Source organism: Dromiciops gliroides, chromosome 1, assembly GCF_019393635.1.
Source record: "Dromiciops gliroides isolate mDroGli1 chromosome 1, mDroGli1.pri, whole genome shotgun sequence".
Lineage (NCBI taxonomy): Eukaryota > Metazoa > Chordata > Mammalia > Microbiotheria > Microbiotheriidae > Dromiciops > Dromiciops gliroides.
The window spans coordinates 145,795,871-146,063,237 of NC_057861.1; the positions used below are offsets into that span (position 1 = coordinate 145,795,871).

Below are 267,367 nucleotides of genomic sequence, written 5' to 3' on the forward strand. Positions count from 1 at the left end.
TATCAAGGATTTAAAATTAAAACAAAGGAAGGAAACAAGAATTTATTAAGTATTTTCCAGGCACTGTGTTGTACACTCTGCCAATTTTATCTCATTTGGTCCTCATAACAACCCCCATTTTACAAAGGAGAAAACTGAGGCAAGGAAAGATTAAGTGACTTGCCCAGGGTCACACAGCTACTAAGTGTCAAAGGCTAAATTTGACACCCCATCTTCCTGACTCCAAAGCCAAGACTCTATCCACTACACCACACAGGTGCCTATATGAGATCAGTTCAAGAAAGCAAGACCATTGGGCTTCTTGTAAAAGTCCTGGCAAAGGATTTGGCAAAGAACAATGAAAGGGGCCTATGCTGACTGTGCAGTAAACATCCATATTATCCCTTTACCCTGGATTCACCCGTGTCCCCCCTCCCTCTCACCATATAAGCAGACAGTACTAATGCAAAACCATAAAGGGAGAAGGCACTTGGGCAAAGGGACTTCAATCTATCATCTATGCCTCTTGTCATAATGAGTTTTTGTTTGTATCCTCCATGCTTAGCCCAGTTCCTGGCCCACAGTAACTGCTTAATAAATGCTCAGGATGCCTAAAGCACAGCTTTGATCTTGTCACTTCTCAGCTCAGAAATGATCAATGGCTTCCCATTGCCTACAGAATAAAGTTTAAACTCTACAGTATGGCTCTAATTGAGCTTCCTAGCCTGATTTCACCACCACCCCTTTCCCTTTACTCACCTTTTGTTTATCTGGATCATTTGCATTCCTTGGACAGACTAATGTTTTTATGTTCCCATGCCTTCATTCACATTCTTCCTTTTGCCAGGAATGTTGTAGAAATATTATCCACTTTTTAGAGCCCAAGTCAAACATTATCTCCTCCATGAAGCTTTCCTTGAACTTAGTAGGGAAAAAATTTTTTCCCTGTTTTGTATATTATGGTACTTTTTTTTTTGTTAATTATTTAGAGAGAACTGACGAACTCTGAGTGTAAATTGAAGCATACTTTTTTTGGGGGGGGGGCAGGGCAATGAGGGTTAAGTGACTTGCCCAGGGTCACATAGCTAGTAAGCATCAAGTGTGTGAGGCCAAATCTGAACTCAGGTCCTTCTGAATCCAGGGCCGGTGCCTTATCCACTTCACCACCTAGCTGCCATAATTGAAGTATACTTTTACAAATAATATTTTATTTTTCCCTAATTATACATTAAAACAATTTAAAAACATTTTTTAAGTGTTGAGTTCCAAATTCAATCCTTTTCCTTCCTTTCCTTCCCCCCTCCCTGGGATGGTAAGCAATCTAATATAGGTTATGCATGTGCAATCATATAAATCATTTCCATATTAGTCATTTTGTGCAAGAAGACTTGAATAAAAAGAAAGTGAAAATAGCACGAGACATTATCAATTCTTTCTTTGAAGGCAGATAGCATTGTGACTCCTTTGGGATTGTCTTACATCATTGTATTGCTGAGAATAGCTAAGTCATTCACCATTCTCCATCTGCAGTTGTATTGTATACACTGTTCTCCTAGTTCTGCTCACTTCACTTTGTATCAATTCATGTAAGTCTTTCCAGATTTTTCTGAAAGCATCCCATTCATTTTTTATAGCACAATAGTATTCCACCACAATCATAAACCACAAAATTGTTTGGCCATTCCCTAATTGATGGGTATTCCCTCAATTTCCAATTCTTAGCCACCACAAAGAAAGCTGTTGAAGCATACTTTTAAAACTTTCTTTATTTTTTTTTGTTTTGTGTATGTATGCGTGTGTGTATGTGCTTTCTGTAGCAATGTGGCTAATATGGAAATATGTTTTTCATGATTTCATATGTATAATGGATATCATATTCCTTGTATCATGCTGTATTTATTTGTATGGGTTTTGTATCTATTGATGTATAAATGTTTCCTCCTCTGATAAAATGTAAACTCTGTGAGAGCAGGAACTTTCAAAATTGCCTCTGTATGACCAACACCTGGCCCAGTGTACTGGCAAATTAGTAGGTGTTCAGTACATGATTGTTGCTCATCTGATTGGTTTTTCTATTGTTCTTACTCTCTCTTTCTGTCTCTGTCTCTCTGTCTCTCCATCTCTCTCTGTCTCTGTCTCTCTGTCGCTGTCCATCTCTCTCCGTCTCTCTCTGTCCCTGTCTCTGTCTCTATCTCTGTCTCTGTCTGTCTGTCTCTCCCCCTCTCTCATGCTTCACCTTCTAATTTCTGCATATTCTTACCTCTCACCAGTAACTATAAGCATGTTGAGGGCTGTCCTGTCTCAGACACTTCCTATCTGTGTGACCTCAACCTGCTTCCTCATTTGTAAAATTGGCACAATAGTAGGAACTATCTCTCTGGGGTTTTGTGAGTATGAAATGAGATAATAAATGGAAAGCACTTGGTGAATATTAAAGTGATATATATGTTATTTTTATTATTACTAAGAACATCATGATCATCTTAGTATCTTCTGTTCCTCCTATTACATGGCCTTGTACATAGCATTTTAGAAGCATTTGTTGAGGGAAATTGGTGGTGGTTCTGGCATTGGAAGTAACCAAGTGGTATAAAGATTTCAACAGATTGTCCAATTACTGATTAAGTGGGCAATGCTCTGGCCTGGACACTACACGAAAATGGAAAGCCCATTTGAATAGGAATCAGACCTTCAGAGAATCTCCCCTGCTACCTTCATGTGACTTTAAACTGGGGGTTTGACCAATTGTGAATTCCCTTATCATTTGCTTCCCCCAAAGCAGAATTCAGAAAGGTCTATTCTTACTGCTTAATTAGTCAGTAGGAAATTATTCATAGTGTCAGAGGTTTAGAGCTGGAAGGGACTTTACAGGTAATCCAATCCAGAGTTCTGCTGTTGTTGTTGTTGTTGTTTTGGGGGGAGAGGGGGCACAGGGCAATGTAAGGGGCTAAAATTCTAGCTATACTATCTAAAATCTAATGAATGGTTGTCAATAAATTATAAGCTTTAGCAAGAGTATTTAAGTGTTTAAGTATTTATTAAAGAGCATTAGGATCAGAGAGAAAGGTAAAAATCTAACTATTTCTAAGAGACCCTATCATCTGACCCACCATGGCAAGGTTAGGAACCAAAAAAAGACAGCATCCCTTCACCCACATCCGCTTCCTACTTCATGTCCTCCTCCCAGAAAATGGGAGGCTCCTCAAGTTGATTGGCTGGTAGCCTTGATAGACAGTATCCACAAGCAAACGTCACTTCCTGACGATAAGGACCTTGACCACATGGCTTGCCCTCAGAGGCCTTCTCCTCATGGCGGAGTTTTGCTACAGTAAGTCTCCAGCAGGTGGCGTCATTCCAATTGTTACAGCAATGAGTGTTAAGTGACTTGCCCAGGGTCACACAGCTAGTAAGTATCAAGTGTCTGAGGCCAGATTTGAACTCAGGTCCTTCTGAATCCAGGGCCAGTGCTTTATCCACTGTGCCACCTAGTTGCCCCTAATCCAGAGGTTTTTAACCAAGGGCTCTAGATTTCAAGGGGTCCATGAACTTAGAGAAAAAAATCGCATTTTTATTTTGACTAAACTATGATTGAAGTCTAATATTTTTTCAGTTATGAAATACTCAGTAGTCCATAGGCTTTGCCAGACTGACAAAGGGTCCATGACACAAAAACAGCTTAAGAATAAACCAAAATGAATCCAGTCTTCTAGTTTTACAAATGAAGAAACTGAGGTTAAATAACTTGCCTAAGGGGGCAGCTAGGTGGCGCAGTGGATAAAGCACCGGCCCTGGATTCAGGAGTACCTGAGTTCAAATCCGACCTCAGACACTTGACACTTACTAGCTATGTGACCCTGGGCAAGTCACTTAACCCCCATTGCCCTGCAAAAAAAAAAAAAAAAAAAAAAAACCAAACCCAAAAAACAAAAAATAACTTGCCTAAGGTCACCCAGACAGCAAGGGCCACAGTCGGGACTTGAACCAAGGTCCTTTGACTGAACCCAGCTTTCTTTACATGGTGCTGGGCCACTTCTTTCTTTAACTTTTGACTTGAAGGAGGAGACTTGTTCCTCAGAGTTACTGTGGTTGGTTCTTGCCCTGCAGAACTACATAGAAGTAGCTGCAGGTGGGGGCAGCTAGGTGGTGCAGTGGATAGAGCACTGGATTCAGGAGGACCTGAGTTAAAATCTGGCCTCAGACACTTGACACGTACTAGCTGTGTGACCCTGGACAAGTCACTTAACCCTCATTGCCCCACCAAAAAAAAAAAAAGTATCTGCAGTCAACAGGTAAAATATAAGAAAATTTTGAAATTGCCTGAGATACAGATGCTGCAAGTCAAGGTCCTTGTATCATGGACCCCTTTGGCAGTGTGGTGACACCTATGGACCCCTTTTCAGAATGATGCTTATTAGAATGGTTAAACAAGTTGTGATGTATGATTGTTATGGAATACTACTGTGCTGTAACAAATGATGAGCTGGCTGATTTTAGAAAAATATGGAAAACTTACTCAAAATAATTAAAAGTGAAATGAGCAGAACCAAGAGAACATTGGATAAAGTAACAGCAATAATGTTTGAAGAATAATTGTGAACAAACATGTTATTCTGAGCATTATAAATATTCAAATCAACTACAAAGGACCTAAAAAGGAAGATAATATGCACCTCCAGAGAAAGAACTGATAAATAGAAGTATGCATAGTATGGTTTTACATATATTTATAAACCTGTCTCAAATGGTGGCCTTCTCTAGTGAGGGGTAGGAGGGAGACACAGAGAGAGAGAGAGAGAGAGAGAGAGAGAGAGAGAGAGAGAGAGAGAGAGAGAGAGAGAGAGAGAGAGAGAGAGAGAGTTGGGAACTTAAAATATAACCCCCCAAAATTTTAAATTTAATTTAAAAAATATATTGCTTGCTTTCTCAAAGGGCATGGGAGGGGTGGGAGGGAGAGAATTTGGAAGTCAAATTTTAAAAAGATAAATGTAAAAAAATTCTATTTCATTGGGAAATATTTAATGAAATAAATATATTTTTAAAATAAAAACAAGCTCATGGCCCCCAGGTTGAGCCCCTGCTAAGTAAACAAATGTGAAAATTTGCCACCATTGCATCTGAAACTCAAATTTTGAAACAAAATTTGAGGAACTTTAGAAATACTTTTTTCTTACTGAGGGAAATTGTTCCTTCTCTGCCCTCTTCATAGCCCCACTCCCAGCAAACAAAACAAGGTACAGAAAAGGAAAACAGAAAAAGACCACACAAAAAAATTCCAATAAAACTGTGTTGTTATTCTGTTTTTGTTCAGTTATGCCAGGCTATTCAACTATTCGTGACCTCATTTGGGCATTTCTTGGCAAAGATACTGGAATGGTTTGCCATAGCAGTTTTCATTTCTTTTTGCATATGAAGAACTGAGGCAAAGAAGGTTAAGTGACTTGCCCAGGGTCACACAGCTTATTTGAGGCCAGATTTGAAATCAGGAAGATAAGTCTTCCTGATTCCAGCTGTGGGGACCAATTTTTAATTGGGGAGTGCTAGCTAAGTGGCTGGCTGCAATATTGGGGCAAGGAAGGAGACCGGCACCCTCCCTCAAAACAGAACAAGATTTATTTTAACAAGAATGAACTTAAAAAAAAACCAAAACACAAACAGGATCAGTAAGATCAAGGGAAAGGAAATTAAATGGGGAAAGGGAAATTATAATACCTGAAAAAATACCACCTCCCAGGAATCAGCTGAAAATATGCAGCAGAATGCCTGTCACTTTCCAGCTTCCACCTACAATGCCCAATTCTCCTCCTCCAAACCTAGAAACACCCCACACAGTCCCAGCCAATGGGATGGCCGCTCTGACAGTCACATGACTGCCCTCACTAGGCTTCCAATCATTATAATTTTGCCAGGCCCATGTAGGCGTCAGTGAGTGGCGATGACATGAGGTGCCAGAGCCCTGGCAACGGCTAGAACCAGTGGGTGGAGCACCGTGCGGTTTGCGGAGCTCCAGGCCAGTGCTCACCGAGGCATAAAAACCTCAAATAACAATTAATTCTTTACACAGCCCAAACTCTATCCACTACACCACCTAGATGCCCAATAAAATTAAATATCTTTACCCAAACAATAATGCTTATTTCTCTTACATCGTATTTAGCAGAATTTCCAATGCATTGAAGAGGCGGAGGGAAAGAGGAAGCTGAGATCAATAGAAAATCCAACATACCTTTCAAAACTATCTTTTCAAAAGCATTCTTAAATATTTTAATTCTAGGGGCAGCTAGGTGGTGCAGTGCATAGAGCCCTGGATTCAGGAGGGCCTAAGTTCAAATCCGGTCTCAGACACTTAATACTTACTAGCTGTGTGACCCTGGGCAAGTCACTTAACCCCAATTGCCTCACCCCCCCATATATATATATATACACATACATGCATATTAATTCTAGCCCTATGAGGAGTTCTATATGAAAACATGCCATTACAATGTAGTAGTTAGATGTGCTTGTACTGTAGTAGTATAAGGCAATACCTTTGGCTTTAAATAAATAAAAACTGGTTAAAATGTACACCCTATGGTAGAATCTGTGTGTAGGCAGCAGCAGGGTGAGCAGAGGGAGAAATGGATTGGAGCCAGAGGACCCAAACTGCAAATCATAGTTTTGTTGGGTAGAGAAAAAGTGAGGGTGGCTGGCAAGACAATAGAGTTTCAAGCAACAGTGACCAGGCCACTGATATATATGCATGAAAAGGGCAGGAATCTGGGCTTGGTAGTTGGAGAACAAAGACCTTGCCTCCTTAGTTAGTTTACTATTTGTTTTGTTTCCAATTCATTTTCGTGGTAATTTATGCAGGACCTTAGAAATGTCCAACATTAATTTAGACCAAGTCTGGAAAAGAGGGCTTTATCTCTGCCCAAACCTGTTCACTACTCACCTCTCTATGCCCCAACCCTACCCATCTAGACTTCTCTTTCTACCATACTCTCTGTTGTTCAGGGTGATATCATGACTTGCAGTGAAAAGTGAGGGAGGGCTGTGCAAGGTCACCAACCTCACTCTCCTCTAAAGCCATCTGGGTCAAGTGGCAAGCTATACATCAAGAGGACTGGAGTTGGCCCTGGATGTTTTAAGGCAATTGGGGTTAAATGACTTGCCCAGGGTCACTCCCTGTAGTTTCACTTGGAAAGCGTCCTTTGTCACCTTTTCCAGAAGCCTTCTCACACTGGAAGATCCCTCTGTCCCAGTGTCCCCATCCTCTGGTTGTTTCCCCTGAGCTCCTCCATTTTAAGGACACCCCCCCCCCCCCGCCCCAGGTCAATCACTTTCATTCTTTTCTCCTCTCTGCCCTCTACCCCCACTGCTCAGCTTCCAATTAGGACTTAGGTTCTGTGAAGGTAAGTATTCTCTTCTTTGCTTATATTGTATCTCCAGACTGTGCCTGACACATAATAAACATTTAATAAATGTTTATTGACTTGATTTGACCCAAACATTGTGATCCCCCCCCCCCCAAAAAAGTTTGCCTTAGCCTGGGAACTCTCTTTATCTCTTTTGTTAGCTTGGTGTGATACTCAGGTTTAGAGAGCTCTAAACTGATCCTTATCAAGGAGAGAGGGTATAGGCACCATAATCCCATTGATGAAAACCAAGCTGCCCCTGAAGAGTATTTTTCTTAGAGCTACATCTCAATGGTCCAATTATTTTATTTCACAGAGACCTACAGTAATTTGCCAAAGGTCACTTAGGTGAATTTGATCTTTCTTTCTTTTCTTTTCTTTCTTTTTTTTTGCAAAGCAATGAGGGTTAAGTGACTTTCCCAGGGTCACCCAGCTAGTAAGTGTCAAGTGTCTAAGGTCACATTTGAACTCAGGTCCTCCTGAATGCAGGGCTGGTGCTTTGTTCACTGAGCCACCTAGCTGCCCCTATCTAGGTAAATTTGAAAACAGGTCCTCTCATTTCAGAGCCAGTGCCTTACTTGCCCAAGGTCACATAACTACTAGCAGTAGCAGCTCAAACTCAAACTCAAACTCAGGTCTTCTGAGTCCAAATCCAGCACTTTTTTCATGTCCCTTTTCAGGGCTGAAATTTGGCAAGATCTCAAATGATACCATTTAACTCTTCCTTTCCTTTTTGGTGACTAAGGTAGCTCTTTGTTTTAAGGTGAAAAGAAGACTGGCTTTTTGTTCTTGCTTTGTTTTGTTTTTTTAACTTTGAAGCTCTGGTCTCAGTCCATTAGGTGTTTGACATAAACCAATGTATAGTGAATCACCCACTACAGTTAAGGAATGTCTTCCTAACAATTAGAATGAGATGTATGTTCCTTATGTATACCCACTCTTTTCTGATGGTATGTGTGCTTTTGAGAGAGTATATCCCAGACTTACAGGGAAAATGTTTTATTGCACCTTTTCTTACTATGTTCTATTGAATATTAAATATAGTTTTCATACTCATCTTCCTACAAGATAATAAACAGGTCAGAAACATCAATAATATCTCCTATAATTTGTTCACCCAGATAAGAAAAGTTTATTTCTGACTCTCCTACCGGAAATAGGTACCTCACTGAAACTAGATCAGGGAATGGATAGGAAAAAACACAATAACAACTTAATATTTTGTCCCAAGAAGAAATATATAACACATGATCATGTGGCGACTCCCCTCCTAAGAGGGAAGTTCAGAGACTCCCCATTTCTGAGGGTATATATGGTTTTTTGGTCCACTGATTATGGAGCATTGTCAGTTTCAATAGTATGATACAGATGCAAAGGCAGTTTAATAGTTTCAGTTATAACAAGTATGGAGGAAATACAGAAGTATCATGATAAGATTACAGGATTCCAAAAAAGGGTTTGGCAAGGATGAGAATGCCCAGATGTCACCTTAAGATAGGGACTTACTATCCTTGAGGGAAAAGAAGTCACTAGGTAGGGTCTTTTACCTACTAGCTATCTGGGTTCAGTTTTAGAGTTCAGTTGAAGGACATTTTGCTCCTATTAACCCAGGGTTTCATAAAAAATACCTTTGATAATAAGGTACCTCCATCAAATCCAAGTGATGCATATATTCATATTAACAGTTCTTTCATTAAATACCTTAAAAAAAAAACCAACAACTAATTGTTTCTCCTGGCTGACTAGAGAAAAAAACAACACACATTGCCAGGCATTCATGAGTTAAAAGTTTTTGAGAGGATTCAGACCCATAGAATATCCTGTACCTAGAGAACAAATATCCAGATTTGTGAGAAGGGATGCCCAAGGTGCTGTAGTTAGTATGTGGAAAATCCTCACTTTTCAGGGCCTCAGTTTCCTCATTTGTTTTGTTGGGGCAATGAGGGTTAAGTGCCTTGCCCAGGGTCACACAGCTAGTGTCAAGTGTCTGAGGCTGGATTTGAACTCAGGTACTCCTGAATCCAGGACCAGTGCTTTATCCACTGTGCCAACTAGCTGCCCCATTCCTCATTTTTAAAATAAGAACACTGCCAAGGAAGTCAGAGACAAAAAGGGGGGGGCTCTCTCTATATATATAAAATTATTCATAGCCGCACTTCCTGTGATAGAAATCCCAACCCCCCACTCCCACCCTTCAATGGCAAGTGTCCATTAACTGGGGAATGACTGGACAAACTGTATATAATAGAACTCTTGGACCAAGTGAAAAAATTAACATTAAGAATTCAGAAAATCATGGAAAGATATATGAAGTGAGAAAATGAATCAAAGAGTAGTAGAACTATATATGGGCCAGTGGACAGAGTGACAGACCTGTAGTCAGGAACTCATCTTCCTGAGTTAAAATCCAGCCTCAAACATTTACTAGTTGTGTGACACTGGACAAGTGACTTAACCCAGTTTGCCTCAGTTTCCTCATCTGTAAAAATGACCTGGAGAAGGAAATGACAAACCGCTCCAATGTCTTTGTCAAAGAAAACCCCAAATGGAGTCACAAAAAGTCTGACAACTGAAACAACTGAATAACAACAACAGACCTATATAGGCCCAAGGAAAACAGTAATGCAAGTAAAAACAATACCAAAAGAGAGCAGAAATCTTTTTAACTGCCATGATCAACCCTTCTTAGGTGATGAAATACACCTGCCTCCTTTTGATAGAGAGGTGGGAAGAATGGGTGTGTATGCACTGTCAGACAGTTTTTGTGTCAGTAGGTTTTCTCTGTTTTTCTTTGTTACAAAGGAGAATTCAGCAGCGTTAGGATAGGGTTGGGTGTTTCCTGGGAAATGACTATGGTGTAAAAACAAAAGGTACCAATAAAATAACAACAACAACCACACACACACACAAACTGAGATGGTTGAACTAACTGCCTTCTATCTCTAAATGCCTATGATCCCTGACCTTTGCCTTTTTCTTTCTACAAAGTTGTTTTCAACACAGAACACTGAAGACAGTTCCTAGCTCCAGAGAAATCACACATTAGCAGTCAAGAGCCCCAGCTTGATTTTTCTATGTGCACTACAGGCTGGGTGGCTTTGTTGGACTGCAGGCTGCTTAAATATTTTGTACTTTGTCTGCAAGACTCAATTAAAACATTTTCCACTGAAGCTTTATTCTGCATTGAATCTAAATTCCCTGTGAGTAAGTTTCCTGCCAGTTCTTTCCTGCCTAGGCCAAGGAAACAAGTCTGGCAAGGGCTCAGTTTACCGTTCCTGCTGCTCTTTGGCATTTGAACAATTTTAATAATATTCATCTTTTCTCTATTTTCATATTCAAGCAGAAGGTCAGGAAAAAGATCTTGCAAAAGCAAACAGAAAACCCCACATCACACCACACAAAAATATTATATTCTGTTTATTCCATTCTATCTCTTACTTAAGCACAAAGTAGGGGGAAGGGAAAGAAATCAAACTGAAATAGAAAACAAAAGATCTCATTTCTGAGCCAGAAAATCTGAACAAGATTCTTGGTCCAAGGGGCTCAGCTTGAGCATGTACCCATGTTAAATGGAAGGACATGATCTCATACTATACCCCTTGGAGCACTCTGTTACAGCCAGCTGGATGACTCAGAGACTCATAGGATCCCAGCACATCCTGGCTCTTTCCTGTACACTGCATTGGTTTCCAGCCTTTTACTCGGGCCATCTTCCCATGCCTACAGTGGGCCACTCCATCTACATCTTTGGAAGTCCTTCCTTTCCTTCAAGCTCCAACCCAGATGTCATCTTCTTGGAGAAGTCTGCCCAGACCTTCCCTCCCCTTTGTCATAAAAGTGACCTCCTTAAATTTATGATAATCCTTTTTCTAGAATTTTCCACATTCATCAGGGGCAGCTAGGTGGCACAGTGGATAGAGCACTGGGCTTGGAATCAGGAAGACTCATCTCCCTGAAATCAAATCCAGCCTCAAACACTTACTAACTATGTGACTCTGGGCAAGTCACGTAATCCTGTTTGCCTCAGTTTCTCATCTGTGAAATGAGCTGGAGATGGAAATGGCAAACGATTACAGTATCTTTGCCAAGAAAAAGGGGTCACAAAGAGTCAGACACAATGGAACAACAAAACTCCACATTTATTTATGTCTATGCCTTCTGTGAAAACCCTCACCATCTATAACTGTGCAAGCTCCTAGAGAGAAGACAACTCACCATATCTAGATGTGCGTCCCATTCGATTTGACTGGCATTTATTAAGTGACGACTAGGTGTTCATCACTAGGCTAGGCACTGTGGAGCTGAAGATGAAAATGAAACAATTCCCTGCTCCCAAGGAGCTTACATTCTGCTGAGGGAAAACAATAGATACCCTCTCATTTCTTCAGTTGTTAGTTCTCTCTCTCCCCAACACATGAAATTTCTTGGCATTTCTTTTCAGTGTTTGTATTCATTTATCCACAGTGTTTCACTCAGCAGAAAGGAAGCTGCTTGAGGACATGGAATGTTTTGTTTTTGCCCATTTATCTCTAGCACATAGTGACACACAGGATCATCCATTTAGATAGACACAGTAGGTACTTAATGAATGGTTATTGAATTTAATTGAATAATATCCAATGAGCAGGTCATGATAAACCTTTCTACCATCCCACCCAAAAGAGCTCCCCTCTGCAAAAAGCCACAAATACACTCCAGGAAAAAAGCTTGGTTTAGATGTGAATTGGGGGGGGGCAGCTAGGTGGCGTAGTGGATAAAGCATAAGCCCTGGATTCAGGAGGACCTGAGTTCAAATTTGGCCTCAGACACCTGACACTAGCTGTGTGATCCTGGGAAAGTCACTTAACCCTCATTGCCCCACCAAAAAAAAAAAAAAAAGCTATTAAAAAAAAAATGTGAATTGGGCTGTGTTCCTTGGAACACCTCAAGATTGTACACAATCAGATCTACCAGGAATGGAATGTCTTCATCATGGGCCAAATTTCTTTTAAAAACACCAGTAAATACATAAGTCAGTTGGGGAAGTGGGAGTCAGAAGACCTGGATTTAAATCCCAGCTCCAGTACTTAACAGACTCTGTGACCTTGGATAAATCATTTAACTTCTCTGAGCCTTGATTTCCACAATATCAATGGCATCCATCACCTCACAAGGCTACTGAAAGGAAAGCACTTTAGAAATGTGGTGTTGTGGTGGTGGTGGTGCCATCAGTTTAATCTGTGGTTTTATCTTTGCAGTAGACTGGCTTCTCCGCTAGATCTTCAGTGAAATGATCCCTCCCAAAGCACAGGGAAGGGAAGCCAGGAAAAGAAGTTGTACAGCAGGCTGGTAAAACTACATGGAGGAGTGCTTTCAAAATACCTTTTACATTCTTCTAAGAAAGCTCTGCCCTGGGGAAGAAAGAATGCTCCAGCTTCTGTCCTAACAATGGCACTTATCTTTAGGATTGGGGTTTCCAAATCATCTCTCTATCAAATAACAATTAAGAGGGTCCACAAGGGGAATCTGAGTATAATTAATCATCTCATTAAGCTGCCCTATCAAAACCAAGAAGCCAACATTTCACTCCCAATGCTCTATTCTCAGGCATTCCTTTCTCTTTAAAGAAGACCTTATTAAGCCCTTTTATCTTTTAAACCACATGAGCCCTCATCTCCCTCCAATGTTCAGTCTCAAGATATTTGATTTCAATTTAGCTCAATTAACAAATATGTATTATGTCATAGCCACCGGAGAAGGAAATGGCAAACCACTCCAGTATATTATGTCAAGAAAACCCCATGGACAATATGGTCCACAGGGTCACAAAGAGTCAAAAATGACTGAACAACAACAATGCACACAGTATTGTGCTGAGGCTGGGGAGAACCAGAAAGATTAATAAACTCTAGACTTGGAATGAGGAGACCTGGAGTTTAAGTCCCAGATCTACCACTAATTAGATATATAGCCTTGGGTAGATCACTAAATAGAAACATGATGGTACAGAGGGAGAAACACAGCATTAAGAGTCAGAAGACCTGGTTTCAATACCTGACTGCTACTTACCTGGTGTGTGATCTTGGGCAAATCATTTCATCTTCACTTTCCTCATCTGTAAAAAGAGAGGGTTGGACTAGATGACTTCTAAGCATGATTCCAGATCTAAATCCCATAAACATATTAGTCTAGTAAGTAGATAAGACATATTCATAGATAATGATAGCACACAGTCATGTATATTAAATTCATAAAAGAGGTGCAAATAAAATGTTTTATGAGGTCCAAGTGGGGGAGTCAAGTCATTCATTGGGGAAATCATGGAAGTCTTCATTAAAAAAAACCTAAGATGAGCAGCCTGCTATCAGAAAAACCTGTAAAGACTTACACGAGTTGCTGCAAAGTGAAATGTATTGTATATGAAATAACAGTAATATTGGAAGATGATCTGCTGCGAATGACTTAGGTATTTTTAGCAATGCAATGGTTCAGCAGTGTGTATTGTACAGTGAGGAAAAGCTTTCTAATTGGCTTTGAAGGTTGAGAACCGATGACACACACATCTCTTCCTCAGAGGGGTGTGTGTGTGTGTGTGTGTGTGTGTGTGTGTGTGTGTGTGTGTGTGTGTGTGTGTGTGTGTTTTGCCTTCCTGATCCCAAGAGAGGCAAAAACTTCTGTGAACTACTAGGTGGGGTAAGGTGTGTAAGGTGTGGTTGCTTCCTTATCTCCCCAACTGGCCACCACGTGTCCATAAAAACATGATACATCTGTTACTTTTATCTCTTTTGTGCTTATTCTTTCCTGATCTTAGGAAAATGAGTATTGAGAGAGCAGAATGAGTGCTCAGACAGCCAATAAGTTTGGAATATCCATTATAATTATGAAAGAGGTTTCACTTGGCAATTGAAGGTAGTAGTAGCAGCAGCTGAGTCTGGTAAATTAATTTGCTTGACCCAGCCCATCAGTGAATTGACCAATCAGCTGAGTCAGCTGAGACACCATGTCCCACAGTGAGACAGTAAGCCAGTCTAGTTGAACTAAGAAGAGATTCATCCATCACTGACACCTCACTCCAAACTGAAATTGGTGGAAAACCCATGAAAGGAGAAAAGACATTCCCAGGGTCAAGAGTCAAGTTATCCCTTCCTCCCTTGCATTCCCAACACAAATATCTTACTAATTTGATACTTTATTTTTGAGCCCAGTTCCCTCCCAAGACCTTGCCTATGTATAAAGGAAGAGTGTAGCACTCCGTTTCGGATTGGGAAGTGTTTTTGTACCTTCTGTCATTTCTATACCTTCTCAGTAAATATCCTTGTATAAAAATGAATTGATGTCAACCAGTTGATTAATGCTGGGGAGCACACCATATGGAGGCTCATAAATGACAGTATTAAAAGCCACAACATTTCAGGGTTATCCCTAGAATCTCAAAAGGAAGAATATTAAGCTGCCCTCTGGGAACACAGCCTGTCAGTGGGAGTCATGGTTGAGTAAACCCACGATGGGTATATGATAGGACCAGAATTTTCCTGAGGAGGCTTCTTTCCCACATACAATAAGGAGTGGCCTCACCAAAGACAAAAACAACAACAACAAAAAAAACCCCAAAGCTACCTCTGGGATTTGATAGGCTCTAGTTTCCCTGATACAGTTTTCTGGTCATCTAAGGGCATACAAAATCCCAACCATATGGAATATGAGCCACTCAGTCAGTGAATTTCTGAAGACCACATGAATCCCAATGCCCCTCACTATATCCCATCCTGTAAGTTCCACTGTATCCTTGTTGCATATCCTTGTTGTGTTAGGGCAAAGTAAACCTCCTTTTGTTAACTGTTCAATAACTCACTATCCTCATTTTGTCTCAACTTCAAACCTCAGCTAAGAGGTGAGAGCATCGACATGACCTCCAACAGGGTGGTACAGAGCTTATTTCTCCCCTACATATTTCATTTCAGTTCCCTTCAGACTCATGATCTCTTTTTATGGAAATGTAAAGGATGATAAAGAAAATGGAAAAACTCAAATACAGCACACACACCCCATTCCCCCAGGTTAGTTCTTCTTCCTTTTAGAAACATTATTCTTTGAATTTAACACAGATGCTCAAAAATGACAGGGAAAGTCTAACTACAATATTTACTAGCTGTCTGACCAGCCTCTTTGTGCCAGCTGAACCCTAGGCCCCCAGGGAGTGGGTCAATTGAATCATTAAAAGAAGGAACAAATACTCTTTTAGTAGCTCCTTAGGATAATGGACTACAGAATTTTATCTCATCCCAATTCCTAAATCCAGATCAAAAGAGAGAATTTGTCAAAAGGGCAAAAAAACAAATCTTAGAAGAAATGTGCTTGGAAGACAGATTGTCTCTTAAGAACAGATCAACAGAAATGATATAGCATGGCATTTTCCCAATGTATATATAGTCCTTAGTCATCTGATCTCCAGGGAAAACTAAGTGGCACATTGGATAGAATGCCAGGCCTGAAAACAGGAAGGTTCATCTTTCTGAGTTAAAATCTTGCCTGGCACTTATTGGCTGTGTGACCCTACGCAAGTCACTTAGCCCCCATTGCCCCGCAAAAAGAGAGAGAGAGAAATATCTCTTCTATGAAATGTTTTCCTCTTTCCTTCTCATCCTTCCTCCCCTTTTCAGTTTTGGAATGATGTACTATGATCAAATAAACTCTGCTATTGTTCCTGGATAGGATATGCCAATCTACTCCCCTATGTTCCCACTTATCATCCCTGTAGGGCTTCAAGGCATCCTTTCCTCAGCAGCTAGGCAGCTCAGTGGATAGAAAAGTGGGTCTAGATTCAGAAAGAGTTGGGTTCAAGACTGGCCTCAGATACTTGTCAGATAATATGACTCTGGGCAAGTTATTTTGCCTTTACCTGACAGTTTCCTCATCTGTAATATGGAGACAACAATAGCACCTACCTCACAGGGTTTTTGTGAGGATCAAGTAAGGTAATATTTTTTAAGTGTTTTTGCAAACCTTAAAGTACTATAAATGCTAGCTATCATCATCATTATCCTTACCTCACTTGTGAAAGAAGATACTATCCATCTTCAGAGAAACAGATGATTACTGGAAATAAGCATAGTACAATCTTACATATATGTATATGAATGTCTATGTGTATATATGTGTATGGGTATAGAAACCTATGTATATGTATATGTGTATATTTGTCTGTATGCATGTATATCCACAAATAAATAAATTTTTTTAAAAGATCCAAATTGCAAATACCGTCCCCCCCCCAAAAAAAATCCAGGAGGTTGGTATCTGAAAGGTTATGATGAAAGCCAGCACCAACTTGCTGAAGGCCCGAGAGAAGGGGACTTAGAAAAAGGAATCTGGTGGCAAGAATTAACCCTGATGGGGAACATGAGAGGAAAGGGGAGCCCCTTTGTTCCAGACCTTGCTTGACTGCTTGGCCCTGTGGCCCTGAAATCTCTGATGCCCTTGTACGTTTGTAGCTACATATGTGGTGAGAGCTTTATTAAGGGAGAAGAAATAGGCTTCTCTTCAGTCAGAGATAGCCCTGTTATCTCTCCTCTTTTTCACTTCTTAAGCCTCAGTTTGACCAAAACAGAGCATCTTCTGAAGCCTGTAGCTTCTTGGATCCCCTGAAGAATACAATAGGAAAAAGTAGGGGCCTTCTCAGGAGGCGAGAAGATGCCCCTGGCTGTCAGGAGGCTACTGGTGTCTGCAGCAGCTCCTGAGAGGCTTTTGGCCCATTTTTTGTCTTCTCATTTCTTCTTCTTTGTACCCTCCCTAAGCCCCACATTTTCTAACTTAAAGCAATAAAATGGAAAAAACTGCTCTTAAAAATAATTTATTATTTTTAATTATTGTAATAGCTTCTAATTGGTCTTCCTGACTAATATTTCTGCTCTCTGGTCCATCTTGCACACCAGTGCCATCTTAAATATTAATTTTATACTGTCACCTCCCTGCCCAGAAATAAACATTTCTGGTTGTCTATAAGATAAGGGTTATTTAACAAATATGCATTAAATGTCTTTTAATTTCAGTGCTAGAGTCCACTTGGCCTGGTATTTAAAGCCCTTTACAATATGACTCCAATACAACTATGCTTCCTTACCTCACACAATTCCTTGATAAATTGTGATCCAGGTTGTTCTATCCACTGACCCTTGGACCCTTGCTTATTTTTTCCTCTATGCTTTCGTTCTTGCTGCTCACATAGAGAATGCCCTTGGGTCTCTTCTTCATCTATGTAAAGCTTTCCTGAACTACAAAAAATGATGCCAAATTTCTTCATTCAGTCTATCAATCAATAACTTAACCAAGGACTTATTAAGTACCTATTCGATGCCAGGGCCAGTACTGGCACTGAGGTAACAAAGATACAGTCCTTGCCTTCAAGGAGCTTATGTCTTATTGGGGGAACAGAGCATATGAATCAAAATTTATACAAAATCAATGCTCTAATACAGATAAGAACATTGCAGGGAGGGGGTAAGCAGTAGTAGCAGTCAGAGAAGGCCTCTCATACAAAATAATCCTTGAGTTTAGCTTTGAAAGAAACCAGGGAAATTACTGGGTATAAAATAAACTCGCTCAAGATAAAAATAAACTCAAGATATAAAATAAAATCATCAGCATTTCTGTGCATTACCAACAAAACTCAGCAGGAAAAGATAGAAAGAGAAATTCCATTAAAAAAAATTACAGAATGTATAAAATACTCAGGACTACCTACCAAGATACACAAAGAAACTATATGAGTCCAACTACAAAAACACTCTTTACACAAATAAAGACAGACCTGAATAATTGGAGAAATGTTGGTTGTGGGTATGCTTAGCTATCATTATAAAAATGACAATACTACCTAAATTAACTTACTTATTTAGTGCCATGCCAGTCAAACTACCAAGGCTTTATAACAAAAAACAAAACAAAACAAAACAAAAAAACCCAAAAAACAAAATTCGCATGGAGGAACAAAAAGTCAAGAATCTCAAGGGAATGGGGGAAATGAGAAGGAGTCTATACTATAAAGCAGAAATCATCAAAATAATTTAATAATGAGGGGGTAGAACATTGAGAGACTGAGAGATCAGGAGAATAGATTCAGTCCAAAACATACAGAAGTGAATGAACTCAATAGCTTCATTTTCTTTCTTTTTTTCCTTAGTATTTTATTTTATTCCCCCCACCAATTCCATGTAAAAATAGTTTTCAACATTCATTTTTGTAAGATTTTGAGTTCCAAATTTTTCTCCCAACCTCCCTTCCCTCCCCCTCCCAAAGCCAACAATCTGATATAAGTTGTACATTACATTCATGTTAGACATATTTCCACATTAGTCATGTTGTGAGAAAAGAATAAGAACAAAAGGGAAAAAAACCCATAAGACACAACACCAAATAAAAAAACACCATAAATGAAAATAGTATGCTTCAATCTGCATTTAGATTCCATGGTTCTTTTTCTGGATGTGAAGAGCATTTTCCATCACGAATCTTTTGGCATTATCTTGGATCACTGTATTGCTGAGAAGAACTAAGTCCATTATAGTTGATCATCAGACAATGATGTTGATACTGTGTAAAATGTTCTCTTGCTTCTTCATTAGCTTCATTTTCAATAAGCCCAAAGATATAGGGTAACTCCAACAGCTATTGGGGTAAGGACTCACTATTTGACAAAACCTGAAGGGAAAACTGTGCAGCAGTCTAATAGAAATTAGGTTTAGATCACCACTTTACACCATTTACCAAGATAAGCTCCAAATAAATACATGAACAAGCTATAAGAGCTCACATCTTTTTTAATTTATTAATGGAGATGCTTTCTCAAGTGATGCAGATAGTAACCATTCATGTCTGCCCATCCTAGGTGACTTTTGCACATGTTTTACTATAAATCCTCCAGAGGACACCCCCTCAATATGTTGGGAGCCTTCTGCTTCACATGGTATGGTGGTGGCCTGGGCCCTGTAGTACTATGCCAGCAAACACTGGTCCAGCTATGTTGGAAAGACTTCCAAAACTGTCTACAAGTGCTTTCTGAGCACTAACCTCAATAAATGTAGAAGCTTATCATGAGTGATGAATTCTTTGGCCATAGCAATTCTGTGGTAACCTGAGGCAATAGATAAAGGCTTGAATTTGGAGTCAGGATAATCAGGGATCAAAAGGTTCTTCAGATACTTTCGAGCTGTATGACCGTGGGAGGTCACTTAACTCTCTCAGAACCTCTCTTGGTAGGGAGGAGAGAGCCTTTGACCTTTGTTTATGTTTTCTCACCTTCTCAATTTGGAGAAGGACTCTGAGACCTTCAAATGGCCAGGAGGGTTTGGGACTTTCCATATTCCCATCAGCATCCTACAGTCTCTGGGTCAGTAGTAACTGGCAGCAGCATCTTCATTAGGAGTTGAGAATAGATTGGATGAAATGAAAGAAGGAAGAATTAAAGCTCTATCATGATCCTAGAAGAAAAGCTACACCATACCTAAGGGGAATCATTTTGAGGACCACAGCAAGAGGCCTTGGAGGAATTGTGTTAGCTCTTTACCCCATAACCTGTCTAAGCTTGAGCTCACATTTCCCTAGACTCTGTATGTACCGGAAGGAGAATGTGTCACAGATTTTGGAGTGGGGTTTGTAGTAACTGTTCCTACTATACCTTAGAAAAATATCATTTCTAAAAGCTTATTAACTAATAGATATTAACGGATAATCATAAGGAATGCATGTAGGTTTAGGTTTGTGAATTGTAGTATTAGTAAGATATTCCCTACCCTTCAGGGCTTCCCCTAGAGATCTGAAAGGATATAATAGCTGTACTCTAGGGAATCGACTTGGGATAGAGGCTTCAGAACATGTACTACATTTGTAAAGTAGGGATAATAACAGCACTTACTTCATAGGGTTGTTTTGAGAATCAAATGAGATAACATATGTAAAGTGTAAATGATAGCAATTGTTATTGTTGTTGTTGTTAACAGTCTTAGAGAGGATAAATGTCTACCCCAGGCTCACATACTATTAGAATTGAGTTTGGAACAGAGGTTGTTGCCTTAAAGTGAACCGCTTATTTCTCTTTCTTCCTTTTTTTTTTTTTAAAGACATGTTCCCACGTCACTCTGGCTGGGAGTGCAGGGGCTATTCTTTACTTATTGGCACAGGAGGTTGACACATGGATGGCTAGAGCTTGCTCAGCTTTTAGGAGGCTTGGAAAGAGAGTATGGGAGAGAAGAGGCATTAGGTTGTATACCAAACTGAAGGTCTACAGAGTCATTGTGCCTACCCCATTGTTATGTGCCTATGAAACCTGGACAGTCTACTAGTGCCATGCTAGGAAATTGAACAGTTCCCATTTGAATTGTCTAAAGATCATCTGGCAAGATAAGATGCAGGACACTGAAGTTTTTTCTTGAACTGAACTGCCAGACATTCAAAATCTACCACAGAGAGCACCACTCTGATGGGCTAGCCACATTGTTCAAATGCCAAATGTATGTTTGCCTAAAAGATTATTTTTCTGGATAGCTCTCACAAGCTCACAAGAGGTCAGAAGAAGCAGTACAAGGACACTCTCGAGGTCTCTGAAGAATTTTAGTATTGATTGTGAGACATGGATGATGCTGGCAGAGGACCTTCCAACAGGACATGACATCAAAGAAATTGCTGTGCTCTATGAGTGAAGCAGAATCAAAATAGCAAAAAAGGCGACATGAGATGCACAAATCTAGAGACATCTCCATCCCTGATGTTTAAAAGGACTATTTGTGCCCAAACTGTGGTGGAGCCTTCTGAGCTCATATTTTACTGATCAGCCAGAGTTGAACACATTGTACCCTGATGCCAACATCATGATGTTCTTGGTCCTCTTTGAGTATGAAAGACAAACAACTCCTCTCTGGTCTGGTTTACCCCTTACAGTCTGGTGGCTTGCCTGTTCCGGGAGATTCACCATTTTTTTGATGTCAAACTTTATTCAGACACGGAATCCATTTAAAACACCCATCCACTACATCTCAGAGCTGCCAAGCTCAAAGGATCTGCCAGCCTCAGCCTCCCTGGTAGCAGGGATTCTAGGTATGGAGTTCCATGCCTGGAGTAGCTAGCGCTCTCTCTCTCTCTCTCTCTCTCTCTCTCTCTCTCTCTCTCTCTCTCTCTCTCTCTCTCTCTCTCTCTCTCCCTCTGCAGGGCAATGAGGGTTAAGTGACTTGCCCAGGGTCACACAGCTAGTAAGTGTCTGAGGTCACATTTGAACTCAGGTCCTCCTGAATCCAGGATGGGTGCTTTATCCACTGCGCCACCTAGCTGCCCCCTGGCATAGCTCTCTTTCCCCTACTCTACTACCTGAGACTTAGACCCTCATTTACCATACTTAGCAGCCTCTCCTGACAGCTGAAGAAGGAAATCATTTGACCACAGAAGCTCAAGTATTAGAAATGATATGAAGATTTCATAAACACAAGCAGCACACATTCCAAATATAGAGCCCACTCAAAATAATGTCTAACCTTTCTGGGGTTCAAGTTCATTTCTTCCTTACAAACAGCAGCTAAGGCAATTCCTTTGTTTCTAAGAACAAAGGCTTGTTCAAAGAAAAGGGTCTCTGAAGGCTCCTTCCTGGGATATCACATGGCTCTGCCAAGGCACCACTTTGATGACTTAAGTGTAAATGAGTAAGAAACATACGGATTCCATTTCCCATATAATTCCCGTATAATGCATATGAATTGTGGGTGGTGGGGGGAGTGAGAAGGCACTTTGGAAAAAAAATGTGGTTTAAATTTGGATTCTGCCTGTTCTCCAAAGCCTGCAATAGTGAAATGCCACAGACATGCCTTTGCCTTTTTTCTGTGTGTCTGCACGATGCCTCACCTTTGGCCTCAAGCAATAACATGGCCATTATTTCTGAAAGAAAAATAACACATATGAAAACAAAGCAAAAAAAGAAACAAACAAAAAGGAAACAATTCCAAATTGGGAGCTAAAAGAGTGCCCACACTTAAGCTAATTGTCTCTTTCTTCTAGTATGGTTTAGTTTCAAAACATCTCTGAGAAGCTTGTTCCTGGTGACTTGTTCATGCCTGTGAGTACTAAGAGACCTGGAGCCCCAAGCTTTTGTTTTGTGGAGCTGAAGTTAGTAGGAAGAGCTATCCTTTTTGGAAGAGGATTAGGCCAGTATAATATTCCCACCTCTGATAGAAATTAGTTAACCATTTAATAATAATGTTAGTTGGTATTTATGTATCATTTTAGGGTTTTAAAGGCACTTTCAGTTCATTATCACATCAGATGCTCATGCTAACCCTGTAAAGGGAGGTGCATTTTACATTTTACAGATGAAGAAAATTGAGGCTCATGAATAATAAGTGACTGCTCAAGATCACACAGCTAGTTTAGATTCAGGGCTTTCCTGATTCCCTTCACCAGCCACAAGTAGAGATCATTTGGAAAATTGTGTTCTTGCTCCCACCAAAGATTTAGATGAAGAATTTCCCTCCTGCTTCACTTTGGAGACTCCAATCATCACAATGAATCAGCAAGTTGGTAATATAACATAAAGGAAATAAATCCACTCTCAGAACTTCTCCACCTTTACCTCCCCCAACTTGAATTGTCCTCATTGGTCAGTGTTGGAAAGCAAATTCATCTATTTCATTTTATCTAGAAGGTCCTAGACCAGATCATGCTTCAAATTCAATAAAATGTAAGTTCTTCAAGGGCAGATACTGTTTGTTTTTTTATCCCAGAGCCTATAACATAGTTAGGACCATAATAAATCCTTGTTGATTGATTGATCCCACCCATTTCCACTCCAGCCCTTATGCCATCTACTTTGCCTCATGTACCCTCCCCATCTTTTTATTTCTTGATTTCAGCAGTCATTAAAGCAATACTACCATGTTGTTTGGAAAAGGCATATTGATTGACTCCTCTAAGCATCAACTCTCGATCCCTGTGACTCCTAAGACTCCTTTTCCTAACCCTTATATCATGTGTTCTCCCTATTGAAACGTAAGGTCCTTGAGGGTAGAAACTAGCTCACTGACTGCTTAGCATAGTACCAGGCACATAATAAGTACTTGCTCAATAAATACTTTTTCATCCATTCATTCACTGGTTCATATTATAGATGGCTATCTTCCATAGTAATGAGAGTAACAGACTAAAGAGCAGCTGGATAATTATATTGATTCAATGAAGTGAATCCAATGAAACAGTCTTTTGTATATCAATGATTTGTCTCCTTTTCTCTTCTTTTTGCTTCCTGTGGACTGCTCATTAGCTCCCTCTCTGTCTCTCAAAAATTCTTAGCTAGGGGCAGCTAGGTGGCACAGTGGATAAAGCGTCGGCCCTGGATTCAGGAGAACCTGAGTTCAAATCTGATCTCAAACACTTGACACTTACTAGCTGTGTGACGCTGGGCAAGTCACTTAACCCCCATTGCCCTGCAAAAAATATATATATATATATTCTTAGCTATTGGTGATAGACTGTGAGCTTCTTGAGAGCAGACTGTCTTTTGCCTTTCTTTGTATTTCTTAGTGTGTGGGTTTTTTGTTTTTGTTTTTGTTTTTTGGGGGTTGGGTTTTTTTTTGTATTTTGTATTTTTATTTCCTAGTGCTTGGTACAGTGCCTGGCACATTTGGAGATGCTTAATAAATGTTTGCTGATTAATAACTAGGATCATAGACTTAGAGATGGAATGGACTTTAGAGTTCAACCAGCCCGATCTCCTCCTTTTATAAACAAAATAAAATCCATAGAGGTCAACTAATTTACCCAAGACCACACAGGCTGTAAATTGATAGACCTGGAAAGACTGCTACTGAGCAAGTCAACATTTATTGGGTTCTCATTGTGTGCCAAACATTCAACTAGGCACTAACATAGTCAAGGAATTAGACCACATTGGCCCTGCCTTGGAGGAATTTAGACAAGGGAGATTGAGTCCCCTCCCTCATCCCACCCTTACTCCCACCCCCTCCCTACAAAATATATCATGATGGAACCAGGCAAGAATTTTGCAGAGTGATATGAGCAGAGTTCAACTTAAGTATGAAAGCAATAGGTGCCTTCCAAGAAGAGAAATAAAGAATAAGAATTATAGATATAATCTTTTTTGCCTTTTAAAGGAGTCTTTTGGAAGGGATCTCTTAGAAGTCAAGTAGTCCAATCCTTCAACCAATTCAAGAATCCCCTCTAAGATACCCATGTCAGATGGCCAGCTAATCACTATTTGAATAGGCAAAATGAGAGGGTTGGACTAGAGTAGAGTCTCTAAAGTCATATAATCAGGTGGCACAATGGATGAAACACTGAATGTGGAGTCAGGCAGACCTGAGTTCAAATCCAATCTGGCACACTTACTAGTTTTGTGATCCTGGACAAGTCCCTTAACCTCTCCTACCTTCAGTTGTGGATACAGATGAGGATATTGTTATCCCCATCTATAAAATGAGGATAATAATAGCATCTATCTGATGTGGGATGGAATTAAGGTGATCAAATTGATAGTGAGGCGGCCCAAAGGAATTACAAGACTCAGTGACTCAGTTTCCCAAGGTTTATTGCAATGCTGTGAGTGACCATAGGGAGGGCACCAGTGACTCAGTTTCCCAAGTTTTCTTGCAATATTGAGCTCTCCATGTGATCTCCTTTGCAAACCTTTTCTGTTTGTTTATTTGTTTGTTTTGCTCCAAACTTGTGATCTCATTAGTGTGGGAATTTCCAGAGAGGAGATTCTCTCTACCAAATCAGACCTACAACTCTATAACTTAGAGCATTAGAGAGTTACATGGGGGCACTGGGAAGGTTACATGACATATACATGACGTTAATATGTGTCGAGGCAGGACTTGAACCCAGGTTTCTTGATGCCAAAGCTAGTCCTTTATGTTATACTTTCGCTCATTGTACTATATAAATGTGTCATTATTAGTATCATTCTCTAAGCTAAACACCCTCAATGTGAACATAGTCCAGTTTCTAAAAGTATTTTTTTGAAATGTGGCATCTATACTGGACACAATACATCAGATGTGGTCTGATTAGTGTAACTATTGATTTCCTGAAACATGGGCATTATACTTCTAGAAATATAGCAAAAGATCATATAGGACCCCCCTGCCCCCCAACAGCCTTGTCATAGTTTGGTGTAAACACACTGGGTCTAGTAATTATTTCATTCTTTATGCTTGTATTCTCAGTGCTTAGCATAGTTCCTGGCTCTTAGTGCTCAGAGTAGGCACTTAATAAATATATGTTGGGGCAAATATAAAGATAATGAAAACTAAGGGAAAGGCCCTTTCAGGTAGAAAAGAAGGGATTCTGAACTTTAAATAATTCAATTGCATAAGAAGAGGCCAGCAGAAATAATGGAATTGCCCCAGGTCAAATACTGCCACAGTACTTTTGTCTCAAGCCACTCATTTTGCACAAAACTCATCAGGAATCTGGGAAACATAACTGGGATTATAAATTAGGGTGAGGCCCCTCACTGAAGGAGCCCAGCTTTGACAATTTGGAAGAATTGTCAAACAGGAGAGATTATACCTTTCCTACCCTGCTGCTTGGGAGGTGCCAAACCTTTGTTAAGGCCTAGAAGGAGCAAAACTGGATGGGGCCTCTGCCAATCCTAGGCTGAGGGTTTCTGCCCTTTCTGAAAGAGAACAATAATATTCCAGCTGAGAGCATAGTAGCACACAGTTGGGCTTGAAGAGAGAGGTGATGGAGACTACAGTTGCCTAAGAGATGCCCAAAGAATCCTGTCAATCTATACACAAAGACACCAAACTCTGTGAGGAGTCTGCCCAGGAACCAAGAATTCAGTTGGTCAATAACTATTTATTAAATACCTATTATGTGCCAGGCACTCTGTAAGCACTGGGGATATAAAAAGAAGTGAAAGATAGTCCCTGCTCTCAAGGAGCTCACAATCCTGTGGGGGAGACAACAAGCAAATAAGTATGTACAAACAAGCTATATGCAGGATAAATAGGAAATAATTAACTGAGGGGAGGCACTAGAATTAAGAGAGGTGGGGGAAAGCTTCCTGTAGGAAATAGGATTTTAAGCTGGTACTTAAAGGAAGCCAGGGGAGGCAGTAGGTGGAGATGAGGTGAGAAGAGCATTCCAGGCAGGGGGGAAGGACAGAGAAAATGTTCAGAGCTGAGAGATAGAGCAATAGAACAGCAAGGAGGACAGTGTCCTTGGATGAAAGAGTACATGGGGTGGGGAAGTTGTAAGATGTAAGAAGACTGGAAAGGTAGGAGGGGGCTCGATTATGAAGGCTTTGATTGGCAGAGGGTTTTGTGTTTGATTCTGTGGGCAATCAGGAACCACTTAAAGGAGTTAAAGGATGGGGAGGGAAGTGATATGATCAGACCTGTACTTTAAGAGAATCACTCTCAGTGGCTGAAGGGAGGATAAATTGGAGTGTCGAGAGACTTGAGGCAGGCAGATCTACCTGCAGGCTATTGCAATAGTCCAGGTTTGAGGTGATGAGGGTCTGCACCAGAGTGGTGGCAGTATTAGAGGAGAGAAGGGGGGCATATATGAGAAATATGGCTAAGGTGAGACCAACAGACCTTGGCAACATCTTGGACATGGAGGGGTGAGAGATAGTGAGGAATCCCGGATGACCCCTAGGTTTGTGAACCTGAGGGACTGACTGGGAGGATGCTGCTGCCCTCATTTAACCTCTCTGGGCTTTGCCATCCTCATTCTGGGACCATCATTTTATGGCTCGGTGATGTTGTTTTCCCCACTTCCGCTAATACAATTCTGCGTGTCCCCTGCTTCTCTGACCAATGCAGTGGCTAAGAAGGCCCTGTTAAGGGAGGTCTTTACTTGATACATTTAAACAGGTTAGAGGAGAGTCAGAAGCCACTTTTTAGCATCTGGCAACAACTTTTGTCTTTGAACTAGGAAAGGGGAGAAATGGGCTATTATGTTTCATTTCCTCAGCCTCCTCTTAATATAGCCCAGCCTTGTTGCTTCAATCAACATGAAGAATTCGGAGATTGTGATTACTGGATCTTAATCCTGCAGAACTTCTGGCCAAGGGAATGTTCTCCTGTGTCCAAGTCAATGATTTCTTTTTTGGCGAAGTCAACTCCAGAGAACAATGAAATCAACACATAAAGCATGGCCCCTGGAAAGGAGATACTGCACCTGAAGTAGCTTTGACAAGGAAGCACATTCCCCCTTCCCACTCCCTTTGCAGCAAACCAGAAGTGTTTTTATTCAGGGCAATAATATGGCAGAGATGTGTCAGAAACTTATGGTGAGCAGATGCTAGAAGAAAGACTATTATTCCCTTCCAGGACCAAATGTAGCTTCCCAATCAAGAATTGAGGCAGCAAGCAGGAGGATGAATGGGAAGAAAGAGAATTAGTTTAGTTTTTAAAAGAACCTTCAACCCAATGCAGTGGTCTTCTTCCCTCCGGGTTCTTCTATCACTCAAGCAGAAAGCAGGCCTCATGGGATATGCAGAAGGGATGCTCAACACAAACCTTGTTGCTCTGTAAAGCACTGCCCACATCACCAGGGAGAACCGGGAACCACAGAGAGCACAGCTTGTCACCATCTGAAAACCAGATGTGAATACTGATGCTGACAGGAAGGAAGAGGCTTATATGGGAGCAAACACCATTCTGTAAGATATCAGAGAGGTTTTCGACATCTGGTTCTACTGAGCCAACCCCAGACAGCCCCTTCTTGGACAGATATTATTAAACCTGCAAGCTGTGCTTAAGGACCAAGAGAACAGGTCATAGACTTAGTTATTCAGGGCTTGTCATTTCAAAACAGTTTTGGGTGGTTTTTTATTTTTTGGGGGGGGGGGTTGTGTTTTTGGTTGTGTGTGTGTGTGTGTGTGTGTGTGTGTGTGTGTGTGTTCTTTTTGAGGGGAAGAAGGGATAGTGGGGATGGCCACTAGATATTTATGGCGTTGTTCCAGGCACTAATCATTGCCTTCCCACAATTTAGTGGAGATGAGAATATGTGTGAGTATAGTCAAATCATTTAGCCAGAGAAAAGGGATGTACGGAGATTCTTGTAAAGTAAGGCATTTTTAAATACTTGAAACCCCAAAAAAGAAGCCTGTCAAGTTCCAGTGTTAGAAGGAATCTAATAGGAAGAGGGAAACATGACAGCTCCCAGAAAAGGAACAGCTAGAGTAGTGGAACCTCTGTTTCATGGTTAACAGAGCCAGATGAAGGCAGAAGCATGAAGAATGAAACTCATCTGGTGAAGGCAGAAACTTATTGGCAGAAGCAGGCCAAGGTAAACTGAACTATGACCTTTCAAATTAGAGACCTGTGACATGGGAATTCTAGTACAGTATCTCTGGGAAATTGATAACAATAGCTAGCATTTATATAATGCTTGAAAGTCTGAAAAACACTTTACAAATGTTATCTCCTTTGATCCTTACAATAATCCTGTGAGGTGGGTGCTATTGTTATTCTTCCTATTTTTTAGATAAGGAAACTGAGGCTGAGAGAAGTAGTGAATTGCCCAGTCTCATAGCTCTTAAAGTGTTCTAAAGGCAGGATTTGAACTTAGAATGGAAAGTCTGTATTTGTAGCTTCTAGTCCTTTGGAAAGAAAGGTCTTTCTGAAGCAACAATTTGTGGGCCCCTGGCCTTTAGGCTGGCAGAGAAAGCTCTGGACAGCACTGCTTCAATTTACCTTTTTTTTTTTGTTTTTGGACAGAGGTGATTTCCAGCACAGAGGAGGTCTGACCAACCATGAAGGGTTTGTGGTCCTCCCCACTTCCCTCATTCTGCATGTTCTGTGCATCATTTTCATGGGGTAGGAGAGTGAGGTTAGGAAATTATATCTTCTCAAAGATTATTTTTAAAGCTGAAATATGACCCTCCTTTCAGCCCAAGTTAACTGGCACCAGGACTTGGCATTCAAATATTTCCTTAAATGAAATTAGCCATGGGGGCAGCTAGGTGGCTCAGTGGATAGAGCATTGGCCCTGGAGTCAGGAGGACCTGAGTTCAAATCCAACCTCAGGCACTTGACACTTACTAGCTGTGTGACCCTGGGCAAGTCACTTAACCCTCATTGTCCCGCCAAAAAAAAGAAAAACAAAACAAAACAAAAAACTCCCCAAACTAGCCCTATGTAAGAAAGACAATGAAATTATCTTTCCTTTCCTTTCCTTTCCTTTCCTTTCTTTCTTCCTTCCTTCCTTCCTTCCTTCCTTCCTTCCTTCCTTCCTTCCTTCCTTCCTTCCTTCCTTCCTTCCTTCCTTCCTTCCTTCCTTCCTTCCTTCCTTCCTTCCTTTCTTTCTTTCTTTCTTTCTTTCTTTCTTTCTTTCTTTCTTTCTTTCTTTCTTTCTTTTTTGGGTAGCCAGTGGAAGAAGGGGCAATGACTAGGTAAGTTGAAACAAACACAGTACAATGGCATGAGTGTAGCCAGTGGTTTAAAAAATGTTTTTTGGAGGTTGCTCTTATGCCAACCTTTTCTACTTATTCAATGTGCTTTGGATAACATTGGGCAACTCTGGGCAACATTGAAGCAGTGTAAAAAAACTACATTTATGTTATTGTTCTAAATTATTTTAAGTAATCCTATTGTTCCTGACAATGTTGTCTGGAAAAGCAGAGAGCCTAGGAATTAAATCACAGGTCTACAGTCCTGTTTTGGAACGTTGACTATGTAAGGACTAGAGTTCTTTCTTTTTGAGAAAGGAATGAAATACAACTGTTGCTTTTTCTCTCCTCCTCCTCACTCCCCCCACCCCCTTTGTTTAGGCCGGGGAGTGGGTAGTTGGGGTTGAGGCCAGACCATTCACTTTCACAGATAACAGAGCTAAACTCACTAGCCCTCAGATGGTGGAGGTCAGGGTTTGTGGTCTGTGAATCTTACTATCAAGCTAATCTTTTGGGTTTCTTTGGAAATTAGCTGGAGGTACATAAACAGAAACTTACTGTAAATAGTATAAAGGGCATGTGGAGATGAGAGAAAGGGCAGTTGAGATTATCTGGGCCTCTAGGCATATTCACCAATCTGAATGCTTTTTGGAACCTTGAGGAATAGCCTTTTCTGCCTTCTGTATAAATTAACTGGCTACTGAGCAGACCAGAATAGCACTGTGAACAAATGACTGGACCTGGAATCGGGAAACTTGGTTTGGAGTCCCCTACTACTTAGTGTGTGAGTATAGTCAAGCCATTTAATGTCTCAGGGCCTCGGTGTCTTAATCTGGAAAATGAGGATAATGATACTCATGCTACCAACTCACAGGGATATCATGAGGAAAGAGCATTTGGAATTTGCAAACATCATGTTAATATGAATTATTATGCTGATTTCCAGTCTAGCCTACTCTAATAAGTAGTGGCTATGCTTTTCTGGTACTTTGATGATATTCTCCTCCCATGATCCCAGTGACGGACTCCACAACCCCTTTCTTAACAATTATAGGTTAGAAGCATGGCTGCTCTTACCTCCTATGTTTGGAGGGATTAAGGTGATGATGATAGCTAGCATAATAGCAATATCTAGTATTTCTATATCACTTGAAAGTTTGCAAAGAGCTTTACTTATTTTGTTTTGGTTTTTTGTGGGGGCAGAGAGGGTTAAGTGACTTGCCCAGGGTCACACAGCTAGTAAGTGTCAAGTGTCTGGGGCTGGATTTGAACTCAGGTTCTCCTGAATCCAGGGCCTGTGCTTTATCCACTGCGCCACCTAGCTGCCCCAGAGCTTTACTTATATTATCTTCACAATAACACTGTGAGGTAAGTGACATTATTACCCCCATTTTATCAATGAGGAAACTTTCTCAACTATGGTTGGGAGAGGTTAACTGATCTGCTCACTGTCATGTAGCTAGTAAACGTCTAAGGCAGTATTTGAACTAGGGACTTCTCTCTAATGTGCTACCCAGCTATAGTCCTTTTGGTATGTTGGAGCACCAAGAGGCCTTACCATCAACCCTGCCCTAGTCATTGCCATCTTTACTTGCAAATAATCTAAGGACTTGTGGGCTTTGCCATCCATCTACCCACTGAATTCCAAGAACCACTGGACCTTTCTATCTGGCTTGAAGAAGGAACCCTTTTATATGCATTCTCTTCCTTAATTAATAAGTGAAGTTCTAGAGAGCACAGATTATCTTCCTTTTTTATTTGTATCCCCAACTCTTAGTAAAGTTCTTAGCACATGATAAGTTTTTTTTTGGGGGGGGGGTGAGGCAAATGGGGTTAAGTGACTTGCCCAAGGTCACACAGCTAGTAAGTGTTAAGTGTCTGAGGCTAGATTTGAACTCAGGTCCTCCTGAATCCAGGGCCGTGCTCTATCTACTGCGCCACCTAGCTGCCCCTCATGATAAGTTCTTAATGTTTTTTTATTAATCGGTTGATTCATTCATTCATCAGTGCAAATCATCTCCTTGAGGTGCTGTCCATGTCACCTTACACATTCTCAGAGGGGTCGATCTGACTCATAGGGGGTTTCCTCTAGATCTTTTGACATTGTGCAAATGTAATTGAACATGAGAGGTGACCTTACCGCTAGTATGTAACTGGCTACTCTTTGTTTTTTTTTTTTTCTAGTCATAAAGCTAACTGAGGAAAATCTTTACACTTCTTCTATGTAATGCCTCATTTTTGATTTGTTTCAGTCTGTTCCTATCCATTGTACAACTCTCTATTGCCCTTTGGCTAAGCTTTAATTTAGTTGGGGACTATGGTATTCCATGACTTAAAGCCATACAATATCACTGGAAAAAATATTGATTTTGAAAACATGGACCTTTATTTCAGAGACAAGCTTGGGGTCATTTAAAAAAAGAATCAAATCCCACAATTTCCCAAAGGCAAACCAGTCCCTCCTCCTCCTCCTCCTCCTGCCATATTCTGAGCCTAGTTCATCATCCACTGGCAATGTCTATCCAAAATACATGTTATTGATGAAAAGTTCTATTGTTAGTCCATCCAACTGGAAACTAGTTTTTTCTTACATTAGGCCAAACTCTTTTGAGTGATTATGGATTTTATTTAGAAGGCTCTGTGTTGTTCTGGGGCATGATGCCATCAACACAATATCATCTATAAACAGGACATTTGGAGGACCTTATATCATGTATAGGGAATCCCTCTTCAATTTCAATTTTGAACTGGGTATTCTCCATATCTTGGGTCTGATAGTGACAAACACCTTTGACAAGAATATGCTTCCCTTATTTTATGCTTTGCTTGATATCAGTAACTAGGGGGTCGTTGAAGAAAGCTATTTTTGTGGTTGCAACTTTGAAGGAATCTTGTATGATTTTGACAAAGGAAGAGGGGTTACTTTTTTGGAAAGCCTCTCAAGTGGCATTTTGTACTTTTTTTTCTTTCTTTTTTTTTATGGGGCAATGAGGTTTAAGTGACTTGCCCAGGGTCACACAGCCAGTAAGTGCCAAATGTCTGAGGCCAGATTTGAACCCAGGTCCTCCTAAATCCAGGGCTGGTGCTTTATCCCTTGCACCACCCAGCTGCCCCTCATTTTGTACTTCTTATGGCATGGAAGAACCTTTTTCTAGATACAAACAAAAGTACAATGAGACTTTGTATTCTCTACAGCTTTTTAAAAAAATTTTAGAATTTTATTTTAATTTTTCCCCAAATTACATGTGAAAACAAATTTTAACATCGATTTTTAAAACTTTGTGTTCCAAATTCTCTTCCTCCCTCCCTCCCCACCTGCCCTCCCTTAAGAACTTAAACAATTCAATATAAGTTATACATGTTCTCTACAGCTTTTTGGCAGTTGGGTAACTGTAAAGATGTGGTCCACTTTCATAAAAGATATCCAGAAGACTATTTATTTAGTCACGCAATTGACTAAAAGGTGTAGAGAATACAAGATCCCAATGTACTTACTGTTTTTTCCTTCTTGTGACTTCAAACGATATCCTAAACATGTGTCTAGATTATCCTCATTAAAATTTTGTAGAGAGGGGGCAGCTAGATGGCGCAGTGGTTAAAGCACCGGCCCTGTATTCAGGAGTACCTGAGTTTAAGTCTGGCCTCAGACACTTGACACTTACTAGCTGTGTGACCGTGGGCAAGTCACCTAACCCCCATTGCCTAAAAAAATAAATAAATAAATAAATAAATTTGTAGAGATATAAAGGTAAGCAGTAGTTCCTGATATTTTAATCCTCATTGGGGGGGGGTAATAGTAAGGTCTGTGGGTTTTTTTTTCCCCTCTTAAGTGTTTGGTGTCCCTCCCTCTCTTTTCAGATATCTTGGGAATCATTTCCTCAAACTCCTCAAAATGCATCATCTCCCACCTGGACCTCTTCTATATAAACATGGTCTAGGCCAGGGCTTCTTAAACTTTTTCCACTAGTGACCCCTTTCCACCTAAGAAATTTTTATGCGACCCTGGGTACCTAGGCAAATAGAATAGTTATACAAATCAAACATTTACTACCAAATTTTTTGTGACCCCCAAATTCATTTACTTGACTCTATATGGGGTCATGACCCACAATTTAAAAAGCACTGGTCTAGGCCAACTTCTTTTTCCATTGTTCCTATTCAGTGCTAATTCTCCATTCTCATGTAGTTCATTGGAGACTTCGATGTCAGAGTAAAAATGTGGTTCTGCTGTCATTGATGGAGAGAAGAGTTCACTATAGAATCCTGACAGTACTTTCCCATATTTCATCTGTTTGTCATTCTTCCCAAAATACCCTTAAATGTCCTTGTTCAGTCATTTTTCAGTCATGTCCGACTTCATGACTCCATTTGTTTGTTTTTTGCAAAGATACTAGAGTGGCTCGCCATTTCCTTTTCCAGTTCATTTTACAGAAGAGGAAATGGAGACAAATGGGGTTAAGTGGCTTGCCCAGGGTCAACCTAATAAGTGTCTGAGGCCAGATTTGAACTCAGGAAGAGGAGACTTACTGTCCCCAGGCCAAGCACTCTCTCCATTGAGTCACCTAGCTGCCCCCTGAGATGCCCTTGGCTTGTATTATTTCATTTGATCATCACACAAAGCCTCTGAGGCAGATGCTGTCCTTATACCTATTTTATAGATGGTGAAATGGAGGCCCAGAGAAAATAAGTAAGTGACTTGTCCAGGAGGGTTACATAGCTAGTAAATGTAGAAGCTGTATTTGAACTCAGGTCTATCCTGATTCTAAGTGTTATACCCTACTCACTATGTCATCTGGTGACCTTCAATTACAAATTGGCCAGGCTTAAGATAGCCAGCATGGAGAGACTTATCATCAGTTGTCTAGCATTTTTGTGATAGAAACCCATGGAACGAATTACCCACTATGTTATGTGATATTCTTCTGCTTGTACAGTGATGGCAGCAGAAGAGTTGAAAAGGGGTTTCCAAGATGATGGAGGTTTATGTGCCAACATCCTTTGCAACCAAGGAGGAGGTAGAGAATTTCTGTGAAAAACATAATACTCACCACATTAAGTCAACATATGCTCTAACACTCAATGACCTCAATGCAAAAATAGGCATAGGTAGGGAAATACAATTCAGTAGTAATAAGCTCTGCTTTGATATTTTCTGGGATCTTAAGACTTTGAGATTTCACCAGCACATCACAAGTTTAGATATAGCCAACCAAACCAGAAAGTATGGGTCTACCCTGGGATATGCCACTAAAAGTTTAGTAACTGGATTGTACCACCACCCCCCCCAGTCTATTTTAAATTTTAATCTGAATCATGGATATTTTCTCCATAATTTTTAGAAGTTTAGACAATCAACAAAACAAAAAAATCAAGCACTGATTTGTCAAGATTTCTGAGGCATAAATGTTCACCCTGAAATTTTAATTATTGGTCTTGAGCTGTTTGGAGCTGGCTCCAGTACACTCCTGGGACTACCTATGGTCTGACTATATGCCTGCTGCTCATGGACCCACTTAGCCAGATTTAAAGAGGCTCATCATCAGGTTGGCTGTAGGTGATCTTTTTTTTTTTTTTGGCTGTGCAACTCTTTTTTTTTTTTTTTTTAGTAAGGCAATTGGGGTTAAGTGACTTGCCCAGGGTCACACAGCTAGTAAGTGTCAAGTGTCTGAGGCCGGATTTGAACTCAGGTACTCCTGACTCCAGGGCCGGTGCTCTATCCACTGTGCCACCTAGCTGCCCCGGCTGTGCAACTCTTAAAAACTTAGAAGATAATTATTAATCAGTCATTTAAGCATTTATTAAGTCTTTACTATGAGCCAAGTACTGTGTCAGCACTGGTGTTAGAAAGAAGCAAAACCAGTCTCTGCCTTCAAGGAGTTTACATTCTAATGAAAAAGATAACATATAGAAATCAGAACATAAAATACAAAATCAGAATAGGAAAAGATAACTTCAGAAGGGATGGCAACAGCAGCTGGGGAAAATGGAACAGTTAGTACTTGATTTGAGGATCTGAGAGTCAGAAGTTGGGGTAGAAAGCATTCCAAACATGAGGAATAACATGCAAAGTCTCAGAGGTGAGAGATGGAGTGTCATGTGTGACAAACAGCAAATAGGCTGATCTGGTTAAAGTATCAAGTAGGTGGATGGGAGCAGAATGTAAAAAAAGATTAAAAAGGTTGAAGGGAAGAAGGGACCTGGTTGTGAGGACCTTCAAATACCAAAGGAATGAATATGTAATCCTAGAGATAACAGGGAGCTATTGGATTCTATTTCACAGGGAGATGACATGGTTAGACCTACATTTTGGGAAAATCACTTTAGCAGTAAAGGATGGTTGGAGTGCTGAGAGGCAAGGCAGGTTGGTTGTTTTTTTGTCCTTCATTCTTTATGAGGACCAAAATGACATCACTATGTTAGAGTCAAGTTACAGTGTGTCCAACTGTGGTTGATCAGACCAGTAGGAACTTGGAATGTTCTACCACAGGTCAGGCACAAATATTCCATGTGAATATTTCTTGACACAGGTAAACTAATTTGAAAGCTATTGCAATAGTGCAGATTAGAGGTGATGAGCGTCTGAACTTGGGTAGTGGCTATGTGAGTGGTGAGAAGGGGATATATGTGAGAATTGTTGTGGAGGTAGAAATGACAAGATTTAAAAGAAATGACCAGATTTGCCAGTTGATTGGTTCCATGGAATAAGCAAGAGAGAGGAGTCAAGGATTACTCTGATGCTGCAAATTAGAAGGATGGTGGTACCCTCCATTGTAATAGTCAGAATAGGGGAGAGTTTTGGGGGAAAGTCACTGATCAGGCAATCAGTAAACATTCATTAAGTGCCTGCTATGTGCCAGGCAATGTGCTAAGCACTTGGAATATAAAGAAAGGCAAAAGACAACCTCTGCCCTTAAGGAGTTCACAACTCTATCAGAGAAAACAATATATACCTAGAAGCTAGAAAAGTAGGAGTGTGTGTGTGTGTGTGTGTGTGTGGTGGGGGGTAGAGGTATGGTTACCATGTAGGGATGGAGCATGATGAAGTCCAGAGGCATGAAGCCAGTAGAAAATGATGATGTCTGCCATCCACCTCCTTAAATGGAGGATCTGTAGGATCTGTCCACCCTCCATTCTCTTTAATCAGAGGGAAGGAGGGGTACCAGGGGCAGGGGGTACTAAGGAGGTATAAGTTTCAGGGTTTATGTGATTTTTCAGGATGATGAGTTTCGGGAGACCATGATGAAAAACAAAGGAGTGCAGCTGAATGGGAAATGTTGAGTTTTGTTTCAGCTCATAGAGTTTGAGATGCCATTAAGACATCCAGTTCAAAATGTTCATCATGTATCTGGTCTTTCAGGACTGGTACCCAGGAGAAATTAGGGCTTGATAAAATAGATCTGGGAATCATTTGCATAGATATCATAATTAAAACCATGGGAACTGATGAAATCACCAAGTGGGAAAGTATATAGAGAAAGAAAAGTTGCCTTGGGTCTAAGATTTGGGAGACACACAAAATAACTAGGTGTGACATGGATGAAGCCCTAGAAAAAAACACACACCAAAAAACCAAGAAGTAATGATCATACACATAGGAGGAACACCAAGATAGAGCAATCACAAAACCTCTTAGATAAGAGAGTATCTCGAAGGAGTTGGAAACAGTGTCAAAGGTCAACAAGAATGAGTTCTGAGATAACAAAAAGTCATTGGATGTGGTAATCAAGATAACACATGCTGTGTTACCCTAGGCAAGTCACTTAACCCCCATTGCCCCGAAAAAAAAAAAAAAAAGATAACACATGTAAATCTGTAGAGCAATTGTGGTTCAGTGATGAGGGTAGAAACCAGATTGTAGAGGGTTTTAAAATGAGAGAAGTAGAAGCACCGGGAGTGGCTTTTTCAAGGAATTTAACAGAGAAGGGAAGGAAAAATATAGGATGATCCCCTGGTAGTCATGGTACATTCTAATGTGGGGTTAAGGATGGGAGAGTCTTGAGTGTTTGTAGATAGTGGAGGAGCCAGTATACACTGAGAATTGAGCATGATAATGGGGGCACTCTACTGGAGAAGAAAGAAGACTGAATCAAGAGTATGTGGAGAAAGATTAGATTTGGCAAGATGAAGAGTTGTCTTAGCATCAGATGTTAGCGAAGGAGGAAATAGTGTGAGAGGAAGTCAGAGAAATGTGGGAAGAGGATGTGAAGTATGAAGTGAGGGACTCAATGGAGTCAGGGCGGAGAGTGTTTAGAGAAATTTGAGGAAAGAAAGCTTGTAACAGTTGCTGAGGTAAGTTGATAAGGGAATTGATTAGGGAGAAGTAGGATTGCCTTACTGTGGCAAGAACACAATTGAGATCAACTTGCATGTATTTATAGTGGACCCAGTAAACACAATTTCTTAATTTCGTCTAGTCCTTTTCAGCAGTGTATGAGTAGGATCTAAGATGTGGATGATGGTAATAATCTAAGAGACAGGGTTTTGAAAGATGTGATCACCTATAGGAAAAGGGAGCACAATATTCAAAGAGTAGAGAATAGTGTAGACTTGAACTGGTTCACCAAGAAGTCAAGATTGGGAAGAGAGGAGATTGCAGCCAGAGTGATACCCTGAGATAGTACTAAAGGATGGAGAGATTGGATGTCATAAGTATGAATGAATAGTATATTTAGGAGTAAGCCATGGGGAAGATGTAAAGATAACAAGATTTTAACTAGATAAAAGGCAATTCAGGGTTATTGAACATGGAAGTAAAACATTTGGGAGTAATAGCAAGATCAACATCTCTGGGAGTAACTCAGGTGAAGTACAGGAATAAATCATGGGAGTTGAGTAGGTTGAGGAAGTGAAAAGTTGAGAGAGAACACCGATGTACATTCTGAAGTCTTTTAAAATGAGGAAAGGAGCTATGGTAGAAAGGAAGACTGAACTAAGCACTGAACCAATTGAGAAAGAAGGTAGAAAGCCCTAGGAGTCAGTGGGTAACAGCCACCAGAATCTAGACTGGGTAATAAATTTGGATTAAATGTATCTCAAACAAAAGAGTTTGCTGAGTGATGGTGGCAAAGGGAGTCTGGTAATGGCACTGGGGAGCACAGAGTATTCCTACTCAACCACAATCACCAGTGAACCAGGGGATGAAAGTTCAGCGGTAAGTGGAAGGGGTAAAAAGGGAAGCTGTGTCATCAGGTCTCAGTTAATTCCAAAAGAGAAGAGATAATAGTGAAAAGTGGTTTAAGATGAAAGCAAGTTTGTTAATTATGGAGGAAGCATTCTCAAGAGTACAGTGGAAGATTGGAGAGGGTCAGATTTGGAGTGGGACATTGAGGAGGGAAGGTAGGGAATGAGAGAGTGAACAGCTGAGGTTGGGGAGTGGGACTTATTTTTCAGCAGCCAAAGGTTCTTAATCAAGGATAGAAATTGAAGGTGGGGGTATGCTACCATTGGGGAATAAGTCCATGCAGAGCAACACCAAAGTCTACTGATAAAGGCTGATGATAGTTTGTCCTAATCCTGAAGCCCCTCTCAGAAAAGGACTTGTCTGGTCTGGAAGCCTAGTAGGCAGGAAGTGGTTTGTTCTAATCTGAAAGACACCTTCCTTCTGAGTTCTATCAAGGAAGGAGTTAGTGGTCTATCTGTGCTGGAAAATGACACAAGAAAATAAATTTTTGAAGTAGGTAATTTTAAGTATCATAGCTTCCATTACACCAGTATTAGTCTTCTACAGAAATAGTCACAACTGAAATCTACCTTAAAAAAAAAAAAGACAAACTCAAACTCAAAACTCTGTCAGCATAAATTACACACTAGAAACTTGGAAGCCAATTGGTGTATTTTTAATCCATGGCTGATCACTCTGAACTAGGATAAATTGGGACATAAATATAATCTGAATGCCTAAAAAAGATTTGTAGAAGCATTTGATAATCTCTCAGAATAGTAGCAAGAAACTATTATGAGTTCAATCATTTTGCTCATTCTTTAGCACAGCAATAAGCTACCCTTGTTTGTGAAATGCAGACCTAGAAATGGCCTACCATTGAACTGGAAATTAAAATGAGATTCTCTTTGGCCTCAGTATGTATTTGTGTAGCCAGCCTTCTGAGGCAGTGTTACAGCAAACCTGTTTTCAGTTAATGAGCTGGGGGCAAAATTTCAAAATTTCAGGGGGGGGAAAAGTGTTGCTGAAAATCTCCTTACTGTCTAATTTGATCAGGAAGCTAAAATTAGGGATTTTGTTGAATGAAAAAGACCCGGGGCTGCATTTGGATAAAGCTGCTTGGATGCAAAGCTAAACACCACCGTGTTGTGGCAGGCTAGTTAACACGGGTCACCAATATTAACTATTCTCCTGCATCCTTCTTTGTGTAGGGTAGTGTTTCAGCCAATGAATCACCCCAAAAATGCTGTTTTTATTTGGAAAACTCTGGTAACTCAATAAGGCATTTCACTTTTATCTATCCTTAGAAATATTATTGGGGGCCCTGGCAGAGAAAACCCTAAGAAATTAGATCCATATGTACGCTACAATAAAAATCGGCCCTTACATTATTGCTGATCATAGGAATTCAGTGTTTATAATTTACATTCTTTCCCATACTTTTCTGTTTTTCAGAAGTGAAGAGCAGAGGTTTATGGCCTTCCCAGATCATAAATCAGATTCCTGAGGGCAGAGGGAGCTACAGGCTGCCCCCTGGTGTGAGGAATTGCCGACCAAAGCTCAGGAGCAGTTTCAGAGCAGAATCTTTACAAAATGACTAGAAAAAAAAAAGATCTCAAAACAAGATACAAAAGGGAGTTTTGAATGACTTTTAAAAGGCCACCGGGGGCAAAAAAAAAAAAAAGGCCACCGAAAAGTGATGTCAAATCCAGAGGCAGATTCTGCTCACCACAAGACATAAGAAAAGCTCTGGGCTTACTTAATGATGGGGTTCCACCTATTTCTCTTTCCACTGAATACATGTCCAGTTAATCGCAAATGAAGCCAACATCTGGAGAGCTGCTTGGTGGTGTAACCATCTATAAAAATTAGAGTCTGAGATCATCAGGCCCCAACTAGTCTGGGGGTGGGGAAGAAGGAAAAGAGGGAGTAGTTTAAGTACTGAGCTGTCCAGAGCTACAAGTGAGTGATCTGAGGGAAAAAGGAAGACGCTAAAATATAGTCAGTGACGGCCTATGCACTCCTAGTTCTCAGATGGGCTTTGTCCAAGTTGTCAGGTCTATGTCCTTCCGGCAATTATTCCAAAGGGCTTTCGCCTACTGCAACAAAAGTTGAGGTCTCTAAAGGGCTTTTTTTTTGGGGGGGGGAATATTTTCTTTCTCCAGGCTGAACCCTTAAAATCCATAATAATTCCCTGATGTGTATAGTCAGTGAAGAAAATGAACCAAGGTTTGTTTTTGCCAGGTTAGTGGGAATAAGGTTTACAACCCAGATTTTCCAGTGGGCACTGAGCTATATAAATCCTGCTTGCAATCTGATAGTGTAATTAAAGCCATTGTATGCACACTTTATTCATGAAAATGCTTTTGGTTGTTATCCCCTGATTTCACTTTTTAAAATTGCAAACCTCTCTTCCTGAGAAGAGCACAGTCAGACAACTCGAATGGCGACACACATCAGTTGTACTCAGTAGAAAGCAAGAAAGCGTCGTGCTGAGCATCGCAATGACAGAGGCACAAATGCAGGACAGGCAGTCACTAGTAGCAGGGCTACACACCTCCACTACTCAGAGTTCTCTCACTGCTGAGGGAGGCATTTATTGGTGCTTCAGTGTTTACAGCCACCCTGGAGCATGATTTCCAGGATCAGTAACAAAGAATAAAAGATAATTAATACTCAGGGCACAATGAGCACAGGGCCCAATACTGTTCTGTGGCTGAGATGGTTGCATCAGCTGCGAAAGCAAAGACCTCAGGCAATTTCTATTATCTGAATGATGCCACTGTATTCAGCCACATCTATGGGAAAAGGAATTGACTTGCCAACATCCTCCTCTTTGCTCCAAAAAGAAAATAATACTATGTGGGCCCAGAGTGAATTTTTTAATGTCTACATTTAGAAAACAATCATATCCCCTTTCGAACCAGGCAGTTATTCTATATACAAAGAGTTTGAATTCAATTCGACAAACGTTTATTAAGCACCTACTATGTGCATTGCACTGTTCTGGGTGCTGAGAATATAAGGATTAAACAAGACAAAGTCCCTGCCCTCAAGGAGCTTACAATCTGGTAGGGGGCATGACAAATTCACAAATAACTATAATACAAGTTGTATGATAAATGCATAGGATAAATCCAAAGTCACTGGCAATGAGACCTTCGGGAAGAGATCATTTATAACTGGGTGGTGTTTGTGGTGTCAAGGAAGACTTGATGGAGATGATACTTGAACTGGGCCTTTAAAGAAGCAGGAGAATTCAGAAGGGGGGAAATATAGACAAAGACCATTCCAAGCACAGGGCACAGCATGTACAAAAGCATGCAGTCAAGTAGTCTGGTTTGGCTGGAATGTAGAGTATATGAAGAGGAGTAAGGTAGAAAGGAAGGTTGGCACCCAGTCATGTAAGGTCTTGAAGGCCAACCTAAGGTGTTCTATATTTTATCCTATGGGAATGGGGAGCAACTGAAGGCTTTTGAGCAGAGGAGTTACACAATGAAGCCGTACAGTAGAAAGATTTCATTGGCAGTTATAGGGCAGATTGGTTTGAAAAGAAAAAAAAAAAACTAGCGGCAGAGAGAACAGGAAGGAAACAATTACAATAGTGTCGGTAGGAGCTAGTTGCCATTAATAATTACATCTATGCAATACACACTAGGATTACCTAGATAGATGTAGCATGTGAGCCTTTGGACATGTAGAAAACCACAAAGCTATGTAAGGGGCATGACAACAGACAGCCTAATACTGGGCTCCTGTACAGCAAACAGCATCAGAATCCATGTCGCAGACTGCAATGGTGGAATGAAGGAATGACAAAAAAGTCACTGATTCATTTGAGAGGTAGAGATCAAAGGCAGCATTAAATGAAGAGCTTTTAGGATCATGGTCGTTCTTACAATTTAGGCAACAATCAAAAAATAATTCCTGTCCAGCAATTTGTTTTTGCCCTAGGGCTGACATCAATACTGCCTCTTAAAATTCACAAAACTTGAACAAGAAAACAAAATAAAGTATTTATCATTCATACATCTTATTTAACCAAAAAGACAAATACCAGCCCACCTGAAAAAAGCCGTAACTTTTCCTGATGGTAATCCCCAATACTTTTGGTACAATGGAATAATGAGGAATGTGATTTTTAAAAATTGGCCAAAATCGCAGCCAACTGGGAATTACTAACTCATAAAAAAAGACAAAATAAAAAATACTAGACATACACACGAGCAACAATACACTAATTTATTCAACATTTAATGAGCACCTACTATGTGCAAGGCACAGGGAGGGGGGAGTGATGTGCATTGCTTAATGAATCACTGCCAAATACGATTCTGACCTATTGTTAAGAAGTGATTTCAGTGTCAGAATTGATGATAAAGGGGAATTTTCATAGTACATCCCTAACACATCTGTTGCTCCTTTTGATAACATCACCTTTTAGATAAAAAGAGAGTATTATTATACATGAGTGGCGCTAATAAACAAAAAGAGGATAGAAGACCAGAACTTCTTTCCTAGTAGTTGATGAATACAATTCATTTAGGCAATTAGGCACATGGATTTATTTTGCAACTCCATCTTTAAAGCTTCCTCCCTCACCCCCATTAATGGTTTTCATTGGTGAGTTTTCCCTGCTTACTTTGAGTTTGTAGCCTTCTTCTCAGTGGCTGGGCTCTCCTCAATAACCAACCCCATTCTGGATTGAATGAGTGAATGAAAGAAATCGACAAGAGCAGTTTCCAGCAGTCAAAATCAAATGCCAGATGAAAAGGGCACTTGAAATGCTAGCCAGTGGCCCAGAGAAAACATCAGTAATACTGAACCTGCTCAGTATTTGGGAAAGAATTTGATTTCACTTTTCATTAATTTCACTCACTTATCCTAACAAACTGGAGAATCAGGCTTAATGAAAATGACAGACAAGCATTTATTTTTCATGATCAAAATGCTTAACGAAGCAATAAAAACTTCCTGGCATCCCAGTGAGATAAGTACACTACATTTCATTTTACAGATGAGAAGAACAGACATGGGAAAAGTGGTGAGAGGCCATGGAAATATTGGGGACAGGCAAAAAACAAAACAAAACAAACTAGCCTTTAACACTTTTTTTTTTTAAGTACCACTAATGGGAAAATGCATCAAAAATTCTCATTCAGTCTGGAACAAGTGTTTCCCCTCAAAAGTAGTCAATGTATGGCCCAGTGGAAATGGGATAAATGCCTTAAAATCAAATCACTTCAGCTATCAAGTGACAACTTTAAAGCATTTTATTCTATTTTTGGTAATGTGAAGTCCATATCCATGGAAACGGGGGTGGAAAAGGCTGATTTCAGCCAGCAGCGTTACTGTCGGAGCAGAAGGAAATCTTAGCTGTGGCTTTGGCGAGCTAGGGAAAGCACTTTTTCTTTTTTTTGCAACCACCATATAAGTCATGAAAAACTCTTTCTTGTAGGGGAAAAAAGCTTTAATTCAAAGAGGAAAAGCAGCACAGGAAGCAAATGAGAACATTTCCTTTAACATTCTGCTACTTTCCTGGCTGCTCCTGGCCGAGCTGGGGAAGAATGATCTCGGGGCCTCGCCCTGTACAGTACAGTGAGATTGACCACCTGTTCAACAGGTGCCTCCTTCTCCAATTTCCTCTGTTCAAGTTTCTAAGTGAAAAGAAATCAGGCAAAAGGTTCTGGCACACAGAAACATGTTGCATTGGCACCACACTTCACTCATCAGGAAAATTAACTTCCACACGCAGCCAGTGGTGTGCCACATGCTCAGAGAAGGGGTGATGGGTAGGGTATGGACACAGTGCACAGTGGGAATGAAAGCAAAATGCAGAAATATGTTTCATGTTTTTAGTTCTCTTCTGCCATCCTCTTGTGTTATAACATTTAACATGGTTGTGGGGGGAGGGGGAAGCAATGGAGCTTTTAAGTTGAAATAATTTAAATTGTACAACTTTTTTTTTTAAAGAATAGAAGTTTGTTGGCCTATAGAAAGTGCTCTAATAAAACTTGCACTTTTTTTTTCCTAGTTCCAAACCTTGCTTGGGAATGGTAGGGATTTGTTAAAGCACTTAATAACACACAGCTTGTGGCCAATCACTGTAACTTCCCTTTGTTAAACTTCTTACAATTAAGTTATCCCATGGACAACGTGTCTCCTGATACTTGTGTACTTAACAAGTCTGGCTGTTAGGCTGGTCTCTTTTGGCTCCACAACCAAGTTGTCTCTAAGAGGCACAGAGCACAGGAAGTGACCCCGGACTCACTTGATTCATTTAACCCTTTCACCTCAGAATTCTTTTGCGGAATAAGAAAAACATGACCCATCTATTATTAAGGGTTTCCTTGTGGGGGGAGGTGAGTGAGAAGACATTTGAACATCTGTATTCTACAAGATGTGGGAACAAATGGATTTCTTTCAGCAAGTCTGAAACTAAAGGTCAATGGTCAATCACATATGCATTGACCACTTATTAGGAAAAAATTCAACTTGATTGATGAAATCATCATCATAGTCATAAACAAGGAAAATGTTGTTTACTTGTCACTGATCACCTAGAAAAATTTGGAAACAGATATCTAACATAGTCATGTTACGTACAGGTCCATGGCAATGTCAGTAATTTCTTAGAAGTAGATTGAGGATTCATTTGAGTTTCTAAAGAAATGAGAAGTGATTTCATAGAGAATGTTAAAACAAGGCCTTTGATGGCCTTTAACAGAAACTGTTTTATTTAAAACTGGGCTTCAGTGGAGGTGAAGGTGAATTGTAAAGATAAATGTTCTAAAAAGCATGGTGAGGATGACAGGATAATATACTTACCAAGCACCTCCCATGTGACTAAAAGACACTTAATGTCAGCTAATACACCATGGAAAGAAAACACGAGATAAAATGTGAAAGGCACCTGGTTGTGGACAGAAACTGTCGGGTCACTGCCTTTGTCACAGGCTTGCTCGAGTGGTGTAGAGAAGACTAAACAAAGGCCATTCTGCATGGAACAACTTAAAAAGGCTGAGATCTGAAGCCCAGCATCCTCTACAGACAGTTAGCCCTCTCCGAAGGTTCATGGATTTCTGATATTTGAGTCATTTTTTTTAAGGGACCCTTATCAGCAATAACAAAAATGCCCCCATTTTCCCCTTAAGGTAAACGATTCCTACAATGGCTACAGAAGGCTTTCCCTGTTGCCACTGAAGAATAGTTGACAGGAGAGTGGCTTAAAGAAATCAACCCAAGTATAAAAACAATGTGACTGACTGAAAAACAAAACTGGTGACAGGTCCACTTTCCTTGGGGCTCATGCTCTTGCCTGAAGGAACAGATTAAAAATGGATCTTGGACCCTTCGACACTGGCAAGGGTGAAAAAACAGCTCCCTCTCCCTTTGGACACACTGTGACTCTCCTGGGGAAAGAAAGGGGTGGAGTAGAAGGTAGAAGAGACTGGGAAATGGCAAGGGCTGGCAGGCAATGATCTGAAATATAGGATCCGTGTGAAACAGGAGATTAGCCTTCCCTCAAGGATTCCCCCATCCCATACTTTCCTTCCCCTCATCTGGTTTTCTCTACACATATTAACCTTTTAATAGGGAAGTCAGAACTAGACCAGTGTCACTCTCAATTCTAGGCACTCTCTGGAACATCTTTGATAAACCAGGGTTTTGGTTCCGTTTTATTATTTCTTCCCAACTCCATTGGTTACTTTTGCTTTAGAATGGCGATTCCTTCTTCTGGAAGAATGGCTTTCGTTATTTCCCGAATGTTTGGGTGGGCTCTCTTCAGTACCTAGCCAAAGAAATCACAACACATTGTTATTTCCCAAGACCTGGTTCAAAATGCTTTGTTCAGTGATTACTGGATTGCCTTTCCTTGGACAGCCAATGCAGAGGAGGTGTGAGTTACTTAGTTGATACTAGCACTCCATCTAGTGGCCTAATGAATAACTTTGGAGATGGTGACTGCAGAATTAGAAGCTCACAGAATTTTAGAACTAGAAGCTACCTTAGAAATCACTTAGCCCCATTTCTTTCTGCTTCATAGGAAAAAATTATGGCCCAGAGTGGTTAAATGCCTTGCCTACACTCAATAATATATTTGTACAGTCACCTCTTGGCCTATTTACTTGACTGTCACACGAAACAACTCTGATGTTTAAGAAAAATTATAAGGAGTTTCCATAGCCAGAGTGCTCTGAAGGTCAGAGGTGTGCAAGACTAGGGGTGATAAATGTATTTTATGGAGCAAGTAAGGGGCAATTAAAAACAAAACTCCCAGTCATTCCCAGGCCACATATGGTAACCATCCCTAACTCCATCCCCCCAAAGACTAATGATCTAGATTATTAAGGATGATCAAAATCTCAGGACTTTATTTTATTTGCAGAAATGGATTTACTCCTTCATCATGTAATTATAAAGTACCTACTATTGGTGAAGCATTGATGCTTTGGGGGATAAAGAAAAGGTGAAAAACAATCTCTGTCCTCATAGAGCTTACTCTATCATTTAGTAAAAATGGAAATGGCCACGAAACTTTCCCCTATGCTTTAGTGTTTTTATCTAGTATCCATTGTTATAAAAAAAATAACATCACTACCAATAGTTGCTCCAGTAATTCACACTGTGAGCCTATTATTAGGGGTATTCATCTGAAGTGATGCTCCAGAAAAGTATTCAGCACCTCTCTGAACATCTGAAATCTTAGCAACATTGGGGATGGCTTAATCTGTAATTAATGGGAAAAAGATATTTTGAATAAATCTTCTTGTTTGTTTTAAAGAAAATACAGGACCCAGTTAAAAAAAATCTTAAGTATTCAGACATTAAAAGCATACCTTTTGTAAACTTAGAATGAAGCCAGGAAACATCTGAATTGTAAGGGCTGTCTTCACACTCAGAATAGGTCTGGGGAAAAAAGAGAAACTTTGTAAAGTGTTCTCCCAGAATTCCAGGGAAGAGACATGGTAAAAAGCAGAAGTCAAGCATGCTTTCTCTCCAAGTCATAACCCTGCTACTCAGTGTCTAAGTACTGTACAAGAAAGGGAAAACAGAAAACCTCATTGCACTTCTTCCCTTCAACTGTAAAAATATTAACCATATAGATGTGAGAACATAAATTATTAAAGATGTTGGTGGGGGGCATATTGCGAGTCATCTTGATCTCTATCTTGCCACTGGACCCAGACTGCTCTGGAGGAGAGAGTGAGGTTGGTGATTTTGCATAGCCCTCCCTCATTTAAATCCAATTCACTGCAGGTCATGACATCTCCTTACTAATGTCATGGTCCTCTTTGAGAACAAAGGACAAACCACAAAAAAGCTGGGATGAGTCTTCTATTAGCATCAGGCTACTCAATTCAGAGATGAGGAAAGTCAAGTTCAGAGAAATTAATTGACTAAGGTAACAACTATACAGCTTAGGCAACTAGGTGTACTTGTGGGAATACAGATACCAAAGATGTCTTTTACTAATGACTTCATCATCAATCAATCAATCAATCATCATCATCATCATCATCGATCCAAAGGTGTTCTTAATTGACCTTTTTTAAAAAAAAAACCTCAGTTTTGGGTGGTGCTTTATTAGCATGTGGGGTTTTTTTTTTGGGGGGGGAGGGCAATGAGGGTTAAGTGACTTGCCCTGGGTCACACAGCTAGTAAGTGTCAAGTGTCTGAGGCTGGATTTGAACTCAGGTCTTCCTGAATCCAGGGCTGGTGCTTTATCCACTGCTCCACCTAGCTGCCCCAGCATGTGGTTCTTAATGGTTTTTAATTCACTTTCCCACACTATCTCGTTTGATCCATATATCACTTGTGATATCGGCAGTGCAGGTATTATTACCCTGATTTTATAGATAAGGAGATGGAGGCAGAGGGAGCTGAAATAATTTGCCCAAGTGACAAAGCTGGTGGGTGGCACAGAGAGAGCAAGAAACCAGGGATCAGGTTCCTATTGCAGTATTGTTCCCATTACTTGTATATCTATTGTGTGAATTCTGAGCTGTAGCCAAAGAAGAGATTAAAAATGGCAGACCCCTGGAAAGGATAGCTCTGCTCCATGGATGGACACAGCTTTTTGAGAATGCTGCGGTGGGCAGTTCTTTCACAATGTCAGGATTCAACTAGATCCTAGAGAAAGAGTGCTCTTTAGACAGATGTTGGTAATGATAACAACCACCACCAAAATAATGCACACCATATTGTGCTCTGAGGTTTGCTGAGAGCCCTCCTCACAACAACTCTCCAAGGAGGTATGATTTTCCTCCTTTACAGCTAAGGAAACTGAGTCTCTGAGAGGTACAGTGACTTTTCTAAGGCCATTTGTACTAAGGGCCTGAGGTGGGATGTGCACCCAGATCTTGGACTCTGCCACTCAGTGCTGGTGACAAGATGACACCCTGTTTTCTTTATTATGCCATTAAGTTCTTGAATTAAAAGTCTGATACAAAAGGGGATCACTCAAAGAAAATGTCAACATTCTCTTCTCTCTCATACCTTTTCTCGGTGACCACAGTGCTCTGCATACCAAACCATACCATATAAACAGAGGAAAGTAGTAAAAGCCTGCAAATGAAAAACAAATAAAAAAGCTTTACAAGTGACTAGACATAAGCACTTGGAACACAAACACACACACACACACACACACACACACACACACACACAGTCAGTACAATGAAATCATAGCCTCCTTCCTTGTTTTTTCACTATTTTTTTTTGGGGGGGGGCGGAAGAGTTAAATTATCATACCATAGAATCTCCCCTTCCTTAAAGTCTTTTTAAAAAAAATAGATGTTTAAAAAGTACAACTGCCAAGACACTTAGAAGATCTGGGTTCAAATCTAAAGTCTTCAGGAAAACCATGAAGTCAAATCAGAGTCTAAGAGTAAACATATGGGCTAAGTAGCTTCCTTCCCTCCAACCCCTCTCCACTTAAAAAAGATCATCCATTCTAATCCCCTCCATTTGACAGATAAGAAAACTGAGGTTAAGACAGGTGAAAAGAAGGTCCCAAAGACCAACAAGAAATAAATAACACAAGTCAGAATTTGAACTCAGGTCCTTCACTCAAAAATCTAGTGCCCTACTACAAAATCTAGTACCCTCTCTCACAAAAGTCCAGACATATTAAATAGCCTAGAAATATGGTGGAGTTTTTTTAAGCTTTACTTAAAACAACAGGCTAAAGTTTATGGAGGAGAGGTCCACCATCCCTGTTACCACCAAAGCCAACTGTTGCCAAGGGAGCAAGCATGCCAGCCTGGCATGGAATCCAGAGGGAGAGATGAGGGGAGGATGTGCCAGGTGTGACAAACTACTGCCACTGCCTATATCACCGCATCTCTATAGACTAGTGCCTGGCACATAAACAGTGCATAATATGTTTACTGATTGACTGGAGGCAGCCCAGGACCCTTCACTCAAGAGCCCCCAGGAATAGCATTACTCATACTGAAGCCCTGACTACTAGCCTGACTTTAATCCTGGTCCCGGGGTCCTTATCCAGGGAAACAACCCTTATAGAGATGAGGCCTAGCCACTACCTCTGCAGTTGGTCACAGCTACTGAAGACCCAAAAAGTAAAGTTCTTGTCATCAAAGTCCTTGGCACTGTCAAGTGCCAGGCACAGGTGCAGATTTATCAATGAAAATGTCACTAAAAATAGATGAACTGTCATCTGCTTTGCAGTCTCAAGACCCCTGGGTATTTCCATAAACTTGCACTGAAATCTCCTATATGTGTTGACTCCTCCTATCAGAATGTGTGCTTCTTGAGAAAAAAAGTCCAAGATGATTCTAAAACTTCGAGTCTGATACTATTTCCTGACCCATAAATGTTTACCTCAAACTCAACTTGTTTCTGGATGATAGACACCTTTCTCCTAAGATCAGTGTCTCCTAATTATCTTCTATCCCCAGTGATGTCTGATTATTCTCTGAGGCACTCAGGCTTGAAACTTTGTGTCACCTTTGACTTTTTTTTTCTCCTTGTCCATGTATCAGTCAGATACTAATCCAGCCCCTAATTTCAAGGAGCTCAAATTCTAATAGCAAAAGACAATATGGGGGGGGGGGACGTTTTCTGCTGCAAATTAGATGAAAAGACTGATTGTACCTTCATAATGTCTGTTTTCCATTCCTTGGGTGGTCTGCAAATACCCAACTAACTGATCTTCCCAAATCTCAATCTCTCCTCTCCCAGTCATGCTACATACAGTCTCAAGGTATCCTCCTACTCAAAAAGCTTCAGTGACTTCCCACCATCTATAAACTCTAAATTTCATAGTCTAAAAATTTAGGATCAATTAAACTGTGGTAACCAGTCTACTTTCTCAGACTTATATCACAATGATGTCCCACAAGCATTCTGTGCTTTAACCAAATTGGGTTTTCTTTTGCAATTTGCAATTTCTCAACATATCCAGCACTTCCTGTCTTTAGCTATTTCTTCGTCCCTGAACACCATCTTCCTACAGCTTTCCCTATTGAAATCTGACATCTTTCAAGGTGTAACTCTGGCTGCTTCCTCCAGAGTCTTCCCTGATAGCCAGATATGAGCTATTCCTTCACACTAATATTACGGCACTTAGAATCTACTTCGTACTGTATTCATTTGTATTACACACTTTGCCTCCCCATAAATTCCTGGAGGGTAGAGACTGTTACTCACTTCCCACTCCTAGTGCTTAGCACAATGTTTTGTGAATAGCAGGAACATCAAATTAAAGCTCAAAAGTGCACTTAGTTCACTTCTTTGCCTACACATAGAACAGTAACTAAACCATCCCCAGATATTTTGCCTATTGTATTATTATTAAACATCCTTAGGGAAGGCTACTTCCTTCTTAGGAACCTTATCCACTATTCTAACAATTTCTTCCTGTAGCGCAAATCTAAATCTTTTCTCTTTCATTTCTTCTTGGCATTTAGTGGAAAATAAAAACCACCTTATCTTTAATACCAATCTAGCAGACAACTCCCAATTCATTCCACAGCTTTCTCTCTTAGAGTGAATAATTCAAATGTGTTTAACTTTTTATGGAATTGGAATTTCAAAGTTGGAAAGAATCTTGGATCATCTCTAGTTGCTTATTTTTAAAAAGTGAAAAAAACTAAGGCCTAGAACAGTTGAGTAAATAAATCTAGCCCTAATGTTTCTAGGTCAAAGTTGAATCTGTATCAAAGTTTTGGTTTTGTTAGGCAATTATTTCTTTTGGAAAAAGCACTATCGGGGGCAGCTAGGTGGCACAGTGGATAAAGCACCAGCCCTGGATCCAGGAGGACCTGAGTTCAAATCCAAAACACTTGACATTAGCTGTGTGACCCTGGGCAAGTCACTTAACACTCACTGCCCTGCAAAAGCTAGGGAAAAGGCATTATCTTTCTATCATATCCAATGCTCACAATGCCTGACAGATGTCAGAAATACTGGACCAACCATCAAGAGCAGCAGGGACTGTTTTATGGCTTTTGTCCACAGCACGGCACTAATTGCTACTGAGTGGCATGAGAGAGAGAGATAAGACAAGGTGTTTTGTTTGATCATCACTTGTCCTATCTTTAAATGGTCTATGATATTCCAAATAAGTTTTGGAATGACATATATCCATGGGAAGCCTATCTGCCATGTAAGAGAAGAGATACTATGACCTTACTCATTGCATTCGGCCCAGTCACATCTGCAAATTGGAACTGGCTACCTAAAAACTTGTATTAAGGCTAAAAATAAGTTAGGCAATGAGTTTGAAAAATTCTATTAAGACGTACCATTTTGAAGCTATTGATAAATAATTACATTAGAGATGCTCATGTTTATGCAAGCCTTCATTAGAGTGATTTCTTTGTGTCAGGTACTGTGCTAGATGCTAGGAATCCCAACAATCCTTGCCCTTAAGGAGATTCCATTCTCTCAGGGAGACAACATGTAATATAGGTACATATAAGATAAATACGAGGTAGTTTTTCAGAGGAAGACAGCAGTAGTGGGAGGATGAGGAAAGGCTTCGTGTAGAAGATGGTCTTTGAGAAAGCAAGGGATTCCATGAGCTGAGGTGAGGAGGAAGTGCACAGGGGTCAGCCAGTACAAAGACTCCAGAGACAGGATGGAATATGGTGTGTGAGAGGGAGCAGGGCCATCTTACCTAGACTGTAGAATGGGGGAAGGCAGTGATAGATTACATGGCTGAGAAGATAAGACATGAAGAGTTTTAAAAGCTAAGGAAATACATTTATATTTCATCTTAGAGGCGATAGGAAAGCACTACTGTCTGAGTAGGCAAATGACAGGGAGATATTCGACTAAAGAAAATCACTCTGATAACTTTTTGGAGCAAGGATTAAAGTAGAAAGAGACTTTAGACAGGAAGATCAATTAGGAAGCCATCTCAATGGTCCAGTTGCAGTGGCTCAGTGAGTACTTCAGAGTGGGACAGATGAGAGATATGCTATGGAGATGTGAAAGCATCTGACAATTAAATGGGTATGTGGGGTGGTGAAGAATGTGAAGACTCAAGGATAATGCCACAGTTACAAACCTGGAAGACTGGAAAGACAGTGATACCCTCAACAGGGAATACTTCAAACAGGGAGGTCTGGAAGATGGGTTGGTTTGGGGGATAAAGAGAATTCATTTGTTTTAGACATGTTGAGTTTGTAGGACACACAACTTGAAATGTCCTACAGACAGTTGGTGATGCAGGATGGAAACTCGGGGTAGAGACAAGGACCAGATGGACAGATCTGAGGGTTATGTGCACGAAGATGGCAATTTAGCCCAAGGAAGTTGATGAAGGCACCAAGTGAGAGTGTAGAGAGGAAAGTACCCATGACAGGACCTCGGGGGACACCCACAGTTAGGTGGATGTTAAGCCAACTAAGGAGATTAAGAGATCTAGAGAGGAACACCAAGAGAGAACAGTCTTACAAAAGCCTAGAAAAGAGAGTTTCCAAGAGGAGATGAACAATTTCAAATGTTACAAAAAGATCAAGATTGAGAAAAGACTATCAGATCTGGCAATTAAGATATCAATGGCAACTTTGAAGAGACTAGTTTCAGGTGAGTGATGTGATCAGAAGCTAGAGCTGAGAAGTGAGGAAGTGGAGGCAATGAGTGTAAATAGCTTTCTTAGTTTGGCTGGGTAAAGGAGGAGGAGTGTAAGATGACAGTTTGAGGGGATGGTTGTGGCAAGTAAAACTTTTTAAAGACAGAGAAGATTTGAATATGATTGTAGGCAGCAGAAAGGAGAAGGGACAGATAGGGGAAGATGCTAAAGATTAAGAGAAGACAATTGAGGGGGTAATTTACTGAAGAAGACAGGAAGGTATGAGATCAAAGAATCACACAGAAGAGCTGGCCTTGGTGAGAAGGGCTCTCATTATTAAGGAACTTTCAATTTTACAAAGTATTTTCCTCACAACAACCCTGTGAGGTAGAGAGTATAAATATCAATTTAATGAACCAAGAAACTCACACATTCAGGAGATTAAATTTCAAAGCCTGGTTTTATAGAAGGGTCTAGTGGGCACTGGCAGATGTTTATTGCCTGGCACAAAGTAGGTGTTTAAATAAGTGTTTGCTGAACAAATGGTTTGCCTTACAAGATAAGGCCACAAAAGATATATTGTCACTGACAAACTTACCATCTCTAGGAGGAAGAAAAGGAGAGAGATTTTTTTTACTTTTCTCACAAAAGACAAAAGCCTGTAATTCATGGGTTTGCCCTCACACCTGTGGAAGTCTACACAAGCACCCACTAATCTGTCAAAGCCAGAATGCAAAACAGCAATTGCATAGGCCTCTTTTTTGTTTAGGGAAGAGAGAACAATTCAAAAGATCCAGATTGTATATGATTCTACACACACCACCAGCTATAGCTGTGCTGGAATTTTCACTTTTCCTTTATGGTAATGAGCATCTACATTTACAATAATCACTAATCATTACACAATTGCAGCTGACCAACTTATCGGCTGTTAAGGGTTAAAATTCTAGCTAAACTGTCTAAAATATCTAATGAGTGGTCGCCAATCAATTACAAGCTTTAGCAAGAGTTAGACTTTTAAGCATTTATTAAGGAGAATAAGAATTTGGTAAAGAGAGAGAGAAAGGCCTAGATTCCTATCTATTAAAGGGAGAGCACATTTCTAGCTCCCTTCTCCGCCAGCGTCCTCAGGAAAGAGCCCCAGAGTTAGCACCAGTCTCTTCCTTCCTCCTCCCACTAGTCCGCGTCACTTCCTCCCGCCAAAGAAAAGACTCCTGGTCTTGCCCTCAAAGACCTTCGCTTCATGGGCAGAACTCTTCTACAGTAAGTATCCAGCAGGTGGCGTCATTCCAATCGTTACACGGCTCTCATGGGACTTCCTGGGAAATAACTGAGTGTCTGTTCCTAGAGAATGCTTCTTTTAAAACTCTAAGGGGACAAAAGGCCCTCTACTTGTTGAATAATGTGTGTCTCAGACTTCTGAGAGGAAAGCCCTGACCTTTATTAAAATTCATAGATTTGAAAACCCAACAAGATTTTGTTTTTATTTTCTCTCATTAGTCAATCAATCAGCATACCAATGTCCTCTCAAAGAGCTTATAATCTAGTTGGAAAGATACACAAACGCAAAAAAATTAACTGTCAACATAAGGCAGTGTCTCCTAAATGTCAAATGAGTGCTAATGTTAAGTATTATAGAAATTCACAAGGAGTATGGGTGTTTGGAGAAGGAATTTGGAGAAAGACATTTTTCTAGCCACTGATATCAGAGAAAGAATGCCAGGGAAGTTCCATATAAAGCCTCTGCCTGTTGCTCTCATGTATATAGAGACTTAAATAAGCAGTTTATGGCATGAAGTTGTCATATTACTTTCTCTCCACTGGCATTTACTTTCAACTGCCTCAGGATCTCTTTTAAGCAAGGAATGGATATTTTTCTGACATGTTTTATTATGGTCTACCATGAATTCAGTCTAGGCCAATGTGTTTTATTCATGAAGTCTTAAATACCTCAATTGCTTAAGGCCAATTTTAAGACTTTCAAGTAGATTGCCTTTTTTCTATACATTTCTTGGGACAGGTTCTGGAAGGAATTTTTTAGAGAGGAGTCTTTGAGTTCAACAATTGTGGTCTGGTGTTCAGTGTTATGCTGAGTGAGAAGAATAACTCACCACACAAAGCAGCCAAAGTATAACGTAAAGTATTTGAGTTTTGGAGAAGAGATCTTGCCCAAATTTTATGCAAACAATTGCTTCCAGGAAACCAATGACTCTAAAGGACAAAGAAAAAAAGGTTAAAGGTTTTTCCATCTTTTAATGGAGAACAAGGACTATATAAAGGTAATTTATAAGAAGTTCTTATTTGTCTGTGTACAGAAATATAAAGCTATAGTCTATTGCTATTTTCTATAGAAAAGAAAAATAAAATTCTACTTAATGCCCCAGATCAAAGTCTAGAATCAGAGACTATTAAAGGTACTCTAGATGCCATGCAGTCTAACTGCTCCTCAATGTTAAAATATATTCTTGGGGGCAGCTAGGTGGCACAGTGGATAAAGCACCAGCCCTGGATTCAGGAGGACTTGAGTTCAAATCCAATCTCAGACACTTGACACTGTGTAGCTGTGTGACCCTGGGCAAGTCACTTAACCCTCATTGCCCCACGCCCCCCACCCCCAAATACAAACACACACACACACACACACACACACGCACATATCCATCCATATATATATATATATATATATATATATATATATATATCCTTGAAAAATAACCAAAAGGCCGTTTAACCCATACTATAATACTATAAGTGACCCAGGAACTTACTACTTCAGGGTGTAGATCATGCCATTATTTTACAGTTCTAATTCATATATATCCATAACTTCTATAGCCTTTCCCACAAAGACTTTTCTTACTGTTACTGAATCTTTAACGAGGAATAGAAATCCTTATACAAAATGACTCATATGGAAACATTTTACATAATTGCACATACAGAATCCATATCTGATTGCCTACCACCTCAGGGAGGTGGGAGGGGAGGGGAGAAAGGGATAGAATTTGTAATTCAAAACTTCAAATAAAAATGTTCCAAAAAATTTAAAAATATACAACAACAACAAAAAGAAGATTAGAATCTTGAGGAGAATGATATTTTTAATCGTCTTGGTTGAATTGTGAGAGAACACTGTGAAATTGCCTGTTGAGAACTTCTTCACTCAGGGAATGAGGGAGTTCATCATCATCAGAAAGAAAGACTCAAGAAAATGAAAGAACTGAGTTTACCTCTTATGCTGTAGAGGAGACACTGTATCTAAAGAGAATTCTTGAGACAATTTGATGGCCATGCCTAAAGAGGTGAATGATGTGTTTCCAGAATTGAGAAGTCAGCAGTTGCAGTTGATGGTTAGAGGTGACAATGGATATGATCTTTTTCACAGTTACACACTACTGAAATATTTAATTATGTTTTTGTATTTTTATTATTGTTGAATTATTTGTTACTGTTCTAATAATGTCTAATCGACATTTTCTGTTGTTATTGTCTATTAATATCTAACTAAGCCTATACATTCATTGAACTTTATAAGAATTGGCAGTTCTAGAAAGAGAGGGGTGAGAAAGCTTATAAGAAAATACATTTCTCCAGTTTATTTAACAAATAAGTGGGGCAGAAGCTCAAAGGCAACTGGGTATAGGACTTATCTCTTAACTGGCTTAGAACCTTGCTTGAAAATTAATAAGAAGATGGGCCAAAGGCAGTTAAAGGGCAGCTAGGTGTTACAGTAGATATAATGCTAGGCCTAGAGTCAGGAAGACTCATCTTCCTGAGTTCAAATTTGGTCTCAGACACTGAGTGGTTGTGTGACCCTGGGGAAGTCACTTAACCTTGTTTGCCTCAGTTTCCTCTTTTGTAAAATAAACTGGAGAAGGAAATGGCAAACTGCTCCAGTATCTTTGCCAAGAAAACCCCATATGGAGTAATGAATGGCTGCACATAACTGAACAGCAACAAAAACTATTTAAGAGAGAAGTGACCATCTAACCTAGGGAATGTGTATGGCAGGAGAAGGCAGGAACATTGTCTTTAAACTCTGTTTACTACAAAGCTCTTCCTTGTGTCAATCTGCAATCTCTGTGAAATATTTATGCTGGATTTAGGAGTCAGGAAGATCTGAGTCCAAATCTTAGACATTTACTGTGTGTTCATGGACAGGTTCCTTAACCTCCCTCACTCTTAATTTCCTCATTTGTAAAATGGGGATTATAATAGAACCTACCTTCCAGAATTGTGGTGAGGATAAAATGACATGATAGTTGTAAATCATTCTGCAAACCTTAAAGCACTTTATAAATGCTAAATATTAATTATTTTTTCTGCTTTTGGAAGCTATCAAGAATAACTTAAACTTTTCTTCACCCTGACATCTCTTCAAATTTTTTAAGATAGCTATTATATTCCCTACTAATTATTATCCCTAATCTTTCATGCCTTCTGTGGCTAAACTCCTTGAGAAGGTCATCTACAATAGATGTCTACACTTCCTCTCCTGTCACTCTCTTTTTTACTCTCAACAGTCTGGCTTTTAATCTCACTGAACTGAAACTGCTCTCTTCGAAGTTAAAAACAGATCTCTTAAATTGCCAAACCAATGACCTTTTCTCAATCCTCATCCTTCTTGACATCTACAGCCTCTAACATTGTCAATCACTCCCTTCTCTTAGATATTCTCTTTTCTCTAGGTTTACATCCCTTGGTTTACCTCTTACCTATGTGATCGATCCTTCTTAATCTCCTTTGTTGGACCCTCATCCAGCTCATGCCCACTAACCACGAGGCTCTGTCCTGGAACCTCTTCTCCTCTCCCTCGACACTATTTCACTTGGTGATCTCATCAGTTCTCATGGATTCAATAATTATCTCTATGCAGTTGATTCTCAACTCTACTTATCTAGCACTGATTTCTCTGCTCATCTCCAGTCTCACATCTCAAATCGCCAACTAGACATCCAGAATTGGATGTCCCATAGATATCTTAATCTTGACATATCTAAAACTGAAATGATTATCTTTCCCCCATTCCAAGCTTCACTATCACTGTTGCGGGTTATCACTATCCAGCCAGTTCTCCAGGCTCAAAACCCAAGTGTCACCTCATTCATTCTCATTCTTTATATCCAACTTATTGCCAAAGCCTGTCAATTTTGCCTTTGTTATAACATCTCTTCCCTTCTCTCTGACACTCTGGTATAGGCCCTCATCGTCCAACTATTGCAATGGCCTACTGGTGGGTTTCTCCCTGCCTCAAGTCTCTCCCTACTCCATTCCATCCACCACTGAGCAGCCCAAGTGATCTTCCTAAAGTCTAACCGTGTCATTCCCTAATCAATCAACTCTAGAGGCTCCCTATCACCTCCAAGATCAAATATAAAACCCACTGTGTGGCATTCAAAGTCTTTCGTGACTCCACCCCTCCCTGCCCTACATTTCCAATCATCTTACACCATAGTTCTCACCAAGTAATCTTCAGTCCAATGACACTGGCTTCGCTGTTCCTCAAACAAGTGAGTCGAGATTGGTAGTTTCCATCCTGAAGTCAAAACTTTCTCTTGTACACTAAAGGAGTTTACTCCATCTCTGCTATTTCTTTCTTGGGAAGCCTTGGGCAAATCACTGAACTTCTCTGGATCCCAATTTTTTCACTCGTAAAATGAGGAGCTCAGACTATACAAAGACTCACAATTAGACCTCTAAGGTGCCTTCTAGGTTGAAGTCAAAGATTCTGTGATACTAGTCAACAATTCTTTCTTGAATGCTTACTATGTGCAAGGTGCTCATCAACAGAAAGATGCATAATGAAGTACTATGCTTCCAAGAAGCCTGTAATCTAGTAATGAGATTAAAGGGTGGGGTAGACACAGTAATGGAACAGATAAATAACAGAGGTTAGAGGAGGAAAAGATCATTCTGGATGACCATAGAAGGCTTCATGGAGGAAGAGACTGAGGTTTCAAGCCTGGTTGTCTGGAAGAAAGATGTTACCATCAATAAAAATGATAACTCAGAAGGAGGAGTTCGTTTTGGGGGAAGAATTTCAATTCAGTCTTTAAAGACACTGAGTTTGAGTTGACAATGGGACATCTTAGGCCATTAAGGAGAGTTAGAAATATAGGGTTTTATCTTGATGAAAAGTTTGGGGCTGGATTTACATATCTGGAAGTCAATGAACAGAAGTGATGGTTGAGGCAGACAGAATGCATGCCATCTGCAACAGAAAGTAAGGAGAGAAAGAGAAAAGGATTGGTGGCTTTTTTTTTTTTTTGGTGGAGCAGTGAGGGCTAAGTGACTTGCCCAGGGTTACAAAGCTAGTAAATGTCAAGTGTCTGAGGCTGGATTTGAACTCAGGTCCGGTGCTTTATCCACTGTGCCACCCAGATGCCCCCTAGGATTGGTGGACTCTTAGGGAACACCCACATTCAGAGGATGGAAGAACTAGCAGTCAGTGAAACAGTCTTGTAAGTAGGGGGAGTAAAGGGAATAAACATTTAGACAGCACCTACTATGTGCCAGGTACTGTGCTAAGTGCTTTACAGATTTTATCTTTTTTGATTTTCACAACAACTCTGTGAGATAGATGCTATTATTTCCCTCATTTTATAGTTGAGGAAGCTGAGGCAAGTTTAAGGTCACACAGCTAATAAGTATCTGAAGTTGAATCTGAACTCAATTCTTTCTAACTCCAGGCCCAGTGCTCTATATACAATGAACCATTTTGCTGCCTAGGAAAAATAGGTAAAGAACACAAACAATGCCACATCCCAGAACCTGAGAGTGAAAGAGAAGAGCTTCAGGAAGAAAAGAGAAGGCAGAAGTGTCAAATGCTAGAGGTGGAAGAAAAACAGAATAGAGAAAAGGCTTCTTATATTTAGTGATTAGAAAGGAAACTCTGATATGCTGATTGACGTGTGAAATCCATACTACTGGAATCAACATGAGCTAACTTCAAATCTTTTGATCTATAAAATGGGGATAACATCTGATAGACAGCATCCCATAGAAACACAGCATGTTGGAGAAAGTTGGCCTTGGTGACAGGAAGACCTGGGTTCAAGTTTTGCCTCTGACACATGCTGGCTTTGTGACTGCGGGCAACTCATTTAACTTTTAAGTAATCTAAGCAACTCTGTAAGATTACACATTTCAGAGAAGATACTGACCTGCAGTTTGTAAAAAGAGCTTCCTCACCTTCGATGCTGCCCTGGATCACTGCCTTATCATTGCAAAGGGGTTTGCCTAGTTCAGTGAAACCATGAGCTATGCTGTGCAATGTTACGCAAGACAGATAAGTAACAGTGGAGAGTTCAGACAAAATGTGACCCACTGAAGAAGGAAATGACAAGCTACTCCAATATCTTTGCCAAGAAAACCCCATGGACAGTACTAACACAGGAAAATGAGTCCTTCTGGTTGGAAGGTGTCCAAAACACCACTGGGGAAGAGTAGAGGACAATTACAAGTAGCTCCAGAAAGAAGGAAGCAGCTGGGCCAAAACTGAAACGAAGCATAGCTGTGGATATATCTGGTGACAAAATTGTAAAAATCAATACTGCAGGGGCAGCTAGGTGGCACAGTGGATAGAGCACCGGCCCTGGAGTCAGGAGTACCTGAGTTCAAATCCGGCCTCAGACACTTAACATTTACTAGCTGTGTGACCCTGGGCAAGTCACTTAACCCCAATTGCCTCACTAAAATAAAAAATAATTAATTAATTAAAAAAAATCAATACTGCATAGGAACCTAGAAAGCAAGATCTATGAACCTTCAAGGGAAGCTGTATGCGGTCAATCAGGAAATGAAAGACTAAACATTGACATCTTGGATTTCAGTGAACTTAAATGGACAGGAATGGGTGAGTTTAATTCCAATGATCACTACATATACTACTGTGGGCAAGAATTCCTTAGAAGAAACGGAGTAACCTTCATAGTAAATAAAAGGGTGAGAAAAGCAGTACTGGGATATGATTTAAAAAATGACAGAATAATATCTTTTTTAATCTAAGGCAAACTGTTCAACATTACAGTAATACAAGTCTATGCTTCAACTACTGATGCTGAAGGGGTCAAAGTTGATTAGTTTTACGAACACTTACAACATCTTCTAGAAATAACACCAAGAAAGGATGTCATATTTATCATAGGGGATTAGAATGCTAAAATATGAAACCAAAAGATAACTGGAACGACAGGCAAATTAGGCCTTGGAGTCAAAATAAAGGAGAGCAGAGACTAATAGAGTTTTGTCAAGATAACTCACTGGCCATAGCAAACAATCTTTCTCAACAACCCAAAAGGTGACTCTACACTTGGATGTCACCAGATGGTCAATACCAAAATTATATATTTTGCAGCCAAATATGGAGAAGCTCTATAGTTAAAAAAAAAAAAAAAAGACCTGGAGCTGACTGTGCATGAGCTTCTTATTGCAAAATTCATATTTAAATTGAAGAGAGTAGGGAAAACTATCAGACCATATAGGTATGACCTAAATAACTTCTCTTATATGATGTGGAAGTGATGAATAGATTCAAGGGATTAGATCTTATGAGAAAATAATTATTAATAATGAATTTCTTGGGGATCCAGATACCTAGTTTCATTCCCCCCATGCCCCCTTCAGAGGGTTCAATTCTTAGGAGGAAGTTTTCTTCTTGCTCAGGGCCAGCCACACGTGTAGTAAAAATGGAGATAGACTCTTTTGTCTAGATAATGGACTTTGCCTTGAGCAATTTAGGGGGCAGTCTTTTGGATACTTCCCCCTGATGTCATCTGTAGAGATCACTTTAATACAGACAGCCCACAAGTCATGTCAACCAATGGAATTGAATGATGCTACTCAATTAGCTTTGATCACTGTAAAAAGTGGATAAAAACAGAGCCTAGCACAAATAGTTTTTTTTAAAAAACAACAACAATCTGGTAGACAAACTACCTGAAGAATTATGGACAGGGGTTTATATTACTGTACAGAAGACAGCCACAAAAACATTCCAAAGAAAAAGAAGAGATAAGAAAGCAAAATGGCTGTCTAATGAGGTTTTATAGAGAGGAAAGAAGGCAACTGAAAGGTAAAGGAGAAATGGGAAGATATACTCAACTGAATGCAGAATTCTAGAGAATAGCAGGCTTTCTTAAATGAGAAATGCAAAGAAATAGAACACAATAGAATGGGAACGATGGATCTCTTCAAGAAAATTAGAGCGATCAAAGGAAAGTTTCATGCAAAGACTGGGTATGATAAAAGATAAAAATGGTAGAGATTTAACAGGATGTAGAAGAGATTAAGAAGAGGTGGCAAGAATACACAAAAGAACTATACAAGAAAGATCTTAATATCATAAATAACCTTCATGGTGTGCCTACTGATCTAGAGCCAAATATCTTGGAGAATGAAGTCAAGTGGACCTTAGGAACCATTGTTAACAATAAGGTTAGAGGAACTGATGGAATTCCAGCTGAGCTATTTAAAATCTTGCAAGATGATGCTGTTAAAGTGCTGTGTTCAATATGCCTGCAAATTTGGAAAGTACAACAGTGGCCACTAAATTGGAAAAGATCAGTTTAAAAAAGGGCAATGCCAAGGAATGTTCAAATTACTAAACAATTGTACTTGTTTCACATGACAGCAAGGTTATGCTTAAGATTCTGAAAGCTAGGCTTCAGTAACACATGAACTGAGAATCACCAGAAGAGCAGGCTGGTTTTCAAAGAGGCAGAGGAACTAGAAACCAAACCAACATTGCTAACATTTGCTTGATTATGGAGAAATCAAGGGAGTTCCAGAAAAACATCTCCTTTTGCTTCATTGACCACACTAAGGCCTTTGACTCTGTTGATCAAAACAAAATGTGGCAAGTCTTCAAAGACATGGGAGCATCAGATCATTTTACTTGTCTCCTGAGGTACCTATATTTAGGGCAAGAAGCAAATTAGAACCAAACTTGGAACAACTAATTGGTTTAGGACTGGAAAAGGAGTATATAAGGCTTTATACTGTCACCTTATTTATTTAACTTATATGTAGAATACATCATGTGAAATGTCAGGCTGGATGAATCAAAAGCTGGGATTAAGGTTGCCTGGAGAAATATCAACAATCTCAGACAGGCAGACAATATTACTCTGATGGCAGAATAGCAAAGAGGAATTAAAAAGCCTCTTGATGAGGGTGAGAGTATAAAAGTTAGCTTGAAGCTTAACATCAGAAAACTAAGAACTTGGCCACTGGTGCCATCACTTCCTAGCAAATAGAGGGAGGAGAAATGGAAGCAGTGTTTTTTCAAAGGTCACTGCAGATAGTGACTGCAGCCATGAAATTAAGACACTTGCTTCTTGAAAGGCAAACTATGACACATCTGGATAGCATACTAAAAAGCAGAGACATCACCTCGACAACAAATATAGGAATAATCAAAGCTATGGCTTTTTCAGTAGCAATGTATGGCTGTAAGAGTTGGACTATAAGGGAAACTCAGTGATGCCGAATGAATGCTTTTGAACTGTGGTGCTGGAGAAGACTTCTGAGAGTCCCATGGATGGAGAGGAGATCAAATCAGTTAATACTTAAGGAATTGATGGAAAAAACCCCTATATTAGAAAAGATAGAAGGCGAAAGGAAAAGGGGATGGCAGAGGATAAGATGGATAGATAGTATCATAGCACAAAGAACCTAACCTTGGACGGACTTTGGTAGGTAGTGGAGGACAGAAGGGCCTGGCCTGCTGATCCATGGCACGGGGTCAAGAAGAGTGGGACACTACTGATGAGTTGGAAGGCCTGAATGACTGAACACCACCATTTGGGATGGGAATTCCCAATACTAATGAAACCACAGGTCTAATCCCTATCTCTATTCTACTCTCCTTGTAGGAATCAGGATAATATATTAAAGCACTATATAAATGTTAGCTTTTTGTGGGCCAGGCCACTTGTACAAGGAGGAAGGGGGAATGCAGAACTCCCATACTCTAACTACACCAACCCAAAGTGGTGTGGAACAGATCTGGGGTAACCTGAGACTTTGCTACTAGGTAGAATGATATGGGAGCCAGCAAAGAAGATATAAAAGCAGGGTTAGGATTTTGGCAGAGAACCCTGGAGACCCAGTGGCCCCCTTCCCGACCCCACTTTCCTGAGCATTGCCTTTAGCAATACCAGAGGTATTGTTTTTCCTTACCTTGCAGGATTATTTTGATGCTGACAAAAGATAATGTGTATAAGGTACTAGATGATTGTCAAGTACTGTTATTTTTATTAAAGAAGTGAATTTTCTCCTCTTGAAGGCAGGAAAGATCAAGTACATGATATGGGGTAGGGTGGGTGGCTGAAGACTATAGGGAAGGCAAGTAAAGGATGGAAAGACAACGTTATCCCTATGAATTCCACAGAGCTGAAGTAACACTTCAAAACAGAAGCAAATGGAACAACCTTCTGCACCATATCTTTATATTCCCTGGCAGAGTTCCCAAAGGTGGAATAGGGTCCTGTCTCCACCATTTAGGGAAAATTTGTAAGCATAAAAACTTGAAAAGCATAGCAATCTGGCATGAATTTAAAGGACCACCACGCAATCTTAAAAATTTAACTAAACAAAAATGTAGCCTAAACACTGTTAACAAAATGTCCAGAGAAGGGCAAAAATCATAATCTAAATGAAGAACTATCACTACAGGCAGTGAATGCCTTTTTTTTTTTTTTGGTCAGAAACTCCTTAGAAAAAAGTCATATGCTGAGGCAAAATAACATTGTAGGCACAGGACAGCTTTTCAGTTTAGTATGTCACAAAAGGGAAGAAAATATAAAAGGAAAAGGAGGTTAAGGAAAGAAAATATCAAAATGTCATTTAATACTGTGGAAATTAATTTTGATTTGGGGACCCTACCTTTAGGCTGAGATTAGAAAGCCTTGGGCCCTGAGGGTCTCTTCTGTGTGGGAGGTGCTGGTGCCCTTCCCCCTCCGCTTCAGCTGAGCCAAAAAGCCCTGTGGGCTGTACAAGACAGCTGGGGGAAAAGAGCCCCCAGCTCCCTCTGCCCTGAGCGGAGGTATTTGAGAGATGCTGGGCTTGTCCAGGCTGGGCTCTGGTGTAGCCTGTGCTGAGGCACGTGATGCTCGAGCGTCCCTCCAGCCCACCAGCCGCAGCCCTGGCTGGCAGATTAACTTGGTCTGTGGGGGTGTAGGAAGCCCTGAGATTTGAGTGGAGAGAAGAAAAGGTATATATAGACCTGGGAGTTAGACTCAGGGGGCAGCTGACAAGATTAGAAAGGTTGGAGGGGGCAGACGAGAGACGGGGGCTACAAGGACGCAGGAGAAGGCTAAAGGACTAGGAGCAAGGAGGAAAGGCCGGCGGACAAGATTAGAGGGGTGGCAAAAGAGAGGCCAAAGGGCAGACTGACGGAGCAGACAGACAGAAGGTCGGTGAGAGACAAACAGAGGGGTTCAGCAGTGGCAGTAAGGAGAGGAAAGTTAGAAGCAGGGGGATTTACAAAGTGAAAGGGGCTCAGAGTTAGAATAAAGGACCTGAGTGCCCTAAGGCAAGAGGCGGCTAAGGCCCTTATTTTATTAAAAAAGTTCCAGGCGCAGCCGGTGGGAAAGAGACGCAGTGCAAAGAGACGCACCACAATGCAGTCAGGTTGTACATTTTATTTCCCTGTATTCTTAATTTTAAAAAGTATCTCATAAATAAACTCTGCTTTGATTATTTAGTTAAGAGGCTTCTTAATCTTTTGCTTATCAATTTGGGAGTGGAGCAGTGTGGTAAGACTCTATAAACGTCCCACATTAAATTGATAGACAGTCAGATAGCCAAATAGTCAAAAGTCCCCAGATTAGTCCTCCAGTCAGCTTTAGCCCCCAGATTAGCCCTAGTCATCAAAAATATTCCACATTTGAATGGCGACCGTGGGAGGACTTAAGGCCCAATTGTAATTTCTCTAAACTTATAATTTTTCATATAATCATAATTTTTCATAAGTACAATGATATAATTTTTCCAGGTTAGTTATAGTGAATAATAATTTTTTTTGCAATACTAATAAAATAATGTGGAATACAGAGAGATTGGGTCAACATTTAGATCAAGTAATGAATCAGAATGAGGAAAGGATCTTTTGAGGGATTTGGACCACCCCCCCCCCCCAAAAAAAAAGAAGAAGAAGCTAGCATTATCAGGACACATGCTTCTTTATCAGCCTAAGGAACAGGTTTTGAACAGAAGATAGGCTGGCACATAACCTGTCCTCCAGAGGAAGGAGGGGAGGTGAGAAGAGATGCACATTAACTACTGGGTGTTATTTTAAAGTAATTTTCCAGTAAGAAGGCACAAGCTTCCCTAAGAACTTTCTACAAAATTATTGACTGATAACCCTCTTACTACTTCTCTATAAAGTAGTCTTGACATTTTTTGGCTGTCTAAATGACGTAAGTAAAGTTTTGTCAAAGCACCTTCCTATATTTCCTCTGTCATAAATGTTGAAAAAACTCGGTCTAGTGGAAAATACTAAAGAATGATCACTCTTTAGCTGGAGTGGGTTTTTAATTGAGAATGGGAAATATACGTATGAAGATATTTAAAACTGTGGTGAAGCTGAGGACATAGGAAGGGAGGCCATTGTCATGTGTCACTTGGGTCTAAAACAATTTAGCAAGTACGCTTTTGGAATTATTCCTTTCTATTGAACAGTAATTCCTAATATGGGGATATTTCCCTTTGTTCTGTTGGATCAGTAATTTAAGTTAAAAAGTGGAATTTCCCTTTCTAGCTCAGACACTCAACAAAGGGACCTAATCCATCACCCTCTTAAGCTGCTTTTTCTTCATGGAAGGAAATCAGCTTACATTGAGAATTTGTAAAGCAAAAACAAAAACACAAAGGTATAAAAGTGACCCTTTGTCTCTGAGGGACTTGGCTACTGGAATTTTTACAAAGACTTGTTGAAAGAATGAAAAACCCAATCTAGGCATATACAATCTAACTTGGACATCAGAGCACTGACCTTTTAGAACTGGCTAGCATCTTAGAAGTTGGAGTAGTATGAGGCATTTTTATCATTCTAATGTTTTTTTTTTTCCTTTCTTTTGACAGAAAGGTAACTGTTCATACTGTCTGAAGGTGAGAGGAGCTCTGGCTTCTTTGGGGCACAGCACCTTTTACTGAACACTTAAGCATTCCTGACAGGTCAGCACACTACAGCTTTCTTTTTTCTTTTCTTTTTTTGTGGGGCAATGAGGCTTAAAGTGACTTGCCCAGGGTTACACAGCTAGTGTCAAGTGTCTGAATCCGGATTTGAATTCAAGTCCTCCTGAATCCAAGGCCAGTGCTTCATCCACTGCACCACATAGCTGCCCCCTCATGCTACAGCTTTCTATGCCTGGAATTGTTTGTTTGGTTTTTTACCACCAGCACCAGCACCAAAAATTAAGATGCTAGGAGACACTAGCACCTCCTGGGAAGAAAATTCCAAGGACTGAGGATGACTCTCCTTCCAACTTGGATTAAACAAACTTGTTTACAACACTCAGTATTTTACAGGAAATGGTGAATCTGGAAAGCTAGATTTGATGTTGCAGATCAATATTAATTGTTTTTAAAGGGAGAATCTTAAATAAGAATAACACAAAAGATGTACTTCTCAGAGTCTCCAATCTAAATAGCTTGGCACCCAGTAATCTGAGGCTAATTGGGGCTCCTAAGGACAGCATTATCATCAGGCTTAGGGCAAAATCTGATTTAGAGGCATTCAGTCATAATCTCATAGATTATAGTTTCACCCCACTGGGTCCTCAGCCAAGCACAAACACTGAATTTCTCAATCCGAGGAGTACAATGTGACAACTCATAAAACTTTGTCAAGATGGCCTAAAATGAGTTCATGTGCTTATAAGTGAGTAAATAATTTAAGCTTGGTGAATTCTGTTTCACAGTGATAGGAAGAGACAATCATGAAAGACCAAATACTGCTGCATGAATGCTGAGCTGCTCCAAGTTGGCAGTACAGTGTCCTGGTATTAACTTTTGGTACAGCTATTAAAAACTCAAGGCTAAAGGGGCAGCTAGGTGGCCAAGTGGATAAAGCGCTGGCCCTGGATTCAAGAGGACCTGAGTTCAAATCCAGCCTCAGACACTTGACACTTATTAGCTGTGTGACCCTGAGCAAGTCACTTAACCCTCATTGCTGCACAGAACCAAACCAAACCAAAACAACAATCACCAAAAAAATCCTCAAGGCTAGAAGGATTGTGAGGCTCTGCTTTCATGGTGTGCATTCATACTGAAAAATCAAGATTTTGCCCTTCTACTCTAAGGAAAGTTAGTGACCTCCCTAAGCTTTCCTTAAGACTGCTGCCTGTGTTAAGGTTTAACAAGTCATGGTCCCAAATCCTAAGATAAAGCTATTATTGAAATGGGTCCTGCATGGCATGCCAAGTATGACAACAGAAACAGAGGCCCTAGTGGCTTGGGTCCCACCATATTAGGTAAGAGAAAAAGGTGGGGCCCTCCCAGAATGAGCAGTGAAGAGGAGGCATCTGGTTACCTCGAAAGAGTTTGTTACTGCTGCCCACTGGATTTCTTCACTTTGATATGCAGAGTATTAGGCAAGACTTGCACTGAGTCAACATCTGCCATAGGCCTTACTAATGCTTTGTTTTAATTAAATAATCAGGTTCCCCTGGATTGTACCAATTCTAAGTCAGCCTCTGGCACAGCTTTGGCTCTTGGAGCCCCTGGAACGCTCAATCTAGAGAAGATGACCCTGGGGCCTGGGTTGGGCACACTTGCCCTGGCTATCCAGGACCACAATTGGGGTAATCCAAAAGAAAGGGATTAGCCAGTGAGATCTGCTGAGGGCCCCTAGTTCCTGCCTCCCTGGCCAGGTCCTGCTCAGGCTTCCAGGCACACTTCTGTCCTCCTCCTACTTTCTACATAGCCCTGAGTGTGTGGCTCCCTCCCATTTTCCGGGCTGTCACATATTCCTTAGTGGCTGTCTGTATCAACCAAAACCTCTTCTGCAGTTTGATGTGTGTGGATAACCCACATCTAAATTTGGCATTCGGCTTATCCTACAATGCCAACTCTCCTTACCAAAGTGATCCAGTAGGCAATGGCCTTGCATGCCTAGGCTTTTTACCCAAAAGTTTTAGAATAGTTTGAGATTGTTTCAGTCCCAAGGCCTTTAATTATTCACTTTACTGGATAGAATTGCATGAAGATTTGGGCTGGGAGAAAGGAAGGACTCACAGAAAAGATCCAGGTAGATCTCTGGCTATGCCAGGGGGTGCCCTGACTCATGACTCAGAATGTGACCTCCCACAGAAGCACAAGACTGACAACCAAAGAAAGACTCATGACAGATGATTGTATGCACCTCAAACCTGGATTTTGGAAACTCTCAACATTCTGGTGTTAAGTATGTTTAGTCACTGGAAAGAGACACTTGGGTTTCCTAAAAGTTCTCAGAAAAACGCATAAAATGATTTGAAGAAACTGCTTCTATTGTCTGCTCTCAGCTTATCTTGGCTACTAAGAGATTACTGTCCTTTTGAGTGTTGCTAAAAAAAATCTATAGACATGGGGACTCATTTGACCAGTGAGACTGATATTTGTTCCTATGGAGATGGAATTAAAATTCATTGCAATAACTTTCTGTTGAATGTTTCAGAAGGTGTTAATACTGTTGTCTTCTTTTTGTAATGATCAATTACGTATTAGCATCTAAATGCTCACCCACTATTGATATGAAAAACATGTTATGCCCTGTCAAGAAGGTGTGAATATGTGGGTACAGAAGTAGAGCCGAGAGTGATCTCAGGGACCCACTGAGTCCAATCCTGCTATATTAAAGATGAGGGAACTGAAAAGCCCAGGGAGGTTAACTACCTTGCCTAGAGGGTCACATTTAGCAGTAAGGAAATCGTTTCTGTTTGCCAGGAAATGGGATAAAATAGCTTAGAAAATGAAGAAAGTGTGTAAGCCTGTGATGGACCCTAGAACATTCAAGTTATACTAAAAGGCGATTTCAGTTTTACTTATTTTTTCAAAAAGAAATAACCTACCAGTTTTTACCTGGAATGTACCTACCAGTTCCATAGTCATTTAAAGAGCATTGAGGGGCAGCTAGGTGGCGCAGTGGATAGAGCACCAGCCCTGGAGTCAGGAGGACCTGAGTTCAAATCTGGCCCCAGACACTTGATACTTACACTAGCTGTGTGACCCTGGGCAAGTCACTTAACCCCAATTGCCTCACCAAAAAAAAAGTCAGTTAACTATTTGGGAGGAAACATGGTTTTTCAAGCATCCTCTTTTTGTGGTTTCTTAAAATAGTTCTGCTTGGTTGATTATAGGAGGAGGGGAAACCTTTCAATGCTTTTTTTTTTTGGTGAGGCAATTGGGGTTAAGTGACTTGCCCAGGGTCCCACAGCTGGTAAGTGTCAAGTGTCTGAGGCCATATTTGAACTCAGGTCCTCCTGACTCCAGGGCTGGTGCTCTAGCTACTGAGCCAACTAGCCACTCCAAGTTGACTGACTTTCAAAGGGAAATACAATTTCCCTCTGAGTAAAGATATCTCCTACAATGTCAGGCAATAACCGAAGGACTTTACAGAAGCATGAAAAACATCTCCATTCTTATAGACTCTGGAGAAAGTAGAGTACTCACCCAAATACCCAGCACTGTGTTCCCACTCGTTTGCACTGTGTGTCAGTGAGGTAAGCATAGTACTGTCTGAAAGAAACAAAGGAGGTCTGAAATTACTGAGAGCTTCTTGAGGGAAAGAGGGTAGGGGGTATTGCGTAATGACATGTTTTCAAAGGTCTCCCCTCTTAATCTCTCCTCCCAGTCACCCAGGCTCACTTGCATGTCCCTCAGATTCACCCTGTTGCCAAGGTCTGTCCATTTCACTTTCCCAACAAGTCTCAAGGTGCCTCCTTCTCTCCTCTGACAGTTACCAGCCTGGTGCAGGCCCTTATCACCTCATGCCTGGACTCTCTCAACACCATGCTAATTGGCCTCTTCCCATTCCAATCCATCCTCCACCTAACTGCCAAAGTGCCCTTCCTAAAGTTCAGGTCTGACCATGTCATCATTCAATAGACTCCAGCTGCTCCTTCTCACATCCAGAATCAAACACATCTCTAAGTGTCATTCAAAGCCCCCTGTAACGTGACCCCATCGTACCTCTACACTCTCCTCACACTTTACTTTCTACAGTGAACTGTGATTTGGTGACACGGGCCCTATCTCTAAACTCCAGATATTTTCACTGGTCGTCCCCATTCTTGGAGTTCATCTCTGTCTTTTGGCTTCCCAGCTAAAAGTTCACCATTTACAAGAAGCTTTTACTCATTCTTTTTTTTTTTTTTTTGGTGAGGCAATGAGTTAAGTGACTTGCTCAGGGTCACACAGCTAGTAAGTGTCAAGTATCTGAGGCCAGATCTGAACTCAGGTCCTCCTGAATCCAGGGCTGGTGCTTTATCTACTGTGCCACCTAGCTGCTCCTACTCATTCTTCTTAATGAGAGTTCCCTTTCTCTGTAAAATATCTCCAATTTCCCCTGCCTCTAACTTGTGTGTGAAGAGTTATTTACATGACATTTCCCCCATCAGACTTTGAGCTCCTTAAGGGCAGGGATTGTCTCCTACCTTTCTTTTTATCCCCAGCACTTAGCACAGAGTCTGACACACACACACAGCAGGTACTTAAAAATGCTTTTGGACTTGACACATCTGGCCTGTTTTCTAAATCCATTCTCTCTGTGGAGCAAAGATCTAGGTGTGATGGATAAGAGTATAATGCCAGGGCAGCTAGGTGGCGCAGTGGATAGAGCACCGGCCTTGGATTCAGGAGGACCTGAGTTCAAATCCGACCTCAGACACTTAGCACTTACTAGCTGTGTGACTCTGGGCAAATCACTTAATCCCAACTGCCTCACAAAAAAAAAAAAGAGTATAATGCCAACACAGAAATCTCTATTTGGCTGCAAAATAAACACAGCCATGGGCTCCAGCAACAAAAGCTCCCCTGGATGGCAACTTCAGCCTCTCTTCAAGATGATCTGAGATTAGAGCTGAACTGCAGGTCAATTCTCAAGACTTCCTAGTCTTGGCTTTGTGGATTGAAAATGGAAGTTCCTGAAGCAACAGGAAGGAGACTACAGGAGCATCTCATGGTCTGTGGATGCCGAAGTCTCTGAATCACTACTCACCAAGATTCGATCTTTAGTCATGACTTGGAGTAAAAGGCCTAGAGAGCCTAACTTCCCCTGGACTTAATTTATTGTCTCTAAAGTGTTACTTAATGAACAAAGTTTCCATTACCTGATTGGATTTGCCAATTAGTCTTCATTAGCCTTCTAATTGTACCTCATACTATACTAAGAATGCTCAAAGATCTCAAAACTATTTCTCATGAAAACATAATAAAATTAGAAGAAGAGAGCCAAAGCTTACTAGATTGGTTTCAGGGCCTACAACTTTATTTTCTTTTAAGTACTGGCCTACATGTGCTAATTTGCATGACTAAACTAATTAAAGTACAGTTATAATAACCTAACTAAATTCCCAAAGTTGGAACCAATCACCAGATTGCTTTAAGGCAGCACAAGAAGATGCTGATTTTGAAATAACAGATAAAATAGCATAAAATCCCTTGGTCTGACTAAGCATATTTCAATGAGCCCTGCTGAAGAACTGAATTCATAAGGTTTTAGTTTCCAGTTTTATTCTGGAATTTTTTTTTTTAACCAGTATGAAAACTCCTGACAATTTGACAGGAACATTAAGCTTGCGATTTTAATGGATTTATTGACACACACCAATAAAAAAAAAGTGTTAAATAAAAAACAATGCTATAAGAACCTTAGGGAGATGTGGCAAACTAATCAAATAAAAATCTAAAAGCTAAAATTTCTGAGAAATTCACAAATAATTCACAATGCCAATGGGAAAATGACCAAAGGATATGAAAAGACAAATTTACAAAAGAAGATATGCAAAGTGAAAAACATTTAATCTCTCCAACCATCAACAATATGCAAACAAACAATCTTGAGTCACTCACTGAATTGGCAAAAATAATCAAAAATGAAAAAAATTCAATGTTCACTTATTTAATTCAGATGGTATTGAAAATTGGTGGACTCCTTTTGGAGAGCAACATGGAAGTACAGAACAAGAGTTATGAAAATGGTTGGACCATTTGCTCCAATAAGCCTATTGTTGGGAATACACCTAAAGAATGTTATAGAATTATCTGTATGAAAATATTTGGTGAGGCTGCACTCCAGATTTTCACTACTTCGTCCCAGAAACTTTCTCATCCTGGAAGTTCACTCCAGAACAGGAATTCACATATTGTAAGTATGCTCTGCCCCTGTGGCCTCTCCTTTTCATTGGATGGCTTATCCTAGAATCTCCATTTAAGGAGGGCTCCCAGGCCCGTCATGTCTTATTTCTTTCCAAGCTGGACATTGGACTTTTTCTATCACTTGCCTACTGGGGACCTTAATACATGTTTCCACTTCCAACTCATATTTCGGCTTCCTTTTATGTGCCTTCTTTCCCCCATCAGAACCAAGCTCATGAGAGGAGGGACTGTCTTTTTCTTTGTATCTGTATTCTCAGAGTTTAGCATAGTACTTGGAACATAGCCATTAATATTTTGACAGAACAAAGTGAAATACGAAATATCATAATGTAATTAAGAACACAAGTATAAGGACCATAAAATGGAGTTAAGGTACAGCATGTGGTCACGGTGTTGATTTGTTTTGCTTGACTATATATATTTTTTGCAAGAGCAAGCTTCTCTTTTAAGTGTGGAGGAGAAGTTATAGGTTAGTAGGGAGTGGTAGCTATGCCAAAAAAGTGTATCAATAGGTTGAAAAATGCAAAGAAAAAAGGGCAGAAGGAGGGACAAATAGTGTATCTGTTATTCTTTCTTAAAAAAATACTGAACAGAAGTCCACCAATTTTTACACAATTCTCTTTTTTTAAAAGTTTTTTTGGGGCAGCTAGGTGGTGTAGTAGATAGAGCACCAGTCCTGGAGTCAGGAGGACCTGAGTTCAAATCTGACCTCAGACACTTGACACTTACTAGCTGTGTGACTCTGGGCAAATCACTTAACCCCAACTGCCTCACCCCCCCCCAAAAGTTTTTTTTAATGTTGAAATGTGTTTTGTTTTGTGATGATTGTTAAAGTCACAAAAAAAAATACAAAAAATTTCTGAATTAAGAGAAAGTGGGGCAGCTAGGTGGCGCAGTGGATAGAGCACCGGCCCTGGAGTCAGGAGTACCTGAGTTCAAATCCGGCCTCAGACACTTAACACTTACTAGCTGTGTGACCCTAGGCAAGTCACTTAACCCCAATTGCCTCACTAAAAAAAAAAAAAAGAGAAAGTGATGAAAGCAGAATTACAAAAGTGACATTGGCACTGACTTTAATTATATTAAAAAAAAACACATAACCTGAATCCATGAGTGAATGGAGAAAGATTAGAAAGGCACATAGAGGGAGGATCTGTTAAATGGCCATGGTTATCTGTATGTTAAAATTCAATTTAAGATGTAAATAGTTTTAAATGTGCTCAATAAATTATGTAATATTTGAAATTAATTTCATAATGAACTATTTTAAACAATTTTTAGTTTTCTGTTTTAATAAGGACTGTCAATTCAACAATGACTATTGAATTTTCCTAATTTGATAAAAAATTTTTGTCTTATGATGTTAACTTATAGTTAATATAAAACAGGAAAAAAATGTTTCAAAGGTCCATTGGCCTGTTGTCTTGCACTTGCTGTTATCCTGGAAGCACAAGAGACAAGTATGAAGTCAAGCCTATTTTGCCATATTATAGGAAGATTGTTTTTTAAAAAGTATGCTGCAAACCATAAAGGACTATAAATAGTGATCACAAAGGAGGTAATGAGGGAATTTTACAAAACCAGAACCAGAAGTTTGAAAATTTTTGAATAGCGTGGTAATGATATTAATAATTTCACATTTCTTTCTAGTCTTCTCTCAGTCCTCACCCATCTTGAACTCTCCGCAGCCTTTGACATTAATCACTTTTCCCCTCTTGGGACTCTCTTCTTTCTAGGTTCTCCTGACACTGCTCTATCCTTGTTCTTCTAGCTGTTGAACCATTTTTTCTGTGCCTCCTTTGTTGGCTCATAATCTACACTCACTGGGGGGGCATGCTAACTGAGGGGGTCCCCAAGGCTCTGTCCTGGGCCCTTTTCTCTACTCTCTATACAATCAGTTGGTGATCTCATCAGCTCTCATTACTTGAATTATCATTTCCATGCTGATGATTCTCAAATCTACATATCTAATTCTAATCTCTCTGGTGAACTACAGAATTACATTTCCAATTACCTATTAGACATCTAGAACTGGACATCTCAAACATTTTAAACTCGACATGTTCAAAACTGAACTCAGTATCTTTCCTCCTAAACTATCCCCTTTTCCTAACTTCCTTATGATTTTTAAGGGTATCACCATCTTCCCAGTCTCCCAGACTAGACACCTAGATGTCATCCTTTACATCTCACTCTCTCCCCATCTCCAACCAGTTGCCAAGTCCTGCCATTGCTACTTTCATAAATTCTCTCCTCTGGCACTGCCACCACCTTGGTATAGGTCCTCAGCTTCTCATACTTACACTACAGCAAAATTTGTTGGTAGGCCTCCCTACCTCATGTCTTTCCTCACTCTGTCCTCCACTTAACCCTCAAAATGATCTTCCTAAAGTGCAGGTCTGATTATGTCACCTTCAAATCCATCCCACCCCCCCACCCCCCACCTCCACTAACAAACTCTAGTGGCTCACTATTCCTTCCAGGATCAAACACAAAATCTTTTGTTTAGTTTTTAAAGGCCTTCATAACCTAGCCCCTTTCTAACTTTCGAGTCTTCTTATACCTCATTCTCTTCCATCCACTCTGTGATCCGAAGACAAGGGCCTTCTTGCTGTTCCTTGAACACAATAATCCATTTTCCAACTCCAAGTATCTTCCCTGTCTGTCCCCCATGCCTTAAATACTCTCCCCTCCTCTTTTGTGCCTCCTCACCTCTCTGGCTTCAAGACTCAGCTAAAGTCCCACCTTCTGCAAGAAGCCTTTGTCAGTCCTCCTTAATCTCAGTGTCTTCACTTGGGGATATTCTCCAATTTATCCTGCCCATATTTGTTTATATAAGTTTTTAGCATGTTGTCTGCTCCATTAGACTTATGAGCTCCTTGAAAGCAGTAACTATTTTTTCCCTTTTTTGTATCCATAGCATCCTACATATAGGAGGCTCTTAGTAATGTTAGGTGATTGCTGCACTCCTAATTTCAGACTTGTAATTTCATCAATGTAGATGAACTGTAATGAACATAGAAATTCTAATCCTGCTTCTGACACACACACACTCTAGCTGTGTGATCATGGGCAAGATCCTTAACTTCTCAGTGCCCCAGGGAACTAAGACTACAGTGCACACCAGATGCAGATTTATACTACATGGGGTCTTTACATCAAAGCTTCTCAAATTATGGGTCAAGACCCCCAAATAAACTCATGTAACTGAATGAGGGGGGGGTTTCCAAAAATTTGGCAGTAAATGTTTGATTTGTACACCTATTTATCTGGGGTGGTGTAAAAATTTCTCAGGTCAAAAGGGGTTATGAGTGGAAAAAGTTTAAGTCCTCCTCTACACGAGGAAGTCTTCATTCTGAAGATGATTCTTGCAAAAAGAATTTAAAAAGTAGAGGCCGTATAAGTATGATTTCTAAGGGTGTTATGGGAAATGCTTAAGAGACTAAGAAGAAACCGGAAATGAAAGGTGTTTCAGTGTTCTAAGCTGAGATATCACAGTACTCATTGTTGGCTCCCACCACTGGTTCCACCCTCTTAAACACAGGGCTAAGGTCTGAAGAGCAAAAACATTCCTTGAAATTCTGCATGAAGCTTCTGAATGGTATTTATTGTGAAAACTCATTATTCTCTCCTTCTAAATAAAAAGATATAAAAGGAATGTAGTTACCTAACAGTAGGTGCAGTGATCCCACCAATGAAGAGAATTCTACACCAACTTAATGGATGGCTAGCATGAAACACAAAGATATGTTTCAAGAAGAAGGTGTTCAGTTCAGTCAGCTGAAAAGGAAGAAGGAATCAGTCAATAGTCTGACAGGTTACATTCACATTGATCTCTTCTGATAATGTTCCTGGACACATTTAATAATGAATTTGAGGGAATTCTCCAACTAGAGATTCTGTACCTAAAAGAATCTGGGATCTTTATGGTGTTTTCAGAAAATATATTGCATTCACACAAAAGAGGAATACCCACACACACATACACACATATACATATAAACATGTATGTGTGTATGTAAACATATATATGTATGCATGTATATGAAAAAACACACAAAAGAGGACAAATACATACAGCAAGAAGGTTCAATATAGTGCCCAAATACTCAAAAAGTACTTTTAAAGTAATGCTGCTGGGGATCAAATCTGGGTTTTCTGTGTTAGTCTCCAACTTTGGGAACTATTCTCAGGGCACGGTGAAACTGGGAACCTCGATAAGGCCTATCTCTGGAAAACAGGGAGTTTGATAAGGATAGCCACACCAATTAGACTACATTTAGAATTAAACATTTGGAGCACATAAATCCTACTTTGTGTTCAAAAGAACAAAAAGCCTTTGGGGATTCTGTAGGAAGACAACATGTGGCTTCAAGTCACATTATCACAGTGACACTCAAAAAAAATTATAGTATATTATTAATTACAGTTATCTGAGCAAGTTCAATAATATAATGCTTTCCTGTTAGAACTTCTTCTTACTAAGAACAACACACAAAGAAATTCCAGATATCTTCAGGCTCAGGAGTTTTAGCTTTCCCATGGGGTAAATAGAGAATTATTAAATTACTCAGATGTCTGCAAAATACTTATAGTATCTACTGCTGAGATATTAGTTTCAAAATCAAATACCTGATCATTTTGGAACTTTGGAAGATTCTGTCCATATGGTTCTTTGGTTTCTATAATTACTCTAAATAAAAAGTAATCTGGGGCAGCTAGGTGGCTCAGTGGATAGAGCACCAGCCCTGGAGTCAGGAGTACCTGAGTTCAAATCTGGCCTCAGACACTTAACACTTACTAGCTGTGTGACCCTGGGCAAGTCACTTAACCCCAATTGCCTCACTAAAAAAAAAAAAAGATTAAAAAAAAAAAGTAATCTAATGCCTAACCCACCCAGTTATGAACACTAGAACACTAGTTTTTTTCACAGGTAATTGTAATTTATTTCTAGTTTGTAAATCTAAAGACTTGCATATGAGTCTTCATGTGAAGTAAGCTCTTAGCTTGTGGTTTCATTTAATTGCACTATTTTCTGGATGACAGAGATAACATTTTATCTTCCAGCCAAATCTAGTTGATAGTCATTTTAACTTAGATGAACTTAAATTTCACAAAGTTTTTTCATGACTATTTCCCACTCTTTGCCTCTTCCCCCATCTTACCCTCCCCCCTTTTTTTACCTGCCAGATGATCATGAAAAGGTATATTCCAGCCACTCTCTGGAATGAAGACTTGGGATCGAACCACCGAACGTATGTCCAGCTAGCGGGAGTGAACTGCAACACAGCCCTTTTGATTTTCCCTGTAGTGGTGTGAATGTCCCTGTAAGAAGAGAATGGCTGCAATACTCTAGTAAAGATCAGGAAGAGGCAGGAGAGGGGAAAGAAGGATTCACATTGACTGTTTAGCAACAAAGGATCAAAATACGTGAAATCTTTCCATAAGTTTTTTTCTGATAGCAAGAGTGTTAACTTACAGTGAAAATACATGTTAAAAAAAATTGTTGAGGATTTCAGTGAAAATGAGATAAAAGCAAAGGTGTCCCTATAGTAGAGTTGGGATTATTGCAGAGGCAGAAAAAAAATGACTTCGTTCATTAGTAGCTTTCAAAAGAAAACGAGTTATGAAGGACAAAGTTCTGGAGCGATCCCAATCACAAATGAAGTTGCCAAGACATTTATTAATCTCAGGCACTGCTTTGCTCCCCCAGCAGATCTGTATAGGGAGAAAAGGAGAAAATGCTCTAGGTCTTTGAGAAGACAAACTCCTCATTCTCGGACCTTGCGTCTTCCCCTTTGCACCTGAACTGCTTCGTGGACTGACTGTGCAAGCTGGTGAGACGCTCGCCACCAGCTCAAAGGTGGGGAGCCACAAACCTTTTCCCTTTCCCAACCCAATCCTCATTGTCCAGTTCCCACCAAGGGCAGGATGCCCACTGTCAGCTGGATGCTAATTCTGATCCTTTGGCACAGAGCCACGTCCTGCCCTAGGCTTTGGAACCACCATCATCTTGGTGGCAGGCTACTTGCCTGGCCACCACTTCTCAGTTGCTTGGGGTCTTGCCACTTGCATTGCTACTTTCCTTAATGAAACCCCAGTTCAGTTTGGCCTTTGCCTGACTTGCCATGAATAGAACAAGAACATAGGCCCTTATTTATGCAATGTCTCCCCCAAACTAGAGTGTGAGTTCACTGAGAACAGGGAATGTTATGATTTTTTATATTCTCTCTAGTGCTTACTATAGTGCTTGGCACATAGTAAGTATTTAATAAATGTCCTAATGAGACCCAGTTAAAAGTTCTACTGCATGGTCCATAGACTTTATGTCTAATTCAGTTCTTTTGCAAATGTATAACCCTAGAGAGGCAGGGCCCAGGGAAAAGGTGGACAGATTCATAAATGAAACAAAAAAACACCATCTCAATTCATGGGGAGCTATTGGCTTGGATCCCAGTGAATCATGGGATTTAGAGGAGGAAAGGATCTTAGAAATGATGGAACTGAATCCTCACATGAGGAAAGGGAAGCATAAGCATAAAGGTGTGATGAAATAATGGGATTTAGCAGACACTCAAAGACCCACCTGGAGATTAATCAAGACTGATTGACTCAAATGAGAGTGATTGACTGCTGATTAGCCTACTTCAAGTTAACTGGACTGTAATCACACCTGGCTAGCCCTTAAGAGGGTATTGTTCTCAGAAGCTAGATTGTGAACTCAACTTGAGAACACCTTCAAAACCAATGGATTTGGATGATGCCAACCAATCAGCTTGAAGCAGTGTGTAAGGACCGCCTCTGTTCCAGACCTATAAAAAGCTTCCACAATCAGCTTGCTGGAGAGTTCCTGATTAAAGCAGGCTCCTGGAGGAGAACTTGAGGAAGAACCCAACCAGGCTGGAACTCTATGCTAGATAGGCTTTTTCTTAACTTTCTGAACTCCATGTTAATACCTGTATGCTTTAATAAATGTTTAATGCCCAAAGACTGGTGCTGAAGCTTCTAATTTAAGGCGACCACAATTTAGATTTTAAACATCACAAAGGTATAATGTGATATATCTGAGGATACACGGTGGGTAGGGATTCAAGCCTATGCTTTTGGAGCCCCATTGCAGCTCGATTTTTACAGCCCCAGATTGCCAGCGCTCTGCCTCTGGAGGCCTCAATAGGGCTTTCTTTGCATCAGAAAGTCAGTAAAGTTGCCCGAGCACAAAACAAGGAAGAAAGAATTCTCAGTCCGAGATTATGTAAGGGACAACAGATTATGAGGCAAGGCAAGTTTGTTATATCATAAGAGATATACTATTTTATTTTATAAGTATCAATATTGTAAGAATTCCTATGTGATTTCTTTTTGAAACTGGCTTTCTTTGAAGTGCAAAATAATTACCTTGAGGCTTGCCCTTTCCTTCTATGACCTTACATTTGGCATAGATTAGAAAATCTTTTATAAATAATCCAGATCAAAATATGTGTTTATTTGTAAGAAAAATACAGCCAACTCTATTTTAGGGTTTGGGGAGGTGTTGATAATTTAGGCTTCTAACTTCTTCCTTACTATCTTTCATTTTTTGGCCATTCAATCATAAGATAATGAGTATCTGTATATTTTAATAAAATAAACAGAGGAGGCGGGGTGGTAAATAAAACTCAAAACAAGAATTGGTTACTAGCTCTAGTAACTTCCTCTAGTAACTGAGAAAAGGGATTCTCTAAGTTTTCATTTAAACTTTCCGTTTTCCCTTATTATAGAAAACTGAGAAATATATTCATGGGGCCAGTTCCTTTCTACTTACTGACAAGAGACTGGGTTATACCAATATACTCCCAATACACCATTAAAAGTTATGACTGAGTTGTAAAGAGACTTACTTGAAGCTGGCCCAGTGATAAGTCCTCATCTCTAAAAACCGGCACACTACCATTCCCAACCAGATGCCACCTCCATTGCACAACAAGATGTCCAAAATGACTTGATCCCACCAGCACTCAGCAAAATTAGGCAGAAGATGCATGAAGAAAAGCTACAGAATATAGGAAAAAGATGATGGGTGGGAGGAAAAAGAGGGTAAAATACAGAAAGACCTTTTTCTTCTACACAGAGCTTTAAGGAAAAAGCCAATGAAATGTAAACATTTTTATTTTCTTTTTTCTTCTGCATACAAAAAAGGTCTACTTTTCTTGTTCCAAGGTGTCTTGATACATAGTAAGTTTTCAAAAAAATATTTGTTGAACTGAACTCAAGAAATGTCTGACAGGTTATTAAAATGTTAGCAAAAAATGTCTTTTCTATTTTAATAATGGCTTTTGGGTTCAATAATGGCTCCTCTTGAGAATATACTGCCAGCTCTGTTGCAGAGTGACTGTAGGACATGAGTATACAATGATAAGAAAACTTTTAGAACTGACACAAGGATTATGATTTTAACCTATAATTTAGCAACTCAATGATTAGAGTTAATGTTTATAGGTACAGGCCAGAGGAATGTTGTGGTTTTAAGCAAAACCATGAAGAACTAAAGAGTAAAGTCAGTGTGGATAAAAGGATTATTTGTTTTGGGAAATGAACTAAAAAGAAACTGGTTTGTCTTATCTCCCTTTCCCCCTCAAAAAAAGAGTTGGTAACAAGTTTTAAACACAGGTAAGCCTTGTTATGTATGACTATTTCAAAAAAGAGATCTGAAATCATGAGCCTGATTGAGTATGGCTCTGAATCATCTAATATTTATTTATCAGACTAAGGTGAGGGGTTCAGATGTTGGAATCTCTATACCTGTTGCACCTAAACTCAATACATAGTTTAAGTATCCTGCTGCTCAAAAGACTGCTCTCGGGGGCAGCTAGGTGGCGAAGTGGATAAAGCACTGGCCCTGGATTCAGGAGTTCAAATCCGGCCTGAAACACTTGACACTTACTAGCTGTGTGACCCTGGGCAAGTCACTTAACCCCCATTGCCTCACCAAAAAAAAAAACCAAAACCCCCCAAAAAACCAAAAGACTGCTCTCTTATATTCAACTGCATAACTCTAGTGAGAGAGACCCCAAATCCACATTCTATACAATGGGGTCCATGTGAAGTAGGCTCTGATATCATTATTGCAGTTCAGAAATGCCATTCCATAAAGCATGACCTTCGCCCACCTTTAGAGAAAGGTTCTGGCTGTCAGGGAAGAGTATAAGCAGAAACAAGAATGGGGGCAAAGGAAGGGAGAAGGGAGGAACCTCTACTACACTGGTTGACTGTACACAATGGAGTGGAATGTGTAGGGTACCCCAAAGGGATGTACTATTACAGAAAGGTCTGGAATGGCAGAAGGAATTTTCCCTGTGATAAGAAATTCAGATTAGGGTCACCCTCCTCTAATTGGAGGGTTTTCCCAAGAGTCATGGCAGTTATTTGTCAACAAGAAATACATTCCAAGAATTTTGGCTACGAGAAAGTGAATCTCTACAATTAGGCTTTCAGTTAGTAGGAAATCACTGTTCGCCTTAAATAATCACTTAACAAAGAGTTCTTAATAATACCAGCACATATTTCTTGTGGATTTTTATATAATTTTAAATACAATAATCTTGTGAACTGATAGTGCAATTTTAACACTCCTCGTTCACAGGTAAGGAAACTGAAGCCCAGACAGATTAAATAATTTAGCTTTTCTAGAAATATGAATGTGGTGCTAAAAAGTCATTGTTCAATTCCCACTGTGACATCTGTTTAATTGTATAACCATTATAATTACATATAATAAATGTGGCCATACAACCTCTCTGCGTCAAAGTTTCCTTATATATAAAATGCAGATAATAATGTCTTACAACCTTATAATAGATAATAATAATAATGTCTAACAAACTTACAGGGTTGTTAAAAGGATTAAATGACATAATGGATATAAACCATAGAATGCTATATGAATGTCAATGATTATTTTTTGAATAAATGAAATTTAAAGGCTATTTTTTTTGCAGGGCAATGAGGGTTAAGTGATTTGTCCAGGGACACACAGCTAGTAAGTGTCAAGTGTCTGATGCTGGATTTGAATTCAGGTCCTCCTGAATCCAGGGCCTGTGCTTTATCTACTGCGCCACCTAGCTGCTCCCTAAAGGCTATTTATTCAGGATTTATATATAACCTGCAAAATACATTAAATGTCAAGCTTATTTCTAAATAATAATACAAATGGCTCTGGTTGAAGATAAGAATTTCCAAATTGGTCTTCCCATATTAACATATTTTTGCTTATCACTTTTAGGTATTTTTTAAAACCTTGTTTCATTTTTTACTTCAAACTGACTTGTTGGGGCAGCAGTGTCAGAACTCTGGGCCTAAACTGCAACATGAAGTATGGAGCAGAGAGCAGAATGAACTTCCTGACCATAAGAGTTGTGAGATATTGACAAAAACCATCAAGATAGGAGGTAAAATCCACTTTTCTGGAGATTTTAAAATAGAAGATGCAAAATATTGTCTGGGATGATATAGGAAGATTTGTGTTGGACCAAAGGAATGCTCTACATATAGTCTTCATTGGGTCCATTTAACTGTATCCAGTTAATAGATTATCTATTATCCAGAAACACATTTTATGGTACTGAAAGTAGTAAGTAACCCTACTTACCTCAGTTAGCTCCCAGGTAATACTGATTGTCCAGCACAGTCCATAACTACGAATTAATAAGGCCTTCATAGCCCAACCCCAGAAATGTCCAAATGCAAATATGTCAAAATGGCTGCGAATCCTCTCCCAGGTGATGACATGACAGTTGACAGCATATTCCTATTCATAGTTGGAAAAATGAACAATTAAAAACACTAGGACGCACAAATTTTAAAGAACCTGACCACAAGAACCCTGTTAGTATAAAAACTGACTCTTCATGAGTTGGCAGAGCCCCCCAAAAAACCCAATCCTCACTTGGCCAACTTTTTGGCAGTGAGTCTCTCCAAATATAGGTAGGGGGGACTTTGGAAGGCAGTCACACATTCTATTTTTGTGAACCTGTAGAATAGCATTTGAGAACAAAGGAACACTTCCACAACATATTAGAGAAGGAATTCAATGGAGACTAAAATTCCTAGGAAAAGACTAGCATGTTTGGAAGTTTATAATTTGTTGCTATTCTTATTCTCTGCTGAAATAACTGGATTATAACAGAAAGAAAAATATTACTAAAGTATCAATGAAATCTGCCTTCAATCACAGTATCACTTTTGCTCATTACAGAATTTTTGATAAATGTATTTTTAAAGGATCCTCAAGTTGTGGTACCTGTATCATGTGGTTATCATGCACAGAGCAGTAACACATAAACCTGATGGCTTATGTGTTCTTCATGATAACCCTGTCAGGTAGGTGATGTCACTGTTATTTTCCTAATTTTACAGATCAGCAAACAGACTCAGAGATTACATAACTTGCTCATGATCATCCAGCTAACAAAAGGACCTCAGTTTCCTAAATTTTACAGATGTGGTAGGAAGATTATTGGAGTTAAAGTTTATTCTATTTCCCTGCATTGCATTGCATTAAACTCTCTCACCCTTTCTCCTCAGGGTCATACTGATATGGAGAATGTTTTGGCAAAGTTGTTTTTTTTTCGCGGGGCAAGTGGGGGTTAAGTGACTTGCCCAGGGTCACACAGCTAGTAAGTGTCAAGTGTCTGAGGTTGGATTTGAACTCAGGTCCTCCTGAATCCAGGCACCTAGCTGCCCCCTAAAGTTGTAATTATAATGTATGTACAAATTGTCTTGGCCTCCTCAATTCCCTTTCCCTGTTTCAGCCAGCTATAAACTGGAGTGCCAACATTTTTTTTTTTGTGGGGCAACGGGGTTAAGTGACTTGCCCAGGGTCACACAGCCAGTAAGTGTCAAGTGTCTGAGGCCGGATTTGAACTCAGGAACTCCTGAATCCAGGGCTGGTGCTTTACCCACTGTGCCACCTAGCCGCCTCTAGTGCCAACATTCTTAAGAGAGACGAGTGTAAACTTAATACTTCTCTATTTCTCTTTAGTTATTCCAACAAAGAGGAGGTTTTTAATGTCAATCAGATAAAAAGCTAACCTCTGGGCTTATAAACAAAGGTGAACTTATCATTTTCAAATGGCCATTATGAAAAGGCTCAAAGTTTAGAATGGTAGGGAACTTTAAAAAGTATAGAGAACTTGATCCTAAATGAGATATAGGAGAGACAAGTTTCAATGGGGTATTGAGCAGGTAAGAGCAGAGTAGGGCAGCTCTAAGGTCTTGGAATCAGGTGGTCCTAAAGTAGATGTGCCCAGGCTGGCATCTGGGAAGGCCATGAAAAGGTACAGGATATAGGAAGCTGAAGAGGTCAACACGAAGCAGAAGGAAGCATGAAGGGAACTCTGCCTGGCTCCAAGTGTATAGGCTGGGCCCTTGAAGAGTGTAAACAGTGCTGTCACAGGCAGTCAACAGGTGGATACAGTAAGAGAGGTTTGGACACTATGCCCCTTTCCAACTCTGAATCCTTGATCTTGTATGTTGGAGTGATTTAAAATCCAGAAAAGGAAGCGGTTATGTTATAAAGAAATGAAGCAGAACACTTGAGTTCTACTCCTCTTTCCACCACTTCTGCATGTGTTGTAGAGAAGGCACTAGTGAAGAGTACTAACCTTAGAGTCAGCAGAGACTCAAGTATGAATCTAAGTTCTAACAATTACAAGCTCTATGTGCGACCAGAGGGGGGCAGCCATTTACTCTTTTAAAGCCTGTTTCTTCTCTATCAAGTGGGGATATTACCTACAGCACTTACCGTCCCCAAACTGTTATTAATACCAGGTAAGTCATGCAAAGCATTTTATCATCATGCCAGCTTGAAGATGGGGTAGGGGAAAGAACAAAGGAAGGAAATAAGCATTTATTAAACACTTATTTATGTGCCAGAAACTGTGCTAAGTGCTTTACAAACATCATCTGATTTGTTCCTAACAACTTAGGAGATAAGCACCAGGAGACAGGTGAGGGTGGGGTGGGATAATTAGATAATTTCTGAGTTTACAGCTCAGGATCTTAATCTTAATCAATTTTGAAATGCTATTAATTACTTTATGACTTTATGACCAGATAAGCATTGAGACGGATTGAACATAATTGTCCTCCAGACCAATCCATGATAGACAAAAATGTATCAGAGACTTATATTGGCCAGGAGCTGATAGGAGTCAAAGAATCTGGATCTATAGGTAGCATATTATCCAGTAACTGATGAGACATTTGGAAATCACATCTAGAAGATCAGTTTCTCCTCCTCTCTGGCACCCTTAAGTTACTGACCTTTTTTTTTTTTTTTTTTGCAGGGCAATGAGGGTTAAGTGACTTGCCCAGGGTCACATGGTTAGTAACTGTCAAGTGTCTGAGACCGCATTTGAACTCAGGTCCTCCTGAATCCAGGGCCAGTGCTCTATCCACTGCACCACCTAGCTGCCCTGAAGTTACTGACTTTTAAGAAAACAATACCTAGGAAAACAATGCTATGCTTCAAAACAAGCTCTGCCAGAAACATATTCAGCTTCTAAAGTAGTTTCATCAAAGTTTTCCTGAATTTCACTGAACACTGTAAAGATACTGGACATTGCTAGTTTGTAAACTCTGAAGCATGGGCTTAATAATACAGACTGAGTACTTTTGGCCAATAATGAAAGAATTATCCATTTAACATATTTCTTGCTGCTTCTATTTCATAGGTTTGCTGAGATACTAGAGAGATAAGGATGATAATGAAAATATTAGATAAAAGCATTCTAAAGATCCTAAGTTACTATTAGATGAGGAAAGGATTTGTTTTTGTTGTTAAGTAAAAAAAAAAAGCAAATGTGATCTTGGGATGTTTTAAAAGGAATATGCCAGACAGGAACAAGGATGTAATCGGGATGGTGAAGGGTCTTAGGTGGTTACATATTATGGTAGTTAAGATTTGAGGGTGGGGCAGCTAGGTGGCACAGTAGATAACACACTAGCCCTGGATTCAGGAGGATCTGAGTTCAAATCTGGCATCAAACACTTGACACTTACTAGCTGTGTGATCCTGGGCAAGTCACTTAACACTCATTGCCCCATGGGAAAAAAATTATTGGGCCAGCTAGGTGGCACAGTGGATAAAGCACACTAGTCCTACATTAAGGAGGACCTGAGTTTAAATCTGGCCTCAGACACTTGACACTTACTAGCTGCGTGACTCTGAGCAAGTCACTTAACCCTGATTATCCTGCAGCAAAAAAAAAAAAAAAAAGATTTGGGGGTAAAAGCTGATAGCTTTTTTCAGATATTAGGAGGCAGCCTGCTACAGTAAGAAGGGTGCTAGATTTGAAGGACCTGGGTTCAAATTCTGGCTCTGCCATTTACTGTCTAACCCTGTGGCTCAGTTTCTCATCTTTAAAATAGGTGTCTGAGGGCAGCTAGGTGGTGGAATAGATAAAGCACCGGCCCTGGATTCAGGAGAACCTGAGTTCAAATCTGGCCTCATATACTTGACACTAACTAGCTGTGTGACCCTGGGCAAGTCACTTAACCCTCATTGCCCTGCAAACCTCCCCCCCCCCCAAAAAAAAACCAAGAACAAAAATGGCCTCTGCAGTCCTTTCCATCTTTAAATCCTATCTGAAAGGCACTCTCATAAAATAAGGACTTGTTCTGATTAGGTTCCAGGGCAAAACTAGGAACAAGGATGCAAATTTAGGCTGCATGTAAGGAAAAACATTCTAACAATTCACTTAGAGATATCCACAAGTTGAATGGCCTGTCTCTGGAGACAACTGAATTCTTTTTGGAGGTTCTCAAGCAAAGGTTGGATGACCATTTGCAGGAACGTTGTAGAAGAGATTCCTGGACAGTCCCTTTTTAACTCTGGAATTCTGTTATTTTTGCTATTCAATATGTTAGCTATAAAATAATAATGTATTTTGTTTTATAAAGTGCATCTTATTACTAAAATTTTGCTTGCTTGAAGACAGTAAATCAACCTTCATCCTTCACTTCATTAGGTTAAAAATTCTAAATCATTTTCTCCTAAGACCTCTATTTTCCATTTCATTTGTCTTGTCCATAACCTTATTTAAGATGAATCTGAAATGAGTCAAGCACCACTGCATGCTAATTCCCTTTTGTGTATGTCAAGTTAATATTCACAATGACCTTAGGATTGTGGGTCTAGAAATGTTGGAGGGCCCTCTCCTTCCATCTGGATAGGTCAGATTTTGCTCTTTGGTGTTGGTCCCAATACTAGAAAATAACAGCACTGCACTGCTTGGTATTCAGACCACCTATGGTCCAGTGCCATCTTCTACCATTTTCAGTGCAGAGCCAGTGCACTGACCTTTTCTATTTGACATAAAATGGAAAGGAAAAAAAATGCACATTTTAAATACCATTTTCATTGAAAGTCAAAAAGCAAACCACTTAAAAAGGCAAGAATAATAATTTCATGGTGGACAGAAAAATTGACAAGCAATTCTGCAAACAAAAAACAGCTGAATGTGATACATTGAATTGTACTAAATGACCAGACCTGTATTTCTGATGTTAAGCATATGGGTGGAATCATAGCTATCAGGGGCATGTTATACTGAAAAGGTTTCACTTCTCAATTTCATGTGCTATCTGAATGGAAGGTTATGCAAATATAGTTGAGTTTTAAGGTACTTGGATTGGAAAGATGAAGAAATGACTAAAATTTGAAGGTTCAGCCACTTAAGCACAAGCATTTGCAAATTTCAAAATTTCCATAGACTACTGAAAATGTAAAACACATTACCACTGCATGCAAGCATCCTATTCTACAGTTACTTTTTCTTCCCTTGGCTCCTAAAGTTTCACATCATCACCATCTACTACTTGTTCAACCCTCTAAAATATAAGCCGACTCAACTATTCTACTGAAATTGTTCTTTCCAAGGTCACTAATGACCTCTTTTCATCATCAAATCCAATCTTTTTTTCTTTTGGGTGAGGCAATTGGGGCTAAGTGACTTGCCCAGGGTCACACAGCTAGTAATTGTTAAGTGTCTAAGGCTGGATTTGAACTCGGGTCCTCCTGATTCCAGGGCCAGTGCTCTATCCACTGCACCACCTAGCTGCCCCTCTTTCTATCTTTATCTTTTGATTATGTCATCTGACCTTGTGGCCCATCCCTTCCATGATAGATTCTCCTCTCTGGTTTCTTATAGTTATCCTTTTATGTCCCTTACAATTTTTTTTTGTTTTTTTCTGATAGTCCCTCACTGTCCTCCCACTCCTTTTAACTGGGTTTTCCCAACTTCTTGTCTTCAGTTCCTTTGGTAAACATATCCACAATTGTACCTTCAATTGTCATCTGTATGCAAATAACTCTCTACTCACAACTGCTCCCCCACAGTCCAAGTTCCATATTCCCAACTTCCTATTAGCATCTCAAACTCAACAGGTTCTCAACTAAATTTCTTAACCCTTTCATTCTTCCTAAACACTTACATTCTATATGTCTACTGATGGTACTATTAAGTTCCCAGGAAAGCAAACTCAAAACCTCAGAGAGAACTTTATTTCAAACTTACAATCAGTTGCTAAAACCTATTGATTTTACTTGGGCAATGTCCCTGAGCTTCCAGAGGCTTCTCTTCAATCCCACTGCAATCACTCTAGCTGAGGTTCTTATCCTGAGGCCTTGTTTTGCTGCCTCCATTCTATGCCCTCACAATCCATCAGGCAGCTGCCCAAATACTCCTCTTAATGTACCACTTGTCTGTCACTACTTAAAAACCTTCAGCAGCTTCCATAGCAAGTATCTACATATTTAAAGCACTCCATAATCTATTTCCAACCCACCTTTCCAGTCTTGCCTAATAATTCTCCTCTTCATTTATTCTCTATTCCACCTAAAATGGACTACTGTCCCTTCCCCATTGTGAGAAAATAATGGGTTTTGGAATGCCCAGAACCGCTCCCCGCCCTGCCCTGTTCTAGGGGATTATATTAAGATTGATTGGGTTGACTTTGCTGATTGACTCATCAAAAGTTTACTTGATTGAAACCATACCATACCTACCTGAGAGCCTGGCCCTCAGGGGGTGGGTTCTCTGACTTCAGCATGTTCTGCTCATGGACCACCTTCAAGTCCAGTGAACCAATGGATTTGGGTGATGCTAGCCAATTAGCTTGGAGTGATGTGTAGGGGCAGCCTTTCATCTGGACCCAGAGGTAGCTTCTGCTCTCACAGGCACAGGGACTTCCTCTTTTTGTCCTGAGACTCTGAAGTTGTGAGGGCACCTTGTTCTGACTCTTCTATTCTAGGTATGTAGGGCTTCTGAACTTTCTGAACTCCATGAACTCCACTACTATCTAATATACTTTAAAAAGCGTTTAATGACCCAAAACTGGTGCTAAAGCTTCTAATGTATAAGTAACACATATATATTAGAAACCTCAGTTAATTTTCCTCAAACTTGGGACAGAAATAAAACGACCACATATAGTTTTACTCACCACACTATTCTTGTCAGGCCCTCTCCCAAATCTCATCTCCCAGACTTTGTTTAGGTTGTCTACCTTATCTGGACATTCCATCATTTTCTGCTGAAGTCTTTCCTTCCTTCAAGGCCCAACTCAGGAATTACCCCCTCTATAAATATTCTGTCTTCTCATATTCTATTCCCCACACTCCTCAGGTGAAAATGATCTTTCCTTCCATAAATTCCTCATCGCATTTTGCCTAGGACTGTCCATTATACTTTATTTTATCCCTGCCAGTTACATTAGTGTGCCCTTTGTATTATATTCTAAGCTTCTTTAAATCAGGGTTGGTGTCATATTGACCTTTGCCAGCCTTTTTTCCCCTCTACTGTCTCTTTATCATCTCTCTCTCTTTCTCTCTTTTTTTTTTGTGGGGCAATGACGGTTAAGTGACTTGCCTAGGGTCACACAGCTAGTAAGTGTCAAGTATCTGAGGCTGGATTTGAACTCAGTCAGGTCCTCCTGAATCCAGGGTCAGTGCTTTATCCATTGTGCCATCTAGCTGCCCCCCATATTGACCTTTGTATCTCTTAACATTCAGCATGGTGTTTTCCATGTAGAGGCACTTAATAAATCTTTGCGGAATTGAAATAAACCACTTACCATGATATCAGCTTCTCTTGTGGCATAACGAAGGTTTGGGTCTAGCCAGTACATTACAGCTTTTACTTGTTCAAAGTTCAAGAAGAGAAGAAATACCAGAAACAGGAAATAAAGTACACTGAGGCCTGAGGAAGACAAAGACATGAGATACTATGTGTATGTATATATTCGTTCCACAAATAAAAAACAGGCCAGAGCTAACAAACATATACACACACTGTAATGCATTGCTTAAATTTTAAAGATTTAAAAAATAATAATGTCTATGATAGTTGCATAAGATTTTTAACTGGAAACTGTTTTCTAATCAAAATGCTGCTATTCATGATATATGTCACTGTCCCAACATTATGTATCTATTCTTTTTAACAAAAAGGATATTGTTGATATATATTGTTTTAACATTGCCTATATTTCTCCTTGTATTCCTCCCTCTCTCCGCTTTAAATGATTGTTCTTTAAGGATATATATTAAACTGCTTAACTGCAATATCCCAAAAGCTAATAAATTCTGCAAGGTTCTTCAATATGTTGAAATCTATACTAAACAAAAGTAACAATTCAAGGATTAACAGAGGAGTAGTATTTGCTTTAGACAGAAAGGTGACTTTAGCTCACAAAAATCAAAATAAATACAGTTGGCAACAATTGAAAAATTCCAAGGTATCTTTCTGAGCTGAACTTTTTACAGTCAAAAGTTACATGAAATAATGCAAAACAACTCATGAATAAGGTGGAAGAGGGGCAGAAAGTCTAAATCTTCAGAGGACAACCTGAAAAAGCTTTGGCCCATAGCTCAGGACTTCAAAGATTAGCTTCTAGTTCTCTTTCTACTAATATTAATAAAAATTAGTGTCATATTAATATAGAAACAGGAGGTTAACAGCCCAAATGACTGAATTACTAACATTTTACAACACATAGATTGAGCTATGCCTGTCGTAATAAAGTATGATCACTCAATTTGGAAGACTGATTTAGAACGAAGAATGTATACCTTAAGGACTCCCTCTTCTTTTTTCTCTCCTTATATGACTAACTAGCGAAGCAGTAACCACATTAATGAAAGATAAAATGCATTATATATATCTACTACTTAATATTTTGAAAGTTTTTTATTTTTTTTGCAGAGCAATGGGGGTTAAGTGACTTGCCCAGAGTCACACAGCTAGTGTCAAGTGTCTGAGGCTGGATTTGAACTCAGGTCCTCCTGAATCCAGGGCCAGTGCTCTTATCTACTGCGCCACCTAGCTATCCCAAAACAGATTTTTAAAAACCTTCAAGTATCTATTGTTTCACTTCAAGCAAAAAATATTTTGCTAAAAATAAAAACTCCAAGGAAAAAAAAAAGACTCCTACCTGAAGATTAGTCATTTTTTCTTAAAAGGATGGCAGCCAGTTGACAAACAAGAAGTCAAAACACAACACAATCCCCCAACCATGACCAGTGCCAAGGTTTCTGTCATTGTCCTTTCTCTGCTATCAGCTATAATAAAAACAGTGCTTACAATGGCACTTGGGCACAGCAATGCTAGTGACCCTGGATCACACAACCCAATCCAAATTTGGCTCCCTGCTCTTTTCCCACAGAGCAACTCTACAGGAGGGAATATCTGTGATGGGAATAAAATCTCTTGTAAGCCATTATCACGTTGTGTACTCCAGTTTTCAGGCTGTCCCAGGGGAGTCTGGGCAAACAGTGGCGGAAGCACAGTTTCAGATGTGGAAGGAGCTCAGGGGGTCTAATGACTCCCCAGGTCTTGGGTTGAATCATTGATTTTTTCTAACTTTAGAATAATACTGACATCCATGCTAGCAGTATTCAGTAAGATCTAAGTCTTAACAAGAAAAGAAACCCCCAAACGGCTTTTTGTAACAATCCTTATAAATTAATGGCTGAATGTAAAAATGGAGATTCTCTAGAGAGATAGGCAGGAAACAAAGATTAATTTGCTCATTATGCTAAATGGACCAGCTGTGGTGAGAACAATTAATAAGCATCCAATTCAAGCTCATAGTAATTTATAACCTCAAGTGACTATATTAGGTACATGACATGGAGTAGAGGAAAATCACCAAAAAAAGAAATTTAGTTGATTTATTTAAAACTTTTGAGTTCATGGGAGTTTAAGCTTTCTAATGTTCTTTTACAATTAGACACATCTGACCTCCTTTCCCTACCCTCTTCTACCTCTTTCCATTCCCACCTCACCATTCAGAAGAAATGATTCTTTACCTGGTGATTCATGCAGACAGCCAATGGGCTGATACACAGAGTTTGTAAGGTCTACTTTTCTATCAGTTGTAGCTGTGATTTTGTGATATTAACTTAAATATATGTATGGACCAGAAAACTCAAATTCAGAGACCCTGAAATAGCTCATATATTTATATGAGATGACAACCATTATAATAGGGGAAATTGAAACCTTCGTGATACTCTATACATAAAGTCTATACTGCTAATATAAACCTCAGTCTCAGGAAAAGTCAGTTAAGCAATGAGCATGGATCAGGTACAGAAATCATTAGGACAGGTTTCCATTGTCTCATAACCTGCCCATTTTGACTCTGTGCTATGGAGAAACACTTTGTTATCACAGAGGATTCTGATATGCTACCATAAATTTAGGTTCCTGTATGTTTTCTGCCTCAGCCTTCTACATTCCCTGTTGTTCTCCCAATCATGACTTTTAGGAAAAGCAACCACTGGTTACCTTTATTCTTACCTTAATTCACTGCTTACCTTAATTCTTGAACACTCTGAGAATAGAGCATATGCAAAAATGTACACATGCAGTGATCAAGATAGGTATAATAACAGGCAATGCTTCTATAATCAGAATGTCATATGCATTAACAGTAGCACCAGAAGTAATCATGGGAGATTAAAGGTTTCTTGTAAGGCTATGGAATAAGTAGTTTGTTAACAATGAAGTTTAATAGTTATAATGGTAAGATAAAAAGATAAAAATAAGAATGATACACTGATATAATGAATAACAGGTGTGTATATAAATGCATTGTATATGTTAATCCACTTAAACTTACCAAAAACCATTCGCCATAAAGCAGGATGTGGTCGAGTAAAAGGACCTGTGGATAAAACCACAAAAAATGATCATAAATAAAATTTAGATGTGAGAAAATAATTATTAATAATGAGTTTCTTGGGGGGACCCAGAGATCAGTTTCAATCCTCCCCCACTCCCGAAAGTCCGATTCTTGAGGAAGTTCAAATCTGATCTGGGACAAGCCCACGGGAACAAAAGAAATGGCGATAGACCAGCCTCTACTCCCTGGACCCACTCCCTTGGCTTGGAATGCTGTCTCTTGGTGCCCTCTCTTCCTCTTAGGACAGTGTAGGTTTTGTAGGCCTTCTGAACTCTCCTTGAGACCATGTGCTGTCTCTCTGAGACGGCATGGGTCTGGGGCTTTTCTACTGCTTGTGCTAACTACCACAAGGTCAATTCTTTACTGGTATATATGCTATTAATAATAAACACTATCAAAATGGGTGCAATAGCTATTAATATATAGCTATATCTATATCAATAATTTTAGAAAACAGTTTAGAACAATAATTAAAAAACACATAAGAAAGTGATATTGTGTTAGGACTGGTTCATATATGGATTTTGATAACATTAAACTCTCTAATGTTTAAAGGAAAAATACAGAATATCTTTACACTGATTTTTGAAAGAAAGACTATATTTAAAAATTTCACCTATAATATCACATTAATCCTCACAACTGTTATTGGCACACTCCAACTTAAAAGGATGGGTTCTATAAATTGGTTGTTCAGAACACAGAATGAGTTTCTTAGTTTCTTTCAAAGCAATAATGTTACGAATAGTTGTAAGATGCAAGAAGATGGTAAGAGAAGAAAATGCAAGATAAAATTATTCAATTACTATTTTGCTTATCAGTTTTTAAGAACTAGGAAAACAATATTCAGAATTGGAAAGAGCAACAAAATTCAGTGCTGTGAAATTGCAATGACCAAGAAGGTCATTCTTTGCAGAGATGAGGATGTATAAGAGCAAAACACTGCAAATGTTAGACTTTTTTTTTGATGTGTTCAACTGTTTATTTTCTTTTTTATTCTTGATTATAACAGCTCTCTAGGGGATGAGGGGGCTCAGATGCATTGTATGTAAAAACAAAAAACATCAATAAAAATTAATTTCTGAAAAAGTTAATGATATTTGAGATAAGCAAGACAAGGGTAAGAAAATGCATCTCTTTCAATGCCTACATTATCTGGCCTAGAAAAACTAAGATACTGAATGAAATTTTAGGTGTGACCTGAACCACCAGGGAAGATCTTTGAGGAATTGTGGCAACCAGGAAGGGTACCAAGGATATGGAGACTGGCATATGCTGTTTTAATTTTCAAAAAGGGGAAGAAAGAATTTATTTTAAAACTATTGATTTGTGAACTTGACAATGTTTCCTTAAAAAAATCATAGAATGGATTATTAAAGATAATATTTTTTAAAACCATTTAGAAATAATCAATTGGGGGCAGCTAGGTAGCGCAGTGGATAAAGCACTGGCTTTGGATTTGGGAGGACCTGAGTTCAAATCTGGCCTCAGACACTTGACACTTACTAGCTATGTGACCCTGGGCAAGTCACTTAACCCTCATTGCCCCACCAAAAGAAAAAAGAAAGAAAGGAAAAAACAAAACAAAACAAGAAATAAGCCATTATTACAAGGCAGCATGACTCCTAAAGAAGGAGCTATGCCAATTTAATCTTATTCTTTTCTGATGGGGTTATTAGATGAGTAGGATCATGGTGAAACATGCTGGGCTTTTTAAGCAAGGCAGGTAATAAAGTAACACTTGGTATCCTTGTAGATAAGTTGGAGAGGGATGATTTGCACTGAGGATAGCATAGTTTGTAGGTTCCAAACTAATTGATTAGATAGATCCAAAGAGTGATTAATGGAACTGATAAAATGAAAAGTTTGATTAGAGTACCTTGGAGCTCTCTATCCTTAACCCTACTGTATTCAGAATTTTATCAAGTGACTTGGATAAATATCAAATTTGCAACTGATATGATGCTAGAAGTGATAGCTAACTGGATGACAGAATCAGGGGACAAAAAGATTATGACAGGTGGAAGCTGTCAAGATAAACTAGGATGGCATAAAGGTTTAAAAAAACCAGTAACTCAAGTATAGTATAGAAGTATGGCTAGAAATGTTGAGGGTTTTTTTTTTCTGGTGTTCACTAAATTAAGAATAAAAAAGATAACACCTCACGCCCACCCCCGCCTCGATTCTTCAACCAATTAATTACATATGGTATAAGAGACCTTCCCCAAGCACTCTCACAGTGGTCTTCACTCTCTCCTCTAGAGATGATAATTCTATTTTAATTGAAGGGATGGAGGTGAGAAGGAAGATGAAGAATGAAGCACAGTTTATAAAAATGAGGAAGTCTGAGTTGAATTCATACTTATCCCTTAGAGAATTAGTTTAGGAGTGAATGAGTGAGTAACTCTTTGAAATGGGGCCCTGAACACCAGAAGTTCTTTAAAAAGATCTTATCTCTATATGCTGCAGATGCTGTAGATTCATTCGAGTTAACTGCTCTTCAGGATTGAAAATATTCCCAGGAAGGGTTATTCATACCTAAATATCATTAGCTATAATCCAAACAATATCTGTTAGAAATTAAATTCAGTGACATTTTGATTTAACAGAAGGAGGAAAACAGGGAGATATATAAATAAGTGTTCTCCACCAGCATGCCAGATGCCTACTACCATATATTTTGACTCATCCAAATCCTCCCTTTCTCTTATATTATGTGGGCATTGTTGTAGATGCCTATTTTCAGAAATCTATTCCTTTTCATTCCAAATTTAAAAAGAGTATTTCCATAGACACTGTAGAAGACAATTAGACTGGACATGAAACTATGAAATCTCTATTATGTAGAGTTTTCTTTTAAATATTCAACATGTAACTTTTCAAAGTTGTCCTACTTGCTTGTAATTCCTTTTTTCTTAACTATTTTTTGTTGTTGTTGTGGGAGGGAAGAGGGACTGCTTTCCTGCCTTTCCTCCCACCTACCTTCACTGTAAGAAAAAACAACAACAAACAAACCCTTATAACAAGCAAAACAAATTCCAAAGGGGTCATGTCCAAAAATATGCCTCATTTTGTATCTTGAGTCTATTCTCTCACTGTCAAGTTGTGGGTAGTAGCATACTTCAAGACTGGTTGCCTGGAGTCACTGTTGGTCTTTGCCTGGATTAGATCTTTCAAATCTTTACAGGGTAATTCACTTTCCTCTGCATCTATTCATATAAGGCTTCTCAGGTTTCCCCAAACTGTCCATTTGGTCATTTCTTAGAGTTAATATTTCATTAGAGAAAAAAAAGGGGAAGTGAATAAGCATTTCTATAATGCCTACTATGTCCCAGGCACTGTGCTAAGCACTTTTTGCAAATATTATCTCATTTGATCCTCACCACAATCCTGGGGCAAACAGAGGTGACTTGCCCAGGGTCAAAAAGCTAGTGTCTTGAGGCCATGTGAATTCAAATCTTTATGATTCCTGGTCCAGCACTCTAATGTGCCACTAGCTACAGATTACACTCATATACTATAATTTGTTTAGTCATTCACAAACTGACAGGTACCCCATAGTTTTCAGTTCTTTGCTAACAAGAAGTTCCAAATCGCTTTCTAGAATGGCTGGACCAATTCAAAGCTCCAAAAATAATTTATTAATGTATCTGTTCTCCCAAAGCCCCTCAACATTTGTCATTTTCCTTTTTTAGGTGATCTTTGCTAATTTGGTCAGTGGAATCTTAAAGTCCCTTTGGTTCCTTTGATTTGCATTTCTCTAACTGTTAGTAAATAGGAGGGTTTTTTTACATATGGTTGTTGATAGCTTAAGATTCTTTCCTCTGATAATTACTTGTTCTTTTAATCATTTATATATTGTGGAAGGGTGCTCACTCACTCATATACTTGCATCAATTTCACACACACACACACACACACACACACACACACACACACACCTCTTTGTCAGAGACACTTGCTGTAAAAGTTTAACCTAGCTATTTGTATTCCTTCTAAATTTAATTACATTAGATTTGTTTGTGCAAAAAGTTTCAATTTCCCATAAACAGAAATGTCTATTTTATCCTGTGTGATACTCAATCTATTTTTAGTCACGAATTCTAACTCTAGATCCAAAAGGTGATTTCTCCCTTGTTCCTTTAATCTGTATATAAAATAACCTTTTAAAATCTAGGTCAGGCATCTCTGATTACAAAAACACTGTTCTTTTTCATCGAATCATGATTAAGTCTCCTCACTATTCTTATTATCCTCCTCTGGATACTCTCCAACTTTTCAATACACATTTTAAAATATGTGATCCAGAACTGAACATGGTATTCCAGATACAGTTAGATCAAGTGAGAGTATAGTATGACTATCACCTTCCTCATTTCACTAACTTATCAAGATCCCATATAACATTAAAGTTGAATAGAACCTCTAGTTCACCCTTCTTAAAGATGAGTAAACTGAGACCCAGAGATGTAAAATGTTTTGTCCAAGATAATAACTAAATAGCGGTAGAGCTAGGATTTGAATCCGGGTCTCTTGACTCCATTCTAAGGCCCTTTCCATTATACCACACTTCTAGTCCTAGGATCAGACTCTTTAAGCTAGGGAGACTTGTGTTCAAATTCTGCCTTTTGAACTTACTAGCTATAAGACTATAGACAAGTCTTTCCTCTATATAACAGAGATAATATCTGTAACAGTTTTTAGGAGACCAAATAAATAACAGTGATTTGCAAACTTGAAGGCACTAGAAATATCAGCTCATCATGCTAATAAATCACCATTTTTATAATCATTATAACCAGAGGGTTACTTCACATCTCTGAGCCTCAATATACTCATCTGTATTATGGGGGCAGGGTAGTAGAGAAAGAGGAGAATATGACAGACTAAATAACCTCTCACAGCCTGGGGTCTCTCACTTCTTTATTCCCTTTGGGCCTTGGTTTCTGTAAAATGAATGTTGGGTTTGATGACCTATGAGTTTTTCATTTCCTTTATTAAATTATATATTATTACTGTGATCCTGAATATACCTTTTTTGGGGGGGTGGGGCAATGAGAGTTAAGTAACTTGCCCAGGGTCACACAGCTAGTAAGTGTCAAGTGTCTGAGGCCGGATTTGAACTCAGGTCCTCCTGAATCCAGGGCCAGTGCTTTATCCAGTGCACCACCTAGCTGACCCTCTGAATATACTTTTAAAACTATGTCTCAGAAACTTTATCTCAGTTGGAATAAGCGCATTGAACATTATGTTTTATCTCTCTTGAAACAAAACAGAAATGGAGGATTCTGCAGCTTAAAAAGAAATTAAAAATTCATTTTAAGATTAGAGGAGCTGATAAGAGAGCTTCTTTGGGGGAACACAAGAAATACCCATCAGAAATCAAACAAAATTACCACAAGCAGCTTAAAGTGATCTCCTCTACTATTTTGTGGAAACCATCTGTTACTGAAAACTTAAATTCTTGCTATAAAGTTCTCTTAAGGGAATCAATACATAGACTACTGAAAAATATATAGTACAACCTTGGCTTTTCAGAATAGAACCACCCTTCCAGAACATTCAGATCAAAAAAATCCCTCTAAGCCACAAATCTTTTGTGGCCAAGAGATTATATGCAACCTTCTGTGTATAGCTGAATTGATGAATGGAAATAATAGAGTACTTTGACTAGTTTGTCATAAAAGGTCTCCTTTGCTTAAGAAGGTGACAGACGACAGAAGGGACATTCAAGAATTTAAACAGAAGAAAGATGGAGGAGAATGGCAAAGGTCAGTGGTGGTAGTCGGCAATTAGAAATAGTAATTTCTACTACTATTGAGTAATAGGTGAGCAGTGGACCAAGTAATCTGATTCTCATAAGACCTAGTTCTGGTGCACCTGGGATTGCATATATTACAACTTCTGGAACCTTTTAAGCAGAAGATATGTTAGAAAGAGGCAACTAATTAAAACCCAAGGCTGATGTTTTCAATAAAGCACTTCCAGGGCCATACCTGAAGCTAGGACTCATTCAGCCCATACCTTCACACTATCTATATCTCATTGTCCAGTGATATGAGTATCACATCATGAAAATGAACCCTAATCATCAGTCTAGAGAAGGTTAAATAATGGTCAGTGTGCTCTGTTTAAGAAGGTACATTTTTTTTTTTAAGTGAGGCAATTGGGGTTAAGTGACTTGCCCAGGGTCACACAGCTAGTAAGTGTTAAGTGTCTGAGGCTGGATTTGAACTCAGGTACTCCTGACTCCAGGCCGGTGCTCTATCCACTGCGCCATCTAGCTGCCCCAAGAAGGTACATTTTTACAAAGATTTACATCAAAAAATACAAAGAAAAAAGTGTCTGAACTTAATGGGTTAGTTTCAGCTTTACAGAAAACTCATGTTTCAAATAAAGGCAGAATTGATGCAGGTGCGTATTCAATCTGCAGCTGCTAAGAATTTGGGAGGGCTCACTAAAATATCAGACAACATCAGGATCTAAAAGGATCTTGGTAGGCTAAAACAATGAGCTGGAACTAATGAGACAAACTTTAATAGGGATAAATGTAAGGTTCTCCATTTGGACTCAGTAAACAACTGGATAAGTATCAGATGGTGGAAGTATGGCTGGGTGAGAAACTATGGGGAGATTTTAGTGGACTTCCAGCCAATTCTAATCTAAGGGCATATCAGTAGGAGCATATTATCCAGAAGGAGGGAGATGATCAATCAACAGAAAAGAGAAGACTCAGGAGAGGCGATGCCTGCCTTTGAGAAGTTAAAGGACTGTTGTGGGGAAGAAGAATTCACTTTGTCCTACATGCGTAGAACTTGGAGCAGTGGGTAGACCTTGCAGAGAGGCAAATTTCAGCTTGATATAAGGAAAATTTCCTATGTATCTAAAAAGGGAGTGGTCTGCCTCCAGGCAGTAATGTTTTTTCATTGTAGGCCTTCAAGTACAGCAGGAGTTCTTGGGTTTTTTTTTTTTTTTTTTTTTGCGGGGCAATGGGGATTAAGTGACTTGCCCAGGGTCACACAGCTAGTAAGTGTCAAGTGTCTGAGGCCGGACCCGAACTCAGGTACTCCTGAATCCAGGGCCAGTGCTTTATCCACTGCGCCACCTAGCCGCCCACACAGCAGTTCTTAACCTTTTTTTTTTTTTTTAAAGAAAAAACCCCAAGGCTTTCTCAGACCCTTCTGGCAGTCTGGGCAAGTCACTTAAAAAACCCAAATTCTCTGTTTGCTTCAGTTTCTCCAACTGTAAAAAGGAGATAATCGTAGCACTAATCTCAGAGGGTTTCTGTGAGGTTATAAGGAGATAATATCTGTAAAGCATTTAGCAAAGAGGCTTGCACATAGTAATATAGTGCTATGTAAATGCTAGCCAGCTGTTATTATTATTCCTGGAATCTACCCATGGAGCCCAGAGGTTAAGAACCCCTGAAAGAAAGCCCATAAGACTATTTGTTAAGAATGTAAAGGAAAAGATTACTATTCAAGGCATGGATTACAATATATGGCCTCTGAGATTCTCTCAAACCCTAATGGGTTTATTATATGCTAAGGACTGTATTATGTCCTGTAGATACATAGAAGGGTAGAAACAGTGCTTGCCTTCAGGGAACTTACATTCTAAGAGGAGATAACATGGAAATAATGATATAAAACCTATATGCAGAGCAGATGGAAAGTAATACAGAAGGGGAACGCACCAGCATCTAGGAGGACTCAGAAAGTCCAAATGCAGAAGGTGAGATTTGAGTTGAGCTTTGAAGGAAGCCATTGAAACTAAGAGGCAGAGATGACATGTCACAGGAACCCAGGTGGGGGGAGATGGTCAATGCAAAGGCATGGAGATGGAGCTACAAGTAGGCCAGTGTGCCTGGATGGAAGAGTTTGTGGAGTAGGAAATGCTTTAGAGTTTATACGAGTCTGGAAGTCGTAAGGAGTCACTGGAGCACATTAAGCAGGGAGCTGACACTGTCAGATGTAAACTTTTGAAAAATCACCTTGGCAGTTGCAAACAGCACCTGTTCTTTCTCCTTCTCCCTCTATTCCTCCTGGTCTTCATGTCTTTTTGTGACATCTCCCCATCTTTTTTCTTTAAGCCCTCCGAAGATGCTGACTTAGACCAGGATAAGGTTTTCTGTAGCAATCCCCTTACTGAACTGCTGAGGAAATGGAGGCACAAGAAGCGACTTCCAAAGGGTCGTACTGCTAGTTAGTAGCAGAGCTGGGAGTAGAGTCCAGAAAAGCCCTGACTTTTCAGCACTGAACCACACTTTGGACCTGTGGGCCAAATAAACTCCAATACATCTCAACAATAAGTCTTTGGTAGCCAAGAAATGACATATGAGTGATCTCCTTCCTATGAATGGATCTGAACTCAGGTCTTTCTGACTTGAAGGCCAGAACTCTATCCACCATGATACCATGCTGTCATATCAGGGAACTAACACTATTTCAGCCCTTAAAATCTTCTCGGTCCTTTCTTCACTTCTAATTTGGAATAAACTGAGGCATGAAAAAGGTGTTGTGAGTTGTTCTGATCAGGCAGAACCAAGTCTGCAGACTCTATTTCACCTCCATCAAATAGACCACACCGCTTTCACTGACTGAAAATGGAATTGTATGTAGGTGAAATGAAATAAAGTAATCTAATACTTACCATTGGGGAAAGCTAACACACTGATGATGAGAAAGAAGAAAATAACAGAGAGGATGCCTTTCCAAATATTGTCTTCTTGAACAGAATCATCCCTGAAAATAGAAAAACAAAATCAAATTATTGTTATATTTTGGTTACAGCAGTATCCTTAGAGCGTTACTGTATATAAAAATATAGTCTTCTCCTTAGACTTCCAGTCCAGGATATTTTTTTTTAATAAGGAAATTGAACTAAGAGAGGAAAGTGGGTTGGTGCAAACAGACACATTCAGGAATTAGAGTAGGGATAAGTGGTTGTGAGAAGCTCAAATATGGAAATAAATGTCTGAAACACCCAAACAATAAAGGGGGCAACACCGACATCCCATCCTAAATCCTGTCCTACCTGTGGTTTTCCTTTATTCTCTTCCCTAATAGACTCCATCATCCTAGAGATGTTAGGGGTCTTGGGCCCTGCTGTCTCTCCCATAGCTAAGACCACACCTAAAGAAATGACCTCTAGAGGCAGGTGAGAGAGACAGCACTCACCGTAGGAGCTATGCTGGAGCCTTTCTGTCCTAAAGCCTTCCTTGATAAAGTTAAATGGTGGTCAAATGACTAAATTAATGATGAGAATAGGAAAGAAAGAAAAAAAAAACTGTGTAAAGAGAAGTTTAAAAAAAACAGTGGGAAGAAAAAGATCATATTCATTATTGAAACAAAGGAACTGTGAGCAAAGGAAAGGAATAGAATTATCATAACCCAAGGAAATTTTTCAAGATTGACAAGAACCTCTACATGGAAAGAAAGAGGAGGATTCAAAATTTACATGAAGAGAGTCTAATAACACATTTGGTGACTGAAAGAAGGGGAAAAATGAACACTGAGAATATTAGATTAGGTAACAGGAAGATTATCTGAATTATTGATAATGATTGAAGGTAGGGAGATATGGGAGGGAATTAAGTTCAGCCTTTCTATTATTGTGTTTGAGTAGATAGTAGAAAAATAAAAGCAAGATGAGAGAGCAGGAAACATGAGACTGATCTGAAGGGGAAGAAGATAATGTACCCGACTGAAGGAACAGAGCATTACAGTAAAAATGCTAGTAATAATTACTTGTTTCCAAGGAAGGATGATAAGAAAAGAACATTTCTAGTGGGAAGGCAAAAAAATCAAGAGAAAAACTAAGCAACAGGACTGAACAGAGTGAAAAATTTTAAAGGAGAGAATAACTGGAAAAAAACATCTAAATTATCCAAATTATCCATATACTTGAAGAAGTATGAGGGGAAACTATTTTGGAGGGCAAAGATGTCTCAAAGGGTTTACATGTCTGTATGACTGTTGTTTTGATTAGCCACTGAACTATGGTTTTACAAATGACAGAAATTAATTTGCTCCAAGGCCAGTGCTATCATATTACACTTCTGTGTGCTCACATGACATCAAGGCTGCTAAATATGCAACATGGAGAAGTGCCATCATGTAGGCCACACATTCAATTCACCTGTCATTCCAGAATTACTGACAGATGAAAAAACAAACAAACCTGTAGGTCATTTAAAGAATGGGGATCACAAAAGTAATATAATTTAGTTTATCATTTTGATTAACCTTATTCTGATATGGGACAAAGACCTGAGTGCTCACTTCATGAATTCTTAAATATATGATTAGAAACAAAAGCACAGCATGGAAGTATTATAAATTAGGCATCATGACAATGCTGCAACTCAGTCATGGTCATCAGTGTTACTGTGCTGAACACAGCCTGTGCCCTGTAGAACTCTTATGACCTGTTCCAAGGGCAGACCGACTGGAAAAACGGAGGGAATTAATGTATCTCCATTTAGAAAATGATCCCTGGGTCACATAAACGTCCATAGCTAGAATAAGAGGTGTGACAAAATCATATCTTGAAATGTGACTGACAGAAGGGACTTTAGTGATCATCTAGGCCACCCCAGTCTCAGACACTTACCAGCTGTGTGACTCTGGGCAATAAGTACCATAATTTATAGAGCATCTACCATGTGCCACAGGCTATGCCAAGTGCTTTACAAATATCTCACTTAGATAGGCGGAGCCAAGATGACAGAGGTAAGGCAGTAACCTCTCAGACCTCCCCACAGGATCAAGCCAAAAACCTCCAAATAATGACATAGGACAATTCCTGGAGCAGTAGAACCCACGAAAGGACAGGGTGAGATTATTTTCCAGCCAAAGATGGCTTAGAAGGTCAGCAGAAGGGGTCTGCTGTGCCGGGGCAGGAGTGTAGCCCAACCTCGGGGTTGTGCTGATATAGATCCAGACCCAGGTTGCACTGTGAAAATCCAACCCCAGGCTGGTCATCCAGACCCAGGATGGGCCTCACAGATTCAGCCCTAGGCTGGCCACCCAGACCTGGCCACAGTGATACAGATCTAGACCCAGGTTGTACCATGCAAATCCAGCCCCAGGTTGGCCACCCAGACCCAGGCCATGCTGCGCAGATCCAGGCAGGGTGTGCCAGAGAAAAAGACCTTCAGAGCCTCTGAATTGGCTGCAATGCCAACGTCTTCTGGAACTAAGCTCACAGTCTGGGAACCAGGAAGTAGTCTTGAGTGGTGGTGGCCCAGGGTGGGACCACAGGTTCACCAGAGTTATCAATCTCAAGTGAAACCAAATTTTGTTTCCTGGCTGAAGAACAAGAAGGCCTGGGCTTATTTACAGACTAGAACACAAGCCAGGTGAGTGAAAAACCTGCCTCTCCTTAAATTGTACTACCTTGGACCCCCTGAAGCTGAGGACAGTGCAGTGTGGAAGCAGTGCCCCACTTTAAGAAGGAGTTAAAAGTTAAGAAATAGATTGGCAAGATGAGTAGACAGAAAAAGATGCAGACCATAGACAGTTTCTTTGGTGACAAGGAAGATTGAGGTACATCCTCAGAAGAGGATAGCAATGTTAGAGCTCCTACATCCAAAGCTTCCAGGAAAAATATGAATTGATCTCAGGCCACAGAGGTGCTCAGAAAGGACTTTGAAGATAAAGTAAGAGGGGTAGAGGAAAAAATGAGAGTGATGCAGGAAAGTCATGGAAAAAAGGTCAACAACAAATAAACCCCCTAATCCTCACAACAACCCTGTGATGTTGGTGGTATTGTTATCTCCATTTTACAGATGAGGAAACTAAGGCAAACAGGTTTAAGTGACTCAGCCAGGATCACACAGCTAGTAAGTGTCTGAGGCCAACATTTGAACTTGGGTCTTCTTGACTCCAGGCCCAGTAATTTAACCTCTGTGCCACCAAGTTGTCTCTACCATTAATGGCAAGGCATTTAACCTGTCTGTCTCAGTTTCTTCATCTGTAAAATGGAGATAATAATGGCACCTCGGACCATGTTTGTTGAGAGGATCACATGAGATAATTATAGTGCTCTGCAGTGTGACATCATCAGCATCATGCACTACAAGCATTGTGCTATGCTCTGTCAGTAAGGTTATACTCAGTAGTGTACTTGGTATTGTGCTGGTTAGTAGACAAGTCCTAAGACACCTCTCATGCTAACTACACCTATCTCCTTTATCTAAAATCAACTAAATAAAATTCTTTGAAGTATGGAGCAAAACTAAAACCCACAAAAATAGAACAGTGCATTAAAGAATGACAATCTACTCTCTGGCTTTTTCTTTCCTTTTCTTTTATTAGTATGTGTGGAGGTGGGAGGGGAGGCTATTGACCTGGGATTTCATCAATGTGGGGAAGGCCTAGTGTGGAAACTGTAAGCTTGAATTATAAGAGAGACAGAGATGGGGGAGAATTGCCAAATTAAGTGACCAGCCAGTGGTCACACAGCAGTTCCGACCCAGGTTTTCTAGAAACTCCGGCAGGTTCTCTAACCACTTTATTTCTCACTTTCCATTCATTCCCTTAATGCTTACTGAATGCCTAGGGGCAGGTAGGTGGTGCAGTGAATAGAGCACTGGCCCTGGAGTCAGGAGGCCCTGAGTTCAAATCTCACCTCAGACACTTACTGGCTGTATGACCCTGGGCAAGTCACTTAACCCCAATTGCCTTAAACATCTGGGGCCAATGCCAGTCATCCTGCCACTGGATCCCGATGGCTCTGGAGGATAAAGTGAGTCTGGTGACTTTGTATAGCCCTCCCTTAATTACATTTATGAGTTTGGGGGTAAGTCACTTAATTTCATTTGGGCCTCCGTTTCCTCACCTATAACATGAAGGAGTTGAACCAGTTGGCTTCTGAGATCCCTTCCTTCTCTAGTAGGACCTAGGAAGGTGGGTGGCACAGTGGGTGTGTAGGACCTGGTTTTGAATCCTGTCTCCAATCTTTACTAGCTGTGTGACCCAGGGTTATTGTGAGTATGTGAGTTATCTGTAAAGGGCTCAGCAAGCTTATTAAAGCACTATACAGATGCTAGCTATATTATTGTCTGTCATTCTCCTCCTCCTCATCCTCCTACTTAGTCAAAACCATAAAGCCAGTGATAGGGCAAAAACTAAAACGTAGGAATCCTGACCTCATTATGGGATCCAGGACGACTATTTAGCTTTTCATTATAAATGTAAGTTTTTGTATAAAGTCTCTAAACCGTGAAAATTAGGGAGAGGAGGGAGTCCTCTTTTGAGGACCTCTGAGTAACCATATGGTAAGAACCCCAAGCTGAAGCCATACTCTACCATTTATCTGATAACTAAATAATTTTAACTTAGTTTACAGACTCAAGTTCTTTTTATCTAGTAAGTTTGTAGAGATGAAATAGGAGAGCCACAGAGGCCTAATCATATGTATGACAAATATCTGCAACCAAAGAAATTCAGAAAAGCAAGTGTTCTCCCATACCCTCCAGCAACACAGTGCTGCACCGAGTGATAAAAGTTCTTGGGTTGTAGAAGCTAAGTGAATTTATGAGAAAATATTATGAAAAATGTAATTATTATCACTTTGGTCCTCCAAGCTGAGGAATTTTTGTTTGCAAAGGTTGATTCTAGAAAATTATGCTAGCGAAACTGAGAGCAATTCCTCAAAATCAGAAACTCCAGTACCATAAAGCCCAACACTGGGAAAATTTATATTCAAACTTCAGTTTCTGCCAACCTAGAGAACTGTTGGGAGCCAGATAAATATTCAGACTGCTGATTACCTTGGGAGTGAATACCTAAGTCATCAAACTAAAATCACCTTCATGTCGTTTTTGTAGGAACATTTTTTCCTAGAATTCTGTGAAGAATGCCTGTGAGATGGCTCTTCTCTAACTAAAAGAATGATTCCCCCCCCCCTCTATCTCACCCCCCCCCCATCATTTACTATTGATAGCAGCACTTGAAACAGACTAAGGTAGTTGGAAACTACTCACTATTAAGGATCTTTTCTCCCTATGGAAAATGTAATCCCAGGATACAAAGTAGAAAGATGTAACTCACTTTGTCTCTGGGTCTGAAGGTTACTTTAATTTTTACTCTATAGAAAATAAAGTACGGCGCAGGGTACTCATTTGATTTTGGAATACTTTCATTGTAAAATCAACTAAGGAGAAGAAAAATAGGGTTATTAAAAATTTTTACTAGATAAAAGATTTCACATAGACGAGAAAATGGCATTTAGGATCACAACTGTAGGACTGATTGGTGGCTTTATCTATGTGGGGTTTGGCATAAACAGTGAAATGAAAGAAAGAAAAATAAGATATAACAACTTTTAAAAAAATGAAAGTGCTTACCAAAAAGGTATTTGAGAAGCAAGGACTGAAGTCAGGTGCCATTTAATTATATACATATTTGCTAAATACCTACTATGGATCCAGGCACATGTATGGGGGCTAGGAAAATGCATCAAGGTGATATAAGTGAAGAAAGATAAAATTGAAAGAGCTCCTGCCCTCAAGCAACCTACATTCTACAGACCAGAGAATCCGTGAAGCTTGCTGCAATATAAGGACAAAGTAGAAGGCAGTCTGATTTTAGCTTTGGAAGGGAGGGTCTTAAAATGTTGGCTGAAGAGCTCTGAATTTCTTCAGTAGGCTACTGGGAATCACTAAAAGATTTTTGAGCATGGAAGCAACACCAGACCATGTGCATTAGAAAGATTACTCAGGTAAAATGAGCAGAACCAAGAGAACATTGTACATAGAATCAACAACACTGTGTGATGATCAACTGTGATAGACTTAGTTCTTCTCAGCAATACAATGATCCAAGGCAATTTCAAAAGACTCATGATGGTAAATGTTCTCCAGAAAAAGAACTATGGAGATTGAATATAGATGGAAGCATGCTTTTTGCACTTTTGTTCTTGGTTTTTTTTTTCCTTTTGTTCTGATTCTTCTCTCACAACATGACTAATGTGGAAATATGTTTAGCATGATTATAATGTATAAACTATATCAGATTGCTTGCTGGCTTTGGAAAGGGGGAGAGAAAGAGGGGAAGAAGGGAAGGAGGAAAATTCAGAACTCAAATTTTTACAAAAATGAATGTTAACAACTATCTTTACATGTAATTGGAAAAAAATAAAATACAACTAAAGGGGAGGGGAAAGGAAGAACAAAAAAAAAGATTACTCAGGCAACAATCTGGGATGAGATTATGAAGAGTAGTGAGGAAGTGATATTATTTACAGAGAAGTAACAACTGAAGTCCCTAGACTGGAAAAGAGCTTGTCAGGAGACAGTGGTAGGTAGATAAAGCCAGAGTCTTAGTACTATTTAGGGAGTGAGAAGATTAGTCAATAAGAGAGAAGTAGTTAGAGAGGTAAGAGAACCATGAAAATACAGTGTTAAGGATGCAAAGAGAGAAAAACAAGACAGTTTGTGTGACCCACTCCTCCTATGGCATAAGGTAGGTTAGGAAACTAAGGCTACAGAGGTTTAATAACTTGCTCAGTGCCATGATAATTAAATGAAACCCAGAATTTGAATCCAGGTTTCCTGACTTCAAAGTCAACATTCTTGACACTTGATCAGCAAAAGGCAGTTAATTAACTTCAGTTTCTTCATCTCCTCCTTTCAATAAACAACATTTTAATAAACAAAATTTCTTATTTGTAAAGCACTGCGCAAACACGATAAAGTTATGGTTTTTAAAATATTACTTTGCATTTACTTCCTTATTTAGAACAGGAAGAAGCCTCAGAGCCCATTAATTCATTTAAAAAATGAAGAAATAGGCTGAGGTTTCAGTAACTTGCCCACAGACACAAACGATTAAATACCTGATGTAATATTTGAACTCAAGTCTTCCTGCCTGCAAGCTGAATGCTCTATCCACTTTGCCATATAGCTGCTTTTGAGGCAGGAGCTTTTTCCTTTTTTCCTAGCAAAACCTCTGCTGCCTAGTAGAGTACCTTGCACCAAATAAGCACTTAGTAAATCTCTAATGAACTGTACAGTAGAATTATGGAATGATAAAAGGTATTAAGTTTGGTGTTAAGGAGGTCCTGAGTAACTTGTGTGGGTTTGTGAGTATTATCCATTATATAAAGTACTCAAACATACAAAATAATCAATATAAAATGTGTAAAATGTATATTTGTATATAAGATACTCTATATATTGACATATTAAAATACTCAAATGGATTTAGTATCTCCTGGATAATCCCCCCATGCCTACCCATCCTTTGGCAAAATCTTCCCAAAAGTGTACCCGCTGTGCTGGCGGACTTCCTCACTCTCTCCTGATGTTGCAAGGGTACCACTCAGAGGAGGAGCACTTCAGCCATTCGTTCACCTCTCATTCCTTTCTCTTGTCTATCTTGACCAAGAAAAGTTTAGGGTCAGCCAAGGAGTTCTGCAATTCCCCCAAAGCAGTCCAGCTCTCTCTCATGTTTTTTGAATGGCTAAGAGCGGAATTTCAGTAGTGGTGAGGTGTAGAGTGGCAACATCACAAGGGGCTAAGGAATGCATAATCAGAAGAAAAGTCAAGCCAACAAATGCCAACTACTTTTGCTAGAAATTTGTAAAGTTTGAAGAAAACAGGCTCTGTTCAATTGGCATCTCAAACTCAAAATGTCACAAACTGCCTTTGGCATCTTCTCCTTGATCCTGATTCTCTTCTGAACTGTTATTTCTATTAATGGCACTTCAAATTAATGGTGTTTTTTCAGATACTCAGCCTGGAAAAACCTTCTTATCATACTTGATTCCTCCCTATCACCTCCCACATCCAATCAGTTGCCAAGTCTTGTCAATCTTACCACCCCCCCCCAAGTACTTTTTCGTATCAGCTTCCTCCTCTCCTTTCCCATTCTAATAGAGGCCCTCAGTAGCTCTCAATTGTAATAACCTCATTTCCTCCCAACTTCCAGTTTCTCTATCACATCACTATTGGACTCATCTTTCTTTGTTCATTCAGTCCCCTACTAAACAAATCTCACATGGCTTCCTATTGCCTTCTGAATAAAGGCCAAGCTCCAGAGCCCAGTATTCAAGCGCCATTCTATCAGTATGTGCCCCCAAACCCAGCCTTTCATATCTTAGTACTCATCACATACTCTACGTTCCAGTCAAGATAGAATGTTATTTCCTTATCAATCCTTCCCTTCCCTTTGTCTACAATACATGGAATGCACTATCCCACCCCATCTTTACCTATGGAATCCCTTATCCATCAAGTCATCACCTTCATGAAATCTCCCTTAATTCTTCCAGTCAAAAATGGTAATTTCCTTAAATCTCTCATGGTATTGTATAAATCGCCAACATATTTTAAACATGCCCTATGGTTCCCATGTTATCATATGTTCATTGCAGGCAATAGACCTCAGATATTATTTCATCTTTGTACCACAATAAGTGGCCCAGAACCTTCTGTGCACCAGGCATCTCTCCTGAACTTCTGCATTATTGCTATTTCTGTGTAGTCTTTCCTTGCTAGATTGTAAATTACTGAATAGGCAGAGACCCATCTTATTTAAACTTTTTATCTTCCCCATTGACTGGAACAGTGCCCTGTACACTGTAGGTTCTTAATAAATGTTTGCTGAATGGATGAAAGTAGATGCTTAACAAATGTCTAATTGAATTCTTAAACCAAAGTTCCTTGGGAAATCACCTTCTTCCCTAAGGAGAAGAATGTTTTAGGCTCAATTAGTCAAAAAGACTGATTCTCATAAATTCTGCCAATAGAATTTGGTATTTATAAGTCAAAACCATGAGCTGAAGAAACTGGCAATTCAACGAATCACATATTACCCATTTCCGAGGAACCGTGAGCTATGAATCACGACAAAGAATAAATATGAGGGCACTGCTGTACAATATTATACTCTGAGCTTAAGGCAGAGACTATTCTGGGCCTGCTTTAGATATACAAATACAGAAAGTATTAAGGTGCCTATTCTGAAAGATAAAGAAAATATTCATTAGTATTAATAGTTTTTCATAATATTCATGGTGGCAAATTTAAAATTTAAATATTGGGGAAAACATTCCAGTAACATCTAACTGAATTTGTGTTATGGTGCTTCCAGTCTGCCTAGTTGCTATTTATAAAGCAATTACTGGCAAATACAAACTTGTTAGTGGCTTGTGTTCAAGCATTTTAAACCTTTCTATTGCTAAATGTGAGGTATGTCTGTGTAGTATCTAAGATTACTATGCGAGACTACCTGAGCACTATTCCTAAAGTATTTCTTAGAAGTGTTTCTCATTCTTCTTTGGCATAAGTAATCTTTGAAAAACAGAAAACAAAAGTTTTTAAAAGAACGTACCAAAACAATCATGCTAAATAGCAGTCCACCAAAGCTCTTGTTCAAGATTAAGTATATGATGCTGATATTATAAAGTTAGATATTATAAAATAACATGGATAGAAGAGAATGATTGTTTTCATGATGTTACTGGAGAATTTATGGGGCAAAAAGATCTCTATGGCAGGATCTCTGCTGAAAGGGATACAAATAATTACAATTAAGTAAATAAGATAAAGCTGGTATAAAAATCATATGCCCTTAAGACCATCCCATCCAATCCCCCCATTCAACATGCCAGCCCCTCCCTTCTTTACAGATCAGGAAACAGGCCTAGAGACAATCATCACCGAAGCTTATATTTATATAGCATCTTAAAATTATGAAGCATTTTAATGTACATTATTTTTTAATATATTTTATTTTATGTGGGGCAATGAGGGTTAAGTGACTGGCCCAAGGTCACACAGCTAGAAAGTGTCAAGTGTCTGAGGCTGGATTTGAACTCAGGTCCTCCTGAATCCAGGGCCTGTGCTTTATCCACTGTGCTACCTAGCTGCCCTTAATGTACATTATATTGTAAAAATTTAGTTGGAAAAGAACGTTGAAATCATCTAATCCTAGCCCTAGAGATGTATTATATCCTTCCCTTCATCTTTTCTGAAAAATGGCTACCCAGCCTCTGCTAGAATACCATGTATAAGCTTGAATCATGCATGACTTGAGGGAGAAAGAGGCTACCAAGAAGGTTAAATGCACTGGAAAACTGGAGAGGTAATCAAGTTGATTAATGGAGCATATGCTTTTACAAAAAAATCAAATTACTATTTTATGGGGCAGCTAGCTAGCACAGTGGATAAAGCACTGGCCCTGGATTCAGGAGGACCCGAGTTCAAATCGCTGCAGCCTCAGACACTTGACACTTACTGGCTGTGTGACCCTGGGCCAGTCACTTAACCCTCAATGCCCCACCAAAAAAAAAATTACTATTTTATGCCCCAAGAATATGATTTTTATCTCTTCCTGATAACCAGGGTTCTTAAAAAAAAGAAAGAAAGAAAGAAAAGAAAAGATGTTATGCAGTTTGACTTAACAGAACTCATTGGATCCTAGATCTAGAATTAGAAGAGACCTCAGAGGTCATCTAGTTCAACCCCTAACTCTAATATGAGGAAACAGAGGCCCTCAAAGGTCAATTAACTTGCCTAATGGCAAACAGGTACCAGAACTTGGAACTTAACTCAGATGGCTCAACTCCAAGTTCACAGCTTTTTACACTACACAAACATGCCTTCTCCCTTTTAACTGGGGGAAGGAGGAGTGTCAGACCTGTGATTTCACTGGCATTGGGAACTTTGGAGGAAAATCTCTTCACAAAGATAGATATAAGGTCGAAATGATTAAAATACAGTTATGTCCTTCTGTATGTAGTGCCACTGACCATTAAACAAGGATGACAAAATCACTGTGGCATCTGCTACTCTACTACTGTGGCAATTTAGCATAAAATTTAGCAGTATACATTAAAAGAAGGAAACTCTTTCCTGAACACAAGTTTCAGTAATAACAAACAGGAAGAGAGAGTTCAACTCTCATGGGGCCTTGGGTGAACTAAGAGAGAAACTGATACAGTTAGTGTCATTTCTCCTCCTTATCCTCCTCTTAAAAAACAAAAACAACCCACTTCCATCATTTCCTAAGGCTCATTGATTTCTCACTTTTTTTTAAAAGTTAAACTGAAGTGAATATAAAATGTGAACATCTATCAATCTGATCAATATACATTCCAAATAATTTTCTTCTCAGCAGCATGTCTTCCTTATAGCCATCATTCAATATTACATATGATTTAGGAGAGGTGAGATGAAGTCATTGTGGAGTGATACAGTGAGATTTCCCAATGCACCCTGTACTTGGTGACAGCCTGATTTACCTCCAAAGCATAAAATTTGTTCCCTTAGCCAAACCAGCGTGGGAAGAAGGGAGAACAAATTATAGACTTGTCTTTCCCCCACCACACTCACATACAAACGATCTCCATGAAAGGGCAGCAGGTACCTTCAAATGCCAAAGGCAACCACTCCATAGGCAAAACGTCTAAATCTGCCCAAGGAAGAGAGACGACACCACACTGAGACAAAATGGATCTTGTCTAAAAAGGGTTTCACTCTGTAGGCTGTGGACAGGGCAGTTTGAGGGAACTCTTTAAAGACTGGAGTGAGAAGTGCGGGGTGTGTCTGTGAAACAGAGAACTAAAGGAGAAGGAAGGAAGAAGAAAGGAAGGAAAGGGAGTTCTAGAAATTCCCTCAAAAGCCCACAGCTCAAAGGAAGTCGGTTTGACAGTCGAAAAGCGCAAGAAGCCACCCCCCCCACCTCCCTTTCCCCTCCTTTTCACCCTCCAGAGACCTAGCTCATAAACATGAATCTCAGGAGACTGGAGCCTTCTTCTCCTTTTCGACCTGGGTGTAGGTTAGGTGGGCACGAGTGGGGCGTGGAGAAGAGTGTCTACAGGGACGTTGGTTCAGGGTGGGCGGGTGGGGAGGTTTGTATGGGGCTGCCATCCTGGTAAAGCCCCGCCTCTTCTTCTTCATCCCTCCATCCCTCTCCACCCTGGTGCCTTCATCCTTCATTTCCCCCCCCCCCCCCGTGCCTCCCTTCCTTCCCTGTGCCTCCACCCCCTCCCCCCGTGTCTCCCTCTCCTCACCCTCCCACCGCAGTACCGCCACCCCACCCCCCATCCCCCATCCCGGTGCCTTCATCCCCCTAGCTTTCCGGGAGGTGCGCCGCGGCCCACGGCCGGCCAGCCCGCCTGGCCGGTGTCCCGGGGCCCACGCCGGCGGCCGGCTCCTCACCTGGTGAAGGCGAAGTACATGAGGCTGACGATGGTGAAGCTGAGCAGGGTGATGGTGTGCGGCCGATAAAAGAAGTCGATGGTGATGTCCTCCACTTGCTGCTCGTTGATCATCCGGAAATGCAGCTTGTAGTTCACATCGTCTTTGCTCAGGGTCCGGCTCCCCACGCAGTTCGCCATGACCCCCCCAGACAGCCACCCCCCCACCTCTCCCCGTCCTGCAGGAGCGCCAGCAGCGGCGGAGGAGGAGGTGGGGGTGGCCGCAGCTGCCGCGGACCCCGCCAGGGAACAGCGAGGGAGGGACCGAAGGAGGGTTGGGCAGGCTGGGCGGACTGGAGGGCCAGCGGGCAGGCGAGAGAGCGGCCGGCGGGGGCCGGGGATGAAACCGAGCAGAGGCTGGAGCGCGCGCACGCGCGCGGGCAAGCAAGGGAGCGAGAGAGGCAGGGAGGCGATGACAGTGGTTCTGCCTTCTCTGCTTCGGAAGAGAGGGGGGTATATAAAGCCCTGAAAAAGTCATTCAGGTAAGAAAAGGATTTCTTCTCTCCCCAGATTTGTCCCAAGTCTCTTACTGAATAACACTTAAGGAAAGTAGGACGAAAGAAGAAAAAATATATCGTTGTGTCTCAACTTTTCTCCCCCTCCATTCTCTCTTTACTCCCCTTGCCAGGGCTGCAGATAGATTCGCCCACTCCCGGCAGCCCACGTGGGGAGAAGAAGCGAGGCTGAACTTGGCGCGGGCACGGGCGCGGGCTCGGGCGCGAGCGGGAGGGCGGCGGACCTGGATTCCGCTGGTGCGGTACGACGGTTCGTGGAGGAACTGGAGCAGCCGCCAGAGCCCCGGGGGGTCGCGGTGAGGGGGCGGGAGACTGGGCTGTCCTTTTCCTGAGGCCCAGGCCTGGTGATCTCGGCTGTAGGAGAGCGGAAGAGGACGGGGCGGGCCCTGTCGCAGGTAACGTCGAGGTGGAGGTGTTTCCGCGACTTGGGGCTTGGCAGCTGTAGGGCGGGATGGGTCCATCCATACCCCCTAGGTAATGAACCCGGTTCTTCCACTACCATACCCCACCCCTTTTCCCCTTACAGTCTGCTGAGCAAAAAACTTGTTTACTTCCGGACAGTTTTTTTTGTTTTTTGTTTTTAAACTATAAGGCTCTCTAGTTTTTGCTAGGAACCCTTGGTGTAGACTTGGGGGAACTTGCTGGGTTAGTGGAAACCTTTTTTTTTTTTTTTTCCTTCGGGACCTTCACCTTAATAGCCTACGGACCCTTTCCCAGAATAATATTTTTAAATGCACAAAATAAAGCCTGATTACAAAGGCAGCCAATTATATTGAAACAGTTATCCGAACATTAAAAGTTCCAAGTTCACGGACCCCTTGAAATCTATCCATGGAAGTTAAGAAACTGGTATCAAGTCCAATTTGTAAAGTGGTTTCCAGGCTACTAGCAGAAGCCAGATTATGGTAGACTTAAAATAGGTATTAGAGTTTGGTGTAAGACCTCCGAATGACGAAGATACTGTAATTTATTACACTTTTATGTGTTTGTATTCATTACAAAGTGTCCCGAACGTTAAATATACTAATTGCTTTTTTTTTTAACTGCAAGGTCCGTTGTCTGAAAAAGGTATCTTTATGAGGGGGAAAAAAATCTAATGTAAAGGCACCTCTCAGTAGCCAGTTTGGCACCATGCACACACTATGTAACTATTACTGAATATTTTAATGAACTACAAAGTTAATTAAGGTGTTTTTTTTTCCCCACTCCTGTTGAAATTGGTTCCCATAAGACAAATTATCAAGTGGAATTTATAAGCATTCTCAAATGTATTGTTCTTTGCCAAACACTGTAGAAGCAAATTAGTTGTTCTCAAGTAAGCGTTAATTTAAAATGTACAAAGAGCATTAGATGAGGAGCTAGAAGACCTGGGTTGGAATCCTGGCTTTGCTGTTAATTCTACTTAATTGAGTAGCTAGTTGTTCAAGTACTACCTTTAATAATAACTACTGCTGTGAACTTGGGCAGATTGTTAGACTTTATTGAGTTTCTTCATCTATATAGTGAAGGGGTTGGTCTAGATCAGGGCTTCTTAAACTTTTTCCACTCGTGACCCCTTTTTGTCCCCCAAATTTTTATGTGACTCTGGTTATGCAGGCATATAAAATATATATAACCTTTTACTGTTGCCAAATTTTGTGCAACCCCCACATTCAGTTACCACAGTTTAAGAAGCTAGGGGATAGATGGCCTGTGCAGATAAACTTCCTGCTCTAGACCAGTGAGCCTCTGGCCCTATGTAAATTCAGAATATTTCTCAAATACCCTAAAATATTTTGGTGATCATATCGGAATGGATGAGCAGTCCCATGGTGCAGATTATAATCCAGTCCCTGCCTTCCTTTCTCTTTTAATCTTGTCACAGTGCTAAATGGTACAGTGGATGGATGGCTGGAGTTGGAGTCAGGAAGTTTGCATCCAGCATTTACTAGCTGTGGGTGTGAATCTGGGCAAGTCATTTAAATTTCTACTTGTCTCAGTTTCCTCATCTGTAAAATGGGAATAATAATACCACCTCCCTCCTAGAGTTGTTGAGAAGGATAAAATAAGGTGGTACTGTGTTAAGCACCTTGTAAATCGTAAGGCACTATGTTAATGCTAGTTGTTATTATTGTTATTGTCCACAATCTCCTATAAATTCAATGCAGAAGTGGTGGCTTTCCTTTACTTTCACCTGACATCATGAAAGTAGCAATGGAGCACAGTGAATGTTAAGGGGTTTTCTCTCTTTCACCTGACATACAAAAGCAGCCCACTTTCCTTTTCAATCATATGTTTCTTTGGCAATGTCAGTCAGCAAGTGTGCTAAGCACTGAGGATCTGGAAGTCAGAGTAAACTTGGTCACTCAAAGAGGTCACGTTGCAATGGAGGAGACAACATGCAATCCATGTACATATTTGAGATATTTACATATAATGTACTTGAAAGGTAATCTCAGAAGGGGTAGGGCCTGGAATGAGAAAGGCCTGCAGAAAGTGGGAAGATAGGGAAGCCAAGAGGTGGAGGTGAACTGGGAGAGTCACTGTAAAGGCACTGAGACTGAGCCTTGTGTGGGGGGCTGCAGATAGGCTCATATAACTGGATCATAGAATATAAGCAAAGGGGTAAATATGAAGATAATGGAAAGGTAGACAGGAAGGGACCATATTGTGAGGGACTCATTTTTTTTTAAGTTTTCATTGATAGCTTTTATTTGGATTTTTTTGCATAAGCAGAGTTTCCCACAGTGTCCCTTCCTCTCCCAAAGATCCATCCTCTATAACAAATAGTATTTTTAAGACAAAAAAGAAAAAGGACAAAATTAGCAGGTATATTGAAAAAGTCTGAAAATATATATAAAAGTGTGACAGCTGAGGATCTCCCCCTTCTGCAAAGGGTTGGGGTGGGAATATCTTATCACTTCTTTTGAGCCATGCTTGTTCTTTATAATTTTGGAACATTCATTGTCTTTATTATTATTATTATTATTATTTTATTTTTTTAGGCAAATTGGGGAATTGCCTGGGTTCACACAGGTAGTAGTTGTCTGAGGCTGGACTTGAACCCAGGTCCCTTTGACCCCAGTCAAAACAGCTGGTGCTGTAACCACTTTGCAGTCTAGTTGCCCCTGAACATTCACTTTCTATTTTTGTATGAGTGATTGTTTTTTCCATTTACATTCCCATTTTTACCATGTATACTTTTTTCTTGGTTCTGTTTACTTCACTCTGAATCAGTTCATGTAGATCTTTCCATATTTCCCTGTATTAATCACATTTATCATTTCTTATAGCACAGTAATATTTCATTACATTCATGAACCACACTTTGTTTAGCTAATTTCCACTCAGTGGACACCTACCTTGTTTCCAATTCTTTGTTATTACAAAAAGTGCTTCTGTAATTATTTTGGCATATATGGGAACTTCTATCAGTGGCCTCTTTGGAGTATAAGCTTAGTAATGGAATCTCTGGGTCAAAAGGTATCACCATTTTAGTGACTTTATTTCAGTAATTCCAAATTCCCCTCCAAAATGGTTATACTGATTCACAGTTCCACCAACAATACACCAGTGTGCCTATCTTCCCCAAACCCCTCCAACGTTGACTATTGCTATCTTTTATTTTTGTCAATTGTGAGTGAGGTGAGTGGGATGAGACTGAAATTTTAGGGTTGTTTTGATTTGCATTTCTCTCATTCTTAGTGATTTTGAATATTCTTTCAAGTAGTTAATAGTTCCCAATTCTTTTCAAAACTTTTTAGTCATTTTTGGGGGGAATGGCTTTTGCTCTTATATGTGTGCTAATTGTTTGTGATTCTTGGAAATCAGATCCTTATCAGATAAATTTGATATTAATATTTTATCTCTCCTTCACTCCCTCCCCACCCACCTTCCTGAGGGAATAAGCAATCAGATGTAAATTATACATGTGCAGTTATGTAAAACATTACCATATTAGTCATTTTGTATAATAAAACTTGAATAAAAGAAAAAAATGAAAGTGAAAAAATAGCATGCTTCAGTCTGTGTTCAGTTAATATAATTTCTTTCTTTGGCGGTGGATAGTATGCTTCATCATTAATCCTTTGGGATTGTTTTGGATTATTTTATTTCTAAGAATAGTTAAGTCATTCACAATTCATCAAAAAATATTGCTGTCACTGTGCATAGTATTATCGAAAGCTGTGAAAGGTATATGACCTCTAATTTTTAATACTATAAAATTTAATATTAAGATAATATATTCATTTAGAATATATTGTGGAATATGGTATAAGATGTTTGTCTGAGACTAAATTTTTACCAGACATCCTTTCAAAGTTTTCCTGGAACTTTTTATCATATTGGAAATTCTTTCCTATATGATATATTTTCCAGTTTATCAAACACTAGGTTTTTGAGTTCTTTTTAATCTACTCTATTTTGTAACCAGTACTAGATAGCTTTGATAACTACTTTATAATATAGTTTGAGGCCTGGGAGTACTTTGTTCCTTCCTCCTTTTGTCATTTCCCTTGATATTCTAGATATTTTGTATTGCTATCCCCAGGGCTTGGCACTGTAGTTTACACTTAAGTGCTTAACAAATGCTTTTAAAATTCATTTACTCAAAACTGTTCTACTTGAAAAGACAAAGGAACCAAGATGGCAGAGAAATGGCAAGGACTTACCTGAGCTCTGTCAAATTCCCCTCCAAACAACTTTAAATCATGCCTCAAAGCAAATTCTGAAGTGGCAGAACCCACAAAAGGATGAAGTGAAACAGTTTTTTAGCCCAAGACAATTTAGAAGGTTGACAGGAAAGGTCTGTTGCACAGAGTCGAGAGTGATATGTGCTCCACTGTGGGCTGCAGCAGTACATAGCGTGCCACAGGAAACCAGCAGCAGGCTTTAGCAACAGCAGACAGCAGATACTTACAGAGCTCTTAGTCCACAGACAGTAAGGGTGTTAGACAACTGGTCAGAAGATTATAGGGGTCCCTTTACTGGTGTTACATGCAGAACTCTTTTGCATCATCTGTACTCAGATCTGGGTCATAGTCCTAAGGCAAAGAGAAACACTATCACACCATAGCTTGTGACTACAGAGAAGCAGGACTCTGTTCACAGTGCTGGGGTGGGAAAGGGTGCTTGTGATTGCTCATAGAATGGAGCACAGGCCAGGAGAGTAGTAAACACACCTCTCCTTTGATCTTACCTCTTAGGGAGAAGTAAAAGTTTAGAGACCCTCAGAACTAGCTCTGAAACAGCTGCACAAAAAACCCAAAGCTTGGGACAATGCCTCCTCCACCATGGGAGCAGAGCCCAACTTTAATATAAAGCTAAAAGTTAGAAGGGGGAGGGAAAAGGAACTGAAAAAATGAGCAAATAACAAAAAAAGGTCTTGACCATAGAAAGTTACTGTCATGACAGGGAAGATCAAAGCACTAACTCAGTAGAAGACAACAAAATCAAAATTGCTACATCCAAAGCCTCAAAAATATGAATTAATTTCAGATCCTGGAAGAGCTGTAGAAGGATTTAAAAAAACAAATAAGAGAGGTAGAAGAAAAATTGGGAAATGACATTGATGCAAGAAAATCATGAAAAAAGAGTCAACAGCTTGGTAAAAGGAGGCTGCTTCAGGGAAGGGGAAGGGAAGGAGGGATAAAATTTGGAACTCAAAACTTTAAATAAAAATGTCTTTTAAAAATTAAAATTGGGCAAATGGAAGCCAATGACTCCATGAGACTTCAAAAAGCAGTAAAACAAAATCAAAAGGATGAAAAAAATATAAGGAAATGTGAGCTATCTCATCAACAAAACAACTGACCTAGAAAATAGATCAAGGAGAGATAATTTAAGAATTATTGGACTTCCTGAACGTCATGATTAAAAAAAGATCCTAGACATATTTCGAGAAATTATCAAGGAAAACGGCCCTGATATTCTAGAACCAGAGGGTAAAATAGAAATTTTTTAAAATCTACTCATCACCTCCTGAAAGAGAGCCTAAAATGAAAACTCATAGGAATATTATAGCCAAAACCTAGAGATCCCAGGTCAAGGAGAAACTGTTGCAGGCAGCCAGAAAGAAACACTTCAAATATTGTGGAGCCACAGAATAATGCGGTAAGATTTAGCAACTTCTACATTAAAGCATCAGAGGCCTAGGAATGTGATCAACTAGGATTACAACCAAGAATCACTTACCCAGTAAAACTGAGTGTAATTATTCTGGGGGAAACCCAGAATATTTAATGAAATAGAGGACTTTTAAGCATTCCTGATGAAAGACCAGAGCTGAATAGAACATTTGACTTTTTTTTTGGGGGGGGGGGATGAGACAGGGCAATGAGGGTTAAGTGATTTGCCCAGGATCACACAGCTAGTAAGTGTCAAGTGTCTGAGGCCGGATTTGAACTCAGGTCCTCCTGAATCCAGGACTGGTTCTTTATCTACTGTACCACCTAGCTGCCCTGAAAATTTGACTTTCAAATACAAGACTCAAGAGAAGCATAAAAAGGCACACAGGAATGAGAAATAATAAGAAATTCAGTAAGGTTAAACTGTTAGTATTCTTCCATTGGAATATGAGACTTGTAATTCCTAAGAGCTTTCTTATTATTCAGGTAGTTAAGAGGAATCTACATGGATAGAGGGCATGGGTGTGAGTTGAATATGATGGAATGATATCTAAAAAAAAAAAATTAGGGATGAAAAAGGAATGCACTGGGAGAAATGGGAAGGCAAAGGTAGAATGGAGTAAATTATCTCATATAAAAGAGGCACAAAAGAACCTTTACAGAGGAGGGGAAGATGGGAGAAATATGTGGGAGCACTTCAACCTTACTCTCGTCAGAATTGGCTCAGAGGGAATAATGTACATTTGCAGTTGTCTTATTTTCTTTTACAAGATGGCTGCACATGTATCACCTACATCAAATTGTTTGCCTTCTCATGGAGGGGAAAAGGGAGAGAATAAGAGAGAGAATTTGGAATACAGAGTTTTAAGAAATGAATATTAAAAATTATTTTTCCATGTAATTGGGGAATGTAAAAGATGAAATAATTCAAGATTTTTTTAAAAAGAAAAAACCAAAGCACCTAGGGAAAAGAATGCATAACGGTCTGATACAAGACAACCATGAGAAGGATACAACTAGAGAGATAGAACTATTAAAAATCGTGGACTGTATGGCCATACATATTCTGGGGGGCTTTGAGACGAGAATGATGAATTACTTTGGTGAAAGATGATGCCCTCAGAACAAGTATTGGCCAAAAAAGGAGGATTCAGTGGTAGAGGCCACCTTGGACCTTGGTATTGTTTTTGTGTGTGTGTCATTTTAGTTGTATCTAAATTCTTTGTGACCCCATTTGGAGTTTTCTTGGCTAAGATATTGACCATGTGGTTTTGCCATTTCCTCAGTTTCCTCATCTGTAAAATGAGCTGGAGAAGAAAATGCACCATCACTTCTGTGGGGGATTGTATAAATCTATATGGGAAAGACCAAATACAGTTTTCCAGGGCCCAAGGTGGGCACTAAATACTGCAGTGGATAGATCACCAGGCTTAGAATCAGAAAGGCTCATCTTCATGAGTTCAAATCCTACCTTAGGCATTCACTAGCTGTGTGACTTGTCCAGCGTGATCTACAATCCCCCACAGAAGTGATGGTATTTGAGGATATGGAATGTCTAGATGAACTAGATAATAAATCTCAAGTGACCATAATATACCAATCATGCTATCACAGATATTTGAGGAAAATACTTTTATATCTTATGAAAGTACCAGTACTTTATAAAACTGAGTAATAGAGAGTTTTCATATTTGGGCTATATCAGATTAAGTTCTACATTTCCCAGGGTAGTGGCTTGGTATCAAGCAATTGGTTTCAGTTAGTATTAACAGGAAGTTATGTTTTGATTTGATATATCCACATCCATTAACTATCACTAGAGTATTCATAAAGATTAGAACCAGTTTCAGCCTGCTGTAAATATTAGGATTTTGCAAGCAACATGCTTGGTCTTGAAACTTGCACACCTTGACTATCCATTCAATCTTTGAAGAAGCCTATTGTTTTTCATTCATGTTTGACTCGTGGTAACCCCCTTTAGGGTTTTCCCCAATTTTTATACTTTATTCCCCTTCCTTCCTGTTACTCCTTAAACTTGTTGAGATGAATTGGGAGAAAGGAAAAATTCAACCCTGCCTACAATAATATGACCTGCACCTGGAAGTACTGTTCCTTTAAATGTGTATTTCTGTTTTATGTGTTATGGTTGTGTTCACAAATTATATGACCATGAACATTAAATTATTAAATCGTTCAAATGTAGTGATTCATCCAAAATCACAATTATATATGGATAGGGGAAATCAGACATAAGGTTGAAGAGATCATATACAAAGGGTCTATATTTTCAGCAGTGTGGAGAATTCCATCTAGAACTAATAAAGGGGTCCTAGTTAGGTTGAGTCACATACGGGTTACATGACTTGACCAAGATCACAAAGCTGGAAAGTGTTAGAGAAGGGATTTGAACATAGGGCTGAATACAAGCAGAATACTTTAGTCCCTGTACCAAACAGCCAGTAGACTAGATCTTAAGGTTTAAGAGCTTAGAGACCTTATAGGGCAACCAGTCCAAACTCCTCCTTTTACAAAAGAGGACATGAATCCCAACTAGGTTGTGCCTTGCCCAAGGTCACTTAGGTGGTAAGTATAAGAGCAAGGATTCAGAGCCTGGTTTTCTGACTCCAAAGCCAATATTCTTTCCCTTGTATCATGCTGCTTTTGATGATAAAAAGACAAAAGAGAAAATCTAGATTTTAAAAAAATGCAAAAACTTGCAAAAACAAAACCAGTGTAACTGGAATCAGAAAACAATATAAAGTGTGTGTGTGGCGGGGGTGAGGGGAATCATTTAAATAATTGATAAAAGTCTGATATTTAAAGTCTACAGGGAAGGGACACATATATACGATTAAGAAGCATGTCCCAAAGGATAGGGAACTAGGTGGCTCAGGGGATAGAGTGCTGAGTCAGAAAGACCTGAGTTCAAATTTGGCCTCAAAGACTTACTAGCTGTGTGACCCTGGGCAAATTATTTAACCTCTGTTTGCCTTAATCCCATAGAGAAGGAAATAGCAAACTACTCTAGTATCTTTGCCAAGAAAACCCCATGGACAGTATTAATATTCTGTGAGCCATGGGGTCATGAAGAGTAGGACATCACTGAGCATCAACAACCCAAAGGACAAGTAGTCAAAAACTATGTATGATGGAAGTTATGGATGAAGATTATTATATAAATTCTCAGTAACAACCTGGAAAATGTTCAAAATCACTAAATAGAGAATTTTAAGTTAAAGCAACACTGAAATAGCTCACTCTTATCAAGCTAGCAAAGAAAGGTGTTAGAAAATGGTAAAACTGTCGAAAAGGCTATGGGAAGAAGGCTCACTAATTCATTGTTTTGTAATAGGGAATTATTTCACCTGTTTAGAAAAACAATTCAGAATTATGAGAGAAAAGATTCTAAATTGTTTGTATACTTTACCCAAAGAGTTCACTGCTGTGACTGTATTCCAAGAAGTATATTGAGAGCAAGAAGATACTTCAATAGAAAAGTATTCATCGCATGATTTCAGATGAGAATACAAGAAACAAAATGTGTCCACTGGTTAGGCAACTTGTATCACAATGGAATTATTACTGTACCATATGGAATGAACTATATGGATTCAGATTCCTTTAGTACTAGTTTGTAATGAACAGGCAGTTTTCTGATGAAGAAATCAAAGCTATCGCCATATGAAAAAATGCTCTAAATTACTATTGATCAGAGAAATGCAAATTAAAACAACTCTTGAGGTACCATCTGACACCTATCAGATTGGCTAATATGACAAAAAAAGGAAAATAATAAATGTTGGAGAAGCTGTGGAAAAATTGGAACACTAATGCATTGTTGGGTGGAGCTGTGAACTGATCCAACCATTCTGGAGAGCAATTTGGAACTATGCCCAAAGGGCTATAAAGCTGTGCATACCCTTTGACCCAGCAATACCACTATTGGGTCTTTTTCCCAAAAAGATCATAAAAAAGGGAAAAGGACCCACATGTACAAAAATATTTGTAGCTGCTCTTTTTGTAGTGGCAAGGAATTGGAAATTGAGGGGTTGCCCATCAATTGAGGAATGGCTGAACAAGTTGTGGTATATGCATGTAATGGAATTCTCTTGTGCTGTAGGAAATGATGAGCAGGAAGAGTTCAGAGAAACCTGGAGGGTCTTATGTGAGCAGAACCAGAAGGACATTGTACACAGTATCATCAACATTATGTGTTGATCAACTGTGATAGACTTGATTCTTCTCACCAATACAACAATACAAGAAAGTTCCAAAGGACTCATGATGGAAAAGGTTCTCCAAATCCAGAAAAAAAAAGAACTGGAATATGGATGCAGACAGAACCTTACTATTTCTTTTGTTTTTGATGCTGTTTTTCTTTTTTGAGGTTTTTCCTTTTTGCTCTGATTCTTCTCTTATGACTAATGCAGAAATATGTTTAATGTTATTGTACATATATAACCTATATAGGATTACCTACTGTCTTGGGGAGGGGGGGAGGGAGGGAGAAAAATTTGAAATAAGAAATTTTATAAAAACAAATGTTGAAAACTCTCTCTACATGTAACTGGAAAAATAATAAAATATTTTTATAATTAAAAAAAATACTAGCTATGTAACTATGGGCAAGTAACTTAATCACAGCCTCCTCTTAAGTGTCCCATTCAGTCCTGTTCTGCGGGGGGCCTCCCCCCCCCTCAGCCCAACCCTCCAGTGCTTTTGTCTCATGGCTTTGTAATCAAGTTCAAATTTCAATTCCAGGGCAGCTAGGTGGTGAAGTGGTTAGAGTACCGGCCCTGGAGTCAGGAGTACCTGAGTTCAAATCCAGCCTCAGACACTTAACACTTACTAGCTGTGTGACCCTGGGCAAGTCACTTAACTCCAATTGCCTCATTAAAAAAAAATTAAAAATTAAATTTCAGTTCCATTAAAGTCTTTTTATTGTTTTAAAAAAATGCATGTAGCCTTAGAGCTTAAAGCTGCCATTAAATTTGCAATCCTATGAAGAATTTGGAGAAATGTGAGAATTTATATGAAATGATAGAATGAAAGAAGAAAAGCCATGTCAAATAAACTCTGGCAATTAAACATTTATTAAGAGCTTATTGTTGGGGGTAGCTAGGTGGTGCAGTGGATAAAGCACTGAGTACCTGAGTTCAAATCTAACCTCAGACACTTGATACTTACTAGTTGTGTGACCCTGGGCAAGTCACTTTTTTTTTTCAATCAATCAACATCTATTTTTTTTTTTACTGAATAAAAGTTTTTTATTATTTTCCAGTTACATGTAGAGATAGTTTTCAACATTTGTTTCCATAAGATTTCCAATTTCAAATCTCCCCCCCCCCCCCCCGTCCTAGACAGCAGGTAATGATATAGGTTATATATATATAAAATATCATCAAATATATTTCTGCATTATTCATGTTATAAGAGAAGAATCAGAGCAAAAAGGAAAAACCTCAAAAAAGAAAAACAGCACCAAAAAGAAAAATAGTATGGTTCAATCAGCATCTATACTCCACAGTTCTTTTTTTTTTTTTCTGGATTTGGAGATCCTTTTCCTTTATGAGTCCTTTGGAACTTTCTTGTACCATTGTATTGGTGAGAAGAATCTAGTCTATCACAGTTGATCAACACATAATGTTGATGATACATACTATGTACAATGTTCTTCTGGTTCTGCTCATCTCACTCATCATCAGTTCATGCAGGTCCTTCCTGGGCAAGTGACTTAACCTTCATTGCCCTGCCAAACAAAACAAAACAAAACAAAACAAAAAACACCAAAAAAAAGGTATTACATTTAAAAAAAAGCTTATTGTGTGATAGACACAATGATATCAACAGGGAGGGGCAGCAGTACTTTGGTCACTTACAGTGATCATTTTTATGTTGTCAAAATTAAAGGATCCTCCTTTTTATTAACAAATGATAAATGAAGAATGTCCTTTTGATGGTATTTGGATATTGAGAAGTATTTATGTGAAAACAATATCAATAAATCTTAAAGGCAAAACAATAAAATAAAGGTAGTTTGGACCTTATTCAAAGTTCTTTATTGGCCAATAGATCCAACAAGAAAAGTCCAGAATCAAAATTGTTGGTAGATAAATTCAAGCAGTTTTAATTAAGATCCTAGCTTCAGTTTTGATTAAAACAGCCTGAAATGTCAATTTGTGATATACTCACTTTAAGAACAAGGCTGTTGTCTAGCTAAGTTGGCCTTTTAGATTACAAATGTCTTTAAAAAGCATTTATTGCTGTCATGCACATCTTCTTTAGAAAAAGGAAGATTTTGGGGGGCTGACTAACATCTTTTTCCAATGGTAATATTTCTTTTAATTCTTTTTATTTTAGTTGGAGAGAAATTTGTGTTTGCTGCCAGATTTTTGCTTATTGCTGTCATTTCATTATCCTTGTTAGTTGTAACCTTTTTCATTAAAAGCTATATTGTTTTTCTCCTTCCAATTTCATACACCTCCACACATAAGTGTTGACAATTCAACAGAACTGCTTTTGTTGTGAGCAGTCCTGTTTTAGAAAACAGTTTTATCCTTGAAATAATCAGATATTAGTTCAGCTCTGTGGATGAAGTAAAAGAAATACCATTCACTGTTCTATAAGTAGTATAATAAATGTTTTGATAGTTCATGTAATGGCAGAGATGATTTTTTAACAGCTTTTATAGTCCATAAAACACATTTCAGTAATATAGTGATATTCAGATTCACAATCTGCTGTGCAAAGATTGAATTTCAGGACACTAATTTGTTCTCATGTTCCCATCTTCCTGAAATGTGATTTGTGAATTAATAGTCTCATATTGATGGATATATTTGACACAATTATAGATATCTGTCTTAAATGTTTTTCTCTTCTACTCAAATTTTTGCCTTATATTTTGAATATGTGTATCCATCTGCACATCTGCATCCTGCAGATTCCTTCCTGTCTTTCTCTTGAAGCTCCTCGTTCTTATCTTTTCTTCCTGGCCAAGAAAAAAAAAAACAACAAACCAATATATACCAGGTTGGTACAGTGGGAAGAATTTAGAGTCAGAGGATATCAGTTCAAATCTGCATATATTTATATGTGTGACTTTGGCAAAGTGACTTAACCATTCTAGGACTCAGTTTCCTCATCTGTAAAATGGAGGGCTTGGATTTGGATTCCTATTTAGTTCTATATCTATGGTCAATTAAGGACTTATTTTTTCTATTTTCTATTTTCAATATGTTGTTTTACTTTCTAAAATATTGTTTTAGCTTTTTAAAAAATTTTCCATTGTATACTTCTTTTATAGTTGTCAACATTATATGGAAAATGGCTTCACCAGTTCAGCAGATACCCAAATGGTTCTACTCATTAAAAATAAAAAGTTTCATCACCATCAGAAATCAATTCATGAGACCAAGAAAAACAACTTTACATGGACTCTTGGCACGGCCTCAGGAATCTTCTGGCAATTTTTTCCATTGGGGATTCATGAACTATAGGACTTCTTCCTTATGGAATAGTTCCCAAGCTCTCAGCTCAAGTAGACAAGATAATATTTCTGTACAAGACACTCACCCTCCTTCCATTAATGAACTACAACTCAAAACTGAAGTAACCAACTTTGATTCATTAGAAGGTAACTTTGAAATTTGGGACAAGTTCCTGTTTCTGAATTCATTTAGGGTGGGGGGTGAATTGTTTGTAGAAAACGACTATTATGCTACTAGAAAGTAGTATACTTTATACTTAGGAAGGAAAAACCCCAAACTATAATGCTACTGACAACTATAACTTTTAAATAGCTATACTGTCATGGAATGGTTTTTAAAAATCTGACAATAAATTTTTATTTGTTTGCCAGACTGCTTTTTGACGTACTTTCTAGTAACATTTAGAAATTTTATTTCACTGTTTAGATTCTTAAAACTATATTCAAACTGTTTGGGTTTGTGGAAGACAACTTGCAATCCTTATAATTTAACATTTGTATTCATTTCCTAAAAGTGTATGAATTTTGGATTTATTATGTGTTTCATGCATGATATAGTGGAAAGAGTACTGAATTTGGAGTCAGAAGGCCTGATTTTGAATCCCAGTTCTACTGTATGTATGTGTGTGTGTGCATACATATGCACATGTATATATGCACACACAATGCAATACACGTACATCAGAAACACAATATACATGCATGCATACGTACATACATACATACATTTATCTTAGACTGCCCTTTAATCATATGTAATATATGGGGTTTGAATTAGAATGAACTGTGAGGTCCTTTTAACCTTTATGTTCATGCATGAGCCTGAGAATAGAGTGTATGGGCTACACTGCTAGCGTCTTATCCCTCCCAAATTGGCATCAATTCATTAATGACTTCTTTGTGCCTAGTAGTTTCTAGCTTAAATCTCTATATCTTGTCCACATGGATAGCATTAGAAACATCAAACACTTTGCTGAAATCTAGGTAAACTATAGCTATGTCATTCCCCTGATCTATTAGACTAATAATCTTTTCAATAAAGAAGAATAAAGTAGTCTGGCATAAACTATTTTTGATGTAGCCATATTGGTTCTTTTTTTTTTCTTTTGGACAGGGAAATGAGGTGAGATTTGAACTCAGATCCTCCCAACTTCAGGGCCAGTACTCTGTCCACTGTGCCACCTAGCTCCCTTTTCCCATCTGTTCCCCCCCCCCCCACAAAAGAAACAATGCTGGGGTGATTGTTGAGAAACAAATATACTTAGAGAATCTTTTTGGAGAACAATTTGATATTATGAAGTAAAAGTTTTAAAGTCACAAAAATAATAATGCTTTTTGATCCAATAATTTCATCATTTAGAATGTACCCTAAAAGTGACATCAAGAGCAACTGCAAGTGATTTTTCAATTTTTTCATAGAAGCATGCAATGAATGCTAAGCATTCTATATTCTATCCATTGAAAAACTGGAAGTAGTCTGTATCTCACAGTAGGGAAATGGTTACATAAATTATGATATGTTAATGTAATGTAATTAAGACCAGCAAGCATGAGGAATATAAAGAAATCTGAAAAATCCTTTATGAAATAATACAAATTGAAAAATGTAGAATCAAAGAACACAGTCTACACTAACTAAAAAAAAGGAAAAATGAGCGGACAAAAATTCCTGTTTGGGATGACTGAAAAGAGTGTTACTTTATACATCAAATTTTTTTTTTTTACCAAATTAGTGATTTCATCAATTTAGTGAGAGTTAGGTAAGGAGCTTCTCTATCAGGTTAGATCAGAACCTTATCTATAGTTTAGAGAGACTTGCCTGGTCACCAAGAGTTGTCTTTCACACAGGCAACACATGGCAGAGTCCCAAGGAACTTGAACCCAAGGCTTCTTGACTTTAAGGCCAACTCTCCATTCACTATACTGTGCTGTTTATCTTGTAGTAAAGTGAATTAAAATGTAAGTAGTTGCTTAGCAAATTTAGTTGGTAATATTAATGTTCAGTATTAACATTTTGAATCTGAGATGCCAAAAGGCCATGCAAGTATAGCTGCCCAACAGACATTTGGAAATGAGGCCAGTGCTCTAGGCAACATTTGGGGTTGAAGACAGAAATTTGGGAGTTATCTTTTTAAAGATAATTAAAGTAGTGGTAGTAGAAGAGAGCACCAAAGGAGAAAGTGAATGTAGGGAGAGAATAAGGCTAAGAACTACAACTTGGGAAAACATTCAATTTTAAAGAGGTGGTGGAAGATGAGGAACTAGCAAAGGAATGATTAAAAGTAGAAGGGAAACTGAGAATGCTACATCACAGAAGCCCAGAGAGCAGTACTGAAGGAGGGATTGGTCCATAGTATTACATGCCTTAAATCAACATTATTATGGTCAGAAAAGGGGGGTGGGGACATTGGATTTGTTAATTAGGTGGTCATTAGTGCTCATGGAAAGATCAATTCCAATATAGTATTGGGTACAGAAGCCATATTTCAGGTAGTCGATGGAATAGATTTATAGTGATTTGCTCCAACCACATTAAACAGTTTGGAAGTGGTTGGTGAAGAGGCAAATGGTAGAAACAACCTGGGTTGAGGGATATTGGAGACGTAATAACAGAAGATTAAAGGGTAAAGAAGACGGCACTATTAATATTGTTGTTCCCATAGTTAAGAGCAGGGAGGAAAATGAGGCCGGGAAATAGTTAATGCCTTGGGACAATAGGGGAAAAATGAGGCACTGAGGTTTCCAATGAATACCAAGAACAGGTATGGATTAAGTAAGAGAATTTGAGAGTTAGGACAAGAGATAGTGCTCAGAGGGAAATTGCAGAGCTTAGCATCTTGTTAGTGTTGAATTTATATGTGATAACATTTAAAGTTTGACCACAGTATTGGAGACAAAGGTTTTGGGAAACTGTGAGGACAGAGTGTTAGAAGGATTATATATTTGTAGATAATAAAGTCTCTTATGATTGTGATAGAAGTATAGTGGCATGGCAGATAGAATGCCAGACCTGGAGTCAAGAAGACTCATCTTCCTGAGTTCAAATCTGGCTTCAGAAATTTACTATCTATGTGACACTGGGCAAGCTGCTTAACCCTGTTTACAGATTTCCTCATCTATGAAACTAGGTGGAGAATGAAATGGCAAACTACTCCAGTATCTTTGCCAAGAAAATCCCCAAAATGGGTCACAAGGACTCGGACGTGACTGAAAATGACTAAAACGACAATAGCTACAAGTTAATCACTTAACCTTTCAGTTCCTATGTACCTTTCTATGACTAGAAGTTATAGAGTTGGAGATTTGCATTGATGAAGGGAGTTTCCACACTGGGAATTCCATGCACACAAATACACGCACGCACATACCACCATGTGATTGAAATCATAGGTCTGCATCCACCCACCCACTCTTTTACCCTGTCTTCCCTCCCTCCGCTCCCTCCCCCCAAGCAGGTATCAGTCCAGTTTGTGAGAGAGATAAACTCAGAAATAGGTTGTCTTGAGAGAAAGCATGTGCTCAGTAGGAAGAACTTAGCTTTATCCTTTCTTCACACATGTCTACAATGATGACTTCAAGAACTGGAGGATTTGCCCCCAATCTCTCCACTGCAACAGATTTCTGAGGAGGATGCTGTGCAGATTGTTGCAGAACCTCCTCTGCCCCCAGCTTCATTCACACTTCAAGACTATGTGGATCGTTCTGAGACACTGCAGAAGTTAGTGCTCCTGGGTAAGTGGTCAATCATGTATTGTTTGGAGCACCCATTAAATTGCTAGCTCTGCTCTAGAAATGAAGGTTTACATTGTGTTCCTTGTCATCAGAAAGTTTATAATACTTAGAGTAATTTTTAGTTTTGTCAAGTGTGTGTGCTTGATACACTTGATACACTTAAGGTTTGGCTTCCTAATAACTTACACTTAAGGGTACCAATGGTACCGTCAATGTAGATGTTGCTTTTGTGTGTTGCAGTTTGCCAACCATTATCATGTTTCTATATCTTCCCATAACTCTCAAGGGGACTCTACCTAGTGTGCTGGCATCCTTCCTCTAGTTATCTAAATATCACATGGATGCCAAAGTTCTACTAGGTCTATCCCTCTGACATCCCTCCCTCTAGCTTCAAGGCCAGCCCACCTCCTTTTCCAGTCATACATCTTTAGGGTGACATCTTTTATGTTATTTTTCTGTTGGTAACCTAGCAATGTAAAAATAGTGGGACTATGACTGAATCATTGGATAATATTTTGGAATGCCCTTATGTGCACATATCTCCAGGAGTGATTGTATCAAGTGCTAACTACAGCTATTGCAGAGATGATGAGGTAAAAGAAATCATTAATGAACACTGATGGCACTACCTTAGTAAAACTCTGCCCTCTCAACTAAGATTAAAGAAAGCTTTCCAGAGTATCTCTTTGTTTTAGCACAGCTAGAGTTTGACAGCTCAGACTGAATGAAACACTTTAACAATGTATAAAACTACAGTACTTTGTTAAAAATTAAAGGCCGACTCGGTGGTGACATTTTAAGCTGTTAGAAAGTGTCCCCCACCCTCATTAGTCATAGCTTTCTGGAACTAGCTTCCATCTTACTGAATAAATGTTTAAGATGGGGCAGCTAGGTGTCGCAGTGGATAGAGTACCGGCCCTGGAGTCAGGAGTACCTGAGTTCAAATCTGGCCTCAGACACTTAACACTTACTAGCTGTGTGACCCTGGGCAAGTCACTTAACCCCAATTGCCTCACTAAAAAAAAAATGTTTAAGATCTAGGGAGGGCTTTTCTGTAGGAAGAATTGGTATTTGGCATTTATTTCTGTTGATCCTTTTACTTGTGGAAACCAGTGAAGAAATACAGTTGAGAGGAAAAGGCATAACTCCTAATCCTTTTGCTATATAGTGCTGCCCAGTTGACTTCCTTTTCAATATCAGGCTTTGAATAAGTACCATCATTTTATTTTTAACCTGCTTGCTTTATTTTGAACTCTGTCACCAACTTAGTTTATAAAACATAGAATCCAAGATTTGGAAGAGACTTTGTAGACCGCTTAAAACAACCCCTACCTGAGCCGGTATCCTCTTTAAATATTCCTTACATGTGACCCAACCTTTTTTTTAGTATTTTCTGTACCTGTCATGACAATTCCACTTTTGGCTGGCTGTAATCATTAAGAAGTTTGTCTTTGTTGAACCACAGTGTGCTCTCCTATAGCTTCCCCCTATTGATTTTAGTTTTTCCACATAAAATAAATTTAATCCCTCTTCCACAGTAGAGCCCTTCAAATATTTGAAGACAATGATGATATTCCCCTCTTAGTCATCTTTTTTCCATGCTAAACATTTCACCTTCTCCCCCTCTTAGGACACTGTCCTAAGTGGTCTTCCTGGAACTCTTCAGAATGAGAATGTTTTCATTTGCCCATCTAAATTACTTTCTGGATATAATGACGATTGAGTGAGAGTATGATGTATTAGGAAGAACACTGGATTTGGAATTGGAAGCCCTGAATTCAGATACTGACATTATTACTTACTGTTTTTTTGTCATAGGGCAAAAGTCACTCAAATTCTCTGGTTTCTCATTTCTAAAATGAAATCACTTAGAACACCTTTACCTGAAAGAGTTGTTAAGAGGCTCAAATGAGATGATATATTTAAGAACTTTGTAACTGTAAAATGTTATGTAAATGTGAATTACAGTTTGTTATTGTTGATGATATATAAAAGTAATTGTCTAGATATGGTGCTTATGAGCATAGCAAGATGAGTAACTCAGCTAATGTGTATCACTTGCTATAGGGGTCAATTTGTCCAAGCTGGAAAAACGCCCAGGTGCTGGTACACTCCTTCTGAGGCTGGATTTCGAAAACGACATACAAAAAATACTTCTGTTTCTTAAGGATATTGGTGTAGGAGATAACCAATTAGGAGCATTCCTTACTAAAAACTATATTATTTTAACTGAAGACTTGGAGAATCTAAGGAACAGGTGAGATTTTTGTAAACTGATTGCTTTCACTAAATACCAAAGATGTAATTATGGGAGAAATACCATAGTTGTGAGGTATTTCTTGTTGTCTTTATTTCACCAGGTTGTTTTGAGGAGCAAGTGAGGTAATGAATATGGAAATACTTGTAACACAATAGCAGATTGCAAATGTGAGACACTGAGGTGGTTGTTATGTCCCACTGAGATCTAAAATAAGCATCTGAGACAGAACTCATTTTGTTAACTACCAAACCCATTTCTTTCCTCACACTATCTTATTGTTCTCAGCAATAACAATCTTAGCTTCCCTGACTCACAGCCTTGGAATAATCTCTACCTTCTTTTTCTCTTCAATATTCTCTGAATGATCCATTCCTTCTCTTTTTTTTTCTTTCTTTTCTTTTTTTTTTTTTTTAGTGAGGCAAATTGGGGTTAAGTGACTTGCCCAGGATCACACAGCTAGTAAGTGTCTGAGGCCAGATTTGAACCCAGGTACTCCTGACTCCAGGGCCAGTGCTCTATCCACTGCGCCATCTAGCTGCCCCCATTCCTTCTCTTTTAACAATGGCTCTAGCTAATTCCTTAAAAGCTTATCTGTCTAGGTGGTGTAGTGGATAAAACACCAGCCCTGGATTCAAGAGGACCTGAGTTCAAATTCGACCTCAGACACTTGACACTTACTAGCTGTGTGACCCTGGGCAAGTCACTTAACCTTCATTGCCCTGAGAGGGTGGGAGGGAGCTCATTTGTTTCCATCTTCTCCCCACAGTCCAAAATTATTTTAGTTGTCTTTACCTGTAAGAGCCATCAATCTTATATAAAGTCTTATAACTGGAAGGGCTCTATTAGTCGTCTGTCCCCCATTTTATATCTAGCTCTGTGATTTAACTAGTTCTTAGAGAATGAAGAGTGATTTCTATTTAGTGTACTCTGAAATTCTTAGATCAAGAAGTTGTAGGGGAAAAGAGTCCTAAATTAGGCTTTTTATTTTCTCCTGGAGTTAGAACAACATTCATTTGTTGTTTAGATATGAAGCTATCACCAAATTTTAATGAATCTCAAAGACCCTTGCTAAGGTAGGGATTTTATTTTCCTTAATGGATTTAGAAAAAAAAAAAGATTTTTCTAAAATTTTTCTCTTGGATGTTCTCTGGTGCTAACCTTTATTAGTATCTATACACTATATTCTTTTGGGGCTGTGACATGAGGATTAATTTTTGCTCCAACAGAGGGGATATAAATACCTAGAAATGGATTCAGTGTAAATACATGCCTAAGATTTGCTCATTTCAGATATTAAGTCACCTCTCTATATTAATTTGAATTGGGAGTTAGGTGCAAACAATCCAATTTGTCACTACATAACCTAGAGACAGCTGGGTGGCTTCTTGGATAGAGCACTGGGCCTAGAGTCAGGAAGACCTGAGGTCATATCCACCTTCAGATATATCGTTGTGTAACCCAGGACAAGTCACTTAACCTCTTTCTGCCTCAGTTTCCTCTCTGTAAAGTAGGGCATGATAATGGCACCCTACTCCCTATGGATGAAGTAAGATAATTTTGTAAAGTACTTTGCAGACCTAAAAGTGCTATGTAAATGCTATCTGTTATTATTACTATTAGAGTTAGGTGTTCTTCCAGGGAAAAGGGAAGTCCCCATATGTTTTACTTAAAGGAGTTTAAAAGAGATGCATTTTGTTTGCTTTTCCTTTACTCAGTAAGCATTTATGAAGCATCTGTTGTGTTATTAGCACTGTGTTTAGTCCTTGGGATACAAAGATAGATCAAACAGATTTTGCTTAGAGGAAGTTTTATTTTTTTGGGAGGAAAACATCTTGTATGTTGGTAAATAACCTACAACTAGAAGATGGGTATAGGCCTCATGAATGAAGCAGTGTTTGAGCGGAGCCTAAGAGGAAGTTGGGGATTCTAAGATACAGAGTGAAGAGGACTGTGATGCAGATATGGAAGTCCACCCAAGCAAAGGATGGAAAGGGAGCACAGAATGTTATGTGGAGAACAGCAGGGAGGCTAGTTTGACTGCTATAGTGAACATATGACTGGAAGGCTGCTAGCAGGTTAGAGGGCCAAACAGAGGGATTCTGTAGTTTATCTTAGAAGCAAGTTAGAGCCACTGAAGCCACCTGAGCAGGGGAGTACTGTGGTTAGTGTATATTCTCAGAAAATTACTTAGTTGTGTGGAGAACAGATTAGAGAAGGGAGAGTGAATTCGGGGATACTAATTAGGAACTTGTTTTGGGGTGAGGGGTGTTGAGAACCTGAAATCGGGTAGTAGTCATGTAAGAGAAGAGTATATGTGAAAAATATGTTGTGAAGATAGAATCACCAAGATTTGGCACCTGATCAGATATGAAGGTATGGGAAAAGGGAGAGTTGAGGATGATTCCTGGATTATAAATTTGGGCAGCTGAAAGGATAATGATGCCTTCAATAGAAGTAGGGGAGTTGGGAGGAGACAGGGTTTGCCAGATAATATAATTTGGACATGTTGCATTTGAGATGCCTATGGGTATCCATTTGGAAATGTCTAATAGGTAGTTAGTAATGTAGGATTTTTTTTAAGGGGAAGAGACTAAGGGAAAGATAGATGCTTAGTACTATCACATTCATGTCACAACATTTAGAGTCAAAAAGGACTTTCTAGAGATCATCTTGTCCAAGCCACTTATTTTATAGATGAGACAACTATAGTTATAACTGAGTGAGGGAAGAAGGAAGGATTTATTAAACACCTGCTATGTGCTAGATACTGTACTAATAACCACTGTACAATAATTATCTCATTTGATCCTCATAACGACCCTGGGAGGTAGTTGCTAATATGATTCCCATTTTACAGCTGAAGAAACTGAGGCAAATAGGTGAAGTGACTTGCTCAGGAAGTATCTGAGGTCTTCCTGACTGCAGGCCTAGGGCTGTTGACTGTCTTTAGGATGTTCAAGTGACTTGCCCCTTAAAGCCCCATAGTAAGAAATAATGGAATCAGGACTTTGAACCTGTTCCATCTCTACTCCACCTCCATTGCTCTTTTCCATACACCATGTTTACTTCTAACCCAAATGTTAACCCAGTTAACCCATCTCAGAGGTTATGTCATAGGATTTTGAATTGGGTAGAACCTTGAAGATCATTTAGTCATACCCCCTCAATATTCCCACAGATGTGAAGTGAATTGCCTTAGGTGGCAAGGCCAGTAGTAGAGCCATAATTAGAACTAAATTCTGCTAATTCCTAATCCATTATTCTACTTTATGCTAGTTCTCCTTCCATGTTTGGAGTGCCATTGGGAGAGACTTGTCCTGTCTAAACATTATACTAGAGGTCTTTTTTTCCTTAAAACAGAAGCTGGTAAATTCTTGACTTGCTGATAATTTCAACTTTCTGAAAATAGAAGAATAGGACTTTATAACTGGAAAGGACCTTAGAGATCACGTTTTCCAGCATCCTCATTTTATAGGAAATGGGGGTTTACAATCAGTGCTGGGGATACCAAGACAAAAATGAAGCAGTAAGCTTGCATTCCATTGGGTGATACAACATGTTTATAAATTAGTACAATATATACAAAAAGTAATTGAAAGGGGAGTACTACCCAAGAAGGCAGCTGGGAAGTTCTCATGTAGATGATGGTGCTTGAGCTGAGCTTTGGGAAAAAACCCCAAACCTAGGGATTTCTTTTTTTTCCCCTTCAATTTTTTAACATTTTAAAATTTTGAGTTCCAAATTCTATCTTTCCTTCCTATGCCTACCTCCACCCCAAGACGGTAAGCATTTAGATATAGGTTATACATGTGCAGTTATGTAAAACATTTCCCTATTAGTAATTTCATACAAGAATACTAGAATAAAAGGGAAAAAATGAAAGAATGAAAACTAGCATGCTTCAGTCTATATTGTCAATATCAGTTCTTTCTCTGGAGGCAGATAGGATGCTTTGTCATCAGTCCTTTGGGATTGTCTTGGACCATTGGTTTGCTGAAAATAGGTAAGTCATTCACAGTTCTTTGTACACCGTAAAAGCAATATTGTTTGACAATGTCCTCCTGGTTTTGTTCACTATGCATCAATTCTTGTCTTTTCTGGGTTTTTCTGAAATCATCCTGCCTGTCATTTCTTATAGCATGATAATATCCATTACAATCATATACCACAATTTGTTTAGCCATTCCCTAATTGATAGGCATCTCTTTGATTTACAATTCTTAGATACTACAAAAAAGACCTGCTATAAATATTTTTGTACAAATAGGTCCTTATCCTTTTTTTGGATGTCTTTGGGATATAGGCTTAGCAGTGGATCAAAGGGTATGCACAATTTTATAGGCCTTTGGGCATAAAAAACTAGGGATTTCAAGAGGTGGAACTGAGGAGGAAGTACATTCTAGGAACTGACAAATTATGCAAAGACAAGGAAATGGAATATGGGAGTTCTGTAGGTACCTATGAAATCCAGAATTTGAGCTCAGGTTCTCTTATTCCAAATCCAGTGCTCATTTCTTTATACCAGATGAATGGCACAGCTATGCCTCCAGTAGAATTAAGAATAAGTATTTCAATGATATTGATTGATAAAATAATAATATACAAATATTCTCTGGTTAAGTGACAATATTTTTATCATTTTAGCTACATGATGCCACATATTTTTTTAAGTTTAAGAATTCTGCCATAGCATAAGTAGGTTTTGATTTTACAAGAAGGTTGTGGTTTTGATTTTACAAGAGGGTTTATATTATATATCGTTATAAAAACGTAGTTTCTGTCAAAAACTTAGTTCCTGCTTTAGGGGGGAATCTCTATCTCTTTGGACCTATAAAACTTATTAACTGAAAAGGTTCTGTAGAGTTGTTTAAGTTGTATTTTTTAAAATTACTTATTTTAGCAAAACCCTTTTGTCAATTAATCAATAAGCATGTATTAAACTCATACTCTGGGCCAAGCACTGTGCTAATTGCTGGACATACATAGACAAAAATAAAAGATTTTCCACTTTCAAATACCTTACATTGTAATGGGGAGAAAGTGCAGATGTAAATATACATAAAATATATCTAAGATGAATACATGATAATCATCTGGGGAGAAAGGATGTCATATAGAAGGAGGAACTTGAGCTGAGTTTTGAGGGAAACCAGCAATTCCAAGAGACTTTTTATCTTGTATGGTAGGTGGAAAAAAGAAGTGATAGAAAAGAAATTCAAGCAAAGAATAAGCTGGAAGATTTGTCCTAAATCTGTTTAGTAGATTATAAATTTTAGGTTCTCAGAATTGTTTTTGTAAACTTAAGGAGAGTAAGGCCTGTGTCAGATTAAGTACATACTTAAGTAATTTATAGATGTCAAGGCACATTAGTGGAGGTTGTTGATATACAACTTTGATAGCTACTGCAGCTGGAAAATTCAGCCTGGTGATGAGTGCTCCAAATTTAACTGGGTTTATTTTCAGGCAGTAGACATGCATTCTATCACTGGGTCCACACTGGGAATCATTCCAAATTGTTAGAAACTGCCAGTGCTTGCATAGCCTTTATGATCCCAGGGTCACCTCTGTCCTGTGAGGAGACACCACAATGGTACTTTAGCAGAAGCTAATCAATCAGAAAGTGCTTAGAATTATATGCCAGGCACTTTAAGTCCTAAGGATTCAAAGAAAAAGGAAAAACAATCCCTACTCTTAAGGACCTTATACTCTAATGGGGGAGACATGTATATAATTAGGCTCATACAGGATACAAATGGAGTAGGTAGAAGGTGAGCTTAAAGGTTGAGAAAACACTAGCAACTGGGTGGATTGGGAAAGTCTTCAAGAAGAGGTGGCAATTGAGTCTTGAAAGAAATCAGGGATTCTAACATCAGAGGGAAGACATTCCAAGCATGGGAATAGTCAATACAAGGCATGGATACATGGATTGGGGCAAGTCTATGATTATATCTGAACTATAGAGCTTAGGTAATGAAGAGCTGTAGATTACAAGCAGAAGAGTTTATATATGTTCAAAAGGTAATGGGAAGTCATTGGAGTTTATTGAGTATAGGTGGGTGACATGGTCAAGTGTTTGCCTTAAAAAAATCAGTTTGATAGCTGTGTAGAGCCATGTGGGGTCACATAACTGAATGTGGGGGGTCCCGAAAAATTTAGTAAAAGGTTATGTATATCTATTTTATATACCTATATACCCAGGATCATGTAAAAATTTCTCCAGTGAAAAGAGGTCGAGGTTAGAAAAAGTTTAAGAAGCCCTGGTGTGGAGGATGAATTAGAAGAGATAGACATTTGAATCAGGAAGTCCATGTAGAAGCCTATTGCAGTAGTTCAGACTAAAGGTGATAAGAGCCTGAACCAAAGTGATGACTTTGTGGGTAGAGAGAAGAGGGGACACATCTGAAAGATGTTGTGGAGAAAGATAAGATTTGGCAACTTATTTTTCCTGAAGATTAGTTAGACATGCATTGTTTTCAAAAGATAGAGATATTATTCACTGTGACCTCAACTTAACAATTTATAAAAAGTAGTAAGGAGAGAGATGAGATGGTCTACTTAGGGTCAGAAGCCAAAGAGCTAAGTTGGGATGGGATGGGAAATGATTGATCTCAGGAGTCATATGAACAGTATGTGTCAGTAATGTGCTGTTGTGAGATCAGCCTAAATGACACTTGGTTTTACTGAGTATGACATTTTGTTTGTTTGTTTGGTTTTTGGTGAGGCAATTGGGGTTAAGTGCCTAGGGTCACACTTCTAGTAAGTTGTCAAGTGTCTGAGGCCAGATTTGAACTCGGGTCCTCCTGATTCCAGGGCTAGTGCTCTATCCACTTCGTGCTTAGCTGCCCCCTGAGTATGACATGTTAAACACTTCCCAATTGCTAGAATAGTATTAGATTATTGTGTCCATTTCTGTTCATACATCTTTTCTGAAGTATAATAAAGTCCAGAGAAGAACATACAAAATGAGCAAATGGGTACAAAATAGTTTAAGAAAAGATTTGGGAACCAACCTAGAGATGGGGAAGGCTTAAGAAAGATTTCTGGTATAAAGGATGACACTGGAGAGTTTGTTTTCTGTGTCATGGAGGAACAAATTTTTAAAATGTATCTAAATTTTCTTTTCTCTTTTTTTAACCTTTATTTTTTCTTTTTAAAAAAAATTATTCATTTTGAATTTAAATACAAAAAGACAAAAAAGAACATTTACATGTTCACAGCACAACATAAAAGGATTTAATATAAAACCATGAATTTCTATTTCACTGTTTAATAAATATTATATGTTGTTTTCAAAGCTATCCTGCTTTTTTGTGCTTCCTTCTAAATTTTCTTTTGTTCTCCGCTATGCACTTTTTTCCTCCTTCCCCACCCTGCCCCAGAGAAGGCTACCATTAGATACAAATATGTGTGTATGTATAAGTATAGGTATAGGTATATATAAACATATTATTGCATGCTATATAATATATAGATATAAAACTATACTGTACATCTATTTATCGTTTTTTCTCTGAATGTAGATAGCATCTTAGCATCTTCTTTCATAGGTCCTTTGTAATTGATTTGAGTATTTATAATACTCAAAATGATTTGGTTCTGCTCATTTCAATCATTATTATTTCATGCAAGTTTTCCCATGTTTTTCTAAAATCCATCAGCTCATAATTTCTTGTAGCATTCCATCACAATCATATACCACGACTTGTTTACCATTCCCCAGTTGATAGACATCCTCTCAATTTCCAGTTCTTTGCCACCACAAAGAGAGCTGCGATAAATATTTTAGAATATTTAAGTTCTTTCCCTTTTTCCCTAATCACCTTGGGAAACATACCTAATACTAATATTGCTAGGTCAAGGCATACACAATTTTATAACTCTTAGGGCATAATTCTAGGTTGCTCTCCAAAATAGTTGGATCAATTCACAGTTTCGCCAACAGTGAAATAGTGTCCCAATTTTTCCATATCCCCTCAAACATTTGTTGCTTACCCCTTCTATCATTTTAAGCAATCTGATAGTTGTAAGATATCTCAAAATTTTCTTAATTTGCATTTCTCTAATTAATAGTGATTTAGAACATTTTTACTTATGACTACATATAGTTTTGATTTCTTCCCCCAAAACTGCCTGTTCATATCCTTTTACCATTTATCAATTGGAGAATGAGATGTGTTCTCATAAATTTGACAAAGATCTTTATATATCTGAGATTTGAAACCTTTTTCTGAGAAACTGTCTATAAAATTTTTCTCCTCATTTTCTCTTTTCCTTCAAATCTTGGCTACATTAATTTTATTTTTAAAAACCCTTTTTAATTTAATATAATCAAAATTATCCACTCTGCACCTCACAATTTCTTGTTTATTCATAAATTGTTCTTCTATCTATAAGTCTGATAGTGTTTCATGTTCTTCTAATTTTTTATGTCTTTCTTTATATCTAGGTCATATATCCATTTTGACCTTATCTTCATAAATGGTGTAAGATGTTGGTATATGCCCAATTTCTGCCAGACTACTTTCCAGGTTTCCCAACAAATTTCACCAAAAAATGAATTCTTATCCCCAAAACTTAAGTTTTTGTGTTTGTCAAAAACAGGGTTACTATGTTTGCTACTGTGTATTGTATGTCTCTTCTGTTCCACTGATCTGCCTTTCTATTTCTTAGCCAGTACCAGATAGTTTTGATGCTTAGTGTCCCTTATAGTACAGTTTAAGATATGATACTGCTAACCTTCCTTCTTTTATATTTATTTTTCATTAGTTCTTTTGATATTCTTGACCTTTTGTTCTTCCAAATGAATTTTGTAATTATTTTTTCTAGCTCAACAAAATAATTTGTTGGTAATCTAATTGCAGTGGTATTGAATAAATAGATTAATTTAGGTAAAATTTTGATTTTTATTATATTGGCTGTGATGTTTAAAATCTTAATTGTGGTCGCCAAAAATTAAAAGGCTTCAGTACCAGTCTTTGGGCATTAAACATTTATTAGAGCATACAGATATTTACAAAGAGTTCAGAAGGTTATGAAAAAGAAGTCCTACCTAGCCTAGAGTTCCAGCTTGGTTGGGTTCTTCCTGAAGTCCTCCTCCACAAGCCTGTTTTAATCAAGAACTCCTTCTCAAGCTGCCTGTGGAAGCTTTTTTATAGATCTGGAACAGAGGCGGTCCTTACACGCTGCTTCAAGGTGATTGGTTGGCGTCATCCAAATCCATTGGCTTTGAAGGTGTTCTCAAGTTGAGTTCACAGCCTAGTTTCTTGAGAACAATACCTTCTTAAGGGCTAGCCAGGTGTGATTACAATCCAATTAACTTGAAGTAGGCTTAAGCAGCAGTCAATCACTCTCACTTGATTAAATCAGTCTCAATTAATCTCCAGGTGGGTCTTTGAGTATCTGCTAAATCCCATTATTTCATCACGTGGCTTTGCCTACCTACGAAAAGTGAATATTTCTCCAATTACTTAAATCTGATTTTGAAAAGTGTTTTATAATTATGCTTATGTAGTAGTCCTGGGTTTGTTTTGATAGGTGTATTACCAGGTATTTTATACCGTTTACAGTTATTTTAAATGGGGATATTTCTTATTATCTCTTCCTGTAGGGTTTTATTGGTGAATATATAGAAATGTTGATGTTTTTGTGGGTTTATTTTATATCCTGCTACTTTGCTAAAAATTACTGTTTCCACTAACGTTTTAGTTGAATCTTTGGGATTTCTCAAGTATAGAGATAGTTTTATTACCTCATTACACATTCTGATTCCTTCAATTTCTTCTTCTCATTGCTATTGCTAGCATTTCTATAATATTTTTTTTAATATACACATAATAACATTAATCCTATTTCTGCATTAATCCTGTTACAAGAGAAAGAATCAGAGCAGTGATGCAAAACCTCAAAATAGAAAAAAAAAAAAAACCAACAGCGCCCAAAACAAAAGAAATAATATGGTTCAATCAGCTTCTATACTCCACAGTTCTTTCTTTCTTTTTTTTTTTTCTTGGATTTGGAGATCCTCTTCTATCATGAGTTCCCTGGAACTCTTCTGTGCCATTGCATTGGTGAGAAGAATATAGTCCATCACAGTAGGTCAACACTCAATGTTGATGATACTGTGTACAATGTTCTTCTGGTTCTGCTCATCTCACTCATCATCAGCTCACGTAAGACCCTCCAGGTTTCTCTGAACTCTTCCTGCTCATCATTTCTTACAGCACAATAGTATTCCATTGTATTCATATACCACAACTTGTCCAGCCATTCCCCAATTGATGGGCACCCCCTTAACTTCCAATTCCTTGCTACCACGTAAAGAGCAGCTATAAATATTTTTGTACATGTGGGTCCCTTTCCCCCTTCCATGATTTCTTTGGGCAAAAGACCTAAAAGTGGGATTGCTGGGTCAAAGGGTATGCACAGCTTTATCGCCCTTTGGGCATAATTCCAAATTGCTCTCCAGAATGGTTGGATCAGCTCACAGCTCCACCAACAATGCATTAGTGTTCCAATTTTCCCACACCCTCTCCAACATTTATTATCTTCCTTTTTTGTCATTTTAGACAATCTGATAGGTGTCAGATGGTACCTCAGAGTTGTTTTAATTTGCATCTCTCTAATCATTAGAGATTTAGAGCATTTTTTCATATGGGAATAGATAGCTTTGGTTTCTTCATCAGAAAACTGCCGCATTTCTATAATATTGAATAATATTGGTGACAATGGATCTTATTGGGAAGGCTTCTAGCTTATCCCAATTACATATAATGCTTGCTGATGGTTTTAATCTTTTGTATCATTTTGAGGAAAAATCCCTTTTATACTTGTGCTTTCAAGTGTTTTTAATAAGAATAAGTGTTGTATTTTGTCAGAATCTTTTTTTTTGCATCTATTGATATAATCATGATTTTTGTTACTTTTATAATTGATATTATCAATTATGTTAATAGTTTTCCTTGTTAAACCATCTCTGCATTCCTGATAAAAATTTCACTTGGTCAAAATATATAATCTTTGTAACATATTATTCTAGTCTCCTAGCTAGTATTATTTCATTGTCTATGGTACTCTTGTCATAATGCAGTTTCCCTATTTATCTCTTTTGATCAAATCTATTTTAGCTTTAACTTTGTCTGAGATGATTCCTACCCCTGCTTTTTTTAGCTTTAACTTTGTCTGAGATGATTCCTACCCCTGCTTTTTTTTTAACTGCAGCTGAAGCATAATAAATTCTACTCCAGCCGTTTTATTTTAACTTCGTGTGTATCTCTCATTTTTAAATGTGTTTCTTATAAACAGCATATTGTAGGAATCTGTATTTAATCCATTCATTCTGTTATCTGTTTTGGTTTTATGGTGAGTTCATCCCATTCACATTCAAAGTTATAATTGCTAGTTGTTTCCCTCCCTCCTATTTTTCCTCTTTATAGTCCTTCTCACCCTCTCTTTTTACCTTATCCCTTCTCACCTGTTTACCTCTCTAATCCACACTCCTTTTAAGAATCCCTCCCTTATCCTCTTCTCTCACCCTCCTACTTCTAGATCTATATAGCCTTCTAAAAGTCCCTCCCTTATCTTGTCCCCTCCCCTCCTATTTCTTTATAAATCTAGAAGACTTTTATACCCTTCTACATCTATGCTATTCCTTCTTCTTCTTTTTTTTTTTTTTAGTGAGGCAATTGGGGTTAAGTGACTTGCCCAGGGTCACACAGCTAGTAAGTGTTAAGTGTCTGAGGCTGGATTTGAACCCAGGTACTCCTGACTCCAGGGCCGGTGCTCTATCCACTGCGCCACCTAGCTGCCCCTATGCTATTCCTTCTTTAACCTAGTTCTGATGAGAATGAGGTTCCTGCACTGCCAGCTTTCCACCCCGACCTGCTTCCACTGTAACAGTTTTTCCATTCATGCCTCATTTGTATAATTGTTCCATTTTACCTCTCCTTGCCCAGTTTCATTTTTAGAATCATTCCATCATATTTAACTCCAAATCTTCTATGAATGTTCTTTCAAACTACCCAAGTAATCTTAGCACTCTTAAGAAGTAAACTCTTTGACTTTATTGAATCCCTTATAATTGGTCTTTAATGTTTATCCTATGTTTCTCCTGAACTTTACATGTTGTATTTTCCATTGAATTCTGGTCTTTTTGTTACAAATACCTGAAAGTCTTTCAGTTCATTAAATGCCCCCCTTATTTTCCCCATTCAGGATTATACTTTGATGGGTAAGTTATTCTTGGTTCTTCCTTAAGTTTTTTTAATCTCTTTTTCTAATTGGTTGACTTCTTCATAATTTTCTTGATTTTCTTGGGTTGCTCTTATTTTTTTCCCTAATTTTTCCTCAACCTCTCTTATTTGATTTTTAAAAAGCTCTTGCAAGAATTCTTTTTGGACTTGTGACCAGTTGACATTTTTCTTTGAAGTGGCTTTTTTAACTTTACTATCTTCTGAGTATGATCCTGGATCTTCTCTATCCCCATATTAACTATCTATGGTTGAGTTCTTTACTTGCTCATTATTTTTTTTTTAACAGCTTATTATTATAGTCAGGTTCTAGTCCCGTTAGTCTAGTTATGGGGGATGATACCTCAGGCTTCAAGGTTTTTGTACTGTTGTTTTGAGTTCTGACTGGGGACGCACCTTGGGCTTTCCTCTCTACCTCTGAGCCATGGGTAGGGCCCATAGCCACACTGTCACTTCAGAGGTTCTTGCTCCCAGCAGTCCCTCCCACAGCTGCAAACTTCAGCTCACCCCTCTGCCCTGGAATGAAACCAGGGACTCAGTTATCCTGCAAATGGCCATAGCTAGCAGGGTCCTTGCCTCTGCTACTGCACCCATCAGGTCTGTGCTTGCTCCTCTTCACCCACAGCCACAGCAGCCCAGGACTGGGTCTGGTCAGTACAACTGGAGCTCGTGTCCTGCCATAGAGGAAGATCTTTCTGTCTTCCCCTACTAAGCTGTTTGACCCCCACCTTATCCTGAGGTGAAAGTTCCTGAGAGGAGATTGCTGCTTGACACGGGTATCCCCAGGGTTTGTTGTTTGGTTTTGACTCAGCAGAGTCTGGCTGGAGGTGTTTACACTTTGCTTAGGCCAAAAACCTTCATTCCTGGAGGTTGGGTCTTTCCTGAGGTCCTCTTAAGTTATCTTATATAACAGCGTTACCCTAATTTTTAATTATTTCTGTTCTTAAAAGTTCACTTTGAGATAAGATTTTATCTTATTTATGGGAAAAATTTGGAGATTTAGTATTTTTCTCATTCTACTATCTTCCTAAATTTTTAAGAAGATTTTAGTTGTGCATTTCTTGAATATCAGAGTGCTAAAACATTAGAACTAGCTTCTAAAGAAAACCTGTCTCTGAAGAATTTCAAGAAGAGAATTGGCAGCTCTGTTCTGGTTCATTTATTCACCTGCAGATGACCTTTTGAACCCCCTTTTAGATCTGTGAGATGTAAAACTTGAAATGCTTGTAGATAACATCAGAAACTTACCATGTTACTGAATTTATTAATACAAACTGATTTGATGTTCACAAACAGTTGAAAGGGGTGCCTTTCAAAATGGACATTTGCTTCTCTGTTCTGATGCTAAAGTGGTATAAATCAGTGATGTCAAGCTCAAATAGAAACAGGACCACCAGACCATACATAAGGATCTTGCCAGACACATTTAGTAAACCGCATATTAAAATCATCTATAGTCTATTTTTGTTAAATATTTTCCAATTGCATTTTAAATCTGGTTCTGGCTACCTAGTATTGGATGCCTCTGGAATAAACAAAGGGAGATTTTTTTTTTCCTGAGAGAGTAGAATGAGAAAGTATTCTTAGGATTCTGAAAAAGAACAGATCAACGTACTTGTAATTCTGTATCTGGCATGTCTTGTTATAGATTGTGTTTCTGGTAAATAAAATGGGCATTTTAATGGATTTATGGCTTAAGGTCATCATTATAGGAGATACAACATTTCAAAATCCATAACAGGTGTTTTGATATTGGGTTTGATTCTAACAATTTTGTTAGGCAAATTGCTTATTTATTATATAATTTATGCCAATTTGTTATCTATTAATATATGTCTAGAAAAATAATGGATGTTATATGAAGCAGAAAAATGTGAATAATAGAATATACCTTTTTCCCCCCACCTTTGGTAGAAAACAAAAATAACTGGTTCTTATTTGTTCTTTGTTTCTAGAAAATAATGTACTTGATGGTAAAAATTTCCTTTAAGATACTCTGTTTCAAATGTATTAATAATAAATTATGTAGATTTAGTATAGAAAAAATTGTCAAGGAATGGAGGAGACAGAAATCTGTCTTAGAAGTTCATGAACAAGCATGTGTCAAAATGCATGGCTTCTTACAAATGAAAAATGAAAACAAAAACCCTTGCTTTTAATAATTGAGGTATACATGATGTGTTGACTGAAATATTGGGGGGAAGCCTGTTTCTGTTCTAAGTTATTGGGGAACTTAGCTGGGTTTCTATTATATTGCTACTTAAAAATTAGAGGCTATTGCACCAGTTTTGGGCAGCAAGCATTTATTATTAAATCATATTAAATGTTAGTAAAGAGTTGACCTCATTTAAGGCAAATCAAAACTCCCCAGCATCATATGGATAGAGCACATGGCTCCAGAGTTCAGAGGTCCTACATTATTACCTAGAACTAGAGAGAAGGAGGGTAGGGGGAGAGACACTTGGCTGCCTCCAGGGCCAAGAGCAAGAGCAAGGGCGGGGTGGGGGGGGGGAATGGTGTTCACCTCATGACCTCCCTCTCTTTTCCTCTTGCGATTGAGGTGGCTCTTACACAGTGCTCAAAGCTAATTGGCTAGCATCATTCAATTATATTGGTTGATAGGACCTGAGGGTGGTCCATATTAAAATGAGCAGTGCTGTGCTGCTCAGGGTCAAGTGAAAGACAGACCCTCTGAGGGCAAAGCTTTTAGATAGGTGTGGTTTCAATTGACTACTCAGAATCTGATTCTGGGCTGGCATTGAAAGATATTAGGTAAGGTTCCTGAGCTAAGCCCTCTATTGGAGGAGGGGGGTCCCTGTGTCCCCCCAAAACCATTATTAATAATTGTTTTCTCACAATGAGATGTGACTCTACAATTGTGTTATATGTTATCATTAATAATGATTAAAAGAACACTTTCTAAGAACAACTGTATGAGGTAGGTGGGCTATGTGTTATTTCCACTATACAAGTTAAACTGAGCTGTTCAATAATTGTTATTCTTATAAACTTAATTGTACAGAAAACATAATAAATATTAAACTCTACCACTTGAAATTATCTTTGTGTATAAATTGCTTATGTACTATTTTGCCTGCATTTTTTGCAAAATAATTTTATAAACCCATTTCCATGTATTGACTTAGTCTACACATTTTACTTTTCATAATGGTGTGGTATTCCATTTTGTTAGTATGTTTAGTCTTCCCAATGTTGTTGGGCAGTTGGGTTTTTTACAATATGTCACTTAGAAACATTGCTGATAGAAACATCTTTGTACAAATAACTTTTTTTTCTACCTTTTAGATTACTTTCTTGAAAGTAACGTCCTCTTTAAAAAGTATGAACAATTTTGTTGTTATATTTATTACTAGGTTACTTTTTCTAAAGATCAAAAAGTGTATACTTTTCCCACACAATATTAATATACTTGTTTCCTCATAGCTTTGCCACCTGTTTTTTTGTGGTTGTTAATTTATACATGTGTATATACATGTGCATTGTTAAAGACTGTTAAGGGTGCCCCCGAACTTGTCTTTTTGAGTTTCCATATTTTCCATAAACACTGGACCTAGAGTATGCCGGAGGCCTTGAATGTGTCAAGGACAAAACACTCTACCCCCACTTCCCTATCCTGCAGCAAGCTGAAATAATGTGTTGTTTGCATCTCAAGCTATGTGTCCTTGGGAGTAAAGACAGGCACCGGACAGTCTGAACTAGCAACCCTTGGAGATAAACAGACCATCCTATCTTCAAAATCTAGCAGTTCTGAAGGGAGAAGAATGTAGTTTTTGCCATCACTTTGCTCCTCCCCTCAGGAGGGGCTTTGTCCTTTTCTCACCTTTATTGAACCTTTCCCCCTCACATGAGGTGGACATTCCTGATATCTCCTCCTTCCTTTGACCTGCTGTTAATAAAAATGCAAACTTCTGCATGGATTGTGAAGTCTTTGGGTTCCACATGCACATTCATTTCTCTTGTAATAAACCTAGTTTTCACATAAGTTTCATGAAGTTGTGATTGCCTGTTGACAATATATACACATATACATATATGTGTGTGTGTGTAGATATATATGTGTGTGTGTCACACTTTAAAGTTATATCATTTTGTATTACTTTTCTTAGCAATGAATCTTGTCATTTCCCCCCCCCCCCCCATGTAGTGATTTACTATTTATTTTCTTCATGTGTATGTTGATCTCCTTTGGTCACTTATCCAATGAAAACTGGGTATCCATTTAAAATAAATTATATTTGCTCAAATTGTATTCTTCATATATTTGGATAGTATGCTTTATCTGCTAGTATTTTTAGCATATATCTCTATACTGTTACTTTGCTTTTAATAATTTATTACATTTCATTATATGAGCAAAAATGTCACTTATGGCTTCAAACATGTTTGTCTTCTCTTAGAAATATTCAGAAGTCAGTTTTCTCTTTTTAGTAGTGAAATTTATTTCTTTTCTATTCCTGGGATCAGTATATTATACTGATTTGGTTTCATTTTGGATTGTAGCCGATCTTCTGTATTGATATCACAGTGTCATAATAACATTTTAGTGAAAGTCATTCCTTTTCCCTTTTTTGGTTAACTTTTGGCTTCTTATATGGTAAGTTCTTGTAATAAGCAGAATAGCCATGGTGGCAAGATCTTTGGCCAAAGAGAGAGAATAATTAGAACTGAGAACTGGCACTGCCCTTTATTAGCCATGTGGCTTTTGACAGATCATTTTAACTGCTCTCAACTTTTGTTTTGTCAGGTATAAAATTAGGTTAATGATATTTGTAGAACTTACCTTAAAGGTTTATTATGAAGCTCTAAGGAGATAATAAAGTATGTTACAAATAATATTTTGGAATTTTTAATCTATTTCTGGAATTTTTATTCCACTGATCATATTTTTCTCTTTTTCACCAAATATTACATTTCATGGGTCTTTAAAAAAAACACAAATGTAATATTTTTTGCCCACCAAATTAGTTGCTTTGGGAGGGTGCAAGCTTATTTCCAATCATGTTGCCATTGTTCAAAACACTTTGGGAACTGCCTTCAGAACCTCTCTTAGACTTTCAATCGAAGACATCTTCATTCTGGTGCTGTAGATTTGACTTTGAAACAGCCTCATGGCCAATGTAAGGTATTTGTAAGGAAGAACTTCTCAACAACTAGAGCTGTGCAGAAGTGGAATGGTCTCCCCGGTAAGGAGCAGGTTCTCCTCTCTGGAAATAATTACTGAAGCAAAGGCTGCACAGCTTCTTATTTTGTTGTAGAAAGGATTCTTGGCCAGTAAAGGTGGGACTGGACCAGTCGACCCTTGAAGGTCCTTCCAATTCTGAGTCTCTGTAATTCATTTGGGAATAAGTCTGGAGGTTTTGACTCATCTCTGATCAAGAATGAAATATGGGGGGCAGCTAGGTGGCTCAGTGGATAAAGCACCAGCCCTGGATACAGGAGTAACTGAGTTCAAATCTGGCTTCAGACACTTGACACTTACTAGCTGTGTGACCCTGGGCAAGTCACTTAACCCCCATTGCCCTGCAAAAAACCAAAACCAAAACAAAACAAAAAGAATGAAATATGGGGGCGGCTAGGTGGTGCAGTGGATAGAGCACCGGCCCTGGAGTCAGGAGTACCTGAGTTCAAATCCTGCCTCAGACACTTAACACTTACTAGCTGTGTGACCCTGGGCAAGTCACTTAACCCCAATTGCCTCACTTAAAAAAAAAAAAAGAATGAAATATGAATGATTTTCTTTTGTTATTTGTAAACTGGCTCTAAAGACAGCACTAAAAAAAGAGTTTAAAACAGCAACAACACATTCTGAGTAACAGCATTATCTTAGTATTAAGTGTCCAGGCAACTCCTTTGAAGGTGACAGTATTCATTTGTGGATATTCCTCTGTGTTTAATAAAGAGCCAGGCATGCTGCTTTATAGTCCCATCTTGTAGATAAATATGACCATTATCTTGACCAGAAATTTTGCAAATAATTATTTACCTAGTTTGATTGGTACAATTGGTTGTTGTTGTTGTTTTTTAAATTGTGGCCAAAATGTTAAATAACTTAATTTTAAAATGCCCATTTAATCGGGACTAAAATACTGACCACATTTTTTCCTTCCAGTAACAACTAAGCACAAGGTGTGTCTTTGCAGGAGAAATTTCTAAATGACTTTTGGAGGAAGAAATGCCAGTGCAGATAACAAAGATAAAGCATGGATAACAAACCTTTTATCTTAGTGACATAGTGTTCCTTTGTGTAGATGACGTAATTTCTCGTAGTTACACTGATAATCCATTTAAGTTTTTTTAAAAAATAAATATGAGGGGGAAAAAACAAAATGATTGAATAAAACCAAAAAAACTCAGAACTTTTTGTCTTTATGTGGTGTTATTGTGATATTTATAGAATTAGGTCAGGATTTTTTTTGTTTTATCCTGGCTAACAATTAAAACAGCTGTCACTTTGTTATACTTATTCGTGCTATTCATTCAGTTAATGTTTATTACTACATGTTACAGAATTAAATGAAACCAGTATACTAACAATAAATTTTCTCTCACAGATGTAAACATACTTATGTATGTATGTATCTATGTATGTTTCTCACCTAGGGTGGCTTATCTTGAATCAAAAAAATTCAGTAAGACAGACATCTCTCGGATGATTGTAAATGCACCACATTTGCTGAGTTTTTCCGTGGATAGACTGGATAACAGATTGGGATTTTTCCAGAAAGAACTTGGACTGAATGTGCAAAAGGTAAATGGGAAAAAATATTTAAATGCTCATATCCATTATATAAAAGAACCTGTCATAGCTTTACATTTCCAGGAGGCATTCTACTAGTAAAGGAGCTAATATTTTCCAGGCAAGAATCAAGTAATTCTCTGAATCTACAAATGTTACTGGAGCTATTTAGACTTCTGCCAAAGTGATTTTTAAATTTTGTCTGCATGGATTTTTCCTTCAAAATAAACTAATTCTGGGTGTGTGTGTGTGTGTGTGTGTGTGTGTTCAGAGATAGATATATCTTGGTCTTTATATCTGAATCTCTCCGAATTTCTCATAGATAGGCTAATTAAATCACATTTCAAATTGTTCCTGAGGTCCGAGAAGGGAAAAAATATTTATAATATCAACATATACAGAGTGCATGTTTAATAGCAAAACATTTGAAACCACTCCAGTGCCCAACAGTAGAAAAATGGCTAACTATGATCTATTTATACCATTGAATGCTATGAAGCTATCAGAAATGACAAGTATCTAAAGTATGCTGATGCTTAGAAATGAGTACAAAATGTTAGGTAAAAAAAGAAAAGCCCAAAACAATTGCTGATTATAATCATATCATAATGGATATATGTACATCAAATTTAAACACCAAGACTCGTTTCCAATCCATTCACACTCAGAGTTGGAAGGGACCTAAGGGGACAAGTGTTCCACCTTTATCCAAACAAGAATCTTTTCTACAATATAACCCACAAATGATTTCCTAGCCTTTGCTTGAAGACTTCCAGTGACAGGGAACACAATACCATCTACCATGCTACTTTCTCTGCCATGAACTGAACATAAAAACAACTCCTCCTTTATGTGTACTCTCCAAGTTAGAATGTGAGCTCCTTGAGAACAGGGTGTGTTTTCTGTTTGTAAATTGGCTGAATTTGTATGTATTGTCATAATGGATTATTTTGTTTTTCACTCTAGACCAGAGATCTGGTTATTCGTCTTCCACGACTATTAACTGGAAGTCTTGAGCCTGTGAAAGAAAATATGAAGGTACGGATTTTTTCTCATACTTTTTCAAGTCAGTCAGTCTTTGCCTTAAATAATTTTCTTTTAAAGCAGTAACCATTTGCCTATAGTGTCTTTTAAGACAAGTACAGTTTTTAATCTTTATATTTTTTAAGTAATTATAGCTTCTGGAAAATTATTTCTGAAAGGATAGTTTTGTTTCAACTAGAACTCAAATCCCAGGCTGCCATCAGCATCTGGCAGTCCTCCTTAAATGGAAGTTCTAGAAAGAGCCATTCAATCAGAGGTAGAGGCCATTAGGGGTTGAGGATGCTTCCATTGTGGGTTCTAGGGCTGGAGAGTAGCTTTAGGATAAAGAGCTATGGCATGGTAAATGAAGTCCAGAATGTAGCATGGACAGGAATGAGCATGAGATCTGATTATAAGTCACAGTTCTGCTTCTTACTACTGACTCTCTTTTGACATTCTGAGAAACCTGGATTTCTCACTTCATCCCTAGCACTCTCTACAAGACTCACTATTACCTCTCTCACGTCTTGAGACACAATGGACTTGAAGGAAAAGTCAGTGTACTCTTTGATCTTGACTGCTACTAAGACACCCTTTATCTGCCACCAGCTCAGCAATCTCTTCTCCTTTACAGTTCATTTCATCAATTTATATCATCCCATTCATATCTTTGCTGTGTGGCAATCTACTGACATCCAGGTGGCTCCATCCTTTCTCAAGGAGATGAGTACTTGGCTCACAGCCTTCCTCACCACTCCAACCATTCATTCCCTTGTTCTTGGTGACTTCCAACATTCCATCAACCAACCAATCAATCAAGAAGCACTTATTAAGCATCTTCTAGATGCCAGGCATTGTGCTTTGTGCTGGGCATATAAAAAAAATCACTGTGAAACAATCCTTGTCTTCTAGGAATTTTAGCTAAAGCAAGCATATGTACATATATAGGTATATACAAAATAGATAAAGAGTGATTTAGGGAGAAGGGCAATTGGGGGGGCTCAGGAAAAGCTTTATGCAAGATAGTAATAATAATGAAGAGTGAAATTACCAGAGCCAAGAGAATATTATATACGGTAACAGCAATATTGTCTTAAGAACAACTTTGAGGGGGCAGCCAGGTGGCACAGTGGATAAAGCACTGGCCCTGAATTCAGGAGGACCTGAGTTCAAATCCAGCCTCAGACCCTTGACACTTATTAGCTGTGTGACCCTGGGCAAGTCACTTAACCCTCATTGCCCTGGAAAAAAAAAACAACTTTGAATGAATAAGTTATTTTGACTATTATAAATACCCATATTAATTACAAAGGACATAGAAAGGAAGACACTATTTACATCCAGAGAAGGAACTGATAAATAGAAGTATGTTTATAATAATTTTACATGTATGTAAATATTTGTGTCTAATGGTAGCCATCTCTAAAGTAGGGGTGGAGGGAGGGAAGGAAAAAAAAGAAATTTACATGATAACCTTATTATATATTTAAAAGTAATAGTAAGTTGTACATAATAGATTTGCAGTTTCATGTGCAATCATTTTTCATTATACTACATTATGAAAATGCTGGTTTTATTCCATTTGTTGTTTCCCCCTACAAAATATAAGCTCTTTGAGGGAGGAAACTTTTTTATTTCTGTCTCTCTCACATCTAGAAAAGAATAGATGCATAGTAAATGTTGGTTGAAAAAAATGAATGAATGGACATTGACATCTCAAAACCCAAGATGTCTAAAGTGGAGCTTATTCATTTGTTTTTTTGTTTTGTTTTGTTTTGTTTTTGTGGGGCAATGAGGGTTAAGTGACTTGCCCAGGGTCACACAGCTAGTAAGTGTCAAGTGTTTGAGGCCGAATTTGAACTCACGTCCTCCTGAATCCAGGGTCGATGCTTTATCCACTGTGCCACCTAGCTGCCCCCTAAAATGGAGCTTATTCTTAAGCCCTCTCTCTCCTGTTAGGGCATCACTGTCTCCCCAGTCACCCATATTCTCAATACCAACATAATTTTTGATTCTCCCTACTTCCCTTTCTATCAGTTGCCAAGTCCTAGCATTTTTTCACCCCTCTATCCCTTCTCTCCCTTTCTCTGCTACTTTTATCACCCTAGCTTAGGCCTTGTCACTTCTTGCCTAGTCTACTCCTTGCTTCTAGTCTCTTATATTTTCCAATCATTCTCAACACAGCTGCCACAATTATCTTTCTAAAGCATAGATCTAACACTGCCCTGCTTTAAATCCATCAGGAGTTTCATGGTATTTCTAAGAAAAAATAGAAAATCTCAGCTTGACATAGGAGATCTCTCCAACTCTGACCCTTTTTCACCATCACCATCACCATCATCATGGTCGTTGTCATCAGCACCAATAGCTTTAGTGCTTTATAGCCCTTTAAGGTTTGCAGAGTGTTTTACATGTTAACTCATTCAGTCCTCACAAACAACCCTAGGAGGTAAGTGTTATTTTTTATCTCTATTTTAAAGCTGAGAAATCTGATTAAATGACTTGCCCAGGGTCACTTAGCTAGTAAGTGTCTGAGGCCAGATTTGAACTGGAGTCAGTCCTGATACCAGGCCCAGTGACTTATTGTTAATGAGAGAGGTTCAAAGTTCCAACTTCTTTCTGAAGTTGGAAAACTTTTATCTCACTAGGGTTCAGGATAACTTGCCACAACATTCTAAATGTTTTGTTTGTGATCCAGTGTGGATTGAGATGTCATTTCTTACTCAATCCAAAAATGTGTGTAGTTTATTTTTTGTTATGTTTTGGTTTTCTTAGGTTTACCGACTTCAACTTGGCTTTAAACATAATGAAATTCAGCACATGGTGACTAGAATCCCAAAGATTTTAACTGCAAGCAAAAAGAAGCTAACAGAGACATTTGACTATGTGCACAATGTGATGAGCATTCCCCATCATATTATTGTCAAATTTCCACAGGTAATGCATTTAGTAACTTCTCTAGAAAGATTTTGTAATTTGTCATCTTTAAATACTTTCAGAGCTGACAATTCTGTACCAACTTGGGGAAGTATACAACTTCTCGTGAATATCTCTTCTTTGGAATTGTAATTGGCATTGCATTCAGTTTCAATTGTTTTGTTCTCGTCGTGTATCTTATTTTTCTAGTTCTTCTTAGTTCACTTTACATCAGTTCATAGAAGTCTTCCCAAGCTTCTCTATATTCATCATATTCATGTTTTCTGGGAGCAGAGTAATATTCCATTAAATTCATCTACTACAACTTGCTGAGCTATTTCTCAGTTGATGACAATTACTTTGTAGTTATTTGCTGCTACAAAAAAATGCTGTGATAAATATTTTAGTGTATGTTTGTGGAGCCTTTCTTTTTTGTCATTGACCTCCTTGGGTTTTGTGCCTAACAGTGGAACCTCTGGGTCAAAGGCCAAGCAGTTGTTTAAGACAATAAATATGTGAGTTATCATTCTGCATCAGTGGAGGTTTTCACACTAGAAGTTTCCTATGGCATTGAAATTAAAGGTCAGAGAACTGACGGTGTCTGAATACAGATTGAAGCATTGAAGCATAATTTTTTTTAAATTTCCTTTTTCTGAAGTTTTTTTTTGGTCTGTTTTCTTTTACAACCTGACTAATGTGGAAATGTTTTGCATGACTACATATGTATAACTTCTGTTGGATTGCTTGAGTTCTTAAGGGGGAGTGGGGTGGAGAGGAAGGGAGGAAGAGAATTTGGAACACAAAGTTTTAAAAATTGATGTTAAAATTTGTTTTTACATGTAATTTGGGAAAAACTAAAATTTTAAATAAATGGAAAAAAAGAAAAAAGAAAGAAGTTAATGGTCAGAACCAAAATTCCATAAATACAGTAGAATCCCTTTATGAAGGATGTCATTTATGGTTTGACCTAATCTTCCTAAATCCGTGTAAAATGAGCCATATTCTAACAGGGGCCTTTTGAGTTTGATGTTTCAAACTGTTGCTCTGTTTCAACATAGTGGTCATACTTCAGAAAGAGATAATGCTTTCTTAATATTTACTAGTGAGGGAAGGAGTGTAATTTTAGGAGCTTCTTATTATTTATCCCTCTTTACTTCAGTTTGTACCATGAAGACAAAATTAGCATGAGCCTACTAAAAAAATTACTTATGGAAAACAAGTTTGCATTAGGACAAGTCCTTCACAAATTTTTTAATATTTATTTGTTGATACCTAAATTCTTTTACCTGATATGGAAGGCATAATCCCTTCTGCCACTAATATTGTCCCTGTTGGTTTATCTACTTGTGTTCAAGGTATTATAACTGAGTTTTTTTATTCTGAGATCTTTGGTAATTTGAGTCTTTTCCCCCTTATTGTTCACATTCTGACTCCCTTGGGGTTGGATTTCAGTGTCTTAGTTGCCTCCCACACTGGGCACTTCACAATTGACCAGCCTTGGTCTCTGCCCCAGGTGCCTTCTGGAGGGTCAGAACTAGCCCTATTTGGATGCTAGACTCTTCCCCTAAGGCATAGGGTAGTGCCACACAGCCACATTTGTGTCCTTCCCCCTTCTGTTTCTCCGTCCTCTGGCTAAGTTGTCTTGTAGCACAGAACATTGCTATTATCTTATCACAGCCTAAGCAAAGTTCTACTGTTTGGATCTTTGAGGCACTGGAAATGGAGGAGGTGTTTTGGCTTGCATTGGGGCAGTGGTAGAGAGAATGTTGGGTAATGGAGTTAGGGATTTGAGATTCTTCTCTGTTCATTGAGCTTTTACTTTTGTGTTCTTGGTGTCCTAGACCATGGAAAGAATTGAAATTGCTTTAGATCTTACATATAATTCCTTTTTCTTTTTTTTGAGAGACTTGAGAGGTCATATGGATCAATGAAAGTTTAGTCTTTCATCTTGTTGGTCACCTGATACCTCCTTCACAGATTGTTGTGTCTGTTTACAAATCAGAACTTCATATACAGTCAATGTTGGATGAAAACTCCCACCCTTCCACCGCCCCCACACACACACACACACAAGTGGTCATCCATGCTTTGCTTGAATACATCCAGTTAGGGAGAAGCTATGACTTCTTAGCCCATTCCACTGCTGAATACCTCTAATTGTTAGGAAGTTTTTCTTTGCATTAGCTCAGGGGCCAAGCAGAAGAAGTTTATCCCTGTTTCTGTGTGTTAACACTTCAGATCTTTGAAGGCAGCTTCCATTTTCCCTTAAGTCTTGTCTTTTCTAGGATAAACAACCTCTTTTCTTTCATTTGATTCTAATATGTCATGATCTTTAGGCCTTTCACCAATTCTAGTTGCCTTTCTTTGAATTCTCTCATCTTATCAATGTCTTTTCTAGAATGTAACACCCAGAATTGACCAGTTTTTCAAGTCATCTGACCAGGCAGATTATACTGGAACTAACAGTTCTCTGGTCCTGTCTACTATACCTCTCTTATTATATCCTCAGATTACATTAGCTTTTATAGCTGCCATGTGTCACATGACATGGCATGGCATGACAGAACTGGGGTTGTCCACCATTGATTCTTTGAGCTTACAGTTCCTTACACTTATATGCAAATAGTCCATAACATATGTAACTTGTTTTCTGTTGAATTAAATAGAAAGATATTCTATGTGGAAATGTAAATAGTCTATAACTATATGCCTATTCTGTCTCTCCCACTCATGATTAGTCTACCTCAGAAGCAGCTGTGTAAGAGTTTTCAAGCCAAAAACAAATTCAGTATATTAATTTTTCTTTTGGGAAGAAGGTAATAGCATAGATAATGTAGAACTGATTACATGATGAAGACCTTTGACCTCAAGCCTCTTGTCAGCACATGGTTGCATCTCCAACTCTAGCATATTTATACACATCCCTCCTTCCTCCTCCCCTTCCCTTTCCCCTGACTTTCAAACAAGTCATCAAGTTCAGGAATAGGACTGCAGAAATCACTAGTGTTTTCTCCAGAGGTTTAGTGAAGGCTGAATTGATATTCCCTGTAGCACTTCCAAGGTGGTGAAAGAATTTTGCTTTGCCTCTAGAACACGGGTTCTTGGCTTTTTCTTTGCATCTTGGACCCCTTTGGTAGTCTGGTGAAACATATGAACATCTTCTCAAAATATTGTTTATAAATAAGTGTATAAAACAAAATAAGAAAGATTACAAAGGAAACCAATTATATTGAAATAAAGATTAATTTCCCCCCCAGAAATTCACAGACCCTCCTCCCACTAAATCTATCCATAGACTCCCTAAAGGGGCTGTGGACCTCAGTTTAAGAATCCCTGCCCTAGAGGACACTTCAGTGTCACAATTCAGCTTGTCTTAAAGTGGCTTGGGACTGAAGAGGTGCTGAGGATAAGGGAGTTTCCACTTGTAGTATAGAGAATGGAGTCAGTATCATTCTATAACCTCTGCCCTGTCCAAATGGAGTAAAGTTGAAGTTTCCCTGTGGTGAGTTGTTACCAGTAATTTCTATATTCACGAGCTTTTTTGTCAGTTGGCCAACCATTATATTGAAGGTCCTTCATTCCATTTTATATGAGAATCGATTGAAGGAACTGGGAATGTTTCGTGTGGAGAAGAGAAGGCTTGTGAGAGACATAATAGCTGTATTCAAGTACTTTTTCAAGAAGTTATCATGTGGATGAAAGATTAGGCTTGTTCTGTTGGATGCCTGAATGCAGAACTAGGAGAAATGGGTAAAAATGGTGAGATCTATTTAGACTTGGTGTCAGGAAAAACTTCCCAAGAATTAGAATTGCCCTGATGTGGAATAGGCTGTCTACCTCTGCCTCCAAGTATTCCTTTTAGGTCTATATGGCTACCCGGGCCCTTCCCATCTCTGAAATTCTGTGATTCTTTAACTTAGAATATCAAAGATGGACTTGTATTTGATAATGGCGGAGTGACCCCTGGTGGTCAGTGAACTGGGGGGAAAATTTCTTTAAATGAAGCCTTTGCTCTTGCTGTCAAAATAGATGTTAAATTAGTAATGTCTGTAATGATTTAATAACTGAGCTGATAGAGATAATAAAATTTGTTTATAGATTATGTTATAGCTTTTAAAATGCTCTTCTAGTTTGAAATCTGGTTATCAAGATGACTTTGGTAGTTCAATAATCATCCGAGGTTCTGCCTGTTGTGGAATGTGCTCAGTACACAAGGCAACAAATCAGTCAACCCTGGAAACTCAACCATAATTCTGAAAAATCTAGCCGTGTCCTTTTCTGCTTCTTATATATTCATGAGTAATAAGTGTGGTAACTGAATTTTTGCTTCTAGATGTATTTATCAGATATGAAATACGACAACATACATCCTGTTTTTCCATAGGCATGCTGGTACAAGTCAGAGTAGAAAACTTGTTCACAAGGGAAGCTAGTATACACCCACATTGAAATGGAATCATAATATACTTAGGGGGAGTATAGTTTAAAAAAAATTTTAATGTATGGCAATTTTTATTCATAATGTTCCTTTCAAATAGGTCACTGTTTTCATTTATGGATGGGGAAGTTAAAATCAAATTATCCAGTCTGAATAGTGCCAGAGGGACTTTTTCTTGGTTATAATCTTTTGGACTATATGTCTTGAAATTGTAAGTTTTAAAAAAATATTTTGGGGCAGCTAGATGGCACAGTGGATAGAGCACCGGCCCTGGAATCAGGAGTACCTGAGTTCAAATCCGGTCTCAGACACTTAACACTTAGTAGCTGTGTGACCCTGGGCAAGTCACTTAACCCCAACTGCCTCACTAAAAAACAAAAAACAAACAAACAAAAAAATGTTTTAAAGAAGATATTTCAGATGGTCTAGAAATTATGCTTCTTAGCACCATCTGCTTGTTTTCCCATCATTCTGCCATCATCACTGCCATAGGGAGCTGCATAGGAAAGGGGCCATTTTTAAATTTTCAGTGTTTCTTGGGTAGCCCTGACCAAGATTTGAAGGCTAGCAAACTCTCTGCTGGTGACGAGCTTCTTGGTACTTAGGCTGTTCTTTGGAAAGCAGACTTAAGCTGTTGCTGAGTCCATTCTTGAAGCCTTTCATATATGATAAAACCTGGTGGAGCTGGCATTTCTCTCTAGGAACCTAGGAACCCACCCTTCATACCATAATGAGTTGCACAGAGTAAGTAAGCCTATGTGAATTTCCATTTGCATCATTAAAAACTTGTTATTTAATTTATAATATGAATTTATTTTAACACTCTTGAAGTTTCTTTCAAACTGGTTTTTCCATATCTTTCTCCATATAGTAAATGTCCTTCTAAGGGTTGGGGAAGTACATATTTGTGGTTGTGCAACTACCTCTTTTATTTTGTCACAAGCTTACAGAATTTGATTGTCATTGGATATATTCAGTTCTAAGAAGCTATTTGCAATAATGCAAGGTGGTGTTTGTACTACTCTTTTTCCTTCCTGGTAGAGTTCGTGGGATCCTACACTGTTTTGGGTTATCCTTACAGTCTTAATTATAAATTTTCACCTAGCCTCATTGCAGCTGACTGTACCACAAAAGCTGAAAGTGGCAAGCTGTCTTCAACAATTGTGTAGTAGCCAAAGAAAAGATGTCATTACTCCCACAAACCACCATGCAAATTTAGTTCTTTTTAAAACTCATTGGTTGTGTAACAAGCTTTTATCCACAGCCTTGCAGTTTCTAATTCTATGTTTTTTGGTTGGTTGTTTGTTTTTGTGAGGCAATTGGGGTTAAGTGATTTGCCCAGGGTCACACAGCTAGTAAATATCAAGTGTCTGAGGCCGGATTTGAACTCAGGTCCTCCTGACTCCTGACAGGGTCCAGTGCTCTATCCACTGTGCCACCTAGCTGCCCCAGTTTCTAAATCTATGCATTAAATTTCTAATATCTACTTCCATTTCTACTTCATTTAATTCTTGGCAGTCAGTAAATATTAATGAATAATCTGTGCTGCTTACAAAATATTTTTGGCATAAGACTATTATGTTCTTAAGACTCCAATGCCAAAATGATTGTAAGATCATAGATTTTAAACTGGAAGGGACTTTAGTGGTCACATAATCCAGTTCCCTCATTTTACAACTGAGAAAATATGTCCACTGAAGTGACTTACTAAGGTCACACAGGTCCAAAGTAGCAGAGCTAAGAACCCAGATCTCCAAATCTAGCACTTTCCCCATTGTCATGGGATTTAAAAATATGCTCCTTTTGCTTTCTTTAAACCTTTAGAAAAAAATTAAGTTCTTTTATTTCACCAAACTAATTTGACTAGACAGTTGTAGCTTTATTCTTCCAGTGAATAAAATTATTTTGAAAGTCAAGCAATATTAGCCCATTTTTATATCATGCTCTGAGGTTTTCTGTGGTCTTTCATTACAACTGCCCTGGGACATAAGTGATACCAGTACTATCTGCATTTTACATGAAACTGAAGCTCATAGAGATTAAACTAACTTAACCATTGACACATGTTTTATAAGTGCCAGAAGTGGAAATGGAACCTAGGTCTTTTGATAACTGACTTTGATTAAAACCAAACTAGAAAACTGATAAGGACAACTTAGCAAACATTTTGTTTTTTGTTTTTTGTTTTTGCCAAATATGTCAAATAACTTATGTGTTCAGGATTCTCTTCACTGGGAATGATATTTCTAGGTACTACATGTTAAATACGGTAAGAATTTAGAACAATTCATAAATTGTTGTGGAACATATGTGTGCACAGACTTTATATGTAGTTACATATGCATGTATATTAATATATGTATGTTTGTATCAATATAAATATATCTGGATGAATTGTGACTGTTTTTGGTTGACAGTTGTCCCTTTTAAGTTAGTTACTTTAGGAGTCAACATGCTTATTCCAGTAGGACCGATAGGCAAAGAAAAATAAAAACAAAAAAATCTTCTTTTGGAATTATCCCCAGGGTTACAGCACATTCTGTTGACCATCCATGCTTGTGGCAAATCTTCATCCTTTCAGCACAGATTTTATTTTTTAAATAGCCAAAAGTTAGAGCCAAGTTTGAAAAAGATGGATGGATAATCAAGCTTAGCACTGTGAGAATCTAAAATGGTGTGACATAATTCAGCATTTTTTTTTCTTTTCTTTTCTAGGTGTTCAATTCAAAACTGCTAAAAATCAAAGAAAGACACTCATTTCTTGCCTACTTAGGAAGGGCACAATATGATCCTCAAGAGCCTAATTACATCTCTTTAGACAAGCTCGTGTCTATTCCTGATGAAGTATTTTGTAAAGAGGTTGCTAAAGCTTCATTACAGGACTTTGAAACATTCTTAAAAACTCTTTAGCTGCTAAGGGATGAAATTTAATAATCCATTAATATTTATGTGAATCAATATATGTTTTGTATAAATAACTTTGTCTAAATAGATTTAAATAAACCTTTGTTTAATATTGTAAAAGGGCTTGCTCCTTTCAAATCTTCTTTACTTGTTCTTAATTTATTTTCTTGAGAGCCATTTTCTTGAGAAACTTGAAGGCCAGAAGCAATCACAGGCAAGTAAGAACTTTGAAAATAACATGTTGAATTTATTATATACTTTAAAAGAAGAACAAGCTGTATAAAATAAACAGTTGAAGTTTCATGTACAAGTCTCTCTGCTCAATTGTGTATATGTAAGAACCCAATTAATGTTTTTAAGTTCAGAATTTTTAAAAATGGGAATCTCATTAGTTTCAGAGTTCTCTCCAATGATGCAGACTGTAAGTCATTCATGCCTGCCCATCTTGAGTTCAACATGTTCAAACATATTCAACCAAAAGTTCACCATAGAGCATCCACTCAACATTCTCAAGGCCTTCCTTAATTTAGTACTACTGAAGCCCTCTGCTGTCTACCTATTTTACATGCATTTGAATCCTGCCTCAGACATTTACTAGTAGTATGACCCTGAGCAAGTCACTTAACTACTCTCAGCCTCAGTTTCCTTATCTATAAAATGTAGGTAATAATAGCATTTAACTCACGCTGTTGTTGTAGGGATCAAATGAGATCACATGTAAAGCAGTTTGGACAACTTAAAGTGCTATATAAATGCTATCTCTTCCTGTCCTTTGCTCCAGCCACATGAGTAGCCCATCTTTTCTTCCTCTTAGATGATTTCTCAGTGATGCTTTTACTCCAGTTCTTCTTGCTTGGTCCTTGATTAGTGATGCAGCCCACTCACATTTCCCCATGTACCTCTCCATTGCCATAGTTCATTCTTTGAAGCTATTGAGGTTCCACATCTCATCAGACCACTAAATGGTAACATTGACAAGCTTGACCTCAGCCTTCATAGGAAGCTTGGATCCTGTGAAATAAAGAGGAAAAGAGGAAGGGAGGGAGGGAGAGAATAAGCATTTATATGGTACCTACTATGTGCCAGGTATTTGATCTTCACAAAAAACTATACTCATTTTACAATGGAAGAAACTGAGGCAAACAGAGGTTAAGTGACTTGTCCAGGGTCACAGAGCTAGGAATTGATTGAGGCTGAATTTGAACTCAGGTCTTGCCAACTCCAGACCTGGCACTCTATCCATTCTACCACCTAGCTGCCTAAGAAAGAAAGGATATCAATAAAACGTTTGAAAAATAAACTCAGAAGATAATGTAAGGAAGATAAGCTTATTACTACCATGTCAAATTTTATATGTAATACATCTTTAAATTTTACATAGCAAATTGACAGTTTTTTATACAATCCTTTTTGCTCTTTCTATAGGGAATTATTTATATTGATGTTTCTTGTTCAGTCATTTTTTAGTTGTATCTGACTCTTCATGACCCCATTTGGAGTTTTATTGGCAAAGATACTGGAGTGGTTTGCCATTTCCTTCTCTATCCTATTTTTACATATGAGGAAACTGAGCAAACAGTGCTAAGTGACTAGCTCAGAGAGTTTCACAGCTATTAAGTGTCTGAGACCAGAGTTGAACTCAGGAAGATAATTCTTCCTGATCCCAGATCTGGCACTCTATCCTCTGGGCCACATAATTGCCCTTGATACTTCTTTTATAATAAAAAGTTTTGATGTTTCTTACTTTTAAAATAAAAAGAATAAGTTTAATCTACCATAAAAAGTATAATTCATTCTCTCTTTTAAAAAATTCCTCCCCCTCTTGGCAGAAGGAGAGGGCTTTTACATATACTTAATTGTCACTTCCTAGGAAAAATGTGAACAAGTTTAGAGAGAGAGCAATAAATCATTTTAGATTGATGAAGCTATGTATTTCTTTCAGCAGTGCTAACATTGTCCAAAACACTTTTGGAATTGCCTTCAGAGCATGTTGTTTTTTTTCTAAACAGCTAAAAATATATTTAGACTTGAAGTAAGGAAAAGCTTCCTATCAATTTGAGGTGTTCAAAAATACAATGTGCTGCCCAGAGGAATATAGTAGGTTCTTCCTCACTAGAGACCTTTGGCCAAAGGCTAGATGACAATTTGTCAGGTATTTCATAGAGGAGATTTTTGTTTTAAGTACAGGTTGGAGCAGATGGCTTTTGAGGTCCTTTTTGATTAATTTTTATCATTATGAGAGGAGATGATCTTCATCCCAAGGATAAGTAAGGAGCATATAAAATGAAGCATGCCCATTAGAATAGTCTAGAGACCAATGAGGGTTGACTAAGTATTGATGCTGACTCACGGAATTCTACCAATTTCCATCCTTGGGCATTTCAGACCTCTGCCCAGTTGAAGTGTTGGAGTACAGCAGTTGCTTTCCTTATTTGGAGCAACAGCCGGATCTAAGCCAGTTATTCGAGATTCAGCTGCTCTGACCAGGGAATCAGAATGACAGGTAGAGGGTGCAAATGTACATTTTTTTTGTTGATGTCAACTAAGTTGATTTCTTCTGCAGTTAGATAACCTTACAGTAAGGCTTTGGTCTTTGCTCTCTGAATTTGTGAACCTGACTGACAGATATCTGAGGAAGAAGTTGAATAATGTTATAGATCCTAGTGGGTTAGATTTTTTTGGCTTGGCTTTACTATTTTGTTATCAAGTGTCATAAATTTCCAGAATATCAGACATACTCATCGATATTCCATGACAACTATTAAAAGTTCTCTTTGGTCTGATATGCAGGAATGCATGCTTCCATTTGCACAAATCATCAAAGATTGATTCTAGTTGTGATAGATTCAGCATTGAAGAAGAGGGAAAGGATATGAACACAAGATAGGGAAAGAAAGGCCATAGAAAAGGAGAGAAGGTCAAAATGTGAATTGTAGTGAACCCAGATTCAAATGCTAGTTGTATGACTTTGGGGGAGTCACTTAAGCTAAGCTTTAATTTCCTTATCTTTAAAATGGGGATAACACTTGGCAATATTGACATTGAAGGATTATTGTGAGGAAAGAGCTTTTCAAAACATAAGGCCATATAAAATGAGTTCTTATATTTACAAAACTCCAAGACAACTCTAGTCTCCCCACAATGATTTACTAATTTCTGTCTCTCTTCCTTATCCTTGGAAACTTTCTCCACTTAGGGACAGCTAGGTGGTATAATGGTTAGAGTGCTGGGTCAGAGCCTGAAGACAGGAAGTTGTTGAATTGTTTTAGTTGTATCTGACCCTCCTTTACCACATTTGGGGTTTTCTTGACAAACATACTGGGATGGTCTTCCATTTCTTTCTCCAGCTCATTTTACAGATGAGAAACTGAGGTAAAAGGGGTTAAGTGACTTGCCCAGGGTCAGATAGCCAATAAGTGTCAGGCCAGATTTAAATTCAGGGCTGGCTCTCTGTCCACCTAGCTGCCCCGAAGTCAGAAAAATCTGTATTCAAATCTGGCCTCAGATGCTTCCTAGTTGTATGAGCCAGGACAAATCACTATCTCTGCCTGTTTTCTCAACTGAAAACTGGTTATGATAATAATAGCACCTACCTCCCAGAGGATCAAATGAGATATTTGTAAACCATTTAGCATAGTTCCTCATCATAGTAGGTGTTTGATAAATGCTTGTTTCCTTCTTTACTCATATCACCTACATCTAAAAGCTATTCTTTCTGGAGTACTTTCTCTGATTAATCCTAATTCCATCCTAATTTCTTTTATATCACTTCCCCCCACCCCCAATCATTGTGTTTCTATACTCCTTTCCTCTCTCTGGGCTTTTATATACAATGTCCTTCCATTCCAGAAAACTCCACCCCTCCCCCAGACCCATATTCCTCACCTGTTTAAATCTTTTCTTTCCTTCAAAGCCAAATCAGATATCACCATCTCCATCTTTTCATAGTCCCCTTAGCTACCAGTGATGTCTTCTCAAAATTTTCACATGACTGTGGACCACTCCTGTGTATCTGTCATAACTCATATGATAGTGAGTGGGAAAACTGGGATGCCAATCCATGGTTGGTGGAGTTGTGAATGAATCCAAACATTCTAGAGAGCAATTTGGAACTATTCTGTACATATCCTTAGATCCAGCAATGCCACTGCTAGTTTTATATCCCAAAAACATCCCTAAAAAAAGAAAAATACCTATTTGTGCAAAAATATTTATAGCAGCTCTTTTTGTGGTGGCTAAGAATTGGAAATCAACGGAATGCCCATCAATTGGGGAATGGCTGAACAAGCTTTGGTATGTGATTGTAATGGAATATGGTGCTATAAGAAATGACAAGTGGAATGATTTCAGAGAGATCTGGAAAGACTTATGTGAACTGATGTATAGTGAAGTGAGCAGAACCAGGAGAATGTCGTGCACAGTGACAGCAATATTGTTTGATGAACTGTGAATGACAACTATTCTCAGCAATACAATCATCCAAGTCAATCCCAAAGGACTAATGATGAAGCATACTATCCACCTCCAAAGAAAGACCTGGTATTGATTGAACACAAACAGAAGCATGCTATTTTCACTTTCTTTCATTTTTTTTCTTTTATTTATTTTGTACAAAATGACCAATATGATAATATTTTACATAATTGCACAAGTCTAACCTATATTTGATTGCTTGCTGCCTCAGGAAGGGGGAAGGTGATAGAGAGAAGGAAGGATAGAATTTGGAACTCAAAACTTTAAATAAAAATGTTTTTTTTTTTTAAAGTGATTCCCTACTGGATTGTAAACTTCTTGAAGGCAGGCATCACCCCTGTCTTTCACCTTTGTCTCCCCTAAGCCTTATTGTACCTGATTATTGCTTAATACATATTGTTACTTTGAATTGTATCATATTTTGCACTTGTAAAATGTTGCTTTGTACATATTTATATGCAATTTCATGTGTCTCTTTTTCTTTTTTATGGGCACTTAAGTTATTTTATTCAAAAAATTTCAAATTGCTTTCCAAACTTTTGTAGTTTTTTTTTTTTTTGAAATTGACTCCACCAATGGGCCAGGATTCTTGTCATCCACCTCATAACCCCTCCAACATTGATTATTGGTATACATATATGTATACTTTTTTTTTTTGGTGAGGTAATTGGGGTTAAGTGACTTGCCTGGGATCACACAGCTAGTAAGTGTTAAGTGTCTGAGGCCGAATTTGAACTCAAGTCCTCCTGAATCCAGGGCCGGTGCTCTATCCACTGTGCCACCTAGCTGCCCCGGTATATATATTTTTTAAATTCTGAAAGTATTTTATTATTTTCCAGTTACATGTAGAGATCGTTTTCAACATTTTTTTATAAGATTTCTAGTTTCAAATTTTTTTCCCCTGCCTCCTCTCCTTCCCCCGCTTCCCAAGACAGCAAGTAATCTGATATAGGTTACATATGTACAATAACATTAAACATATTTCTGCATTAGTCATGTTATAACAGAAGAATCAGAGCAAAAAGGAAAAACCTCAAAAAAGAAAAACAACAGCACCAAAAAACAAGAGAAATGGTATGGTTCAATCTGCATCCGTATTCCACAGTTCTTTTTTTTTTTTCTTTTTCTGGATTTGTGTTGGGGGTTTTTTGTTTTGTTTTGTTTTGTTTTCGGGGCAATGAGGGTTAAGTGACTTGCCCAGGGTCACACAGCTAGTTAAGTGTCAAGTGTCTGAAGTCAGATTTGAACTTAGGTCCTCCTGAATCCAGGGCTGGTGCTTTATCCACTGAGCCACCTAGCTGCCCCCTTTTTCTGGATTTGGAGAGCCTTTTCCATCATGCGTCCTTTGGAACTATCTTGTACTGTTGTATTGCTGAGAAGAATCAAGTCTATCACAGTTGATCAACACATAATGTTGATGATAATGTGTACAATGTTCTCCTGGTTCTGCTCATCTCACTCATCAGTTCATGCAAGTCCTTCCAGGTTTCTCTGAAATCTGCTTGCTCATCATTTCTTACAATCATATGTCTCTTTTTCAAACAAGATTGTAAACTCATTAAAGAGGAAGAAGCAAGTCTTTTTCTTTTCAATAGGCAGAGGTGAACAACCTTTTAAAACTGATATGCCATAGGTCTGGCATTGCAGATATACTGGTGCAGGCCCTCATCGCTGGTTGATCTCCCATCCTCAAGTCTCTCCCCATTTCAGTCTATACTCCATTCTACTTTCAAAGAAATCTTCCTAACATGTAGGTCTGACCACATCAGCTCCCTACTTTAAAAACTCCAGTGGCTTCCTATTACTTCTAGAATCAAATATAATGTAATCTGAGCCTCAAAACCCATTGGTACTGAATTCTCTCTTCATTGGTGGATATCAGTGCCCCAAATCTACCAGAGAGTAGGAGGAGAGAGAGCTTGTCTCTTCAGTCTCTTCTTGTACTTCTTACTTTCAGTTTTGAGAGAAAAGATCTGTGATGCCAACCTCTCTTCAGGTCAATGAAGAGCAAAAGACTGGGAAGAAACTGGTTTGTAGAACTTTGATCATATCCTCACAAACAGCTTGCTCCTTAAAAGATTTTAGGGAATTTTCTGGTGTGGGATCTGGGACTCTGTCAATTGAGTTGGGTTACCTCACTCCTAACAGGATCTCCTTCATTCTGTATTGTGTAGTATATAGTCTCTTATGTGTAATTTTCTCTGATTTCTGTTTTGCAGTCAGCTTGGCTAAATGGATTTCTTTGCAAGTGACTGGTGTATGTTCATTGTGGAACTGGCATTTGTTGGGAAGAATGTCAAACCCTGGATATAAAACTTGTCGGTCCTCTTTCCTCATTAATTAATAACAATCAGATACTTAGTTTTAATCTTAAGAATTATATATTCTAAATTAATAATATTTCAGGGACTTGATAGGTAGAATTCCAGCATCGTACCCCCTCTAAGGAGAGCAGAATGACTAGCTGCTCTTAGAATGGCTTGGAGAAGGATAGGGAGAAGATATGCTAGAGATATATTTATTCCCATCTCCCTTGGAACCACACATCAAGACAGTCCTTGCTACAATAAAATCTTCTAACTTTTGGAGCCCTTTGCAAACTAGTCCCACCTCTCCCCACCTTACTTTGCTAATCTTTTCTCTATAAATACTCTGTAACCCAGCAACACTGGCCTCTTTGTTGTGCCTCACACAAGGCACTTTATTTCCCAACTTGGGGCATTTTCCCTGGCTGTCTACCATGCTTGGAATGTTCTCATCTCTTGGATTCCATGACTTCTTTCAAGTTCCAGACAAAAACCCACTTTTTACAAGAAGTCTTTCTCAATCCACCATAATGCTAGTGACTTTCCTTTGCTTATTATCTCTAATTTATTCCGTATGTATTTCATTTGTAAATAGTTGTTTGCATGTTGTCTCTCTGGACTCCTTTAGAGCAGGGACTATCTTTTGCCTTTCTTTGTATCCATGGTGCTTACCTCAGTGCCTGACACATAGTAGGCACTTAATAAATTTTTAACTGACTGATTTCTGGTATACAACAGCTTCCTATTCCTTTATCTAGTCTGTATTCTATGAATTTTGGTCCCTAGTTTTTTGTGCATTTTTAAAACTAGTTCTGTGATTTCATCTTACATTCTTAGAGAATTGTCTGGGCCTCTGAGAAATTAAGTGACTTAACCAGTATCACACAGTCTGCATTTGTCAGAAGGAACTTGAACACTGGTTTTCCTGACTTTCTTCTATCCTCTAAATCAAATTTCCTCAAGTGGTCATAAGGATTTAATTCAACAACCATTTTTAAAGGTGTCCTATAGGATACATTTACATCATGTTTTAAAATTTACAAAATACTTTGCTTATAACAGCCCAGAGAGTTCAGAAGAGGTGATGGTTTGCTGAGAAAAGTTCTGTTTTGTGCATGATGAGTACGAGATACCATCTGGTTCAAAATGTGCAATAGACAATTGGTGATGCAGGACAGGAGCTCTGAAGAGAGATAATAGGGCTGCATATAAAGCTCAAGGAATCGTTTGTATAGAAATTATCATTGAATCCATGGGAAGTGATGAGATCACTTAGTTATACAGTATAAAAAGAATAGAGAAGATGGTTTGCTTATGATTGATCCTTGGGGACAGCCAAGGTTAGAAGGTATGACAAGGATGAAGATCCAGCAAAAGAGATTCAGAAGATGTGGTCCGACAACAGAACCAAGAGAAAGTAATCACAACCAAGGAAACTCAGAGGAGAAAATACCTAGGAGGGGAAGGTAATCATCAACAATGTCAGATATTTTGGGAAGTTCAAGAAGGATGAGGATTGAGAAAATGCCATTAGATTTCTCAATTAAGATAGCTTTGGTAAATGTGGAGAGAGCAATTTCCATTGAAAGATGCAGTTGGGAACCAAGTTGTAGAGGGTTTAAGAGTAAGAGGAGATGAAGTGGAGGTACCTAGCATATACAACAGAAAGGAAGTAAAATTAGGGGCTAGTGAAAGGTTTGGGTTTTTCTTTTGTTTTGTTTTGGTGAGGCAATTGGGGTTAAGTGACTTGCCCAGGGTCACACAGCTAGTAAGTGTCAAGTGTCTGAGGCCTGATTTGAGTCCTCCTGACTCCAGGGCCAGTGCTCTATCCACAGTAAAAATTTTTTAAGGATGGGAGAAATGTGGGTTTACAGGCTAGAACTGCAGTAGGCCATTCATAGGCCAATTGGTATGAAAATTTCAACCTGCTCATTTCCAACCTGGGCCAGTTTTGCTCTCCTTTGGTATCCTGGTGGCCCCTAACTCTCTGGGGCTTATAGTATTGGCCCTTTACTTAGCTCAGAACTCCCCAGCTCATGATCCACTGGGCTTAGTCTCCCTTAGTACCAGGGATTACAAGCATGGACCTGCCTAAATTTATTTTTATTTGGTTTGGGTTTTTTGGGTTTTTTGCTGGGCAATTGGGGTTTAGTGACTTGCCCAAGGTCACACAGCTAGTAAGTGTCAAGTGTCTGAGGCCGGATTTGAAGTCAGGTACTCCTGAATCCAGGGCTGATACTCTATCCACTGCGCTACCTAGCTGCCCCCTAAATTTATTTTTAAGGAAGAACTTGTCAAAAATTAGAGTTATCCAAAAATGGAATGGGATAGCTGCCTTGGGAAATATCTCCTTCCTGCAAGTCTTCAAACAGAGGTTGGAGGAATACTTGTCTGACAAGTAGGGACATTCTTGTTCACATGTTTATGACTCCTCAACAAGATTGTGAGCTCATTCAAAGGAAAGAACAAGTCTTTTTTCTTCTAAATAGGCAGAGGTGAGGAACCTTTTCAAAGTAGTAGTATTTCAGGTTCTAGCAGATTACACAAAATGGAAGTCTCTTCCAACCACAGGTGTGCTGGTAGATGTTTAACAGCTGTCTATCCTATACGACACATTTAATCTGAATTAATAACATTCCCCGCTCCTCCTCTTTTCTTAAGTCTAGACATCAACCAAAGCATAAGTCAAATCCTAACTTGTCGGGTTTGCTGATAAGTATAAATAAATGACCGCCCTGAAAATTTAACCATTTGCTCTCACTGTCTGGTAAACATTAGCAACAGCACACCCCTAATTCCCACTCAGAATCTATGATCCCAGTGATTCCCTACCCCTTCCTAGATTCTAAAAGCTGAAAGGGACTTTGATACTTTGTTGACATTACACCTATTATAAACCAATGTATAAAGTAGGGCAGCTAGGTCTAGAAGAGTGGAGTTCAAATACAGCCTCAGAGCCGTACTAGCTGTATGACCCTAGGCAAGTCACTTAGCCCTGTTTGCCTCAGTTTCCTCATCTGTACAATGGGCTAGAAAAGGAAATGGAAAACCACTTCAGTATCTCTGCCAAGAAAACCCCAAATGGAGTCATGAAGAGTTGGGCACATATTAACAGCAAAAACAGAATAAAGTATTTTCAAGATACTCATTTGTGGGGGACCTTAAAAACATGATGTGTGTGTTTCACTGGAAAAGAGAAAGGGGTAGGCCAACAGTATAAACAAACGTTCTAGGCTCCCGGGGTAGAATTCTATCCTTTGAAAGGTGAAAGCCAAAGGGCGCCTGCGCAGGAGCAACGCCTTCTCCCTCACAGTCTCGCCCCGCCTCTTCCGGCGCCTGCCCTGCCCCTTCGCTTGCAGAGGTCCGACTTCCTTTCCACGTGATTCCTAGTGTCCTCTAGGACTTACCCAGCAGGCAAAGTGCCCGTCTCTCCAGATCAAGATGGCGACGCGAGTACCTAGTAAGGAATCGGGGACCCCGAAAATGAAGTGGGATGGGCTGGGCTGGGCTTCTGGCGGCCTCCAGCTTTCCCGCGGCCCCTCCAGCCATCTGGAGAAGACGGCGGGCGGCAGGGAGATGAGAGGCCCCAGCCTCGAGGGAGCGTCTCGACGGAGGCTCGGTCTGGAGTGACCGGGCCCAAGGTCACCCGGGTTGTGGGTAGGGGGCTCGACCAAGGCCTCGGCGGAGGTTCCGGGGCAGCGAGGGGACTGGATGGGCTGGGAGACCTCAGGGCAAGTCCGTTTCTCTGTAAAATTCAGGTATAACAGCCCTGCCCAGCAGGGAGAATCCAGTAAACGGGAGAGCGCTTTACCTGTTTTATACCCTGTACAGCTGTTACTTATGCGGCGCTTTGCAAACCTTAAGGCGCCACGTAGTGAATACTAGGTTTTTTGAAAGAACCGTATTTTGGGGAGGGGGGTGAGGCAATTGGTATTAAGTGATTTGCCCAGGGTCACACGGCTAGTGTCAAGTGTCTGAGGCCTCATTTGAACTCAGGTACTCCTGAATCCAGGGCGGGTGCTCTAGGACCGTATTCATTCTATGAAAAAAACCGCGTTTCCCCATCTCTGCCTTCTTTCCGTCCTGCCCTTGAGTCAGTCTTTGGGCGAACTGGACATTGGACTCCAGAACCGGGAAGGCTTGTGGAGAGGTAGAACTTTTTAAATTCCCATCTTATTTCTCAGTTAACAAACATTTATTTTACGCCTCATCTCATTTCTAGAGTTTTAAAAGTTAGAGAGAGAGAGAGAGAAAGAAATTACTTGTGACAAAGAGACATAGCCAAGCAAAACTAATCTGTCTACGTCCAAAAATATATATATATCTTTCGGCATTTTGAATCCATCATCTGCCTGGCGGTGGGTAACATGCTTTGGGCCTTCTCTGGAGAGACCAGGAAACTGAAATCTAGAGACAGAAAGGGACTTGTCCAAGGTTACATACATAGTTAGCAATGTCAGAGCCAAACATCTCGTCTTTGGGCTCGGAGAGGCCAGGAGGTTTTCTCTGTTCCAAATCTCTTGTGATTAAGTGACAGTATTTCTAGCCAGAATCATCTCTCTCCCCTCCGTTCGTAGGAGAGGCAAAAAACCTCTTAGGGTTGTTTTGAATATCTTGAAATTAGAAGGGAAGGTGAACTTCAGCTACAGAGGAATTGGTATCGATGTTTGCTTCTCCCCCCGTAGGTGCTCTAAAAAGATAGCTTAGATAGATTTGAGCCCCTTCTAATACTTTCCCCTTGTATTCTCCCTCTTTAGATCAGAGGAACAGTTTTTCTTAGCCTGTTTCCTTTTCTTTCTCCCCCCCCCCCCCATGTCACTGAATCAAGTGGGAAGAGTCAAATGACCTGAGATTGAATGGTCTTTTCTGATGGGACAAAAGTGTAGGTAATATGACAACAAGATTAGGGGACACTTGGCCCATAGGAATCTAGCTCAGTGTAGGTGTCTGTTCATTCAGCAAACATCTATTTAGACAATAAGATAATTATTAAATAATTGCATTTTGGTTCATTTGAATATTTGAAAATGTATAAAAATGCTTTCAAATATATTCCAATTACTTTTAATAAATGGATAATTAATTTGTAATTATCTGCACATTTTTCGTATAAACAGGGTATTAGAATCCTTTCAATGATTCTTAAGTTAAACTGTTCTCCAATCCTTTAAATTTTTGATTACTGGATGTTGTCCTACTATAACATTTATAAATCATCATAGCAATGTTAAAACTGAAATGGGGAGAGGGCAGCTAGATAGTGCAATGGATAAAGCCCTGGCCCTGAATTAACTAGAGTGGCATTGCATAGGAAATATGTTTAGCTTGGTTGAGGAAACTTGGCCATTCCCTGTAGTTCATCTAGAAAATAGCAAATTACTTTAGAACTGAAAGATTCAAATGGCTAATGGTGGAAAGAAGAAAAAGTTGCCAGTGGAAAAGAATAACTTGGGATGGGGTATGGGGAGATGGCCCTGACCTTGGTTTTAGTTTCCTTTTTCCCTGCCCCATTAGCCAGAAAAGAATTTTGTGAACTTCAGAGGACAAGAGGATTTCAGTTTGATTACTGGTGTTAGAACAGCAACAGCTGATGGCAGTATCTACATTGGGATCAGAGGATAGAATGGATATGATGAGAAAAGGTAGATTCAAGTCTTTACAGGAAGCCCAACAGAAAAGCTACATCTAAGGCAGCCAGTTGGTGCAGTGGATAAAGCACCTGCCCTGGATTCAGGAGGACCTGAGTTCAAATCTGCCCTTAGATACTTGACACTTACTAGCTGTGTGACCCTGGGCAAGTCACTTAACCCTCATTGCCCTGCAAAAAAAACCCAAACAACAACAGCAACAAAAAACCCTGAAATGGACTTTGGATATCTTCTGGTCCAAGCTCCTCTCTTGCTAGACCAGGAAACTAAGATCTAGTGACAGAATTGGACTTGCTCAAGGTTACATAGGTAATATTGTCAGAGCTAGAGCTCTTATCTTCTGGCTCCTCAAGTCCAGGAGGTTTCCTCTATTCTAAATTTCTAGTGATTAAATGACAAAAGTTGCTTTTGTTTTTTCCAGCCTTTATAGCTAGAATTGGTTCTCCCAGCCGACTCCTCCCTTCCTTTGGTGGAAGAAGCCCCATAAAGTTGTTTTTAATATCTTGAAATTATTAGAAAATCCTTTCTAATACACTTGCATTTCCTTCCATTACAATGTATGATCCCTTATACTAGAGATGGTTTTCAGTTTTCTAAGGGCATTTCACAATGCTTTTCAGAAAATAGGAACTTGGGGGCAGCTAGGTGGCGCAGTGGAAAAAGCACCAGCCCTGGAGTCAGGAGGACTTGAGTTCAAATGTGACCTCAGACACTTGGCACTTACTAGCTGTGTGACCCTGGGCAAGTCACTTAACCCCAATTGCCTCAACACCCCCCCACCCCAAATATTATCAGTAGGGGCAGCTAGGTGGTGCAGTGGATAGAGCACCAGCCCTGGAGTCAGGAGGACCTGAGTTCAAATCTGGCCTCAGACACTTAACACTAGCTGTGTGACCCTGGGTATCATTATAGTCTATTTGTTAGTCATGGATGTTTATACATTAAAAACTGCCTGCATTAGCCCAGTTTAAATCAATAATAATGGTTTACATGACAAAACTAGATGAAGTGGCTAGAGCTAGACATGTGACTCTGGACAAATCATTTTCAACAAATCATTTTCATCTTCCAGGGCCCCGTTTTCCTCATCTCTATAGAGCACTTCAACATTTGCACATTTCTCTCCTGTTAACTCATTTGATCCTTACAACAAGCCTTTGGGGTAGATGCTGTTATCTTTGTTGTACAGATGAGGAAACTAGGGTCCAGAGAGGTTAGACATGCCCCGGATCACATTATTAGTAAGTGTCTGAGGCAGACTACATGTTTTCTTTAGCTTTAAGATTCTTTTGTTCTAAACTTGACCACTTTACCACTTATAATCTTTTCAGATAGATCAATGAGATTCAGAATAGTATAGGTATTTGAATAGGGGTAGGACTGGTTTGGAAACTCAGAGATGAGTAAACTACCAAGGCAGGGCAGCAACTTTTTGTAACTCTTACAGAACCTTTCTCTGTAGAGAGCTGAAAGGTGAAGCAACTAAACAGATAACACCAGAAGAGAAATGTAAAATGTGTGTATTCCTGATGATTAGTATTAAATAACCATATGGTACTTTCAGCTGTAGCATCAAGCCAATGGCTCCAGAGTCTTCGAAAATGGTATTACAATGCTGCAGGATTCAACAAACTTGGTAAGTATCTTTACCATTGCATTTTTTAAAAAAAATTCTAAAAATGGTACTTTTTTATTTAACAGATTCTGTCATTTTTTAATGATCCAGTGTTAAGAAATTTAGAGATTTTATGATTTGAAGGACTATAGTCTCTGTAACCTTTTAACACAATGTTTGTTGGCTGTTAGAAAATTGGAAGTACAAAAAATGGCAGTGCACTATTTATATGATTAAGCACAAACTTAAAATATATGTTTAGGTATGATTATTTTATGTAAATTAATCTGGCGTGGCCTTTACTTTGAAATTGGGGCCTATTTAATGAAAACTTGCTCTGTGCATGTATTTTATACACGTATACTTTTTCCTTAAAACAAATAATAGTTGAGCTATAGTTGCCAAATTATTATTGCTTGACTCCCATCACATATTAAATTATAATGTCAGTTTTAAGACATTTCCATGATTTAAAAAAAAAATTGCAACTATTTTTGTTTTTAAAAAAATGTCCAGTTCAACTCTTTCATCTACTCTTCCTTTTAATAGGTTTAATGCGTGATGACACACTTTATGAAGATGAAGATGTTAAAGAGGCCATAAGGAGGCTTCCAGAGAATCTGTATAATGATCGAATGTTTCGTATCAAGAGAGCTCTGGACCTGACCATGAGGCAGCAGATCTTGCCTAAAAACCAGTGGACAAAATATGAAGAGGTATAAAGCCTTTCATATAACTGAGCATTCTGGGTATTAGGAATTGTTAGGGGAAAAAAGATACATCATTGCCGTATAAGTCAGTCAGATTGTCTCCCAGTGATTATTTGAACTAGAGATGACAGAGTAAAACTGTATTCTTCCTGAGGGTTTTGGCTACTTTCACTTTCTAGAATGAGGTTAAGTCCAATCTGGCCTTCAAAAATTAGAATTTCAGGACATTTAGCCTTTAGCAGTCTCTTCATTGTCAATGTTTGTTCTCATAAATTGGCAAAATGTTTTTAAAAAATCTTTGTGGGGGAATATCTGGTATTTCTGGGTTCTGAAATTGAAAATGTTTTCTCTTAGTTTGGGACTAGAAAAAGTAATTGTTTCAATGAATTCTTTGTTAGTAACCTAAGGATGTTGGATATATAAAACTGGTAATCACAGCTTAAAATATCTTGTCCTGTTTTTCTTTAGGACAAATTATACCTTCAACCATATCTGAAAGAGGTTATACGTGAAAGAAAAGAGAAAGAAGAATGGAATAAGAAGTAATCATGTCAAAGGAATCTATTAATATTAATCCTCAAAATATTTTTTAAATAAGTATGGTTGTGCAAAGTATAAGGGTAGCTAACCATTTATAACTGTGTGCTACAAATTAATTTAATTTAAATAAATGACTATCATAGGAACTTGTAAACTACAAAACTTTGCATCACAATATCCTGAAATTCACTGCATTCACATTAAATTAGTGTTATATAATTTCTAGTGTCTTTAAGATTATATTCATAACTGCTTCCCGTAGCATCGAGGATGAGGTTATTTTAAATGAATGGTTGTTAATCTTTTTTCAGCACTAATTGGTAGCGAATAATCAACAAAATGCTGAGGGTGTGTGTGTGTGTGTGTGTGTGATTAAGATGATTTGAGGGGAAAATTCTAGCAAGATAGTGTCGTGAATAGATAGCTGGATTTGGAGTCAGGAAGACACAATCAGGAGAATAAGTCAGTGCTAGAATTGGTATCTTCTTTCTCAGTTTAGTGTTTTGTCCATAATTCTGGCTCTCACAGTAGTGTAAAACTGGTGAAATTTATTTATGGTGCATTTCAAAATTTACTCTCTTTTACATGGTTCATTCAATTATCTACAACATAAAATCTAATTGGAAAATATATAGAAATAACCCAGTAACCAAAATAATTTGTAATTTGTCACCATTAATTAAATACCTACTAAGTGCATGACAAGGTGTTATGTACTTAAGATACAGAGATATGGTACTGACCTTTCCCTCAAAGAGTTTATAATCTGGGGGGTAGACAGGTCATAATGTTAAATAATACAAATTAGCTTATAATAATTGTCATGCAAAGCAAGTACACCTATGTGCTATTATTATAGGAGATAAGCATTGGAGAGAAAGTTGTGGATTAAGTAGGGCTGGAAATGGTTTTATGGAGCTGGGATTTGAATTGGACTTTTAACTGTCACTGACTTTAGTATTCTAATCTATCAATGAGAGAATTGGATCAAAGGAGTTGCTTCTCTTCCAGCTCCAGTATTATGATTTTTATTGACTAAACATTAAATTATAAACCTTACATCATATTTAGATTTAGTAAGCATACTCTCTGTCTCTGATAAAGATTATTAAACAGTTGGGAGCCAAGCATGGATCCCTGAGCAAGACATCCTACTGGAGACAGTTATTTAAAATATTGTGGGATTAGGCTGGGTTTAGCTAAATTATTGGGGGCCAGACTGGCTTTTTAAAAATTTGCTACTTAAAAATTAATGACCATTGCACCAGTTTTTGGCATTAAGCATTTATTGTTAAATGTTAGTAAAGAGTTGACTGCATGGCACTTAACCCAAGCTGAAGACCTCCCCAGTGCCATATTGTCTTTACATTACCTATTCTGTACTAAGAAGAGAATGCTTCACCAACCCACAGCCCAGAATGGTGTTTGAGGTACTTTCCTCTTCTGATAGAGGTGGCTGTTACACACTAATCAAAGCTAATTTGTCAGCATCATTCAGTTCCATTGACTGACATGTCTTGAGGGTGGTCCATATTAAAATGAGCTCTATTGTGATCACTTCAAGGTCTAGTGGGAGACAGACTCTCTGAAGGCAAAGGCACATTCAGATAGGTGTGGTTTCTATCTCCATTCTTTGTACATCCTGCACAGGATTAGACACTGAAGGAGATTAGTACTTTCCTAAAAAATTACCTCTGAAGTGGGGATAAAGCCCATTATTCATAATTATATTCTCACAAAACCTTCCAAATTGAATTCAGGCCATAACTATTCATTTCAATCAGGGAAAGAATAAATATTTCTTAAGCAACTACTATGTGCCAGGCACTGTGCTAAGTACTTTTTACAAATGCCCTCACAACAATCTTGTAAGGTAGGCACCATTATAATCACCATTTTACATTTGAAGAAACTGAAGTGATTTTCCTAAGGTCACAGCTAATAAGGGTCTGAGGCTAGATTTTAATTTCAGTCTTCCTGACTCCAGGCCCTGTATCAAAGACCAAGGGCAACTAGGTGGCACAGTGGCTAGAACACTGTCCCTGAAGTTGGGAGGACCTGAGTTCAAATCTCACCTCAGACATTTACTAGCTGTGTGACTCTGGGCAAGCCACTTAATGCCAATTACCTTAAAATATTCGGGGCTATCTCCAATCATTCTGATGTCTATCTTGCCACTGGACCCAGATGACTCTGGAAGAGAGTGAGGTTGGTGACCTTGTGTAGCCCTCCCTCACAAATCCAATTCATCAGTGCAAGTCATACCATCACCCTGATGTCATGGTACTCTTTCAGAATGAAGGACCACTACCACCAGCAAAAGACCACATGACAGTGGTCTTGATAGTAGCTCAGCAGTCACTGCTATCCATTCTTTCAGTACTTTAAGTGGTTCATCTGGGCCAAGTGAACTCATAATGGGTGGCTAGGTGCTCTCATGCTATTTTCCAACTAGTCTTGAGGTTTATGTTAAACTCCAAAGTATTTCCTGTGATAATCAGTGCACCAGTAGTCCTGATGTAATGGAAGATATGCAAATTTTTTTTTTTACATATAAGGTATTTTGTTTTTTCCATTACATGTAAAGATAGTTCTCAACTTTTGTTTATACAAGCTTTACAATTTCAGATTTTTCTCCCTCCCTCCCCTCCCTCCCCCCTCCCCTAGACAGCAGGTAATCTGATATAGGTTATATCTATGTATCTATATATCATATCCATATCCATATAGATATATATATACACATAATAACATTAATCCTATTTCTGCATTAATCCTGTTACAAGAGAAAAAATCAGCAGTGATGCAGAACCTCAAAATAGAAAAAAAAATCAACAGCACCCAAAACAAAAGAAATAGTATGGTTCAATCAGCATCTATACTCCACAGTTCTTTTTTTTTTTCTTGGATTTGGAGATCCTCTTCTATCATGAGTTCCCTGGAACTCTTCTGTACCATTGCATTGGTGAGAAGAATATAGTCCATCACAGTAGGTCAACACTCAATGTTGATGATACTGTGTACAATGTTCTTCTGGTTCTGCTCATCTCACTCATCATCAGCTCACGTAAGACCCTCCAGGTTTCTCTGAACTCTTCCTGCTCATCATTTCTTACAGCACAATAGTATTCCATTGTATTCATATACCACAACTTGTCCAGCCATTCCCCAATTGATGGGCACCCCCTCAACTTCCAATTCCTTGCTACCACGTAAAGAGCACATGCTATGCAAAATTGAGCAATAAAAACCACAGGGTTTATGGGAAAAATAGGTTCAGGGTACAACTCTCAGAAAACATCAGTGACACAGAAAAGCTAGGAGCCTAATAAAACAGCATTGTTTTAGACATGTTAAATGATTTCAGAAATCTATAAATACTAACAGTAACTTCAGAACTTCAGCTTCTGAGCCCCCCAGGCTGACAAAGTGTAAGCCAAGTTAGTCAAGTTACAACTCTGAGCCAGAGGCCATGATAGAAAGTGTGTGTCGGAGCAGCTAGGTGTCGCAGTGGATAGAGCACCAGCCCTGGATTCAGAAGGAAATGAGTTCAAATCTGGCCTCAGACACTTAACACTAGCTGTATGACCCTGGGCAAGTCACAACCCTCATTGCCCCACCAAAAAAAAAAGTCTTTAGAGGGTTCAGATCAGCTCTCCTGCTCACAGCTCCTTCAGCCGCAGAAGATATACATTAAATATGGCATTTTACCTTAACTTTTAACTTAAAGTTGTCTTGTAGAAGTGGGCCTCAGAGGGGTTGTAACATGAGTTGTGAAGTTTTCTGCATTCTCACCATTTTCTCAAGAAAGAAATGAACTAGTAAACCAGAATTCACATTATGTTCCTTAATAAATCAGATAAGTTGGACAAATTGGTGTTTTCTAAGCAAGCATAGCAGAACTAACTACAAAACCTTGCTGTAGAAAAGTTTGACAAATGAAGAACTCTAAAGGATGGCAAAGGTGACAGATGAATTAAGATAAATTCATTCCTGTGAATTATGGAAAATTATGTTGAGTGTTTCAGATAACAAGAATGATAAACAGGTAGACTGCCCAACTAACAGATAAGAGGGCCTGTTAGACCATGGATGGCTATATTGGGCAGGTCTGATCCAGGATCAGCATGGTTTAAAGCACTTGGACAAAATTGGAAATTGTGATTCTGGTGTTTAGTGAAGTACACTTACATAAAAGCTGTAATAAATGCAAATATGAGCATATAATAGAAAACATCAATTCTGCTACCTACTACCTATATGGCCTTGCAAAAGACACCTCTGTGGACCTCAGTTTACTCATCTATAAAATTAGGAGACTGGACTAGATGACCTTTAAGGTTCTTTCTAGCTCCAAATCTATAATCCTTATGAACAACATTACCACGTTTATTCTGGACCAAAACCTTGGATTTATCTTTGATTCTTCTTGACATCAGGGGTATGCTGGGAAATGTTTAACAACTAGCTCTGGAATTAAAACATGCACAACATGTGTTTATAAATTTAATCTGCATTGTTAATGTTTTCTTTGTTACTTTCTTAAGTCTAGATAATCAAAATAAATCAATTCTGATTTTTAGAATTTGTTGATTTCCAGATGCTTGTGCTTTCACTAAGAATTTAACAATCAGTTCTTGAGGACCTGTTTTGAGCTGGTTTAAATACATCCCTGCAGAACATCCATCTAATCACCAAGTTTGATAAATTCTTATTGTTCATTCAGCAAGCATTAAGTATACTCTATTAAGTACTCACTACTTAAATACCCTCTATCTGCCAAACAGGGTAGTTAGGTGGTGCAATGGATAGAGTGCTAGCCCTGGAGTTGGGGACCTGAGTTCAAGTCCTGCCTCAAACACTTAGTATCTGTGTGACCTTGGGCATCACTTAAGCATGTTTACCTCGGTTCATCATCTGTCAAATGAGCTGGAGAAGGAAATGACAAATCACTCTAGTATCTTTGCCAAGAAAACCTTAAATGGGGGTCACAGAGAGTCAGACATGACTGAAATAACTCGATGACAACACTGTTTTAGGTGCCAAAGATGCTAAGACCAAATGAAGTAGTCCCTGCTTTCAGAGTTTGTATTGAAGAGATGACATGTATATAAATAAAATGCAAAATATATACAAAATAATTGGTGGTCAGATGGTAACATGGTGGGGTTGGGAGGGGAGTGGGGAAGATCGAGATCTTTTCTGCATCTGTCCCTTCTATTCCAATCACCATAACCCTAGTTCAGTGTCTCTGGTTTACATTTAGATTTCACTGTAGTCTCCTAATTGATCCCACCACCCCAGTCTCTCTTCTCTCTAACCCACCCTTCACATTGATGGCAATAAATATGACTACAATGCCACTTTGGCAAAGGTTCCTTAATTTCTAATCCAAGAGAATTGGGAATCGCTCAGAATTTTGTTTTTTTAATGAGTTGTCAGTGGTTTCTTAGTGGATTCATCGTCACCAAACCCTTTGGTGTCATCTTCACCCTGATGTTGAGGCTCATAGTACAGCCTGGCATATACAATGCAGGGGGATTCATCCAGGAATACCAGAATCTCACCCCCACAAGGCTTTTTTGTTTTGTTTTGCTTGTTTGGGGGTTGGTTTTTTGTTTGTTTTGGTTTGGTGTTTTTGTTCTGCTGCTAAATGGTCTCTCCTAGTTTTCCCTTTCTTCTTCAAGGACAAGGAACTGAGTTGTAGTAATAAAATGGGGCAGGAACTAAACACCAGCAAGGAAAGAAACCCTGTTTCTCTTTGGTTCTAAAGCCTGGTTTGCTGGTTGTTCCACCCTGGGGAAAAGACTAATGCCTTTGTTAGGGCTGTTGGTAACAGTTGCTTTTAAGTGCCCTGCTGATTGTTGTAACAGTTACCTTGCTACTTCCCTTGCTCTAAAACATTCAATAATTCCCTACTGTTTATTCAATAAAAACCACACAATTTAATAGGGCACAAAGACCAGAATTAAAGTCTTTGCTCTCAAGGCATTTAGATTCACATAGGAGAAGAGGGGGACAAGCATTTATTGCCCGTCCCAGGCCCTGTGCTAAGCACTTTGCAAATAACTTATTCGACCTTCACAACTGTGAGATAGGTGCTATTACAATTCCCATTTTATAATAGGGGAAACTGAGGCAGAGCTAGGTAAATGTCAAAGGATGGATTTAAATTTGAGTCTTCCTGACACCAGGGCAGGTAGGTGACTAGATGGATAGAGCACCAGGACTGGAGTCAGGAAGACTCAAATTCCTGAGTTCAAAGCTGACCTCAGGCACTTACTAGCTGTGCCCCTGAGCAAATCACTTAACCGTATTTGCTTCAGTTTTGTCATCTATCAAATGGGCTGGAGAAGGAATGACAAACCACTTCAGTATCTTTGCCAAGAAAACCCCAAATGGGGTCACGGAGAGTTGGAGGTGACTGAAAATGACTGAACAACTACCTGACACCAGGACCAAGACTCTACCTGCTGTGGTACCAGCTGCTTCTAAAGCTGTGACATATAGACAGATATTACAAATAATACGCAGATGATACAAGGAGTGAAGGGGGCAAAGGAGAACATCAAGAGGATATGCAAGGGGCAGCTAGGTGGCTCAGTGGATAGAGCACTGGCCCTGGATTCAGGAGGACCTGAGTTCAAATCTGGCCTCAGACACTTAACACTTACTAGCTGTATATGTAGTATATGTATATGTAGGTAGTAAGTATATGCAAGCATTTACTTATAGAAGGACCAGGTATATCAATTGATGCAGAAATTTGCTTGGTCCTTCAAGGTGTTCTTAAATTCTGGTTCTTCTAGTGTGTAAACATTTACTCTGATAAGTGCTGGGTATATATAATAGTCCTTGTCCTCAAAAAACTTGTATTCTATGGGAGATAGTATATGCATGTTTAAGTATATATAGAAATAAATAAAAGATATTGAGGGAGGGCAAGTCCCAATATTTGCAGGGGTTGGGGATGGGGGAAGAAGGAATGAGGAGATCAATTTAGACTTCCTGTAAAAGGTGGTGCTCAAGCTGAATCTTTGAAAAAATGAGAGATTCTATGAGGTGAGGAGGAACAGCATTCCAGGCATGGGGAACAGCCAGGATAAAAGCCAGAAGATGGGAGATGGGTGCTATGTATGAGCCACACTGAGAAGGTCAGTTTGATGAACAGCAGAGTGAAAGAACGTTCTTCATCTCTCACCACCAACCTACACTCCTCCATACTTCTCCATTATGCCCTACTAATTTCTTCATCCTGGAATATCACTCTAGCCTTGGAATTTACATCTTGGAAGCACTCTTTGCCCCAGAGGCCTTTATCTCTGATTGGATGGAGTCTCCCAGAACTTCCATTTAAGGACAACACCTAAAAAAAAAAAAAGCTAAATGAGTTGAGGGTGGGATGTGGACTAAATTACCCAGCACCGGGGTAGAATGGAGGAGTCTGACATGCAATGTGGTGAAAAATGGAATGATGGCTGGTCTTTATTCATTAGAATATAAGTGCCTTGATGGCAGACTAGCTGTTTGCTTGAATTTCTATTCTCAATACAATGCCTAGCCTTTAGTAAGTGCTTAATAAATGCCTATTTACTCACTGACAACAGGAGGCGTAGTAATGTAGAATGAGACTGGAAAGAGGTTGGAACCAGGTTGTGAAGGACTTTAAAATCTCATTGTTCTAGGTTCATTTGAGGGGAGAGAACATTCATCCTGGAAGGTTGAGAGGAGAGGAGAGGCTACCTCAAATTAGGCTTGAAAATCAGGAATCTGAAAAGGCCCAGATGAGGAGGGAGTGCTTTCTGGACATGGGGGACAACTTGTATGAGCGCAGATATGTTGAAATGTAATGGAGTGTGTGGAAAGAAATAACATGGAATAAGCCTGGAGGTGGGGAAACTGATCTAGAGGTTATGATCCAAATGAATGAGAAGGGTCTGAACCACAATGATAGTGATAGTATTAATGGAAAGAAGGAGACGTGTCAAAGAGAGGTTGTGGAGAAAGAATAAACAAGATTTGACAATTATTTGTGTATATTTTTATTTCTATTCATTTTTAAATTTCATATCCTTCAGGGTTTCCATTGTAATGATGGAGGCTGGGTGAGACCAAGGTTTAACACCACCTCACTTAATACAAGTGTCATATCAACTACCGTTGAATGTAAAACTCTGTAGCACACCCTCCCTGCATATACAGACATAGGGTATGGTATGGTAAGGGGAGGGTTGGAGCTTGAGTTTACCCTCAAGGGTTGTGTTTTTGTTTTTGTTTTTGTTTGATTTTTGTTTTGTTTTTGTTTTTGGTGGGGCAATGAGGGTTATGACTTGCTAGTAAGTGTTAAGTGTCTGAGGCCGGATTCGAACTCAGGTCCTCCTGAATCCAGGGCCGGTACTTTATCCACTGCACCACCCAGCTGCCCCTACCCTCAAGGTTTTGAGGAAAACTCTTCTATGCTTGGAAGGTGCATGCAAAGGTCACATCTTCCTCAGCAGCTGGGATGTGCTGCCTTTCTGTCCTTACTAAAATCACAGTCAGACAGAATTGAAGAATCTTACCATGCCTTCTGAACGATGCTGTTTCTTGAGGTTTTTCAGGTTCAGCTCTTGTCCCAACCTATGTTAGCATGGAATTAAAGACACTTTCCTCTAAAGGGGCCTTGCCTTACTCAAAGTATTTACCGGAGTCCCCCTCCCCCTTATTCTCTGCTGAAATGCTTCAATCAGTTAATTTTACTTATTCCAATATCAAATTTGGCCCCCACACTAGCAATTATGAATTTGGATATTACACAGTATACCTGCTGTATACTGTATACTCCTACAGCAGGCAGTGAGAGAGAGGGAAGAATTAAAATGACTTTTAAGACTACAAAATGGGCAACACTGAGAAGATAGTGGTACCCTCCTTAGATCACTGAGAAGTGGAAAGTTTAGGGCAGAAGATGATGAATTAAAGTTTTTAGACATGTTGAGTTGGAGGTGTCAGTGGGATAAGCCAGGTAAAGATGTTAATTTAAGCAAGCAGCTGGAGATGTTGATGGGAGTTCAGAGTGATATAATTAAAAGAGCAATAAACATGGAGCCAGAAGACCTGGTTTCAGAGGTTTGCTGACTCTTACTACCTGTATAAGCTTGGACAAATCACTTCATCTCTTTGTGTCTCTATTCCTTCATCTATAAAATGAAAGTGTTGGAGCAGGTGATCTCTAAAGTCCCTTCCAATTCCTCATTAATGCTGATTCTTATATAGATTTTACATCTACTGTGTAGAGGTGTCGAATTAATACATGGGGGAAGATGTGATCTTTTCAAGTGGCAGTATATACAGTAAGGAGAAAGGAGCCTAGTAGCACTGAACATTGGGGGACATTTACACTTAGGAGTAGAGTATGATGATTATCACAGTAAAGGAAACTCTCAGCAGACAGGGAGGAGAAAAACACATGAAGAAGCAGTCATAGAAATCAAGGTAGGAATTTATAAGGGAATATTCCATCCAGCCCCTTTGTTTTGCTGATGAGAAAATGAAGGCATATAGAATTGAAGTGATTTGTCCAAAGTCATGTGACTTGTTAGAGGCAGATTGTTGCTCTGTTATTTTCAGTTATTATCTGACTCTTTGTGTCCCCATTTGGGGTTTTCTTGGCAAAGATACTGGAATAGTTTGCCATTTTCTTTTCTAGTTCATTTGATAGAGGAGGAAACTGAGGCAAATATGGCTAAGTGATTTGCCCAAGGTCATATAGCTAGTAAGTGTCTGAGGCCAGATTTGAACTCATGGAGATAATTCTTCCTAAGTCCACATCTGGCATTCTCCACTGTGCCACCTAGCTGTCCATGGAGGCAGCACAAGGGCCCAAATCTAGGTTAGCTGAATTTTAGTCCTCTTGTGTTTTTTCTGTCTTTATTATTTTGCTTTTCTCTTTCCCCCACTTTGTTTGTATCTCTCTTGTGGCACTTATTCTACATTATAGTTATTTGTATACATCTCATATCTTCTCCGCCAAACCGTAAGTAAAGTTGTTGAGATCAGGGATCACTCTTTTTCATACTCCCTTGCCACTATTCTCAGGTAGACATAGAAAATTTTCTGCAATCTTGTTTAACAAACCTATTGCCCTTGTGTAATCTTAGGAGTTAGGACCCCTAGAAATCTTTAAGGTTTTAGGACATAGAGCATAGGCAAAGCTGAACTCCCAATAAATATTTTTTATTTATATAGTAAAAAAAAATCACAGAATATCATAGTTGAAGGTGATACCTGGTGAGTGATCCCTCAGCCTCTTTGTCTGCATCTTTGTCAGTTTCAAAGATCAAAAAACTATCAAAATATCTACAAGTTGGTTTATGATGAAGCAAAGTTAAACTATCATGAGAGAAGTGATTATTTTTCTATTATGTTAATAACCCAAAAATATTAGGATTGAGGTTTTTCCTTTCTATTTCCTCATTCAGGACCAGTCCCTATAAATCAGTCAGTCTCTGAAGGACATTGTCGTTGGAAGAAATTACCCAAATCCTCTGGGTATGTGCACTTGATCTTGAGTGGGGCCTCACCCCACTAGAAGACATTACAGACAGAATCTAATCTAGGTTGAATTCTTGCCAATACAAAGTAAGTTTATGCCCTTGCAACACCGCTCCCCCTCCCCCCTCATAGTATAGGATAATTCAGTTTATGAAGAAGAAAACCAACGAGAGTGCTCTGGGTAGAGATGGATTCCTTTGTCCTGATTCCTGAAGACGGCAATGATCAAGTCATGATCTTAGCAAGAGGAGCTGAAGACTTATAGCCCACCTCCTCAGTAATATGTCCACCCCTCATTAATTATTTACCAGTCACGGTTGATTTTCACCTAGTAGGGGCACCTCCTTCTCCATGGTTTTTTTCTTTGGTTACTGAGAAAAACCACTGACCATCAATTTATTATTTCCTAGCCTAATTAATAAATTGATTATTAACTACCCAGACACTCTCTCTTGGGCTTTCATCTCAATACTAATGTAAAGTAGATATACTAATGTCAATTCTACATGCTACAGTGCCAGTGCATGAAATACTAAACATCTGTACTTCTAAGGATCTCCTGGTCTAAGGGGAGGAGACAGCATGCAAACAACTATGTACAAACACGGTATATACAGAATAAACTAGAGAGAATCCCAGAGGGAGGCCACTAGCCTTGAGAGAGCCCGGGACAGGCTTGCACAAGATGAACTGTTAGCTGGGACTTGAAGAAAGTTAGGGAAGCCAGTGAAAAATGCATGGAGTCAGTAAAGGAGATGGAGTGTCCCGTTCAAGGGGCCAGAATCACTGGATCACAGAATATATTGGAGGTGTAAGTTGTAAGAAGATTATAAAGGCAGGAAGGGGCCAAGCTAGGAGGGGCTTTAAAAGCCAAACAGGATTTTATATTTGATCCTGGAGGAGATAGGAAGATATTGGAATCTACTGAGCAGGGGGTTGAGATGGTCAGACCTATACTTTAGGAAGCTTACTTTGTTAGTTAAATGGAAGATTAGAGAGAGACTTGAGGCAGGGTAACCAACCTGATGGCTATTTCAATAGTCCAGGTACGAGGCAATGAAGGACTGTGGAAGTGGCAGTGTCAGAGAAGAGAAGGGGGCATATGTGAAAATGCTATGAAAGTCAAATAAATAGGACTAGGCAACTGATTGGATATTAGGTGAGAATAAGGTATTGTAGATGACATCTTTGTTGTGAACCTGGTGTTAGTAATTATTTTTTTTTTTTGCGGGGCAATGAGGGTTAAGTGACTTGCTCAGGGTCACACAGCTAGTAAGTGTCAAGTGTCTGAGGCTGGATTTGAACTCAGGTCCTCCTGAATCCAAAGCCAGTGCTTTATCCACTGCACCACATAGCTGTCCTGGTGTTAGTAATAATAATAATTATTATTATAGAATAGAAGTAATAGTAATAGAGGCAGGCAGTGACACAGTGGATAAAGGGCTAAGTTTGGAGTCAGGAAGACCTGAGTAACCAACCTGCCATCAGATGTTTGCTAGCTGTGTGACCCTGGGCAAGTCACTTAACCTCTGTCTACATCAGTTTTCTTAACTGCAAAATGGAGATAATAATAGGACCTACCTCACAGAGTTGTTGTGTGGATCAAATAAGATAATGTTTGTAAAATTCTTAGCACAGTGCCTGGCACATAGGAGCTGCTATCTAAATGCTTAATCCCTTCCTCCTTCCCCTAAATGCTTTTAGAATTGAATATGTACATCATTGAACAGATAGCCTTTCCCCCCTTTATGATAACACTTTGAAGTCATTACCAGTAGTAGTGGGATTATTGGGTCAAGACACTGATTTTTGAAAACTCAGAATCAGAGTTGAAAATAAAGGTGAAATAAGTCACAATTGTGAAAGATACAGCGTCTCACCTTTATGAGGATATAGTACTGCATGTGGCCACTGGGTGGCAATGCAACACAACTTTAGGATGACAGCAAATCCACCCCATGCAAGCCAGGACCATCTGATACCCTGCTAAATCCCTCCTCCTTCATTTTTCAGGATGACAACACCTTAGAGGTTTATGGCCACCAGGAGAATTTACTACTAAGTCATATACTGATGTAATGAAATCTAATATATGCTGTGTAATGAATTATGAGATGTTATTTAGTTTCAGGATTTTATTACTTCAATCAGTTATGACCATATTTCCTTTTATATGATTGCTCACTCTTTAAACATACCAGATGACTGTATAAGGAACACCTAATAAAGTCTGTAGATGTTAAAATATAAATGTTTTAATTTATTTGCCATAAATTTGTTTTAATTCTAGTTATACTGGCTTTCATATTAAAACCCATAGCATGTCCATTTCTGAGGTCTCAGGATGGTGTTGCTGAATTATATTTTGCTGGGAAATGTGGTTACATGAATAAACATCTGGGCAGAGCAAGACGCAATGGATTGTCTTGCTTTTCAGACCTTGTAACACGGAGAACAGACAATCTGTAAATATCTGAGGGACTGTGTCAAAGATATTAAAGATATTAAAGTGATCACTTTGGGCTTCTCTTCATACTGCCTACCCAAAGTACACTTTTTGTACTTCTAAAGGCCTACACTTTGGTTCAAAAAATAAATTGCCCAAGTTCATGACAATGAGGGGGCAGCTAGGTGGTGCAGTGGATAAAGCACCAGTCTTGGATTCAGGAAGACCTGAGTTCAAATCTGACCTCAGACACTTGACACTTACTAGCTGTGTGACCCTGGGCAAGTCACTTAATCCCCATTGCCCTACAAAAAAAAAAAAAAAGAATGGAACCAAGTTCATGACAATGGAAATGTGACTAAAATCATAGGGTCATAGATTTAAAGTGGGAAAAGAACATAGAGGTTGTGTAGTCCAGTCCCTTCATTTTACATTTGAGGAAATTGAGGCCCCGAGAAGTTGATTGACTCATCTAAAGTCACAGGGGGTGAAAGTGTCAGAGCCAGGATTTGAACTCAAATCTCTGATTTCAAATCCGGCATTCTTTCCTTTGTAGCATGAATAGTTTATGGGAAAAGGACCTGAGGATTTTAGTGAACTGTAAGTACTACATGAGTTTGGGACCTTGGACTGAAGGGTTCCAAAAGGGAGAGAGATTCTAAGTTTTGTGATTTTTGGCCCTGGTCAGACCACATCAAAAAGGCTATGTTGGGTTCTGAGTGAAACATCATAGGAAGGACATTAACAAGCCGTTCAGAAGAGGTAACCTGCATACTGAGGGGTTTAGAAAGCAGGCTGTATTGTTAGAAGTGGTGGAAGGAACTGAAAATGTTTAGCGTGGAGAAGAAAACATCCAAAAGATATGATAGCTGATGGTGAGCTTTTGAAGGCTTGACACATGGGAAAGGGTTTAAATTTGTTTAGCTTGGCCCCAGAAGAGAGGGCAGCTAGGTGGCACAGTTCTGAGTCAGGGTTCATCTTTGTGAGTTCAAATCTAGCTACAGACACTTACTAGCTATGTGACCCTGAGCAAGTTTGCCTCAATTTCCTCATATGTAAAATGAACGGGAGAAGGAAATGACAAACCATTCCAGTTTTTTTGCCAAGAAAACCTCAAATGGGGTCTGAAACGACTGAACAACAAGAAGACAAAGGGCAAGGTTGCTCAGTTAAAAGAAGAGCAGTCTTAGAGAGAGGAGACCTGGAGTCAAGAAACTTCTGTACTTAACTAGCTTCTGGACCATGGACAAGTCAATTAACCTCTTTGAACCTCAGTTCCCTAATCTGTAAAATGAAGATAACAATATTGGTAAGATGTTCTTCATGGGGTTGTTCTGAGGGAATCTCTTTAAAATGTTAAAATGTCTTGTGTTCTTTAGTTGTTAGTGCATCATATTGATTATAATTCTAATTAGCATTAGTGAGTGGAAGATAAAGAGAAGCAGATTTTGACTTGATAAAGGACAAAACTTTCTAACAATCACAGACGGTTCCAAATGGAATGGGTGCCTTGGGAGGTAGTGAGCTGCCTTTATCACTGGAATATTTCTACCAGAAGCTGGGTGACAGCTTGTCAGTAGTGTATTACTGAGTAGATGCTTGCTCAGGCATGGTTTGGCTTAGATAACACTAGATCCCTTCATACGCTGAGTGTCTTTGGTTCCATTATATTTCTGTGACTTTTGTTTAAAGTTTTGAAAATACTCTTCATAAAAATAAACGGTTTCTAATCCCCTCACCATACAGGCTGTCCTTTTGCGAACAGCTGGTATGGGAACATTGAATCAATATCATTTCAAAATAAACAATACTGCATTTTTATGCTCTACAGCTAGGTTTGGTGATTGTTGTTGTCCCTGTAATTATTCTTTCTGATTCACATCACATTCATATGTGTTTCATTTTTTTTTAAATCCAGCAAATGAACATGTGATTTAAAAACCAAATAAAATGGCAGCCAATCTTTAGCTAGGTGACATTGTGGATAGAGCATTGAACCTAGAGTTATGAAGACTTGAGTTCAAATCTAGCCCTTGACACTTCTGTGTGACACTAGATAAGCAACCTCTGCCTTAGTTTGTCCAACTGTAAAATGATAATGACAATTATAGCAGCTACTGCAAAGGATTGCTAATGAACATAAAATGACATCATATTTAAAAAGCAATTTGCAAACCTTGTGCACTGGAAAAATTATAGCTTTTATATTCACTTTACAAAATTATTATTCAGTTTTTTAAAAAATCTGCATATAATTCCATTCAATTGAGACTATCTCTGGTTCTTCCAATTATTATTTATGCTATTTTGGGGGGTGGCAGGACAATGAGGGTTAAGTGACTTGCCTAGGGTCACACAGCTAGTCAGTGTCAAGTGTCCGAGGTCAGATTTGAACTCAGGTCCTCCTGAATCCAGGGCAGGTGCTTTATCCATATTACTCCAAACACTAACTTTTCATGGATAGATACGTTTTATAAAGCAGGAGCAGGGAACCAGTTTTTCTGCTGAAGATCACTTGTACATGGACAAAAATTATTGTAGGTCCATGAAAGAAAAAACAAGCTCAATTTAGTTTTGTTTTAGAGAGAAAATAGATATAAACCATTCTACTTACCTGGGTTTAAAAACTAAAAACCCAAGCTTCTATCCAACAAATATAAAAATAATACAAAATACACATTATTTCTATATTTTAGCTAATTAAGAAAAAGAAAAAAGTGAGTAACATCCGAAACAAAGAAACACATGCAAAATCAGGGAACACAAAGACATGTGGTCAGATGGATGTAAAGACACATAGACATACACATAGAGAGTCAGAGATAGCAGGACATGGCAATGGTTAGTGTGAATTTTGTTGAGTGCATCAGAGTAACTTGTCACTGACACCAATTTAGTTCAGACCCTCATCACACCTTGCTTATTGCAACTACTTCCCTACCTGAAATCTCTCCTCGGTCCAGTTTATCTGCTCTAGTGGCTCCCTACTACCAATAGAATAAAATAAAGCTCTTCTGTTTTGCTTTTAAAGCTCTTCACATCCTGGCCCCAACCTCTCTTTCAAATTTAATTTTATGTTACCCTCTCATACTCTGTGATGGAGCCAAATTGTCTTTCTGTTTTTCACACAAGACACTTATCTCACATGTCCATGCCCTTGGACTGGCTGTCCCTTCTGCATGGAACACACTCTCTCTTTACTGTTTGCTGTAAAGAATCCCTCCCCCCCCCCCAATATTATCAGTAGGGGCAGCTAGGTGGTGCAGTGGATACAGCACCAGCCCTGGATTCAGGAGGACCTGAGTTCAAATCTGGCCTAAGACACTTGACACTTACTAGCTGTGTGACCTTGGGCAAGTCACTTAACCCTCATTGCCCCCCCCCAAAAGAATCCTTCCTATAGTACAAAATTCCAGCATAACTTTCTACATGAAACCTTTCCTGAGCCCCGAACAATTATTCCCTTCCTCCTTAACCTACATTGAATTTGTTTCTATTTATTCTCTTTATTCAAGGTGTCCCAAAAGTCTTAAGCTTAAAACTACTAAAATTTTGGGAACAGTATTTATTTGGTGTGTGTGTGTGTGTGTGTGTGTGTGTGTGTGTGTGCATGTGCACCAGTGAACTTATTTCTACATTATTGTGAATAGGGTTTGTTTGATTCTTTGTACTTGTATCCCCAACACTTTGCACAGTTCCTGGCACATAGTAAATACCTAATAACTGCTTATTGATTGATTGATTGACCTTTGAAACTCTGCTGAGTTCTCCAGACCTTTAAAAGCCATTTTGTATTCATTATGTCCATTTTTATTCCTAAAGTTCATATATATATATATATATATATATATATATATATTTGAACTCAGGTACTCCTGAATCCAGGGCTGGTGCTCTATCCACTGCACCACCTAGCTGCCCCAAAAATATATTTTTTAAAATAAAAAGATATTTTCCTAAGGAATTCTAAAGTATTGGTTCATGTGTAAAGGAACAGGCAAGGTTTTAGAAATCAGTTTACAGTTGGTATCTCAGCACTCCTTGGTTTCATAACTTGTCAAATTTGTTATATGACGCATTTTGATTTTGATTTGATTTGATTTCATTTATTTGTTTGTTTATTTATTCATTTACTTATTTATTGCAGGGCAATGAGGGTTAAGTGACTTTCCCAGGGTCACACAACTAGTTAGTGTCAAGTGTCTGAGGTCAGATTTGAACTCAGGTCCTCCTGAATCCAGGACTGGTGCTTTATCCACTTCACCACTTAGCTGCCCCTATTTGACACATTTTGATGAGAAAAAAATTGCTTCAGCACTTGATGCTTGCTTGGCACTCATCACACTCAATAAAACTTGTATGAGTCAAGATGCTGCCCCACATTCGGTCTCTTCAGAGGAAACAAAGACAGACATGTTAATATCACAGTAGCTCAAGATCAATGCAGAACAATATATATTTTTCCATGTACTTTCTTGTGCTTTTTTTCATTTCAAGCTTTTTGTTGTTGTTGTTCTTACAAAACACCATGACTATGTAGAGGAGTAGAGACTAAGGGTTTTATTCCACAACAATTCTTCAATTGTGATACTGGTTTATTTTGGACGAAAATGCCCAACAGAACCTACATCATCCAAGAGGAGAAGGCATTACCAAGGCACAAGCCAACGAAGAACAGGCTAACTCTGTTGTTGTGTGGGAATGCCAGTGGGGATTTAAAACTTAAGCCTCTACTAGTCTATCACAGTAAAAACTCCAGAGTTTTCAAAAGAGAAAATGCAATCAAAAGCAAGTTAAGTGTGATGTGGAGGGCCAACAGCAAAGCCTGGGTAACCAGGCAGCTCTTCATTGAATGGATGAACAAAGTATTTGGTCCCAGTGTAAATAAATATTTGCATGAAAAAGAACTGCCTCTGAGGGCTCTGTTAATAATGGACAATGCTCCTGCTCACTCTCCAGGCTTGGAGGCTGTCTGGCTGGAGGAGTTTAATTTTATAACTGTGAAGTTCTTGCCCCCTAACACAACTCCTCTGCTCCAGCACATGGAGCAAGGTCATCTCAAACTTTAAAAAACTGTATAGTAAGGCCCTCTTCCACAGGTGACCTCTGATACTGTGTTGACACTGAGAGAGTTCCAGAAAGACCATTTCAATATCCTCCACTGTGTCACTCTGATAGGTAAGGCCTGGTGAGTAGTATCTTACAAGACCATGAACTCTGCCTGGATGAAATTGTGGCCAGAAGCAGTAACTCTGAGGGACTTTGAAGGCTTTGAGGCTGAACCTAGCCTAATAGTGGAGGACATTGTGTCTCTGGAAAAGTCCATGAGCTTGGAGGTTCGTGATGAAGACATTGAAAAATAAGTGGAGGAGCACAGAGAAGAGCTCAGAACTGAGGAACTGCAGGAACTTCAAAGGGAGCAGCAACAGATAATGGCTGAAGAACTTTCTTCAGGTGAGGAGGAGGGAAGGGAGGAAGCCCCTACTGTACTGCTAAGAGAAATGTGTTCTAAATGGGTTGAATTACAAAATGTTATCAAAAAGTATCACCCTGACAAAGCTCTAGCAAGCCAAGATGACTTGTTTAATGATCAAAGAAGGTCTCATTTCAGGCAGAAGCAAATGTCTTTTGCTAGGTTTCTAGTGAAACTCATGAAATGAGTCTCCAGCAGGGTTCAGTGGTGTTTAGAGACAGAAAAGAGAAAGAACTGCTGTGCAAGTGCCTGATGTTTTATTGGAAGGGGACTCCTCTTCCAAGCAAAAACCTCTCTCCTCCTCCTCCTCTATCTTGCCACCATCCCATTAGGTCATCAACTCCTTTTAGTACAGGCAAAGTGAAATTAAATTAAATTTTATTTTATCTGATTATTGTTTTTTATTTATGTCTGTCTAATTTTAAGGTCTTGTATCAAAAACAACCCCATTGATTTATAAATTTCCAAGTAAAATGGGAAATTTCTGGGGTTCAGAAATGGGTTATTTCAATTTCCATTACTCCTTATGGGAAAAATTCATTTGATACTCATTGTTTTCATCATTCATTGTGCCTTCTGTAACCAATTAATGATGAGTACTGAGATACCATTGTACTTTTTTTTTAGTGAGGCAATTGGGGGTTAAGTGACTTGCCTAGGGTCACACAGGTAGTAAGTGTCAAGGATCTGAGGTTGGATTTGAACTCAGGTTCTCCTGAATCCAGGGCCGGTGCTCTATCTACTGTGCCACCTAGCTGCCCCCAATACCATTATACTTTAAAAAGATAGCCCACCAAATGATCAGGAGTACACAATACTCAATCTACTTATCATTATATAAACCTAACTTCCATTTTTAATGGAGTCCTGAGGGGCAAAGTCTTGATTAATTTGTTAACACAGCTCTTTGGGTGCCAGAGAGGAGGAGGGAGGGGAAGACTGTAGGAATGGACCCTTTAGATTTAAAAAAATAGGTACACTTTTTGTTATGAAATATGCTAGTTCAGATATTCATGTACAGTAATCATTTTCCTTATTATTTTTTTAATGAGGAACCTTCATTTCCTAGCCTGGAAAATAGGGAATTGCATAGGATCAGAAGGTGTGGAGAGGTTTTGATCTGGAGTCTAAAGCTCCATTAGAGGAAACTGTGAGAGGCTTGTTGTACTCTGTCCTAGTCAGACTCCAACTTCTAGGCTGTGATTCCCTTTTTTTTTTTCCAGGCTAGGAAAGACATTTTTGTTCTGCATTCTAGGAAAGACATTGGCAAAACTGATTAAATGGAGAAAGTAGAGAAGAGGAAACTGCTAAGTGAGGATCGGTTGAAGGAACTAGAGATTATTAGCCTAGAGAAGAAAAAGCTTGGGGAACACTCTTAAGCGAAAGTAACTTAGTCCTCCAATACTGTTGGGGCTGCTCATGTCCTCTGGGAAGGTCATCTCACTGCTTTCTGCTGTACTATGCTGAGTACTAATGGGGACTGGGTACACATCATTTCTGCTGAATGTTTTTATTGGTTTTATGATTATTGAACATCTTTCTGTTACCATCAACTGAGCTTCGGTCATTCAGGGCACATTTTCTGGATGGCTGTTCCTATCTATTAAAAGGTAGTGACTAGGAAGACTCTATTTCTTTGCCAGCCCTTTGTGTGACTGCTGTACTCCACCTCACAATTTGAAATGTCATTTTTATATTAATTTCTGCCTATAGAAGAAATGCTAAATGATGGAAGAGATCCTGTTTAGGATTGTATACTTTTATTACTTACTGTGTACTAGAACTGTGGATTGTGATGAGCTTCCCTTCATAAGCAGGAAAAAGCACTGTATTAAACACTACATTAAGTGTAATGTAGTATGATCCTTTGTGCCTTTTCATTGAGTTAAATATTTTTTGAAGTATACCCATAACTACTTATGATTTCTTAGCTTACTAAAAATTCAACCATTTTTTCATCTTTGTAACTTTTGTGAGAAGCTATCCTAAGTTTGAGACACTGTGACTTAGCACTTACTCCTAATTATAGTTCATCAGCACTCACTTCTGTGTTGACTTTTATCAGTCAGCCAGAGGACACATGCATCCAAATGAGATGTTTCACAAAAGAGTATGGTGAATAAAATGAGAAAAAAAAAAGAATCTTCCTACCTCCATGCATACATGAGGTACATTCTTCCACATACCAAATAATGGGAGAGGATGCAAAGAACATGTGACCAGGAAATATACATAGACAATCCCATAAGAAACACAGAGCATGTTTAGAGGACACATACCTAATAAACGCACATGTATATTCAACAGAATTCAATCCTCTGGTGCTATACGACTGTTAATATCTTCTGTTGTCTTTTTTTGTTTTTTAATAAAATATTATTTAAAAAAAATTTTTTTGGTGGGGCAATGAGGGTTAAGTGACTTGCCTAGGGTCACAAAGCTAGTAAGTGTCAAGTGTCTGAGGCCATATTTGAACTCAGGTATTCCTGAATCCAGTGCCAGTGCTTTATCCACTGCACCACCTAGCTGCCCCCTTTATTATTATTCAATAAGCAAATATTTGTCTTCTTCTCTCCTCTCCCCCCAATTGAAAATGAAAGAAAAACAAAGTTCCTGTTATAAACATGTACAGTTAAGCAAATTTCCACATTGTCTATGTGGAAACTATTCTATTCTGCTCTGATTCCTTTACTTCTATATCAGGAGGTAAGTAGAGTGTTTTGTTATAAGTTCTCTATTTGGAGGGGATATGTCTCTCTCACTCTTTCTCTTTCTCTATCTCTCTGCATGTGTGTTTGTATATATGTGTACACACATATGTGTATACTTAGTCTATATCAGTTATTCTTCTTGTCTATTGTCTTCAATGCCTTTTCTAGATACTCATACAGCAAATCCAAGATGATGCTTGAGTTGTAGGGCCATTGTCCTTGATAATAAAAAGTATGTTTAAAAAATCTTGACTCAGGGGGTGGCTAGATGGCGCAGTGGATAAAGCACCGGCCCTCGATTCAGGAGTACCTGAGTTCAAATCCGGCCACAGACACTTGACACTTACTAGCTGTGTGACTCTGGGCAGGTCACTTAACCCCCATTGCCCCGCAAAAAAAAAAAAAAAAAAAAAAAAAACTTGACTCATATTTTCCAATTTTTGTATTTGTCATCCTCATCCCAAATGCCCACAGAGTTACTTAGTTGGTGGGCCTCTTGCCAGGCATTCTTTCTTTTTAAAAAACATTTTTTTTAACTTCTGTAGGGCAATTGGGGTTAAGTGACTTGCCCAGGGTCACAGAGACAGTAAGTGTCAAGTGTCTGAGAATGGATTTAAACTCAGGTCCTCCCGACTCCAGAACCAGTGCTCTATCCACTGCACCACCTAGATGCCTGGCCAGGCTTTCTTCATATTTATTTTCCCCTCTGTTGTTTCTCATTGTTTTATAAGATGATACCACACATAATTTTCCACTGAATTTCCTCTGCAAGATTTTTCAATAAAGTTTAGTTTATGTTCTAGTAAGTCTACATTCAGGTAAGTTTATATTCTAAATCAGTGTTGCTCTAGGCTTCCATATCTTGCTGGTTAACAATGAGATCAAGTATTTGTTGGATGAAATGTTTTCCAGGTTTTTTGGCCTCTTTGCTATGGCCATTGATTTACATTATTTAAACTGCTTTAGGAAATGCTAACGATCTTCTCAATGTCTCTTCCTCCATCTGTTTTCCATATTTCTGCTGACATCTACAATATAAAAAAAAAACTCTCAAAAAAGGGGACAACTCATTTACAGGGTTATTATTTTCCAAAGACTAATACTAATTTTTTTATATGTGTATGTTGCTTTATGTCTTACCAAAATTCTTTCTTTCTTTCTTTCTTTCTTTCTTTCTTTCTTTCTTTCTTTCTTTCTTTCTTTCTTTCTTTCTTTCTTCCTTCCTTCCTTCCTTCCTTTCTATCTATCAAAAGATAGATGGTGGTACCCCTAGGGGGCCCACCTCTTATATAATGAATATATGATATTTATAATTAATATGTAATATATGATGAATATATAGTAATATTTTTTCTGGCATGACACCTCTTCTATAACATATAATGACTATATAATATTTATAATAAACATATATGATGAATATATATTAATATATTCATGGGACCACCTCATATAAAAGATGATAATTTTCCAAAGACTAAAACTAAGATCTTAGATTTGCCTTACCCAAACTGTCATTCACATATATTATCTAGTCTATTTTTTACAATAACCCTATAAGATAGGCAGAGCAAATATGAAATCTATTTTATGGAAAATGAGACTCACAAAGATTGAATGACAGGATCAAGGTCACATGGTCAGTACTGGACAGAGCAAGAACTTAAAGCTGGATCTTATAATTTCCAGTCCTGTGACCTTTCCATTGTACCATAAATTAATGAAAAAAATTGTTAAATGCTTACTATGTGCCAAGCACAATACTAAGCTCTGAGGATGGAAATACAAAAGTGAGACAGTCCCTGTCTTCAAGGAGTCCTCAAGTTTAGTGAAGGAGACAACTCATATAGGAGAGTGGTGTTCAGGAAGGAGTATTTTGATTTGAAAAATCACAGAGATGTTGAGTGAAACCACAGGGGAGTTGATTCACATATGCTATTGGTTTGATTATAATCCCAGAGATGGAAAGTTGGGTGTGGGTAGTGGGCACAAGTAGCAGTAGGGTGATTGGCAAGAAAATGACTGGGGTGCCATGTGAAGCATACCTGGCTCCAACTGGATATATTGGGCCATGTGACACACTCACCAAGAAAGACAGTGTCAAGGGCAATGAGGGAGTTTCAGAGCTTAGGTCCCTCAGGGCATGGTCTTTCATTCAATGGTGGGCACAGCAGATGGCAAAAAGTTGGCCGATGTAGACTATTGTTACTGTGTTGGACACTGCTTCCAAATTATAAGGTTCACATGACCTCTTACTGGGAGATTGCTGTGACTTCTGACATGGGCATGCCTGAGAAAATGGGGAAAGACTCAGAAGTTGTCATCCAGAAAGAGGCTGCTATTTATCTTGTGATGCAGAGTTATCATTCTCTCAATCCTAATTATGGATTCAACTGCCTAGACCTGTTACAATAAAATCCACAAAGGTGATCCACACTGGGAGTTGTCCATTTGCCTAGATCCAAAGGCATCATAGACAGGGTTGGCCCGCACCAGAGAACATACAGGCATTTTGTCTAGGGATGCACACACACACACACATTCACATACATACATACATGTGTGTATGTATATACACTTATTTTAAGTGTACACACATATACACACAGGTGTGTGTGTATATGTATCTTTTTCCAGTGAGGGGGGAGTTGTTTCAGTGATCTCACACAAGGGAAAACTCTGCCATATGTCTAGCATCTTGACAATTTGTCCCACCTGCTCCTTGGTAATTATTTAATCGTGACCACAAGGTGACCAACTGAGACAAACCGAGCAGCATTTCCCAGTGCAATCGATGACTCAGAAATATACTGCTTGTGATAGTCATCATTCCATCCATATATGATGGATCTGCTTCCAATCAGTACTTCATTTCTTTATGTAAACTAGTTCAGGAAAATTCTACTGGTATAAAGATAATGCATGATGGAAAGCAGGGGGCTCTGATCACCCTGACATATCCTCATGCTCTTTTTCTCCATCAACCTTTTCTCAAACAAATCTCATATTTCCTGAAGTGTATCAGGAGCATTCTCACTGCTGAATGTTTGCTTTCACTGCTTCTTTGCTCAGGATGCCTTTGCCCTTCCTCTTCACTCCTCTGGGTCTTGTCCTTTTTTTCAGTCTTCTTCAACTTCTGTCTCCATGAAGTTTTCCCAAAATTGCCTTCATTGATCATTTCTTCCTTTGAACCACTGCACCACTTACTTTTTTAACCTTTCATTAAACCCTTAGCACCTTCTACCTTGTATTCTTTTTAAATATATTTGTGCCATTATTCTAATTAGATTATAAGGACAAGTAGGGACTGTCACATATATCTTTGTATCTCTAGCAGATGAGCCTCACACATGGTTCATGCCTAATAAATTGTTCTTCATAATAATGATAACATTTGTACTGTATTTTTTCTGATTTTTTTAGACAATAAATTTTGTCATCTTTTTTTACATCACCTAAATTTCCCCCTGCATCCCACCCATCCCATATGATAAAGATGTTTTTGTTTGTTTTGCTTTGGTTTTTTATGGCATTATTTGGGAGTAAGAGGTTTATCTGGAGCTTATGGGAGTCACAGGCTCTCCTCTGTCATCTTGCCTCTGCCCCCCCCCAATAAAGATGTTTTTAAAGAAAAAAGAAAACTAAGAAACAGATCTGAAAAGCGAATCAATACATTCTAAAAATCAGACAATATATGCGATGTTCCACATCTCTACAATCCCTGTCTCCCCCCATGTTTGTGAAAGAATGGAAGAGTGTTTTTTTTTTCATATTTCTTGGTTTGGAACCAAGTTTGTCTTTTGTAATTTAAAAAAAATAATAAACATTTTTATTTAAAGTTTTGCATTCCAAATTCTATCCCACCTTCACCCCCTTTCCTTTCCCCTCCCTGAAATGGTTAGCAATCAGATATAGGTTACTTTGTAATTTTTCCATTTACATGATTGTAGGCATTGTGTAAATTATTTCTTTGGCTCTGCTTACTTAATTTTTCATCTTTTCATGTAAGTCTTTCCATGATGTATTCATCATATTTATCATTTCTTAAAGAACAGTAATATTTAATTACATGCATGTACCGTGATTTGTTTATCCATTCTCTGGCTTTCTTCAAGTACCAATTAATATCCCATCTTCTACAAGAAATCTTTCCCAACCTCTCATAATCTAGTACTTTCCCTATCTTGGTTGTGTCCTATTTATCATGTATATATTTGACTGATTGATTAGAAATCTCTCTATGTTCCAAATTATTCTAATTCTAGTCCCTGCTCTCCTTATGATCATTTTCATTTCCATTGAGCATATTATGTTATTCTATTTTACCTTTTTTTGAGACATGGGTCTTCCTATCCTACTCAGGCTAGAAATGTAGGAGCTGCTCATGGGCTTGTTCACACTGCTGATCAGTATAAGAGTTCTGATGGACTTTGTTTCCAACCTGGGCCAGTTTGCCTATCCTTAGGAAATGTAGTAGTTTCCCAGCTCAATATATTAATGCTAAACTTAGTGAGGAAACTTGAATTAGTTTAGTCCACTACCACTCAGAACTGCTGAACTCACCCTACAGATGGCTACCATTACACACACACACACACACACACACACACACACACACACACATATATGTAAAATTATTCTATACATACTTCTGTTTATCAGTTCTTTCTCTGGATACAGATAGTGTCTTCATATATCCTTTATATTTGATTTGGAAATTTATAATAGTAAAAATGACTTATTCAATCAGTTGTTCTTAAAACAATATTGCAATTACTGTATACAATGTTCTCTTTGTTCTTCTCATTTCACTCTTCACTATAGGTAGATCATTTTTAAAGGATGCTATTTAACTTCTTTTTCATAAGATCATAGTACTATTGGATTTAGAAGTAGAAAGAGCCTTAGAAATCCTCTAGTTTACCTACTTTATTATTTAGATGTTGCTCTCAGTCCAGATTACTGTGATTTTTTTGTTTCACCTACCCTTTTATCAACTTAATGAGACATTTCGCTCAGGGTTTGCTAAGATATCTATATCTATAGAATGTATATGAATAATTTGTGATTTCATTAGCAGTGATGTGGGAACTTCTTTTGCCAGTGAAAAACCTATCTATGACTTAATGCTACTTGTATATCCTTTGACAAGACACTTATATTCATTGAGCTTCTTCCCATTTATAAAATGAGAAGAGTGACTTATAAGGTCTCTGTGGTTCCTTCTAGCTTCAGATCTATGACCACAGCAGAGAAGTCCTAGAGAACTTCCTGGAGCCCTTAGAGATTAAATCATTAGAAAGTGTCAGAGACAAGATTTGACCCTAGGTCTTTCTAATTTCACTTCCTGTAGTCTATCCCTGTAAGCCATGCTGACTTTTCCAAGCCCTATAATAGAACTTTGCAATTTGTTTTCTCATGTTGGTGTGTTCAATTTCATTCCTTATTTGCAATCCTGATTTCATTTTCTTCTCTTGTTCAAAATGTGTATTATTTTAGCTGCTTTGAGTCTTGAAGCAGAGAACAAGCACTTTTTAAAAAGTCAAATTAATTCACATTCTGCCCAGAAAAAGTTGTGATAAGGAAGCTAATTTCAGTTCTTGAGCTAATTCTTCCTCCAATGGGTTTTGGTTTATGAATTCATTGTAGCTGAATCATCTGAAGGAACTGGTGAGCTTCACAGTTTGGTAGGTCACCCTTAACAACAAATGTGGAATAACCTTTCTCCTCTTTCTCTTCTTCCTTCTCCTTTTTTCCTCCTCCCTTTCCTCTCTCTTCTTTCTCCTCCCTCCTCTCCTCCTCTGAGCCAAGAAAAGTGCTCTGATACTCTGGGCCATTGAAGAGGATTAGCTGTAAACCCCAAACTTCAAGGCAGTCGAGAAGAAACCACTGTCATCCATATTTCCTGAGGGTTGCTGTAAAAATGTTCAATAGTCTTCACGAGTGACTCCTCCCTCTGCCATTCTTATCCTCTATCCTTCATCTAGCTGATGAGCAACAGAGGATAATTCCACGGGGCTAAAATATTCTCCTTGCAATAGATTATTCAGGCGAAGTGGAGCACAGAGTGAACCTTTTTGTTTCTCATAGAAGATGGACTCCATCATTTATTTGTCTAGAGCCAATGCCCTACGACCATCCACCCCTTCTCCAGACCTGTCCCCAGTCCTCAGTCCCAGTCCTGTCCCCATCCCCACCCCCACCCCCAAGCCCAGCACGCTTCATTGCTGCAGATTTCAGTTCTGGGTAAGAATGGCATTTAAAAACACTGATGTGTGTTCACTTTTCATATTCCATGTAATAATAGGAAGCAATGGGCAGCTAGGTAGTGCCATAGTGCCTAGTTTCTTAAACTGTGGGTCAAGACCCCATATGAGGTTGTGTAACTGAATGTGGGGGTTGTCAAAAATTTGGCAACAGTAAAAAGTTAGGTATACCTATTTTATATACCTGTATGCCTGGGGTTGCAAAAAAATTTTCAGGCAAAAAGGGGTCACGAGTGGAAAAAGTTTAAGAAACCCTGCCATTGTGCGCAGAGCTCTGGGCCTGGAGTCAAGAAGACTCATCTTCCTGACTTCAAATCTGGCCTCAGACACTTACTAGCTGTGTGACCCTGGGAAAGTCACTTAACCCTGTTTGCCTCAGTTTCTCCATCTGTATAATGAGCTGGAGAAGGAAATGGCTAAGCACTCTAAGTATCTTTGCCATAAAAACCTCCAAATGGTGTGTCATGAAGAGCTGGACATAACTGAAATGACTGAACAACAACAACAATAGGAAGTCACCTATAATAATTTTTTCTTTTTCTTTTTCTTTTTTTTTGTAGGGCAATGGGGGTTAAGTGATTTGCCCAGGGTCACACAGCTAGTAAGTGTGAAGTGTCTGAGACTGGATTTGAACTCAGTTCCTCCTGAATCCAGGGTCAATGCTTTATCCACTGTGCCACCTAGCTGCCCCCTATAATAATCTTTTGATGAATATTTGTTCTCAGCATGGCATAGTAGAAAGAGCCCTAGATTTGGAATCAATGGATCTGGATTCAAGTTTGAGTTGTTATTTAGTGCTTGGGTGACCTTGGGTAACTACCTCCTTCCAAGCCTTAGTTTCTTCATCTGTAAAATAGGACAGATAAACTTGAAGGGCCCTTTCTCTACTAAATCCTATGGCCCTATCTTAGAGAATGAGGACAGACACATCCTGGGGTCAGAAGCATGAGGGGAAGAGGAATAGTAAAAGAGGGTCACTTTCTCTGAGGCTCTCAACTGACCTAAGTTTTACTAGAAAAAAGAAACAGAAGCTGAAGCAGGGGAAAGTAAAGGAAAAAGAGGAGGAGAGAAGGGAAGAGAAAGAAGAGAGAGGAAAGGAAGGAGGAAAAAAGGAGAAGGAAGAAGAGAAAGAGGAGAAAGAAAAGATGAAGAGAAAGAGAAGAAAGAAAGGGAGGAGGAGAAGAATGACAAGAGGAAAGAGGAGGAGAAAAGAAAGAAGAGGAGGAGGAGGAAAAAAGAGAAGGAGGAAGAGGAGAAAAAAGAGAAGGAGGAAAAAGGAAAGAATAGGACAAGGATGAGAAGGAGGAAGAAGAGAAAAGAAGAGAAGAGGAGAAAAAGATGGAGGAGGAGAAGGGAAATAAGAGGAAGAGGAAGAGAAGAGGAAAAGGAGAGAAAAGAGGAGGAGAGAAGGAGGAAGAGGCAAAGACGGAAGAGAAGGAGAAAGGAGAGGGAAAATGATATTAAGCATTATGTGCCAAGCACATAGTAATATGAATAGAAAGGATACTAATAGGAAAGTGAGACTGTCCCTGTCTTCAAGGAACTCACATTCTAACTATGAGAGACAACACCTCTAGTAGGTTGATCTTCAGGGCAGGTGGAAAGCCCAAGAGTGTAGAGGGTAACTGGCAAGGTCAGTTTACCCAAGGTTATTCAGTGGTAGAGCTGGAACTTGAACCCAGGACCTCTGACTTTAAATCAAATGTTCTTGCTACTACACTATGCCAAGAACAAATTCTTCCCAAAAGAATACTGGAGAGCAATGGCAAGGCAGAAGTACCCCTACCAATGACTATTGGGAAATGAATGGTAGATCCAAGTGCTCTGGATTACTTCAGAGAACGGGGCATGGGGTGGGGCTGTCCAATACCTGGTAGAAACTAGATAATGGGAGTTGGGATAGGGTGCAGAAAGAAGAGAAGGAGGAAAGGAGGAAGAGGAGAAGGAGACATTTATCATGGCAGTGTATCAGGAACTGTTGGATTGAAATATTTACCCAGGAAACCCAAGCTTGGTTACCTGTACACCCCTGGATATACAACATTCTTTAACTTGAACTGCTGGAGGTAGCCTTCGCTTATAGGTTTTCCCTTTAGCATATTACCTAAGTGATTTTCCAGATGACATTGCTCCCTCCTCCCTAAGGCAGTGCAGTACAATGGAGAGAGGACAGGGCTTGGATCTCTATGTGGATTGGGTTTGCATGAAACCACTCACTGACACTGATCCATAGGGTGACCCACCCTCATAGCATGGCATTCATCCGCAAAAGGAAAGCTTTGATTACAAAATCTCCAGGCTCCTTCCAGGTCCAATATTATATGCTTTTGTCATTAAGGATTTCTTCATACTCATCCCTTACCTTCTGAAAAGAATTATTTAATAGAATAGACTGGGCACAGGAACTCATCTTATGAGTGAAGAAATATGACCTATTCAAAGATTTTTAAAAAACATTTCTTGTTATTGTTCAGTCATTTTTCAGTTGTGTCTGATTCTTCATGACCTCATTTGGAGTTTTCTTATCAAAGATACTGGGTTGGGTTGCCATTTCTTTCTCTAGCTCATTTTGCAGATGAGCCAAACAGGGTTAAGTGACTTGCTCAGGGTCACACAACCAGAAAATGTCTGAGGTCAGATTTGAACTCAGGTCTTCCTGATTTCAGGTCTGACACTCTATCCACTGTGCCACAAAGTTGCCCCCAACATTTAGTTTAGAATAAAAGTGTGACCCAAAGTCTGCAATTTCATGAAATGGATCAAGAAACAGGTTTAATTTTGGATTGTTTTGCAGCACCAATGTGTGTGTGTAATGAAGGTCAAAATTTAATTCTTTTAATGGTTTTGATTTTGAGTCTCTCTAGGTACATCCCTTTCAGCAACTCAAGGCAACAGAAAGGCCTGCTAAAAATAATTTCTCAGAACAACAACCTTGTTCCTCATGTTTGACTTCTAAAAAAAGAAAATGACTGAATCATTAAAGGATGTATTCTAAGACTATAAGTTGCAGAGCATTTGCAAATCTGAATTGTTTGGTAGAGAGAGTGCCTTAACTACCGCTAATTCTCTCTACTAATGAAATCACAAGTTCAGTGGGGAAAAAAATCTTGTATGTTTTAGTAATTAAGCCATCATAATACTGCATATTACTGGGGCAGCTAGGTGGCACAGTGGATAGAGCACCAGCCCTGGAGTCAGGAGGACCTGAGTTCAGATCCGGCCTCAGACACTTAACACTTACTAGCTATGTGACCCTGGGCAAGTCACTTAACCCCAATTGCCTCACCAAAAAAAAAAAATACTGCCTATTACCACTGAAGCATTACTTAGAAGAAGGATCACATAGGATCTCATTATAATTGCATGGTCAGAAAAGGAAGTAAGCAGTCATGTAGTCAGAGGGAGGGGTAGGGCCCTGTGATTCAGGGTTATTCTGGAGCTAGTTGGTACTGCAGACTGTGGTATCACAGACTGTTAAATTTCCAATGTGAGCATTTATATCTTGGAAATCAGCAAATGCTACAAATCAGAGCTTGATTTATTGTTTTCTTGATTGTCATGGCCACACTCCCTTCATTGTATCAGGAGTCTGCATGCTACCCATCCAAAGGTCCTCCAAATATTTGATTTTGTCCCCTAACACTACAGGGACATTTGCTAGGTATGAAGTCACTTCCTGCAGTATTCTAACTTTGCCTCTGCTATCCACCTGAACAGACCATTGTCTGGAGGCCTACATCTTGGCAGAAAAAGACCCTGTTCTCCTCTGCCTATACCTCCAATGTATCTTTCCCTCGAAGATGTATTGTGCAACTTGGTTTTGTTATCGTCAAAGGCCTACAAAATATTTTGGATTCAACTTGCCAGAGAAACACTCCCAGATAAAGTTTCCTGGCCCAGCTTCAGTTGTGTTTCAGGGATATTGGATACCAATATCCCAAAAGGTTATTCTTGATGGCCCTTTTCTGTTGTCTTGGGAGCGGCATGCTGACGGCAAGGATGACGAGAGCATGCCAAGCATCATGAGAGCAAGAGTCAAATCTCAATGCCCAGCTGTGGAAAACTGGTTCAACTCAATTACTTAAGCTAGTGACCCCAGCCATGTTTGAAGTGTAAATGCTTGGACACTGTTCAGATTTCTTATATCAGGGGAAAGTTCCTTCTTGGAAATTGGCTGAATAGGCAAAGAATTGTCGGCCACACCATATGGACAAACATCTATGCACATACACATACACACAGAGACAGAGAGAGACAGAGACATAGACAGAGAGAAACAGAGAGACCGACAGAGACAGGGACAGAGAGACAGAGAGACAGAGACATATACAGAGAAACACACAGAGACACAGAGTCAGACAAAAAGCACTTCATTACTGCCTTACAGTACTGAAAATACCTAGAGCTACAAGGTGATAACAAATGAGCCAAAGAGGGAGCTATTATTTATGGTGGGAGTGGCCTTCATTAATATCTTGTTGTAGTCTTTGTTGTGTCCCTCTCTAATCTAATATCAAAGTATGTCTACAAAGCTGTGTAGGCAAGCTAACTCACATGAAGACAGAGCCCTGGGTAGATCATCCAGCTCATTGAACTATATTTCTGCAGTGTTTTTTATTTTATTAATATTTTAAATATCATAATAAAAACAGAGGGAGAGTAAGAAAAACTGAGTAACCAGTGAACAACTGTTTCAAATTATGACAGGGCTAACTTAAAGCTTAATGCCTTGGTATTTTGCTTTTTAACACTTTAATCTTGAACTATGTTTTAGGGGTTGAATAAATTTATAACCTCAATAGGAGGAAATATAACTTCCGGGGGGGGCGGGGAACCCTCCTAGGAGGAAAAAAAAAGCGGCCTATGCATTTTGGTTCAAAGGTGGCTAAAAAAGTTTGGGGATGAAGGTAGCTGTTTAAATATCTGAAGGGATTTTTGTTTAAGTTAGGGAAAACACAGTTGCAACACATTTTGGTTTCTTCCTTATAGTCTGAGGACTCATAAGTTTCTTCTAACCTCAGAATGACCTCTGCCCTGGAAACTGTACCTGATGTTGGTCATGGAAAGATTTTGGTTGTCACTGTGGACCCTTTGGTACCATCTGGGCAACCTGGTTGCAAGGTAACAGGTCTATTTGTGTTTCAGAGAGATAGTAAGAAGAGATGATATAACTGAGAGTTAAAGAAGAAAAAAGAGTCAGTAAGACCCTAAATAAACAGAATGCTTAGGGAATGGGGTGATCTGGTTAACTGAATTTTCTGGCTATATGAAGGTTGAGCAGAAATCCCTTTGTGTTTCAAATCTTGCTATTGGAAAACCCATCCAATCTGTGTTAAAGTATTTTTCAGCAGACTTGCTGCTGGGCCAAAGTAACCAAGGTTTTTTCCAGGGTATTGGCATGGTAGAGGGGATGGGTGATATGCTTACTGTCAATGGATTTCTGACCTGCCAACCTTCCTGCTTCCCCAAAGGTTCTGTCCTTCTTCTGGTGCCCATTCCTCCTTACCCCACTACCACTCTTCCTCTTCCCACACACTACCTCCTGACTATCACTTGCGACTCCTGCCATGCCAACTGGATTTGTTCCAGGCATCTCTCAGCTTTCTTGCCTTAAGGAATAGAGTATATAGAACATATGGAAATCTATGATGATTAGGTATCTTGAATGCTTTTAAGGTCTTCATTGTGATGGATAATTTTCCCCTTATGATGGTGTAAATATAGGCATATTTCAACATATGTGTATTAAATGTCAACTATGTGCTGTGTCTTTTGCTAGTCATGGACTGAGATACAAAGTTTAGTCTTGTTCAGAGATATGCCACATATATAGGTAACCATAATGTTGTGATGGTTGTTGTTTCTTCTTCCATCTCGAAGACCATGACCTCCAGTGATGTCATGACTTGCAGTGAATTGGATTTCAGTGAGAGAGGGCTGTTCAAAGTCACCAGCCTCATTGGAACTATCTGGGTCCAGTAGTAAGATATACAACAGAACAATTGGAAATGGCTCCAGATGTTTGAGGTAATTGGGGTTAAGTGACCTGCCCAGGGTCACTCAGTTAACTATAATGTTAACAATAGCAACAACAATAAAAACAAATATCATTTATATAGCACTTTAAAGTTTGCAAAGCACTTTTAAAACATATTATTTTCTAACAAAAGAGAATAATACAGGACGAGTGCATTGAGAGAGGTGCAAAGTACTTTATGAGGTCCATGTGAGGACTTTACACAGATGTAGAAGGTTGGACTGACTTGTTTCTCTCCCCAGAATAGTCACTGAAAGTTGATGCTTTGACTAAAACACCTGATAAGAAGCTCATTTTTGTGATTTGCTTCTTTTTCCTAAAAATACATTTAAGAAGATATTTCAGTCCCAGAAGATTAAGGCTGGAAGAGATGTTAATGGACATCTAGTCAAATGTTATCATTATTGTTAAGTTGTGTCTGACTCTTTGTGATACCGTGGACCATACCATCCATAGGGTTTTCTTGGCAAAGATACTGCAGTGGTTTGCCATTTACTTCTGCAGCTCATTTTATAGATGAGGAAACTGAGGCAAAGAGGGTTAAGTTGCCCAGGGTCACACAGCTAGTAAGTGTCTGAGGTTGGATTTGAATTCAGGTATTTCTTACTCCAGGCCCAGCATTCTATTCACTTTGCCACCTTGCTGTCTAGTAATTTCTTTAAGGTCCCACAACTTTTAAGTGACAAAAGTGGAATTTGGGTTTTAAATGGGTTTTGGTTAATAGAATTCTTCTGGTACTATCAAAGACCTTAGTTCCTTTAAGTAATATGACCAGAAATAAGCAAAGGAAGAAGGAGCAGGAAATATAGATGATTTTATAGAAATCATGGGTCTCAGTGTAGAGGCACATGTCTGAGAAAAGAATAAGTCAGCAAGCATTTATCGGTTAAGCAAACATTTATTAAGCAGCTACATTGTGTACAATAAAGAAAGGCTAAAAAAAAATCCCTGCTCTCAAGGAACTTGTAATTGAATGGGGATGGTAGTGGTGGGAATAACATGCAAACAACTATAAATACACAAGATGTGTATTGGGTAAAGTGGAGATACTCTCCAAGTGATGGCACAAGCATTAAAGAGAAATGGGAACAATTTCTTTCAGAAGGCAGTATTTTAGTTGGGAAGCCAGAAAAGCCAGGAGGGTAGGAGAGGAAGGAGGAGCTTCTGGTAATAGTGAAAGAGCATGGATGAGAGAGAGACACAGAGAGAGAGAGAGAGAGAGAGAGAGAGAGAGAGAGAGAGAGAGACAGAGACAGAGACAGAGACAGAGACAGAGACAGAGAGACAGAGACAAAGAAAGACAGCGAGATGGAGACAGAGATAGAGAGACAGACAGAGAGAGAGAGAGAAACAGAGAGAGAGACATACAGAGAGAGAGAGAGAGAGAGAGAGAGAGAGAGAGAGAGAGAGAGAGACGCAGAGAGAGTGAGTCTTGTGGGAGGAACAGCAAGGAGGTCCTTATCATTGGATCAGAGAGTAGAGAGAAGGAAGGAATGTGTAGGAAGACTGGAAAGGTAGGAAGATAATAATAACTCCCATCCTTATACCTCTTTAAAGTTTAGAGAACACTTTCCTCACATCAGCCCAGCAATGTAGGCAGTATAATTTTAAAAAATTAGTTTAGGGAATTCCCAGTGAGGAAATTCCCTCCATCAGTACAGATCTGTGGGTAACTGCTCTGTAATTCATCCTCTTAGAGAATTGCCTGGAACACGGAGAGGTTTAGAGAATGTGTGAGATGGGTGAAACTTGAACCCAGGTCTTCCTGCCTCTTGGTTTGAGTGTTATTACTCCCATTTTGTGGATGAGGAAACCCAGGATCAGAGAGGAATCAAGACCACAAGTTAGTTAACATAGACACACATAAAACATGAGCTAAGATTCCCATTTGACTTTCCCCTTCCTGTTGGGGCATACCTGCTCCAGCTGTATCCATGCTTATGCTAGAGTGTCTTGAGCTAGGATTCAAACCCAGGTATCTCAACTCTATTTCTGGTACCCTTTCCACTGTACTCTGCTGCTAATTGAAATTTTTCCAGGTACTTTTCTTAAGGGTAGGTTAGTGGGAGAAATAAATGGCATTCCATAGTACTGTGCTCTAACAGAATTGAGGATGGTCCACCAGACATGCATGGGACAGAAAAGGCCTAGTGCTTGCAGTCCCCTCAAGTCAAGGGCTTTATAGGTGTTACCCACTAATGAGGATTATAGGATCTTAGATTTAGTGCTGGAAGGAACTTTAGATACATCTGGTCTGAACCACTTGCTTTATGGCTATGGAAACAGAGGTGGAGGAAAGTGATGTACCTTGCCCAGGGTCACAAAGAAAATCAGTTACTAAAGAATTAATGTGTTGCCCCTCCCAGAAACACATTTGGATTTTTACAGGAATTTCTTGGAAGAAGCATCCTAACCCTAAGCAGTGACTCGAAAGGTAAAAGTGGAAGGCACTGTGGTGGCCCTTCAATGAGAGCATCTAGAGCCAAGCAGGCCTTTCAGCAGCACAGCTAGATGGCACAGTGGAAAGAGAAGTGGGCTTAGAATCAGGAAGACTCATTTTCATGAGTTCAGATCTGGCCTCAGATGCTTACTCGATGTATGACACTGGGCAAGTCACTTAGCCCTTTCTGTCTCAGTTTCCTCACCTATAAAATGAGCTGGAGAAGGACATGGCAAACCACTGCAGTATCTTTGCCAAGAAAACCCCAAATGGGGTCATGAAGAATCAGACACAACTGAACAAAAACAAAAGGCCTTTCAGCACCCCTAAAGTTCTCTCGTGTAGGTGGTCTCCTACTCCACTTATGAATAGGTCCAGCTCTGGATTCAGCACAGCTTCCTACTAAGATTTTGATCATCTACAGAGAGGCCTGTTCCACATAATAACAAAAATAACTAGCATTTATTTGCTTATTCAATCTTTATAGCGTGCTTTACATAAATTTTCTCATTTTATCCTCACAAGTACCCTGAGAGGATGTACTATTATTACAGATCAGGAAACTGAGACCCAAAGAGGTTAAGGACTTGCTCATGCTCACACAGCTTAAGAGACTGAATTAGGATTTGAACTCAGGTCTTCCTAACTCTGGGGGTCCAGTACTCTAAGCACTGTACCATCTAGTGGCCTGGCATTTCGAATAGTCTATCCAACCAATTCAGTGCCACTCAGGGATGAATCAAGCGCTGTTTGCCCAAAAACATAAAGTCGCATCTCCAGAGTCCCAAGAAACATATTGCAAAACCCTTTCCCCAAATATTAGCCCTGCATATCCTGTCACTGACCCCTCATTCTCCCAAGCATGGTACTAGGATTTAGGGGGCAAAGTGGGAGGAAAGTTTGGACTGTGTAGTTGTGACATAGAACCTTTGGTCTTGTCCTCCAGAATTTCATGATTGAAAGTTGAAATAATCTTCGGATTCATACTACTTTAACAAGGAATCATCAGCCTGAAAGTAGAGGCCCATTCCACCTATACAGTAAATTGGAAATCTAAGTAAGGCATCCGTGATTTAAAGGGAAACATTAGGAATGGAGAATCAATAAATTTAAGGGAACCATCAATTGTTACAGGGTTGATCACTGATCTGCCCTGTCATTTGGACACATGGCAGATTATTAACCTCTAAAATTGAGAGTAACTCATGGTCATTTCCACTAAATTTAACCCAACTAATTATGGTGTAAAGGTGAGAACAAAAGGGCATAATTTCTGTCAAGTCTTCTAGTAGGCATCCAACAATGGACTATGACTTCTGGTGTCCGAGAACCACAAATGCATGCATGCCTGAGCTTAGAGAGGCTTAGCACCAGCTTGGCTAAAGGGTGAGCGAGTGAATGAGTGCACAAAAAAAGGGAGCACTATGTGTTCAGCACTGTTAAGTGCTAGCAGTACCAGCATAGTCCCTGACCTCAAGAAGCTTATATTCTTTTGGGGGAAACAACCCATCTAGAGGCGAAGGAGGTCAGGGAGATATAATTTAGTTTAGAAAGTGACAGAGATGGGGGGCGGTGGAGCCACAAGGAAGTGGAGAGACATACCATCTTCCTTAGCAACGACAATATCAATTTGCTTATCGTTCCAGAATTATATCCAGGGAGTGGGTTGGAGGTTATGCATGAAGCATCTGGGCTTCTGACAAGGCAATGAAATTTTGGTCACATAAAGACAATTTAAGTTATAGAGCAGTTGCCATCTGCATGGGTGACAGGGGAACCAACCTCAATGAAAGGTAACCCTGCAAGCATTAACGTGGGAGGTATGAGAATGAAGAGAAAAGGTAAAAGTCTCTTTTGCTACTTCTCAAGAGCTGATGTAAAAGGCTAGTTTCAAGTTGAGAGAAGATTGAAACTATTGCCTCAACCAGGGTTTTTTTTTTGGATCATTTCAAATATTCATTGTTTCCAAGTCCTCAGATCTCCCCTCCCTGCAGTGACCCTACCTCCCCCGCCCCGCCCCCATCACCTACTACTGAAGGGAAAATTGACGCAAATCTATCGATAAAGCTAATCCTTTGAGTATTAGATTTTCAAGATGAAAAAAATAATAAGCACGTCCCCAATCTCTCTTTTGTAAAGAAAGAATAGACTAGCCTGTTGTTAATCGGTCATTATCTTAGCTGCTTCCAAAAGCTTCCTCTCTCACAGGAGGCTGAGCGGTCCAGCTGTGATGCTCTGAGTAAGGTGAGACTGACCTCAGAGCCTTGTATTTATCACTGGATGGGGCCAAACAAGGCAGTTTAAAGGCAAACACTGGGTTGTGACGACTTTCACGGGGCCAAGATCTGAACAGAAACAAGAGCAGAAACTTGGCTGTCCCTGTCGCTGCTTGTTTTCCCACTGCTAGTTTTTCAAAAGCGCCTCTCGTCTTTCCCTAGTGCTCTTAACATTTAAATGAAGATTTCATTCAAAGAGAACTGATGGGCCCCGCCCCAGGAGCTGCCCTGGATGCATGGATGCTCTGCGTCAGCAAGAGCAGGCAGGTAGTTGCTGGTGATGCTGGCTGCTCAGGATCTGCTTTCCTTCTTGGCAAATGGGCTTTGTTCTTGTATTTTGTTTAGAACTCAAATCCTCTGAGTCCTTTTCTGAATAGCACAATCAGCATCTTTAAAACCGAGGAGCCCATTCCCTCTTGTATTTCAGATCTGACCTCAAAACTAAACAAAACAATTCTCTTCAGGCTTACCCTACACTGATGCTCAAGCCAGGTTTTGTGAGGTTGTGGTGCTTAGTGTATGCTTCTTGAGCTAAACAGAAACTTTGCATTAAAAACATAAATGACAAAACTTTGGCCATGTAGTAAAATGGAAAAAGTCACCTGGAAAATATTAATAAAGAACTTAGACTAATGTTTAGTAAATGAACCAATAAAGAAAGTATGTGCAATGGAAAGACTACTTGCTCAAGTCATATAGGTAATAAATCAGTGGCAGAGCTGGGATTGGAACCCAATGGAAAGAGAACCTTACCTGTTTTGGAAACAGGATCTAAGTTCAGTCAGTCAGTCAGTCAGTCAACTAGCATTTATTAAAGTAGGTGCTAAGTATGTGCTAAATAACAGTGATACAAAGAAAGGCAGAAAACAAGCACTTGCCCTCAAGGAGCTTACATTCTAATGGGAAAGACAACATGTAAACAACTAGGTAGACGAAAGATCTAAATAGAGTAGATGGGAGGCCCCTTGGGACCAGAAGGCCTCTTAGAGTAGGTGGTATTGGAGCTGAATCTTGAAGGCAGTCAAGGAAATTAAGAGTCAGAGGCGAGGGAGGAGAGCAGAGGCTCTTAACCCATTTCGTTTCATAGAACGCTTAGAGTATAGTAAACTTTATGGACTTCTTTTTTTTCAGAATAGCATTTTTAAATGCAAAAACCAAAATAGGATTATTAAGGAAATCAGTGATATTGAAACAATACAGTTATCTATCTATCTATCTATCTATCTATCTGTTTTAAAAGTAAAGAACTCTGGAGTAGAGTTTTTGCCTCAAATTTTGCCTGTCATTTTCTACCTCTATGATTTTAGCTAAATCCTCTGGGCCTCGGTTTCTTCATCTGTTAACTGAGAAGGTTGGACTAAATGACCTCTGAGGTCCTTTCCAACTCTAAATCCTCTGATCAGGTTAAGAGAGATCTGAACTGTCAGTATAATTACTGACAGTTGACAGTATAATTACTATATATTAGGCCCTACTTCAACACCTCATTGTAGTGTGGATGTCATAGATCAGAAGACTTGGAGGTGGAAGAAACTTTAAAGATCATTTAGTCTTATTCCCTGGTTTTGCAGACAAGGAAATAGAGGCCCAGAGGAATTATATGACTTTCTCAAGGACATATAGTCAATGTATAACAGAAGCAGAATTTGAACCTTGATCCTTTGGCTCCCTATCCAATGGACTTTCTACCACTGGACTAGTAACTCTAGATTCTGGAAGGCTACGCCAGCAGAGTGAGCTGACAGGTCATATCAAAGACTTCAAGGACAGACTATATCTCTATTGTTTAAGATGCAGCCTACCTAAGGCTGGAGATGCTTATCATCAGAAGGTTGACCACAGATGAATAATTGTGGTCACTGCAATTCATTAATCTGTCCTCTAAGGTACTGGAGAGTTGTGATCTGCATTGATGGAAGAAACTAGCCATTGCAGAGGAAGTCATTAATCCCATCCCCAGCTCTTAGCACAGTGCCTGGCACACAACAATTGCTTAAAAAGTGCTTGTTGATTGAATGGTCCATAATGTAATGCAATGTAATATAATGTAAAGCAATGCAATGCAATATAATTAATATAACATAACATATAATTAGCATCAAAAATATTAATATGTAAAGTTGTAAATGGAGGTTGGAGGATCATAATATTTTTCTTTTTTATGTTGTTCCTGGAAAGAACACTGGCTTTGTAGTCAGGCAAATCCACAAGTCACTATAATACAAGTTAGGAAATGAGGAGGGATTACATCTAATTCGGGGAATCAAGGAATACTTGATGGAAAAGGTGGCATCCAGGAATTTCAATAGGCAAAGGTGGGCAGGGAGTAAGAATGGGTAGCAGTCTGTTAGAGGTATGGACAAAGCATGCATCAAGAAATGAAAGAGGGGGCAGTGCAGTTATTTCCAGAAGAAACTTGAAGTTGTATGGCAGAGGAAATGACTACCTGCACTATGCCTTATTTCCACTGAGTACCTTTTGAACCCTCTTTTGGGGGAGAGCCTAGAAATGAACCAAATCAAAGCCTTAAAGACAATTTTCCCAAGAATTCCAGGATAAACAATAAAAAGCCAGAGAATGTGAGAAAAATAATCCTCTATTCAGATGCCAGATTTCCCTGGATTGAACCCAAGACCTGTGTGAATCCAGAGTTATAGGCTCCTTTAGAGGGAGTAGCAGAGGTCTCTGTGGTGCATTGAAGTGGCTCAATAGATATAACCTTGGACCTGGAGTCAGGAAGTCCTGAATTCAAATGTGGCCTTAGACATTTACGAGCTAAGTGACCTTGGGCAAGTCACTTAACTTCTTCCTCAGTTTTCTCAACTGTAAAATGAGGATGATAGTATCTACTTCACAGGATTTTTCTGAGGTTTGAGTGTGATCATATTTGTAAGGCACTTAAAGTGCCTGCCACATAGCAGGTGTTTAATAAATGCTTGTTGCTTGTCTCTCTCTATGATTCTATCTCTGCAAATTCTATTGTTTCTATGCTCTGTTTCCATGTCTGGTTTAGCAGAAAGCTATTTCTATGAACAGATTTAGTTTAGCTTATTCACTTCTTGTCCATTTAACCTATTTTTGACCTATGTGGCTGGTAATGGTGGCCACGAGGACCCTTGTGCCACTCAGAAGATTATGTCATTCCACCTTGCCCCACTTGAAAGCAATTCATAAAATGTTATGTTACTGGTAGAATGTACTAGTCCAAATAGCTCCTAAACAGATTCTAGTGATGAAGAAACAGAAGTAGGTAAAGGGTCAAGAAAGTCCAAAGAATTCAGTATCACTGGGCAGCAAGTGGGCAGGAGGTCCATATTTCAGAGATATGGATCAACTTGCGCAAATGTTGGCAGCTATAAAGAAGAAGCAGCTTGAGTGCAGGGACATTGTCATCACTGTCTATGTATCCCCAGCACGTAGCCCAGTGATTAGCAGTGAGCCAGTGCTTAATAAATGGTTATTCAATGATTGATCTAAAGGGAAAAAAAGGCTGGTTTGGTCTGGTAGTCAATGCAGAGGTGTTGGCAACCAAAAGAGGAAGGAGACAAGTAGGTCCCTGAAGTCAGGTAAGAGTCCAAGAAAATGAATATTCAGCTAACTCAGATATTGAATTTCCCAGTTTAGCTCATTAGGCACTGTGAGAAAAATAATTATTAATGTCCAGTATATGGAGCACTTGAGATACCCCTTTCTGTTACATGCTCTCCGCTAGACTGTCTTCCTCAGGACCATACCCAGATAGTAGCCAGCATCCTGGCATAGTCTGGGTGGGGTCCAAATTCTTTGAATTAATTACCATATGTAGAAATATTGTCCTGGATCAAGGAGACATTAAGTCCTTCTGACTTATGTAATCCACCTTTAATTATGTGAACCAATTCGATTTGATTGATGCATAATGACCCACCTCTTAGTGAAAAGGGATAAAAAACCTGACAGGTAGCCATGCGCTCTAGAAAGCTAGGGAGGTCTTTTGTCAATTCCTGACCCATCGAGATTGATAAATTGATAATATGCTTGCCCAGAACTGGTGTCTCTTGTAATTGTTTTAAACGCAATATCACAAAAACCCTCCTTCTGCCCTTTGGTGTCCTAGCACTGAGGGTCTCCCCTGCCCCTCTGGATCTTCAGTGTGGCCTTCATGTGTGTACAGCTCCCTGGGGCTCCTGCTGGAGTTTACTGTGCTGGAAATATCTGTGCTCAAATAGTGGAAGAAAACCAATGTCTGAACCAGACTGGCTTTCCATTTTTATTTCAAACCTGGTGCTTCCTTTTGTATATACTTCATCGAGTTTCTGTTTTGGGGTTTCTCTGTTTTTGCCCCTTTCTATTTCATTCATGGAGACATACCTGTGATCTCTTTCCATTCTAGCTAGACCCTTATTTTTTCAGTCTCATGTAGGCTTCTTCTAGCTCAAAACCTTTCTGTAAGAGCTTTCTCATACAGGGAACTGGTATTTGCTCCCTTTGGCACTTTTTTTGGGGGGGAGGGGGGAGAGGCAAACAGGTTTAAGTGACTTGCCCGGCTCATACAGGTATTAAGTGTTTGAGGTCACATTTGAACTCGAACCCTCTTGACTTCAGGGCTGGTGTTCTATCCACTCTACCACTTAGCTTCCCCTAGCACCTTTCTTCAAACCCCACCATTTATAAAATGTCTTTTGAAATGAGACTAATAGAGATACGGACACCAAAGCATCAGTTGAGATGACTTATCATGTAGATCAGATAGAGGCAACAACCATGTGGCTGATTTGCATATTTATTTTTCAATTATAAGGACAGAGACAATATCTTATGTAAACTCTATAGGAATTCAATGAATTACTTGTGAAATTGGTGCTTGAGTGAGGATACAGGTACAGTGGAAAGATCCTGGGCCTGAAATAAAGAGTTCTGGGTTCAAATCATATGCTTCCTCTAAAAATCTTTATCTTCTCATTTATATAATGAGGATAATAATACATCAACTACCTACTTCAGTTAGTCAGTAAATATTTCCTAAGTACTTGCTATGTCTTGAGCACTGTCTTAAGCACTGGCAATACAAAGTAAAACAAGGCAGTCCCGGTACTCATGAAACTCACAGTATAATGGAGCAAACAACTGTGTACAAGCAAGTTACATGCAGTGTAGATGGGAGAAAGATAGAATGAAGAGGAATCTGGAAAGGGTTCTTGTAGAAACTGACATTTTCACTGGAACTTGAAGGAAGCCAGGGAAATGAGAAGATAGAGATGAAGAGAAAGCATTTCAATAAGAGCAATATTATGGGGTTTTTTTGGTCGGGGCAATGAGGGTTAAGTGACTTGCCCAGGGTCACACAGCTAGTAAGTGTCAAGTGTCTGAGGTCAAATTTGAACTCAGGTCCTCCTGAATCCAGAGCCAGTGCTTTATCCACTGCACCACCTAGCTGCCCCATGCAATCATCTTTTTAAAAAATAATAACATATTATGAAAATGCTTGTTTTATTTCATGAATTAAAAATAAAATAAAAAGATTAAAAAAAAAAGAAAATTCCTGTAGTTGGGAGATGGTGTGTCTTGTGTGAAGGACAACAAGGAGACCTGTATCACTGGATCAAAGAATGGAATAAGGTGTAATAAGCCTGGAAAGGTGGAAGTAGGGTATTGGGGAGGGGACAGGAAAGAAGACACTAGGTTGTAAAAGGCTTTGAGAATGTCAAACAGGGGATTTTGTGTTTGATTCTACAGATGATAGGGGCTTGCTGGAGTTTATTGAGTGAAGGGTGACATAGTCAAACCTGTACTTTAGGAAGATCACTTTGACAGCTGTGTGAAGAGGGGAGAGACTTGTGACAGGGAGACCAAACAGCAGGCTCTTACAATAGTCCAGATGTGAGGTAATAAAGGTGTGCACCACCTGGGTATTGTCAGAGAAGAGAAAGGGAGATAGTTTAAGAGTTTAAGAAAATTGATAGGCTTTGTCTACTGATTGGATACTGGGGATGAAAGAGTAAGGAGTTGAGGTCAACAACTAGATTTGAAGCCTGGGTAACTAGGAAGACAGTGGTGTCCTTCACAATAACGTTATAGTTGGTGTTGTTTGGTTTTAGTCATGTCCGACTTGTCATCACCCCATTTGGAGTTTTCTTGGCAAAGATACTGAAGTAGTTTGCTATTTCCTTCTCCAGCTCATTTTACAAATGAAAAACTGAAGCAAACAGGGTTAAGTGACTTGTTCAAGGTCACATGCCAGGTTTTAACTCAGGAAGGTGAGTCTTCCTGATTCTAGACCTGGCAGTCTATCCACTGTGCCACCTAGCTGCACCTTACTTGTCTCTTCATAGGGACATTTTGATGTTGGATGGATTTAGCTGGCCGGTCTCCCAAAGGAGCAAAACTTACCTCAGCAAGATCTCACCCTATTGCTTTCCACAAAAAAAAAAAAAAGGAAAAAGAGTTTGAGTCTGGGACTTGAGCCCCATGTTGGGTGCCAAATGATGTGGGATGGATTTAGAGTCAAATTGATTGTGAGTTGTCCCAAAAGAATTACAAGACTCAGTGACTCAGTTTCCCAAGTTTTATTGCAATACTGTGAGTGAACACAGGGAGAGCACCAGAAAAGTGGAAAGCTATCTCTGGAATAGGGAACAAAAAAGATAGTTATATTTATAGTATGGATAAATTGATTATCAGTCTCATTATATTCATCTCCACCTTAGGGAGGTACAAGGGAGGGCTTATCCTAATTTGGAGTTCCTTGGGGCTTGAGCCAACCCCCGAGGTGGGTACCTTTTTCCATGGAGGTGTGGTTTTGGGGTTTACATGTCAAATGGTGAATCTGGGGACAAATTTGGCCTTTTCTGTGCATGTCACCTTTTGATTCCCATGTGTGGTTTCAAATTATTTTCACTTATCAGTAAGAATTTCTATACCCTGTTGGTATATCATTGTTAGAGTTATGGTCTCCATGACCTGCTTCTTTATGTTCTTGTTATGGGTGCTGATTAATGTGGGTAAGGAGAACCTAGGCTTTGACTTGTATTAATGAAGACTCAAGTCTTAAGTTATCCATCCAGACTGGGGTCTGAATCCCTTTTAGAGCTCATATCTAAATTAGAGTTTGGGTCTTAGGTTTTTCTGTTGTCCCCTTTTTTGCCTCCTACATCAATTTGGAAGGGGAGGGCATTCTAGGGACAAAGATAATGAATTCAATTTTGGAAATGTTGAATTTAAGATCTTTACATGACATCCAATTTGAGATATTTCATGGGCATCTGAAGAATCAGGAATGAAGGCAAGTAGAGAGGTTAAGTTTGGAGAAATATATTTGAGAATTATCAGTATAGAGATTGATGATAATTTAATTTCTTAACCTGTAAATTAAAGAAATAATCAATATAGGAGAAATAAGGTCTTTAATCGGGGCAGAGGAACTATAGCGCGTGGTATCTCAAAGCAAGAAGCTAGGAATACCCAAAGATGGGAACCGAAGACAGGGTTTTTATGGGGTAACAGAACAAAAGGGAACCAAAAGACTGCTCCAAGTCACTTGTACAGAATCTACTAACTACTTAATGCAAATGAACTTTTAACAAAAGAAACTATAGAACTGCTTCTGAGTTAAGTATAGACACTACTTGGGGGCAGCTAGGTGGTGCAGTGGATAGAGCACCAGCCCTGGATTCAGGAGGACCTGAGTTCAAATCCAGCCTCACACACTTGACACTTACTAGCTGTGTGACCCTGGGCAAGTCACTTAACCCTCATTGCCCCACAGGAAAAAAAAAGTATAAACGCTACTTAACTCTAAATAGAAACTACTTAATGTAGGTGGACCCTTTTACATAATAACATAAAGTCCAGGGAGTAAGGAGGTGGGGAATCATTTTGCTTGGGGGGGGGGGGCGGGGAGAAGTAGATTAAGAGTCTAGAATTGACAAAGACCAGTCAGCCCCAGGCAATTCACCTGCCTGGGTGGGAAATCAGTCAGTTCTCAGTAAATTGGTAGTTATCAAATTCATTGAAGATGATGAGATCACCAAGTGAAATAATATAGAAAGAAAAAAGAAGAGGGTCCAGAACAGAGCCCTAAGGGAAACTCACAGTAAGCAGACATGAATTGGATGAAAGTAAAAGAGACAGAGAAGGAGCTATCAGATAGGAAGGAGGAGAACCAGGAGAGAGTGGTGTCATGAAAACCTAGAGTACAGAATATTAAGATTTTCTTAAATGGAAAATATGCATAAAGATCATATCAACTACTTAGCTCACTGGCTTGTTTTAAAGAAAGTGCCTTGGGGCAGTTAGGTGGTGCAGTGGATAAAGCACAGGCCCTGGATTCAGGAGGACCTGAGTTCAAATTTGACCTCAGACACTTGACACTTACTAGCTGTGTGACCCTGGGCAAGTCACTTAACCCCCATTGCCCTGTAAAAAATAAGAAAGAAAGAAAGAAAGAAAGAAAGAAAGAAAGAAAGAAAGAAAGAAAGAAAGAAAGAAAGAAAGAAAGAAAGAAAGAAAGAAAGAAAGAAAGAAAGGAAGGAAGGAAGGAAGGAAGGAAGGAAGGAAGGAAGGAAGGAAGGAAGGAAGGAAGGAAGGAAGGAAGGAAGGAAGAAAGAAAGAAAGGAAGGAAGGAAGAAAGGAAGAAAGAAAGGAAGAAAGGAAGAAAGGAAGAAAGAAAGAAAGAAAGAAAGAAAGAGCCTTGTAAATTTTAAGGCACTATGTAAACATGAAATGTGATACATATCTGTGACCCAGGAGTTTCCATTTACTCCGCATCTCACTTTTATTTAGTAGATCCATGTTTGGCTGGTAAACCCTATATTTTAAAATCTTTTCTATGGACTCATATAACGATATCTCACATTTTTATAGCACGTTAAAGTTACGAGATCTTTTTCATAGCCTTGATCTCATTTGTACCTCCCAGCATCTCTGTGTGGTATAAGGTACAAGCATCATGAAACCATTTCATAGCCGAGTAAGAAAACAAACTCACAGAGGTTAATCGACTTGCCTCAAATTCTCTAGCTAGTAAATAATGAAGCCAGGATTTTCACCTTAGAGTCTCTTGATTAAAAAGACAGTACCCTTTTCATGGCATCACAGTTTCTAGAATGCTTTTTGTGTACTGTACAATACTCAAGGTGGGTGGGTGTCAGTGGATCTAGAGCTGGTTTTAGATTTTCAAGTCCTGCTCTGACACATGCTGTCTCATATGACCCTGCGGGTAAGTCATTTAATCCCTCTCAGTGCCCCAGGCAACTCAGTAAAACTAAGTTAGAGAATACTTGCCAATCTACATTAGTAGAGAGGGCCTTCCTACCTGAGGAACCGTACCTAGATGAAAGCACACACCCCATCAAAATAATAATAGTAATAACAACCTCAGCACAGAGTAAGGGTGTTCACTAATTTTACTGAGTGAGATGTAACCATCTGTTTGCAAACTAAAATACTGTATAAGATATGTAATAATGTCAACCTGTGAGGACATTTTTTTTCACAGTGATACACTGCAAATTAACCATTATTAAACAATATATTCTCATTTATAGGGCATGCAACGCCAGGTGCCACTTGCTGTTAACTAAAACTCACAATTTATACCCCAACCTCTATATCTCAGCTATGAATACTGGTTTGTCACACCCTTAATGGACTGCCTACTCCTTCCTCAGTCTCAGGGGATAAGGTTAACTGTATTACACAATGTTACTTCAAGAGCTCAAAAACTTAATCATTTAAATATTTGCCAAGCATTGAATTTCAAAAGCAAAAATCTCATGTGAAGAAGCCAACATTGGACTGAATATTGTATAGACTATCTTTCCAAATCTAGCATGAATAAAATCTAAGTGCAATTTTATTTAAAAAAAGGAGACATTTCCAAAGATTACCTATAAATATATACATGTTGCCCAGTTGTGCCCAGACACATCCTAATGTTTCCCTCAAATTGCCATTTTGCACCTAATTTTTTTTAACTTTGTATTTCTATGTATAATTTTATTACATCAAAAATAAGCTTAATTAAGTTTTGGTTCCTTTGGTTTGATGAATGAAAACTGTTATGGGCCTAGCATACCCCAGAAGTTCTCTGGGGTAAATCAAAAGAACCATCTCTTTGAGAAACTAAACCAAAGGAGACACACTTAACCAGTCTCCCCCACTCCTTGGGCAGGGGGGAAGCCCTCAAAGATGGGATTGGGTGTGGCTGCTGCCTTTGTGGTGTGAGGAGGACAGAGATGGCTTGAGAGATCAGGAGCGGCCCCTCACCCAACTTCCCCCAGCCACCACCAGTAGGGGATGGTCTTCCCCCAATAAGGGAACTTTCCACAGTCAGATGATCACCCCATCAGTCCTCTATAAAAGTATCTGCCTGTCTCCTGCTCAAGGAGATAAGTATCTCAGAGCCACACCTCTGTGCTATGCCTTCTCCCCATGAGAAGAAGTCCAAGAATTTCTTGGTTTCCTTTCCCTAGCACCTAAATAAACTATTATTTTATTCTAATTGGATTTGTGTGCAAGAGGGTGTAATTCTTTAAAGAGGAATCCCTAAGAACCCCTACCCCAAACCCCCACCCTATTTCCCCATAACAAAAACAATGGCCTTTATGATTGAGTTTACCATAAATTTTTACCATAAAAAAGTCCCTGAATGAGCATCATAATGAAATATATTACACACATCTATGTATACCAGTTGGGTTTTTTTTTTCATTTCAAAGAGATCTCATTTTAGGAATATGAATCATAATTGGAGAAAAATCTGTATTTGGACCAACATAGTATATCAATGGCTTTGTATAAGCTCTTTGGACATTAAATTGAAAATTAGGGGCAGCTAGGTGGCACAGTGGATAAAGCACCGACCCTGGATTCAGGAGTACCTGAGTTCAAATCCGGCCTCAGACACTTAACACTTACTAGCTGTGTGACCCTGGGCAAGTCACTTAACCCCAATTGCCTCACTAAAAAAAAGAAAATTAGCACAATCTTTACTAGTAAGAGTAAGCTGGCATTTATATCACACAGTAAGGCTTGCAAAGTACTTTGCATGTATTATTTCATTTGAACCTCTCGACTATCCTGTGAGGTAGGAGATACATGTATGATATCCATCTCACAGATTAAGAAACAGTCTTAGAGAGGTAAATTGACTTGCTCATGGTCACATAGCTAGGGATGGATATAAAATTAAAATAGCTCTTCCTGAATCCATGTTTTCTCTCAGGACACAAAAGACATCTAGATTTTCACCATAGACTCCTCTCTGGCCAGGACTAATGTGGCCCCAGTTCATAAAGCTCCAAGTTATGGTGGATGGGACCTGACAGAATGGAATAGTAGAGTCTACTGGAATCAACCAAATCAAGAAGCATTTCTTAAGCCATTTCTAAATCTGCTTAAATATGAGATGGTTAGGCATTAGAAACACAAAGGCAAAAAGGAAACTGTGCTCAAACAACTTATATACTTTTTACAAAAATTATTTTATTTGTGATATATAATTATATTTTATACATATATCAAACATAGATATAATATATACATATAGACTATGTAAATTGATATGTATGTTATTTATAAAACAATTATCTAAGGATTTAAAATACTAAGTTATATGTATTAGAATATATCTAGGTATATCTAAATGTAATAACTTATTTACTTTTTTTTTGTAGGGCAATGAGGGTTAAGTGACTTGCCCAGGGTCACACAGCTAGTTAAGTGTCAAGTGTCTGAGGCTGGATTTCAGCTCAGGTCCTCCTGAAGCCAAGGCCAGTGCTTTATCCACTGCACCACCTAGCTGCCCCAACTTATTTACTCTTAAAGGCTGTTGTTTATCCTTCGATCTTGAAGAGGACCATGACATCAGGGTGATGTCATGACTTCCACTGAATTGGATTTAAGGGAGGGAGGGCTGTGCAAAGTCACCAACCTGTCTCCTCCAGAACCATCTGGGTACAGTGACAAGATATACATCAGGACGACTGGAGATGGTCCCGAATATTTTAAGGAAATTGGGCTTAAGTGACTTGCTCAAGGTCACACAGCTAGTAACTATCTGAGGCTAAATTTGAACTCAGGTCCTCTTGATTAGGGTTTCTAGGTTTTTTTCTCATTTTTCTAACTATTACCAAGAATCTCCTTACTACTGCATACTGATGGCTACTTGGCAGAAGAAGATAAAGTAGACAAGCTAGCAGATAAAATAGCCTGACTGCAAATCTTCAGAATGCTATCCATTTATTTTGCCAGGGTAGTCGAAACTCTTTGTTCAAGTAGCCTATTCACCAATGCTCTGAGATGAGATTCCTTTGGAAATCTTTTTTTTTAATTTTTTGCTCCTTGAATGTGCCTTGCTGGTCATCATCTGTTGCATTTGTCCCAATTCTGAGCTAACAGCTGTTTTTACCCAATGTAGGCCAATCCATGGAGGCACTTAAGGATATAGGGAACATTAGTGATAATACACCTGATAAATCCCTTCATGTTATATGCTTTTTTTTTTTTCTGCAGAGGGTTAGGGGAAAGACCTGCATACAGATGATATCATAGCCTTTGGGGCACATCTGCCACAGATTAAATTACCATTTCTAGGGCTCATTTCTAAAAATGATTTCTTTTCATTTTGGGAAGAGGACTAAAGAAGCATAGCCCCTCTAGGTTAGTTTTCCAAGTCAGGCCAAGCAACTTTGGAGCTGATGAAAATTGGGGATCACTCTCAATGATGTGCCAAAGAGATTTGATGAAGTTGGATCTATCATATGACATCATTGTCTATGTTGTTGGGTTGCCTTTTTTTAAAAGAAGTCTGTCTAGGTTATTCTATTGAGTTTTAACTCATCATAAATCTTGTCCCATGGCTGAGAGAGCCCTATTAAATGCAAGATTCAAGCTGGAACTTCATGAACTCCTCTGCAAAACAGCCAGAGGTGGAGATTGAAGCTAAATTTTAAAATTTGTGGAATGTGAATGTAAGGATAGAGTCAAAATCACTCCATGGTGTTTTTTTGCTGGTGCCTTGACTAGATGTAAATACTTTTTTTGATTCAATCAAACCATTAACACTGGGTTTGAATAGGGCCTGTTCTTTCCTTGAATCAATCAGACACAAACTTAAGTGTTTCTTTATGAGATCTTTCCTGGTTCCATCTAGCTACTAGTGAGATAATATTTGTATTTAGCATAATGCCTGGCACATAGTAGGCACTTAGTAAAGACTTGTTCCTCCCAGCTACAAGTAAATCATTTTAATATAGTGTATAGTCTATATGTATTGTTTTGTAGTATATTTTCATATATTTATTTCTATATTTTACATAGCTTATACATATATGGTTATTTGTATACATGTTCTTTTCTCACATTATGTATAAGATCTTCAAGGTCAGGGACTATTTGACTTTTTTGTCTTTTTCTCCAGCATTTAGGATCATGCTTGACTCATAGTAAGTGCTTAATAAATGCTTGTTGCTTGATGGTACCTGATTGGTGATAGTTATAATAATGACAATAGGATTTTAGATATAGAAGCCAGTCATTTTACAGATGAAGAAACTAAGACCCAGGGATGTTAAATGACTTGTTCAAGGCCACACACATTAGCATCAGAGGTTTACACAATATGTTAGGAACCTTCTGCTAGCCATTTTTACATTGCATGGCACCCAAGCACACACAGATTACTCGGTAGTTATCTTTTGTTCCCACTCAATATTTTTCATATATTTTCATACAAATTTAATATATTTTTAGTCATACATCTTTTTCTATGATATCTTTACTTCCCTGCTGTGCACGTCCTATAATGTGGGGCAGTCTGTTCATGCCCATGGTAAGGTTCTCTCTTGTCTTTATGGTGATCTTTGAGATCAACTCTGATGCTTCACTGTGGCACAGAGGTGACCCCAAGTTATCAAAGAATATTCCAATGCACCTCAAAATCTAATGGTTTCTACCATGCCCGAAAAGTAAGGCCCAGGCATAGACTATGTGGTGATAGTAAGATGGCCTATCGTTGATCAAATTTTGTGACATGATAACCCATGAAACAAATTAAAACACAAAACAGCCCTAAATTCCTTGTAAGCCCATCTTTCTGGTTGAGGGGAATGGGGGCAAAGAGGCTAACGGCTCACTTATTTTATTAAAAAATTGGGAAACTAGTTTTTGGGGACTTTGAAAACATGTGATTAACCATGATGTATCTTCTAGGATTTTAAGGAGAACATTTAGCTAGGTGTGTAACATATGTGTCCATCTCATTTCCTGTTCTATAGATACAAGCTACATTCTGTGACAAAACCATGGGTGATAACTTCAGATTTGGGTAAATGTGCCCTGAGAGATGCCAGGCAAACATAAAAGTTGAGTATATTTTAAAGGAACATTTCAGTCTTGATTAAATTATTTGTTAGTAAAAAAACTTAGTACCCTCCTTAAACTTTTGTCATATTCTAGGACTAAAACATTTTCTGAGCAGATACACCACAGCAGGGCTTCTTAAACTTCTTCTATTTGTGACCCCCTTTTGCCCAAGAAATTGTTACACGACCCCAGATATATAGGTATATAAAATAGGTATACAAATCAAACATTTATTGACAAGTTTTTCGTGACCCCCAGGTTCAGTTATGTGACCTCATATGGGGTCATGACCACAGTTTAAGAAGTTTTGCTCTACATCACAAGAAGAGTTCACAGAACTTACTGCTTCCATCTCTGAGCTCTGAGTTTGATTCTTGGCTCAGTTTTGAATAGGAAAACAGGTAAAACATTAAGTCATTCTTTTGGACAGCCCTTCACTTTGCAGTGGTGATAGAGATGGGCTACATGGCTAGCTTGCATTTGGTTTTCCAAGAGGGAAGAGGCTGATATGATCCAGGACTTTGAGGGGAATGGGATATAAGCTTTCAGGGAGACCTCCTTCCAGAACACTCCTTTCTGCCCACTTATCTCCCTTTGGAATACTCCAGCAATAACATTCCAGGTGACATGTAGCCTTTGAAGGCTCTTTCCTCACCTGCATAAGCAGGGAGAGCCCCACTCAGCCCTGCTGCATACCATTGAGATGACCATAAGCTTCCCTCCCAGTGCTGTCCACCCAGTCCTGTTGTCAGGTGTGAGTTACTGCGGGCTTGCTGGTCTACATCTGAGTGTGATGACAGTCTCCTCTGAGAAGGTCAGGCAAATCATTTCTCTCTGAAGACTTAACTCTAATCAATTTCAGACACTGGCCTTAAGTTTCTCAGGAATCACCTGAAACCTACTTTTGTATGGGAGCCTGGCTCAGGAGCTCCTTCATACCCAGGATTAAAATTATTCGATACATTCAGACAACATAATGGCCACTGTTCTGCTACAAACTTAAAGTCCAATCTAATTTTTGGTGGAATGGGAGATTCTACTCATTCACTATGGTGAAGGACAAGGGGAAAAAAACCACAAATAGTTTTTTTTTCTTTTAAACAAATGTGAAATATTTTATGGTCTTAAAAAAGGAAAGAAATCAATTTGTTCTTGCCATATGGAATGTTGTGTGAGAAAAATTTACCAGCCTACAATCCTCAATTTCTGGTCTTAAATCTTATTTATGAAGTTGACTTTTCTTCTTGCAAATGGATACCCTTAAATATTTAAATTTGGGGATCTTTTCTTCCTTGGGTTAAAGGTCAAATCATAGACCTTGGCCAAAATTTGTATCCTACCAACTATAAAATGCTATTTCACTAAATTTCCTTCTGAAAAGGTTAATGAATACCAAATAGCACGTGAAGGCACCTGGTTGCTGACACTTCCAACCATCTATGCTTATGTACAATATCAATGGAAAACCCACCCTTTTAGTTGAACCATTGACATAGCAACCTTATTTCTTGTGCCACATTATCAAGGAGAGGGGAGAATTCTGGGGATGTTTCCAGGGTTCCTTCAGACTGCCTTGAGGACTGCTCTACTGGCATGCTTTTCAGTTAGGTTGGCTTCTCCACCATCACAGTGTCCCTTCTACATATCAGATATAGATATAGAGTAAAAAACAGGATCTTGTGTCCATGGGCTCTAGAAGTCCCTTCTTTTATCAAATCGGTGGCTCATCCACAATTGCCAAATGCAGAGACATATTCTAAAGGGAAATGATTAGAACCCTCTTGGTACATTTCTGCCCTGCCTGAGGGAATCCTCTGAGAATTCAAAAAGCCAACGTACATGTGCATGTAGAGGCAGGGTAATATATTGAAAAGAACACTGGATTTAGAATCAGAGATCCTGGGATCCTAGCTCCAAATCTTTTTTTTTTTTTCCTGGTGAGGCAATTGGGGTTAAGTGACTTGCCCAGGGTCACGCAGCTAGTAAGTGTTAAGTGTCTGAGGTTGGATTTGAACTCAGGTCCTCCTGAATCCAGGGCCAGTGCTTTATCCACAGTGCCACCTGGCTGCCCCCTGGGTTCAAATCTCAGCTCTACTACATGCTGTGTGACATTGGACAAGTTGCTTTGTGTATCTAAGTCAGTGTTTTGTAATCTGGAAAATGAGGGGGTTAAACAAGATGACCTTGAAGGTCCTATCCAACTAGAAATCTCTTGTTTTCTATGACAATGTCATCGAGGATTGTTAATTGTGGAAAATAAAATGCATAGGAAATTGGAAACCAGTTAAATTGAAATACAGTTATTAAAATATTAAAACAAAAACATGTTCGCAGACATCAGGTTAAGAACTCCAATTAATCTAACTCCCTCTCTCTCTCTCTCTCTCTCTCTCTCTCTCTCTCTCTCTCTCTCTCTATATATATATATATATATATATATATATATATATATTTTTTTTTTTTTTTGTGGAGCAATGAGGGTTAAGTGACTTGCCCAGGGTCACACAGCTAGTAAGTGTCAAATGGCTGAGGCTGGATTTGAACTCAGGTCCTCCTGAATCCAGGGCCAGTGTTTTATCCACTGTGCCACCTAGCTGCCCCCTCATTTTTTATAGATGAGGAAACTGTGGCCCAGGAAGATTACGTGTCTTGCCCAATGTGGCACAGGTAGTTAGCATCAGACTTGTGGTTTGAATCAGGTTCTCTTACTCCAGAGCCAGTATTCTTTCCTCTGTACCTACAGAGGGCCATGGGGTGTATGAGATGCTCAAGGAGGACCAGCACCTCTGGGGTGAAGGCTTGCTGAGCCCTTTTCAAGTTTGCTCATCCACCTTTGGTGCCTACCTATCACCCATCTTTGACCTGTGGCTCCAAGAAGCTGTAGTATGCACAGAGACCACATCCTGGTAAAACTTTCTCAGCAGCTGGGCTAAACCAGGTTGAGGGTAACTTACAAGCCTCACATTTATTGGTGAGTCAGGAGGATGTCTAACACAAACATATGAAGACTTCCCCCAGTGGAATGGGAGATTGAGCACAATTTGTTCCAGTGGCCACGAAGGTAACTGCACTGTGTAGCATTTATAAGTTGGTCGGGCATAAAAGACACCAAGGTCATCTACTGCATCACAGGCCATCTCCTGTCCTCTTGACTTTTGTCTTGCCACTGGACTTCAATGACTCCAGAGGAGAGAGTGAGGCTGGCGACTTTGTGCAACTCTGCCTCACTTAAATCCGTTACATGAGTAGGACACCTTGTGGTGTCATTGGTTCTTTTAAAAAATAAAAAATGAACAACAACATCAACAGATAGCTCACAGGCCATGATTAATGCAGACTCTTCAAGAGAGTTTTCTCTGTGGTATTGGGTCCCATGCCTATTGGCTTTTTGATTACCATTACCTCCTTTCCTCAAATACCTCCTAGTAAGCTGAAAGTCAAGCAATTTATAATTGATCAGCTGGGTACCCAAGTCCCAAGTCATGAGTTCCAAATCACAAACCTTGAGTTTCAGCAACTTCTGACTCTGGGCACATCCTTCAGCCTAATTGATGTCATTACAGGGAAATCTTTACCTGGATTTTCCTTCCTTGTGCCATATACCCTTTACTAGTTTCATGGTGATCAGAACTGACTAGTGTCCAGACTGACCATGATACCCTTAGGCCTGTCAGACCTAGGAAATGACTATAGCTCTAGACATCCCCAACTATGAAAGTCTACTCTCAGCTCTTTTATTGAAAAGGTTCTGATAAATTGGTTTACACTGAGGTATTGCTAGCTACTGTTGTCCCTTCCTTGGGTATTTGTAGTATTTGTATTTTCTCAGGGGATAAGACCCTGACCTTTGGGCACAGGTTTTTAATAGAAAAAATCTTTAGGCATTAGAGATAACCTATCTAATGGAGGATTTATTGGGAGGAGAGAAGTAACTGTTTCCTTGATTGTTTTCAAATCAGATTATATTTTCCTTTTCTAGATCTGGGATACCTTTAAGAATTGCCAGCTCTTCATGGAAATGTGGGATAGGAAGGGTCCTTCCCCTGAGGCAAATGAGAACCCTTGCAGAGTCTGCCAAGGTCAGAATAAGATCTAAAATTCACTTATTTTGATAACCATTTCCCCCCTCCCCAACCATACATTCTGGATGGGGAGTTAGCTCTGTTGGCTGACAGTTGTTTAACAGTTATAAGGACTAGGGGCCCTGCTGAGGGTAAATTGAATGAGTAACAATGCTCCTCTGTCTTCTATTGGAGGCAAAGCTAAAAAATAAAATAAAAATATACATACACACGCACACACACACATATATGTATATATATACATACACATGCACACACATATGCATGTACATATTAATATGTCTGTGTATATATACACATACATATGTATGTGTAGCGGGCTGGAAGAGGAGACTAAGGAGACTTTGTTTTGTTTTGAAATTTGCCTATCTTATTGAACCTGGGTGTATGTGTTCCTTACCTTTATGTAACTGTGGCTTGGATATTTGACTAAGCATGAAAATAAATGGTATCTGTATACAATCTAATAAATCACTGGATCAGAGTGGACTATCAGTAGAAGTTGTAGATTTGTCTTGTTTGGAGGATTAAAGAAAAATAGGACTTAATGATTTGTTTTGTTTTGTTTTGGTCTGAAATCAGAGGCAGTGTGGCATAGTAGATAGAGAGCTGGCTTCAAAGCCAGGAAGTCTTGGGTTCAAGTCCTGTTTCTGACACATACTGGCTATGTGACTTTGGACAAGTCTCTTAACCACTCAGTGATCCAGGCAATTCTCTGTAAGTTGTAGAAAAGAAGCTGACCTATTTTGATAGAGGGAATTTCCTCAAATGATATGGGGAGGTCTAGAGAGTTCCCTAAATCAATGAAGTCATGAGTCCAGTCCCTATTCTGTTTGAAATATGTTTGCATATAGTCTTGCCCTAACAAAGAAGAGGAGGCCTAAATGACCTCTTACAACTCTAGGATTCTCTACTTCCAACAGTTATATTACAATTTATAGTCTACAAACTCAGACCATCAGCTCCTTGGCAGTGGAAATAATTTTGCCTCATCTTCGTATCTCCAGCACCAAGGATAGAGCTTTGCATGTACCATATTAGCAGCTTAATTAATAAATTGATATTGAATTAAGATAGATTTGTGGCACTTCAGCTTTAGTTAGTCTCACACCTTATGAACCCATATATTAAAAACTTAATTATTACCTGAATTATTTTATCTCCATTATTTTGCCAGTGAAATATAGGAATTGTTTTTCCTAACTTTTTGAAGCTACTTATTCCTGTGTTTAAATGGAGAGTAGCAATAATGTGATATAGGGAAGGAAGAGAATGCTGACTCTTTAGGAAAGAGCAGGAAGAAAATAGTCTGGGGTGGGTGGAGAGAGAACTATTGGATAGAATCACAAAACCCTTGGTATAAGAGGGCATTTTGTTCTGCACTTCAATGGATCTATCATCTCATTGATGTGGATACATCTTCCAACATTGCTGACCATAACCTGTCCACATCAATTATTCTAGTGTAGTTCTTGTCTGTGTCCTTCCATAAATCTCCCAGAGAAGGTCTACCCAACATTAAGAGGGGGCCTTCTTCTAGGTCTCTTAATATTCTGTGGTTACAAGTGCAGCACACAAGCTATCCATCTGTTAGCCTGTACTCTTGCTCCAAGACTAGCTCACATCCTTTTTTGATCACATTTCCTGGATGAAATCTTTCTACCACTTGTGAATGTCATTGTTAGCTACCTATTTATATCAACCAAATATAAATGTGGTCCAGACCACACACACACACACACACACACACACACACAAAACACACATACACACACACACTCTTTTAGTTATCCACAATTCTGGATCTTCAGATATTGTAGTGGTCTGTGATTCACAGGCATGTAGCATTCTCAGAAAGAACACTGATAACATCAAAGATGGGTTTTTTGAAAGGGAAAAGGTTGGAACTGTTGAAAGTGATGAGAAATTTTGCATATGCAATCTTACCTGCTCTTTTTCTCTTATTTAGTGCTTGACCCAGTTCACTCTCCATTTGCAGTTGGTCAGGTAACTAGACTTTATTAAGAATCTACAATATGCCAGGCACTGTGCTTAGCCAAAGATACAACAACAACAACAACAACAAAAAGCAAAGGACAGTCTTTGATCTCAAGAAATTCATAGTCTAGTGGGGGAGACAACATGTAAATAACCATGTACTAACAAACATACATGTGATAAATTGAGGGCAATCAACAGAAAGGAGCAAGCATTAAATGGGGTTGGGAAAGGTTTTTTGTAGAGAGTGAGACTTTAATTGAAGACTTGGAGAAAGCTAGGGAAACCAGGCAACTGGGATGAGGAGGGAAAATGTTCTAGGCATGGAAGACAGCCACTGAAACTTCATGGGGTCAAGAGATGGAGTGTTCTGTGTGAAAAATAGGAAGGAGACCAGTCTTAATAGGTTGCATAGTCCTTGGCAGGGGTGTATTGGTATGAGGTATAAGTAGATTAGAAAGATTGGGAGGAGCCAGGTTATGGAAGGCTTTATAAGCCAAAAAAGAGGATTTTATATTTTACCTGGAAGCAATAGGAAGCCAGTTGAGTTGATTGAATGGGGGTGGTGGTGGTGGCAGGGTCAAACCTGTGTTTTAGGAAGATCGACTTGATAGCTGAGTGGAGGATGGATTGAAGTGGGGAGTGACTTGAAGCACAGAGACCCCAAAACAGGCTATTGACATAGTTCAGGGATGAAGTGGTTACACTATCACAGCAGATAGTTAGGCATATAAAAGATGAAGTAGAAACCACTAGACTGATTGGATTTAGGGTGGTAAAAGGACTATGACACATAGACTTTAAGTTGACTGACTGGAAGGATGGTTCTATCCTTGAGTATAATAGGTAATTTAGGAAGAGGAGGGGTTTTTGGGTGGGAGATAATGAGTTCAGTTTTGAATATGCTGAGTTTAAGATATCTATGAGATATCAAGCAATGTCCAATAGGCAGTTAGAAGTGTGATACCTTATGTCAGAAGAAAAGTAAGGGCTGGACAAGTAAATCTGATATTTATTGAGATGTTAGTTGAATTCATGGTAACCAATGAGATCTTCAAGTGAAATAAGATATAGGGAAAAGGAAAAAGGACCAAGGATAGAGTCTTGGGGGACCCCAGTGGTTAATGAGGGTGTCCTGGATGAAGATTCAGCAAAGGAGACTGAGAAGAAAGAGTTAGGTTGAAAGAGAACCAAGAGAGAGCACTGTTGGGAAAAGCAAGAGAAAAGAGAGTATCTAGGAGAAAAGAAAATTATAAGGTCAGAAGCCAGACTGCTAAAATTTAAGAAGAGAGTAAGAGGAAAGAAAATGGTAAAATTGATTGGAGAGGAGGCAGCTAGGTGATTCAGAGGATAAAGCACCGACCCTGGATTCAGGAGGACCTGAGTTCAAATCTGTCCTCAGACACTTGACACTGACTAGCTGTGTGACCTTGGGCAGGTCACTTAACCCTCATTGCCCTGCCATAAAAAATTAAAATTAAAATTAAAAAATTGATTGGAGACAGCCTTCTCAAGGAAGGGTATATTTAGCCACAAAACAGAGAAGAGATAGAGGATGGTAGCTAACAGACATTGTTGGATTGAATTGGGCTTTTAAAGACTGGGGAGATGTGGGCATGTTTGTAGTCATTAGGGAAATAGCTAATAAGACTAAAGATAGGTGAGAGGTTGGGAATGATAGAGGAGGACAATCTGCTGGAGAAGATGAGAGAGAATGGGGTCTCATGCTTGTAGAGTGTTTGCCTTAGCAATGTGACAGGTAAAACTAAATGTGTGTGGTCACCCTATCTGTCCCCTTGTGGGGAAAGCTAACTAGGACAACAGTTTAACAGTTTAGGTATTAATCACATATTAAAATATATTAGAGGTTAACAAAGAGAGAACAAGTATCTCTGAAAGAATAGGAAAACCCCTAACTACCACAACCACTCCTGGTTCAGCTGCCAACCCTACAAGGTTCCAACCACCAACTCTCAAAACCAACTGACTAAACCAACTGCCTTACACACTGCTTCAAACAGATTGGTTGAGGGTGGTCACATGCTCACACAGCAGGGGGCCTATTCTCATACACATCTCATGCTCACACAGCAGAGGCCCCCTGTAATATTAATAATATTCTTACAGCAAAAAGGATCACCTTTTTATGTGATACAGAGCTGAAAGAGGATAAAGTGGTAGAAGGCATCTTAGTGAGGTAAGATTAGGAGGAAGGTAGAAAAGAGACCTGTTAGTGAATCATCTTGATTTTCAATGAAATATGAAGCAAAGTGTTCAACTGAGAGAGTGGGTGAGTAGGGGAACCACAGGAGTTTTGAATAGGGATGAAAATGTTTGGCTATTGTGGTGAGTGATATAGTGAGGCACTTAGGGACATGTAAGAGGATTGCCTTGCTGCAGAGAAGGCCCAGTTGAGATTATCTAGCATAAATTTGTAGTGGACATAGTCAGCATGGTTTTGTGATTTTTCTCCATCTTCTTTCAGCAGCACATGTGTAGGAAGAAAAGCCTCAGATGGTGGGAGTGATACAATGCTGAGGTCTGGTAGGACAAAGATCTTCAAAAGGATAAGAGAGCCAAGGAACTCAAGAGAAATGGACAGTGTAGAGTTGAACTGATTCACAAAAGGATCAATATGGGAACAGAGCAGAATGTAGAGATCTAGGCCAAGGAAAGAGCTAGAAGGTTGAGGAATTGGAGGTTATGGTAAGGCTAAAAGTGGCAGAGGGAGAGGTGGGAATACAATGCATGGTAATCAGATAAAGGAATTTTAGAATTCATTAACATGGAAATGGTTCATTTGTGGGTGATGGCAAGATCAGGGGTATGACCATCAGCTACATATATGTAGCCGAGATAGAGTCAGGAGTAGGTCATGGGAAATGAGTAATTTGAACTTGGATGTCAGGTGTTGGAAAGGAAATTCTGTGAACCAGACACAATTCATTGAGGAAATAAATCCAGGAGATCAGTAGACAACAGCCACCAGAATCACGATTGGGTGATAAATATTTATTGAATGAATGTCAAGGGAAGAGAAGTTCCTATGTGATGGTGGTAGAGGGAGAGCATGGAATCCTGGAAGGGGAAATGAAGAGTAAAGAGTATTCCAACTCAGGGAGGGCGGGACATGTGAGAAGCTACAACCAATACTAGAAAGGGTGTACTGCCTATGTCATTAGAAGAGATCCAGGTCTCATTGCATGCAAGATGATAGAAAGAAAGAGAGGAGGGAAAAAAATTAAGATGAAAAATAGTCTGTTACTGGTGGATCAGGCATTTCAGAGAGCACAATGGAAGGGACAGGGAGATTTAGAGCAGGATTTTGGTGAGGATGAGGATAAGGGAGTCATCAAGGGGTGAATAAAGGGAGTTAAAAAATGGCAGCTCCAAATTAATGAGATGGGAATGATGAGGTGGGAATTTGTTAATCATTGAAGGAGGTTCGACCTGGGATGCAGTGGTCCCAAGGTATCAGGAGGCAGTGAGTACTAGAAAGGAGTGGTTGTAGAGGGTATCCAGGTGGGGCAAGGTGCTGCTATGGAATTGTAGATGGTTGGATAGAATGCCTGGAACCTGATGGAATGGGTTCCCTCAAATCCCAAAAAGTGTCATCAGCTCCCAGATACATGTAGAAAATGAATGAATGGATGGATGGATGGATAAAAAAGCATGTATTTAATGTTTGCTATATGCTAACCACTGTGCTGAATGCTGAAAATACAAGTAGAAAAGAGAAATTGTCCTTACTGATGAACCAGCTCAATGGACTGATTATCATGCCCCTGAGCCAGGTACCTTCTCTTACCTATCTGCCCCCTTTCAGCTTCCTCTTAGGTGTCATCTTTCCTCTTTAGATTGTAAGCTTCTTTGAGGGTAGGTATTGTCTTTCTTTTTTGTATTTGCATCCCCAACACTTAGCACTGTGCTTGGCACATAGTAGGTACTTAATAAATATTTATTGACTGATTGACTGACTGACTGACTGACAGAATGAATGAATGAATGAATCGGTGCTAAACAACTTCAGTAGACCAAGCCAAACCAATCCTCATGACACCAGGCCAGTTTTTCATGGGTAATTGGATAATTCCTCCATCCCATCTTGTGCTCTGGAAAAGTACGTGAAGTATAGATTATCCTTCATGCATACCACCATCATGTGCTACTGAGAAAATGTTTGACTCACAGAAGAATCATTTTTAATTATTCCTATCTGGTTTTTTTTTTGTGGGGCAATGGGTGTTAAATGACTTGCCCAGGGTCACACAACTAGTAAGTGTCAAGTGCCTGAGGCCAGATTTGAACTCAGATACTCCTGAATCCAGGGCCAGTGCTTTATTCATTGTGCCACCTAGCTGCCCCTTTTCCTATCTGTTTTAACAAGTTTTCTGCTCTGGACATTATAATAGCTCAAGTTGTATTATGTACACAAGATGGCATCCTTAACCTTTCCACTTCATGACATCTGCTGCTGTTCTGGTTAGAAATGGAACTTGACGGGTGTTAGTAAATGAAACAAAAACCAACCATTTATCCAGGAAGAAAGGCTTTTTGTATCAGTTTTTAAGTTTGGTTCACAAATAACAAAATGGTCAAAGTGTCATTTATTCTTCTTTGGTATTTCAAAATTCAGAAACTATCTTGAGGCTAGTTGAACTATAGTTCAAGAAACTAGTAATTCAATGCAGTAAGAGTCAATCAAAGGACCTAAATCCAGACACAAGAAAGAATGAGAAATTTACTTTTCTATTCATAGTTTAGAAGGCTTTTAATCAAATTGAGTACAAGATTATGTTACTGAAACATTTCCATGCTCAGCCATTCTAACAGAATATTGGAATAGTCTTGTCTCCTCATTCAAGCCCTGACTTTCAAAAAGGCTGTAGTGTTCAAAACTTAAAAAAAAAACCCATAGATGTAGGGGTTTTTTTAATAGATAGGGTGAAAATACTTTCTCACATTAATTGGGCTCTACTTAGGAGGCAGCATGGTGTGATGGAAAGAAATCCTAACGAAAAAAATCTTTGTCACAAGTTTCTGTGTTAAAGATCTCATTTCTAAGATGTACACGGAATTGATTCAAATTCATAAGAATAACAGGCATTTCCCAATGGATAGTCAAAGGATATGAAGCAGCAGTTTTCTTTTTTTATTTAGTATTTTATTTTCCCCCAGTTACATGCAAAAACAATTTTTAACATCAATTTTTAAAACTCGGTTTTCCAAATTCTCTCCCTTCCTCCCTCCCCACCCTACCCCTCTTTGAGAAGACAAGCAATTCAATATAAGTTATACATGTGTAGTCATGCAAAACATTTCTATATTAGTCATGTTGTGAAAGAAAACAGATTAAAAACTCAAGAAAAATAAAGTTTAAAAATAAGCTCTAATCTGTATTCAGATACCATAAGTTCTTTCTCTGGGGATGGATAGCATTTTTCATCATAAATCCTTCTGAGTTGTCTTGGATCATTGTATTGCTGAGAACAGCTAAGTCATTCACAGCTAATCATCTTACAATATTGCTGTTACTTTGTACACAATACATTTCATTTTGTATCAGCTCTTATAAATTTTTCTGTTTTTTTTTCTGAGAGCATCCTGCTAATCATTTCTTATAGCACAATAGTATTCCATCATAACCGCATGCCATAATTTGTTTAGCTATTCGCCAATTGATGGGCATCCCCTCAATTTCCAACTCTTTGCCACCAGAAAAGAGCTGCTATAAATAATTTTTGTATATATAGGCCTTTTTCCTTTTTTAAATCTCTTTTTGGATACAGAACTAATAGTAGTACTGTTAGGTCAAAGAAAGAGAAAGTTTTCAAAGGAAGAAATCTAAGCTACCAATAGCCATATGAAAAAATTCTCCAAATCATTAATAATTAGAAAAATGCAAATTAAAACAACTCTGAGGCAACTCACACCCATTTTTTTGGCAAAGCTGACAGAAGAAAATGATCCATGTTGGAGGGACTCTGGGAAAAGAAATACATTAATACCAACAGTTTAATTGTTTGTAGATAGCTAGTATTTAATAGCATTTATATAGCACTTCAGTAAAGATTTACAGTGTGTTTTATAAATTAGTTATGGTTACATTTATAATTAATTTAAAATAATTAATCTATATTTCTATTAATATAGAAATAGATTTAATATGTTTCTATAGATTTGTATTTCATCATTAATTTCTAATAAATAATCATTTAATTATTATTTAATCTGCACAACAACCCTGGGAGGTAGGTACTATAATGATCCTCATTTTACAGATGAAGAAACTAAGACTGAGAGGTCAAGTTAATCTACCCAGAGTCACACAGCCAATAAATGCCTGAGGCCATATTTGAACTCGGGTATTTCTGAGTCCAAGTTTGGCATTCTATCCACTTCTCCACTTAGCTACCTAGATGACCTAAAACTGGTCTTAGCAGCCTTTCCTACCACTTTGCAATTACATTCCAGAAGCAGAGATGAAACACTGAAGACTGATGGTCATTTCACATTTTCATCTCTTTTATGACTAAAGTTTTCATTACCTAGTAGGCAAACTATTGGTTATGAATCACTCCACATTTAGCTAGTCTTGGAACAGAACAGAAACATTCTGTTCCAAGTATCAAAATATGTGTTCTTCTGGAATAAACATCTAGAACCCTATGTCGCCTCCATGCCATGATCAGGGATTGGAGTAGAATTATAATGAAGGAAGAATTTATATTTAATTCTATTGCAATAACATCTTATCAATTTTTCTTATGGTCCTTTTGGATCCTAGTTCTATCCACTGGTATGTAACTCTACCTTCTAGGTATGTCGCAAATTTCATAAGTACACCATCAATGCTTTCTTTCAAGTGACTAATAATAATGTTGAAGAGGATACAGACAGTGGTAGAGGAGCACTGTAAATTCCACTAGAGACATCCCTCTAGGTTGACATCTGTTCTTTAATCAGTCTTTCTTGAGATCACTTGTTGAACCAGTTTCAAATCTACCTAAGTGTACTCCTATTCACCACTCATCACTTCATTTTGTCTATGTGGATTTCCTGAGGGACAGTGTCAAATGCCTTGCTGAAATCTATGCATGCTATATTTACAGCAGTCCTTGGATTTGCTACTAATAACCTTGTTAAAAGAGGAGATATAGTCTGGCATAGTGCCTTCCCTCTGTGGTTATCTCCAATTTATCCTGTATATATCTTTACATGGAGTAATTTACACATTGTCTCTACCTTTAGACTGTCAGCTCCTTGAAAGCAGGGACTATTTTTTTTTTGTTTTTCCTTTCTTCATAACCTCAGTACTTAGTCCAATGCCTGGTACATAATAGGTGCAAAGTAAATTTGCTGTCTGACTTTTACATCTCACTTTTTGATGAGCACATTTTGGCTTGTGATCACTGCTTAATTTCCTAAGTCCTTATAAACCATTGCTTTAAAGTCTTACAAAATCCTACCAAGAATTGAAGACAAGGGGCAACTGGTGTCACAGTGGATAAAGCACCAGCTCTGGATTTAGGAGGACCTGAGTTCAAATCCACCCTCATTGCCCCATAAAAAGAAAAAGAAAGAAAAGAAAGGAAGATAAGCTCAGTAGCTCTCATTTGAAGTCTATACTGTCTCCCTTTGGAAAATCTACATATTTCCTTATCCTTTCCCCTATAATATATTTGTCATTCTGCATTTTTTTTGGTAGGCAATTGGGGTTAAGTGACTTGCCCAGGGTCACACAGCTAGTAAGTATCAAGTGTCTGAGCCGGATTTGAACTCAAGTCCTCCTGACTTCAGGGCCGGTGCTCTATCCACTGTGCCACCTAGCTGCCTCCATTCTGCATATTTTTAAAGGAGAAATAAGGTCTTTAATTGGGATGGAGGAACTATGGTATCACAAAGTAAGATGCTAGGAATACCCCTTGCATAATGTTTTTTCTTGGGGGGGGGTGAGGCAATTGGGGTTAAGTGACTTGCCCAACGTCACACAGCTAGTAAGTGTCAAGGGTCTGAGGCTGGATTTGAACTCAGGTCCTCCTGAATGCAGGGCTGGCGCTATCCATTGCACCACCTAGCTGCCCCTGCATAATGTTTTTAAACGATTACTGATGATGGCTCTGTGATCAAGTTCACTCAGTACTCTGAAATGTAGTTTAAATCTAGGGAGATTTGTTCATTTTTTCATCACCTATCCAGTCAATGATTTATTCATTCAATGATATTTTATTAAGTGCCAATTGTATGCAGAGTACTATTCTAGGCACTGTGAAAATTACAAAGTTTTGATGGTTAGGGTTCTCATAGAACTTACAGTGTTGTAATAGAACTTGACCTCATTAAGGGCATCTAGCTGCTTTCTCTCTTACCATATTTCCCCTTATCTTGGGTTTCAATTTCGTTTTAGTGATTTCTATGCTGTATTTCCCAGACTAAAGAATATTCTCATAAATAAAACCAACACAAGAAAGATAAAAGCTTGTTCTGTCTTCTTTCTGACATCCCTTATCTTCATCCTATCTCCCAAAGCAGTTATCCTATTCTTTCAGGATTTACCTCTTATCTCAAATGCAGCACCACCACCCCTTCTAAAGTCCTCATGGTTGTTCTTCGAATTCATGGCAAGCCTCAGCTCCTTCTGGGTGTTAAAGACCTATCGCTACTCTTTTTTTGTTTGGTTTTTTGTTTTTTTGGTGAGGCAATTGGGGTTAAGTGACTTGCCCAGGGTCACACAGCTAGTAAGTGTTAAGTGTCTGAGGCCAGATTTGAACTCAGGTCCTCCTGAATCCAGGGCCAGTGCTCTATCCACTGCACCACCTAGCTGCCCTGACCTATTACTACTCTTACAGAAATATGACATTCATTTGTATTCATCCTTAATCACCTGCCCTTATTTCTATCTCCTCTACATGCCTATTTAAAATCTGCATTAATTAATGAACTGTATGGGCATACACCAATCTCTTCAGACACCTTTCCTTTTTTGTGGTCTTTGGAATCCTTTATGTTTATGTCAGAACTTAAAAGCTTCTGATTTGCACTTGATCCAGCTTCCCCTATAGAATCATAGGCCTGTAACATGTACACAAGCATTCAGTGTCATGATGTTTGGTATAATAAAGGAGTGGATGTTGCCTGTGACTATGATTTTTTTGTTTTGTTTTGTTTTGTTTTGCAGGGCAACGAGGGTTAAGTGACTTGCCCAGAGTCATACAGCTAGTAAGTGTCAAGTGTCTGAGGCCAGATTTGAACTCAGGTCCTCTTGAATCCAGGGCCAGTGCTTTATCAACTGCACCACCTAGCTGCCCCCTGTTTATTTGTTTTTGCCATGTGAAGGAACCTTGAAATACCATTTGCATTGTTTGCCTCTGACAAATCAGAATGCCAAACACTTTGGTCTCAGTTTAGACTTAGCCAAAACTAAGTTTAAGTGACTTTCTATCTCCTGGATAGATAAGTGGATGGGAGTAAGCAGCTGTGTAGTTGAAACTATTTTCAGAAAGAGATATAGAAATGAGGACTGGTAAAAAAGGCATGTAAAGAAAGTTCATAAACATTTGTTGAATGAATGCATTTGGTCTAATACAAAAATACCCTAAAAGCCAAATAGATTTTTTAGTAAATCTCTCTAGAAATGGTAGTGCATCCTGAAAGCAAAAAGTCCAACTCTTGGTTCTCCATTTAATAAGTTTCAAAATAACAAAGAAATGGACTTTTCTGATCATAATTCATTTGACCATTATGAACTTCTGAATAAGTAAGTAAACGATTGGTTGGATTAGATATTCTTCTGAAATCCCTTCCCAGTCTATCATTTTAGATTCAATAAGTAGAATGAGGAGGGAAAGGAATAATAACCAAGTATTCTATTTGTTGAATTTTTGTCCTGTGAAAGTGAAGCTCACTTCAAAATAATCAGAAAGAAAAGGATATAAAAACATGGGCTTCTGGGCAGGGGGAGGCTTGAATTAAGTGCCTATGAGCTATTGGTTTTATTTAATCTCCAGCCATATAGAAAGATAACCACATTACTTTGGTAATTATAGAGCAATCAGAGTGATTAGCTTGTGGTAAACCTATCTGGCTGGGTAATAGGAGTACTGTAAACATTTTGTCAGCTTGCACATTTTGCAGACAAGCTGTAAGGAAACATTAGCTTATTAAGGCGCTTCCTTGAGGAAACCTTGCCTTATAGGGCACTGGCTACATTTTTAAAAAATCTGTCTCTTGTTTAATCTGCTCCCTTTAATATCTATCTGGCCATTGCTTATGTAGCCAAGTCAACCTGTCAATGGGAACTCAGGAGGAAGGAGACTGGGATACAGCTCTGGGATGTCGGTGCAATGGTGTTCCAGGTACAAAAGGCAAGTGATCAGTCTTCCTTATTCCTCATGCTTCCTTCTTTACTCTCTCCTCTGGTTCTTATCCTTTGAACAAGTGATATAGTTGAAGGGGGTCAGCATTAGGAAAATTGCCTTTTGTTTTTTTCTCCTGAGTGATTGGAATTCAAGATCTTTCTTTCTTTTTCTTCCACATAACAAAAGAATTGGAAGTGATCTAAAATGTCATTGAGTCCAATACCCTAATTGTTATAGATGAATAATAACTAAAAATAGATAGCATTTATATATAGCACTTCGAGGTTTGCAAAATTCTTGATGAATTTGATCTCATTTTATCCTTATGACATCACTGGGAGGTAGGTGCTGTTATTATCCTCATTTTACAGATGAGGAAACTGAAGCTAAGAGAAGTTAAGTGACTTCCTCAAGGTCACACAGCCAGTAAATGGCAGCCAGGATTTGAACCTAGGTTTTCCTGACTCAACTCAAAAATGCCTCTATCCCATGCTTCACCTACTTCAGAACATCAGTAGTTTCATCAGTGTTCATTTTCCTTTCACTGCTGCACATCACAGTGACCTCATAGATGGTCTTCCTAAGTTGCTGTGGACTAAAAGAACACTGGTCTAGTTAGTCAGGCACACCTGATTTCCCTAATACTAGCCTTGGGAAAAGGAAAATCACTTATATTCTCTGCATTCCAATTTTCTGATTTGTGAAATGGAGCAGATGGGGCTATTGTGAAGATAAGTGAAGAAAGGTGAGTTGGAACTGGACTGTGAGGGGCTTTAATTGACAATCAGGGGAATTTATATCTTAAGAATCATTCAAGAGCTACTGCAACTTTTTGAGCAGAGAAATAGCATGGTCAGATCTGTGTTTTAATCATCTCAATTTGCAGATGTCTGGAAGATGAATTAGAGAGAATAGAAGACCAATTTGTGAAGTTTTTATAATAGTCCGAGAGATGATGAGGGCCTGAAATTGGGTGGCAGCTGTTTGCGTAGAAAGAAGATGTTGGAATTTTGAGATGTTGCTAAGGTTAAATTAACAAGTCTTGGCAGCTGTTTAAAAATGGAGAATGGGGGGGGGCAGCTAGGTGGCACAGTGGATAAAGCACAGGCCCTGGATTCAGGAGTACCTGAGTTCAAATCCAGCCTCAGACACTTGACACTTACTAGCTGTGTGACCCTGGGCAAGTCACTTAACCCCCATTGCCCCGCAAAAAAAAAAATGGAGAGGGAAAGTGAAGAATCAAGGATGCCTCCGAGGTTTTGAAATGACTAGAAGACTCACAGTACCTTTAACAGGAATAGGAAAGTTGTGAGGAAGGATGGGAATGAGGAAAAGACAATTAGTTCCATTTGGGATACATTGAGTTTAAGATTCAGTTGAGGAAGTCTAAAAGGTGGCTGATGATGTAGAATGGGAGCTCAATAGGGCTAAATATATAGATGAAATCATCTGCATAAAGATGCCAATTGTACCTATATGTGTTGATATCATCTTGAAAGAGAATGTATATAGAGAACAGAGGAAACTTTGGGGACACCAGTGGTTGTGGGGCATGGATGATAACCCAAGTAGCTGATTAATCCTTCTGGTGCACAGATTTGTTCACATCTCTCGATATGCAAAATCTTCCCTTGAATTTCCATGACTAATTAACAAAGCAAATCCCCCACTTTGAATTATAGGTACCTTCCTCACCCCCATTTCTTGCACTAATCAGTTTTTCCATCTCATATCCCACTACTCCTCTTTTGCATATCTTGTGTTTTGATCCAAGTAGTCAACTTTCATTTCCTGAACACATTCTGTACTTTTCTTCCTATGTATCTTTACTTACCTTTTTTTCTGTGCTTGGAATGCATATTGTACCCACATATTTGCCAATTAAAACTTCACAAATCGTTTAAAGTCCAACTGAAATACCACCTCCTCCATGAAAACTCTTGTTTTCCCTCAACTAAAAGTGCTCTTTTCCTCCCATGAATTCATACAGAATTTCATGCCTCATAGGTTTTTACAGCCAAGCCTATATTATATTATTGAATATTATTTTCCTTTTTCTTGAGTGTCAGTTCCTTACCCTCTCAGCTAGTAATATAACATTGGTATATAGTATTTACTCAATAGACACATTATAAATTAAAATATTTTTTGTTGACTTACATTTTGAGAATTGAGAGGAAATGTGACTGAATGTCAATAAGACTGTGAATGGAAGGCAATAAGACCTGGATTCAAATTGTGCCTCTGACATTTGATAACTGTGTGATAAAAGGGCAAGTTACTTATCCTATTTGAGTCTCAGTTTCATCATCTGTAAAATGGACATAATGATATCTGTATTATCTAGCAGTGTTGTTCTGAGACTCAAATAAGATAATGTATGTAAAGTGCTTTTCAAATTTTAAAACACTGTGTAAATATCAGTTATCATTATTTGCATATATTTGCTTCTGGAAAAGGGGATAAAGTATTTTGAGAATTCACTTGTGAGTCTCCATATTTAAAGAAAGGCCAATGTGAATATTCTATTGAACGCCCATTTTGGCTTACAAAGGATCTAATTAGATTCATCTTAACATTCTAGTCTGTCAAGATCTTTTCTGGATTCTAGTTGTTTTATCGGGTAGGTTAGCAAATTCTCCCAGCTCTGAATTGTTTTTTGATAGTAATCACAATTTTTTTTAAAAGTTCAAGGACCCCAGGTAATCCATCTTCCCCTTGATAGACCCAGAAGGGGATTTAGGCAGCTGAGTGGCAAACATGGATAGAGTTTGGGACTTAGACTAAGTAAGACCTGAGTTTTGAATCATTTTCAAATGGCATAAACATACATTCTAAGCCTTGATCCAAGTCATTGGTAAAAAAGAGTACAGAACCAAGGACTGATTCATTGGAAATCTTCTTCCAGGATGACTTAGAATCATCAGTCATGGCTCTTTTGGTCCAGTCATTCAGCTAGTTGCAAATCATCTAATTTCACTACCATCTAGCCCCCACCTCTCTTTGCACCTTATCCACAAGAATACCACGAGAGGTTTTGACAGATGCTTTGCTAAAATCTAGGTAAACTCTATCTCTAGATCCCCCCTCCCCAAAGCTCTAAATGGTATTTTGATTTCTGAAAGAGCAGTGAAATTGGATTTGAGCTTGATTTGAAAAATGAAATCTTGCTGCTCATGAACATTGATGAATGTCTATTCTGTAATGGGAAGGATCATCATTCAGCCATGACTACTACCTGGAATAAGGAAGCAGAAACTGAAGACAAAGCAATAAGAAAATGACATTTTCTGTGCATGGAAATAAACTTGGAATTTGAGAGCCTCTGTTTTCCCGAAGCACTAGTAAATACTCAGAACAGAGACCTCATATAAAGTGCCCATGTGCTTATAATTATCCAAACATTGTAGCTCCCCAGTGTGGAATTTCACATCTTTATTGAGTCCATTTTAATGTTTACAAAGTTGGCAAATTTTTTCAAAACCAAATCTGGTCCTAAATAGGAAAGGGAACTTCCTATCTCCCTCTGATTTTCTATACTAGATTTGGTAAAAGTCATATCATTCCTATAGTGTATTGCTTGTCAGGTTATCTGGCTATGAGGCACTTTGTGAATTGAAAAATACTGACAGAGCTACACACATGTGATTCTTGGGGTTGGGAGGGGGACCTGGGGTACAGAATTTCCCAAGGATAAAGGACAGTTGGGGAAATTGGGTCCAAAGTAGAAGAAATTAAGCTCATTTCCATATCAAAAAGTGCTGCACATAATAAATATTTTTGACAAATACTTGTAGGAGAAGCACTGGACCCATGATTTCATTGATATAGAAAATTCCAAGAAGAAGATACTTCCTCTACCAATATACATCATTATCTTCTCTGCAACTTAATCTTAATCTAGGAGAATTGCCTGGAGCACTGGGATATTACATGACTTTTCCAGGGTCACACAGCCAGCATATATCCAAGGTAGGACTTGAACCCAGATCTTCTCCCTTCTGAAGTGAATATGCTGTCCATTATGCCATGCTGCCTATACTATTGATACATGATATAATATTTAACATTTTAGAGAGAAAAATGTTGTCTATTGGGAAATTTTCTCACAGAACCTCTTTTAACATTTACATTTGGTAACAGAGCTATAGTACTTGTGCTTCAGCTCACAATGTCTTTTGCTGATTTTTTTTTTAAGTATCTAGGTGCCTATTATCAAACTCCAATGTGGTTCTAATCAAGGCTGGGGAAAAAACCAATAACATGAAACACACTGAATCATTACAGAAGAAAAGTGTTGATCTTAATTCACAGTAAAATACTTGAAAAGCTGTTGGTGTCAAATGAGTTTAGTCCATTCTTTTCTTAAGGCTTTGTTGTGGTTTGGTTTTGTTCTAAATTAAATCAGGCTATAAATATTTTCATACATGTGGGTCCTTTTCCCTTTTTATGATCTCTTTGGGGAAAAGACCCAAAAGTGGTATTGCTGGGTCAAAGGGTATGTGCAGCTTTATAGCCCTTTGGGCATAAATTGAGGGGTTGCCCATCAATTGGGGAATGGCTGAACAAGTTGTGGTATATGAATGTAATGGAATTCTATTATGCTGTAAGAAACAATGAGCAAGAGGAGTTCAGAGAAACCTGGAAGGACTTGCATGAACTGATGATGAGTGAGATGAGCAGAACCAGAAGAACGTTGTACACAGAATCATCAACATTGTGTGTTGATCTACTGTGATGGACTAGATTCTTCTCACCAATGCAATGGTACAAAAGAGTTCCAGGACACCCATGATGGAAGGGAATCTCCAAATCCAGAAAAAAAACAAACTGTGGAGTAGAGATGCTGATTGAACCATACTATTTCTTTTGCTTTAGGTGCTGTTGTTTTTCTATTTTGAGGTTTTTTTTGTCATTGCTCCAATTCTTCTCTTATAACATGACTAATGCAGAAATATGTTTAATGTTATTATATATATATATATATATATAAAACCTATATCAGATTACCTGCTGTCTAGGGGGAGGGGGGAGGGAGAAAAATCTGAAATTGGAAAGCTTATATAAACAAATGTTGAGAACTATTTTTACATGTAAGTGGAAAAAAATACTTTTTATCAGAAACTACAAAAAAATTAAATCAGGCAATGTGAACAGGGTGACCAGGGAGATATCAGTGCAAGGCAATAAACACTATGCTGATTGGCAGTGGGGGAAGCTGGGCTCTTCTCAAAAGTTTGGATTGCATTAGTTATATGAACTTGGGTAGGCAAGTCACTGGATTTCTCTGTGTCTTTGGGAGGGACTCAATGGTTTCTAAGGTCCTTTCTTGCTCTGAAGTCGCATGCTCCCATGTAGTTGTTAGAAGGATCCTAGATCTAAGGAGGAGGAAGAGGAGGCAACAGTCTGGTAAAATACAATACACTAGGCTTCAATACTACCTCTGCTACTTGTTAACTATCTGACCTTGGAGAAGTTATTTAACCTCCTCAGGTTCCCCATGTATAAATCAATGGAATTGGACTAGATGAACTCTGAGGCTTTGTGGCTCTAGATATGTGACCCAGGAATCAATGTGAACACATATTAGTTTAATATACTCAGATACCTCAATGGATTCTTGTATCAGTGAGGCCTCAGATTTTGTAAGCAGGCTTAGAGACAAACATCATCTAGATCACCTCCCTCAGATGGGGAAACTGAGGACTAAAGAGGTTAAGTGCCTTGCCCAAGGTCACAGAGCAACTAAATGGAAGAGCTGGACTTTGAACCACAGTGTTTAGACTCCAAATCCAAAATTTTCATCTGATGTAGATCTAGTCTATGTCTTTCCATAAATTTTCTATAAAGAATTTGCCCAATGTACTGAAAATCCATCCCTATGTTTTGGATACAGGGTGTCATTATGTTCAGTTGTTTCAATCATGCCTGACTTGATAAAGACGAGTCTTCCTGATTCCAAACCCAGCATTCTATCTACTGGGCCATTTAGCTACCCTTGGATACCAGGATAGTGTCACTAATTAGATGGTAAGGCATTTGATTAAGTTAGAGGCAGCTTGGTATAGTGGAGAAAGAGTTTACTCTGAAGTTAGGATGACTTAGATTCAAGTCCTAACTTTGTTGATACTGGTTGTGTCACTTTGGATAAGTTACTGAGTCTCAGAGGACTACAAGAAGACCTCTATGTCTATAAGTTGCAGAGTAGCCTGTATCTCAATTTTCTTATCTGCAAAACAAGGGGGGTTGGATTCATTGTCCCCTAAGGTCTCTTCCATCTCTGTATCTATGAGCCTATAATGAACCAATTCAATGAGCTGCCTATCCAGATCCATAGCATGTTCTAGATAATAAGTATTTCCATCCACTTGGTTTGTCCTGTGTTGATTGCCAGGCTGAGTTCTTTTGAGTGATCATGGAGTTTATCTGAGATGATACCTAGTGTTCTGGGTTTTATGCAATGTGCACAATGTGATTCTCAAACAGGAGAATGTGTAGAAATTCACCATGTACAAGGAATTCCTCAACCCCTTGGACTTTGCAGAGAATATCTACCATGACAGTGTTAGAATATTCTGGATAGTATTTATCTCTCTGTTACATGCCTTGTTTGACAGGGGATCCTTTAACAAGGGTCTCTCTATGGTTGTACCTTTAAATGATTCAGAGAAACCTTTGATAAAGTCAAGTCCATAGGTCAAGTCAGCAAGCATCTTTAAGTGCCTACTGTATGTGCCAGGCATTACCCTAAATTCTGGGGTTCAATACAAAGAAAGGCAAACAAAAATGAATCTGCTTTTAAGAATCTCACAGTTTGAGTGAAACAGCGTAAATTAAGTGTCATAGGTAGGTGTGATAGTTGCTCTCCCTGGCTAATCACCAATCCTCCTTGGCATACCTTGCCATCATTGGAACCAAGGGACTAAATAGGAGTCTCTGATCATACCTGGTGTTTAGCAAGAAGCCTAAGCTACTGGAAGCGACTTCAGCTCATGCCCAGCCCCCTCACCCTTGCTAAATAAGAGAAAATTAATTAATCTAAAAACTTTAACCTTTTACCTGGTTCACACAAAATTTGAACTTTTTTGGGAAAAGTTATGAATAGGGCTATAGTAAAGTGTAACTGAAACCAGGATAGGCATGGGCATTCCTACAACATGGGACAAATGTGGCTGGGCACATCTGTCCTGCTGCCTCTAAGTTTTTAGGGGAGTACCTTATGGGTGCCGTTTGACATTCCTAGTTAAATGTATTTTAGTTATCAACAAAGAATTGAGAAGGATTTTATGTTCTTCACACTTCTCAGTCAATTGTGCAGCTATAACAGTCAGCCCTTGTCATATGGTAAGTCAATTCACATCAAGAGGCATTTATTAAGCACTTATTATATGCCAGACACTATTTAAAGTGCTGGGGATAGAAAGAAAGGCAAAAAACCCAATCCCTGCTCTCAAAGAGCTCACTGTCCCACTGGGGAGAAAACATGTAAATAACTAGGGAAAAACAAGTTATAGGGAGGATAAATTTGAAATAATCAACAGAGGGAAGACACTAGCATTAAAGTTACCTTTGATACAAACATAAGCCATTCTCATCAATAATTGAAAGGTATTTTGGTTAGTTGATGCCTTCATGAAGTCTTTTTTGAAAGATTTTCCTCTTTGAGATATCTTGAAAATTGACCTGTGAGTATGTTTAAAATTGTGTTGTCTCCAGCCCATATCTTCAATGTGCATTTGATCAGGTTTAGTCATTCTTTCCAATTTAATTTTCTTAAGTGCCATTTATACTTCCTTACATAGCACATTGGGTTTAAATCCAAATGTGGGGGTTAGGCTGATACTGATAATGAGAGCAGATGGTCTAAGGAGTCATGGTGTATCTCTTCCATTTCAGAACTATTTGTTGTGTTTCTACTCACCCATAAATGCCCTTGGGAATGTTAGGTCTCTTCAGTTTTTCTTTTTAGCTTTCTATTGATTATTGTTGTTTTATGAGTTGATAATGCTGATAATCTTCTGCCCTATACTTCCTTAATGTTCTGTAAATGAGGATGTATTTGGCAAAAAGTATATCAGAATAAAACTAATGACTTTGTTATTCGGTTGTATCCAACTCTTTGTGATCCCGTTTGGGGTTTTTCTTGGCAAAGATAGTAAAGTGATTTGCCATTTCTTTCTCCAGCTTATTTTACAAATGACGAAACTGAGGCAAACGAATTAAGTAACTTGCCCAGGGTCACATAGCTGGTAATTTGGATTTAAACTCCAGTCCTCTCTGCTATGCCACCCAGCTGCCAAAAACCTAAACTCTCAGAGAAACCCTTTATAATTTAGAAAGCTAATTTTCATGTAGTAGAAACAACAACACTGGTTTTGGAGTTGGGAGGACCTGGGTTCCAATCTCAACTCTTATATCTAGAGAAGAGATTTAGGTCTAGAAGGGACCTTTGAAGTTATCAATTACCTTCTCCTCATTTTGAGGATGAGGAAATAAAAGTCCAGAAAGGTTAAGTAATATAATTTGCCCAAAGTCATACAGGAAGTACTATCAGTGACATAGTCTAAATCCCTGTCCTCCAATCCCAAATTCAATGCTTCTCTTGAACAAACTGTATGACCTCATTTATCTTTTCTGAGCTTTTATTTTCCTACTTTGTAAAATTACAGTATTGGACTAGATTAGGGGTGCATCCCTTTTTTTTTTAGCTTAGACCCCTTCAGCAATCTAATGAAATCTGTGGACCCTTTCTCAGAACAATGTTTTTATTTTTTTTTATTTTTTGCTGGTCAACGAGGGTTAAGTGCCCAGGGTCACACATCCAGTACATGTCAAGTGTCTGAGGCCAGATTTGAACTTAGGTCCTCCTGAATCCAGGGCTGGTGCTTTATCCACTGAGCCACCTAGCTGCCCCAGAATAGTATTTAAGATTACAAAGGAAATGCATTACATTAAGATGCAGTGGTCAAAATATTTTAAAGTACAAGTTCATGGACCCCAGGTTAAGAACCCCTGGACTACATGATTTCTGAGGTCCTTTCCAGCTCAAATTCCTAGAATCTTTTCAATCTTTTACTTGGGTCTCATCTAATGAAAATTCTTTGACCAATGAGGAATGAGAGCCATGAAAGTTAGGAACAGAGGGGCAACACAGAATAATGGAGGCAGCTTGGTGGCACAGTATGTAGTCAGGAAGACTTGTCTTTATGAGTTCAAATCCTGCCTCCGATACTTACTAGCTGTGTAATCCTGAGTAAGTCACATCATTTCTGTCTGTTTCCGTTTTCTTATCTGTAAAATGTGAATAATAGCAACTACCTCCCAGGGTTGTGGTAAGGAGACAATATTTGTAAAAGATTTTGTAAGTTTTAAAGCACTCTAGGAATGTGAGTTGTTGTTGTTGTTGTTGGGAGTTGATCAATATACCCCAGATCAATTGATTTCCCTCAGCTCAGTTGATGAAACCAAAGAAGATAAGGGCCAAACAACAGAGACAATGAGGTGTTAAGATCTAAAACAAAATGCAAAAATCTATCTGGTCTATGCTACCCCATTTCTAGGTATAAAGTTCTTCTACCCAAATTGATGCAATTATAGGGCAGTTAATTATTGGCTAGCAAAAGATTGGACAGAATCTATATGTTGTAGTTGTTATGATAATATGTTATTAATGGCAATAAAAACTCATAGACACATATGTCTACATATACACATGTGTGAGTGAGCTATTACTATTATTATAGCATAACATCAGCTCTCCTAGTAAATAAACTCAAATCTTCCCTACTGTAAATACTATTTTCAGAACAGATTTTAAAAACAAACAAACAAATGCCATGGCTATGGGTATTAGGCCTTCCTTGTAATAATAGATAATATCTTGATTTATACAACACTTTAAATAATCTCACACTATTCTCACAACAACCCAGTGAGTTAAGTAGTATAAATATTATTATCCCCATTTTGGAGATGAGAAAATCTAAATGTAAAGGCTTCCCCAAGGTGAAACAGTTACTAAGCAGCAGAACCAGAATTTAAATTCAGCTTTTTGGGGCTCTTTCTACTGAGCATATGAGTTGTTCCTGAACATATACAGTTTGGCAAAGTCAGGGAGTCCTAATAAGTTGGTCAGTGTGATTTTCTGCAACCAATTCCACAGGTCCTGTTGATGTCATGAAGCAGAAATTCCAGTACTTCCATATAATTTGGAGGGCATCCACAGGCAAGTAAACAAGATGGTGAAGGGCCTCAAGGTCATACTATATGAGGATTCCTTCAAGGATCTGGGGATATTTGGCCTAAAAAGACAAGACTAGTGGGGGCAGTTAGGTGGTGCAGTGGATAAAGCACTGGCCCAGGATTCAAGAGTACCTGAGTTCAAATCCAGCCTCAGACATTTGACACTTACTAGCTGTGTGACCCTGGGCAAGTCACTTAACCCCCATTGCCCCACCAAAAAAAAAAAAAAGACAAGACTACAAGGAGGACACCATAGCTATTTTGAAGTATTTGAAAGGCTAGTACATGAATGAAGATTTAGCTTTGCACCACTAAGAGACAGTGTGGCTTAATGGATAGTGAACTGGCCTCCAATTCAGGAAGACTTGGACTTACCTCCTTCCTCTGACATATACTAGCAATGGGACTCTGGGCAAGTCAGTCAAACTCCTCCTTCCTTTTGTGTATGTGTTTGTGTGTGTGTGTGTGTGTGTGTGTGTAGGGCAATGAGGGTTAAGTAACTTGCCCAGGCTCACACAGCTAGTAAGTGTCAAGTGTCTGAGGTCAAACTTGAACTCAGGTCCTCCTGAGTCCAGGGCCAGTGCTTTACCCACTGCGCCACCTAGCTGCCCCAATCAACCTCCTTCTGCTGTTCTAGGCAAGTCCCTAAAAGTATAAATTGTAGAAAATATGCCAAAGGAGAAATTTTCTTACCCAGGAATTTCCTGTATCAAATGATAGGCTCAGTCCTTACTTCTTCTTGGGCCCACAGGGGAAACCCAGAAACTATGGGTTGGAGAGAGAGAGATTTTGAAGGAAAAGCTTGGTAGCAATGAGAATTATCCCAAAATGGAATGGCTTACCTTGGGATTCAGTGGGTTAGCTAATTCTGTCATTTTAAATATAAGGAAATGGAGGCCCAGAGAAGACAAAAGTGATTTTTCAAAAAAAACAAAAACAAAACCAAAAATACACACACAGATATTTGGTAACCAAGAAAGGCCTAGAACCAGTTCTCTTGGCTTTCAAGCTGATGATATTTCCATTGTGTCCCACTTTTCATTTTGCCTTTACATACATGATATCTCAATTGATCATTGTGACAATACTGTTAATCATAGGAGTTTGACATACATAGAAATTAAGTGGCCATGAAATAGGCATACAGGAAAATTATGGCAACGTTACACTTTAATGCCGGTCATGTACATGATGGGGTCAGTGCAATTCATCTGTTAGGTCCCCAGTTTCTCTCCCACCTTTCCATCCCTAAAGTACTCTTTTTCAGAAACACAGATATATCCTCAGTCATACCCACAATTCAAATGAATTGTACAAGACAAAGTGTGATCTTAATAGTTCTCATCATTCCTTGTTCTGAGTTGGTATGTGGTGTGTGAGGAATATTAATAACCAGACCATAAGCCCTACTTCTGTGCATATATTGCCTTAAATCATCAGGGGGCTCTATAAGGAAACCTTGTTGTCTCGGAGCCTTCTAGCCTCCCCACTTGTTCATTGTGAGTCTACTCGAAGGCTTTTCCTCAATTGTACTGAATAGTTTCAGTATCCCAGCTTCCGAACTCACCCTGGAACACTCTTCTTGCCTTTGTGTCAATTCCCCCCAATTGCTCCACATGTCAGCTCACACTTGCCACTCTTATGTGGAAAGGCACACCCAGGCACATTCACCACAACCACTGCCTCTCTTTCTGTTCTTCAGCAATCACAGCTTCCAGGCTGGCTTCCAACCACTTCAAAGCCACATATACCAGACTCCCTCTCATCTCTTGCCCCACCCCCACTGCTTCCTGATGGCCCTAAATCCCCTTGGGATTTGGATATATTGCTTCCCTTGAAACCCCGCCTTTCAATAGCAAAGAGTTGGAGAGAAGATATTTCTGCCCAACTGGCAATATAAGGACCCACATTTTCCTGACACAATTATATAGCTCAAGGATCACATATTTAGCATGTACCACATGCAAGACATCAGGAAAGATGCAAAGATAAGTAAGATGCAGTCCATGCCTTCAAAGACTTTACAGCTTATCAATTTTAGTAACACAAATATATTCTACTGTAGAATGTCATTTGGCAAAAAACCCAATATTTTCTCTTTATTTGTCATATGATTCTCTGAAATGGAGACCAAAACAACCCTTGAAACCAAGTTTTAAAGTGTAAATCATGACTCAAAGTCCATTTGCATCAGACTCTCCTTATTGTTGGAGACTGATTACTCATTGCTCTACTCCTGCATCATGGACTGAATTGGCAAGAGTTTGAGAGAGAAGAGAGTTCTAGAACTTCTAGATTTCAGCTATGGGTTGGAGAGAGAGGGAGATTTTGAAGATACCAGGTTCCAGACTCTCTTCTGGTCCCTGAAGTTGGAGAAAGACTCTAAGAAAAAAGCAACATGTGGAGGAGCTGGCATCTATATATCATGTCCCTATTCTCAGCTTGTAACACGAGATTTCTGAGGGAAGTCTTAAGTCCAGGAGATTAAGGTACTAGTATTTCTACATGTTGGTTTATTCCCAGAGTCTTCCTCTCACTTCAGAGACCTAAAGAAAATCATGTCTTCTTTCTTGAAGTTAGAAGTCATGAGATCAAGATTTCTCTTCTCTCTCAAGTTCTTGTCAACTCTGATCTTGGCACAGGAGTGGAGCACTGAGAAATAACTCTCCGTAAGTTAGAAGAGTCCCATTCAAATGAGCTTTAAACCATGGATTACATAAATAATCTAGTAAAAATAGAAAGAGTAAGGGTTTTCCTGCTTCCCCTTTTATCACCAGCAACTTGACCACTGACCCAACCAACCATTGCCCTCCTAGGTTCCTTGAGCTATTTTGGGCCCCAGGATAATTTACATTATCCAGGCCTAGGATGCTTTACCTGAAATGCTCCTTGGTTCAGATATTTTCAGACTCCCCTTATTCCTAGTCCATTAGAATTTTCTCATCCAATATTCCAGGCCTTACAGACTCTGTTCTCTGCTTTCCAAGTCAATAACTAGCTACCACGATAATCTAAGCCATGATATCAAAAGAATGGACAACTAGTGGGATCCTTTATAGAAGATTTATTGGCATATAGAATGAAAAGTCTTGGCAGTTTGCACCAATGGATAGAATACCCACATTGATGAGAGCAAAAATTCATTAAGGTATAACAGTAAATAATGAGAACTTTCTTAGGTAATTGCTATGTATTTTTATTGGCCCCTTCTGAAAGTGGTGCCTTAACTCAAAGAAGGTTTTGAGGTACAGGTTGGTGGTGAGTAATTGGGAAGGGAGTAGATAGGACGTTGTGGCATTCTTTAAAACTATGTGATAAGCTGGCTACTTCACTTATAAACAGCATAGGTCCTGCAAGTCAAAATTCCAATGGTCACTTTTATAAAAGCTGGTTTCCAAACTGAATTTAAATTATAAATAATAAAGGGAGTGGATGTCTTTGTCCACATTTTATTTTTAGGGAAGCTTTTCCCTCTATATGTTACCTTTAGAAAAACACTTCTGAAATTATATGAGGTTTCTTCCACTAGAAGTCCTTTGGCATAATATTTCATTTATTTAGTGGAGATAAATATAATATTATTAAATACTACATTGTAGAATATCTAAATTTACTAGCATATGTCAAGTGGCCTACATGATTAGAGAATACAGCTGTTCCTCATACAACTTTGAAGTCTCCTTCATTCGGGACACATACATAGACAATACTTCTCAATTTCTCCACCTGTGACTCCTATCGGCATCCACAGGGGGGCAGAATATACCATACTGCACAGTTGCCTCAATCAGTCTGTTGAAAATGGCAACATAGGGATGATGCCACAATACTCTCTCTAGTTCTGTCTTTACCCCTTGTCCATATTCTTCCTGTTTGTGAGATCCCACTATAAGAAAGCCAGGAGACTCCATCACTTCCTGGGTAAGGATTCTGAGGGAATGAAAGCAAGACTTGAACTGGTCCCTCTGATGTTATTTCAAATGTATAGTGGAGATGTGAGAGCAAATTTTGACATTTGGTTTGTTTTCCATTCTCTCTTATTGAACAAAAAAAAAGGGAAGGAAGAAAGGAGGCATTTTAAAAAACACAGATACAGAATTAAGTGTACTACCATAAACATTTTTTTTAACCACTGTTGGGGGTCCTTATTTGAAATACCATTCATGGACTAAAAAAAATCAGTCTGCCTACAGTAATGTAAATAATTATCATAAAAGTTTTTTGGGGGGAGGAGGGGAAACTTTTTATATTTAATTCAGTAAAGACAGTAAAAGTGAATCTAGACTAGGAATCAAGTGACTTTAGTTCCTGCTCTGGAGTTCATTCTGTAGGCCTCAGTTTTCTCATCTGTGAAAGGGAAGGTGGTGTGAGTCAGATACTTTCCATCTCTGTTCTGGCTCTAAAGTTTTTTGATTAGTCATTTTCCTAAAATAAGAATCAGGGTCGTAGGTAGAATAAAAAAATTGGCTAACGTAAAAAATTATTTTTACAAGGACAATGCTGAAGCAAGCAGGAGAGACTATATCCATTGTAGTTTTAGGCCAAGAGTCATTTAATGCTCCACAGAAATCTATCACATGTGCGGAAAGATCTTGAGCCACAGAAATATGTTCATTACTCTGTTTCCTGTTTACCGATAACTTGTAACAGATAATAATTGCTTTGGGCAAAAAGAAGACAGAGCAGGCTGGTGCAGATGCTAGTGGGCAGCTCTGCTATTGGATGGGAAGGTAAAACTCAGGAACCATTATTAAGCAGACTTCATATTGTAACCCTGATAGAAATTAAAATGCTGATAATACAGACCACAAGTTTTCATTTCCTTAAGGGAAAGGATGAAAACAAAATAAGAGGAGAAGGCCTTCACTTGATACACTTGATAGCCAGATGTGCAAAGGAAGATGTAAAATGAGCCAAGTAACATCTATGTTTGTTTTATCACTAACAGGTAGGGAAAAGACAAAAGTCAGTCCTTTTCCACCCAGACCCCTTGGAGGGAATAAGTGGTTTTGAGTCTTCAGCTTTGGCAAGGTGACTGGTCAGGGCCAGTAAAATGTTGGGGAGGGGGAGGTGTAGAAAAACAGCCATTGGGGCAGAATCAGAACATAGCTGAGAATGAAAGGGATTGTTTGGGGGTCAGAGGAGGGGGAACAACAAAGAGAAGAGCAGGAAAAGCAAAAGGAGGGAAGTAACAGTTGGGAAATGAGGCCCAGCAGTTACAGGGACCAGAAACAACAGCCAGTGAAAGGAAGTGGAATGAAGCAGGCAAGACAGGGGATTCAAAGCAAAGGAGAGAACCTCAATAATCAAGGTCTTTTTTAAGGAGAGAGCAAGGTTAGGAACAGGAAAACACATCCAGAAAACAAAAAAAGGTCAGTGGAGACATCAGGGTAGGAAACTGAAGTAGGAGCAAGAGAGAAAGGGAAAGAAAGCAAGGGGTCTGAAAATGAAGGCAGATTTGTGAGGTTGAATGACAAAGAGAATCAAAAGAAGGAAAAGAAGCCAGGCAAAGTTATTGGAATCAGGTCGCTTGAAAGCAAGAGAAGGGACTCGGAAGAAACAAAAAAGGAGAGAGATTTTCTCCTAGAGTTAGTGTCTTCCCTGTAGTAACGTCCCTCCTCCCCGTCTCCCACATTGCACTAGCTATAAACGAGTGAGGGAATATCTTTAGTTTTTTCTGCTTTAGGCCAACCGTGTGAGTGTGTGTGCATGTGCGCACAATTCAAACACA

At 39.0% G+C, this 267,367-nt stretch overlaps 3 protein-coding genes and 1 pseudogene across 3 annotated transcripts; 2 read left to right on the forward strand and 2 right to left on the reverse strand.

Annotated features, from left to right (window-relative positions):
* Positions 1-42,331: 42,331 nt before the first annotated feature.
* Positions 42,332-117,100, reverse strand: PTDSS1 (phosphatidylserine synthase 1). Its single transcript, XM_043992820.1, has 13 exons — positions 116,716-117,100; positions 104,196-104,287; positions 95,481-95,525; positions 92,430-92,554; positions 84,943-85,101; positions 82,196-82,347; positions 79,502-79,643; positions 77,986-78,098; positions 71,613-71,678; positions 56,069-56,168; positions 49,412-49,480; positions 47,752-47,821; positions 42,332-46,703 (listed from the first exon to the last, which is right to left on the reverse strand). Exons 1-13 carry the CDS (start codon positions 116,892-116,894, stop codon positions 46,594-46,596), a joined length of 1,422 nt encoding a protein of 473 aa, XP_043848755.1. The 5' UTR covers positions 116,895-117,100; the 3' UTR covers positions 42,332-46,593.
* A 9-nt stretch (positions 117,101-117,109) lies between these two features.
* MTERF3 (mitochondrial transcription termination factor 3) lies at positions 117,110-167,409 on the forward strand. The gene is made up of 9 exons (XM_043992832.1): positions 117,110-117,235; positions 117,382-117,663; positions 130,682-131,011; positions 134,444-134,596; positions 136,664-136,853; positions 155,723-155,870; positions 156,825-156,896; positions 159,657-159,818; positions 166,951-167,409. Exons 3-9 carry the CDS (start codon positions 130,702-130,704, stop codon positions 167,143-167,145), a joined length of 1,230 nt encoding a protein of 409 aa, XP_043848767.1. The 5' UTR covers positions 117,110-117,235; positions 117,382-117,663; positions 130,682-130,701; the 3' UTR covers positions 167,146-167,409.
* A 9,840-nt stretch (positions 167,410-177,249) lies between these two features.
* Positions 177,250-182,650, forward strand: LOC122734655 (cytochrome b-c1 complex subunit 7). Its single transcript, XM_043975625.1, has 4 exons — positions 177,250-177,378; positions 181,131-181,202; positions 181,731-181,897; positions 182,360-182,650. Exons 1-4 carry the CDS (start codon positions 177,360-177,362, stop codon positions 182,435-182,437), a joined length of 336 nt encoding a protein of 111 aa, XP_043831560.1. The 5' UTR covers positions 177,250-177,359; the 3' UTR covers positions 182,438-182,650.
* Positions 182,651-209,141: 26,491 nt separating this feature from the next.
* On the reverse strand, positions 209,142-209,698 carry LOC122746603 (annotated as a pseudogene).
* Positions 209,699-267,367: the final 57,669 nt, after the last annotated feature.

Coding starts and splice junctions, on each gene's coding strand:
- LOC122734655 (XM_043975625.1), top strand. Junction 181,203..181,730: donor TGCAGGATTCAACAAACTTG/GTAAGTATCTTT, acceptor TCCTTTTAATAG/GTTTAATGCGTGATGACACA. Junction 181,898..182,359: donor AGTGGACAAAATATGAAGAG/GTATAAAGCCTT, acceptor GTTTTTCTTTAG/GACAAATTATACCTTCAACC.
- PTDSS1 (XM_043992820.1), bottom strand. CDS start 116,894: ATGGCGAACTGCGTGGGGAGCCGGACCCTGAGCAAAGACGATGTGAAC. Junction 82,348..84,942: donor TTACCTGGGAGCTAACTGAG/GTAAGTAGGGTT, acceptor TATATTCTGTAG/CTTTTCTTCATGCATCTTCT. Junction 56,169..71,612: donor ACACAGTGCTGGGTATTTGG/GTGAGTACTCTA, acceptor TTTGTCCTTTAG/AGTCATTGGTTTCCTGGAAG.
- MTERF3 (XM_043992832.1), top strand. CDS start 130,702: ATGGCTTCACCAGTTCAGCAGATACCCAAATGGTTCTACTCATTAAAA. Junction 134,597..136,663: donor GCAGAAGTTAGTGCTCCTGG/GTAAGTGGTCAA, acceptor CACTTGCTATAG/GGGTCAATTTGTCCAAGCTG. Junction 136,854..155,722: donor TTGGAGAATCTAAGGAACAG/GTGAGATTTTTG, acceptor TTTCTCACCTAG/GGTGGCTTATCTTGAATCAA.